This window comes from Notamacropus eugenii, chromosome 3 (assembly GCF_028372415.1).
Source record: "Notamacropus eugenii isolate mMacEug1 chromosome 3, mMacEug1.pri_v2, whole genome shotgun sequence".
Lineage (NCBI taxonomy): Eukaryota > Metazoa > Chordata > Mammalia > Diprotodontia > Macropodidae > Notamacropus > Notamacropus eugenii.
In genome coordinates this window covers 398,540,289-398,828,646 of record NC_092874.1, presented here as the reverse complement: position 1 = coordinate 398,828,646, position 288,358 = coordinate 398,540,289, and the positions used below count along the sequence as shown (strand labels likewise).

The 288,358-nt window shown below is 38.6% G+C and overlaps 4 protein-coding genes and 1 pseudogene across 11 annotated transcripts; 1 reads left to right on the top strand and 4 right to left on the bottom strand.

Annotated features, from left to right (window-relative positions):
* Positions 1 to 65,099: 65,099 nt before the first annotated feature.
* Positions 65,100 to 74,560, bottom strand: LOC140532240 (pancreatic secretory granule membrane major glycoprotein GP2-like; annotated as a pseudogene).
* A 14,068-nt stretch (positions 74,561 to 88,628) lies between these two features.
* On the bottom strand, positions 88,629 to 110,371 carry LOC140497249 (pancreatic secretory granule membrane major glycoprotein GP2-like). Its single transcript, XM_072597978.1, has 11 exons — positions 109,628 to 110,371; positions 107,672 to 107,793; positions 102,200 to 102,640; positions 101,978 to 102,097; positions 97,930 to 98,141; positions 95,790 to 95,938; positions 94,460 to 94,705; positions 94,189 to 94,351; positions 93,399 to 93,480; positions 91,732 to 91,776; positions 88,629 to 89,399 (listed from the first exon to the last, which is right to left on the bottom strand). Exons 2-11 carry the CDS (start codon positions 107,742 to 107,744, stop codon positions 89,338 to 89,340), a joined length of 1,593 nt encoding a protein of 530 aa, XP_072454079.1. The 5' UTR covers positions 107,745 to 107,793; positions 109,628 to 110,371; the 3' UTR covers positions 88,629 to 89,337.
* Positions 110,372 to 113,605: 3,234 nt separating this feature from the next.
* UMOD (uromodulin) lies at positions 113,606 to 132,219 on the bottom strand. Of its 2 annotated transcripts, none has more exons than XM_072597975.1 (11): positions 132,120 to 132,219; positions 131,473 to 131,660; positions 129,314 to 130,090; positions 128,988 to 129,095; positions 125,912 to 126,120; positions 122,896 to 123,044; positions 121,909 to 122,154; positions 121,306 to 121,468; positions 119,489 to 119,570; positions 116,194 to 116,235; positions 113,606 to 114,223 (listed from the first exon to the last, which is right to left on the bottom strand). In XM_072597975.1, exons 2-11 carry the CDS (start codon positions 131,552 to 131,554, stop codon positions 114,162 to 114,164), a joined length of 1,920 nt encoding a protein of 639 aa, XP_072454076.1. In that variant the 5' UTR covers positions 131,555 to 131,660; positions 132,120 to 132,219; the 3' UTR covers positions 113,606 to 114,161. The 2 variants fall into 2 exon arrangements, with proteins under 2 accessions (XP_072454076.1, XP_072454077.1); XM_072597976.1 differs by having other exon boundaries at positions 129,314 to 130,087.
* Positions 132,220 to 137,296: 5,077 nt separating this feature from the next.
* Positions 137,297 to 215,447, bottom strand: PDILT (protein disulfide isomerase like, testis expressed). 4 transcript variants are annotated; one of them, XM_072597972.1, is made up of 13 exons: positions 215,216 to 215,447; positions 202,241 to 202,461; positions 196,058 to 196,263; positions 173,626 to 173,832; positions 165,020 to 165,153; positions 158,439 to 158,576; positions 156,028 to 156,138; positions 155,815 to 155,940; positions 153,581 to 153,778; positions 150,733 to 150,853; positions 147,402 to 147,580; positions 144,189 to 144,275; positions 137,297 to 137,508 (listed from the first exon to the last, which is right to left on the bottom strand). In XM_072597972.1, the coding sequence occupies exons 3-13, from the start codon at positions 196,254 to 196,256 to the stop codon at positions 137,428 to 137,430; spliced, it is 1,581 nt and encodes a 526-aa protein (XP_072454073.1). In that variant the 5' UTR covers positions 196,257 to 196,263; positions 202,241 to 202,461; positions 215,216 to 215,447; the 3' UTR covers positions 137,297 to 137,427. The 4 variants fall into 4 exon arrangements, with proteins under 4 accessions (XP_072454073.1, XP_072454074.1, XP_072454071.1 ...); XM_072597973.1 differs by lacking the exon at positions 202,241 to 202,461; XM_072597970.1 differs by lacking the exons at positions 202,241 to 202,461; positions 215,216 to 215,447 and adding an exon at positions 196,858 to 196,941.
* Positions 189,664 to 274,147, top strand: ACSM5 (acyl-CoA synthetase medium chain family member 5). 4 transcript variants are annotated; one of them, XM_072597963.1, is made up of 15 exons: positions 189,668 to 189,837; positions 212,899 to 213,032; positions 226,445 to 226,704; positions 228,778 to 228,988; positions 236,738 to 236,945; positions 241,480 to 241,623; positions 244,599 to 244,752; positions 247,263 to 247,342; positions 249,187 to 249,310; positions 260,622 to 260,702; positions 261,976 to 262,077; positions 263,581 to 263,708; positions 263,827 to 263,926; positions 265,523 to 265,670; positions 273,276 to 274,147. In XM_072597963.1, exons 3-15 carry the CDS (start codon positions 226,498 to 226,500, stop codon positions 273,446 to 273,448), a joined length of 1,860 nt encoding a protein of 619 aa, XP_072454064.1. In that variant the 5' UTR covers positions 189,668 to 189,837; positions 212,899 to 213,032; positions 226,445 to 226,497; the 3' UTR covers positions 273,449 to 274,147. The 4 variants fall into 4 exon arrangements, with proteins under 4 accessions (XP_072454066.1, XP_072454063.1, XP_072454064.1 ...); XM_072597962.1 differs by lacking the exon at positions 212,899 to 213,032 and having other exon boundaries at positions 189,667 to 189,837; XM_072597964.1 differs by lacking the exon at positions 212,899 to 213,032 and having other exon boundaries at positions 189,671 to 189,837; positions 265,551 to 265,670.
* Positions 274,148 to 288,358: the final 14,211 nt, after the last annotated feature.

Below are 288,358 nucleotides of genomic sequence, written 5' to 3'. Positions count from 1 at the left end.
GAGAGGAAGCAAGTCATCTCATCTCATTCGTATAACCCATATTGCTTCCCAATAACAGGAAAATAAATTGTGTATATACACTGTCTGGAATATATGTTTTAGCCATTGGACATTCCTTCCATTTTGTTGCCAAAAATTAAATGTATTTCATTCTTTTGGAAATACTTAAAAGGCAGAAAACTCCCAAAGTAAAACACTATCACTTTTTAGAAAGTCAGAGTAAAGAATCTGGGATTGCAAGTCAGAGGACCTATGTTTCAAACTCACTAGAGACACGTACTATCCATGTGTCTTTGGACAAGCAACTTAAACTCTGCATGTCAGTTGGTTCATTTGCAATAGAAGGGTGCTGTACTAGACTTCTCCGAAGTTCCCTTTCAGCTAGAAGTTCATGACCCTAGGATTCATACAATCTAATCAAGACTTTTCTGATCTCTTAGTTTGTTTCCTTTGACTCAGAGGGAATGACTTCATCCAGTAAGTGTTAATTTTTGTAAATGAAATCTGATAATTCTCTTAGGAAGAAATCTCTTCCACCATATTAATCCATTTTCCAAGTGTTGTGGAATTTCTGGTGGCCATAGCAAAGAGATATATCTTTTCTGATGTGGAGTTACCTTTGGTTTTTGTGGTGGTGTCTATTATTGAAAAGCTCACCCTCCTACACCCCCGCTGGCCTTGAGGCTCCCCCAGGTCATAAACAAAGAAAAGACTTCGTGGAAGGAACAGTTTTTGAGACAGATGTTCACACATTAATGCATGAAAATTCAGATTAGAGATTTCCTGTTCTTTCTCACTCTGAGCACCATTCCTTAAATTCCCAAAATACTCCAAGGTCTAACAACCCAGGGTCCAGAATTAACCATTTGCCTTGGGCTGGCAACCAGGGCAGAGAATAGAATTTGCCTTACAAATGTGTTCAAGCTTCTAGCTTGTGAATTTTATAGAACAAAAATGGATTTTCTCAGCCTGACACTTCTGAGAAGCAATGGGAATAAAATGGGTCAAGGTGTGATCTCCCAGCCCATCACCCTTGCTTTGGTTTCACTTTCCTTTCTTCCCAATCTTGACCTCTCCTCCCCATAAAATAAGCTCCACTGGTTCTCTATTATCTCCAAATAAAAACCCTTCTTAACCCGATTATATTCTACTTTTCTAGTCTTCTTTCAACTTGTTTTCTTTCATGTATTCTTTGAACAAGTGACATTGACCTACTTGCTTTTCTTTTTTTTTAATGTTTATTTATTTATTTTTAGTTTTCAACATTCATTTCCACAAAATTTTGAGTTCCAAATTTTCTCTCTGTCTCTCCCCTCCCCCCACCCCAAAGCTCCATGCATTCTGATTACCCCTTACCCCAATCTGCCCTCCCTTCCTTTCCTTATCCCCATCTTCTCTCTTGTCTTGTAGGGCAAGAAATTTATCTCGCCATTACCTGTATTTCTTATTTCCCAGATGCATGCAAAAACAATTCTCAACATTTGTTCCTTAAACATTGAATTCCAGCTCCTCTTCCTTTTCCCCTCCTCACCCATCCCCAATGAGAAAGCAAGCAATTCAGCATAGGGTATATATATATGTGTAGTTTTGCAAACAACTTCCGTAATAGTCATGTTGTGTAAGACTAACTGTATTTCCCTCCATCCTATCCTGCCCTCCACTTATTTTATTCTCTCTTTTGACTTTGTCCCTCCTCAGAAGTGTTTACTTCTAATTGCTCCCTCCTCTCATTTGCCCTCCCTTCCATCATCTCCCCCTACCCTGCTTGTCCCCTTCTCCCTTACTTTCCTGTAGTGTAAGTTAGATTTTCATACCAAATGGAGTGTGCATGTTATTCCTTACCTGAGCCAAATGTGATGAGAGTAAGCTTCACTTTTTCCCGCTCACCTCCTCCCTTTTCCCCTCCACTGGAAAAGTTTTTTCTTGACTCTTCTATGAGAAATAATTTGCCACATTCCATTTCTCCCTTTCCCCTCCCAATATATTCCTCTCTCACCCTTAATTTTAATTTTTTAGATATGATCCCTTCCTATTCAACTCACCCTGTGCTCTCTGTCTGTCTCTCTCTCTCTGTGTGTGTGTGTGTGTGTGTGTGTATAATCCCTCCAACTACTCAGAAACTAAGAAAAATTTTCAGAGTTACAAATATTATCTTTCCAGGTAGGAATATAAACAGTTCAGCTTTAGAAAGTCCAATGTGATTTCTCTTTCTTGTTTACTTTTTCATGTTTCTCTTGATTCTTGTGTTTGAAAGTCAAGTTTTCTATTTAGCTCTGGTCCTTTCATCAAGAATATTTGAAAGTCCTCTATTTCATTGAATGACCATTTTCCCCCTGAAGTATTATACTCAGTTTTGCTGGGCAGGTGATTCTTGGTTTTAATCTCAGTTTCTTTGACTTCTGGAATATCATATTGTAAGCCTTTCAGTCCCTTAATGTAGAAGCTGCTAGATCTTGTGTTATTCTGATTGTATTTCCACAATACTTGAATTGTTTCTTTCTAGCTGCTTGCAATATTTTCTCCTTGACCTGAGAACTCTGGAATTTGGCTACAATATTTGTAGGAGTTTCTCTTTTTGGATCTCTTTCAGGAGGTGTTTGGTGAATTCTTTCAATAGTTATTTTGCCCTCTGCTTCTAGAATATCAGGGCAGTTTTCCTTGATAATTTCCTGAAAGTTGATGTCTAGGCTTTTTTAAAACATGACTTTTAGGTAGTCCCACAATTTGTAAATTGTCTCTCCTGGATCTATTTTCCAAGTCAGTTGTTTCTCCAATGAGATATTTCACATTATCTTCCATTTTTTCATTGGTTTTGTTTTATAATTTCTTGATTTCTCATAAAGTCATTAGCTTCCATCTGTTTCATTCTAATTTTTAAAGAGCTATTTTTTTCAGTGAGCTTTTGAACTTCCTTTTCCACTTGGCTAATTTTGCTTTTTAAAGCATTCTTCTCCTCATTGGCTTTTTGGACCTCTTTTTGAGTTAGCCTATTTTTAAAGGCGTTATTTTCTTCAGCATTTCTTGGGTCTCCTTTAGCAAGCCATTGACTTGCTTTTCATGATTTTCTTGCATAGCTGTCATTTCTCTTCCCACTTTTTCCTCCACTTCTCTTACTTGATTTTCAAAATCCTTTTTGAGCTCTTCCATTGGCTGAGACCTCTGTTTCTGGAAACCTCTGTTGTAAGCATTATTGTTCCTCATCCGAAAGGATGGAAGAATATACCTGTTCACCTTCTGTAGTCTTATTTTCTTTTCCTCTCTTGGGCATCTTCCAAGCCAGTTATTTGACTTTTGAGTCCTTTGTCAAGAAGAGGATAATACTCTGGCAACCTGTAAATTCTCAGTTCCTCCAAGGTAGCTCAATCAAGGGAGAGGGGTTTACTCCTCTCCTGGCCTGCACTCTGGTCTGGGAGCTACCAAGCTTTTCTGCCTAGGATGTGCAAGTAGAATTCCCTTTCCAGAGCTTCCACCAGCTCCACCAAGGCAGCCAGCACTCTTCCTCACCCCCAGACTGCCACTCAGGACTGAGACCCAGATCAGGGGCTCAATTTCCCCAGGGGCGTTAGTCCAAGGTCTCCAAAAATGGACACTGCTGCTTCTGCTGCTGCCATCTTCACTGCCTGTGGCTGGGGCAAGGGGAGAACCCTACTCTCTTCTCACCTAGGAGAAAAAGTTTTTTTACTGACCTTTGAAGCTGTCTTTGGCATTTGTGGATAGAGGGATCTGAGAACCTCTGCTGCTGCTGAGGATTTTGCTGCCAGAGCCTGTTCTGGTCCTGTCCCTGCTGTGCCACACAGCCAAAGCTAGGCTGGCCTCCGTGGGCTGCACTCCACTCCATGATCCATGCAATGGACCTTTTCTGTCATCCTTCCAGGTTACCTTGGACTGAAAATCTCTTTCACTCTGTTGTTTTGTGGCTTGTGCTGCTCTAGAATTTGTTTAGTGTCATTTTTTACAAGTATTTTATGGGCTGTATGGGAAGAGCTAGAGCGTGTGTGTCTTTCTACTCTGCCATCTTGGCTCTGCCCCTCCTTGCTGTTTCTTGATCAAGATATTCTATATCCAGACTCTAGGCATTTTCACTGGTTATCCCTCATACCTGGAATTCTGTCCTTCCTCATCTTCATCTCCTGGCATCTTTGTTTTCCTTCAACTCTCATTAAAATCATTAAAATATTCTTCTCCAAGAAGCCTTTCCATATCTCTCTTAATTGTAGTGTCTTCTCTTTGTTGATAATTTCTAATTTATCCTGTATAGAGGTTTGCCTTATTTTTGTACATAGCTGTTTGCATATTGTCTCCCCCATCAGACTATGAGCTCCTTGAAGGCAACGGCTGTCACTTGGTCTTTCTTTGTGTCTCTACTGTTTGGAACAGTGCCTTGTGCATATTAGACAATAAATGTTTGTTGACTTGTCTTGAGTTGAGTAGTTAACCAGTTCAAGATTACACTGACCTAGAAGATTCTAGGAAGATGGAGGAGTAGGTCAGAAAATTCAAGCTCTCCAGATTTCATCCACAAACAAGAAAAAACAGTGTCTCAGGGTAAATGTAGAGCAGCAAAAATAAACAAGAGCTGGGGTAGAACAGTGATCCTCCTGGGACAACTGGAGAAAATCAAAGAAGGTTCTCCTGAATGAATTGTAAACACCTCCAGGCAATCTTGTCTGAAATAACAAACCAGAAGCCCTAGGAGTAGCTGGGTTGGGAGGTAGTCTCAGTCTTAGCGACAGGAATTCTCACCTCACAGACAGTGTGGAGGGTCAGACATCCGACCAGGGGAAGATTGAAGGAACCTCTGCTACCAAAGAATGCCAGGTCCAGCTGTGCTGCCAAGAGAAGTCCTGGGTGAGATAGAACCAGCATACAACCCATGAGTGGAAAAACAGTAGGGCAGGGATGATGCTGGCTGTGGGTATTTTCAGAAGAGCTGAGTTCTTGGTTTTGATTCTAGGCCAAAAGGAAGAACTGAAAATTATAGCACTGGAGAGTTCTCAAGGAAGAAGAACATTTCCAGCATAGGGTGCTGGGAGTTGTTGTGGCTTGGAGGGGGAAAGGAGTTGGAGAGGTCAGACCCAAGATGAAGCTCAAAAAATAGCAGTAAGAAGAACCTGATGTTGGAGAGACTATTCCCACACCCCGGAACTAGAAATGATGATAACAAGCTGCTAAAAAAAAATGAAGACAAAAAGAAAAGAAAAATGAGCAAGCAAAGGAGAAAGAATCCAACCATAGACAGTTACTATGAGAATAGAAAAGACTGGGGTTTGTCTTCAGAGGAAGATACTGAGGCAAACACACACACACACACACACACACACACACACACACACACACACAATCTCTTCCTGCCTCAAAGAGTAATGTTAAATGGTCACCTGCCTGAAAAGAATTCTTAGTAGAACTCAAAAAAGACTTTAAAAATCAAATAAGAGAGATTAAGGAAAGATAAAATAAAAGAACAGTCTAAGAAAACCAAGAAGACTAATGAAAAGAAAGTCAACCAACTGGAAAAGGAGGTCCAGAATCTTAAGGAAAAAAAAAACTCCTTGAAACCTAAAATTGAGCAAGGGGAAGCCAACAATGTTAAGAAGAGACCAAAAAAATACAACAAAATAAAAAGAATGAAAAAATAAAAGAGAATGTGAAACATTTCATAGGAAAACAATTAATCTGGAGAACAGATCAAGAAGAGAAAACATAAGAACTATCAGACTCTCAAAGTTACCATCAAAAAAGAAAATCTTAATACAATAATACAAGAAGTAATTAAGGAAAATTGCCCTGAACTTTTAGAACAAAAAGGGAAAGTAGAAATAGAAAAAAAAATCCACAGATCACCACCTGAAAGAGATCCCAGGATGAAAACCTACAGGAATATCATAGTCAAATTTCAACACCCCCCCACCCCCAGGTTCAGGTGAAAATATTACAAGCAACAAGGAAAAAAAACAGTTCACATACCAAGGAGCCACAAATACATTTACACAAGACCTAGCAGGAGCTACACTAAAAGACCACATGACTTGGAACACCATATAGCAAAGAGCAAAAGAACTGGGGTTGTGGTCAAAAATATCATATACAACAAAGTTAAGTATAATCTTGAATGAAAAAAGGACATTCAATGAATTGATGGACTTTCAGAATTTTGCTGCAAAATAACCAGAACTTGATAGAAAATTTGACATACAAGGTCTAGGAGAAATATGAGGTAAACATCAAAGACCAACTACAAGGGACTTAATAAAGACAAATTGTTTATTTTTATATGTGGAAATGTAAACTGCATGCCTAAAATTGTCATTAATAATTGGGTATTTTGAAAGAAAGACTGGGGTAGAGCTGAGTATGATCTGATTCTAAAAAGCAAAATGGTGTAGGAAAATGTAAAAAAGAGTAATTAGAATGGAAATGGGATAAATTTACCCGTAAAATGGAAGTTGATAGATTAAAAATTTGAATTAAAAATATGTTTCTTTCAGGAAATGCTATTAAAAAATGGGAGATACACACAAATATAAAATAAAAAAAATTATCTTGTATAAATAAAATCTATGTAGCCAAGAATAGAAGGAATTCAGAAAATTAGGGGGAAGAACTTTTATAGCCAATCTCATATAGAATGTGATTGGGTTGAGTATTGCTGTGCTGTGGGAAATAATGAGTTGGTTGACTTAGAAAACATGGAAAGACTTGGACATATAAAGGAAGATGTTATCCATCTTCAGAGAAACAGATGACAAGTGAAAATAAGCATAATATGGTCTTATATATATATGTGTATGAGTATATATGTTTATATATGTATATATTCATAGATATCTATGTATATGTGTGTATATATGTGTGTGTCTATATGCACATATACATATATGTGAGTATATACACACATACATGCACATACATACATGTATATTTACACACATATATGTGTATGTGTGTGGATAGATATAGATAGATCGATATCTGTGGCCTTCTTTGGGGGAGAAGAAAGGGAAAAATAAAGTAAAAAATGCACAACAGAGAATAAAAGAAAACCTACAAGGAAGCAAAGATGGAAAGCTTTGAAAACAGTGTAAAGTATTTTTTTTCTAGTTTTCTTGAAATGGAAATTTACTGTTTTAGATTCAGTCCTTTCATAGGTTCTGCTGTATACATGGCCATGTTTTTTTCTTTTCTTATTTTACATTTAAGTTTAAAATAAATTTAAAAACTTAAAAAAAATTACACTGCCCTCTGCTTCCCATTCCCTTGCCCTCTTGTCCTACCACGGTTCAGGCCTTTCCAAGTCCCAACTCTAGATTCCCCGCTATCACCTATCTGTCTCCATCACTCCTATTTATATGTTGTTGAACAATGCTGGAAGAAGACATGCAAATTTGCTGACTGGGCCTACCAAATTTATGTTGTTCATCCTGGCTCACCTCCAGTCATTCTGTTGAAAATCTGGTCACTGGATTCAGATGGCTCTGGAGGAGAAGTGAGGCTGGTGACCTGCACAGCCCTCCCTCACTCAAAACAAAGTCAAGTGCAAGTCATGTTATCATTTCTCTGATGGTATGGTCTTCTTCGGCAACGAAGAATGAATGGACAGAATCCTATTTATTCTCAACTGGGCCCTTGATGCTTTAAAGCAATCCGTTTACTCTTCCCTAACTTCTGCTTTATCAGAGACCTGCACAACCTGTACCTGCAGCCACTTACAGCCCAGGGCCACTTACAGCACGGCCTGAGGATTTTCTTTACATTCAAAGGATGTTTTCCTCTACACAGAAAGGATGTCTTCCTCTACATTCTTCTTAGGCCACTGAAATCCTTTGGCCATGCTGCAGGTTATGAAGGCCTGCAGTCTATTGCATGCCTCATAGTAGCTGTTTTAAACTTTTCATCATGATTGGAGGGCCTCATCTCATACTTACTGAGAAAAGAGAACTTTTCACTTTCCATCCCTCACCACAGGCAGCCAGTTACCAAAGTTTGTTGATATATCTTTCACATCTACTCCCATTTCTTAGAAGACTTATCTGGTGGCAGCTAAGTAACACAGTGAATAGAGAACCTGGAAGTTCAGGAATGACCTGGAGTCAGGGAGATCTGAATTCAAATCTAGGCTTAGACATTCACTAACTATATGACCCTGGGCAAGTCGCTTCACTTATATGCCTCAGTTTCCTCATCTGTAAAATGAGGATGATAATAATAATAACTTTCATAGCAATAATAATAAATATTGTAATATTATACAGTATTCTACAGTAAAAATATTGTAATATTGTATAATGGTAATAAATATGATAATAAGAAAGTTTCATAGTTGTGAGGATCAAATGAGATAATTGTCTTAAAGTACTTTATAAACCATAAATTGCTTTATAAATTCTAGTTATTATCGTTCCTTTACTAATACAGCCACCATGTTACATCAGATCTTCATTACCCTTTGCACAGAAGATTGCCATTCCCTCCTAATTGGATCCCTAACTTCAATTGACCCCTTTTTTTCATTGCCAAATGACTTTGCCTAAAGCAAAGGTCTGACTCTGATACTCCCCTGATCAAAAAGTTTCAGAGACTATCATCTTGGGGATAAAATAAAAACTCTTCTGCTGTTAAAATCTCTTCACAATCTAGTTTTAACCTGTACTTCTAATTGGATTTCACATAATTAAACTCACCTAGGCAGCTAGATAAAGAAGTAGATGGAGCACTGAGTCTGGTCAGGAAGACTTATCTTCCTGAGCTCAAATCTGTCCTCAGACACTTACTAGCTATGTGACCCAGGGCAAGTCATTTAACCCTGTTTGCCTCAGTTTGTTGTCTGTAAAATGAGCTGGAAAAGGAAATGGCAAACCATTCCAGCATCTCTGCCAAGAAAACTCCAAATATAGCTTTTAAGTGTCTAAGTCCAGATTTGATTTCTTTTCTTACCTCCAGGTCTAGCTTCTCTGACCACTCTGTCACATATACGCCCTCTGTCAATCAACTAATTGACTACATTTATTAAGCACTTACTATATGCCAGACACCACACTACACCAAGAACCACGCTATAGTACAATATTATATATTTGATTCTGGGTGCCACAACTAGGTACACAACTGAAATAAAATGAGTAACAACAACCTTCACCTATGATATATTCTAGCTAAACTGGCCTGTTCTTACTGTCTAAATGTGTGTGTGCTGACCCTATAGTACCTCACAGTTCCCACCTCCACTATTCTGTGTAGGCTGTCATCAAATCACAGATTTTGGGATTTGGAAGGGCCTTCAGATTCCACTCAGTCCAAACTCTGAAAGTTCCTTGACAAACTGTCATCAAACCTTTGCTTGGAGATTTCCAGTAAAGGCGAATCTACCACCTCCCTCCTGAGATTGCCTGCTGCATTTATAGAAAGCTCTAAATATTAAGAAATTTTTATTGTATCTAGTCTAAAGTAGTCTCTTTGCTATTTGCACACCTTCTTTGTGGTTCTGTCCTCTCAAACAAGGCAAAATATGTCACACCTCTGTCAGATCATAGCCTCTCATATACTTGAGCACAGCTGTTCTATCTCTTCCCAACCTTCTCTTCTTCAGACTAAACAGTGCCACTTCCTTCATCTGATTCTCATATCACATAGATTCAAGCATCTGGTTACCCTCTTCTGGATATTCTTCCTCTTCCCAATATTTTTCCTAAAATATGGTACTCAGAATGGAACACATTATATTGTGCTGTAGTGTGGTGCTTAGTGTAGCATGGTGTCTGGAGCATAGTAAGTGCTTAATAAATTCTAGTTCATTAATTGATTGTCAGAGGGCAGCCATATGACACAGTGGACAGAGAAGTCAGATCTGGAGTAAGGAACACTTGAACTTAAATCTGGACTTAGAGACTTAAAAGCTATGTGACCTGATCAAGTCATTTAACCACTATTTGCCTCAGTTTCCTCATCTGTAAAATGGTGATAATGATAACAGGGCTTCCCAGATGTTTTTGTGAGGATCGAAGGAGATAATGTTTGTAAAGTTACTGGATCACAATAACAAGGATGGAGGGGCTATCACTTGCTTATTCTTGGAAACTATGTCAAATACTACCTCCTGGAGTGTGGTTTTCCTGGTGTCCCAAGTTGCTAATGGTTTTAATATGTTCACATGAAACTAACTTTGTATTTTACATTTATTTACCTTTCTACATGTTTTCTCCAAAAGAATGAAGGTAGGGACTGTTTTCCTTCTATCTTAGTCTAGCACTATCTAATTTTGGGGGTCCTGAGGAGACTCATCTCTGCCCTGTTCCAACACTTCATGTCAAAGAATCTTAAAATAATCCGTGGGACACAGAGGTTACATAGTCCCAAACTTCCAGGCAGAAATCACAATTACCCTTATATACTGAACAGCACAGATTCAATAAACAAATAGCATTTTGCACAGTACATTGGAGCAGGGCCTGCTCCAACCTACATAAACAGAGAAAAGAGGAAAAAATGAAAATGGGGGAAAAATAAAACACAGTCAACTAACAAAAGAGAAAAAATAAAGTGACAATGAAACTTCTATTAACGAAGAAACTCCAATCCTGAGCTAATTCTCTAAACATTGGAGCTCTCCCCACAGGAGATTAGGACCTGGACTTGACTATTGCTGCCTCCCTCTAAGGTGAGAAAATAAACAGTTTGGGTGAAAACTTTTTCATTATTCCCTCAAGGTATAGGCATTCCAAGTGAGGTGTGGACAAAAATCTCTGAGTGTCCCTTTCCCATAAGGTAGACTCAAAAGTCGAATTAATAAGTGTTTTGTTGCATCTTTTGCACAGCAAAGATTCTGTAGTCAGGTCCTTTGTCATTAGAACATTTTAGAGATTTAGTAAAGAATTGATTTCATTGATATGGGGTAGAATTCAAGGTTTCTGGATTTATGTGGAAAGAGAAAGGAGAGAAGGAAGGGCATCATGCTGGATGATACAAAGTGCATTGGCTTGGCAATAAAGTTACCTGGATTCTAGATCTACCTATGCCATTAAATCATTCTACGTGTATGTTGGGCATGTTGTTTCACTTTCGAGAGCCTCAGTTTTTTTTTGTTTTTTTTCTTTTAAAAAATAGTTTATTTTTAGCTTTCAACATTCACGTCCATAAGATTTTGAGTTCCAAATTTTCTACATTTCCCCTTTGCCTTCCCCAAGGTGACATACAATCTTATATAGCCTCTACATATACATTCATGTTTTTTTCTTTATTTATTTTTTAATGTTCTACAATTACTACCAAAAAGCTTATATTTTTACCCCTCGACCTACCCCCCACAACTCCCCTCCCTCCCCAAGACTCCATACAATTCTATATATGATCTACATATACTTTCCTATTGAATACATTTTCACTATAGTAATGCTGTATAGATGAACTAAAATAAATGGAAGAAATCATATAACCAATCAAAACATAACACACACACACACACATATACAAACAAGATCTGCTACTTTCTGCAAATGAATTCCATAGTTCTTTCTCTGAGTGTGGAATGAGTTTTGCCTTAGAAAACCATTGGGAATTATTATTTTTTTTCAAGTTCTTGCAATATTATAAAGTTCCAAGTCTACCAGAAAAAACTCTTGCACACTGTGGTCATTGCTGAGCACAAATTTCTCCTGGTTCTGCTCCTTTCACTCAGCATCAGATCATATAAGTCTTTCCAAACCTCTCTGAAGTCTTCTTGTTCATCATTTTTTTTTGGCGTAATAGTACTCCATTACATTCATATACCACAACTTATTCAGCCATTCGCCAATTGATGGGCATTCCCTTGATTTCCAGTTTTTGGCAACTACAAAGAGTGCCACTATAAATATTTTTGTACATGTGGGACCCTTTTCCATTTTTATGATCTCTTGGGGAAGCCTCAGTTTTTTCATGTGTAAAATAAGGAAGGGGAAAGAGCCAAGATGGTGAAGTAAAAGTAGGGACTTGCTTGAGCTGTCCCTCAAACCCTTCTAAATACCTGTAAAAATGACTCTAAAGAAATTATAGAGCAGTAGAACTCACAAAATGACAGAGTGAAACAAATTTCCAGCCAAAGATAATCTAAAAGCTTGACTGGAAAGGTCTATTGCACAGGGTTAGGAGAGGAACACATTTCAGCGTGATCTGTGCCAGCACAGATGGGACTAGAACAGGCCTTAAGGTACTGAATCACTAGCAGTTGTAGTGGTTTTCAGACTACTCTGCCCACAAACATCAAAAACAACTTAGAAGTTCAGTAGGAAAGGTCTGTCAGACCTGGATGAGAGAGGAGTGAGGTATGACTCAAGCCCCAGGGCAGGTGCAGTGATTACAGGAACAATGGCTGCTTCTTGAACTGTCAGCCCACAGATGGTGTGAGGATCGAACAGTTGATCAGAGTGGGATCACAGGGATCTCTTTGCTGGCAATGAGGCAAGATTCTCTTGCTTTTTCCATTCTTTGGTCTGCATTGCAGTCCTGGGTGATGGTCCTAGGGTGAGGAGGGGCACTGGCAAGGTGGATAATGTGGAGGCAGTAGAGAGGGAATCCTCCTCACAGTTCCAAGGTAGAAAAGAGTGTTTGTGGTCACTCACAGACCACAGCACAGACCAAGAGAGGAATAAACACCTCTCCTTTCATCATACAACTAGAATTAGAAGAACTGAAAATTTATAGATTCCTAGAAATATCTCTGAAAACAGGTGTACAAAACTACTGAAGCTTGGGACAGTATGCCTTCAACAATCGAAGCAGAGACCTTAACAAAGAACAAACAAGTCAAGTAATTAGCTGGGAAAATGAGCAAACAGCAGGAAAAAGAGTCAAACTATGTTACTTTGGTGACAAGGAAGATCAAAACATACAATCAGAAGAAGACAACCAAGTCAAAGCTCCTACATCCAAAGCCTCCAAGAAAAATATGAATTGGTTGCAGGGCATGGAAGAGCTCAAAAAGGATTTTGAAAATCAAGTAAGAGAAGTAGAGGAAAATTGGATGAAGAAATGAAAGTGATGCAAGGAAATCATGAGAAAAGAGTTGACAATTTACTAAAGGAGACCCAAAAACATGCTGAAGAAAATGACATCTTAAGAAATAGACTAACTCAAATGGCAAAAGATACCCAAAAGGCCAGTGAGGAGAAGAATGCCTTAAAAAGCAAATGGGTCTAATTGAGAAGGAGGTCCAAAAGTTCACTGAAGAAAATTATTCCTTAAAAATTAGAATGGAGCAAATGGAATCTAACAACTCTATGAGAAATCAAGAAATTATAAAATAAAATCAATAGAATGAAAAAATAGTGGACAATGTGAAATATTTCTTTGGAAGAACAACTGAACTGAAAAATAGATCCAGGAGTGATAATTTAAAAAATTTTGGACTACCTGAAAGCCATGATCAAAAAAAGAGACTAGACATCATTTTTTTCAAGAAATTATCAAGGAAAACTGCCCTAATATTCTAGAACTAGAGGGGAAAACAAATATTGAAAGAATCCACTGATCACCTCCTGAAAGAGATCCCAAAAGGAAAACTCCTAGCAACATTGTAGTCAAATTTCAGGAGAAAATGTTACAAGCAGCCAGAAAGAAACAATTCAAGTATTGTGGAAACACAATCAGGATGATACAAAACTCAGCAGCTTCTACATTAATAGATCAGAGGGCTTGGAATATGATATTCCTGAGGTCAAAGGGGTTAAGATTAAAACTAAGAGTCATCTGCCCAGAAGGGGGAAAATGGACATTCGCTAAAATAGAGGACTTTCAAACATTCTTGATGCAAAGACCAGAGCTGAATAGAAAATTTGACTTTCAAATACAAAAATCAAGAGAAGCATGAAAAAGCAAACAGGAAAAATAAATCATAAGAGACTTATTAAAGTAGAACTGTTTACATTCCTCTATGGAAAGATGATGTTTGTAACTCATGAGACCTTTCTAGGTATTAGGGAAGTTGGAGGGAATATGTGTGTGTATGTACATATATGCATATATGTATATATGTACACAGACATATATATATATACACACACATATAGAGAGACAGACAGACAGAGACAGAGGGCACAGGGTGAATAGAATATCAAGTGATGATATCTAAAAAATAAAATTAAGAGGTGAGAGATGAACGTACTGGGACAAGGAGAAAGAGAGAGGTAAAATGGAGTAAATTATCTCACATAAAAGAGACAAGAAAAATCTTTTACAATGGAGGGGAGAGGAAGGAGAGGAGAGGGAATGAATGAGGCTTACTCTCATCAGATTTGACTTAAGGAGGGAATAACATACACACTCAATTGGGTATGAAAATCTATCTTACCCTACAAGAAAGTGGATGGGGAGAGTTTCAGAGTGAGAGGATGATAGAAGGGAGGGCAAATGGGAGAAGGGGTAATCAGAAGCAAACACTTTTGAAAAGGGACAGAGTCAAAGGAGAGAATAGAATAAATGAAGGCATAGGATATGATGGAAGGACATACAGTTAGTCTTTAACAGCATGACTGTTATGGAAGTGTTTTGCATCACTGCACACGTATAACCTATATCAAATTACTTGCCTTTTCAATGAGGGTGGATAGGAAGGGAGTAAGAGAGAGAATGTGGAATTCATCATTTTAAAAACAAATGTTAAAAACTGTTTTTACATGCAACTGGGAAATAAGATATACAGGCAATGGGATATAGAAATCTATCTTGACAAATGGGAAAATAGAAGGGAAGGGACTAAGAGAATGGGGGTGTGTGTGATAGAAGGGAGGACAGATTGGGAGAAGGGAGAACAGAATGCATGCTGTTTTAGGGAGGGGAAAGATGTGGAGAAAATCTGCAATTCAAAATCTTGTGGAAGTGAACATTGAAAACTAAAAATAATTGATAAAAGAAAGCAAGAAAAGAATTAAAAATAGGGAATTGACATGGCTTCAGTTAAACTTAATACTCCTGTAACATCAACTGGTGCTGCTGTGAGCAGACCTGGAGTAATTTGAGTTCACTTTGTCCCCAGGGACAATGATCTGAGACCTAGCTGTGGACCTTTTGGGCAAGGAATAGATAAAGATAGCACTAAAGATTGTGGCAGAAAACTCCTGAGACTGTTGGGAACTTCCTTTTGACTGTTTTTAATTTTTTTCTAGGATATAAATTTGTTTTTTTCTTTTTGAAGGATTTTTCTTTAGCATCTTGTAGAATACTTCTTAACTGAAAGCTCTTGAATATGTGTGTGTGTTTTATTAAAGAAATTGCATCTCTTAATCCATATGCTCTGAGTGGTCCATGGTACTGAATGTGACTACAGCATGAGACAGGTGAGCTAAGCAGTGTATAAGGAATTCTATAAATATAATATCCTAAGACTCACTCTTTAGAGTCAGTCTGTCAGGCAAATTGGAGATGTTCTTGTTCCCAGTTAGGCTGAGAACTCCAGTACTGACTCCTTGTCTTTTATCTCTTTTGTGTGCCTTATTCTCTATTTCCCATCAGCACCTAAATGGCAATTTGATTTGCCTTTCAAATACTAGAGCAAAGCACTGTGAGAGGAAGAGGAAGAAGATAACATGACCCCTGGTCATGTAAAATTCTATTTTATTTTTAATTTATGGAATAAAACAAACATTTCCATAACAGTACATGAAACTGCAAATCCGTTGTGTACAACTTGCTATTCCTTTCAAATATACAAACAAAATTATCACATAAATTTCTTTTTTTCTTCTCTTCCCTATCCCTCACCCTAGAGATGGGTACTATTAGACACAAATAGGAGTGTGTATACACACATTCATACATATTCACACACACATATGTATATACACACATACACAAATATATATATATATATACAAAATTATTCTGTACATAACTTTTATTTATCAGTTCTTTCTCTGGATGCAGATAGTGTCTTTCTTCACGTCTTTTACAGTTAATTTGGGTATTTATAATGGTCAAAATAACTTATTCACTCAAAGGCATTCTTAAAACAATATTGCTATGACTATATAATATGTTCTTTGGGTTCTGCTCCTTTTACTCCTCATTATTTAGGATAACGAACTTATGACTTAACAAAGAAAATGAACACAGTTCAAAAAAACTTCCACACAAAAGAGCACATGATACCCACATGGAATAAAAGGCTAGCATTTAACGGGATTCCTAGGATGTGGCAGGAGCTTCATAAATGCTTCTTTCATTCTCCCAACCTGCCTAAGCCCTACAGTCTCTCTACTGTGGTGAATGATTGTCCCAGCCAGCTTTATTCCAGCAGTGTCCCCTAGATGGATTTTGAACGTCTTATAGCACTTGTGATAAAGTTAAAGTTATAAACCATGTTGTACTCCTTTTAGTTCTTAAAGTATTCACCTTAAAAGAGTAATTGTCCAAGTTTCTACTTGCCATAGACAGTTGATTTTTTTTTCATGGCAGAGAGAACCAGTTTCCAGGAAAGTAGCTCTTAGTTTTATGCCTCTATATGATGCTCTCAGGCATTGCAAGAGAAAGGCAGAAGCCAAATGCCAAACTTGGCATGTTGGCTGCTATAACCTTGACTGCTAAATTACATTAGAAAGCCTATTGAGGGGGAAGGTTTCTATCCAACTTAACTATAAATATTTAAAGCAGAAAATATAGATTATGTCAAACTGAAAACCAACAAAGTAAACCAAGACTGTCTAAGCATTCAAGGAGATGAGAAACTGATAGGAAAGGTCAGTAGAAATGGTCACAGAGAACCACAGTCAGCTGATAGGGCTAGTGGTGCTGCTGTGTGAATAAGGAATAGATTCTCAAAGCAGAGTTAGTCACATGACTGGGAGTGTCATTCTTTAACCAGGAACAAGGAATGAAAAAATTAAAAACAATAGAGGGTCAGTGAATATGTAGGATCAGGATGAAAAGTTTAAGAATGTGGGCATAGTCCATAGTCCATTGAAGCTCAAATAGAAAGTAAAAATAGATAATTGCCTGGTAGAAATGAGGCATTTATTGTTTTTTTTTCAGAACTTATATTCTGGTGCTTCTTAGGACTAGACACTGTGTCATAATGTGAACCAGTCTGGTGCTGTGAAGGTATAGGATTTGAAGTCAGGAGACCTGGGTTCTAATCTTAACTTTACTTCTCAGAGACCTTGGGCAAGTTACGGAATTATGAAAGATGAGTGAAAATTGAAGAGAGACAGATTTAAGTTTGATATAAATCCACACTTCTTACATAATTCTATCTAAAGATATATCTGGAGGTGGATAGACAGAACTAGACCCAGAATCAGGAAGACCTGAGTTCAAATCCAGACTCAGATATTTACTAGATGTGTGATCCTAAGCAAGTCACTTAATCTCTGTTTCCTTTAGCTTGCTCAACTGTAAAATGAGAACATTAGTAGCACCTACCTCATAGGATGGTCTAAAGAATCAAATGACACAATATTTGTTGTTGTTTTAAGGAGGGGAAGAGGAGTAGAAGAAGGAGGAAGAGAACAAAAAGAAGATGAAGAAGAAGAAGAGGAGAAAATAAGCATTTAGCACAGTGCCTAAGCACATAGTAGGTACTATATAAACCTTATTTAGGTGATGTAGTAGATAGAACTCTGGACCAGGATCAGCATGATCTGACTTCAAACCAAGCCTCAGATGGCTACTGGTTATGCGACTCTGGGCAAGTCACTTAACCTCTTTTGCCTCACTTTCCTCATCTGTAAAATGAAGAATAACACCTACCTTGTACATTGGGGAATGCTTTACTTGGCAGCTATGAGGCAGTAGCAGTTGTCTACAGATTAACAACAGTCCCCAAAATCTGTCCCAATCATCTTGATCCAGGTTTCTCTGCCAGAAGCTCTAAGAGCCTTCTGGAATCCCCATAAATGCTTTTAATTTCAAGGCACAGCAATTTTCCCATAAGTGATGAAAGGACATCAGGAGGGGAAGGGTAACACCTGGTCCACCCAAACATTGTTTACTCATAACCAGATTACTTTAGTTGTCTGCCAAAATGAAACAGATATAGATCATAGAAAAAGGAAACCAAGCAGACTTGGAGTATTATGAGTCAAAGTATTCCTAACTCCCATGGTTTCTACTTATTCACCTTTTCCTCGCCTAGTCCTGGTCAGTTCTGTAAGCACTCTGCTGAACTGCAGAATAAGCACTAATGGGTTTCATTTACAGAGAGACATCTCAGTTCAATAGAAGTGAAAACTTTCTAACAATTGAAGCTGTCCAATAATGGAATGGGTTCCCTGTCGAGGATACTGAGGACTGGGTAACAAATCTTCTATTATTTCACATTTACAAAGAGGCTAGAGTTTACACAGAGGCTTGATGTCCATCCATTAGAGGTTCAGAACCAGGAGTTTAGGAACTTATGACCTAAATGATTTTGTGTGTCATGGACCTCTTTGGCAGTCTGGTGAAACCTATGGACCTTTCTTAGAATGATGTTCTCAAACACATAAAATAAAATGCATAGGAATCTAAAGGAAACCAGTTACATTGAAATAACTATCCAAAAAGATTTAAGTTCATGAACTTCAGGTCAAGAATCCCTGGATTAGATAAAAATTAATTATAGTCCCTTCTGAGTATGAATCTATGATTCTCTGAATGCCAAGTAACTGTAACTTTAACAGAGGTTCCAGTCTTAGATCAATCTAATTTTTTCTTTTCTTTTTTTTTCTGGTGAGGGTGGGAGGAAGGAAAAACCTTCACCTTCCTGGGTGAAGAAAAAAAATCATCCAGCCAGAGCAATGTCAGGTGCCCAAATAAACCTCTAACATGATTGAGTGAGGGACTAATATTTAACTTCAGTGCCCATAAAAAATTTAAAGAATTGCTAAACACTAAGCAAAATTACAAAAGAGTTCCCTGCACTCAGGGAAATTATTGAAGTCATAAAGAATCTGTTCTTGTAGATGAGGTTGCAGTGTGAGCAGAGCAGAGCAAATCAATAATGTCATACTTCTTGCCAAGATCAAAATACTGGGGGAAAGAGCTGCAAAGGGGACCAGGTTCATTTCAGTCAATCACTAAGCTGGGTAATGCAATGTCGGAGCACAGAGTAATAGTCTTGCCTAAGAATTTAAAAGCCAGCAAACTGTTTAATCAAAATTGGGAGCCATTGTAGGTTTTGAAGGATAATTACTCAGCACCCTGAGAGTGGAGGATTCTGGGTAAAGGACCTGACAGAAGGTTTAACAAGCTTAAGTGAAAAGTGGTTTCATAATCCAAAGAAGTACTTGACTTCATTGTGCATTTTACAGTTAATAAGAATAACTCATGTTTACATAGGGCTTTGTAAAGAACTTTCCTCAAAGTGAACTGATGAGGTAAACAAGGACAGATATCCTTCTCTGCAAATTAAGAAATTTGTCCCAGAGTCCCAGAGAGGCAAAATGATATGACTTTGGTCAAGGAGTCTGAGTCCAAGAATAGTACGCTTCCAATTGCCATCCAAGTGTGTCTGGAGAAGAAGCAACTAGGATGGTGAGAGGGAATTAATTCCATATGCCATATGAAGCCTGGTTGAAGGAACTGGGGGTGTTTAGTCGAAAGAAAAGATGTAAAGGAGACAAGATAACTGCTTTCAAAAATTTGATGGGTTGTCAGATGAAAGAGGAATTCAATTTGTTATGATTGAACCCAGAGAACAGAATTATGAGTGATGATTAGAGATTGAAAAGAAGTAGATTTAGGCCCTATGTAAGGAAAAAACATTTTACATAATTGTTCCAAATGATTGCATCCATAATTCTATGCAAAGGTAGAGTGGGCTGCCTCATGAGGGTAGATGGTTATCTCTTATTAAAGGGTCTTGAGAAAAGGCTGGATATCGGTTATAAAAGATGTTGTGGGGTAGAGTGGGAGGTTCTTATTCAGGTATCACTGGTTTATATTACCTCTGAGTATTCTGTGAATCATTATCTCCATTTTAACAGATCAAGGAACTGAGGCCCAGGAACAACTTGGCCATGATCATATAGCCAATTAGTGGCAGAACAAGGACAGAAACCCATGTATCTCTTGAGTGTGAGTTGTAGGCTCTTGTCATGAACCCATACTTTTTATAAGGGCATGATGCTAGAAAGAAGAGAGGACTTAGTGGGATTAGAGGGCTTGAATATATATCCTGGCAGAGTGATCTACTACCTGTGTGACCTTGACATGCCACTTCTTCATCTGTAAAATGAGAGCGATGGACTAGATGTCCTCTAAGGTCACTTCCAGCTTCAGTTCTATTATCCTCTGGTCCTATGACTCTTGGAAGAGACTGGGATAGTAGTGGGTTTCAGATTCTGGTCTACCCACTCATAAGACTGGGCAATGACTTTGTGAGATTCTATTGGTCAATACAGACAAATGTAGCAGTCAGTCAGTGTTTTCTGAAAATCAGTCAGCAAGCTTTTATCAAGTTGTGAGAACATCCAGAAAGGGGTCAAAAACAGTCTCTTCCCTCAAGAAACTTGTATTCTAATGTGTGGATGACTTCCTGTGCATGCACATATAAGCAGAAATGGGCCCCACAACTCATGGAACCAGAGTCAATCCAGCTTATATAAATTTAGTTCTAAAGACTCAAATAAGAAATGCCTGTGGAAGTAATTAAAATCTCAGGGCATGCAGGAGAGATGATAGTAACTGTTCTAATGGCTGCTATAAAAGAGATTGGGGAATGTTGGATTAAGAAAGATCTTTGCTAAGAATATGTAAAGAATGGTCATAAATGGGGTGAATCTGGGCAGATGCATGGGGTGAATCCGATGACATAAGAATGCTGGCTCAAATGTGCATTTAAGTTTTAGCAAAATAGAAACATTGATTTACCCTGGGCAGAAGACTGGGAGTAAATTATTCGCCCTTTGGAGGTGTGTTAACCCTGAGGTGCCCACCTTCCACTGAGTGGCTATTGATCTCATGGCCCCAGGGGGCTCAAAATAGCCATTGCCCACCCCCCAATATAAGCTCTGCATCTCTCCAGTGAGGTCAGGCCAACAAGAAGTGATGTGTTTTTGCCTGTTCATGACACTTATCGTGTTGATCTCTGCTTGTTCTATTAATGCTTCTGGGAGATCAGCTCAAAGATCAGCTCTGGGAGATCACCTGTCTCTGCACAAGATCGTAGTCTTTCATCGTAGAGAGGGGTGCATCGTGGAGTTACTCATTCTTCTTTAGCCTTATTGGTGCCAGTGAGTCCACTTTGTTGTGAAGGATTCTATGCTGTGATTTTGCTAACTCATTGCAAATAGACCTCAGGAACCGATAATATCAAACAGAAATGTGAAACAAAATAAATCATTAAAATACAATGTAAATGTAAGGGCTGGGGTTGATTGAGCTATCAATCAACAGGTAAGAAATAGGGTAGGGTGGTTGATTGATTGGCTAAATGAACCCTCTCTCTCTCCTTACATAAATATGAGGCAGTACAAATGTATGCTCTCTTAGAATGTCCTGGGCAATAAACAAACCTGGTTTCACTTAAACAACTGTGTCAAAGAAAATTTTATGATCTTAGACCAATCCTTTCCCTTCCTTGAAAGTCAGTTCTTCCTTCTTTAAAATGAGAAGTCTGGACTTGATAAATATGATCCCTTCCATATTAGGAGTTCTGTACCCTGACCTCTAACAGACAAATTGGGTTCAATCCTTATTGGGTCTCTAGGGCTCATTTTGCTCCACTCTGGAGTTTCTCCCTACGAAAAGCAGAAACTGGCTCCCAGCAATTTCTGAGGCCAACAGAAGTATTTATATGTTTTAGTAAGGCGAGAAAGAACAGAAAGGGTATGAAAATTTAAGCCTTTTTGGCAAGACAGTAGTAATAAAGCAAATCAGTGGGTAGAGCATAAAGTCTGGAGTCAGAAAAACCTGAGTTCAAATTTAGACTCAAACACTAGCTTTGTGACTCTCAGCAAGTCACTTAATCTCTGTCCATCTCAGTTTTCTCAACTGCAAAATGGAAAAATAATTGCACCTACCCTGAAGAAGTAGTGTGTGAATTGATTGTGATGATGTTCATGAAGTGCTTAGCATAGTGCCTGGCACATAGTAGATGCTCAATAAATGCTATTTCCTTCCTTCCTTCCTTCCTTCCTTCCTTCCTTCCTTCCTTCCTTCCTTCCTTCCTTCCTTCCCTCTTTCCTTTCTCTTGGTAACCTCTTTCCCTTCCTTCCAGAAATTTAGATGCAGTCCCTGTAAGCTAGAGGTTCTTACTCTTTTTTGAATCATGGATGCTTTGAGAAGTCTGATGAAGCCTATGGACCCCTTCAAAGAAAAATATCTTTAAGCGATTAGAGAAAATGCTAAATTTCAAATAGAGGATAGTCAAAAGAAAGATGTAATTTTCCCCCATCCAAGTGTTAGTCAGTATACTGGATAGAATGATGGAAGATGAGTTAAGACTCATCTTCCTGAGTTCACATCTGGCCTCAGACACTTCTTAGATGTGCGACTCTGAGCAAATCATTTACTCCTCTTTGCCTCAGTTACTCATCTGTAAAATGAGTTGGAGAAGGAAATGGAAAACCACTCTAGTATTTTTGTCAAGAAAACCCCAAAGAAAAAGAGTTGGAGGGGCAGAGCCAAGATGGAGGAGGGAGAGCAATGACTTATGTAAGCTCTTAGACAAACTCCTTCAGATACCTCAAAAAGAGAATTTGACCAAATTTTGGAGGTGCAGAATCCACTAGAAGACAGACTGTGGCAGATTATAGCCCAGGACAGACTGGAAGGTTGACAGGAAGGATCTGTTACACAGGGGTGAGACTACAGAGCACAGCACAGCACATCCAGTGCAGTGGAGTGGGAAGGCTTGGGTAGACCTGAGACAGCAGCAGGGAGAACCAGCAGAGTGGCAGCCCAGAGACCAACAGAGCCAAGTGAGTGACAGCCACTGAGCACCAGATGTCAGCCACAGCACCTCCTGAGACTTTCAGCCTGCAGATTAAAATGTGTGTAAGTCATCTACTTGAACTTCTGGGAGCCAGGATTTTGGAGTGATCAGTAAATGCTCTCTCCTTCCCCCTTGATGGCCTTGAAAGAACCATAAAATATTTACCCAGAAAAATCCTGGATCATTGGGAACAGAAGAGGGGGCAAATAGTCTCATAACACCTGAGGCTAGGAAAATAGCTAAGGGGGATTCCTCCTACTGTGGAAGAGGTGAACCAGAAGGAGAGGGGCCCCAGGAAAGTGGAAACTCACACTAGGACCCAGGTGAGCCTCAGTGCTAGGAGAGGAGCCCCAGGAGGGGTGGAAACTAGGTGGAAACACTAGGATCCAGGCATGCCTGAGAACTCCAGGGGAAACAGGAAGACAATGGGGCAGCTGGGATCACCAACCCCTGAGCTTGCCTTTGCCTCAGCTCGGCTGAGGTGATCTCCCTTCACTAGACCACCCCTCTCCCATGCTTAACAAACAAGCCCCAGGGCTGATTGGGGAAACACAAAGCAAAAAGATAAAAAGACACTTGCCCTTAGTTTTTTTTTACACCAATCAGCTCAACATCAAGTTCTGCAGCCTCTAACTGAAAGCACCAGAAGCCACAATACACAATCATGATGAGCAGGAAAAAGCAAAACAAGGGTGAAAAATCCATAGAATCTTTCTATGGGGACAAAGACCAAAATACAAATATCAAAGAGGTCAGTAGTGAGACTACACTTCCTTCTGAAACTTCAGAAGGGGCTGTGAATTGTTCACATGCACAAACAGCTCTCCTGGAACAGCTGAAGAAGGAAATAGAAGAGAAACTGGCCAATGAGTTTAAAACTATGAAGAAAGAATTCACTGATGAGAACATCTCTTTAAAAAGGAAAATTGAACAAATGGAAAAAGAAACACAAAACCTAACTGGGAAAATTGGACAAATGGAAAAGGAAATACAAAAATTAACTGGAGAAAATAACTCCTTAAAAGCAAAAATTGGACATATGGAAAACTGATTACTCAATTGGGGCAAACTGTTTACCTCCTTATAAGGGAAGGTAATACCTGTTAAACTTGAGAATTGTACATCTATTATGAAATATAAAAGGGATATATGTAGAGGGAACGGGTATAAAGTAAATGATGGGATAATAAAAATATGATTTAAGCATGTGAAGGGATTGTAACAGGAGATGTGAAAAGGAGAAAGCAGAAAATGGCAAATTACATCACAGGAAGAAGTACAAAATTATAGTAGAGAAAAAGAGGGGAGGGAGATTAGCATTGTTTGAGAAGTACTCTCATCTGATTTGGTTCAAGGAAGGAACAATAAACTTAATTAAGTATATAATTCTAACTAGCTCTATAGATAGTGGGAGGTGAAGGGGGAAGAAAGGGGAGGGGAAGCTAAAAGGGAGGGAAGAAATAGTAAGGGTAAAGGGGAGTAAAAGGGAGGGGGGCTAAAAGAAGGAAGGGAAGGCTGCAGGAGATGGTGGCGAAAAGTGAAAACTACTGAGGAGGGGAAGGGAGACAGGAGATCTAAAAGCACTAATGGTGGAAAAGAGGATGGAGGGAAATACACAGATTGTAATTGGAACTATGAATGTGAATGGAATGAACTCTCCCATAAAATGGAGACGGATAGCAGAATGGATTAAAAGCCATAATCCAACAATATGTTGTTTACAAGAAACACATTTGAAATGGGGAGATACCTGCAGGGTGAAGGTAAAAGGTTGGAGCAGAATATATTGTGTTTCAGCTGATGTAAGAAAAGCAGGGGTAGCAATTCTAATTTCAGACAAAGCAAAAGCAGAAAAATATCCAATGAAAAGAGATAAGTAAGGAAACTATATCCTGCTAAAAGGCACCATAGACAATGAAGAAATATCATTACTAAACATATATGCTCCAAGTGGTATAGCGTCCAGATTCTTAGAGGAGAAGGTGAGGGAGTTGAAGGAAGAAACAGACAGCAAAACTATACTAGTGGGGGACCTCAACCTCTCCATCTCCAAACTTGATAAATCTAACCTCAAAATAAACAAGAAAGAGGTTAAGGAGGTAAATAAAACTCTGGATAAGGTATATATTATAGATCTCTGGAAAAAATTGAATGGGAAGAGAAAGGAATATACCTTTTTCTCAGCAGTACGTGGCACATATACAAAAATTGAAAAGTACTAGGACATAAAAAGCCTCACAATCCAGTGTAGAAAGGCAGAGATAGTCAATGCATCCTTCTCAGATCATAATGCAATAAAAATTATATGTAATAAAAGACCATGGAAAGATAAACCAAAAATCAATTACAAACTAAATAATCTAATCCTAAAGAAGGAGTGGGTTAAAGAAGAAATCATAGAAACAATCAACAACTTCATTCAAGAGAATGACAATAATGAGACAACCTACCAATCTTATGGGATACTGCAAAAGCAGTTCTTAGGGGAAGTTTTATATCTTTGAAGGCCTACATAAATAAAATAGAGAAAGAGGAGAGCAATGACTTGGGCATGCAGCTGAAAAAGCTAGAAAAAGAACAAATTGGAAATCCCCAAATAAATACTAAATTAGAAATACTGAAAACCAAAGGAGAGATTAACAAAACTGAAATTAGGAAAACTATTGAATTAATAAATAAAACCAATAGTTGGTTTTATGAAAAAACTAATAAAATTGCTAAACTTTTGGTCAATTTGATTTAAAAAAGAAAGAAGAAAATCAAATTACTAATATCAAAAATGAAAGGAGTGAACTCACCTCCAGTGAGGAAGAAATTAAAACAATAATTAGAAGTTACTTTGCCCAACTTTGTGCCCATAAACTCGACAATCTAAAAGAGATGGATGAGTATTTTAAAAAATGCAAATTGCCCAGATTAACAGAAGAGGAAGTGGAATACTTAAACAACCCCATCTCAGAAAAAGAAATTGAACAAGTCATCAATGAACTCCCTAGGAAAAAATCTCCAGGGCCAGATGGATTTACAAGTGAATTCTATCAAACATTTAAAGAACAGTTAATTCCAATACTATATAGACTATTTTTGAAAATTGGGGAAGAAGGAGTCCTCCCAAATTCTTTTTATGATACAAATACAGTTTTGATACCCAAACCAGGAAGAGACAAAACAGAGAAAGAAAATTATAGACCAATTTCTCTAATGAGTATAGATGCAAAAATTTTAAGCAAGATTTTAGCAAAGCGAATACAGCATCTTATCACAAGAATAATACATTATGATCATGTAGGATTCATACCAGGAATGCAGGGCTGGTTTAATATTAGGAAAACTGTTAGTATTACCAATCATATCAACAACAAAACTAACAGAAACCACACGATTGTCTCAATAGATCCAGAAAAAGCTTTCGACAAAATACAACACCCATTCCTCTTAAAAATGCTAGAGAACATAGGAATAAAGGGAACTTTCCATAAAATAATAAGCAGTATCTACCTAAAACCTTTAGCAAGCATTATATGCAATGGGGATAAGCTAGATGCATTTCCAATAAGATCAGGGGTGAAATAAGGTTGTCCATTATCACCATTATTATTCAATATAGTACTAGAAATGTTAGTTGTAACAATTAGACAAGATAAAGAAACTGAAGGAACAAAAATAGGCAAAGAAGAAACTAAGTTATCACTCTTTGCAGATGATATGATGATATACTTAGAGAATCCCAGAGATTCAAGTAAAAAACTACTTGAAATAAGAAACAACTTTGGCAAAGTTGCAGGTTACAAAATAAACCCACACAGATCTTCTGCATTCCTATATATTAGTAACAAAGTTCAACAGCAAAAGATAGAAAGAGAAATCCCATTTAAAGCTAGGGTAGACACTATAAAATATTTGAGAGTTTACCTGCCAAAACAAACCCAAGGACTATATGAACACAATTACAAGACACTTTTTGCACAAATAAAGTCAGATCTAAGTAAGTGGAAAAACATCAGTTGCTAGTGGGTAGGCCAAGCGAATATAATAAAAATGACAATTCTACCTGAATTAATTTACTTATTTAGTGCCATACCAATTATCAGATAATTATTTTCTAGAGCTGGATAAAATAATATCAAAATTCATCTGGAAGAACAAAAGGTCCAGAATATCAAAGGGACTAATGAAAAGAAATGCTAGAGTAGGTGACCTAGGGCTACCAGATCTCAAATTGTATTATAAAGCAGCAATTATCAAAACCACTTGGTTCTGGCTAAGAAACAGAAGGCTAGACAAGTAGAATATGCTAGGTACTCAAGACACATTAGGCAATGAACATAGCAATCTCCTGTTTGATAAGCCCAAGGACCCCAGCTTCTGGGATAAGAACTCACTGTTCGACAAAAATTGCTGGGAAAACTGGATAACACTGTGGTGGAAACTAAGCATAGACCCCAGACTGCACCATACACAAGAATAAAATCCAAATGGGTACACGATCTAGGTACGAAATTGATACCATGGACAAACTGGAGGAGCAAGGAATAGTGTATTTATCAGATTTATGGAGAAAGGAAGAGTTTTTGACTAAAGTAGAAAGCATTATGAAGTGCAAGATGGATAATTTTGATTACATTAAACTGAAAAGTTTTTGCACAACCAAACCCAATGCAACCAAAATTTGGAGGGATGTAGTATATTGGGAAAGAATTTTTACAGCTAATCTCAGGGATAAAGGCCTCATTTCTAGAATATATAGAGAAGTGAGTCAGATGTACAACAATACAAGTCATTCCTCAGTTGATAAATGGTCAAAGGATATGAACCAGCAATTTTCAGAGGAAGAAATGAAAGATATCTATAATCATATGAAAAAATGCTCTAAATCACTTTTGATTAGAGAAATGCAAATCAAAACAACTCTGAGGTACCACATCATGCCTATCAGATTGGCAAACATGACAGAACAGGAGGGTGATAAATGTTGGAGAGGATGTGGAAGAGTTGGAACACTAATTCATTGTTGGTGAAGCTGTGAGCTCATTCAACCATTCTGGAGAGCGATTTGGAGCTATGCCCAAGGGGCTAAAAGGATGTGCATACCCTTTGACCCAGCAATATCGCTTCTAGGACTGTATCCCCCAGAGATCATAAAAGTGGAAAGGGGTCCCACATGTACAAAAATATCTATAGTAGCACTCTTTGTAGTTGTCAAAAACTGGAAATCAGGGGGATGCTCATCAATTGGGGAATGGCTGAATAAATTATGGTGTGTGAATGTAATGGAATACTATTGCTCCATAAGAAATGATGAACAAGAAGACTTCAGAGAGGCCTGGAAAGACATATATGATCTGATGCTGAGTGAAAGGAGCAGAACCAGGAGAACTTTGTGCACAGCAACGACCACAGTATGCGAGAGTTTTTTATGGTAGACTTGGATCTTCATAGCAATGCAAGAGCATAAAAAAAATTTCCCAATGGTCTTCTAAGGCAAAATGCCTTTCACATTCAGAGAAAGAACTATGGAATTGAATCGCAGAATGTAGCAGATCATTTTGTGTGTGTGTGTGTGTGTGTGTGTGTCTATTATGTTTTGGTTTGGTATATGATTTCTCCCATTTATTTTAATTCTTCTACACAGCATGACTATAGTGAAAATGTATTCAATAGGTATGTATGTGTAGATCCTATATAGAATTGTATGTCATCTTGGGGAGGGAGGAAGGTGGTGTGGGGTAAGTAGAGGGAAAAAAATCTAAGTTCTATGGTAGTGATCGTAGAACATTAAAAATAAATGAAATGAGTATATTAAAAAAAAAAAGAAGAAGAAGAGTCATGACTGAAAAGACTGAACAACAATGCCCTGTTGACTGAATTTCAGGTCCTAAGACTAGCTCATGGTTAGTGGATTCTGCATACCTCCTTGTCTATAATCAGCAATCATAATCTTGTCATCACTCACATAATCTCTTGGTCTGCCTCCCCGTATCTTTGCACCATTTTGTAGGTGCTTCAGTACTCTTCACACCACTGCAAATTGCCACAGCTTCCTTCTTGGCCTTGGAACTCCCAACAGCATGGGGGCTATGCCCAGCTGATTACACATTCCTTGCAGCCACTTTGCTAATAAAATTCTGTCTTCTCTCTATCAGGCATGTGCATCTGACTTTCTTCAGTCCTGTACACAGGAGAAGCAGAAACTGCACTCTCTTGAAATGGCTCACATCTTTTCAGTATGAGTTGTTTTGGTTCATGCCCGCTATAGTGTTGTGATTTATGTTTTCCCTTAATAGAGAATGAACCTCTATGAGCTTCAGGTCAACTCCTTAAAACGAAATCACACAGACTGGTTAACATTTAGCGGATTTGGAGAATCTCAAATCTTTGGCATAGCCAAGTTTCTTGAAAATTTTTTGTAACTCAAACTTTAGAATACAGGTTTCTTGAGAAGCTACCATGTTTTTTCTTTTTGCTTTTCTTTGCATCCCCAGGTCTTGCCATAGTTTCTGTACATAGTAAGCACTTAATAAATGCTTGTCGACCAACTGGCTAAGTTAAACCATATTTTAAACATAGGAGAGACCTGAATTTAAAGATATTTAGCTGTAAACAGAACAATAACTCTTAGTGTCTTTTGTACAAATTCACATTTTTCAAATACTGAATTTTAATGGGGTATTATTCTTTATCCTCTAGTACCTCTTATCGTGGACTTATCATTGTGCTGTGATCATGTGCATTGATTGAGCACCTTTATACCTACGCACACCTTGGGGATGGATCCAATAGCTAGTTCATAATTTCACAATTTGAGAGGAAGACTGGGAGAAATTCTACATCAATTTTTGAAGCAACCAACAACCAAAGAGCTGGACTAGGTGCATAACGTTATGTTAGAAATGACTTTGACTAGATTTGACAGTTATTTGTATTAAAAATCAAGAAGCCATGATACTGGTTCAGTTTTTCCCCTTAATAAGTGATTTATCCTTGGGCTTATCAAATGCCCCAAGTTTCTATATCTGCAAAATAGCTAGTCTCTCATTTTCATGCTGAGTTTTCTTGAGCATAAAATTAGATACTAGATTTATTTAGATCATTGATGTATATATTTTAAAATTTTATGCTTTATGTAGTGCAAAATATTTATGTTTGGGTTAAAATTGTTTTTGTCTTCAGAAAGTTTACAAATTTAGTATGAAATTAAGTTGGATAAATACGTTCATGATGTAATGATAACTAGATTACCTACAGAACAAGGTGAAAACATCCTATAATGCATCTACCTTTCTGTCTGTCTTTTTTTCCAATTATGTCCACATGAAGATCCACAAAAATGGGGGTTAGCTGAGTAATTGGGCTACTAAGGAAATTTAAATCATTTTTTAAGTAAGTTCTGATGAATTGGAAACATGAGACTCTCTAAGGGGGCTTTTTAATGAAATGGAAAGGGTACTCCCCTGAGATTCAGAATACCTGAGACATTGTCTCAGTTCTGCCAAGAACTAGCAATATGGCTTTGGACAAGTTATGTCAGTCCTCTGGATCCTGGTTTTCTCACTTGTAAAAGAAGACAGTAGAATTAGAGGATGTCTAAGGTCCCTTCTAACCTAGTCATTTGACAAGTCTGTGATTGGCGAGACATAGATGAGCTGATGTTAATCAGTTGTGTCTGACACTTTGTGAATCTTATTTGGGGTTTTCTTGACAAAGATACTGGAATGAGTTGCTGTTTCCTTCTCCAGTTCATTTTACAGATAAGAGAACCTAGGCAAATGGGGTTGTGACTTGTTGTGAGACCAAGCAAAGTAAGATCTTTGGGTATTTTTGTTTTAGTATAACCAAGAAGTATAATGTCTCTAAATAATGTGATTAAGGTGGATCTTTCTTACCCATTATTGGGCCTGTGAAGATTTTGTAGGAAGATCCACACTTTTTGTTAATGAAGCACTGGTTCTCCAGGAATGTGATGCCCTCTGGCTATAAAAGTGTATGAAGACTCTTAGATGCAGTTTTATTTTGGGGCTTAGGTTTTAGAAGAAGGTTTGTGTGCCAGATGGAACTCTGGGAAACCACTGAGCAGACCCTGGCCTTGGAAAACTCAGATGTTGGTGCTTCCCTCTCTGGAAAGTATGGTCAGACAGTTGAACCTCTCTGTTGATTTGTGATGTATGTATCGATTATGATGAGGCAGATGAAGCCATGTCTGTTGATTTTTTATTTCTCTGTATGTTCTCTGAAGTTCAGGGTGGTAATTTTTTGCTCTGAACTAACCAAATGATATATGTACTGGATTAAAGGAATAATACATGTGCTTGATTAAAGTGATTGTTAACCTCTCAAAAGTTGCCTTTCCTTTTAGAGAAACAGATGAAAGAACCTGTGATAGCAGGCCCCTCCTGTGTATATTGGGGTGCTTACTACTACATTTGCCCAGGGTCACACAGCTAGAAAGTGTCTGAGGCCAGATATGATCTTAGGAAGATGAGTCTTCCTGACTTCAGGACCAGATACACTGTGCCACCTAGCTACCCTACATAGATGAGTAGTTGGAGAAAAATAGCCTGAGTCCCCCCAAAAGGCCTCAACTTCCTTTGCTTTTACATTTACATAGCCCGAAAAATAGCTGTTAAGTAAAGCTATGTACAGGATAAAAAGAATATAATCAACAGAGAGAAGACACTAGAATTAAGGAGAAAAACTCCTTTTCCTCTCTAAATCTACTGTCTGGAAGAAGGATATTCTTTATCTAAAGTCCTTACCGAGAAAGAAAAGGATTCAAAAGTGTCTTTCCCCACCCCCACTTCCAGGAACCTTTACTGTGTAAAATTATCTCTTCCTCAATCTGCCCATTCTGCTGCAGTCCTGTCCATGTTATATCCCTTCACAGGAAGGTGGCTGCACATCAGAAAGAATATTTACCGAAAGCTTATTGAACCTCCAGTCTCAGACTGGTCCTTTCAAATGGGTATTGTTCAGAAGGGAACATGAGCAATTGACTTTTAAAGCACAAAATTATATCCTTGAACTAACTCTGATTTTTATGGTACAAAAGATCTCTCAGTAGAGCTACATGAACAGGCCAGTGATTCGTTTCTTCATCTGTTGGGGGCGGGGAGAGGACGAATCTCCCAGGACTACCCTTGAAGGTCATTTCTTCCTTAGCCAAAGCCTTGGAAACAAGGTAAAGGGAAATTTCTGTGGAAAGGCAGAAACTAATGATTTTGTTTCTTAGAAAAAGTCACGAGTAAGAGAGGTGTGTGTGTGTGTGTGTATGTACATGTGTGTGACCTGCTGGATGGGACTTTAAGGGCTCAGGTTCAGTGCCTGATTACCTTTTCAACAGTTCATCATGGAGCAGGGAGGACTCCAAATTATAACTGCTTAAAACTCAGGTTTGGGATGAGGAAGAAGCAGGAATCATCCTGGATTTTGTTTTTTTACATTGTATTACGATGTATTAGATAACAACTATATGCCAGACACTGTGATACAGCCCATCCTCTGACCTCAAAATTGTTTTCTCCTACAGGAGTGAAATTTTGGCCTTGTTTAGGAGTTTTGCGTAGTACTTCTGCTTTGTTTGTGTTTTTTTAAAGCACTTTCCCATCTATAATCCCATTTGACTTTCATGAAAATTCTTTGAATTGTTGAGAAAGATCTTATTCTTGTTTTACAGATGACAGAACTGAGGCATAGAGAGGTCAGATCCAAGGTTGCACAGCAAAGTTGTAATCCAGTGGGGATTAATATGTGTATAATGTAATAAGTGTCCTGATTTCTACTGTGGTACCATGTAATAAAAGAACCAGGAATCCTACCATAGAAATCATATTCCTAGTCCCTAGGAGCCAGAGGTGGAGATGGAAAAGATACTCAATTTTTCTAGAGTAAATTAACAAATGGTACAAGCACTCTGAACCTGGAATGAATAAAAGGATTTAGGGCAAGAAGAAACCTAGGAATTATCTAATCCAATGCCTTTATTTTACATTTTAGGAAACTGAATCCCTGAATGATCAAGTGATTTCTCCAAGGTCACATAGGTAGTAAGAAACAAAGCTAGAATTTGAACCCATGTCCTTTCACACTAAATCAAATGCTTTTTCTCATTATGTCACATGAAGCATAACCCACCTTCTATCCCCCAAGATCTCAACAGATATAGTAAACTTAATGCATAGATATAAAGTGTTAGAATAGGTTACTAGGAAGGTGCCCTCTTTGGAAGGTACCTGAGGATGGATTATGCTCCCATGTCTGGATTAGTGTAGAAACTTCTCATCCTCCCTGCTTTTTGGCTTTTGTCTTTGCATAGTACTATGAGATAATGTTCCTAAAACACTATCATCATGTTCTCCCTCCCAGGTTCAAGAATCTACAATGATTCCCCATTGCCTCACAACAGCCCTGGCTGGCTGCAAGCCCCCTACAATCTGGCCTCAGTCTGCTCATCTAGGTTTCTTTCTCACTATGACTCAATATATCTCCTCTCTAGTCATCTGTTCCCATTATGCTCTTTCCTACCACCAGGCTTTTGATATTTTTTGTCTCCTTTTGTCTTATCCAAATTCTGCCTAGTCTTTAAGTCCCATTGAAAGTGGTACATTGTCTACGAAATCTTTCCTCACCACTCCAAATCATATGGCTTTCTTTATTCTTTGTACTTCTATGGCACTCAATGTCCATACCACACAATTTAACACTCATTATTCTCTAATAGTGTGTCCTATAAGCTATCAGAGGACAAGGACTTCTATACTTACCATGGTTGACTAGTTCACAGATGGTTCTGCCTTGGACAAGAGTCTATGAGTCAAATTTTACTTAAAAGCACCAAGCTGCAGGCTCTACTAATTTGTTCAGTCTCCCTTTGAATGGTCCCACAATAGCATACTGATCTTTGGAGAAAAAATATGATCAGATAGCCTTGTCTCTAGTTATTTACCAAAGATCATGGGTCAGCTCTGGAGTTGGGTGGACCTGAGTTCGAATGTGACTTGGCACTTACTAGCTGTGTAACCCTGGGCAAGTCACTTAATCCTGTTGACCTCAGTTTTCTCATCTACAAAATGAGCTGGAGAAGGAAATGGCAAACCACTCCAGTATCTTTGCCAAGAAAATCCCAAATGGGGTCATGGAGAGTCAGACACAACTGAAACAATTTAACAACAAATGGGCTCTTGAAAAGGTACCTGAACCACTACAGGTTCAGGAAAAGTCCCTTGGGACCACACGGTCATATTCATGCATATGCATTCATGCATATTTACAGCCCACACTTAGTGACACTACTCTGGAGAATGAGTGAAGATGATGCAATAAATAGATCTGATAGTCAGTTAGGACTCATCTGGTTCTTATATTCCAGGTCCTGCTTCCTGTCCACTTGGCCTCAACATTCTCCTGCATCCTAAATGAGTTCTTTTCATCTCTCCTCATAGAATCATTGTTGTTTGTGAGAACAAACCCAAAAACTCAAAGAAGTTTACAAAGAAATTTATTAGATCATTTGGTAGATAGAAAATTGGAAAGAATAGGGTGACTTCCTCTCCCAGGTTCTGAAAGGTTTACTTTATATTAGATTTTGACAAACATATTTGCACAAGGGACTCCCAAATACAACTTAGATGGGCCCAAAACACATCTTGGGTGTGGGGACCCAAAGCAAGAATGTTTTGAATGGATTCAGGCCCTGGGGGAGCCCCAAATTCCTGGTCATCTCCAGCATTTCTAGAAAGTTACTGAAGATAAGACAACATTGTGGGTGTAAACAGTCTCTGAACACATAATGTTAATAAGTGATAAACAATAATCCACATCATGGAATGTTAAGAGCTACAAGGCACTTTATTATAACACCTCATCTTATAGACGAGGAAGCTAAAGCCTAGAAATGACTTGCCCAAGGTCCCACAGCTAGAGACTAGAAGTAGCCCTGGAATGGTTTGCTAATTAATTCCAAGTCCAATGATCTTTTCATTATATCTCACTGCTTTCCTTATCATTCTCACCCTGGCCTTGACCTCAATGATTTGTCCTTCCTTAGGCCCCCAACCAGGGGCTTAAGACGAAGACCTCTCCAACACGCTGCTTCAAGGAACAATCCAACAGTTTGTTTTAACTTCGTGGCTCCCATGACATGTGAGTAATGTCATTTTTATCCTGCTTAAATAGAAACTTTTCATTTAGAAACCTAAGGCTCTAAAGCTTACTCTTATTTTATTTATTATTTTTAAGAAGACAGCAGAAAGTTGGCATCCATGAGCTTGTTAAACATCTTGTCATATTTTCTTCAGTGGCAGAGACACATTTTCCCCTTCTTAACAAGGCTGCCTCCCACCCACAGGCTCTTCAGAACCCACAGGCTGCTCTAGACAGTGTGCCCTGGGAGTTGCTGTCTGTCTTTTGGCAACTTTTACTTTCTGGAAATCTTTTGCCAACTTGTGAAATGTATGTGGTTCATTCTCTTCACTCATTAGCCCTCATAAAATGTCATGCACACCCTTCAGCGCTGTCCTGACCCCCTCCTCCACCAGAAAAAAAAAAGTCCTCTTCTCAGCTTAGTTGATTTTTTGGGTCTTATTTTCAAGCTAAAATTTTCTTTTCCCTGGTTGGTAAGTATAAAGCAGGGGAAAAAAACACTGACTTTGGAGTCAAAGGGTTTGAGTTCAAATTCTGACACTATCTATGAGACTGTGAATAAAATCACTGAGCACCACTTTCCTCTGCTGTGCAATGGAGGTATTGGACTAGCTGGTCCTTGAGGTCTGCTCTGGCTCTAGGTGGAGGATCCTGCAATCAGATCTCCCCTAAGGTGAAAGCTTAGGGGAACTGATATTATAAGACATTATTATAGACACAGTTTTGACACATGACTCTCTGTTGCAGGGAGATAAGAATTTGTTTCTGTGGATCAGCAGGAGTGAGAACTTCATTCTCTTTTAGGCAGCTCCCTGGTGTGGCTGTAGGTAGCTTGCTTCTTCACTTGCAGTAATTCTCTTCTGTTCCAACCTGGAATCTCTAGATCTTTCTTTCCCAGAGCCAAGTACAGGGTCCACCTTGGGGCCAATTGGGAAATCAGCAACCTTGATCTTTACTCTTTCAACCCACTTTCTAATGTCCCCACTCTGAGACTGTTTCCCCCTCCCCAAGTGCAGTATCCCACACTCTAGGAGTAATGATCATCAGATCTGATTACATAATTCACACAAGTTTAATTCAGTAAATATTTATTAAGTGCAAAAGGCAGATAGCTTGGCAAAGTGAATAGGGAGTTGACCTCAGAGTCTAGGAAGACACGGAAATCTCCTTCCACTGGTCATTTCCAGATGATCAAAGTCCTTCCTAGACAGTAACAGGGCAGCTAAGTGGCTTAATGGGTAGAGCTCTGGGCTTGGAATCAGAGAGAGTCATTTTCATAAATTCAAATTCAACTTCAGACACTTACTAGCTGTGTGTCCCAGGGCAAGTCACTTAACCTTAAGTAACTTAAACTCCTCACTTGCGGTAATTTTCTTCTGCTCCAACCTGAAACTCCTAGATCTTTCTTTCCCAGAGCCAAGTGCCTCAGTTTCCCCAATGGCAAAATGAGTTTGATAATGGCATCTGCCTTCCAGGGTTCTTGTGAGGATTTAATAAGGTAATACTTGTAAAGTGCTTGGCACTTAGTTGGTGCTATGCAAATGTTTATTTCCTTCCTCCTTAGTCCAAGATATCCCTTCTTAGTCCATTCTGTCTGCTTCAGATTTTTTTGACTGTGCTATCAAATTAACGTCTTATGTTGAATTCAAGTTTTTCCCTACTAGATTTTGAGCTCTTGGGGGCAAGTGGCTGTTTCTGCCTTTTTCATATCTAAGTGCCTGGCACTCAGCATTGTGCCTTACATGTTGTAAGTGCTTAATAAAGGCTTGTTGACTAACTGACTTATAGTCCACTAAAACTTTAGTATCTTTTTAAGGAAAATTGTTATCTGGCAAGATTTCCACAACCTTGTACTTTTGAAATGAGTGTTTTGAGCTCAAGTTTAAGGGGAATTCTCCTCTCTCTGATCTTTGCCTCTGGAACCACAGAGTCATGGAATGGATCCACTTGAGATTCAGAGGAGTTCCATGAGCCAATAAAACTCCCTGAATAAATAGAGAAGAACCCATCACAGACACTACTAACCTAGAGCTGTCAGAAACCTCAAAGGTCATCTAATCCAACCCTGTAATTTTACAGAAAAGCTTATGTGAGGACCAGGTAGGATAAATTACTTGCCCAAGTCAGATGGGTGGTAGACATCGGGGGAACTGACTGCAGAGACTGGTAGACTTTCTATGTTTCAGTATCTTCCATCTCTACAAATGAATTTCTAGGGTGCTGTGCTTTGGGGGTTTGATATTCAGGAACCCTTTGCACTAGGAAATCCCTCATCACCAATTACTCTTGGGCACTCTAGGGAAAGGAGACGGAGTAGGACCTTCCCCCTCACTATAGAGAAAGAGGGAAGGAGAGGTGAGTGGAAGTGATTTACTTCCCCATCCAAAGCTGAACATTGATTTCACTCTCTGTGTTGCTATGGTAACCTCTCTCCTACACTCTGCTCTGAGAGATCAGCTCTTCTCTGAAAGCCCTCCCCCCATCTTCCTCCTTATAGTCACTCCCTTCCTCCTCTTTTCTATTTCACCCCCTCCTTAATCACTCCTTCCATTTTGCTTTTCTGCTTCTCTTCTCTCTCATCACACTTTGCCTCCTAATCTCCCATTTTTGCCACTGTGTGTCCTTGAATCACTCAGGGCTTGGTTTTTTCATCTGCAAAATGAAGATGTTAGACTACGTGAACTCTGAGTTGCCTTCTACCTCTAAACCTATGATTCTACGATCCATCACTTACTGTACCCTCTTTCTTGCTTCCCCTCTCACCTCATTCCTATCATTAACACCTACTCTCTTCATCACATGGAAATCCACCCCAATCCCCTTGTCCCTCCCACATCATTGTTACCATGTTTAAATCTTCTATTGCTCCCATTTCCCGCTATCACCCTTTCCTTTTCCATTTTCCTCCAATACCATTTTACAAATGAGGAAACTGAGGCACTACTTAAATGTTTTATCTAGGTCAGTGGTTTCCAAGTAGTTGAAGACAGTAGTTCAAGAGACTCAAGCTAAAGTTTCTTTAAAGGTGCCTTTAACTGCAAATAATTGCAGAATGTCACCTAGTATATTGTGGGCAACTAGGTGACACAGTTGGATACAGGGCTGGCCCTGGAGTAAGGAGGACCTGAGTTCAAATGTGGCCTCAGATATTTATTAGATGGATGACCCTGGGCAAGTCACTTAACCCTGTTTGCCTCAGTTTCCTCATCTGTAAAGTGAGCTACAGAAGGAAATGGCAAACCACTCCAACATCTTTTCTAGGAAAACCCCAAATAGAGTAACAGAGTCAGACATGACTGAAACGACTCAACAACAATGACAAATATTAAATTACCTCTGCAGTTCACAATAGTCTTTTTGTTGTTGAAAGGGGTTAATAGAACAAAAAAACTTAAACTCAAGTTTCTTGTCACCAAATGCTATTTTCTGTCTTCTCCATACTAAGTCTCCACTGTTGAACCTCACCCCTCCTCTGGGTACTCTGCAGTTTATCAATGTCCTTCCTCCCCTGTAACACCCAGATGTGAACCCAATAAGCCAGATGCAATCTGACTGGGAGATAGTGTAGCAGGGCTACCATCTCATCAATCCCTAGTAGTTGATCTTTCTTAATTCAATCGAATTACAATATAGCTTGTTTGGGGGTTGGGAAGGGAATGTTATTAACACATTATTAACTCTGAGTTTACAGTCCACTGAAACTTCACTATCTTTTTCAGGAAAGCTGATATCTAGCCATATCTCCCTAATCTTTTATTTGTGAATTTTTTTAGCCCAAATTTTAATACTTTATGTTTATTCCTACTAAAATTTTATATTCTTAGATGGAGCCCAATATTTCATCCTATTGAGATCTTTCTGGTTCCTGATGCTGTCTGCAGTGTACTGGTTGTAATTTCCAGCTTTATGGCATTTGCAAATTTGAAAAGCATAGCATCTACTCTAGTGGTTGGCAAACTACAGTCCAGAGAGCTAAATCTGGTCAGCTGCCTATTTTTCCTTGGCCTGCAAGCTAAGAATGGTTTTCACATTTTTGTATTTTCAAGTGTTTGTATTTTGTATTTAAAAGATATATTTTTGCATTTAAAAATGTAAAAACCATTCTTAGATATGGACAAAAAATAGGTGACTTGGCCAAGTTGGGTCCCTGAGCTGCAATTTGTCAACTCTTATTCTACGTCTTTATCTGAGTCATTAATTAAAATATTAACCAGCAGAAGGTGAAGATAGCACCTTACCCAGAAGCAAGGGACTAGACTAGATCGCCTTCCTGTTCTCTTGAAATTCTTTTGCCTTCTGTCTCTTTCATTTCTAGTATTTCAATCCATCAATGAGGATTTTTAAGCACCTATTATTATGTGCCAGGAATTGTGTTAAACACTGGACTTATAAAGAAAAACAAAACAATCCTTGTTCTACAGAAGCTTACTTCTGTTAGGGTTAGGGAAAACCACATGTCCCAAAATAGGCATATACAAGATAGATACAGAGTAGGTGCAAGGTGATAATAGAGGGAGAAGCACTTAGAAATTCCAATATTATGATTTTTGAAGGGATGCAGAAGGATCCTCGTTTGAGGATATAGGACTATCCTAACAAGTCAATATTCAGATGACCAATCTGAGTTAAAGTTAGGAAAAATTAACCTTCTTGCTGCCTCTGTCAGAGATCTGGGCCACGTTTCCATATCCCAGTGTTGCCTTCATTTCAGGACAAAAGACAGGCAAATGCACAAGATAGTGATTGGTCTGGAAAACATTTCCACATGGACACACCCATTCTATTTGAACAATTGTCTTATGTTCCATTGAGGTTGCCTGCTCATCCAGAGTAGTATTGTGAGCAGAGAGCACAATGTAGTTTAAACAATACTTCCACTTTGTAAGCATTGCCTCTCTCTCTTTCTAGGTGTCGCCAAGGACTGGGAAATTACTCTCACTAGCACTGAGTCTTATACTGAGAAGTATAGCGTACAGGTCTTAAAATGTAGCCTCCATGCTATTTCTTCTACAATGAATTGTGAAGGACAAACTACAGAGAGAAGGGGAAGAAAAGAAAAAAAGCATTCATATAGTACTTAATATATGCCAGGTTCCATGCTAAACACTTAAACAAATGTTATCTCATTCAATCCTCACAACTTTGCAAAGTAGGTGCTATTTTTATCCCCATTTTGCAATTGAGGAAACAGACAAACAGACATTATGCATCTTGTCCAAGGTCACCCAGTTAGAAAATGTCTGAAGCCAGATTTGAACTCAAGTCTTTCTGACTACAGGTCCAGCATTTAGGGTCAGACATAATTGAAGGGACTGAGCAACAATAACAAATTTCCTAGCTCCAGACTCAGTACTCTATCCACTGTACCTCCACAAACAGCATAGATTCTCTCTCAGAAGAAAACTATAAAATCCTATAAACAATTCTCCAGAGATGCAACTTACTATTATCTCTTTACCTTCTTCACCAGGTTGTGATAAGGAATGTACTTTATAAAAATCCTTGAAGTGCTACGTTGTTGTTATGAATCATTGTCACTATGAAAATATAGAAAGTATTTTTATTCAAAAGAGATTCATCTAACAATCTAAATAGGAAAAACTAAATGGATAAAGAATGGTTATTGTCTGGACTATGATATTCAATTTATGGATAGCCCATTGAGTTGGTACATCAGTGTGTGTGTGTGTGTGTGTGTGTGTGTGTGTATAATACAACTATACATGCAGACACATACATATATAAATAAATAGAGTAGATGGCATAGATATATAGATCTAATAAGACAATGAGGTGAGCCCAGAATTTAATAGGAGGAAAAAACTCGCCGGTTTGAATTTGGTAAACTCTGTGGCACTTTCCACAGTCCCTTTCTTTTCCCTGACACAAAACTTAACCTTCTCCATAAATTGGGGTCTTAGTTTGGACCTTGCCATTAATAAGCTATGTGACTTTGAGAAAGAAGTTTCCCTTTTCCCTTTTTGCTCATTTGTAAAAAGAAGAGATTTGTTTTTTTAAATAATGGCACTATGTCTGTGTATCAACTTAAGGTATTAACCTACACAAAAGCTTAGTAAAAAAATGACTTGTTATCCTTGGAGTTGAGATCCTCAAACACCACAGTCTCTGAATAATCAGGTAATCCAAAGGGCAACAAGGAGGGTGAGTTTTCTTATCTAGAAAATAGAAGGGCTAGTCTGGATGCTCTTTCAGATTCTTTCTTCTAAATCTAATGGTCTGTAGTCCCCTAAAATTCATGGTGAGGCTAAGTGGCCTATAGCTTCTTACCAGCAAATGTTTTATGCAAGAATTATCATAAAAGATATTATCCAGGGGATATGTGATAAGAAATAGAAGTAGGTCAAGGAAGGGTGTCAGCCAAGATTTAGGTCATGAGGGTGAATAGAGATGGGTAGCTCAGACGCTGCACTGGTACATAGAATGTTAAAATACAGGGGAGGAAGATCTTCCGCCAAATGGCTATGGAGAATTTAAGGCAGAATATGGGAAAAGGATATAGAGGCAACAAGTGGTGCAGTGGATAATGTTCTGAACCTGGAATCAATAAGACTCACCTTCCTGAGTTCAAATCTGACCTCAGATACTTACTGACTAGGTGACCCTGGGCAAGTCATTTTACCCTATTTGCCTCAGATTCTTCATCTGTAAAATGAGCTGGAGAAGGAAATAGCAAACCACTCTAGTATCTTTGCTAAGAAAACCCTACATGGGGTCACAAAGAATCAAATACAACTGAAAAATGACTGAATAAGGAAAAAATCAAACAGAATAAAAAAGCTTGCATGTGTTGCAATCAGCATTATTCATAAGGAGTGCCTACATTGATGAGGTCTCTAATCTACTGAGGTAATGAAAATGCTTCTTTTGCTATCACCAATGTAGTATGGTGGAGTGTGGAGTATGGAGTCTGAAAAAGTGGATCTGAATCTGACATCCAACCTTTTGTCACTATGTGACCTTGAACAAGTCATTTGACCTTTCCGGTCCTAAGTTTCCTTATCAGTAAAATGAGGGGGTTGGAGTAGATGACTTGAAGGGCCTCTTATAGTTTTAAATCTATGATCTTATGTTTACATGGTACATCATGTCATGGTTCAGGCCATTAAACAAAGGGATTTGCGCATTATTTCAAGCAATGTTCTTGCTCATTCTCATTGCCAGCAATGTGGAATTTATTTCCAGAATTATACTTCCTGCCCTAGTACTTCAGCAAAGGTTACCCTAATTACCCTAATACACTAGCAAGGGACCAAAAGAAGTTGAAGAAGGCAGATAAAGATTTAAGACAAACAAAAAAGACTGCTTTCCCAACTGGGTAGCAAATGTGTGGAATGTATTACTGGATAAAAATAGAATTAGTCTCAAGAAGGATTAAATAATTTCATGGATGATAGCTCCATAATGGGTTGTTAGGGAAGGCTAAAGAATTGTCCCCATCTGCCCTCTCCAGGAACTCAATCCATCAATCGTTCCTCCTTTCTCTTGTGTCTTTAAGGTTTAGTGAAAAATATGTTGGGCTTTGAGTTGTAAGAAACGAGTGTAAAACCTGCTTCTCTTATTTGCTTGCTGTGTGACATAGGTGAGGCACTAACCCTTTTTGAGTCTCAGTTTCCTCATCTATAAAATGGGGATAACAACATCTTTAATATTCACCTCATTGGCTTGCTGTGAGAACCAAGCAAAATAACACATATGAAGGGCTGTATAAATGTCATATGTACTTGTCACTGACCTTCTCTTCTTACTCTTGATGACTGTGGCTATCACCTCTGATCAATAAGCAAGTAGTAAGTTAAAAGATGACAACTAAGAGAGAGAGAGAGAATTAACAACTGATTATAATAGTTAGGCCCACGCAGGGAAGGACTTCCCTCAAGATCATGGGGGAGGAAGGGTGATTAACAAATTAACATAAAGAGAGATAAAAACTTGAATTTCTGCTATAAATCAAAGTGGAAACCATAGAGACAAACAAGGTCACAGTGACAAAAGGTTGGATGTCAGATTCAAACCCACTTTTTCAGACTCCACACTCCACACTCTACCATACTACATTGGTGATAGCAAAAGAAGCATTTTCATTACCTCAGTAGATTAGAGACCTCATCAATGTAGGCACTCCTTATGAATAATGCTGATTGCAACACATGCAAGCTTTTTTATTCTGTTTGATTTTTTCCTTATTCAGTCATTTTTCAGTTGTATTTGATTCTTTGTGACCCCATGTAGGGTTTTCTTAGCAAAGATACTAGAGTGGTTTGCTATTTCCTTCTCCAGCTCATTTTACAGATAAAGAATCTGAGGGAAATAGGGTAAAATGACTTGAATGAGCATGGAGGACATCAGAATAAAAAAATATTTCTTTTTTCCCCAAATTTATTACTTATTGAATTTTAACATTCTTTTCTTTTTAAACTGAGTTCCAAATTCTTTCCCCTTCTCTTACTCCTTCCTGATCCACTGAGAAGGCAAACAAAATCATATCATTTAGACATGTGAAATCATGTAAAACATATTTCCATATTCCATAATGCAATATTAGCCATATTGCAAAAATAAAGCAAAAAATCTGAAAAAATTACACTTCAATTTGCACCTAGAAGTTCATCAGTTCTCTCTCTAGAGGTAGATAGTAGTTTTCATCATGAGTCCTTTGGAATTGTATTGGATCATTGTACTGATCAGAGTGGCCAACTCTTTCACAGTTGATCATCATTACAACCTTGCTGTTACTGCACATAACGATTTCCTGATTCTTCTCACTTCTCTTTGCATCAGTCCATATAGGCCTTGCCATTTCTTTTTTCTGAAATCACCCCCCCTCATCATGCCATAACCTTTTCAGTCATTCCTCAATTGGTGCACATCCCCTTAATTTCCAATTCTTTGACACCACGAAAAGAGCTGCTATAAATATTTTTGTACGTATAGGTCCTTTTTTTCTTTTCCTTTGATCTCTTTGAAATATAGACCTAATAGTGATATTGCTGGGTCAAACTGTTCTCCAGAATGGTTGGACCAGTTCACAACTTTACCAGTTTGATAGTGTACCTACTTTCCCTCGTCTCCACCATCATTTTTCATTTCTAATAGGTGAGATGGTGCCTCAGAATTGTTTTAATTTGAATTTCTCTAATCAGCAATTTAGTGCATTTTTTTAAAATTACTATAGACAACTTTGATTTTTTCATCTGAAAACTGCCTGTTTATATTCTCTGATCATTTAGCAATTGAAGAATGACTTGCAATCTTATAAATTTGACTCAGTTCTCATATACATATATATGAAAAATGAAGCCTTTATCAGGAAAACTTACTCTAAAATTTTTTGTTATGATTGCTAACTATGTATTTCCCTCCATGCTATTTTCTCTCTTGTTTATCTTTCATTTCAGTCAGTCCCTTCTCATAAGTGTTCTGCTTCTGACTACCACCTCCTCCAATCTGACCTCCCTTATGTCAACCCTGTCCCACCCCCTCCCGTGTCTTATGTACTTTCCCTGCTACTTCCTTGAAGGGTAAGATAGATTTGTGTATATATTATTCCCTCTTTAAACCAATTTTGATGTGTTGTTGTAATGGTAATTTAGATGGGGAGATCTTTCTCATTCATTAAAAGGCACATGTGACCTGCCTGGGTTACATGGAAGTCTGAATCACATGGAGCTTGTGGTGGGAGGAGCTTGCTGAGTGGGTGGAACAGGAAGAGGTGGAGCTAAAGAAGAGCTGAGAGGAAGTTAGTCATGAGAGCAGTAAGAGCTAGGAAGGATTCAAGTAAGCAGGCAGCTGGCTCACCTGAGTGAAAGTGCTTGTTTGTGATTTGTATAATGGAGTTGGTTTGTGAGAAGCCTAGAAAGGGGAAGACTTGGGAACGGTGTTGTCCTCTGCATTGCTACTGTGTATAGATTTTTATTACTACGGTGGATTTGGCTTTCTGGTGTTCAAATAAATGTTTTGGTTCTGTCTTCCATGTGGAGAGTCTTGTATTTTGTGACTAAGAAATGTGCCACGATATTCATGACTGCTGTAGGTGCTGTGAATTTCATGTTGGTGCTACAGTTAACCACCACCACCCATCTTTGGCTCCACTATTAAAACTTTTTTGCTCTTTCTTGTGAGATAATTTACCCTAGTCCACTTCTCCGTTAGTCCTTCCCAGTACATCCCTCTTTCTCAACCATTAATTTTTTTTCAGATATCATTCCATCATATTCAAATGACATCCTCATCCACCATCTTTGTATATTCCTTTTAACTCTTTAATAATAGTAAAATTCTTGGGAGTTTCATGTATCACCTTTCCATTTAGGAATGTAAATAGTTTAACTTCATTTAACATTCATTCATATGATGTTTATGTTTACACTTTTAGGTTTCTCTTGAGCTTTGTCTTTGAAAGTCAAGTTTTCTATTTAACTCTGGTCTTTTCATCAGGAATGCCTGGAAGTCTTCCATTTCATTAAATATTATTTTTTCCCCTGAAGTATTATACTCAGTTCTGCTGGGTAGATTATTCTGTTTTTAATCCTAGCCCCTTGGCCTTCTGGAACATCATATTCCAAACCCTCTGCTTCTTTAATGCGTGGAAGTTGATAAATCCTGTGTGATCTTGATTATGATTCCAGTATATTTGTTTGTTTCTGGCTACTTGCAATGTTTTTTGTATTTTGGCTATAATATTTCTAGGAGTTTTCATTTTTCATTGCCTCTTATGGGAGGTAATCCATGGAGTCTTTCATTTTCTGTTTTATCCTCTAGATCCAAGATGTAGGGGCAGTTTTCTCTGATAATTTCATGAAAAATGATGTCTAGGCCCTTTTTATTTTTGATCATGGCTTTCAGTTAGTCCAATAGTTCTAAAATTATCTCTTCTCAATCTATTTTCTGAGTCAGTTTTTTTTCCAGAGAGATTTTACATTTTCTTCTACTTTTTTCATCCTTTTGACCTTGTATTATTCTTTTTATTTATTATTGTCTCATAAAATCCTTAGCTTTCATTTGCCTAATTCTAATTTTTAAGAAATTGTTTCCATCACTGAACTTTTGTACCTCTTTTTCATTTGATCATTTCTGCTTTTTAAAGAGTTTTTTTCTTCAGTAATCTTTTAATTTCTCTCTCTTTTACTATTTGGTCAGTTCCGTTTTTAAGGTGTTATTTTCTTTGGTATTTTTTGTGCATTTCTAAACAAACTCTCTTTTCATAATTTTCTTGCATCACTCTAATTTCTTTTCTCGGTTTTTCCTCTGGCATTCTTGTCTCTTTCTTTCACTCTTCCAGGAATTCTTGTTGGGTTTGTGTCCAATTAGCAATTTTTCTTTAAGGCTGTGGTTGTAGCTGTCTTCATATTATTATTTTCTTCTGAGTTTATGTTTTGGTTTTTCTTGCCACCATAGTAGCTTTTAATGGTAATTATGTTTTATTATTGTTTGCTCATTTTTCTAGCGTATTTCTTGCTTTTAAATTTATAGGCTCTGCTCACCTATGGGATGGGAGGCACTGTTCCAAATTTCAGTCTTTTTCATGCTATTGTTTTCAGAGCTAGTTCTGGAGGTCTGCAAGTTTTTGGTGCTTCCTAGGTGGCATGATCTGAGGAGAGGTATAGTCACTGCTCTCCTGGTCCATACTATGGTCTTTACCCAGGATGGGCTCCTGCTGTCCTGCAGGCACAAGTGCTAGCACTCCCCTTGGCTCTGAAAATGCAACAAGAGCACTTGCTCCTTTGTGACAAATCACAAGGGTTCATCTTTACCCTGGAATAGAGACCCACAACTGTATGTGGACAACTGAGTTGCCAATCAGTGCTAGCTGTACCCAGTGCCAGCAAAGGGTCCCTTGTGATCTCTTTCCAACCAGTTTTTCAACCCTCTTACTTTTGTTTCTGGGCTGAGAGATCCTAAATCTGCTGCTTCCATTGTCACAGCTGTCTCTAAATCCCACTACTGATGATGCTGCCATGTTCTTTCTGGATTGGCACCCCATCATGATTCTCTCTTGCTGACCTCCTAAATTGTCTTAGGCTGGAAAAATGTCTTACTCTGACTTTTTGTTGGCTCTACCATTACAAAATTTGATATGAGGAGTTATTTTAAAGTAGTTTCAGGGTATTATTCTAAAAGTTCAGCTGGGTTGCTATCTGCATTTTACCGTTTTGATTTCATCAAAGAGTATCTCTTTAGAAATAGAAAAAACATGGCCACATAAAAGATCCAAGTGGTCAGATAAGAGCAGGACTGAGATCTTAAGTCTAGAAGGGATATCGGGACTTATCTAGTTTAACTCCATTTTGCAGATGAGAAAACTGAGGATTGAGGAGTTTAAATAACTTGCCTAAAGTTACAAAGTGTCAAAACCAGAATTTGTACTTCAGAGACAGAGATCTTTCTCTTGTACTACTCTGAGTCCAAAAGACACAGGAAAATAATTCATGTTACCTCATACTAGTATTTGCCTGAATCCTGAATGTGGCTTCCTTTTAAAGGAGAACTAAGTGGTGCAATGGTTAGAGTACTGGACCTGGAGTCAGAAACACCTGAGTTCAAATCTGGCCTCAGATATTTACTAGCGGTATGTCCCTGGACAAGTCACTTAACCCTGTTTGCCACAGCTTCCTCATCTGTAAAATGAAAAGGAGAAGGCATGGCAAACCACTCCAGTATCTGTGTCAAGAAAACACCAAAAAAGAGGTCATGAAGAGTCAAAAATGACTAAAAAATGTTTAAACAACAAAATAAGAGGCTTTAACAGACATATCTCCTATTTTTACAAATGAAGACATTGATAGTTTACACTTTCTGAACAAAAACAATTCAAGGTAAGTGGCACCAAAATTATTATTCCCATTTTACAGGTTAGAAGCTAAACAGATGGAGGAGGAGGAGAGCCTAGGTGGTGGAGTAAAAGCAGGGATTTGCTTGAGCTCACCCCCCAAATCCCTCCAAATACCTGTAAAAATGACTCTAAAAATTTTATAGAGCAGCAAAACCCACAAAATGACAAAGTGAAACAGATTTGATTCCAAGACAATCTGGAACGTGAAGAGGAAAGGTTTATTGCACTGGATTGGGACAGGAGTACAGACACACATTAGCCACTAGCACAGATAGGGACCCAACAAACCTGGTTCAGGACTCAGGGGACTGAACCACTGGAAACTGTGGTAGTTTTCAGATTTCCCAACCCACAAATGCCAAAGACAACTTAGAATATCAGCAGGAAAGGTCTGTCAGACCTGAGTGAGAGAGGAGCACACTCTAGCCCCAGCTCCAGGGCAGTGATGGCAGCAGCTCTTGGCCCACAGACAGTGGGGCTATCCAGTGACTGATCAGAGAGGGAGTACAAGGGTTGCTTTGCTGCTGCTGAGGCAGGATTTTTTTGCTTTCCTATACCTGGATCTGGGCTGTGGTCCTGTATAATGGTCCTAGAGTAAGGAGGATTGATGTCATGCCTGAACTTTTGGAGGCAGTGGAGAGGGAATCCTCCTCACAGTTCCAAGGCAGAAAAAAGTACTTATGTTCACTTATAGACAAGAGCAAAGACCAGGAGAGGAGTAAACACCTCTCCTTTGATCATACAACCTTGGAAGAAGTGAAAATTTATAGGTCCCTAGAAATATCTCTGAAAATAACTGCACAAAACCCCTGAAGCTTGGGACAGTACACCGTCCACACTGGAGGCAAAGTTCTACCTTAGCAAAAAGTTAAAAGGTCAAGTAATTGGCTGGGAAAATGAGCAAACAGTGGTGGAAGAATCAGACTCTGGAATCTTATGTTGGTGACAAAATCAAAACACACACTCAGAAGATAACAAAGTCAAAGCTCCTACATCCAAAGCCTCCAAGAAATATATGAAATGATTGCAGGTCGTGGAAGAGCTCAAAAACAATTTTGAAAATCAAGTAAGAGAAGTAGTAGAAAAACTGGGAACAGAAATGAGAGTGATGCAAGAAAATCATGAAAAATGGGTCAACAGCTTGCTATGGGAGACCCTCTAAATAGTGAAGAAAATAACATCTTAAAAATAGACTAACTCAAATGGCAAAAGAAGCCCAAAAAAACCAATGAGGAGAAGAATGCCTTAAAAAAAACAGAAGTGGCCAAATGGAAAAGGAGATCCAAAAGCTCATTGATGAAAATTCCTTGAAAATTAGAATGGAGTAAATGGAAGACAATAGCTGTATGAGAAATCAATAAATTATAAAACAAAACAAAGAGAAGGAAAAATAGAAGACAATGTGAAATATCTCATTGGAAAAACAATTGACCTGAAAATAAATCCAGGAGAGATAATTTAAAATATTTTGGACTATCTTAAAGCCACGATGAAGAAAAGAACTTAGACATCATCTTTCAAGAAATTATCAAGAAAAGTTGCCCTGATATTCTAGAGCCAGAGGGGAAAATAAATATTGAAAGAATTCATTGATCACCTCCTGAAAGAGATCCCAAAAGGAAAACTCCTAGGACTATTTTAGCCAAATTCCAGGGTTCCCATGTCAAGGAAAAAATATTGCAAGCAGCCAGAAAGAAACAATTCAAATATTGTGGAAACACAATCAGGATAACACAGGATTTAGTAGCTTCTACATTAAGGGATCAGAGGACATGAAATAAGATATTTCAGAGGTCAAAGGAGCTAAGATTAAAACCAAGAATCACCTACAAACTTAGCAAAACTGAGTATAATACTTGAGGGGAAAAAATGGATATTCAGTGAAAAAGAGGACTTTCAAGCACTGTTGATGAAAAGACCAGAGCTGAACAGAAAATTTGACTTTCAAATACAAAAATCAAGAGAAGCATGTAAAGGTAAACAGGAAAGAGAAATCATAAGGAACTCAATAAAGTTGAATTGTTTACATTCCAACACAGAAAGATGATGTTTGTAACTCATGAGACATTTCTCAGTATTAAGGTAGTTGAAGGGAATAAACACACACACACACACACACACATGTGTGTGTGTATATAGTATGCACATGGTCGTTGTCCTTCCTTCTCAAAGTGGACCAAAATGACATCACCCTGATAAAGTGAGATTTCAGTGTGTCTGACTGTGACTGAACAAAGTAATACGAGCTTGGGATGTTCTACCACATATTTGGCACAGTTAGTTCATGTGAATACTTGGGGTGGATACTCCAAATTTGTGCATCCTATGTTTACTTTGTGCTGTCTCAATTATGCTTTGCTCATAGAGCACAGCACCCTTTCTGGTGTGGGCATGCCATACTGAGCAATCCTGTGTCAGTGTCTCCCATGTTGCACAGTCAAATACAAAGGTCTTGAGAGAGACCTTGAGAGTGTCCTTGTATTATTTCTTCTGGCCACCACGTGATTGCCTGCCCCATGAGAGTTCTCCATAAAACAGTCTTTTTGGCAAGCATACATTTTGCGTTCAAACAACATGGCCAGCCCATCAGAGTTGCGCTCTCTGAAGCATAGTTTGAATTCTTGAAAGTTCACCATGAGCAAGGATTTCAGTGTCTGGTATGTTGTCCTGCCAGGTGGTCCTCAGAATCTTCCTAAGACATTTCAAACGGAAGCAATTCAGTTTCTTGGCATGGCGCCAATAGACTGTCCATGTTTCACAGGCATACAACAATAAGGTAAGCACAATGGCTCTGTAGACCTTCAGTTCGGTAGTCAGTCTAATACCTCTTTTCTCCCAAACTTTACTTTGGAGCCTCCCAAACACTGAGCTAGTTCTGGCAATGCATGCATCAACCTCATTGTCAACCTCATTGTCAATGTGTAAGGTAAGTGAACTTATCCAAGCATTCAAGACTTTTCCATTTGTTGTAACCGATGGTCCCATATATGGATGGTGTGGTGGTGGCTGATGGAGCACCTGTGTTTACTTGGTGTTAATTATTAGGACAAAATTAGAACAAGCAGCAGAGAATTGATCCATACTTTGTTGCATCTCAGCTTCAGAGGCTGCATTGAGTGCACAATCACCTGCAAACAGAAAATCATGCACTGACACTCCCTCCACTTTAGTCTTGGCTTGCAGCCCTTTCAAATTGAAGAACTTACCATCAGTACAGCAGTTGACCTTGATGCCGTGTTCATCCTCATTGAAAGCATTTGATAACATGGCCAAAAACATCATGCTAAAAAGCATGGGATCAAGCACACAGCCCTGTTTCACTACATTGGTGACTGGGAAGGAACGAGAGCATTGTCCACTATCCAGAACCCAGGCAAACATGAAATTGATGTGCAATGCTGATGAATTTCTCTAGGCAACCAAATTTTGACGTAATTTTCCATAAGCCCTCATGACTAACAGTGTCAAAGACCTGTTGTGTAGAAATGTTGTGTACATACCTCTGTTCTGCTTCTGGCATTTCTCCTGGAGTTGTCAGGCAGCAAACACCATATTGACTGTTCCTCAGCCCTTTCTGAAGCCACACTGGCTCTCAGGTAGATGACCATCTTCCAGGTGAAGGATCAGCCTATTAAGGAGGACTCTAGCAAGAATTTTACCAGCAATGACTAAGAGAGAGACCCCCCCTGTGATTGTCATGGGACAATCTATTCCCTTTCCCTTTATAGAGATGGACAATGGAAGCATCCTTTAACTCCTGGGTGATAACCTCCTCTTGCCATATAACCTGGAAAATTTCAGTCAGCTTTTTTATGGGCAATGGTCCCCCTACTTTGTAAATCTCAGCTGAAATAGAATCAGCACCTGGTGTGTTGCCACATAAAAGCAGCCTAATAGTCCTCAAAATCTCTTTTTCAGTTGGAAGTTCAGCTGAGGAGGGATTGACTTCAACCTCAGGTAAACAGTCAATGACCTCAGCATTGATTGATGAAGGTCTGTTGAGAATACTGAGAAAGTGTTCTGTTCATTTCTCTAGGATCATGTCTTTATCACTAATCAATGTGGCTCCATCAGCACTGAGCATTTGTGATGCACCATAGGTTTTTAGTCCTTAAATAGCTTTCAGGGAATCATAAAAGCGCTTTGGATTGTTATTAGCAGCATAAAACTGAATTTCATCTGGCTTCTTACTGAGCCAGGAATCCTGCATCTCTCTAAGCTTTGCCTGGACTTTGCTTTTGATGGAATTAAATACTGTCTTCTTAGAGGTGGATGAACAATCCTGCTGGTAAATCCTGTGGAGCTTCTCATTTTTCATTTAGCAGCTTCTGAATTTCCCCATCATTTTCATCAAACCAGTCTTGGTGTTTGTGGGTGTTCTGACCCAGATGAGCAATTTAGTGCTGTACACCATATCTCTGAAAGCTGCCCTCTCCTTTTCTGCTTCACTGTTGTCAGATATATGTTGACTCAACTTTCTTTCCAAGTTAGCAACAAACTGTTCACACTCAGAGAAGATCTCTAATTTGTTGACATTAATTCTTCTGGTAGTCATTTTGCCTTGGAGGTGGCACTTTTGATGAATGTGAATATTTAGCTTGGAAAAGAAAAGTCTGTGATCAGTCCAGCACTCTGCACCACACATTGCCTTTGTCACTCTCACATCTTCTTTCTCTTCTCCTTACAATCACATAGTCTATTAGATGCCAATGTTTGCTGTGATGTTCATCCATGAAGTTTTATTGAGTTTAGGTAAATGGAAAATAGTGTTCATAAGGAGAAAGTCATGTGATGCACAAGTCTTCAACAAATAACCACTACTGTTGCTGTTACCAACTCCATTCCTCCCTAGGACTCCCTGCCAAGTCTGGTAGTCTGAGCCTACTCTAGCATTCAAGTCACCAAGAATTATAAGCTTGTCTTCTTTTGGCAGATTAATAATAAGGGTCTCTAGGTCTTCATAAAATTTTTCTTTGACTTCATCAGGGTTTTTCATGATGGGAGCGTAGGCACTGATGATGGTGGCATGGCTTTTTCCTGTGAGTGGCAATCGCATTGTCATGAGCCTGTCATTCACTCCTTTAGCAAGTATACCAGCTTGCTGATTAGACTAGTTTTGATTGCAAAACCCACACCAGTTTCATAGTACTCCGCTTCACTATGCCCACTCCAGAAAAATGTGTATCTAGCTCCAACTTCAGTAAGCTGGCCTTCATTTGCCAACATTGTTTCACTCAGGACTGCTATTTGGATATGATACTTGTTGAGTTCTCTCACAAGAGCAGTTCATCTTTCAGGTCTACTGAATTTTGTGTTGTCTATTAGTGTGCACATGTTCCATGTGCCAATGATGAGTGGAATCATTTTTGCAGATGATTTTTTTTTGTGTTTTGACCATATAATGAAATTCCCTGACCTGCTGCATTAGCCAGGCCAGGGCTGGGTAAGCAGACAGCATTTAGGGCACCTTTTCTAGCCCCCTTCCTCACACTGGGAAATGAGCAATATGATCCTTAAAAGGCTACTCAGACACCCAGGTTGCTGCAGAGTCCCACCGCTACTTCCAGTGAGAAATGACCCTATGGCCTGGGCCGCCTGTGTGCAGAGTTGTGACTACAGTTCCCAGTGTATCCACACCTGCTGCTTCATCACTTGCCTGTTGCCACAGGACTTTGAGGCATAAGAGTAAAATGGTAAGGATGATGTCCTTTGATTCATGTGTAAATTGGATTTAAGTGAGGCAGAGTTGCATGAGGTCATCAGCCTCACTCTCTCCTCCGGAGTCATCATAGTCCAGTGGCAGGACAGAGTCAAGATGGCTGGCGATGGCTCAGGATGCAATGGATGACCTTGGCATCTTCGGTGTCTAACCAAGATCTAAGCACTCCACATTGCCTGCTTCATCTGCCTTCATGGCCTTTGGAACAAATTGTTCTCATCTGCCCATTTCACCAGAGGAAGTCTTCACATGCTTGGGTAGACACCTTCCTAACTCACCAATGGGTTTGAGACCCCTTGGTTATCCACAACCTAGTTTGACCTGTCTGCTGAAATGGGTTACTGAGGTGTGGCCACTGAGCATACTGCAGCTTCTTGGAGACACAGGTGAGAGTTTGGTGGAACAGGTGGGCACCAAAGGTGGAAAGAGCCCTGAAAAGGGCTAGGGAACCATCACACCAAAGGTACATGTCTTCTCTAAACACACCCTACACCTGTTCATATATATATATAAATATATATGTATGTATATGTGTATACACACATGTATATATACAAGTATACGTATGTATATATATATATACACACATATATGTGCATTATATACATGCATATACATTTACAAAGGGCACAGAGTGAGTTGAATATGAAGGGATATCTAAAAAATAAAATTAAGGGGTGAAAGAGGAATGTACTCAGAGAAGGAGAAAGGGAGAGGTAGAATGGGATAAATTATCTCCCATAAAAGATGCAAGAAAAAGATTTGTAGTGGAGAAGAGGGGGGAAGTGAGAGGGAATGAATGAGCCTTAATCTCATCAAATTTGCCTTAAGGAGAGAATAACATGAACATTCAATTGGGTATGAAAATCTCTCTTACCCTACAGGAAAGTAGGGGGGAAAGGAATAAGAAAGGGGGTGATGATAGAAGGGAAGGCAAATGGGGGAATAGGTAATCAGAAGCAAACACTTTGGAGGAGGGACAGGGTCAAATGAGAGAAAAGAATATATGGACATAGAGTAGGATGAAGAGAAATAGTCTTTCACAATATGACTATTATGGAAGTGCTTTGCATGACTACACATGTCTAACCTATATTGAATTGCTTGCCTTCTCAGTGAGGGTGGGTGGGGAGGGAGGAAGGCAGGGAATGTGGAACTCAAGTTTTAAAAATGAGTGTTGGAAATTGTTTTTGCATGCAACTTGGAAATGAGATGTATAGGCAATGGAGTATTGAGTTCTATCTTTCTCTACAGGAGAGTAAAAAAGAAGGGGATTGGAGAAGGGGGGATGATGGAGAGGAGGACAAATTGGGGAAGGGGTAGTCAGAGTGCATGCCATTTTGGGGTAAAGGGAGGGGCAGATGGGGAGAAAATTTGGAGCCAAGGTCTTTTGGAGGTGAATGCTGAAAATTAAAAATAAATTAATTAATAAAAAAGAAAAAAGACAAGTCAAGTGATTTCCCCAAAGTTCCTCTCCCAGATCTATTTTTTTTAAAGAGGCCATTTTTTGCCTCATTTCTTCATAAGCTTTAATCACTGAATAGGCTTTGCCTCAAATTGAGACCTGTTAAAGACCTTAGCTTGAGAATGATAAGATTCTCCACTGCATCCTGGGCCATCTCCAGTTGTCCCGACCTGTATCTGGCCACTGGACGCAGATGGCTCTTGAGGTGAGAGTGTGGCTGGTGACTGCACAGCCCTCCCTCACTTAAATCCAATTCACTTGCATCTTCTGGCATCAGCTCCCTGATGTCACAATCCTCTTCAAGAATGAAGGACAAACAGCAAGCAGCAGCAACACAGCAAATAAGATCATAGATTTATAACTGAAATCATCTAGCTCAGTCCTCTCAACTTGGGAATGACTTGCCTTGGTTAAGTAATTTGCCCAAGTTCCTGCAACTAGCAAAAGGTATTTCTCTTTGAAAGGATAGGGTTGTCAAGAGTTGAGAAATGGAATGTGAGAGAGAGGAATAAAGGGTCGATGATAGGATTTGGGGATCATATGTAAATTTGGAAGGTGATTAAGTCCAGCTTCCTCATTTTGTAGACTGGGAAACAAAAGACCAGAGAAATCAAGTAACTTACGTAGGGTCACAAAGCCAGTAGTTGTATTCCTGACTCCAACCCCTATCTCAGTGTTCCAACCTTAATAGTGGAATCATTCAATTCGCTCTCCCATCCATCAATCAACAAATAAGCATTTATCACATAACTGCTAATGCCAGGTACTGGAGATACAAAGAATAAAATGAAAACTTGGGCTGTCCACCAGGGAAATCTTTTTCTAAATCATGAAGAAACAAGAAGCAAAAAAGAGAGAAGTAATGCTTATTTCCTGATATTAGAGTATGTATCTGAGCCCCTGTTGACTCATTGATGGAGGGTTTGAAGAGGCGAGCACCTGGCTCATCACTTCATATGAGGGTGAGCTGCCAACTGATTGGACAATGCTAACACAAGAAATTCTTTAGCATTCCTTCAACATCATTATGGTCTTCAGATGTGGGTGTAACTCCGTTTGTGTCTTTTCACTAGGAGATTATAAGTAAAGAAGATATTTAACATAATTATGTTACAATTAGTATGATAAGTGGACCTTTTCCATCTAAATTGTACAATGGATTAATTTCAAAAGTTAGAGTGGTGCACTGGTTAGAGGCTGAAGAGTAGGTTTTTTTAATGTGTATATTTCATTTGGAGGAGAAGAGTAGATGGCTATATGTTGTTAAGAGTTTCAGGTTAACAGATATACATTATTTTGTTGTGTTTTTTTTTTAAGTGAAGTCAAGTCTTTGATTTTAAAATCCTTTTTGCAGGATGGTGGAAAAGGAAGGAGAATCTATGCATCGCTATTCTGATGCATGCAGTCACCATTGTTCTGATCCCTTTTTGCCCCCTCCTGATCCTCAGTTCATGAGCCCACTTTTCTCCTTGACCTTTCCATCTCCATTTTTTCCTTTCTCCCAGCCTACAAGAGTAAGATTTCCCTTTTAAAAAAATCCTTCTTCTAACTAGCTCCTTCTGCTCCTGCAATTGCCTCAAGTGATCTCACCCTCTTCTTCCACCAGCAAATTTATCAGTAATAACTATTTCCTCAATATCTTTCTCTTCCTCAAATCCACATAATCTGGTTTCCACCCCTGCCACTCTGCTGGAATTGCTCTCTCCAAGGTCATCAAAGTCTGACTCAACAAATCCACTGGATTTTTCCCAGTCCTTATTCTCCTTGACACCTCAGCAGTATTTGACATGGATGATCACTCCCTCATTCTTGAAACTCTGTTCTCTCTTGACTGATACTACACTGTCCTAGTTCTCCTACTCCTCTGCTTATTCCATCTCTGCATCTTTCAATAGCTTTAAGAAGTCATTTAGTCATATTAAATCTTCCTTCACAATGTGCTTCCAAGTTTTTCTTTTCTGATGCTACCACATTAGTCCTAGCCCTCGTAATTTGTCACCTGTACTGTCTCAATAGCCTCCTAACTGGTTTTCTTTAACTTTCATGTCACATTGTTGTAAAATAATGTGAACCAATTTTTTCTCATGTAATATTTTGTTTTTTCCCAGTTACATGGAAAACAATTTTAAAATTCTTTTTTTTCAAATTTTGAGTTCTAAATTTTCTCCCTTCCCCCTTTCCCTCCCTTCATTGGGAAGGCACGCAATTTGACATAGGTTTTACATGTATAGTCATGCAAAACATATTTCCTTGTAAGTCATTCTGTGAAAGAAAACAGACAAAAAAACCTCTAAGAAAAATAAAGTAAAGAAGTATCTTTGATCTCTATTCAGGCTCTACCAGTTCTTTCTCTGGAGATGAACAGCACCTTTCATCATCAATCCTTCAGAATTCTCTTGGGTCATTATATTGCTGAGAACAGAGAAGTTATTCATGGTAAATCATCATGCAATATTGCTATTACTATGCCCAACATTCTCCTGATTCTCCTCATTTCATTTTGCAGCAGTTCATGTAAGTCCATGTCTTTCTAACAGCATCTTGCTCATCCTCTCTTAAAGAACAATAGTATTACATCACAGTCATATACAACAATTTGTTCAGTCATTTCCCAACTGGTGGGCATCCCCTCAATTTCCAATTCTTTGATGCCATTAAAACAGCCACTATAAATATTTTTGTACACATAAATCCTTTTCTTTTTGTTTTTTTTTAATTTCTTTGGCATGTAGACATAGTAGTGGTATTGTTTGGTCAAAATTGGATTGGTTAACCAATCTAACAGGTGTGAGGTATAGCTAAGAGCTATTTTATTTTGCATTTCTCTCATCAATAATGATTTAGAAATTTTTTTAATGTTACTATAGATAGCCTTTATTACTTTGTCTGAAAACCGCCTGTTCATATTATTTGACCAATTATCAGTTGAGGAATGGCTCTTATTTCTACAAATTTGACTCAGTTTTCTATGTTTGAGAAATGAAGCCTTTATCAAAGAAACTCACTGTAATTTTTTTCACAGTAATGATTAGCAATTATATATTTCCTTCCATCCTATTTTCCCTGTTAATCATGATCTCTCTCTTCTTTTATCCTGTCAATTCTGAAGAGTTTTGTTTTTGATTTTTACCTGCCCCAAAATACTCTCCCTTCTATCAGCTTTCCCTCCTTCTCTGATTTTCTTCCCTTCTTACTTTCCTGTATGGTAATAGGGATTTCTACTCATATGAGTGGATATATTATTCCCTCTATGAGCCAATTTCCATGAGAGTTCATGTGCTTCCTTCCCTGTTTTCCATCATTGTAAAATCTCTTTGAGGCCTCTTTTATGTCAGATAATTCATCCTATTCTATCTCTTCCTTTCCCCTTGTCCCAGAGTATTATTCTTTCTCATCTCTTATTTTATTTCTCTTATTTTATTTTTTTTTTAGATAATCATGCCATCATGTTCAATTCACACTTTTGCTTTCTGTTTATGTACACTCCTTCTAACTGCCTTAATAATGAGAAAGTTTTTTAGGAATTATAGATATCATTTCCCATGTAGGAAGATAAATAGTTCAACCTTATTGAATCTCTTATGATTTCTCTTTCCTGTTTAACTATTTATGCTTCTTTTGCATGTTGTGTTGGAGAATCAAATTTTCTATTCAACTCTGGTCTTTTCATTAGGAATTCTTGAAAATTTTTTTATTTCATTGAATATCCATTCCTCCCCACCCCCCCCCCACTCCACACACACACCAAGGATTATACTCAGTTTTTCTGGGTAGGTGATTCTCAGCCATAATCCTAGCTCCTTTGCCCTCCAGAATACCATATTCCAAGCCCTCTGATCTTTTAATGTAGAAGCTGCTAAATCTTCTGTTATCCTGACTGTGGTTCCATAATATTTGAATTGTTTCTTTTTGGTTACTTGAAGTATTTTTCTCCTTGATCTGGGAGGTCTGAAATTTAGCAATAATATTCCAGGGAATTTTCATTTTGAGATCTCTTTCAGGAGGTCGTTTGTGGATTCTTTCAATGTCTATTTTGCCCCCTGATTTTAGAATATCAGGGCAGTTTTCCTTGATAATTTCTTGAAAGATGATATCAAGGTTCTTTTTTTGATCACAGCATTCAAGTAGTCTAATAATTCTGAAATTATCTCTCCTGGCTCTTTTTTCCAGGTCAGTTGTTTTTACAATGAGATGTTTCATGTTTTCTTCTATTTTTTCATTCTCTTGAGTTTATCTGATTGTTTCTTAATGTCTCATAAAGTCATTAATTTCCACTTGCCCAGTTCTAACGTTTAAGGAATTATTTTCTCCAAAGAACTTTTGTATCTCCTTTTCTATTTCGCCAATGCTGCCTTTTATGGAGTTCTTCTTTTCAGTGAATTTTTATATACCTTTTCCCATTTGGTCAGCTCTACTTTTCAAGGCATTCTTTTCTTCATTGGATTTTTGTGCCTCACCATTTGACCTATTCTGTTTTCAAAGGTGTTATTTTCTTCTGTATTTTTTTGTATGTTTCCTCTTCCAAGTTATTGATTCTTTTTTCTTGCATCATTCTCATTTCTCTTCCCAAATTTTTCTCAACCTCTTTTACTTGATTTTTAAAATCCCTTTTGAACTCTTCCATCACAGGAGACCAATTCATATTTTTCTTTCAGGTTTTAGAGGCAAGAGTTCTGACTTTGTTGTCTTCTTCTGAATGTGTTTTGATTTTCCTTGTCACCATAGTAACTTTCTATGGAGAGAATTTTTTTCTGTTGTTTGCTCATTTCCAGCCCATTTCTTGGCTATTAACTCTATGCTAAAGTGGGACTCTGCTTCCCAAGTGGAGGGAGAACTGTTCCAAGCTTCAGGTTTTTTGTGTAGTTGTTTTCAGAAGTAATTTGGGGGACTTGTAAGTTTTTAGCTCTTCCAAGGTGATATGATCTAGGTAGAAATGTGTTTACTACTCTCCTGTACTGTGCACTGCTTGTGAGTCACCACAAGCATTCTTTTCAACCCTGGAACTGTGGCCAGGGTCATTGTTCCCCTGTGGCCACAACCTCTGCTATTCTACTGCTCTTACTCACACTAGGACTAAGACCCAGGACTGTGACCCTGATCCAAGTATAGGTCATTCAATAGAGTCCTGCCCCTGGTGCCACAAAGGAACCCCTATAAATCTCCTTCTGACCCAAGTCTGATCTCCTTACCATCTGTGAGGTGAGAGGTCTGGAAACTACGACTGCTGTTACTGATTCAGTCACCGAGAGTCTGGCTTCCATTTTGCTGGGGTCAACTTTATGCCATGATGAAGTATATGATGTCTTACTAATTTTCAGTTTAAATATAAGGTAAGTGAAATCCATATAAGTTATATAATTTGCTAAAGGTAAACTCAAGTGAAATCTTTTATAAAAATGAACCAATATCAGTAAGATGTGTGTTTTAATGGGTTTATTTATGATACAGGAAATGGGACTCATTTAGTTACCCCTACTCTCTTATCTGATTTCCCTTATAATCAAAGGCATGGATTTGTAAGATGACTGGCCAAGGTTAGCTTAACGTGGTTGACATGGAATTGAGTAGAGCTAACTATAGCACCTGGGGAGAGAAACTTATGGGCCCAGAACTCCAGCCAGGTGATCTCCCATCCATAGATGATACTTTGACTTTGTCATCTTCTGACAGCAGCAGCTGGTGAGTACCTTCCTTTATTTTTTTTATTCTCAACATGGACAGTCCTTTCACTGATCATAAAAAATATCACAATATTATGTCCTGTGTCAATAGTTATGATTTGGGTGGAACTGACTCACTAGTGTTTATGAAGCCTTCATTTAGTTTTTCCTAAGTCATAAAACATCTCCAAAGTCTAAGCCTCACTAAGCAGTGAGTAGTAAGGACATTATCCCTTTCATTTTGTAACATTTTGCTCCTGTTTTCTTCCCCTGTTCTCATTTTCCCCTGCCCACCTATTCTCAACCATGCCTTGACTTAAATTTTATCTCTAGCATATAAATATACTTTGTACTTTGGATATCTTCTGGACTTTGGGTATTGAAGAAAAAGGGTTTCAAAATATTTTACTGTATCAGTTGCAGCATTTGAGCAAAGATGACTGCCTTTTTGCCTTCATCAAGGAAGAAGGAATTTGGTGAAAGAGAATAGCCATTATGGTGGAAGCAATATCATAAGACCTCAAACAGATTAGGGTAGGATTTTTTAAAAATATCTACTGGAACTGTCTTTCAGTTGGCTTAGGGGACTAATGTTCAGACCACTGGAATATTTTCTTGGTTACTTGAGGAAAAACCAAGCAAGTCACAAAAGGCTCCATTTCCTTCCTCAAGCTTCTAATGACAGATCAGGAATAGAAGAATGATGTTCCACTGAACGAAGAATATCTTCTTGATGAATATCCTTTCCACTGATTTTAGTGTCTTTACCATGATATGGCTAAGTAAGCCTCCTTTAGTTAGATGGCCTACAAGCATGCAATTTCATTCCAATTTAAAACCTGGAGTAACAGCCTGGCCGAGTAAAACTATTGAAAGGGGGAAGTGGAGAAGAAGGAGGAGGAAGAGGAAGATAAAGAGGAAAATGGGAAGAAGGAGGAGGAAGAGTAGGAGGAGAAGAAGAAGGAATAGGAGGAGGAGGAGAAGAAGAAGGAGAAATGGGAGAAGGAGAAGAAGAAAAAGAAAAAGGAGAAGAAAGAAGAAGAAGAAGGAGAAAGAACAGGAGGGTGAGGAGGAAGATGAGAAAGATGAAGAGAAAGAAGACAAGGAAGTAGAGGAGAAGGAAGAATAAAATGAAGAAAAAGAAGGGAAATCAGTAATGAATAAAACAGGAAGAAAGGAGAGAAAGAAAAAAGGAAGGAAGGGAAGGAGGGAAGAAACTTAGGATTTTTCCTAAATTATGTCACTTTCTTTTATTTGGAAATATACTTCAGGAAAGAAAACAGGGAGAGTAGAAGGAAGGGAAATCTGAGAAAAGAAAGGAAAAATTTCTTTGGATTTGGTGTTTTTATTACCATGACATATTAATTGCTACCAAGTTCTTCGTCAGAAAGTGGAAATTCATACTACTCCTCTCTTCCTAAATTGTATAGTTTTCTGTCACTAAACAGAACAGAGGAGTGTACTACAGATTAGCAACTAGAGCAAGAATTCTAGAAGAGTTTTTCTCATTAGCTACGTTTTGTGTGGGCATGTTGCCACAGCGCCCTCTACTGCCAGGCCAGTGTTAAGCCAGTATTGCAAGTCACCTAATGAAAATTAGTCATCACAAAGTCTAATAATAAGCTTCTAGGGGAAGAGAGGATTCTAGGGAAGAAGGTTTCTTTGTTAGCCCCTTCCCCCATCTTAGTTCATTCAAAGGGCACCTGGAAATGAGTGGCAAGAGACATGGACTAGTCCTGTTTTTGCCATTATCTAAGTTATAAGGATGGGATATGCCCATCCAACTTATAGAATCAGACTCCACCTGCATTTTCTCCATCTGAAAAAAGAAGATGCTAACATTTAAACGTCCAACCTCAAAGGATCATTACAAGGAAAGCATTTTGTAAACTATAAAATACAAAATCAATGTGAGCTGTTATTCTCTACCACTATCTGTGTTACCTTATGTAAATGAATTCAGCTCTCTGAATGTGTTTCCCTCCTTCAGAATGATAGGGTTGTACTATGGGGTGCCTTTTCTAGCTCTATAATATTATGAGTTTGTGTTGATGTAATGTGTTAAGAAATGGAAACATGTCTGTCATGTCTAGAGGAGAATATTTCCAACGCAAACCAGTAGGAGGCATTGTGTGCTCATCTTTCCTTGCCGAGGAAGACCATGCCCTGAGAGAAATAATGTCATGACTTGCACTTGACTTTGTTTTGAGTGAGGGAAGGCTGTGCAATTTCACCAGCCTCACTTCTCCTCCAGAGCCATCTGAATCCAGTGACCAGATATTCATCAGGATGACTGGAGATGACGGAGAATGAGGCAGTTGGGGTTAAGTGACTTGCCCAAGGTCACACAGCTAGTAAGTGCCAGGTGTCTGAGGTGAGATTTGAACTCAGGTCCTCCTGACTTCTGCACCACCTACCTGTCCCAGGTGGCATTGAGAGAGTAAATAAAACCACACTGGACTTATCCTCAAGATGCCAGGAATTTGTCCAGGCAAGACTGATGGGTGTGAGTTTTGATGGCAGAGTAGGAAGGAACCCACTTTCCTTGTGTCAATTTTTCTTCTTCTTCTCCCTTCAAGCTTTAGCTGTGGAAATCACAACATATCTTTAAAAAAATATCCCTCCTACATGCCAGGGCAAAAAAGTTAAGAGAGAAGGCAGAGGAACTAAGAGTTAGAAGAGTTCTATTCAAAATGACTGGATTTGAATGATCACTCTCCATGACCTTAGACAAATCATTCAATCTTTTGGAGGCTCAGTTTCCTTATATATAAAATGAGGGCAGAAAACTAGATGATTCTAAAAGCCTCTCCTTGCTCTAAATCCAATGCTTCATGGCGAAAATGCATAAAAAGACTTAAATTCACAGTGCTTTTTATCATTACTACAAACTATCCATATTACATTGGCTTTATTAAGAACAAATCTCAGATATTAATAATGACTGTATTGGTACGAGGCATTCTATTAATCACACCACAGCTATGGCTCTCATCCTTTGTAAGAGGAGCTGGTGATGGCCTTCTGCAACAATTCTATCGGGAGAGAAATAATAATTATAACAATACATTGCATTTGTAGAGTGTTTTGTACTTTTCCAAGTTGTTTCATATGAATTTTCTCATTTCATTACCACAGTGTTGTAAGGTAGGTGAGGCAGATGTTTTCCAAATTTTACACAGAAGGAAACTGAAGCAAAAATGAAGAGAAAGCCTGCCTCAAATTGTACCCTCACTGGTAATGGAAGCTTTTATCCCCTCACCTTCTTTGAAGGAACAAAGCGAGTTCAATAATAATAGCTAGCACAACCCTGGGACATAGATGGTATTATTATCTTATTTTAAGATATGGAAACCAAGACAACTGAGGTTATATGCCACCAAAAGTCAAACAGCCAGTTAAGTGTCTGAGGCAGGATATGAACTCCTATCTTCCTGATTCCACATCCTAAGTCAGAACCACTCTATCATCTAGATGTCTATCAGGGAATTTTTTTTCAATGAAAAGATGACATAAAGAACGTAAAGGGGGATAGAGAAGAAAGAAGATAGAGAAAAGAGGAAAGACATCTGGTGGTTTGAAAGTATATGACCCGAGATACAAGCCTCACAACAGACGCCAATCCAGCCAATTCTTCCCTTAAACCAATGTGGTATGGTCAGAAGAGCCTTGAACTTGGAGTTTCAAGAATGAGCTATTGTTCCAGTCCTATCACCCTCTGTGTGACCCCCTGAACCTCAATTTCCTAACTTGTAAAGTGAATACTATTATACTTAGATTATATATCTAACAAGACTATTTTGGTATTCAAATAAGTTTCTATTAAAGCAGTTTGTGATATATATATATATGTATATACATATATATATTTGTATGTCTGTATATACCTAATGTTGTTACTATAAACCACATGGTGGCAGGAGGTGATGTTGTAGTGAGTCATCTCCACCCCCACCTCCCACATGAGATGTCAATTTTTAAGCAATTATTTCCAGATGTCTTCTCCCACCAGAGAAATGGGATTTATGTCCAGGAGTGTCACATTGGTTTGTGTCAAATTTTCCTGGTACCAGGAAAGTTCTTGGCAGATCAATCAGGATGCTGCATATGTAACATAGTATTTAGAGCAAGAATAGACCTTATAATAATTTAGTTTCATGTCCTCATTTTATAAATAAATTGGAGAAATTAAGTGATTTGCCCAAGGTCTCACAGAATAAAATGTCAAATCCAGTAACTTCAAATCCAATTCTACTATGTTCTACTTCTGTTTTCCCTCTTTAAGAGATTTGAGAGCAAAGAACACTGCCCATCCAGGCCACCTGGGTCATATGCTTGATGAATGTTTATTAAAGTTTTCCCTAGAATCAGGCTGGATACCATTTGTAACTGCTTATTACTCTATAGTATAACCCAGAATCAGAAATTGTGGGTGGCAGGGAGGGGGTTGGGGAGAGTGATTCATTGGCTTCCTCAGCTCTAGCCTCCATCATTATTTAACACCTCAGACTAAGCAAATTTCATAGTGTGAGGTAGATGGGGATGCATCGTAGGGACCTGGCCTATGTTCATACTTAGATCTCTGTGTCCATAACCAAGTAACTCTCTTCAAAGAAGTCAGCTCACCTCCCCTTCTACTGGGGTCAAGGGCTGACATAAGAGGATCCTTGAGTCATTTCTAGATGCAGGACCAGGTTGAGATAAAGCCTTACTCTAGCACTGAGATTCTTCATAACATGCCAGGAAGATTAAAGGTTCTTCCATATTGCTGAGTGAGGCACAGACCAAAACAGATATGTAAGGTCCCTAGTTGAAAGGAATTCCTCTGAAAGAGAACTAAGATAAAGGCACTGACTTCTTCTGTTAATTTTTTTAAAGGGATACTAGATACTTGCCCCTACTTCCTAGCTATTACTAAAGCATATTCTCTCTATGTTCTTTGGAGAGTTAAAAGCTAATGTCCAAGATGTGCAAACTTCATTTGATAGAAGAAGGAACCATTCCGACAGCCAAGGATATGATACCTGGCTAGATCAATGGAACAGTAAAATCCCAAGGACAGACAGCAACGGACCTGGCCAGATCATTAGGAACCCTGAAATATAAAAGAGAAAATGTTAAGTTAGCCTCCTCTGATCTCAAGCTTTGATGGTATGGTGAGGGCTGTCATCAAACCCAAGCTGGATTCCCACTGTTCACTGTACTGGGGTAAAAGAGAACAAACTAAACTTCTGAATAGACTTTAAGCCACAAGAAGGCATTCACCCAGTCTGGCTGCAGTCGCTGAGGACTACATGAGGCCCTCTCTTATATGCACATTATCTATATTTGTATATCTCATATTTACATGCCTTGTAATTTGCAAAGCTGTACAAAAAGTTGCAGCTAGGTGGTGCAATGGATATAGGGTTGAGCTTGGTGTCAGGAAGACTTACCTTCTTGACTTCAAATCCTGCCTCAGATTCTCTCTGATCCTGGGAAAGTCACTTAACCCTGTTTGTCTCACTTTTCTCCTCTGTAAAACGAACTGGAGAAGGAAATGGCAAACTACCCTAGTGTTTCTACTAAGAAAATCCCAAATGAGGTCATGAAGACTGAAATGACTGAACAGCAATGACATCTACTGTTGTATACTTTCTTCACATGGGTGGTAGTATTCTACAATGGATAGAAAGCTAATCTTAGGGTCGGGAAGACCTAGTTCAAGTCCTATCTGTGACACATACTAGCTGTGTGACCATGGGCAAGTCACTTAACCTCTCAATGATCTAGGCAACTCTCTAAGTTCAAGAGGAGATGCTGACATTGGGAAAGTGGTGGTTCTGTGATCCTTCCCCATCTTCACTCCTGCTTCCTCACACACGTACCAGCAATAGAAGGCAGGCAGGCTTCAAATTATTGGCCTCATTATACAAACAAGAAAACTGAGACTTCAGGAAGTTAAGGGACTAATCCAAGTCCAGGTGGCTGGTTAGTGGCAGAACTAGGATCAGAAAATGTGTCTCATGACTCCTCATTCCAGTGCTTTTACCAATGCACTTTGCAACATACATACATATACACACAAATGTATGTACACACATAATATATATATATATTATGTCAATATATATATACACCCAATTTCTCAACTCTTCATGATTTCACTTTCTCTTCTACTTTGTTCTTCATATAGCCTTGCTGCCTATAATGTGATAACATTGGTTCAGCACCTGCACAAGAGAGAGAGACCCTAAAGCTTAACATACGATCTGTGACATTGGGTTCATCATCATCAATATCACTTTAAAGATTTTCTTTCATTACCATTGATTTCTTTTGTATCCCTATGAATTTCATTGAGTATATTTAAAAATATTCTTCTAAGAAGGGGCCCATAGGCTTCACCAAACGGCCCAAGAGATACATAGTGCAAAAAGATGAAGAGTCCCTGGCTTGGAGGGAAACCAGAAATCATCCAGTGCAATGGTCTAGGTTTCCAGGTGAGGAAACTAAAGTCCAGAATAGAGAGAAGACTTTTCCAGTGTCACACCGTTAGTCAGTAGCTGGGTTCTGAGTGAAGCCCAGCTCCCCTCTCCCTCATTTCACTACTCTTTTTACTATATCATTCCTTGTCTACTCAATCCCTCTCTCTTTTGTCTACACCAATAGCCCAGTTTATTGAGAAGACTTTTCTGACTTTAAAGATCTCCGAGGAGAAGATTCCAAAATCAGTCATCCATTCCAGGGTTTGACTGTGACTTTTATAGAATAATATCGTCTAAGCTGTTTCAAATATATTCTGTGTTAAGCATGATGTGTTGGCAGGTTGCCATCTTGATGTACCTATGTGGTGTTTTTTTGGTTTCACCCATTCAGTCCTTACTGACTCTTTGTGACTCCAAGCACCATACATGCCAATACTGTTCATGGCATCTTGGCAAAGATACGAGAATGTTTTACCATTTTCTTATCGAGTGGATTAAGGTAAACAGAAGTTAAGTGACTTGCCCAGGTTCACATAGCCAGTAAAGTGTCCGGGGCCACAAATGAACTCAGATCTTCCTGACTCCAGGAAAAGAGTTCTATCCACTGAGTCACCTAACTGCTATGATGCTTTTTATTGTATTCTCATTGTATGATTTATGGTTGGGGTGGGTCCAGGCTTCTGTATTGTAGCTCATTATCTAGGTCACAAAAAAAAAATCAAACGAGAGATAAAAAGAGAAAGGACAGAGATAGAAAACTGATTAAATCTGTGTAGCTGCTAGAAGAGAGCTATGCAAAGGAAGGAAGGAAACAAGAAAGGAAAGAAGGAAGGAAGGACGAAAGGAAGGAAGGAAGAAAGAAAGAAAGGAAGGGAGGGAGAAAGGGAGGGAGGGAGAAATAGGAGGGGGGAAGGCAAAAGAAATAACTTACCTAAGGGAGTGGTGGCTCCATTTGCGACAGGAACAGATGGGGCATCTACTAACAAGTACATAAAAGTGAATGTCCTATCAGTCAAGCTCCTGCAGCCATTGAGTCATCCTACTTCTGAAGAGTAACAGTATGAAGCATTATGGGGAAATGAATGACTTATCACATTCAGATCTCAACAGGAGGTCAGGACAGCTCAAAGATTTAAAACAGAACCTACTCAGAGAATCTGCCTGTTGTTTCCTTCCTTTACTTACCCCCAAGTGTTCTTTCTGATACGTAGTAATGAAAGACCATTCCCATTCACCCCATGTAGCATTCAGTTGCCAGATACTGCCACCTCAATAACATTCCCTTCTCAGACCCTATCCTAGTTCAGACCCTAATTATTTTCCACGTGGACTATGGCAATAGCTTCCTAATTGACCTTGCTGCCTCAAATCTCTCCCCTTCTCCAATCCATTCTCCTCTATACAGCCAACAAAGTCTCATGCCTAAAGAACTAAAAAACAAGTCTGACCAAGTCATCCCTCAGCTTCATAAACTCCAGTGACTCCCTGTTATTTCAAGGACAAGATATAAAAAACTTTGCAAATCTTCAACTTACTTTTCCAGTCATGGAAAAGTTCACTGTGTAATAAGCACATCACTCCCCTTCATAACTTAACCAAATTGGACTTCTTACTGTTACCTGCACGTAACACATCTTTCTCATCTCTGCCTTTGCACACTTATACATCATACTTCAATTTTATCTCTACCTTTGTCAGCTATTCCCACAATGTACTCCTTACCTCTGCCTCTAGAATCCTCAGTATCCTTCAGTGTTTAGCTCAGACATTACCTCCTACATGCAGCCTTATTTATTCCCCAACCCTATCTGAACTGCTAGTACCTTCACCACTACCACTCCTCAAAAATTACAAAATTGCCTTGTATACATTTTGTATGTAACTCTATCTGTGCACATTGTTCCCCCTCCCCCAAATGAACTGTAATGTCCTTGAGGGCAGGGACTGTTTCATTTTTGTCATTGTAAACCCAATGCCTAACACAATCTCTGACACATAGGAGAGGCTTATTAAGTGTCCATTGATTGATTAACGACTAAAGGAGGCTAAGAGGCAAGAAATGTGTAATGATAAGTTAGTCCTAAAAAATATTTTTTTAATAAAAAAAATCTTAAGCTCAGCCAATAAGCATGTTAAGGTAAAGCTGGTGGGACTGTATCTCTCTTCCTTCCCAATTTACCCCTACTTCCTCAATACGCAAAATGTTTATTGCCTTTTCTTGATTTCTTTCACCCTTTCAAGTTAGCCTTTTTTTCATGCTGTGTTCCATCAAGCAACCCTTCTCTTTCTTGCATTCTCACTTCTTCTTCACCACCCAATAATGTGCTGAAGTTGCTTCTATCATTTTTTTGACCCTGATCTCCAGTCTCCTGTCTTTCTTAATGACTTATTTCCTTACCACCTACTCATTTCCCAAATCCCTACCATGTAGTCCCACCCCCTCCACCTTACCACTGAAAGAACTCTGTCCAAGGTCACCAATAATGTCCGAATCACCAAATCCATTAACCAAATAGAAAGATAATTGGATCTTTCCTCCAAGGATGTTATTGATGACCTCCTACTCTCATCATCATTAAGTTCTTTTTACCTCTCTGGGCAATAGGTCCCAAATCCAGAACATGAGCTGTGTTGATGGTAACTTCACTGCAGTGTTGAATTCCAGAGCAAGTCTATTAGAATGTAAAATTCACAACAGATGAGTTTCTAACTGGAGATTTACAGGTGACACATGCCCCTGCCCCCAGCAGCACTAATTTGGAATCAGTCATACATTCAATATGTCCTTCATCATTCAGAATATTGTGTTTCCCTTCACTACTTTTCCTTTGTCCTGAACCAGATATCCCTGAATGCTATTCATATAGTATTTTTGTTGGAAATGTTATTTTTATCAGTCCCCAAAGTGACCTCAATTGGATCCCCATCTCTTTGTTTCAGATTTAGAGTCTTACACCCTCCAGACCATGCCCCCAATCCACTCCAGGATACAGGACCTCCTTTACTTCCCTACCTTTCCCATCCATTCTCTTGAAGTAAGAAAACTTTCTCCCACTTTTGATTCTCATCTCCCATTTCCAAATTTTTCCTCCTCTTCTGAGTTGCCACAAAGGTTGAATGAAATGTCCATTTCCCCTTTACTTCACACTGGTACTTCCCCACAGACAATGTCCTTGATTTAGTAGAATCAGTTAAGGTAACTTCTCTGTTCCTTGGTAATCTCTTTTTTTATTCCCAGCCTGAAATGAAGTGAAAAACACCCAAAGAAATGATTATCCTAAGTTATTTTAGACAGTATGATTTTATAGGTTATAAATGTATACTGATTATGGAAACTACAGAAGAATTCAATTGTATTCAAGATGTACTTACTGGACAACATTGTTCTCTGACATTGTCACAGAGATGAACTTCACAGTGCAGGTAGACAAGGTCATGATTTTCAGCAAACATAAACATTTGAACTTCAAAATGACCTTCTGTAGACACCCCATTCTCCTCCATTCTGATGGTTGAATCATATAAGTTTGGGCAGCTGTGAGGATGACAGTGGTAGGGTTATCATCCTAGGAGGACTCAGATGGCCAAAGTTCTGTGGGTGAAATTTACTTTTGCCTTTGGGTAACCATTGAGTGCCAAATACCTGTTCTCAATAATGAAATATTTCATGGGGTCAGCTGAATCTTTAGTGGGTGTGGCATAGCAATTCTTCATCAGGAGGTTGTACTGGGAAGTATTCCCTTGATATAAAAGACCCCCACATAGAGCATGGATTCAAAGGATAGTACAGCAATGACACCTTCATAAGGGCAGATGTAATTATGATCTTGGAAGAGAGTCATTCTCACAAGGAATTTTCTGGAGCCAGTGGCACTAATATTCAGAGCACTGGAACAAGACCATAATGGTACAAACATCAACTTTTTACCATTCATTCACTCACTCACTCATTCATTCATTCAACAAATATTTATTAAAAGCCAGCTCTGTATAAAGCACTTGAGAAATGATAAGGAAGACACTTCATTTAGGCAACACAATGTCAATGCCCTGGAGTCACAAAGACAACTATAACATGCATCATAGCTTGATAGGGGCATTAGAGACAAGCATCAGATGGATGTGAAAAGTGGAGGGAAGGGGGCCATTACCAACCACAGTGGAATAACAGTGAACTGTACTCAGGGTTTATGAAATAGAAGTAGTAATCTCCGTTGGTAAAAATATATTTGAACCCAAGGCTTTATGAGTTTCATCTCTTTCTGGGCTGCTTAGCTCTGACGTACGTCCCTCCCACACCCACACCCACATACCTTTCCAATATTCTTACACCTCATGCACTCTACACACGCATATTCTGTGGTCCATTGGCATTGACCTCCTTGCTGTTCCATGAACACTCAGCTCACAGCTCTGAGCATTTTCACCGGCTGTCCCCCACGCTTTGCTTCCTAATCTCTGCTTTCAGACTGTCCTGGCTTCCTTCAAGTCCCAGCTAACATTCTACCTTCAATAAGGAAATCTTTTTCAGCCCCTCATAATTCCAGTGTGTTTCTTCTGTTGATTATTTTCTGTTTTTCCTATACTTTGTTTATTTGTACGTACTTGTTTACACGTTACCATCCCACTAGACTATGAGCTCCTCAGGAGCAGGTGGTGGTTTTTCCCTTCCTTTTTATCCCTAGCACTTAGTCCTGTGCCTGGAACACAATGGGCACTTGATAAATGGCTATTGACTATGGTCTATTCCACAACTTCAGAGTATTTCAATGGATGCAAATGGATTGTCATATACAAGTGGGACAAAAGGACATGACACTTGTAAACACAAACAAGCCCTGACTCACATTCTCCTGACAGTGAATCAGTGGTTATATACTTGTAACCAGAGAAGAGGAGGATATACAGGGAGTGCCACCCGTACTACACATATGCTCTGTGCCCCAAACTGCAATTGCAGGTATTGATAGATTACACCATTTACCAGGGCAGCTCTTCCAGTGTCATACCTGACAATGGGCTTTGTGGCTGTTTGCAGACTGACTTTCATATCCAGAGGGTAGGCACACTGAAAGTCAATGTTGAAAACATTGTCTCTGATGATGAGTTGATTGGCCAAGGTCAAGGTGTTTTAGTAAATAGCATGAGTTGCATTTTTCTTGGGGGAAAAATAAATATTTCGTGTTATTAGCCTTACTTGTAGACAAATGAAACAGCTTCATTATTTCTCAGACACTGCCCCTTAGGTACCTTCACTGATTATCATAATAGTGGATTCTCCCTTTTAAATTGGCATATATTACCTCTTATGTTTCTATCTTGAAAGAGTAGCACCTCACCACATCCTTTATTCCTACCATCACATCTACATATGTGGGTACATGTATATGTGTGTTTAAACATATATGTATATGTAATATATGTATGTATATGTAGAGGTATTCATTTCTCTGAAGAGGCGACAAGAAGTTCTCAAGAAGTGTTTAAGACAAAACTCATTTTATTTGATTTTAATTGTATGCTATTTGGTACTTTTAGGGAGCATTATAAAACCCAACCAGTAAAAGAGTATCATAGCTCCTCAAAGAGCTTAGAATCGCTACTATTTTTATTATCACCATCATTTTCATCATCACTCAATGGGGATGATGGATTTTAAAGTTAGAGGTCACCTTCCAAATCATCTGATTTCTTCATTTAACAAATAATGAAACCAAGGCATAGTTAGAACTGGAACCTATGTCTCCTGACTTCTGCTGTTCAATCATTTTCACCTCTTCATTTGGAGTTTTTTTAGCAGAGATACTAGAGTGGTTTGCCATTTCCTTCTCCAACTCACCTGATAGATGAGGAAACTGAGGCAAGTTTAAGTGACTTGACCAGGGTCACACAGCTTGTAAGTGTCTGAGGTCAGATTTTAACTCAGGAAGAGGAGTCAACTTGACTACAGGTCTGGTACTCTGTCCATTGCCCCATGTAGTTCATTCATTACTCCTACCATAATTTGGATTTTTCCATGTGCATATTCTTATCCTGCTGTTTTTCACTGAAGTGTCCCCTCTCAGGAATTCAACTTTGAAGGGCATCAGTGTTGTTTGTGGGGATGAAATGAATTAAATTCTAGATACACTCCACATAATTCTATAAAGTTCTCTGGGACACCAAGGGCTAAATGTGGGGCAAAAATGCCCACATTTTTGATCACCACTCCAGTCAGGTCTTTATTAAATGAGATCATATATGTAAAACACTTTGCCAACATTAAAGGGTTATGGAAATGTTAGCGGTTTAGAGATGTATTAGAGACAGCTCAACCAGTTGGAAATCTCGTTGTTAAATTTTGAATGTGAGCATTTATACCTCTGAAATCCTAAACACTACACATCAAGGCTTCATTTACAGTTTTGTCCATTGTCTAGATTTAAGAAATTAATGGAGAAAATATTAATCATGCAGGTTCAACTCCACAGTACGTTTAGCATTTATTTTTTTCTTTTCTGTTAAAGGGACCATCTCCGTGACTACTTTTTAAAGAGGCATATTCACTGAATGGGCATTACCTTACTTTAAGTGAGTATGTGAAAAGGCCTTATCCTAAAAGGACAATGTCTCCCATTACATCCTGGGCCATCTATAGTCATACTGATGAATATCTGGTCACTAGATCCAGAAGGCCCAAGAGGAGAAGTGAGTCTGGTGAAATTGCACAGCCCTCCCTCACTCAAAACAAAGTCAAGTGCAAGTCATGTCATCATTTCTCTGATGTCATGGTCCTCTTCAAACATGAAGAATGAACACAACAACCATCTTAGTGCAGAATAATGTAACCCAATCAAAGTTGGATGTCAGACTTTAGAATGTTTCTAGAAACAGTCTGCTGACAAGAAGTGGGCTAGCTCATAAAAACCTCACCCATGAAGGAAGTGACAAAGGTAAGGGTTATTTACCTTTTCCCCAAGAGAGAGAAGTGACATTATTATCTGGCAAGCCCTAGATTGTCATCTAAGCTTTGTTTGTAATGGGGAGGGGAAGGTGGGAGGTGGTTGTTATTGTTGTTGCCAATTTTAAAAATAGCGTATTATTGTTTTGGGGAACATGGGAAACATCAGTCGTGGACTTCTCCTGATCTCTTTCCAAAATCTTAGTGTTGAACTAAGCCTACATCCAGAGTTGTTCCCCATGATCCAATGCATGTTGGGGTCATCTATCCTCAAAAACCAACTGCATTTCCTGTCGTTGAGGTAGGCAAATATCTCTCCAGTGTACTCCAGAGTCTCCAGTTGGCAGTTGTCTAGAGACAGTCTGATGTCATTGTCTCCACATTTCAGGAGAGGATGCAAGTGGGCAATATCAAAAATGCCACCAGATATGCCAGTCAATAAAATCATTCAACAAACATTTGGTAATCACTTACCTTATTCTGGGAACTGTGTTAAGCAATGAGATACAAAGAAAGCTAAAAGATAGTCACTACTCTTAAGGAATTTTACAGTCTAATGGGAGAGATCTCATGCAAATACCTATATACAAACAAGCTATATCCAGGATAAACTGGAAATAATTAACAGAAAAAAAGACACTAGAAATAAGGAAGAGCAGGAACAGTTTCCTGCAGAAGGTGAGATTTTTGCTGGGCTTTGAAGGAAGTGAAGGAGGGCAAGAGATAGATATGAGGGGGTAGGGATTTCCATGGATGGGGAACAGCCATTGAAAATGCCAGTTCCCAGAGTCAGGAATTCCAGAGTGTCTTGTGAGAGGAATATACTTGTCTTACGTTGAAATTTGAAATCAGGAAGCAGGGAAATGAACGTAGAATCTGAGTAGTAGACACTTAGATCTAGAATGTGCCTCTTGGTACAGCTAAGAGTCATTTAGTGCAACCTTCCCATTTTCCATATGAATAAACCAAGGCTCGGTACCTTGTCCAAGATAGTCACACAGGTGGTTTAGATATGAACCCAAACCTTCCAACTCAAATTCAGTGTCTTTCTACTCCTCCCATGCTTTGCAATAAAGTAATTGACAACATCAATAAAAATGAGCACTTGTGTCACCTTATTGGGGAAGATGGAATAAACAATATCCTCAAGAAAACCTGTTATTTTTTTCTTGCAAAATGAAAAGGGGCAGTTAGGTGACACAGTGGATACAGGGACAGACTTGGATTCAGGAAGACTCCTCTTCATGAGTACCAATCTAGCCTAAGATACTTTGCTAGCTGTGTGACTCTGGGCAAGTCACTTAATCCTGTTTGTCTCAGGTTCTTATGATATTGCAACAGAGAAGGAAATGGCAAACCCCACCAGTATCTCTGCCAAGCAAACCCCCAATGGGATCATGAGGACTTGGACAGAACCGAAAACAAGTGAACAACAACAAAAAGAATATGAAAAACCTGGCTTTAAGCCTTCACTGTAACATCTTTAAGAAAATAAATACTTTTCAGGCCATGGAGAGTGGGAGACTTTCTGGAACTTAACACGAATACACTGGTAGGACTTCATCTGATACAGAAAGTTAGGGAAGGTGCTACCCTCAACATTTTGACAAAGGTGAAGGGTAAGAAAGCAAAAAAGTTCCTAGAGCATAATAAATGCTTGCTGATAGAGTCCACTGTCTATCTATTGTATGTTAACCCTCTTTTTGATGCAGCATCCATGAACTAAATAAACATGGGTTGGAGAATTGAATTGTCAGGACAGCCATGACCTACTGATCTCCTTGTTAGGGCTTCCCTTATAATGAAATCACTACCTAAGTGGTAACATGTTGGAGGTGAGAAAAAAACACTGATTTTGGAGTTCAAAGATCTGGATTTGTATCCTGGATTTTTCCTTTTCTTACTTTACTTTATGGAGGTGGCCACAACTGCCATTTCATTGGTGTTGGTCTCAGAGGTGGGGAATCTGCAACCCTGAGGCAGCATGTAGCCTCAATGCCACCAGTTCCCTACCCTGGTAGAAAATTCCTTCGACTATTATAGACTGGAACCATTTGTCTGAGACATCTTGGGGCTTCTCCTGGGCTCACTGAGAGCTCATGGTCACACAGGTCGGTGTTGTCAAAGGTGGGGCTTCAACCCAGATCCTTTTGTTCCAAGGTCTCCTCTCTAACTGTTATGCCATGTTGCCTCACTTTATACATATTTGCTGTGTAATTATCTGTGTGATATTGGGAAAGTCACTTCACCTCTACAGATCTCAGTTTCCCTGTCTGTAAAATGTGGATCTGGAGGACAGTGGAAGGAAGGGAACAAGCATTTGTTCATCACCCACAATACTCCAGATACTCTGTTAAGTTAAATGTTTTACAAATTTTATCTTTCAGCTCTCAGTTCTATGATTCTTCTTTTCAACCTGTTGGCCAGTTTATATACAAATATAAAACACATCTTTAGTAAACAGAGCCTGCCTAGGGAGGACTAGAGTCTGAGACTCTTAGAACTAAAGGGACCATTAGGAGACCTAACACAGTCTCATGTTTTAAAGAATATCAAACTGAAACTCCAAATGTCAGAGTGGCTTGTGCTAGGACTCAGAACCCAGGCAGCCTATCCCACTATTCTTTCCAATGTGCCATACTATTTCCTACTATAAATAAAAAGAAGTACTTTAGAGAGATAGTACTAAAATGATTGAACTCACTGACATCATCCTGAATCTACCCTGCCTTTACCCTCATAGATAGTACTGGATAAAAACATGGAAGAGTTAAAGAAAAATTTAGGTAAGGACTGGGTAACCTGCAGCCTCCAGGCCACATCTGGCCTTCTAGGTCCTTGGGTGGGGCCTTTTCACTGAGTCTAAGTTTTACAGAACAAATCTTTTTATTAAGGGGATTTGTTCTGTGAAGTTGGGATTCAGTCAAAGGGTCTCATTTGAGGACCTAGAGGGCCACATGTGACCTCAAAGCCAAAGGATTCCCACCCTTGGTTAGGTAAACTAATGGGTGATGGAAAAACTGTGGAAAGAATCATGAAAATTAGCAATAATTAAGGCTTAGTATTATCATCAGAATTATAGAGTCAAAAGAGACCTTAATTCATTCATGCTCATTATCTCATCAGTGCACTGAGGTCCCCAAAGAGGAAGGGACTTAATGAAGATTGCACACCAAGTTAAGGGCAGATCAAGATTGGAACACAGGTCTTCTGACTCCCTAGTCATTCTTCTTATTACATCATTCAAAGACTGTAATTACCTGTCCGGTCCTTTGGAGCATTCCCCATCCCTGGTTAAAGCCTCCTACCTCCTGAACTTTTAGGAGCCACTTTAAAGTCTATCCATGGAGTTAAAGAAATCACTGTGCCATATGGCTCTCAATCAGCATCTGAGGATCACTCAGAAAACTAGCATGATGTCCATAAGAAAACTTTAGCAAGCAGTTTTCCATGATCTATAGTAGTACTCTGCTGCCCCTAGTATCCTGATGCCCATTTCTTCCTCCCACTCTAACCAACCTTGAGAAATTGTCATATTGAGCTAGAGAAATCCAAGACACTGGGTAACACTCACCCTTCTGGGCTGCAGATGCCAATGTGAAAAAGTAGTAGGTGCAGGCCACAAAGAGGAGGTAGACCTGCCTCATCCTGACCTCTAAAGTGTCTTTTGCCACAGCTCTGGGAGTTCTTGTATAGCTGTGAGGAGAAAAAGCATCAGGGCAAAGTGAAAATTAAGGAAGCAACATATTATTGCTCATCATGTGACAGGCACTGCAAATCACCTTCCTCTAGGAATTCAATTCCTTCAAACTCCTCCCTTTCACTCTGTCTCCTGCTCTTTATGATCAAGTTACACTCACATTCTCTCTGTTTCTCACACATGACGCTACATCTCACATCTCCGTGCCTTTGCCCTAAACATCTCCTGGGCCTCCTCCTTATTTCTGGCTTACAGAGTCCCTCTCTTTAAGGGACAGAGAAAGAGATGATAAATAGAAAGTATCTATGGAATGATTTCATGTGTGTGTGCGTGTGTGTGTGTCTGTGTCTGTGTGTACATATTTATGTCTAATTGGAGCCATCTCTAGAGATGGGGGGGGGGGGAAGAGAAAACAGAAATTTACCTGACAATTTTGTTTTATTTTTTAAAAGAAATGCAAGTTGTACAAGATAGATTTACAGTTTCATGTGCAATCATCTTTTCCTATGATGCGATGTTATGGAAATGCTTGCTTTATTCCATAAATTAAAAGTAAAATAAGTAAATAAAATGTTAAAAGGATATAACTCAAACATTATCATCACATGAAGCCTTTCCTGATTTCCCCAACTTCTACCTGGTATTTATTTTCTTTACAAATATGTATGTTTTTATTTTGTATCATACTGTGTGTATTAATTTATTTCTTTGCTTCCCCCATTAATAGGCAAACTTTTTTCCAGTATGGATGATTTCACTCATTATAGTTGCATCCCCAAGTCTACCACAGCGCTTCGCACACAGTAGGTCAGTAACAAACATTTGTTGATACATTGATTTATATAATAGCTTTGTCTCAGAAAGTTGAGTAAATGTAAGACTGTCTATCGTATTTCCTTTTACCATTGACTATTATCTTATTTCTAATTAATCTTCACTTGCCAGTAGTTTCTAAAACTCTCCCTTTAATTTTTTTAATTTATTCACCACTAAAACATCCCAAGTAGGTAATAACATGTAAACAAATCCTTAAAACTATTAAGAGTTCAAAGGAATTCTGAAATAAGCCTTTCAGTAGTGGAATGCAAAACCTCCTCTTGTCACAGGATCCTAATATAACTACCTTATTTTACAGATGAGGAAATTGAGGCCCAGGACATTGAAATGACTTCGAAACGAATTATTTGCATGGAAGTCTTCTGACTCTAAAGTCAGGAGAATGAATAAATGAGCAAAAAGTAATCCAAGAACTTAAAAGAAAACAAAGTTGAAAGATATCAGAACTGTGACAAATGCAGTTACCAATCAACTTCAGAGGACCCATGGTGAAACATACCTCCCTTACCTTGGAAAAGAGATGGATTAGAGGTGCAGAATGAAGCATACGTTAAGACGTGGTTAATATCTCTCTTTATTTTGTTTAATTATACAAGTAGATCAACACACTTTAAATTGCAAAGTTCTCAGACGAAGACCCTGGCCACCTATCCTCGTCATGGCTCCACTTCAGAAGCACAACAATAAAAATCAGTTCTCTGAAAATGAAAGATCAGATTCTGCAAAGTTTCCTTGGAACATATCAGAACACTGAGAAGTTTCTACTAATACAGTTAGAATTGATATTCATGCAACTGGTAGGGTAAGATTGAAGACATTAATTAATTTCAAGGTACATAAAGAGTCCACTTCTCATTTTACAAAGTAGCCACAGTGCTGATGACAGAGGCTCTCTGGAGCTCTGAAAATTTCCTAGGAATGAGTGAAGCTAAAATAATATGAATCTGTAAGAAAGAGATGGGCTGGATACTAACAGGTTCAGCCCAGACTGTTCCATTTGTTGGTTTAAAGGTGTTAAGCCTTTTAACTGCAGCCTCTCTGAGAAAGCAGCCTTTGTTCAACTGTTTGGTTTTATTGACATTCACAGGAGGACTGGACTTCCCAATCTGCAATGGACTCTCCTTGATTGGTGCCCCAGGTCAGGAAAAGGATAGAAATAAGAAGTATGTCTTCCTGTTTTATATATTGAGATAAAGATTTTATAGTTGGGACGTGACCATGAAATCAATGCCCAGAGACCTCACTAAATTCCAGGCAAGATAGTCATGACTGAAAGAACTGAGTGAGGTGGATTCTAAAGTTTTGAGTTAGGGGATAGTTTGTCAAATTTTTTAATAGAGTCTAATGCCACAACTCACATTCTCCAGGCTGTATATGATGCTCACTTCCCTTATCCCTGTAAAGTTACAACTTAATCCCCAAATCAAGATTCTAATTCTTTTGTCAGAAAAAGAGATGGTCCTGGCACTTTTAGTATATAAGAAGCCAAAAGAAAATATTGCAATCCAGTATAGATAAGATACATAACTATTGATAGGTGATCCATTTGGAATGCAGGTTGAGGAAATGGCAGAGGAATAAATTTGGGGATGAGTCTGGGGAGAGAGACAGGGTTAAGAGGAGGGGCTGTGATAGAATGAGGATTAACAACCTCCCTGTACTAGGGAAAGATATTGAAAATCCATCTCTGCTCTATCACTTTGCTATTTGCACACTGGAATTTAAGAATACCTTGAAGGAACAAACTGTGTCAATGGATATAGTGCCTTTTTATCCATAAGGCAAAGAAAATAGAGATAGTAGGATGAAAATGTTTATTTCAGAATAAAATTATATATGTGTGTGTGTATATGTATATATGCACATATATGTATATGTATGTGTATGCACAGACACACACACACACACACACTTTTTTTCATCAGTTGACATTCCTGGTCCTTCTCTTGTTAATTAATAATGAGAGGAAAGTAGCAAAGAAGTCCTTTGGTGAGACCACCTCTCTTCACTTTTCAGGAACATAGAGTTAATTTAAGAGTTGGACTTTGTAAGGGATCAATTCCAAGGACTAGATTAGCGAAATTCTGAGAGCATTAGCTTGGGTACCATTGGAATCAGCACAAATGAAGCCAATACCATAGAATCAAGGTTTCACAACATAGGGCCTATAGACAGATTTCAGGGGATCCCTGAAGATGGATGGGGCTGGGAAATCACCTGTTTATCACAACACAATTAATAATTCTATGTATTTTATCTTTTTAAAATATTCTTCTGAGAAACATCTCACATGCTTCACCACACTGGCCAAGAAGTCCATCATCCATTAAAAAAAAGTTAAGAAACTTGTTCTTAGATTAACTATTCTATAAAGCAAAGTCCCACAATCCAGCCCTCTTACTCATCTCTAATCAAATGAATGTGTTTTTACAGGAGGGACCAGATCAGTCAATATGAATGCTTACAGAGGTGGGGAGCCTGCAACCTCAAAACCACATGTGGCCCTCTAAATCTTCAAGTGTGACCCTTTAACTGAATCCAAACTTCAGAGAATAAATTCTTGTAACAAAAGCATTTGTTCTGTAAAATGTGACCTCAGTAAAAAGGTCAAACCCAAGGACCTAGAAGGCCACATGTTGTCTTGAAGGCACATCTTCCCCACTCTTGGACCTTTGGACTACCTGAAGTATTTTCTCTTTGATCTTGGAGGTCTGGAATTTAGCAATAATATTCCAGGGAGTTTTCATTTTGGGATCTCTTTCAGGAGGTCATTTGTGGAATCCTTCAATGTCTATTTTACTCTCTGATTTTAGAATATCAGAGCAGTTTTCCTTGATAATTTCTTGAAAGGTTCTTTTTTGACTATGGTTTTAAAGTAGTTCAATAATGGTTAAATTATCTCTCCTGGTCTATTTTCCAAGCAGTTGCTTTTACAATGAGATATTGCCTGTTTTCTTCTATTTTTTCATTCTTTTGATTTTATCTGATTGTTTTTTGATGTCTCATAAAGTCATTAATTTCCACTTGCCCAATTCTAACATTTAAGGAAATATTTTCTCCAAAGAACTTTTGTACCTCTTTTTCTATTTCGCCAATGCTGCCTTTTGTGGAGTTCTTCTTTTCAGTGAATTTTTATATATATTTTCCCATTTAGTCAGCTCTGCTTTTCAGGAATTCTTCTCTTCATTGGATTTTTGTGCCTCTTTCACCATTTGGCTTATTCTATTTTCTAAGGTGTTATTTCCTTCTGTATTTTTTTTTTTTTGGTGTGATTCCTTTACCAAGCTGTTGACTCTTTTTTAAAATTTTTTTTGTATCATTCTCATTTCTCTTCCCAATTTTCCTCAACTTCTTTTACTTGATTTTTAAAATCTCTTTTGAACTCTTCCATCGCATGAGACTAATTCATATTTTTCTTTCAGGTTTTGAATGCAGGAGTTTTGACTTTGCCGTCTTCTTCTGAGTGTATGTTTTGATGTTCCTTGTCACCATAGTAATATTTTATAGTGAGAATTTTTTTGTTATTGTTTGCTTATTTCCCAGGCTAATTCTTGAGTATTAACTCTATGCTAAAGTGGGGCCCTGCTTCCCAAGTGAAGAGGGAAGTATTCCAAACTTCTAGCTTTTTGTATAGTTACTTTCAAAATGAATTCTGGGGACTTGTAAGTTTTAGCTTTTCCAAGGTGATATGACCTAAGTAGAAATGTGTTTACTATTCTCCTGTACTGTGCACTGCTTGTGAGTCACCACAAGCATTCTTTTCAACCCTGGAACTGTGACCAGGGTCATTGTTCCCCTGTGGCCATAACTTCTGCTATTTTACTGCTCCTACTCACACTAGAACTAAGATCCAGGACTGTGACCCTGATCCAAGTATAGGCCGTTCAATTGAGTCCTGCCCCTGGTGGCACAAAGGAATCCCTGTAAATCTCCTTCTGATACATGTCTGATCTTCTTACCATCTGTGGGCTGAGAGGTCTGGAAACTACCATTGCTGCTACTGATTCAGTCACCCAGAGGCCTGCTTCTGGTTCATTGGGGCCTGGTCTGCACTAGCACTTGTCTCTCACCCAGGTGTGACAGACCTTTCCTGCTGACCTTTTAAGTTGATTTGAGCTGGATAATTGCCTCACTCCATCTTTTTGTGGTTTCTGCCACTCTAGAATTTATTTAGAGTCATTATTTAAAGGTATTTGGATGGGTTTAGGGGAGAGCTCAGGCAACTCCATTTAGTTCTTCCACCATTTGGGTTCCATCTGCCCATTTTTAGAGTAGTCATTTCATTTTATAGTGAGGAAAAATCCCACTGCTATTGTAGCTGATCACTCTAGAAGGACAGAGAAATTTGTCCCAGGTCACATGGCCAATACTTGTCAGAGTGTGGATTTGAACCTAGGCTCTCCCTAATATTAAAGCCAGTTCTCTGTCCATGATGCCTCTCTCTACGAAATTAGTCTTTTGAAAACATAATAACTTCTCATGTCATTTCTGTTCGCAAAATGTTTCAGTGTCTCTTCCTCTGCATGATTCTATTGGTATGATTTAACATGTCTTTTGGTCATTAGTCAATGACTTCACATTAGAGTATCAAGAATTAAGTTAAAAATGTTTTAAAAATTGCAATTCTCATCATCTACTCCCCTTGCCCCTGCTACTTTCTACTTCTTCCACTGTGACTGCATAAATGGAATGGAACCACGTAGAACCAAGACCATTTTTTATTTTCCTTTGTCATATGGGTCACCATAGCCACAGAATGTATCACCAAATGACTGGCCTGCTGGTAATGAACCTCTCTATACTTCTTTAGGACAGTTCTTGGAAAGAAGACTTGGTCTGTTGCTGGAACCATACTATGAAATCTTTTTGACATGGTAAAACTTGCTGAAAGTCGTACTCTGTTGGTATACTTTTGAGAACACAGGGTCAACTTTATGCCATGATCAAGTATATGAGGTATTACATAATTTCCACTTTATTTATAATGTGACTGAAACCCAAATCAGTTAGATAATTTGCTAAAGGTAAGCTAGTATGAGAAATCTTTTATTAAAAAGAAGCATCAGCAGTAGAATGTGTGTTTTAATGGGTTTATTTACAATAGAGGAAATGGGACTCATTTAGTTACCCCTACTCTCTGATCTGATTTCCCTTATGATCAAAGGCATGGATTTGTAAGACAACTGGCCAAGGTTAAGTTAACCTGGTTGATAGGAAATTGAGTCGAGATTACTATAGCACCTGGGAAAAGAAACTTATGAGCTCAGAACTCCACCCAGGTGATCTCCCATCCATAGATGATACTTTGACTTTGTCATCTTCTGACAGCAGCAGCTGGTGAATATCTTCCCTCATTTTTTATTCTCAACATAGTTCATCCTTTTACTAAGCATAAAAATATATCGTAATATTATATCCTGTATCAATAACTATGATTTGGATGGAACTGACTCATCAGTGTTTATGAAGCCTTCCTTCAGTTATTCCTAAGTCATAAAACATCTCCAAAGTCTAAGCCTCATTAAGTAGTGAGTAGTAAGGACAGTATTCCTTGCCATTTAGTAACATTTCACTCCTGCTTCCTTCCCTTGTTCTCATTTTCTCTTGCCCACCTATTCTCAACCATGCCTTGGCTTAAATTTTCTCTCTAGCAGATAAATATGCTTTGTACTTTGAAAATCTCCTGGATTTTGGTTATTGAAGAAAAGAGCTTCAAAATATTTCACTGTAGCAGTTGCAGCATTTGAGTAAAGATGACTGCCTTTTTTCCTTCGTAAGGAAGAATAAATTTGATGAAAGAGAATAACCACTTTGGTGGAAGCAATATCATAAGACCTCATGAAGGTTAGGGAAGGTTTTTTTTTTTTTTAAATCTACTGGAACTGTCTTTCCATTGGCTTAGGGGACTAATGTTCAGACCATTGGCATATTTTCTTGGTTACCTGAGGAAAAAACCAGGCAAGTCACAAAGGACTCCATTTCCTTCACCAGGCTTCTAACCACAAATCAGCAATAGAAGAACGATGCTCCACTGAATGAAGAATATCTTCTTGATGAATATTCATTCCCCTGATTTTGAGTGTCCTTACCATGATATGGCTAAGTAAGCCTCCTTTCTTAGATGGTCTACAAGCATGTAATATATTGTAATTTTACACCTAGAGTATGAGCTTGGCCTAATAAAACTTGAAAAGGGGAGGTGGAGAAGGAGGAGGAGGAGGAAGAGGAAGAGGAGAAAAATGAGAAGAAAGATGAAGAAGAGTAGGAGGAGGAAGAGGAGAAGAAGAAGAAGAAGGAAAAGAAGGAGGAGGAGGAGAAACAAAGGGAGGAAGAAGAAAGCTGAAGAGGAGGAGAAGGAGAAGAAGAGAAAGGAGAAAAAGAAAAAGGAGAAGAAAAAAGGATGAGGAGGAGGAAGAGGAGAAAGATGAAGAGAAAGAAGACAAGGAAGTAGAGGAGAAGGAAGAATTAAATGAAGAAAAAGAGGGGAAGTGAGTAAGGAAGAAAAAAGAAAGGAGAGAAAGAAAAAGGAAGAAAGGGCAGGAGAGAAAACACTTAGGATTTTTCCTAAATTGTGTCACTTTCTTTTATTTGGAAATACACTTCAGGAAAGAAAATAGGGAGAGTAGAAGGAAGGGAAATCTGAAAAAAGAAAGGGAAAATTTCTTTGGATTTGAGAACTTTGGTGTTTTTATTACCATGACATATTAATTGCTACCAAGTTCTTCATCAGAAAGTGGAAATTCATACTACTCCTCTCTTCCTAAATTGTATAGTTTTCTGCCACTAAACAGAACAGAGGAGTGTACTACAGATTAGCAACTAGGGCAACAGTTCTAGAAGAGCTTTTTTCATTAGCTACATGTTTTGTGTGGGCATGTTGCCACAGAGCCCTCTACTGCCAGGCCAGTGCTAAGCCAGTGTTGCAAGTCAACTAATGAAAATTAGTCATCACAAACTCTAATTAATAATAATAAGCTTCTGGGGGAAGAGGGGATTCTAGGGAAGAAGGTTTCTTTGTTAGCCTCTTCCCCCATCCTAGTTCATTCAAAGGGCACCTGGAAATGAGTGGCAAGAGACATGGACTAGTCCTGTTTTTGCCATTATCTAAGTTATAAGGATGGGATATGCCCATCCAACTTATAGAATCACAGACTCCTAGAAATTAGAGCTAGGAAGGACCTAAGAAATCCTCTAGCCCTACTCTTCATCATATAGATGAACAAACTGAATTCCAGATGGGTAAATTGATTTATCCAAAAGTGTACGGTTAGTTGGTACCAGAATCTGGACTGTGTGAACTGACTCACTCACTATCCACTGCTCTCCCCATTATACCATGCTGCCAGAAACAAATTTCATCATTTTTAATATTGGAAATATAATCTCTGCTTTACTTGCTTCATGGGATTTTTGTGAAGGGAAAATGAAAGATCTCATAGGTGCGGTGGACGGAGTGCCATGGAATTAGAAAAACTAGGTTTAGATGTCACCTCTAACACAGCTCTGGGAGGCAGGTGCTATTTTACAGAGGAGGAAAGTGAGGTAAAGAAAGATTAAGTAATTTCATGATGGGAAAACAGGTAATTTGTGTCTGAGCTAGGATAACACTAAATGAATTAAAATGATTGCTATAAAGGCTATTTTAAAGATGAAATCTTGAGTATTACTTTTCTTAAAGGGGGAGAGGAAGGAATAACCATGCAAGTTAGTTCAGTGGAAAAATTCCTAAAGCACCAATAGGAAGGCAAAATAGTCTTTTTGGAGGCTATGATATTAAGCAAACAAACAAAACACAAGCTCCAGAGTTAGGGGACCTGGGTTTGATTCTTCTCTCTGCCTTTCCTTAGCTGTCTGACCTGAGGCAAATCACTGAGTATGTATCAACCTGAGCTTTATCATGTACATAAAGGTTAATAAATTTTGTTTCCTTTCTCACAGTACCGTTGTGAGGACAGTAGTTTGTAAACTTTTAAGTACTATAGCAATGTGAGCAGGTACTATTATTACAACTCCCCTTTGGAGATACATCCTGTGTAGTTATTTAGAGTATAACTATGACCTTTAAGTTTGTACTCTGGATTCCAGTGCTTAGTGACTGTAAAACAGACAAATTTGGTATAGTGGAAAGAGTACTGGATTTAGTGAGAAAACCACACAGCTCTATCATTTAGTATCTGCATGATCTTCCTTTGACTCTCTAGACTCATTTTCTCAGTTGTTAAAATTAGGGTATTGGACTCCATGATCTTTAATGTCCCTTCCAGCCCCTAGAATCTGGGAAAGTGTGTTCTTGTTTCTCACAGAGAAACACTAAAAGGATGGAGGGAGTAGTCTTTTAGTATGTTTTAGTATGTAACCAACTTCTACCACTGCAGCTACCTACAAAAGAGGAGCTCTCCCTGGTGCTAGAAAAGGACTGTTTTAGGGATATGCTTCAGCACCATAATTTAAAATCATAAATCTAGAACTGAAAGAGACTTCAGAGGCCATCTAGTTCAGCCCTCTCATTTTGAAGCTGAAGAAACTGAGGCCTGGCAAAGTTAAGTGACTTGCACAGGATGACACAGCTAATAACTTTCTTTGACAGGATTTGAGCTCATGTCTTGCAAGCTTCAAATCCCAAACTTCCTACCCTTATATTACTGTTGTTTTTCTCATTGAAATTGCCATTATCATCATCATTGTTTGTGTTAGAAGGGACTTTCTCAGCTCCTAGCAATCTGAAGGTCTCTTCACCTAAGCACGACTGGAAATTCAAGGGAAACCTTTACATACATAAGCATCATCCTTTACCCTTAGGAATGCCACAAAAGGGATATTTTTCTGGATCCTGAAAATGATTGGTGGAAGACATGCTAGCATCCATGCTGTGACCATGTGATTCATTCACCCTTCGTAAGAGGAAGTCTGCCAGCAATAATTCCACTGCGAGAGAAACATTTTAAACCCAAACTCTTGCACAATGGGAAAAGCCCTGCACTGAAAGACAGGACACCAGATTCAGAGTCACGTGATTTCCCTTCTTTGGGCCTCAATTGTCTTATCTGGATAATGTGGATAATAGTATGCCCTTAGTGAATCAGATTGTTAAAATATGTTAAGTCTTTAGTGTCAGATTTTACGATTGACATAGATAGTCTTTGGACTGATCTCCATCCTCAGATTTACCCTACTCCTTCAAGGAAAACAATTCCCTCTTGCCCTGCTTGTTTGGGAGAATTAAGCAGGACAAATTGGGGTATCAAATCCCACCTCACAAAGTTATTAGATATGTGATCTTATACAAGTCCTTTAACATCTCTGAACCTCAGTTTCCTCAGTAATAAAATAAAAATCTTGGACTAGAAGTCACCAATATGCAAGATCTTGTGTCTCAGAGATTCAGAAAAGCATGAAAGTCATTGAACTGAAAATCAATTGATTTGCATTTTCTCCGTCTGAAAAATGAATATACTAATATTTAAACCTCCAACCTCAAAGGATCATTACAAGGAAAGCATTTTGTAAACTATAAAATACAAAATAAATGTGAGCTGTTATTCTCTACCACTCTTCGTGTTACCTTATGTAAATGAATTCAGCACTCTGAATGTGATTCCCTCCTTCAGAATGATAGGGTTGTACTATAGGTACCTTTTCTAGCTCTATAATATTATGAGCCCGTGTTGATGTAATGTGTTAAGAAATGGAAGACTATCTGTCTAGAGGAGAATGTTGCCAATGCAAACCAGTAGGTGGCATTGAGAGAGCAAATAAAACTACATTAGACTCATTCTGAAGATGCCAGGAATTTGTCCAGGCAGAATTGGTGGGGGTGAGTTTTGATGGAGGAGTAGGAAGGAATCTACTTTCATTGTGTCCAAGAAAGTCATCCAGTCAAATCCAGTAACTTCAAATCCAATTCTACTATGTTCTACTTCTGTTTTCCCTCTTTAGGAGATTTCAGAGCAAAGAATACTGCCCATCCAGGCCACCTGGGTCATATGCTTGATGAATGTTTATTAAAGCTTTCCCTAGAATCAGGATGGATACCACTTTGGTAACTGCTTATTACTCTATAGTATAACCCAGAATCAGAAATTGGGGGTGGCATGGAGGGGGTTGGGGAGAGTGGTTCATTGGCTTCCTCAGCTCTAGCCTCCATCATTATTTAACACCTCAGGCTAAGCAAATTTCATAGTGTGAGGTAGATGGGGATGCATCATAGGGACCTGGCCTATGTTCATACTTAGATCTCTGTGTTCATAACCAAGTAACTCTCTTCAAAGAAGTCAGCTCACCACCCCTTCTACTGGGGTCAAGGGCTGACATAAGAGGATCCTTGAGTCATTCCAAATGCAGGACCAAGTCGAGATAAAGCCTTACTCTGGCACTTAGATTCTTCATAACATGCCAGGAAGATTAAAGGTTCTTCCATATTGCTGAGTGAAGCACAGACCAAAACACATATATAAGGTCCTAGTTGAAAGGAATTTCTCTGAAAGAGAACTAAGATAAAGGCACTGACTTCTTCTGTTAATTTTTTTTAAAAAGGGATACTAGATACTTGCCCCTACTTCCTAGCTATTACTAAATCATATTCTCTCTATGTTCTTTGGAGAGTTAAAAGTTAATGTCCAAGATGTGCAAACTTCATTTGATAGAAGAAGGAACCATTCCGACAGCCAAGGATGTGATACCTGGCTAGATCAATGGAACAGAAAAATCCCAAGGACAGACAGCAACAGCCCTGGCCAGATCATTAGGAACCCTGAAACATAAAAGAGAAAATGTTAAGTTAGCCTCCTCTGATCTCAAGCTTGGACGGTATGGTGAGGGCTGTCATCAAACCCAAGCTGGATTCCCACTGTTCACTGTACTGGGGTAAAAGAGAACAAACTAAACTTCTAAATAGACTTTAAGCCACAGAAAGGCATTCACCCAGTCTGGCTGCAGTCGCTGAGGACTACATGAGGCCCTCTCTTATATGCACATTATCTATATTTGTATACCTCATACTTACATGCCTTGCAATTTGCAAAGTTGTACAAAAAAGTTGCAGCTAGGTGGTGCAATGGATATAGGGTTGAGCTTGGTGTCAGGAAGACTTACCTTCTTGACTTCAAATCCTGCCTCAGATTCTCTCTGATCCTGGCAAAGTCACTTAACCCTGTTTGCCTCAGTTTTCTCTGCTGTAAAATGAACTGGAGAAGGAAATGGCAAACTACTCTAGTATCTCAGCTAAGAAAAACCCAAATGGAGTCAGAAGATTGAAATAACTGAACAAAAATGACATCTGCCGTTGTACACTTTTTTCACGTGGGTGGTAGTATTCTACAGTGGATAGAAAGCTAATCTTAGGGTCAGGAAGACCTAGTTCAAGTCCTATCTGTGACACATACTAGCTGTGTGACCATGGCAAGTCACTTAACCTCTCAATGATCTAGACAACTCTCTAAGTTCAAGAGGAAATACTGACATTGGGAAAGTGGTGGTTCTGTGATCCTTCCCCATCTCCACTCCTGCTTCCTGACACACGTACCAGTATAGAAGGCAGGCATGCTTCAAATTATTGGCCTCATTATACAAACAAGAAAACTGAGACTTCAGGAAGTTAAGGGCCTAATCCAAGTCCAGGTGGCTAGTTAGTGGCAGAACTAGGATCAGAAAATGTGTCTCATGACTCCTAATTCCAGTGCTTTTCTCCCTGTACCTTGTAGCATATATTCATGTATATACATATATACACATATGTATGTCCACACACATATATAATATATATACACCCAATTTCTCATTTCTTTGTGATTTCACTTTCTTTTCTCCTTTCTTCTTCATAGAACCTTGCTGCCTATAACATAATAGCATTGATTCAGCACCTGCACAAGAGAGAGTGAGAGAGAGAACCTAAAGCAAGGGTTTTTAACATAGGATCTAGGGCATTGATTTCATCATCATCATGACTTCAATGAATTTGTTACATTACCATTGATCTCTTTTGTATCCCTATGAAATTCATTTGGTATATTTAAAAACGTTCTTCTAAGGAGGGGCCCATAGGGGATCCAGAGTATAAAAAGATGAAGGGTCCCTGGCTTAGAGGGAAGCCAGAAATCATCCAGTAGCTTTCCAGGTGAGAAAACTGAAATCCATAATGGGGAGAAGAACTTTCCAGTGTCACACAGTTAACCAGTAGCTGGGTTCTGAGTAAAGCCCAGCTCCCTTCTCCCTCACTTCACTGCTCTTTTTACTATATCATGTGCCTTGTCTACTCAGTTCCTCTGATTTTTGGCCATACCAATAGCCCAGACCATCGAGTAGATTTTCCTGACTTTAAAGATTTCCAAGGATAAGATTCCAAAATCAGTCATCCATTCCAAGGTTTGACCATTAGTTTTATAGAATAATATCATCTACGTCGTTTCAAATGTATTCTGTGTTAAGCATGATGTATTGGCAGGTTGCCATCTTGATGTACCTGTTTGATGATTATTTTTTTGGTGTTTAGACATTCAGTCCTGTCTGACTCTTTGTTACCTCAAGGACCATAGCATACCAGAACTGTTCATAGGATTTCCTTGGCAAAGATATGAGAATGTTTTGCCATTTCCTTATCCAGTGGATTGGGGAAAACAGAAGTTAAGTGACTTGCTCAGGTTCCTATAGCCAGTAAAGTGTCTGAGGCCACAAATGAACTCAGATCTTCCTGACTCCAGGCCCAGAGTTCTATCCACTGAGCCTTCTAACTGCTATGATTATTTCTATTGTATTCTAATTGTATGAGTTATGGTTGGGGTGGTTCCAGGTTTCCTTATTGTAGCTCATTATCTGGGGACAAAAAAACAACAAAAGAGATAAAAGAAGGAAGGATTTAGAAAGAACTGATTAAATCTGTGTAGCTGCTAGAAGACAGTGATGAAAAGGAACGAAGGAAGGAAGGAAGGAAGGAAGGAAGGAAGGAAGGAAGGAAGGAAGGAAGGAAGGAAGGAAGGGAAGGAGGGAAGACAAGAGAGAAGGAAGGAGGGAGGGAGGGAATCAGAAAGGAAGGAGGAAGGGAGAGAGAGAGAGAAACAGAAGGAGGGAAGACAAGAGGAATAACTTACCTAAAGGAGTGGTGGCTCCACTTATGACAGGACCAGACGTGGAATCTACCAATGAACACAAAAGTGAATGTCCTATCAGTCAAGTTCCTGCAGCCCTTGAGTCATCCTACTTCTGAAGAGTAACAGTATGAAGGATTATGGGGAAATGAATGACTTATCACATTTAGATCTCAACAGGAGGGCAGGATAGCTCAAAGCTTCAAAACAGAACCTACTCAGAGAATCCACCTGTTGTTTCCTTTCTTTACTTACCCGCAAGTGTTCTTTCTGATATGTAGCAATGAAAGACCATTCCCACTCACCCCATTAACACTCAGGTGCCAGATGTTGCCACCTCAATAACATTACTTGTATCCCTTCTCAGACACTATCCTATTTCAGATTCTAATTATTTTCCATGTGGACTATGGTAATAGCTTCCTAATTGACCTTGCTGCCACAAATCTCTCCCCTTCTCCAATCCATTCTCCTCCATACAGCCAACAAAGTCTTCTTCCTAAAGATCTAAAAAGCAAGTCTGACCAAGTCATCCCTCAGCTCAAAAAACTCCAGTGACTTCCAGTTATTTCAAGGACCAAATATAAACTACTTTGCTAGTTTATTTTCCAGCCATGCAAAAGTTTACTATGTAATAAGCATATCACTCCCCTTCATGGCTTAACCAAACTAGACTTCTTACTGTTACTTGTACATAGTACATCATTTCCATTTCTGCCTATGCACACCTATACATCATACTCCATTTCTATCTCTGCCTTTGTCTGAGATTCCCACAATGCACTCCTTAACTCTGCCTCTTAGAATCCTTAGTATCCCTCAGTGTTTAGCTCAGACATTATCTCCTACATGAAACCTTATTTATTCCTCAACCCTAACTGAACTGCTAGTAGCTTCACCACTATCCCTCCTTAAAAATTACAAAATTGCCTGTATATATTTTGTATGTAACTCTATCTGGCCACATTGATCCCCCCGAACTGTACCATAAGGTCCTTGAGGACTGGGACTGTTTCACTTTTGTCATTATATCCCCAATGCTTAATACAATCCCTGACACACAGAAGAGACTTAATAAGTGTCTGCTGATTGATTAACAAGTAAAGTAGGCTAAGAGGCATGGAATGTGGAGTGATAAGTTAGTCTTAAAAATATATATTTTTAAATAAAAAAAATCTTAAGTTTAACCAATAAGCATATTAAGGTAAAGCTGATGGGACTATATTCTCCCCCAATATACCCTTACCTCCTCAATATGCAAAATGCTTATTGCCTTTTCTTGACTTTTTTCATCCTTTAAAGTTACCTTTTTTTAATGCTGTGTTCCATCAACCAACCCTTCTCTTTCTTGCATCCTCACTTCTTCCTCCCCATCCAATAATGTGCTGAGGTTTTCTTCTATCTTTCCTTTGACCCTGATCGCCATTTGAATTTACTCCCAGCTCTCCTATTTCTCTTAATGACTCACCACCTCACCATCTACTCATTTCCTAAACCCCTACCATGTAGTCCCCACCCCCTCTACCTTATTACTTGAAAGTGCTTTCTCCAAGGTCACCAGTAATGTCATAATCACCAAATTCATTAACCAAATAGAAAGTTAATTGAATCTTTCCTCCAGAGATGTTATTGATGACCTCCCACTCTCATCATCATTAAGTTCTTTTTACCTCTCCGGACAATAGGTCCCAAATTCAGAACATGAGCTGTGTTGATGGTAACTTCACTGCGGTGTTGAATTGCAGAGCAAGACTGTTAGAGTGGAAAATTCACAATAGATGAGTTTCTAACTGGAGATTTACAGGTGACACATGCCCCTGCCCCCAGCAGCACTAACTTTGGAATCAGTCATACATTCAATATGTCTTTCATCATTCAGAATGCTGTAGGTATCCCTTTTCTACTTTTCCTTTGTCCTGAACCAGATATCCCTGAATTCTCTTTCACATGGTATCTTTGTTGGAAATGTTATTTTTATCTGTCCCCAAAGTGACCTCAATTGGATCCCCATCTTTTTTTATCAGATTTAGAGTCTTACACCCTCCAGACCATACCCCCAATCCACTCCAGAATACATGACCTCCTTTACCTCCCTACCTTTCCCATCCATTCTCTTCAAGTACGAAAACTTTCTCCCAGCTTCAATTCTCATCTCCCATTTCCAAATATTCCCCCTTCTTATTAGTTGCCATAAATGTTGAATGAAATGCACATTTCCCCTATAATTCACACTGGTGCTTCCCCATAGATAATGCCCTTGATTTAGTGGAATGAGTTAAGGTAACTTCTCTGTTCCTCAGTAATCTCTTTTTTTTAATTCCCACCCTGAAATGGAGTGAAAAACACTCAAAAGAAATGATTATCCTAAGCCATTTTAGATAGTATGATTTGTACAGCTTATAAATGCATACGGATTGTGGGAACTATAGAAGAATTCGAATGTATTCAAGATGTACTTACTGGACGACATTGTTCTCTGACATTGTCACAGAGATGAACTTCACAGTGCAGGTAGACAAGGTCATGATTTCCAGCAAACATAAACATTTGAACTTCAAAACGACCTTCTGTAGACACCCCATTCTCCTCCACTCTGATGGTTGAATCATATAAGTTTGGGCAGCTGTGAGGGTGACAGTGGTAGGGTTATCATTCTAGAAGGACTCAGATGGCCCAAGTCCTGTGACTGAAATTTAGCTTTGCCCTTGGACAACCATTGAGTGGCAAATACCTGTTTCTAATGATGAAATACTTCAAGGGGTCAGTTGGATCTTCAGTGGGTGTGGCATAGCAATTCTTCATCAGGAGGTTGAAATGGGAGTTATCCCCTTCATCTAACATGGCCCCCACATACAGCATGGATTCAACAGATAATACAGCAATGGAACCTTCATAAGGGGAGGTATAATTCTGGTCTTGGAAGAGAGCCATTCTCACTAGGAATGTTCCTGAGCCAGTGGCACTAATGTTCAGAGCACTGGAACAAGACCATAATGGTAGAAACATCAACCTTTTGCCATTCATTCACTTATTCATTCATTCATTCACTCACTCAACAAACATTTATTCAAAGTCAGCTCTGTATAAGGCACCGTGACAAATGATAATTTAGACAATACAATATCAATGCCCTGGAGTCACAAAGACAACTATAACATGCATCATAGCATGATAGGGGCATTAGAGACAAGCATCAGATGGATGTGCAAAGTGGAGGGAAGGGGGTCATACCAACCACAGTGGAATAACAGTGAACTGTACTCAGGGTTTATGAAATATAAACAGTTATCTCCAATGGTAAAAATATATTTGAATGCAAGGTTTTATGAGTTTCATCTCTTTCTGGGCTGCTTAGCTCTGACGTACGTCCCTCTCACACCCACACCCACATACCTTTCCAATATTCTTATACCTTATACACTCTACACACGCATATTCTTTGATCCATTGGCACTGACCTCTTTGCTGTTCCATGAACACTCTTAGCTCATAGCTCTGAGCATTTTCACTGACCGTCCCCTAAGCTTTCCGTCCTCATCTCTACTTCCTGGCTTTCCTGGCTTCCTTCAAGTCCCAGCTAAAATTGCACCTTCTGTAAGGAAAGCTTTTCCAATCCCTCATAATTCCAGTGCCTTCCCTCTGTTGATTCTTTTCTATTTATCCTATGTATTGTTATTTATACATACTTGTTGCCATCCCATTAGACTCTGAGCTCCTCAGCAGCACATACCACTTAGCACTTAGTCCTGTGCCTGGAACACAATGAGCATTTGACAAATGGCTATTGACTATGGTCTATTCCACAACTTCAGAGTATTTCAATGGATGCAAATGGATTGTCATATACAAGTGGGACAAAAGGACATGACACTTGTAAACACAAATAAGCCCTGACTCACATTCTCTTGACAGTGAATCAGTGGTTATATTCTTGTAACCAGAGAAGAGGAGGATGTACAGGGAGTGCCATCCATACTACACATATGCTCTGTGCCCCAAACTGCAATTGCAGGTACTGATAGATTACACCATTTACCAGGGCAGCTCTTCCAGTGTCATACCTGACAATGGGCTTTAAGGCTGTTTGCAGACTGACTTTCATATCCAGAGGGTAGGCACACTGAAAGTCAATGTTGAAAACATTGTCTCTGATGATGAATTGATTGGCCAAGGTCAAGGTGTTTTTGTAAATAGCATGAGTTGCATTTTTCTTGGGGGAAAAAAGAAATATTTCATGTTATTAACCTCACTTGTAGACAAATGAAACAGCTTCAGCATTTCTCAGATACTGTCCCTTAGGTACCTTCACTGATTACCATAATAGTGGATTCTCCCTTTTAAATTGGCATATATTACCTCTTCTGTTTCTATCTTGAAAGAGTAGCACCTCACCACATCCTCTATTCCTACCATCACATCTACATATGTGGGTACATATATATGTGTTTAAACATATATGTATATGTAATATATGCATTTATATGTAGAGGTATTCAGGTGACATGAAGTTCTCAAGAAGTGTTTAAGACAAAACTCATTTTATTTTATTTTAATTTTTTTAAATACATGTGTGCTATTCGATAGTTTTAGGGAGCATTATAAAATCCAACCAGTAAAAGAATACCATAGTTCCTCAAAGAGCTTAGAATCACTATTTTTATCATCATCATCATTTTCATCATCACTCAGTGGGGATGATGGATTTTAAAGTTAGAGGTCACTTTCCAAATCATCTGATTTCTTCATTTAACAAATAATGAAACCAAGGCATAGCTAGAACTAGAAGCTATGTCTCCTGAATCCTGTTTTTGTTCAGTCATTTTCAATTCTTCATATGGGTTTTTCTTAGCAGAGATACTAGAGTGGTTTGCCATTTCCTTCACCTGATAGATGAGGAAACTGAGGCAAGGTTAAGTGACTTGACCAGGATCACACAGCTTGTAAGTGTCTGAGGTCAGATTTTAACTCAGGAAGAGGAGTCACCTTGACTGCAGGCCTGGCACTCTATCCACTGCGCCATATAGTTCATTCATTATTCCCTCCATAATTTGGATGTTTCCATGAGTGTATTCTTATCCTGTTGTTTTTCACTAAAGTGTCCCCTCTCAGGAATTCAACTTTGAAGGGCATCAGTGTTGTTTGTGGGGATGAAATGAATTAAATTCTAGATGTGCTCCACATAATTTCTTAAAGTTCTCTGGGTCATCAAGGGCTAAATGTGGATGAAAATGTTCACATTTTTGATCACCTCTATGGTCAAGTTTAAATTAAATGAGATCATGTATGTAAAACACTTTGTCAACATTAAAGTGTTATAGAAATGTTAGCAGTTTAGAGGTGTATTGGAGATAGCTCAACCAGATGGAAATGTCATTGTTAAATGTTGAAAGTGAGCATTTATACCTCTGAAATCCTAAACATTACACATCAAGGCTTGATTTATTGTTCTTTTCAATATCTAGACTTAAGGAAGTAATGGAGAAAATATTAATAGTACAGATTCAACTCCACTGTGTGTCAAGCCTTTCTTTTTTTCTTTTCTGTTAAAGGGGTCATTCCCCTGACTACTTTTAAAGAGGAATATTCACTGAATGGGCATTACCTTACTCTAAGTGAGCATGTGAAAAGGCCTTATCCTAAAAGGACAATGTCTCCCATTACATCCTGGGCCATCTACAGTCATACTGATGAATATCTGGTCTCTAGATCCAGAAGGCCCAAGAGGAGAACTGAGTCTGGTGAAATTGCACAGCCCTCCCTCACTCAAAACAAAGTCAAGTGCAAGTCATGTCATCATTTCTCTGATGTCATGGTCCTCTTCTAACATGAGGGATGAACACAACAACTATCTTAGTGCAGGATAATGCAGCCCAACCAAAGTTGGATGTCAAACTCTAGAATGTCCCTAGAAACACTCTGCTGACAAGAAGTAGGCTAGCTCATAAAAACCTCACCCATGAAGGAAGTGACAAAGGTAAGGGTTATTTGCTCTTTCCCCAAGAGAGAGAAGTGACATTATCTGGCAAGCCCTAGATTGTCATCTAAGGTTTGTTTTTAATGGAGAGTGGAAGGTGAGAGGTGATTGTTATTGTTGTTGCCAATTTTAAAAATAGAATATTATTGTTTTGGGGAAGATGGGAAACATCAGTCATGGACTTCTCCTGATCTCTTTCCAAAATCTTCGTGTTGAACTAAGCCTACCTCCAGAATTGTTCCACATGCTCCAACGCGTGTTGGGGTCACCACCGACAGCTCGTTGTTCTCATCTACCCTCAAAAACTCACTGCAGTTGCTGTCTTTGAGGTAGGCATATATCTCTCCAGTGTACCCCAGATTCTCTAGTTGGCACTTGTCTAGAGACAGTCTGATGTCATTGGCTCCACATTTCAGCAGAGGGTGCAAGTGTTCAATATCTAAAATGCCACCAGATATGCCAGTCAATAAAATCATTCAATGAACATTTCTTAATCACCTACCATATTCTGGAAACTGTGTTAAACAATGACATACAAAGAAAGGTAAAAGATAGCCACTGCTTTCCAGGAGTTTCACAGTCTAATGGGGGATATCTCATGCAAATACCTTTACAAACAAGGTATATCCAGGATAAACTGGAAATAATTCACAGAAAAAAAGACACTAGAAATAAGGAGGAGCTGAAACGCTTTCCTGTAGAAGGTAAAATTTTTGCTGGGCTTTGAAGGAGGTCAGGGAGGGCAAGAGATAAACATGGGGAGGTAGAGATTTCCATTGATAGGGAACAGCCAGTGAAAATGCCAGTTTCCAGAGTCAAGAATTCCAGAGTATCTTGTGACAGGAATACACTTGTCCTATGTTGGAATTTGAAATCAGAAAGCAGGCAAATGAACATAGCATCTGAGTATTAGAGACTTAGATCTAGAATTTTTCCAGATAAATTAACCAAGGCTCAGTACCTTGTCCAAGATCAATACACAAGTGGTTAAGATTTGAATCCACATGCTCTAACTCAAATTCAGTGCTCTTTCTACCCCTCCCATGCTTTGTTATAAAGTAATTGACAACATCAATAAAAATGAGCACCTGTGTCACCTTATTGGGAAAGATGGGGTAAAGAATATCCTGAAGAAAACCTGTTGTTGCTTTCTTGCAAAATGAAGAGGGGCAGTTAGGTGGCACAGTGGATACAGTGACAGGCCTGGACTCAGGAAGACTCCTCTTCATGACTTCCAACCTAGCCTCAGATACTTTACTAGCTGTGTGACCCTGGGCAAGTCACTTAATCCTGTTTGTCTCAGGTTCTTATGAAATTGCAACAGAGAAGGAAATGGCAAACCACACCAGTATCTCTGCCAAGCAAACCCCCAATGGGGTCATGAGGACTTGGACGGAACGAAAAAGAGGGAACAACAACAAAAACAAAATGAAAAAGCTAGCTTTAAGCCTTCACTATAACATCTTTGAGAAAATAAATACTTTTCAGGCCATGGAGAGTGGGGGACTTTCTGGAACTTAACACAAATGCAATGGTAAGACCACATCTGATACAGAAAGTTAGGGAAGGTGCTACCCTCAACATTTTGACAAAGATGAAGGGTGAGGAAGCAAAAAAGATTGGATAATCCTGACACTACTCAGGTTAAGTTCCAGAACAATGACCTAGGACTAGGAAGCAGAGGCATCATGGCTTCCCTCCCTAGGTTGCTCTCCAACTTCTCAATGTTCTTTCATTCAACAAACAATAATAAGTATCTACTATGTACCAGGTTAACTGTCAGTTAATGGCTTTACAAAAGCAGATAATGGAAACCCAACAGAGCTGTAAGCAAACCAAAGACAGAGATTGTTTCACTTTTGACTTGGCTCTCCCTATGCCCAGCCTAGCATGTAAGTAGAACTCTCATAAATTGCTTGTTGATTGATTAATTTAAAGAACATTGAGATGGTGGAGAGTGTGCAAGGAAGAGAAACTGTCTTCCTACTTTTGCTCTCCATCAGTGTTGGAAGAGCTTGTGGCTTGGTTGCATATCCATGCAGTACATGTATGCCTTATCTTTGTATCTCTAGTGCCTTAGCACAGCACCCAGTACATCGATGGTACTTAATAAATTCCTGTTGAATTGGAATTGCATGTATCAGTAAGGAGCAAGTGACGGTGGGAGCTGCAAAATGGGATTTGGGGTAGTACAACTTCCTTGAATTGTGGGAATGGCTAAACTTGCCTCTGGGTTTCTCTTCTTGAAAGTCACAGGTGGGAGGAGCACAAGTGGGCAACCTTACCCTGCCCACCTGAACTGTTGATGATACACTTGCCTGTCCATCCCCCACTCAGATGCCAAAGTAGTTTATCTGAAAGCCCAGGTCAGGAATCATCTCTCTGTCTCTCTGTTTCTCTGTCTCTCTCTGTCTCTCTGTCTATGTCTCTGTCTCTGTCTGTCTCTCTATGTCTCTGTCTCTGTCTGTCTCTCTGTCTCTCAGTCTCTCTCTGTCTCTCTCTGTCTCTCTGTCTCTCTGTCTCTCTCTCTCTCTCTCTGTCTCTCTCTCTCTCTCTCTCTCTCTCTCTCTCTCTTCCTTGGTTTCCTTCAAACCTCAACTCAAATCCTGCTTCCTAGGAGAAACCTTTCTGGGCCATTCTTTCTTCCTCCCCCAACACCATCCCATCTTCTCCACAGTCCCTTCTTTCAGAGATTGCCTTTTGTTTACTCTGTAAGTGGTATAGTAGCTAGAGAGGTCAAATCTAGCTTGAGATACTTAGTACCTTTGTGATCCTAAGTGGCATCTAGGTGGCACAGTAGATAATGTGCGTGGAGTCAGACTCATCTTCCTGAGTTCAAATCTGTCCTCAGACACTTACTAGCTGTGTGACCCTGAGCAAGTTACTTATTCCTGTTTCACTCTCAGTTTTCTCATCTCTCAAATGGTCTGGAGAGGTAAACCATTCTAGCATCTTTGCCAAAAAAAAACCCAGATGAGATTATGAAGAGTCACAAATGACTGATACAATCAACAACAAAAAATGTAATCCTGAACAAGTCTGTCACCTAACTTTTCAACCTCATTTTCTTCATCTTTAAAATAAGGATTAGTAATAGAACCTACCTCACAGGGTTGTTATGAGGATTGGATGATAAAATAAGTGTAAGGCCTATATACGTACTTTTATTATTTGCTAAGTTATTTACATGTAACAAATGTGATCTCCTTGAGGACAAGGACAGTGTTTTTGCCCCTTTTTGGGTCTCCAGCTCTTAGCCTAGAGCCTGAAACAGCAGACACTTAACAAATACTTGTTGCCTGACAGATGCATTACTCTGTATTGCTTTGACCCCAAGCCATACTAAGTTGTGCCCCACCCTTCAATCTTTCCAACAAGTACTTCCTTCCTACTTATAGTCTAGAGTTTCTGCCTATACCTGATGAGGGCTGGAGAGATAGAGATAGGACTTCCCTGAGTGGGCTGTCTGGGAAAGAATTCACTGACTCAGGCATTGTTGAGATCAAGGCAAAAATTTATAACACTTTTCAGTGGGCAAGTGTTCCTAGGGAACCTGTAACCTTAGAGGAGTACAAGTAAAGTTTATATAGGATATTATATAGGATATTATACAAATATGCTAGCTACATGATTGAGGGTGGGATTAGGAAGTGGTTAATGTGTGGTTAGTTCATAAAGGAACATACCCTTTTGGTATCTACTGTGCAGGTATTTTACCCAGAATTCATCAGAAAATAGCCTGAAGTGGAGCTACAAGGAGGTGTGATTTTAGGCCTCAAATGTCACTGAGTCAACTAGTAGCCAGGACTGACTAAGGAATACCAGACTGCGATCTTGTAACACAAGGTAAATGTAACGGAGTATAGATATCTCTAAGTCTAGGACACATAGGATTGGTCAGGGAATAAGAAAATGTCATTTTTACCCATTACACAACCTGTTCAGTCAGTTCACAGCTAGTTGAGACAAATAAAGCTGTATAGGTGCAGCTGACTACTGCATCAGGAAGGAGATAAAAGTTTTTCCGGAGCAGGCTGTGGCCTTTGGCTGGGGAGAAACTGCCTGGGACAGTGTTTTGAGGCTGGGGAGAAATGTGGTTTTTAAAGAGGAATGGAATTTTAGAATTAGGGTCCAAGCACAGATGCACAAGCACTCCATCAGAATGATCCTCTGTATCTGACAACATATGCAGTATTGCATACCTGTAGCACCCATCATAACCAGCATGGACAAAGAATTTTGGATCCCCACTGGTTTACCCATACTTGTACCTACCAGAAATATTGAGGTCATTTCTGCAGTGACAGCCCCAGGTGCCATTGACATGTTGGCATTCCTCTTGGGGGGAACAGTCGAGATCACATTCTGTTTCAATTTTATCAGTGGTGCTGGGGTCTACATTGTGTGGAGAGAAGACAAGGAGGTCAAACAGACAGAGAGGTTCATGAGCCACACATTAGCAAGAAGGCCAGGGTAACCCAGTTCCCAGCTGCTCACCTGTACAGTATGCCAGGTCACACGTAGGAGTTCCATTTAGCTTGTAGACATAGAATCCACCTGTACAAGCCTTCACCTGCACCACTGTGTTCCAGAGGCAACAATTATTACTCCAGTGAGCACAGGCTGTGAGGTTAACAATACCTTCCTCTTTTGATGGGTGGGTTCCATTCAGCCACATAGGGGCATCTGTGCCACATCTGTGGTTAGGCACACACTCCTCTGGTATCCTTACCCCACCAGGACCCGAAAACCGATACCAGCCTTCTTTATCACTGTCACATGTCTTATCATCACTTGTTTGGTTCAAGCTTCTCCAGGACTCAACAAGTGTGGTATAGTTATCACAGGGGTCAAAACACACGTGAGCTGAAGGTGTCCCTGGCTCTCCACAGTCTAATCCCAATCCATAGGAACTACGTAAGAGAGTGTTTGATGGATCTAAGGGAGTGAAAAAAGGAGGTTTGCATTAGCTTGTTGTTTCTAATGGCTGGCTAGCATAAGGCTAGTTGATTAACCTTTCCTGATTTCCCTTATCCCCTATTTCTAGTATCCTTCCTTCTAGGCTACCTTGGGTTTTAAATTTGTTAGTATTTTTCTGTTTAGATTTATTCAATATATACTTCTATGTGTACTTGTCATCTTTCCTTCCCCCTCCCCAACTTCCCCATTACAAGGGAAGCTCTTTATGAATGGGCTTTGTGGTAGTCATTGTATTTTTATCCTCAATGGCTAGCTCAGTGCTTCTTGATAGAGTCCACTGGCTATCTATTGTATGTTAACCCTTTTTTTGATGCAAAATCCATCAGCTAAATAAACATGGGGTGGAGAACAGAATTGTCAGGACAGCCATGACCTACTGATCTTCTAGTTAGGGCTTCCCTTATAATGGAATCACTACATAAGTGGTAACAAGGTGGGCTGGAGGGGAGAAAACAATACTGATATTAGAGTCGAAAGATCTGGATTTATATCCTGGCTTTGTCCTTTATTTGATTTACTTTATGGAGGTGGCCACAACTGCTATTTCATTGGTATGGGTTTTAGGGGTGGGGAACCTGCAACCCTAAAGCTTCATGTAGCCTTAAAGCCACGGGTTCCCCATCCTGACAGAAAATTCCTTTGACTAATGCAGACTGGAATCATTTTGTTGGAAACATCTTAGGGCTTTGCCTGAGCTCGTTGAGAAGTTGTAATTTACTCATGGTCACACAGGTCGATGCTGTCAAAGGTGGGGCTTCAACCCAGATTTTCTTGTCCCGAGGACTGTCCTCTGTTATGCCATGTTATCTCACTTTATACTTATTTACTACATAATTATCTGTGTAACACTGGGAAAGTCACTTCACCTCTACAGATCTCAGTTCCCCTGTCTGTAAAATGATGGATCTGGAGGAGGATGGAAGAAAGGGAACCAGTATTTGTTCATCACCCATGATATGCCAGATACTCTGTTAAGTGCTTTACAAATTTTATCTTTCTGCTCTAAAGTCTATAATTCTTCTTTTCAATCTGTTGGCCAGTTTATATATAAAGATATAAATATATCTCTAGTAGGCAGAGCCTGCATAGGGAAGACTAGAGTCTGAGACTCTTAGAACCAGAAGGGACTATTAGGAGATCTAATAAAATCTCTTAATTTAAAGGATATCAAATGGAGGGAACCTAGATGGCAGAGAAGAAAGATGCACATACTCTAGTTCTTCCCCCACAGCCCATAAACTACCTGTAAAGAAAGAATCTCAACAAATTCTAGAGCAGCAAAAGCCACAGAATGACAAAGTAGAGGAGATTTCCAGCGCAGGGAGACCTGGGAGGGCTACAGGAAAGCTCTGTTGCACCAGATCCAGAGTGGGGCACAGCCCAGCTTGGGCCTCACAGATCAGGGACTAGCAGGTCTCGGGGGCAGAATCCCCCAGAAGCAGTGGAGGCTTGCATATCCCTCAACCCAGAGGTGACAACGGCACTTCAAAGGTCAGTGAGAGAGTTTTTTTACCTCGATGACAGGGGAGCAGGGTCCTCCCCTAAACCCAGCCTTAGGCAGCAGCATTAGCAGGCACTGTTGGAGCCTTATCTTAAAGCCCCTGAGGGAATCGAACAGCCGATCTGAATCTCAGCCTCCAGCCAGAGTAAACTCCTCTGTCTTGATTGTGCCAGCTTGGAGGAACAAAGATCTTACAGGTCCCCAAAGTATACCCTCCTCTTGACAAATAATCCAAATGTCAAGTAACTAGTTGGGAAAATGCCCAAAAAAAGGAAAAAAATAAGACTCTAGAAAGTCACTTTCTTGATGAATAGGTATTCTCTCTCAACCTTTCTGATGAGGAATAACAATGTTTGCCACCAGGGAAAGACATAAAAGTCAAGGATTCTGCATTCAAAACCTCCAAAATAAATATGCAGTGGTCCCAGGCCATGGGAGAGCTCAAAAAGGATTTCGAAAATCAAGTAAGAGAGGTGGAGGAAAAATTGGGAAGAGAAATGAGAGCAATGCAAGAAAATCATGAAAAGCAAGTCAACAGCTTGCTAAAGGAGACAAAAAAAAATGCTGAAGAAAAGAGTACCTTTAAAAAGAGGCTCACTTAATTGGCAAAAGAGGTTCTAAAAGTCAGTGAGGAAAACAATCCTTTAAAACTCAGAATCAGCCAAATGGAAAAGGAGGTTCAAAAGCTCACTGAAGAAAATAGTTCTTTAAAAATTAGAATGAAATAGATGGAGGCTAACGACTTTATGAGAAACCAAGAAATCACAAAACAAAACCAAAAGAATCAAAAAAAAATGGAAGATAATATGAACTATTACATTAGAAAAACAACTGACCTGGAAAATAGATCCAGGAGAGACAATTTAAAAATTATGGGACTACCTGAAAGGTATAATCAAAAAAAGAGCCTAGACATCATCTTTCATAAAATTATCAAGCAAAACTGCCCTGATATTCTAGAACCAGATGGCAAATAAATATTGAAAGAAACCACTGTTCATCTCCTGATAGAGATACAAAAAGAGAAACTCCTGGGAATATTGTAGCCAAATTTCAGAGTTCCCAGGTCAAGGAGAAACTATTGCAAGCAACTAGAAAGAAACAATTCAAATATTGTGGAAATACAATCAGGATAACACAAGATACAGCATCTTCTACATTAAGGGATTGAAGGTCATGGAATATGATATTCCAGAAGTCAAAGGAATTAGGATCAAAACGAAGAATCACCTACTCAGCAAAACTGAGTATAATACTTCAGGGGAACAATGATCATTCAATGAAAGAGAGGACTTTCAAGCATTCTTAATGAAAAGACCAGAGCTGAAAATCAATTTGATTTTGAAACAGAAGAATCAGGAGAAGCATGAAAAGATAAACAGGAAATAGATATTACAAGGGACTTTCTAAAGTTGAAATGTTTACATTCTTAGATGGAAAAATAATATTTGTAACTCTTAAAACTTTTCCCAGTATCTGGGTAGTTGGAGGGATTATACACACACACACCCACACACACACACACACACACACAAACACACACACACACAGAAAGAGAGAGAGAGAGAGAGGAACAGAGACAAAGACAGAGACAGAGAGCACAGGGTGACTTGAATAGGAAGGGATCACATCTAAAAAATAGAATTAAGGGGTGAGAGGAATATATTGAGAGGAGAAAGGGAGAAATGGAATGGGGCAAATTATTTCTCATAGAAGAGACAAGAAAAAACTTTTCCAGTGGAGGGGAAAAGGGGGGAGGTGAGAGGGAAAAAGTGAAGCTTACTACCATCACATTTGACTCAAGGATGGAATAAAATATACACTCAATTTGGTATGAAAATCTATCTTACACTCTAAGAAAGTAAAGGAGAAGGGGACAAGTGGGTTGGGCGGATGATGGAAGGGAGGGCAAATGGGAGGAGGGAGCAATTAGAAGTAAACATTCTTGGGGAGGGACAAAGTCAAAAGAGAGAATAGAAGAAATGGGAATGGGGGGATCAGGATAGGATGGAGGGAAGTATAGTTAGTCTTACACAACATGACTATTATGGAAGTCATTTGCAAAACTACACATGTATATCCAAATTGAATTGCTTGCCTTCTCAGTGGCAATGGGTGGAGAGGGTGGAAGGAAGATAAGTTGAAACTCAAAGTTTTAGGAGCAAATGTTGAGAATTGTTTTTGTGTATAACTAGGAAATAAGAAATACAGGGAATGGGATATAAAAATTTATCTTGCTCTACAGGACAAGAGAGAAGATGGGGATAAGGGAAGGGAGGGCTGTGAGAAGGGAGGGCACATTGGTGGAAGGGGCAATCAAAATGCAAAAAGTTTTAAGATGAGGGGAGGAGAGAGGTGGGGAGAAAATTTGGAACTTAAAATTTTGTGGAAATGAATGTTAAAAGCTCAAAATTAATTAATTTATTTAAAAAAAAAGGAATAGCAACCTGAAACTTGAAATGTCAGAGTGACTTACCCAAAAAGTTAGTAACAAAGCTAGGACTCAGAACCCCGGCCTCCTGAGTCCTATCCCACTATTCTATCTGATGTGTCCTACTATTTCCTACTATAAATTAAAAGAAGTACTTTACAGAGATGGTACTAAAATGATTGAACTCATTACTATCATCCTGAATCTACCTTGCCTTTACCCTCATAGACAGTACTGGATAAAAACATGAAAGAGTTAAAGAAAGGTTTAGGTGAGTGGGGAACCTGCAGCTTCCAAGGCACATCCGGCCTTCTAGGTCCTTGGGTGGGGCCTTTTCAATGAGTCCAAATTTTACAGAATAAATCCTTTTGTTAAGGGGATTTGTTCTGTGAAGTTTGGATTCAGTCAAAGGGCCACACTTGAGGACCTAGGAGGTCACAAGTGGCCTCAAGGCCAAAGGATCCCCACCGCTGTTTCGGCAAACTAATGGATGATGGAAAAACTGTGGAGAGATTCATGAAGGTTAGTAATACTAAAGGCTTAGTATTATCATCAGAATTGTAGAGTCAAAAGAGACCTTAATTCATTCATGCTCATTATCTCATCAATGCACTGAGGCCCCAAAAGTGGAAGGGACTTAATGAAGACTGCATACCAAGTTAATGGCAGATTCAAGATTGGAACACAGGTCTTCTGACTCCCTAGTCATTCTTCTTATTACATCATTCAAAGACTGTAATTACCTGTCCGGTCCTTTGGAGCATTCCCCACCCCTGGTTAAAGCCTCCTACCTCCTGAACTTTTAGGAGCCACTTTAAAGTCTATCCATTGAGTTAAAGAAATCACTGTGCCATATGGCTCTCAATCAGCATCTGAGGATCACTCAGAAAACTAGCATGATGTCCATAAGAAAACTTTAGTAAGCAGTTTTCCATGATCTATAGTAGTACTCTGCTGCCCCTAGTATCCTGACGCCCATTACTTCCTCCCATTCTAACCAACCTTGCGAAATTGTCATATTGAGCTAGAGAAATCCAAGACACTGGGTAACACTCACCCTTCTGGGCTGCAAATGCCAATGTGAAAAAGTAGTAGGTGCAGGCCACAAAGAGGAGGTAGACCTGCTTCATCCTGACCTCTAAAGTGTCTTTTGCCACAGCTCAGGGAGTTCTTGAATAGCTGTGAGGAGAAAAAGCATCAGGGCAAAGTGAAAATTAAGGAAGCAACATATTATTGCTGTTCATGTGACAGGCACTGCAAATCACCTTCCTCTAGGAATTCAATTCCTTCAAACTCCTCCCTTTCACTCTGTCTCCTGCTCTTTATGATCAAGTTACACTCACATTCTCTCTGTTTCTCACACATGACGCTGCATCTCACATCTCCGTGCCTTTGCCCTAAACATCTCCTGGGCCTCCTCCTTATTTCTGGCTTACAGAGTGCCTCTCTTTAAGGGACAGAGAAAGAGATGATAAATAGAAAGTATCTTTGGAATGATTTCATGTGTGTGTGCCTGTGTGTGTGTCTGTGTCTGTGTGTACATATTTATGTCTAATTGGAGCCATCTCTAGAGATGGGGGGGGGGGGGGAAGAGAAAACAGAAATTTACCTGACAATTTTGTTTTATTTTTTAAAAGAAATGCAAGTTGTACAAGATAGATTTACAGTTTCATGTGCAATCATCTTTTCCTATGATGCTATGTTATGGAAATGCTTGCTTTATTCCATAAATTAAAAGTAAAATAAGTAAATAAAATGTTAAAAGGATATAACTCAAACATTATCATCCCATGAAGCCTTTCTTGATTTCCCCAACTTCTACCTGGTATTTATGTTCTTTACAAATATGTGTCTTTTTATTTTGTATCATACTGTGTGTATTATTTTATTTCTTTGCTTCCCCCATTAATAGGCAAACTTCTTTCCAGTATGGATGGTTTCACTCATTATAGTTGCATCCCCAAGTCTACCACAGTGCTTCGCACACAGTAGGTCAGTAACAAATATTTGTTGATACATTGATTTATATAATAGCTTTGTCTCAGAAAGTTGAGTAAATATAAGACTGTCTATCGTATTCCATTTTGCCATTGACTATTATCTTATTTCTAATTAATCTTCACTTGCCAGTAGTTTCTAAAACTCTCCCTTTAATTTTTTTAATTTATTCACCACTAAAACATCCCAAGTAGTTAATAACATGTAAACAAATCCTTAAAACTATTAAGAGTTCAAAGGAATTCTGAAATCAGCCTTTCAGTAGTGGAATGCAGAACCTCCTCTTGTCACAGGATCCTAATATAACTACCTTATTTTACAGATGAGGAAATTGAGGCCCAGGACATTGAAATGACTTTGAAACGAATTATTTGAATGGAAGTCTTCTGACTCTAAAATCAGGAGAATGAATAAATGAGCAAAAAGTAATCCAAGAACTTAAAAGAAAATAAAGTTGAAAGATATCAGAACTGTGACAAATGCAGTTACCAATGTACTTCAGAGGACCAATGGTGAAACATACCTCCCTTACCTTGGAAGAGAGATGGATTAGAGGTGCAGAATGAAGCATACGTTAAGACGTGGTTAATATCTCTCTTTATTTTGCTTAATTATACAAGTACATCAACACACTTTAAATTGCAAAGTCCTCAGACAAAGACCCTGGCCACCTATCCTAGTCATGGCTCCACTTCGGAAGCACAACAATAAAAATCAGTTCTCTGAAAATGAGAGGTCAGATTCTGCAAAATTTCCTTGGAACATATTACTACTAATATAGTTAGAATTGATATTCACGCAACTGCTAGGGCAAGATTTAAGACATTAGCTAATTGCAAGGTACATAAAGAGTCCACTTCTCCTTTTACAAAGTAACCACAGTGCTGATGACAGAGGCTCTCTGGAGCTCTGAAAATTTCCTAAGAATGAGTGAAGCTAAAATAATATGAATCTGTAAGAGAAGAGATGGGCTGGATATTAACAGGTTGAGCCCAGAGTGTTCCATTGGACTTACCTTGGGGGTGAAAGCGGTGGTTTTGTTGGTTTAAGAGTGTGAAGCCTCTTAACTGCAGTCTCTCTGAGAAAGCAGCTTTTGTTAAACTGTTTGGTTTTATTGGCATTCGCAGGAGAACTTGACCTCCCAAACTGCAACGGGGCTTTCCTTGATTGGTGCCCCAGGTCAGAAAAAAGATAGAAATAAGAAGTATGTCTTACTGTTCTGTATACACTGAGATAAGGATTTTCTAGCTGGGAAGTGACCATGAAATGAATGCCAAGAGGCCTCACTAAAGCCCAGGCAAGATAGTCATGACTGAAAGAACTGAGTGAGGTGGATTCTTTAAGTTTTGACTTGGGGGATAGTTTGTCAAATTTTTTAATAGAGTCTAGTGCAACAACTCACATCCTCCAGGCTGTATATGATTCTCACTTCCCTTATCCCTGTAAAGTTACAATTTAATCCCCAAATCAAGATTCTAATTCTTTTGTCAGGAAAAGAGAAGGTCCTGGCACTTTTAATATATAAGAAGCCAAAAGAAAATATTGCAATCCAGTATAGGTGGGAGATATGACCCATTTGGAATGCATGTTGAGAAAATGGTAGAAGAATAAAAAAAAATTGTGGAATGTGTCTGGTGAGGGAGACAGGGTGAAGAGGAGGGGCTGTGGTAGGGAAAGATATTATTGAAAACCCATCTGTGCTCTATCACTTTGCTAACTGCACATTGGAATTTAAGAATACCTTGAAGGAACAAGCTGTATCAATGGATATAGTGCCTTTTTTATCCATAAGGCAAAGAAAATAGAGATAGTAGGATGAAAAGTTTTATTTCAAAGTAAAATTATATATATATATGTGTGTGTGTATATAAATATATGTATATATGCATATATGTGTGTATGTGTGTGTGTATATATATACATATATATGTACATATATATATATGTACATATATATATATGTACATATATATATATATAGTCACACACACATACTTCTTTTTCATCAGTTGACATTCCTGGACCTTCTCTTGTTAACCAATAATGATAGGAAAGTAGTAAAAAAGTCCTTCGGTGAGACCACCTCTGTTCATTTTTCAGGAACATAGAGTTATTTTAACAGTTGGACTTTATAAGGGATTGATTTCAAGAAGGATTAGATTAGGGAAATTGTGAGAACATTAGCTTAACGCAAGCCATTAGAATTGGCACCGATGAAGCCAAAATCATAGAATCAAGGGTTTACAATCTAAGGCCGTAGACAGATTTCAGGGGGTCCATGAATTGGGATGGGGGGGAATCACCTCTTTATTGCTACATAATTAGCAATCCTATGTATTTTATCTTTTTGAAATATTCTTCTGAAAAGGAGAAGTCAATCATACAGAAAAAAAGTTGAGTCTCTTTCCTAAATTAACTTTTCTATAAAGCAAAATCCAGCATCCCAGCCTGCTTACCTATCTCTAATCAAATGAATGTGTATTTATGGGAGGGACCAGATGAGTGAATATGAATGGTTACAGGGGTGGGGAGCCTGTGGCCTCAAAACCACATATGGATCTCTAGATCTTCAAGTGTGGCCCTTTGACTAAATCCAAACTTCACAGAACAAATCCCCTTAATAAAAGGAGTTGTTCTGTAAAACTTGAACTCAGTCAAAAGGCCACCCCCAAGTACCTAGGAGGCCACATGTAGCCTTGAGGATGCAAGTTCCCCACCCCTGGACTTTAATATATCATGTCCTAAAACAAAACAAATTTTGGAAGGTCAATAACATCATCTTTGTCTGTGAAAGCTAGTGCACTATTTCAGGTATGTATGAGATAATAAGAAGCTGTTATATTTTACTTAGGTCCAATTTGCTGATATCCACATGTGTTTTCCCATGGGAAACACTAAGCTCAGCCAATGAAACATGACCTTGGGCTTTTCCCAGAAGAGTAGTTGGAGCTTCCAACAACAGCTGAAGCCAAAGAAGCCTTTTCCCATTAGTATTAAACCTTACAAATCTATTCTCTAGAAAATGAGCCTCGTCTCTGGAGGCATGCCCGAGAAAGATAAAGCAGGAAGATGCTTCACAGGTGATGGAGACCCATCTCATTCTTTTAACAGATAAGGAACTTAAAACTAAAGGGCATCTTAGAAATAACATCCACAATGTGAAATGGTCTTCTGATTGACAACTTAGTTCCTGACAGGTTTATGTTTAGAGGAATCTTCGGAGGGCTCTGGACTTATTGCCCTCCACCCTTTCCCACCCCCATCAATTCAGTCCAAGAACGCTAGAATATGGAATCCCTTCAACAGGCATTCATTAGAGTTTTAGCAAGACTTAAAATCAAGACAGACAGACAGAAAGACACAGAGAAATACAAAGACAGATATGGGAGAGAAGGGAGACAGAAATCCAGTGAAAAGCAGAGAGAGAGAGAAATAAAAAGAGACAGAGGAAGACACAAGGTAAGGGAGGGAGGGAGACAGAGAAAGACAGAGACAGAGAGACAGAGACAGACAAGGGAGAAATGGGAGGGGAGACAAAAACTGAGAAACAGAGAAAGACGTAGACAGGAGAGACAGAGATAGAGGCAGACCCAGGAGAAATGGGAGGGAAGACAGAGAGAGATATGGGGTAAGGAGAGAGAGAGAAATAGAGACAGAGAGACAGAGACAGACATGGGAGAAATGAGAGGGGAGACAGAAGCAGATGTGGGGCAAGGAGAGAGAGAGAGACAGAGACAGAAGACAGAGACAGACAGAGAAGGAGAGACAGAGACTGAGAGAGACAGAGATAGAGACAGAGACACAGAAAGAGAAGGAGGGGAAGGGGGGATAAGGGGAGAGAGACAGAAGGGGGATGAGAAAGAGAGTAACTCAATGCTCCTCCCCTGATTTCTCCTCTATACAAGGAAACTGGAGCCCTCACTGAAGAAAACTGAAGAAAAGAAACTCCCTGTCTCAGACCTGCACAACATATGGACTGCGGATTGCTTGAGGTCTACCAAAGGATTTTGGGGAGTTCACAAAAATGTAAGGTCCACTGTGCACTCTTGTACACCAGCCATCAGCAGTCTGTCTCTAGTCTAAGCTATCTGTTGTCTGAAGAAATTCAGCCTGTTTTAATTTTGGCCCCTACCTACTGTCAAGTTGTGCCAGAATTCCCTAAATCAATGAAGATTAGCACCTTCTCTGCAAATTATAGTTTCAGAAAGATGTTTGTGGGCACTGAGAAGTTAAATTACTTCCCCTGGTTCCCACAACTATTATATATCAGAAATAGGGCTTGAACTCAGGTTTTCCGGACTTTCAGGACAAACCTCTATCCATTGTGCCATGATGGCTCTCTTCTAATTTCAAAATAAATGAGCACAGGGCATGCCGCTGTGAAAAGACTCCTTTCTTATTATCCTTTGTGAAGTCTGCTTCCATTCATTTTATTATAGCAATCTAAGAAACAACTATGATTATTTATTTACATAATTTCCCTTCTCTCTTTGCATGATATTTTCATTCCAAAAATGATTGAGAAATGGAAAATGATGAAGGTGTCTAAGCCCCCCCCCCCCCCGCCCCAAGAAGAAAGCGAAGAGACAAAAGATAAAGTTAGAATCACTTGGGCAAGGAAGCAGAAGGGGATGTGTCTTGCCTCCATCTTCCTTCTTCCCACATATTCCCAAAATATTTTTATTTCATTTTAATTTAACATTTTATAGGAATGAGCCCCAGATGTTAGAGTCAAGGGCTTGGAGTCCAAGTCTTTGCTCTGCTCCTTACAAGTCATGTGATCTTAAGTATGTTCTTTAACTTTGCTGAACCTCAGTCTCCTCATATGGGAAAATGAGGCAGCAGGACCCTAGATCTAGAGGTGGAATGAACCTCCAAGACTACCTCGACCACTTAATTTTACATATTAGAAATAGATGAGAACCAGGGATGTACAGAAATACTTATCCAGAGTCACACAGGTAAGCATCAGAAGCAGAATTGAACCCAGGTCTCTGATTCCAAAGTCATCACTTTTATTGTGGTGTTGTGAGACGCAAATGAAATAAAGGATGAAAATGTAATTTATAAACTCTGAAATGATATACACATAGAAAGGATTATTTGTTGTTTCTCATCATGATTATTATATTATTGTTGAGATTTCCATCTCACAGATAAAGGCATTGAGACTCAGAGCATTGAGGGGACTGCAGAGACAGGGCTAACGTTTAGGTTTTCCTAATCCAGTGCTAGACGCTAGAAATCTCCCCTTGCAAACATCGTTGGAAGAGACTGCAGAAATTCTGTGGTGTGAGAAAATATGAGTTAAGGGTATGCATTTGAGGCATCCATTTAGAGGCACAAACCCTTTTAAAGCTCCATTATTAAAATGAAAAGAAAATAAAAGCGCAAATAATAGAGAGCACTGTCTTGCCACTATCTCCATGGCTGGTCTCTTCTTCGCTCTGCAGTGAATGAAGCACAGACCAAAGGTTTTTGACTCTGAAGCGTTCCTCATTGGCTACAGGCAGCAGCTGCTTGCAAACCTAGTGTTTCCCTCAGTAGGATCACTGGATTGCCAGAAGCGCAACGATTGGCATGGTCACACCCAGCCATGGTGTCAGGAACCCTGAAATGAAAGTGTGAAATACTCTGGGAGAAGTCCTCACAGTCAGTTCTCAATTGCCATGGGGCATACTTAGGGATTGGAGGGGGGAGGAGGGGAATAAATATTATAGGATGTTGCCATGACCAGTACTAAACACCTGAGGGGATTCACCACCCTATCACCTGTCCGCCACACAGATGCTGGGCATCAGAGAGACCAAGTAACTGGATGATCCACTGGACCATCCCCATTGTCAACATAGTTTTGGGGGGTTTCTTTGCATCCTTGGGTCAGGGCCTAATGTACACATCATGAATCCATAAAGTCTCAATTAATTGCTGACCAATAGACCTAAGGCATAGAAAGGGAAGAACTGAGAAATCTCATATTTAGCTTGACAGGGGTCACATTCTATCAGATCCATAATGTGGAAGCTTTTGAAAGGTGGTAGAAGCATTGGCTTTGTAATCAGAAGGTCTGAGATCACTATGTGACCTTGGACAAATCAATTAACCTTTCTGAACTCTGGTTTCCTCATGGGTAAAAAAGAGATAATATTCAGCATCACCAATCACTGAGGTAATGAAATGAAGTAATGTAATACATGCCAGGTGCTTTAGGGCAATGCTCCATAAAAGCAAGCCATTTTTTGTTTCTCCAAATCTTCCATTTCATTAGTTTCCTCAATTGTAATACGAGGATAATAGAAGAGTCTACTTCACAGTGTTCTTGTGAGGATCAAATGAGACAATATTTATAAATAAAAAACATTTAACACAGTGTTTGGTGCATAGTAGGCACTCTATAAATGCTTATTTCCTTCCTAGTGTAGAAAACTTCAGGAGAGGATACTCCCTCCACCAATGAAAATAGGCAGCGCTCTCTCTCTCTCTCTCTGTCTCTGTCTCTCTCTCTCTCTGTCTCTCTCTCTCTGTCTCTCTGTCTCTGTCTCTCTCTGTCTCTGTCTCTCTCTGTTTCTGTCTCTCTGTCTCTGTCTGTCTCTGTCTCTGTCTGTCTCTGTCTCTGTCTCTGTCTCTCTGTCTGTCTCTGTCTGTCTCTGTCTGTCTCTGACTCTCTCTCTCTCTCTCTCTCTCTCTCTCTCTCTCTCTCTCTCTCTCTCTCTCTCTCTCTCTCTCTCTCTCTCTCTCTCTCTCCAATTTATAATCTTATAGAATTGCCTAGACCAGGACTGCACAACCTGCAACCCTCCACAGCTTATGGCTTGGGCTGTTTTTGGCATGTCAAAGGACTTCAGACAGCAGGAAAAAAATGTAGAGGAAAACATCTTTTGCATGTAGAGGAAATCCTTTTGAGACGTTCAGTGACTTCCCCAGAGTCACACAGCGTGTCAGGCGTGAGACTTAAGTCCAGGATGTCCTAACTATTAGGCTGGTCCTTTATCCCCTGTGGATCTTTTGTCGTTATTATTAGGTGTTACTATGCAATTTGGTCTCTCACCTTAAGTGACCCGGGTTCCTATGGCTGTAGACACTTCAGAGTCAGACACAAGGAGCTATTGTACAAAGACTCTGGTTCCTCATTACCATTCTTCCTTTTAATATGCCCTGAGGGGCTATGATTTAATGCCAGTTAGCTAAGGCTGCAGGTAGAAAGAATCACAGAGATCCTAAGAAAATAGATTTGAAGCTGGAAGGGGAGGATCTTAGAGACAATTTAGTCCAAACTGCATGAAGAAACTAAGTTGAAAGGAGTGGACAGGTGGTGTTGTCTGTCCTTCATGCTCAAAGAGGACCAAAATGGCGTCATGATGACAGGGTCAATGTACAGTGTGTGTCTGGCTGGCTGTGGCTGATCAGACCAACATGAGCTTGGAAGACTCTACCGCAGGTCAGGCACACATTGTTCTTTTGACCATTTGGGAGTGAGATGTCTCTAAATTTCCACATCTCATATTTCTTCTGAGCTACCAAAAATTTCACTTTGTTCCTAGACTGATTGTGACCTAGATAAGCAAAGAGAAAACTACATACCTGTACAGCTAGGGCTGTTACTCAGTACACTGGCCTGATCATCTGTGGGTACAAAGAGATGCATTAGTCTCTTGAGTTGCCCTGGAGGATGCAAGACTAAGAAAAGGCTTGAATCAATAAATAAAAAGGGTTTTATAAGAGGGATTCCAACAGTTCTTGACAGTCACAGGGGATGCAAGAAGAGGAAGAGGGAAGGAGTTCAAAAAAACATCTTACATCTTTGTGATGATTTCAGGTTTATGTTCCTCAAAAGCTTCAGTTGATTCAAGATGGATATAATTCCGATTTTTACCCCCTTCCTGAAATGCTCTTCCCCCTTCCTCTCCACTTCTCTAATTCCTGACAAGTAGTGTTGTGTGGTGGTTAGTGTTGTGTAGTAGGTAGGAAGTCTGGGTCCCTGCCTCAGCTCTGTGAACTCAGTATCTTTGTGATCTTGGGCAACCTGCAACCACTCAGGGCTTCAACTTCCTCCTTTGTAGAATGAGATGGTTGTTCCTTAGGTCTCCCTCTACCCAACTTTTTTCCTCCAGTTCTATTGGTGTTTTTATAGGGTAAGCATTTACAGATTACATTTCATGAGAAGTTTCTAGTAACAAAGAAACATGTTAAAGTAAAATTAGGAATTCAGTGACTTCCTCTGAAAGTTTGTGCAACATTTCACATCTGAAGTACCCCTCCCAGCTCTCTATTTTTGAAAATAAACAGAAATCTCTTTATTTTCTTTCCTCTCCATCTCTCTATCCCATTGAAAAAGGGAAAAAAAGAAAATTTCTTATTGTAAATATTCATTGTCAAGCAAAACAAATTCCCCAAAGGGTTGCATGCAAATAGGTATGCATATGTAAGTGTATATTTGTAGATAATATATACACAGACTCATATAGCTATGCATACATACGTACAGATATACATACATCATTCTCATATATATCTCATATGAGGAATACATATATAGATCTACAATATATACATATATGTAAGTACCATATGTGCATGCATAGTTATAACATATACTTTCATGCATATATACATGTGTCTCATACATACACATATATGTTTCATGATGTAGTATATGTGTACATATATAGATACATTACACACATACATCTAATACTTATGTCTATGTTGTATATATTTATTATTGCTGTTCAGTCGTTTCAACCATGTCCAATTCTTTGTAACCCTATTGGGGGCATTCTTAGCAGAGATACTGGAATGGTTTGTCATTTTCTTGTCCAGTTCATTTTATAGATGAGGAAACTGAGGCAAACAGAATTTAGTGACTTGCCCAGAGTCACACAGCTAGTAAATGTCTGAGGTCAGATTTGAACTCATGAAAGTGAGTCTTCCTGACTCCAGACCTGGCACTCCGTTGACTGCACCACCAAACTGCCCTAATTTATAGATAGATAGATAGATAGATAGATAGATAGATAGATAGATAGATAGATAGATAGATAGATAATGAATGCATGTATGCATATATAGATATATACCTACATTTCTCTTTCTGATATATGCTTCATATGTATATACATAGATATATAATATGACATATAGATAGATATAATAATATGCAATATAATATAATGTACCAAATAAAATATAGAAACAGATATATTATATATTGCAAATATAATTATATTATATAAATTATACATAATATTACATAAATACATTATTATATAAATATAATATAGAAACAGATATATAGAAATATAATATGATACATATATATGTATAATAAGGTTATATGTATGTGCCATTCTGGACCCTAAATCCATCACCTTTTTGTAAGAGATAACGTTTTTCATATTACTCCTCAGGAATCAAGATTGGTCATGATCAGAGTTTTCAAAGTTGCTCATTTTTATGACTTAGTTTCCTTATCATCAAACTGCAGATTGTAACACTAGCACTGTTTACCATATGGGGTCCTTTTGAAGCTCAAATAAGATAATAAATGTATCTTTATTCATTTGTGGCCATAGATCATTATATAAATGAGCTATCATCACTATCATGTGTATCACCCATCCTACAACCACCCTAGATTCAAATACCACCTCTGCTACTTATTAATTATGTGATCTCTTGGTAAGTCACAGCCTCCTTGGTCCTCAGTTTCTTCAATTGTTAAGTAAAGAGGTTCAGCTAGATGACTTCTGAACTTTTTTCTAGCTCAATCTGAATACAGATATCTGGTCACTGGATTCAGATGGCTCTGGAGGAGAAGTGAGGCTGGTGACCTGCACAGCCCTCCCTCACTCAAAACAAAGTCAAGTGCAAGTCATGTCATTATTTCTCTGATGGCATGGTCTTCTTCAGCAATGAAGGACAAGTACAAAGCTCCATCTAATTCTATGATCATATGACTCTGGAGCCCCTTCCTTTACAAAGCCAACCCTGAACATTCTATACCATACTGATTTTTCCCTTCTCTCAACTTATTGTCTAGAGTAGACAATTTAGCATTAAATTGTATTCCTTATTGTATCATTCTCTAATTGTTTTATCTTCTTTATTCCGTATTTGATTGCAGGAGCCAGGTTTTCTATTTCTCTTCAACAAGCCCTCTTTCTCCGGTGCCTAGTTTTGTAAGGTATCCCATAAGCACCCAATAGGCTTGACTTGTTTTGGGTAATAAGGTTGGTCACTTGAATGGACAACTGAGGCAATGGAGCCTCTATATTGAGGCATCTTCAAAAGAGAACCAGAGAATATTTTTTACTTATTAACTAGACTGGAGGCAAGGAGAGGGATCATATTGTGGCTTCAATTCCCCTCCAACTCTAAGTATCCATAATTATTCATAATACTTAGAGATGGCAATCTGGTGTTTCCATTTCCTAGTACTATGGCTGGCCAGGACTCTGGTGCTCACCAAGTCTCCCTGCTCATTCTACCACCAAAGTTCACAACCAGCACAGTGAAATAGAGCTTCTTGCTTACAACGTGGTGGTTGAGGCAAGTTGTGTGTTTATTCTTCCTTAGATTTGTATAATACTTCCAGACTTCTAGAATTTGTGACTCAGTCCTTATGGTGTCAATACTTTCCTGACACTTGGGCAACAGTATCCAATGCGGATGCTAAAGAGGATCATTATTAATGGAGCAGCCCTATAAAATAAAAAGATATTGGGTCCCTCAACATCCAGAAATGCAGAGCCTTCTGATTATGAACAGAAAAAACATCATCTGTGTCCCTGGACTCTGATGTCTAAGTGACTTTATCCTATATTCCTTCTCCACTTCCTCCCCTACCAAGGACTTCATGAATGCAAGAGTCAATTACCTCTCCTAGTAATGGGTCCCAAGTTTAGAAGTTGATCTGGATTGATGGCATCTCCACTACGGTGTCTGGTCCCTGAGCAAGACTGTAGTGAAGAGAAAATGACAAAAGAAAACTCTTATTAGGTGAGATTCCATAACTGGATTGTTCCACATGGCATAATCCACAGCCCTTGACAATAATCTCCCATTGTGAAACTAAGGACCTCAGAAAAAAACACTCTTTCTAACTCTAGAGATGCAAAAGGCAGTTTTAAAATATGAAGAACACAAAGAAATGTGGGAAAATGTGAAGAAGTACAGATGGAAACTGTCAGAATTCAAAGAGCTTATATACCCAGATTATATAAAAATAATAGCAAAGAAATACAAGGCTAAAGAAGAAAAGATTAGGACTAACTATATGAACAGCAAAGACGTAACTCAAATGGATATATAATCTTATTGATCAGGATATTACACGCAACAATGCAGACCACAGTCAATTCTTACCAGTCCATCCTGTACTACTCATGTCTATGTCTTCCCCTAAATTCATGATAGCAGCACCTCAATATGCTGAGAACCTTCCTCACTTTCTGTGGAGGATAGCAATGAAGTCCAACAAATTATTGTTATTTTCTTGTTGAAGTCTGGGCCAGTGAAGCACAAGCTCTGGTGAATCCTGGCTAGCTAGATAAGCTTTGACTATGGGTCTGTTGATAGATTGTATGTCTGCAGTCCAAGGGTCAGGATTTTCCCTAGCTTGACTGAAGGGTAGTTAATTTTTTGGCCACAGCAACTCTCAGAGACTGTATTTTGTTATAGAGGGATTACAATCTGTGTCACAGCGGAGAGAGCACCAACACTAACAAAAATAACAGATACATGACATCCCCAAATAAGAAATTCTTGGAACAGAAGTTGCATTGGCTTCTAGAGGGGTCATCCTTGATTGCTTCCTACCACATGTGAATCAGGGTAAAATGGCTGGCATTTTGAATCCTCCACCTGCTTGCAGAGCCAAAAGGGTTAATAACTCAATGGATGTTTAAAATAGAGAGACCTCTTTCTGAGCTTCCTCTTTCTGGCTACAAATTGTGTCAGGACTATTTCTAGTTGCTTTCAGTTACCCTTGCTGTACTATTTCATTAAAATTTAAATAAGCATTTTTCTTTCAAGTCAGCTAGAAATAGGAACTAAGAGTTTTAAAAGTGATTTTGTGTTTTATCATGTCTTTTTTTTGCTCTTGTTGATGGTTACTAAATAAATTATAAGATATAATAAAAGAGTCAATGCTGCATACAAGGTCAGACCTTGTCCAAATTTCCACTAACCCCATTGTACTTCTTAAGTGATCCTGCTTTTCTGCCTTGTCACAACAATCCTCTCCTCCCATTCCCCATATTCTTAGATCAGGGGCTCTTAACCTGCCAGCTGTAAACTTGATTTTTGTTTTCACTTTTTTAAAGATTTTAATAAAAATATTTTAATATTCGTGGTTTCCTTTGCAACCCTATAGATTTTATTTTATGCATTTAAAAATATTATTCTGAGAAAGGATTCATAGATTTCACCAGGGGGTCTAAAAACAACAATAAAAAGGTTAAAAATCCCTGCCTTAAATTAAGAGAATAGAAGCAAAGATACCCAGAACTCCCCTATCTAAAACACAAATCCCTGAATCTTCATGAGTAAGGGCATAGAGAGAAGAGTACAGTACATTTGTCTTTTCTCCATTGCTTTATCTCTTTTGGGCCCAAGGACATGGGAAAATGTGAATCTGCTGTTGACTGAGGTGGAAAGGTTAGGTTAGGAGGAAGATGAGGAGGGTCAACTTACAGGTTTGCACTGCTCATTCCTGGTGTCACAGAGAGACACTTCACAATGAAGGTAGACTAGGTCATGGTTCCCAGCAAACCTGAACATCTGGACCGAAAATCGACCTTGGGAGGATATCCCATTCTCTGGCACCTGAATAGTTGGGTCCTGAGTGCGTGGACATCTGTAAAAGATGTGTTCACATGGCTCTCTTCCCCAGGAGGGACTCAATATTGAGAATTAAAATGGAATCTTAGTGGACCAGTAGAATATTGGACATGTTAGAGATCTAGAGTGGTCTCAGTCAAAAAAGGGGAATAACAAGAAGTAGTTGCTAGGGAAAGAGCAAGGGAGGGAGATCCTTACCTTCCTACCAGAAAAGAAGTGAGTTGAGTGTCATTAACATTGTGGCATCACTGGGTATCTAGGAATATTCCCTGGTTTCCCCTGGGACTCAGAGGTCATCAAGAGTAGAAGGGTCTTACTTCCCTTCTGTCTGGCTCTTGTCCTTCTCCCCACTCCACAATACTACTTGGCTATCCCATGCTCCCTTCTCATTTTCTGCTCCTCCCTCCTCCCACCTGAGACCCCAAACTGCACACTTTCCTAAGGATAGTTGACTACCTGTCTCTTATGATGAAGTATTTCAAGGGGTCCATGGCATCACTGCTGGGGGTGGCATAGCAATTCTTCATCAGTAGAACAAACTGGGACAAATCTCCCCTTTCCAATATGGTGCCCACATAGAGTATGGCCTCAGTGGAGAGGGCAACAGAAGAGCCTTCAAAGGGCAGTGTGTAGGTTGGGCTTCTGAACAGAGCCATCCTCACTATAAACATTCCTGTCCCACCAACACTGATGTTCAGGGAACTGTAGCAGGAGAGAACATATGATGTCAGAGGCTGTGTCACAGGACTGTGGGGTTAATGTGGTGGGGTAGGAAGAGCACTGGGGATCAAACCAAAAGACCTGGACTTCTTAGTGATGTCATCCTAGACAAGTCACTTAACCTCACTAGGCCTTACCTCATTTTCCTCATCTGTAATATGACAGGATTGGACTAGATGACCTCTAACATCTCTTCCAGCTATAAAGACTAAGCTTCTTGGTCAAGATTTGGCTTTGAATACCATCTCTGATGGGAACCACTATGTGACCTTCACCAACTCACTTGACCTTCTTGGGTCCAGTTTCTTCATCTTTAAAACATGAAGAGATCGTACTAAGAAGAAATTTTAGGTCCTTTTCAGGGTTACAGTACTGGGATTTGAGTAACATGTGCAAAATAGGCTCAATGTTCCTATCCCACAGACTGCTGAATATTCTCAAAACCAGCAGGAAGGACAGGTCTCTGCAGAGAAAAGCCATGTTCTCTTCCCTAAGCTGCTAGGTGGCACAGTGGTTAGAATGATGGACTTGCAGTCAGAAGGACCTGAGTTCAAATCTCCCCTCAGAATATTAAGGAGCTGTGTGACCTTGGACAAGTCATTCATGCCTCAGTTTCCTCTCTGTGAAATTTTGATAATTATGGCACTTACCTCACAGGGTTATATTAAGACAGAGGAGGGCTGTGCAAACCTCCAAGTATTCTATAGATACAGGCTACCGTACCTGATAAGTGGTTGGGCTGCTGTTTGGAGGCTGACTTCCATGTCCAGAGGGTAGGCACACTCAAAGTTGATGTTGATGTTGGTATCCCGGATGATGATTTCATCAGACAAGTAGAGAGTGTTGCTATAGATGGCATGGGTTTGGTTTTTCTGGATGAAGGGAACAGAGAGAAAAGGCCACTAGACTATGGTGGCTGTGTAGGCTAGCCCTAGGGAAACTATGAAGTCAGTGAAGTTCATCTTTGCTGTCTTCCCTTCATTCCTTTCCTGGACTCCAGCTTCTAGGATACCTGCCCCTGTATCAGAAGATCATAGGATTGAGAGTTTTAAAAGTTTCAACCCCTTTCATTTTGCATATGAGAAACTTAAGTCAAGGGCCATGAAGCGATTTGTCCAAGGTCTCTTAGACAGAAAGTGAGACGAACCTGGATTTGAACTGAAAGTCCCTGACTTCAAATTCAAATTCAGGGCTTTTTCTACCATGCCATGCTCTCCCTCCCTTCTCCCAAGGCTTCTGCCCCCTTCCAGATGTTCAGAATCAGATATTAAAATGTAACAGTCAAATCTGTAACATTTTCCAGGGGTATTCCATTTCAAGATTGGACTCTGGAACGTGGAAAAGCCTTTAAGATAAAAAGGAATAAAACATTAGATGGTGTAATTTCAGGCACCAGGTTAGTAAAGGCAAAGATACTTTGCTGCAATGAGCCTTCTCGTTTCAACTCGTGTCATGAATCGAGGCCCTCTCTGTCTTCTCTGCTCTCACGTGTACATGGGCAGCTGAGTGGCACAGTGCATAGAGGACATGGCCTGGAGTCAGGAAGATCTGAATTCAAATCTTGCCTCAGATACTTACTGTGTGATGCTGGGCAAGTCATTTAACCTCTGTTTGCCTCAGTTTCCTCATCTGTAAAATGAGGATAATAATAGCACCTATCTCCCAGAGTTGTTGTGAGGATCAAATGAGATAATAACTGTAAAACACTTAGCACAGTACCTGATTATATAAATGCTCTATAAATATTAGCTGTTACTATTACATAAGGCCAAACCTGGTTCTATGCAGTAACGTTCTCTGAAGTTGGATTTTTCAGAGAAGATCTGATCTAGTCCACTGCCTCCAGCAACTCCCCATGGAATGATCTTGGAAGCTTGATGTGGATTATTAATCTTCCTATTTCTAGGTTCAAAACTCAACTCGGACTCTCACTGCGTAATTATATACAAATCACCTTCATAAAGCCTCAGTTCCTCATCTGTAAAATGGTGGTAATAATACTTTCATTGCCTGCCTCTCCAGGATATTGTGAAAAATATGCTTTGCAAAACTCAAAATCCTTTAAGAAATGTGATTTTTCATGGCTAATATGGAAATGTTTTGCTTGACTACACATGTATAATGTATATCAAATTGCTTGCCTTATCAAGGCAGGGGGAAGAGAGAGAGGGAGAGAGAAAATATGGAACTCAGAATTTTTTAAAATGTTATTACATATAGTTGAGAAAAATAAAATAAAAATTAAACGTAAAAAAATAAATATAAGTTGTCCATTATCTTTGTTGTTTTTATTAGCCCTGATCTGTTTCCTGTATGACCCTTCATACAAGAAACTTCAAATCATCTTTTTTGTGGCTAGGCTGCCAGTTAACTTCTTAACAGGAACTTTGATTTTCAAGGAAACAAAAATGTCCTTAAATCGCTCAGGGCTAATCTTTCATATAAGAACAGCAGGTAGACATTCCAGTAACATGGTTTTGGGGGAAACAACAAAGCCTTCCTCTATCCCAGAACACCATTGTTATCATACCTGGAATTTCACTATTAGAATAATTTCTCTGAGTTAAGCACTATTGTCATCTGCAGAGAAGTGACACATTAAGCCATCTCCAATTTGGACCAGATGCCCTCTAAACTCTCTTCCCACTTTAGAGTGCTAAGAGATTATGTTCCAGTGCAAGAACTGACTAAGTGGGAAGGGGACACAGAATGGGAAAGTTTGGATGGAGGAGAGAGGAAGGGAGGGATCCAGAACACAAGGCACTATTTATGTGGGTCATCCAATTAGGAGGAAATAAGAAAGGAAGGAGGGCATGTTTGGGGAAGACAGTATAGAATGAAATCACTAGGCAGAAGGAGGTGGTAACATTAAAGGTGGGGGCTGGAGGAGAGTAAACATAAGCTAGACAGTGTTACTGGGATAAGACCTGATTCCTGCACCCAGTGATGTTGCAACAGCATAACTGATTAGGCTTGATAAAGTCCCAGGGAAAAATCCAGGTGTGTGAAGTCAGATATGTGGAGTTTTCTGGCGTACAGAAGCCAAGACAAATCATACTGTGTGACCTCCTCCAAATACTGTCCCACCAATAGTTTTAAGTGGTCTAGAATGAAACTTGAAAGAGAAAATAAGTCACTAAGAGAAGTCCTGAAACATATATGAGAAGGGAAAGGGGATTTGCCAAGATGGGGGGCGGGGGGGGAAGGAAGGAAAATAAGGTACAGATTTGAGGAGAAATAGATAGATGTGTGTATGTGTGTGTGTGTGTGTGTGTGTGTGTGTGTGTGTACAAAACTCAGATCATTAAACAGGACAGCTAGATGGCACAGTGAATAGAGTATGAGGCCTGGAGTCAGGAAAACTTATCTTCATAGGTTCAAATCTGGCCTCAGACACTTACTAGCTGTGCAAACCTGGGCAAGTCATTTTAACCCTATTTGCTTCAGTTTCTCATCTGTAAAATGATCTGGAGAAGGAAATAATAAACCACTCCAGTATCTCTGCCAAGGAACCCCAAATAGGGTCACAGAGAGTTTAATATGACTGAAAAACAACTTACCAGGTCATTAAAATCAATTGTGAGAGCCATTACCTTTTCCCAGTTGGTCTGCCACCTGACTCCCTGAGTTATTGCCCAGTAACCTGGTCCCCATAGTAAGGGACCACAACTGCTTCAGCCCACCCCACTCCAGATTGTAACCTCAAACCTTAGCCTTGGGAGGTTTCTACCCCACCTACCACTAGTGTGGTTCCACATGGCCCATTCCGAGCTGGTGTTATCACTGACACCCAGCTCTGGTTGTCCTTCTCTTCAAAGCCAGTACAGGAGCTATCTTTCAAATATGTAAATATCTGCTCAAAGCCCAAATTTTCCAGCAGGCACTTATTCAAAGACACCTTGATGTGACTGGCCTCACAAAACAGATCAGGCTTCAGGCTTGCGATATCTGAAAGAACCAATGAAGTACAGAACAACAGAATTCTAGAAGCTTAGTTGGATAGAAACTTTAGAAGTCAATTGTGTTTGTCCTTAGTTCTCGAAGAGGACCATGACATCAAGATGATGACATGACTTGCAGCTGACTTTGATTTGAGTGAGGGAGGGCTGTGCAAGGTCACCAACCTCACCTTCTTCTCCTGAGCCATCTGGGTCCAGTGGCCTGCTATTCATCAGGATGACTAGAGATGGCCCAGGATGCAATGGGAGACCCTCACCCTTTCAGGCTAAGGTCTCATCACATTCTCACCTTGAGTGAGATATACCCATTCAATGAATAGGCTTCTTTAAGTTACTCAAGAGATGGCCCCTTTAATAAAAAATTCAGACTTGGAGGGGAAGACCCTCAGGGTTCCTGGGTAAAAGAGAAACAATTACTATTTAATTATTAATATGTAATAACTAAAAGAACTAACTAAATAGAAGTCAGTCAGTTAATAAACATTTATTAAACATCTACTATGTTCCAGGCCTGATGCTAAGCACTGAGGATACAAAGGAAGGTAAAAGATAGTCCCTGTTCTCAGGGAGTTTGTAGTTTAAGGAGACAACATATAAAGAAGAATGTGTTCAGATAAACTGTATGTGAGATAAATAGGAAATAATCCACAGGAGGAAGACAAAATTAGGAGGGATTAGGAAAGGTAGGATTTTAGAAGAAACTTGAAGGTCACGGAGTATAGCCCCAACTTGGAATTTCACTCAGCACCTGGGGTTTTCTCATCCTGGAACATCCCTCTTCTATCCTGGTCCCCTTCTCTCATTGGGAAGTTCCTTCTGCGGGGCTCTCTTTTGGGGAGAAGCTCAGGTTGATCAGATTTCATTCACCTCCCAGATTTGCTTGTGACTTTCTGGACTTTTCCACCACACCCTATGCAGGTACCTTCCCTCCCTCTCCACCCCTCTTTATCAGCTCCCTTTCATGCATTACCTTCTTCTAAAAGCTCCTTGATGGCAAGAACTATCTTTTTACTTGTATTTGCAACCCTAGTGCTTAGCGTTAGAAAATAGTAGGTGCTTAATAAATGTTTGTTGTCCTACATTACCCTACCTGAGACGTGAGTCCCCACCAGTCACAGGGAAATCATTCTCTCACAAGGCAGTTTGCTGCATTATTGGACACCTCTAATTGAGCTAAAATGTCTTTTGTAACTTCCATGCATTGATCCTAGCTCTGATTTCTTGACCCAAAATAAAACATTTTAACTCCTTTCCACACAATACAAGATTTTAGCTCAGATATCCTGTGTTCCAGGCCAGGATCTTTCTACTCGATGGAAATCTGAATGTTAGGATCCTTATAATCTAAATAGCTAGCTCAAGTACTGAGCTCTCTCTAAATCACCAGGATTCTGGCCAAACTCTTATTGATTAGCACCCGAAAACATTTCTCTTATACCTGCAAGCTGTTCTGTGTGGACTCCGCTAGGGGCTTAGGATATGCCTATATGGCAAGCAAGCTGTGACTGAGTGGGAGTAGTATGGCAACCAATCACTAATAAACCTTTATTAAGCACCTCCCAGCATTGGGCTAAGTTCTGGCGAAAGACAGTTGGTACCCTCAAGGGGCCTAGAACCTAATAGGGAAACAACACTCAAATGAATATATACAAAGCAAGTTAATATATATAAATATATGTATATGTATGTACATATATTAGCTTGCTTTGTATGTATTCATTCATATATATAATATAATCATTCATATGTATAATGTTCAGATAAGCTGTACATGAGATAAATAAGAAATAACGAATGGGGGAGAACATGGAATTAAGGGGTTGGGGAAGGCTTTTAGTTGGAAAGCACGTGTGACTAAGCATCCTGTAGCTCACATCCATGGACAACTTGCTGCTGAAAACATTTTAGCCTAGAGTTCCCCTTTTGCCTTAAACTACTGACTCACAGAAATCCACATGAATCTCAATGGGTACGTTATTCCATGGGCCTGGTTGATTTATTGGTTTATCTTCTTTCTTAGGCTTCAAAGAGGGCATATGTATGCACCAGTGGGGAAGGAGGTATCCTTGTAAGACTTTCTCCTGAGTAGAAGGAATTCTGCATCAGGCGGGAAGAAACCTGGATTCTCATTTTAGCTTTGCTATTAACTAGTTATCTTACCTTGGGCAAGTCATTTATTTCATTTCTCTGAACCACCCTCTCTTCATTATTTCTCCCTCATTAGACTGTGAGCTTGGGACTTGAGAGCAGGGACTGCTTTTTTTGTTTTGTTTTAACCTCTTTGTACCCTTCCTGCTTGCTTAGTGCAGTGCCTGACACATAGAAGATGCCCAATAAATGCTATTGACCTTTCTCATAAATGGAAAGGGCTATATGAGATGATCTCTAAGGTCCAGTTCCCATTTAAGCTCTATGATTCTATGACCTCCAAGGTCCCTTTTAGAACAAAATTTCTGTTTAAGGAGGCAGTATGGTACAGGGAAAGAACATTGCTGAATCTAAAGTCAGAGGTTGGGTTTCAAATCCTGCCTCTGACATTCAGTATCTCTGTATTCCTGGATAAGTCATTTAACCTCATTCCTCATCTGTAAAATAAGAGGTTTGGCTTAGATGTCCTCTGAGGTCCCTTCTGGCTCTGAATCTAGGATATAATCATCTTGGGTCATATATTAATCATATATAATACTGAGATGGACCATAAATTTCTCCTTTGAACACGTATACGAATACACACATGTGCACGTACACATGCACACACACACACACACACACACACACACACACACACACACACACACTCTTTATCTATTGTCCTTGTTTGGGCCAGTGCAACCCCTCCCCTCCCAAGGAACTTACCAGTAATATCTGAGATCTGTTTGCATTGGCAGGTCCAGTTTCCATTCACTGCCTTGCAATCCTCATCTAAGCCACAGGCATTACAGGTCCCTTCCACAGAGCTTGGGTCTGTAGGTTCACATGAACAGACAAACAGATAAAAGTCTAGTGAACTCACAGTCTATGTTATTCATGGTGTTGGAGTGGGCAGTGGGACAGTGTAAGGAGGCCCCCTGAAGGTTTATCCCTTTGAGGTCTCCAGGTCTCAAGAAAGAGGACTCCAAGTAAACCATCCCTTACCCAATCCTTCATTCCCTACCCTAAGCAGATACCACGTGCCTCCTCACCTGTACAGTAGGCCAAGTTGCATTCTGGTGGAGAGCTCAGATTGTAGACATAGAATCCACCACTACAAGCCTTCACCTGCACCTCAGACTCCCAGAGGCAACAGTTGTCACTCCAGTGGGCACAGGCAGTCCGGTTGACAATGCCCTCATCGCTGGATGGGTGGATTCCATTTAGCCACATTGGAGCAGCGGTGTTGCACCTACTAATTGGGACACACATCTCTGGTATACGCACACCTCCCCTGCCCACAAAACGGTACCAACCTTGCATCAGGTTGTCACAATAATAGCCAGCCCTGTAAGTGGTGCTTCTCCAATACTCATCCAGCAGAGTGTATTCCTGGCATGGATCAACACAGATCCGGTTCCCATCAGAATCGGCAATGCAGTCTAAGCCAGGCCCGCAGGAGCCGGGGGAGCAGTGACATTGATGTCCATCCCCGGAGTAGCCAGGAAGACAGACACAGGAGTAGCTGCCAGGAGAGTTATTGCAGATGGCCAGAGGATGGCAGCTCAAGTTCTGGTCCCTGCATTCATCTACGTCTTCACAGCCATTCTCAGGGGTCAGCTGGAAGCCGTCAGGACAGCGGCAGTAGTAAGAGCCAACAGTGTTCACACAGATGCTAGCTGAGCAGTTGTGGCCTCCCAGAAAGGCACATTCATCCACATCTGAGCAGATGAAGCCATCCCCAGTGAAGCCATCCAGGCAGGAGCAGATCACAGAACCGTTGGTCTCTGCACAGAGTGCATTGATGTGGCACTTGGAACAGCTCTCTGCTGAAAGAGAAGAACAGGATCAGATAGAAGGATCCAGGACCAAACCTTCAAGATAAAAGTAGCCCAAACCAAGCCAGTTAGAGAAAATATCATAGCATTATACAGCTGGAAAATGACTCATAATTCTTCTTGTGCAAATCCCCATTTTACAGATGAACAGTGAGGCCCAGAAGGATAGAGTGATGCCTCAGTGTTGCATAGTTAGTGGTATTGCTGAGATTGGAACTCATTTCCTGACTCTAAATCCAAGGTTCTCTCCAGCATAGATCATGGAATTCCAGACACTACAACATTCCATGACCAGTCAAGAACAGTGTTCACTACATCATTAGCTTCTTTTCAGGAGAACATTATGGGAAGGAAGTGAAAGCATATGCACTTTGTGTTGGCACCAGCAGGGCAAATGGAGTATGCATCATATGCAGATGGAACAAGCAAGAAATAAATAGCTTGCGTGCTGTGTCTTGAAAGGGTTCTAGAAAGTCTCTTCCACACACTTCCCTCAAGAAGAAAACAATGCTTTGCCCCATTAGAGCAAAGAAGTAGAGTATGAAACTCTGAATCCAGAGCAGGAAAATCTGAGGTGGAGGCCTGGCTCTTCCATTAAGTAGCTGGATGAGTTATTTCAATGAACTCTACCTCTTGCCTCTTCTACAAAAGTCAGAGTAGGAAATAGAGGACTTCAAGGCTTCTCTAAACAAAAATGATTCTTTGATTCCAAGTATCTAGTTTAGAATAAAGAACCTGTGAATTCTGGCTGGCATCTAGCACCCTCTCATTTTCCCGCAGTGGAAATAACAATCACAGCTAACATTTTCACAGTATTTTAAGGTTTGCAAAGCACTTTATGTCATATAATTTGGGTCTCACAACAATCCTGCGGGGTAAGCTCTATTATTATCTCCATTCTTCAGATAAACAAACTGAGGCTGAGAAAAGTTAAGAGATTTGGCCAAGGTCACACAGTTAAGTAAGTATCTGAGGCAGAATTTGAACTCACCATCTTCCTGACTTCAAGGACAGCAGCCTTCTCTCTACAGTACCACCCAGATTCCTAGAGAAGTTCTATCTGGAGAAGATGTGGCCTCAGACACTTACTAGCTGTGTGAACTAGGGCAAGCTCTTTAACTTTTCTGAGCCTCAGTTTCCTCAACTGTAGAATGGAGACAAAAATAGTATTTAATTTACAGGATTGTCTTGAGAATCAAATGAGATGATATTCTTAAGGTGTTTTGTACAGTGCCTAGCACAAAGTAGATACTTTTGAAAAGCTAGTTATTATTATTAATTATTATTATTAATCAGAACCAGAGGCAGCACCTGGAGAGGTGCCTGGAGGAAGTGGGCAAGGACAGATAGAGTGATCCAAGACCCCCACTTACTCTCTGCAGAACCATCAGCAGTTACTGGGCTCCAGTGTTGAAAAGCTGCCACCAGCAGAATCAAACAGAAAAACTGTGACATCCTTCACACCAGCTTTTCTGTCACTGCTGTCCTGCCTAGAGACAAGGGGCTAAAATAGTTGCCCCTTTGGGATTTCTTCCAGGCCTGATTTCTGTGACCCTTCAACCTGCACAAGGGAAGGAACAATTATTGTGATTCATTTTATCTCTACCACAACCTCCAGGCTCACCCTTTGACCCCAAACTGTCCACAATAAGTCAAAATAGATCCACCTTTTAAATGAGGAAGCAGCAGGTCTTTGGAGAATGCAGGTCTGACTAATTCTTTGAAACATCATACTCATTGTTCAGGTCTTTATCATGGAAAAACACCTGGCTTTCCACAGTACCAACTTTGTTTCCCTTCACTGGCAAAGTGAGCTCATTTCTCCCCACCTCCACATCCCCACATCCCCTAACACCTACCCATTTTTGTTGTTATAGATCTTTGGAGCAAGCAATTTAGAATGGGAACCATGGGTAACAGACTAAGGCCCATAGAGGAACCTACTAATTTCAGGGAGAGGCCCTGGATGGATGGAGATAAGGGAGATGCTGTCCTGGGTACTGACTGAAATCCATCTTACCTGAGATTGAACTGAAGAGTAACTCAGTTCCCAAGCATTTTCCCTATATCTATCTATATATAACACCAATAGGCCAGAAGGCCACACCTCCTCTCAGTTTGTTCCTTGGGACTTGGGTTTGCTTCAATTGGGGGCGTTTCACACTTTGTTTTCCTTTTCTCACCAAGCTGACTTTCTTCATTTGCTATAACCTGAAGTAAATTAACATGTAGGGTGTTATGTCCTTGTCTGGAAATAAAAGGGTCTTGACTTTGTAACTTTGAGCAGCAAGTGATTGCTGTTAGAGATTAACCAAGGAGGCAGTGCCCAGTGTACTGGCCATCCTCTCTCAGTCATCAACAAGGGCATAATGGGCACAGTACCCGAACCCCTCATGTAGCCCCAAGGCATGAGCAGGTGAGCTTTGAACGTGCTTTGAATATAAACCACTCTGGTACCTGGTGTTCTGGCTAAACTGAGCAAGTTCCAGAGCTGGAGGCTGTTTCTGTGCTTCTATAAAAAGTGGTGGACCCAGACTATGGTGACTTGCCCATGGTACCTTGTAGCTGGCAGCTGGGGCTGGCTTTTCCCAGAATGCTCATTCTCCTCATCACATTGCCCCTGAGATGACTTCCACCCCCTATTAGTTCCACATCATAACATCTAAGGTGCCAGGAACACTCAAAAATGATCACAGGTTCCAGTAGGCAAGAATGGTTCTGCCACTCATCCAGTCTTCCATCAGCTGCAGAGATCGCTGATGTCTTAGGAGGCTGCCTGTCATGGAGTTATCCCAGCCAAGAAGCAGTCAACTAACAGGAGTCAATGTAAAAGACAATATGTGATGAATAAGATTAACCAGGAGGCTTCACTGTGAGAACAATGCCCAAGTAGAGGCTAGGGCTCCAGAAGGAGGTGTTCCCCACCTCTAAGAACTATCCCAAATTTTTTTTTAAAAGGTTACTGTGTTGGATTTTGCAATGCTTAAGAGAAAGATTTTCCTTCCTTTTAAGCTCCAAGGTCATAGAACCATGAGAGCATAGACTTAGAGCTGGAAGAATCTTTGAGCCCTTGAAATTTGTTTTCATTTTATACACAAGAAAACCAAGGCAGACAAGGGATAAATTGATCCAGGGATTAAAACTAGACCAGGGATCACATAGTTAGCGTTTGAGGTGGGATTTGAACTCAGACTTTTCTGACTACACTGTTCTGTTCACTGCACCACCAGTGGCAGTAATAAAAACCTTTTCTTGTGAAATAACGTGTAGCAAAGACAGATTTGACAACATAGGCTCAAGAAAACAACCAGTCAGCTGAATCATTTGTCAGGAAAGCAGAAGAGACAGAAGCAACTGCTTCAATGAAGATCATATAATCATGGATTTCAGGCAAAAGGCATTGAGGTCCAAACTTCTCCTTTTGTAAAGGAGAAAGTGAGGTCTTCCAGAGAGGCTAAATGACTTGTCTAAAGTCACAAAGGTCAGTAGATGTCAGAGGTAGGATTTGAACCCGGATCAGATTAATTTGATCATAGAAAGATAATTTACAATGAATATTTGACATACATATTTTTAATAAAAATCTGATACCTCAAGTCTCTAACGGATTAGAAAAATGACTCATTGCAAAATCCTCTGCCTTTCAAAGGATATGAGGTACAATGGAAAGAGTACTGCTCCAGAGTCAGAGGGCCTGGGTTTAAATCTCACTTCTTACATTTATTACCTGTGTGACCTTGAAAAGTCACTTAACCTGGACTCCCAGTTTTCTCATCTGTAAAATAAGAATGTTGGACTTGATGGTCTCTGAGGTCCCTTTCAGATATAAATCTATGATCCTAGGAGTAAGTGGTCTAGCAAACACTATGTACATTTCCTTAAACCGGAGGCCATCTTTGGGCAGATAGGTAGTACAATGGATAGACTGCTTTGCTTGGAATCAGGAAGATATTAGTTAATTCATTTAACTTCTCTTTCTTTCCTCTCATTTCCGTAAAGTGGAAATAATAGCACTTATTATGCTATTACATATACAAATATGAGATATTTGTAAAGTGCTTTGCAAAATTTATTTTTTCAAATGTTTATTTATTTATTTTTCATTTTCAACATTCATTTCCACAAAATTTTGAGTTCCAAATTTTCTTCCCATCTCTCACCTCCCCTCACCCCATAACACCTTGCATTCTGATTACCCCTTCCCTCAATATGCCCTCCCTTCTATCACACCCCTCCCTTTCCTTATCCCCATCTTTTCTCTTTTCTTTCAGGGCAAGATTGATTTCTTTACCCCATTACCTGTATTTCTTATTTTCCAATTGTATGCAAAGGCAATTCTCAACATTCATTCCTAAAACTTTGAGTTCCAACTTCTCTCCCTTCCTCCCTCCCCACTCATCCCCAGTGAGAAAGCAAGCAATTCAATATAAGCTATATATGTGTACTTTTTGCAAAAGACTTCCATAATAGTCCTGTTGTGTAAGACTAACTATATTTCCCTCCATTCTATCCTGCCCCAATTTATTCTATTCTCTCTTTTGACCTTGTCTCTCTGAAAAGCGTTTACTTGCAATTACTCTCTTCTTCCATTTGTCCTCCCTTCTACCATCCCCCTCCTCACTTGTCCCCTTCTCCCCTATTTTCCTATAGTAAAAGATAGATTTTCTAACCAAATTGAGTGAGCATGTTATTCTCACCTTAAGCCAATGTGAAGAGAATAAGCTTCACTTTTTCCCTATTATCTCCTCCCTTTGTCTTCCATTGAAAAAGTTCTTTCTTGCCTCTTTTAAGAGATAATTTGCCCCATTCCATTTCTCCCCTTTTCCTCCCAGTATATTCCTGTCTCATCTCTTAATTTTATTTTTTCGATATCATCCCTTCTTATTCAACTTGCTCTGAGTTATCTGTCTACATATATTGAATTAGCCTATTTTTAAAGGTATTATTTTCTTTAGCATTTTATGGGTCTCCTTTAGCAAGCTGTCGACTTACTTTTCATGATTTTCTTGCATCTCTCTCATTTCTCTTCCCAATTTTTCTTCCTCCTTTATTATTTTTCAAAATCCGTTTTGAGCTCTTCCATGACCTGAGACCATTGCATATTTATGTTGGAGGTATTGGATGCAGAAGCCATGTCTTCCTCTGATAGTATGCATTGTTCTTCCTCATCTGACAGGAAGGAAGAAAACACCTGTTCACCAAGAAAGTAACCTTCTATAGTCTTATTTTTTTCCTTTTTGGGGCATTTTCCCAACCAGTTGCTTGACTTTTGAGTCCTTTGTCAAGAGAAGGGTATACTCTGGGGATCTGTAAGTTCTCAGTTCCTCCAAGGTGGTACAATCAAGGGAGAGGAGTTTACTCCTCTCCTGGCCTGTGCACTGGTCTGGGAACAACCAAAAACTTTTCTGCCCAGAATCTGCAAGTAGTAGAATTCCCTCTTCACAGCTGCCTCTAGCTCCTCCATGGCAGTGGTCTTCCTCCTCACCCCAGGGCCAGTCTCAGGGCTGGGATTCAGATCAGCTGCTCAATTCCCCCAGGGGCTTTAGGCAGAGGGCTCCAAAAATGGATGCTACTACTGCAGTGGCTGCTTCTTGTGGGGCCTGACCTCATCCCCTTCTTTCTCACCCAGAAGAAAAGGCTTTCTCACTGACCTTTGAAGTTTTCTTTGACGTTTGTGGGTTTAGGGATCTGACAGCCACTGCTGCTGGGGATTCCATCCCTAAGGCCTGTTCCAGTTCTGTTCCTGTTGGTGCCATGTGCCAAGGCTGGGCTGGGCTCCATGGGCTGTGCTCTGTTCCCATGCTCCCTGTGATAAACCTTTCCTGTCAGCCTTCCAGGCTGCCTTGGACTGGAAATCTCTTTCACTCTGCAATTTTGTAGCTTCTACTACCCTAGAATTTGCTTAGAGTCATTTTTTACAGGAATTTTATGGACTGTGGAGGAAGAGGTAGAGTATGGGTGTCTTTCTACTCTGTCATCTTGACTCTCCCCCTTATTTATCAGATTTGCAAACTTTAAAGCACTAAATAGATGTTATATTATCATCATTATTGCCTCATGTATAATCTAAAAATGACTGTTTTAGAGAGACCTAGCCCAAGCCAGGTCTGAAAGTGGTACAAGCTGATTATTACCGTACTTGGCCAACATTGGTAGAAACACTTGCCTAACTTTGTGCGGTAAACACCTCCCTCAAAAAGGAGATACTTACCTTTGGAATTTAAGAGCAGAACAATGTAGAGGATTAAAAAAAATTCAATTTATTGCCTTTGGGCAAAAAGAAAGAACTTTATGCCTTGTGATGAAAAGTGCTCATTTCCTTTGCAAATCCATTTAGTATGGCATTTAAGACTTCATCAAGCATTACTGGACATATACTCGAGGCCAAATAAAGAAAGATCCCACATACGCTACAATATTAATAACAGCCCTTCTTGTAGTGACAAACAAAACCCCCAAACCAAAAGCTAGCAATCAAATGGCTGCTGATCAGATAAATAGGAATTGTGTGAAGAAATTTTGATACATTTTGTAAGATATCTTAAAGGAAAACAGGAAAAACATTTTTTTAAAACCATTAATAGACTGGGATGAATACAATTATTATAATGATGTAAACAAAAAAAAAACATGGGAAGAGTCAAAGTCAAAGATTGATGACCAATCTTTGTCTCTTTAAATAGGAAATGTGTAAAGCACTTAGTACAATGCTTGGCACATTAATAGTAGGCACTTAAAAAATTCTTATGGTCTTCCCTTCCTTTTCCCTCCCTACTCTCTCCTTGATAGCAAGGTGGGAGACCATAGGTGTAGAAAGTTATATGTACTGTTAGATAAGGTTATTTTGTAAAACAATTTTGCTAAAGTGCTTTTCTATATTCTAAGGGAAAGTTCACTGGTGGAAGGATGGACATAGTGTAACTACGGTGTAAAAAACAAAAGGCATCATTAACACTTCAGAGTCACTCTCACCAGAAATCATTATATAAATTTTTGCCAATTGTGAAACGATCTCAGCAGGCAAGCTCCTCTGAACAGCTTGGTTGCCTTGGCCTTGCAGGCTGTGATGATGGTATTGTGACAGCTCTCTATTGCAGTGGTTCTGCAAGGAAAATGGGCCTGAATTTAAAACCAGAAGTTGTTATAAATCAGAGAATGATTTCCAGCTTGGAATGACACACTCTAAAGGAGACAAGGTCAAACAGGGATTTTTTTTTTATTCTGAGACTTTATTATTTTCTTTTAGAATATTTTTACTTCAAATGAGGTAGTCTTATGTGTCCTATGGCTTGTAAATGATGCATCTCTTTCCTCCTGGACTTAAGGGGTCACAGTTCTTCCTTGACTTTCCCCCAGTCTTGAACAGAAATATCCTCTTGCTCATCAGACTCCTCCTCCTCAAAAGACCACTAAATCAAGGGAAAGGGAGGATGGGTATGGAAGGAGAAGGAGGAAGGATGGAAGGAAGGAAGGAAAAAAGGAAGGAAAGAAGGAAGGAAGGAGGGAGAGTAAAAGAAGGGAAAGAGGGAGGAAGGCATAGAGGAGAGGAGGGGAAGGGAATGAGAGAGAGAGAGAGAGAGAGAGAGAGAGAGAGAGAGAGAGAGATGGGTTATTCTTATTGGATATGTTTTGTCCTATTGATAAAGTCTCTCTATTAGCAACAACCAAAGTTAAAAAACACACTGGATATGATAGGCTTATCTAGGCACACCCAAATAAGATAGTGAATGCATGTTGGTTACAAAAATAATAATAAGACGATCTCCCTCACCTAATCATATTAAAATGAGCACACATTCAGTCATTCACTTATACACATGTACATGAATATACACATACTCACACAAGGCACACATCTATATGGTATGAATTGAGACCTTAAAAGTCTCCTGTTACCAAATATTTCTCCTCTGTCTGCCATCTTGCCTGAAATTCCACCATTTGGGTTTATGTTCTTACGCATTAAGGAATTGCTTATTCTAAGAGACCTCTTTTAAAATTAAAATGCAGCCAAAAATAATAATAGATGAAGCTATTATCAGCTATAAACAAGTTATTGAGAATTCTGTCAGTTTCCTCTGGAAGAATTAGGCAAAACACGAAAGGAGCTCAGGTTATTCCTCCTCCTCTCTTCTTTCTCTTTCTCTTTTTCTTCCTCCTCTTCCAACTCATATTTATAAGAATCATTCTTTTTACAAAGCCTTTTATATACATTATTACATCTGAATCTCACAATAATTCCATGACAGGCGTATGTAGTAGGATTTTTGTTCCCACTTGACAAATAAGGAAACAAAGGTTAGAGAAATGACTCACCTGAGGTTCACAGATAGTAAATGGCAGAGTGTCAGGACTTTAACCTAGATCTTTTGCCTCCAAATTTAGTGGAATAATTTTGGGGCACTCATGTGGAAAAACCTGAGGGGGGCACTACAATGAGGCGTTCAGGATACCAGGGAGCAAGGTCAGGGGATAGGAAGAAACTTTTGAAAATGGAGGTGGAAGGACAATCAGTATAAATGTCAAAGACTTTTATGGGTTCAGTATTATAAATATGTCCACATCACCTAATTATCTAATTATAGCTTTGTAAAGATATAACACGAAGACTCCATTCTTGGACTCCTGCCCTCAAGGTCATACCTAGAAAATCCCTTCATCAACAGGTAAAATACTTGGTGGAATGTGGGGGAAAAGCAATGCAAAGGACTTTAGGTGTTGGCTTACAGCTGGCGCAAAGGTCGGTCTAACCACAGATACAGCTGAACCAAGAGAAGGGGCAGCCCATCTCCCAAAGAGTATTGAGAGGGAAGCTGTCCCAGGATAAGGCACTCTTAAACAGATAGGAGGCTAATACTTGAATCTTTTATGAAGTGAGATTTCCTGAGTCAGGAACTTTGTCCTAACTCAAACAGCAGAAATAGTAGCAACTGCATCTTACCTAACTCCCTATTAAACAGAGAAAAGATTTTGAAAAAGCAGTTATAGGAAGAGAATATATGCAGTGAAAGACAATGGAAAGTTCACTAAATTTGGAGTCAGAGGATTTATGTTCACACCTTGCCTCTTCTGCTTACTACCTTGTTTGACCATGAAAAAATCATTCCCTCTACTAGTCCTCAATTTCCTGATCTGTAAAATGATGGGGCTGAGCTAGATAATCTCTTAAATCTCTTCCAGCTCTCACTCTATATTTCTATGAATTCTAAAGAAGTAAGGTTCTCCTTTTCCTGATCTTCATCACATGAATTAAATTAATCAATGAGAACTTCCTTGAAGAAGGTACAGGTCAGGTTGATGGGCCTATTAAAATATAAAGGACTAACTGAGAGTTCTATGGCCCTTTTTCAAATCCTATTAGAGAAAAGATAATTCATCTGATTTCCTAGTGGAAGGCATATTGCTCCTCTTCTGTCTACTTTGTGTCTTGACCTCCAACATCTTGCATTCCTCTTCACAGTTCTACCACCCAGAATAGTTTATCTCTGTACCTGCACCAGTTTCAATAGCATAACTTGGTGTAGCAGGAAAGGTGATGATAGTGATGGTGGTGGTGATGATGAGGATGAGGATGCAGATAATAATATAATAACTTCTTCAAAGCCCAGTCAAATATTAAACCAACCCTTTATTCCTGGTATAAATTCTATGTTGTCATAGTATGTAATTTTGCTAATATATTATAATCACTCTGATGATGTTTTATTCAATATATTCACATCTATAATTATTCACGGTTTCAGTACATACTTTTCTTTTTCTGCTTTATCTATCCCTGATTTAGGTTGGGAGCATATTTGTCTCACGGAAAGAACTTAGTAAGATATTTTTTCTCTATTTTTGGAAAGAACATATGTAATATTATACTTAACTGTTCTTTTATTATTTGACAGAATGCACTTGGACACAAATTCAGGTGGTCCTAGGTTGCTCTCTCTGACACATTGGGAGTTTTTTGTGGGGAGGAAGGGGAAGTCTTCTTCAATTTCTTTCTTGGAGACCAGATTATTATACTGTGAATATGGGTATTTCATACTTTTGCAAATATTACTCTGCTTTGTTTGTTAGTAGTTTTGTTGGTCTACACTTAGATGAAATAGTTCCTAATGATGTCCTTTATTCCACTTTCATCTACAAACTCTTCTTTTTGATTTTATCAATGTGGTTTTATCTTTCTGTTAAAAAATTACCTAATGACTTATCTACTTAAAAAAATAGCCTCTAGGTTTATTTACCAGTCATTGTACTTTATATTTATTAACAATTTTATTTACCTATTTTTTCTTTTCAAAATTTCTATTTTTGTATTTGGTGGATTTTTTATTTGTAATTTTTTCTATTTTTTATTTGTCCCAATTCTTTGAACTTTTCTTTCTTTTGTTGAAAGTGTTTAGAGATATATATTTTCCCCTAAAAATTGCTTTGACAGCATCCCCAAAACTTTGACATGATGTTTCTTATCATTTTCTTTAATAAAGTTATCTATTCTCCCTGTTATTTGTTTTTGACCCACTGATTCTCCAGGGGTAAATCATTTGGCCTCCCTTTGTCTTTGAATCTTTTCTTCAAGTATCCTTTATTGGTTAAAATTGCATTAAATTATGATTGGCAAAACATAGTATTTCTGCTTTTCTATATTTTATGAGGTTTTTATGCCCTAACAAGTGGTTAATTTCAATGAAACTGTTATATACAACTGAGATATATGTATTTTCTATTCTCATTGAATAATTCTGAGAAACCTAATTTTTGTCTAAAATTCTACATGTCTAGCCTTTTCCTTACTTATCTTTTTGTTAAAGTTGTTCTGAAAGGTACACATTAAAATACCCAATTATTAATGTTTTGTTGTCTATTTCTCCCATAATTCAGTGGATACAGAAAGAGAAGGCTTATGATCAACAATAATAATCTATAATTGAAGTGAACTGTTCCTATTTCATTGTTCCTCCCCTCTTTACCAAGCCCAGACCTCGCTTACCAGTTTATATATTTTCTAATCCCTTCTTTATGCTTATTCTTCCAAAGCTTAGCCAGTTTCTGTGTTTTCCATTCTCACGTCACTTCCCTGGGATGACTCCTCTAGCTTCGAAGCTCTGGCTAGCTTCCATATTGTCCTTACCTCATGATTGTCCCTCTAGAAAACCCATCTACCAGTTTCCTTCAGCTATTTATTTGTTTGTGTATGTTCAGCTCTGAACTAGACAGATGAGGTAAGGTTACATGAAGTTTTCCCTGATCCTTCCAGATGCTCATATATTTCCCCAAGAAATTTGCTTTGTTTTAATTTATTTTTTCCTGGAGGTAGGAACTATTTAATATTTGTTTATGTATGTGTTTTGACCATGTCTATGTCTATGTTAGGCCAGAGTCTAACACATCTCCTGGTCAACATTTGATGGCAATACAGCAAATGTTTGTTGTCTGACTCCCTGACTGACTGATGGAAACACACCCATAGCAGAAGTGACTTGAGAAATTATTGGAGCCCTGTGAAAAGTCATAAGAAGGTTATATTAATAACCAACTGAAATACATAGTACAAAACTTCAATGCCATTTTGACCAGTTAAAAATAACAAAAAAGAAAACTGGAATGGAATTGAGAAATCCAAAGAATATTAGAAATTTTAGATTCCCTTAATCAGCAACTGAAATCAAGAGTCAAAAGTTGATATAAGGAGTGAAAGCAGCAAAAAAATTCTCTTGATTTAAATCCATATTACAGAACCTTGAGCGCAATTAAATCAATGGAGATACAGAACCTCTGAAGAAGGAAAACTTCAGGTCACCTATATGGTTGTCAGAAGTCCAATACAACCAAAATATGAGTTGGGTCAAATGCAAATTTTGAGCGCTACTACTACAAAGGACAAAAGAGTCAGGTCAAAAGACGTGACTGAAATTCTAGCTTCTCTGCAAAACTGGACAGTGCTAGGACTGGATAAGATCAATAATTATTGCTTCAAATATTCCAAAGCAGAGAAAGAATTACAAGCAAAGCATTCTACCAACTTTTTCTCAGATGCAAGTCTGATTCCACTCTTTCTTAAGAGAAGCTATCACACATCTATATCCAAAAGGCATCTGACTGGCCTAGTGGATAGATTGCTAGACCTGGATTCAGAAAACCTGGGTTCAAATTTGGCTCCATACAGTTACTGTGTGGCCCTGCCAAATCACTTATCCTCTGTCTGCTTCAGTTTCCACAACTATAAATGGGGATGATTATAACAACCTATCTCCTAGGGTTGCTGTAAGGATTAAATGAGACAATATTTGTAAAATCCTTAATACATAGAAGGTACTTAAAATGTTCATTTCATTCCTTCCAAGAGATAACACCAATTAATACTTCAATATAAACCAATTATGTATTCCTGTATTTTATACAAAAGATTCACAGTCTATATAGTAAAAACATATGACTGCTTTAAAGAAAACAATATTTTGTCTGAGGAACAAAATGAATGTGTCCAAAAGGGTCAGGAGGATAAAGAGCAAATTAAAATCAGTCACTAATTATTGAATAAGCATCCCAAAAGTAGCATGGCATTTATACTGCTTTTAATGATTATATCAAACCCTTTGACTCAGTTTCTCAATTATGGCTTATTCGCATGCTACGAAGGTAACAAAGAGAATCATTTATAGTAAGAATGTTATGGGTTTTGAAGACCACTTGGAAAATTGTTTCCTATTTAAGACATTCCTATAAAGTGGGATGAAAGGCAGGTCACACTCATTGTCTTGTCTCCTTCTGGAATTGACCTGAAGATACTTTCAGCAAGCCTACAGAAGATGAGTCCAAATCCCAACACTTTTATCCATTTACAAAGGTATAAATCTTAACCACCTGAGGTCAATCCTTTGTAGTCATGGCTGATGCTTTGTGACCTCATTTGGGGTTTTCTTGGCAGATGCTGGACTGGTTTGCCATTTCCTTCTCCAGTTCATTTTATAGATGAGGAAATCGAAGTAAACCTTAAGTGACCTGCTCAGGGTCACATATCTAGTAAGTGTCTGAGGCTAGATTTGAACTCAGGACGATGAGCCTTCCTGACTCCAGATCTGATACTCTATTCACTGTGCCATCTAGCTGCCAGGGAACTTCCCAAGCAATAGTATGCGAAATTTGAAACATCAAAGAACGATAGTAGACTGGGGACTTGTACCAAGACCATTCCATTGAATGTAAAATAAGAACAAGTTAAAAATAATATTAGCTACTATTTATGTAGCAGTTTATATGCAATATGCCATCTGGGCCTCCTAATAGCCCTGTGATATAAGTACTGCAGGCATTATTATCTCCCTTTTTGATATGAGGAAACTAAGGATGAAAGAAGTTAAGTGGCTTACTCAGGGTCACTTAGCTAGTAAGTCTCTGCTTCAGGATTCTAACCCAGATCTCCCTAACACCAATACCAGCCCCCTGTCCACTGCCCCATACTATCACTCTGAAGGTCATCTAGTTGATTTCTATAGGAGAAAGATTCTTCCTAGATACCCAGGAAAGGAAAGAATTGGGAGTGTTCTCCAGAAGCTTTCCTAAAAGATAATCCCATTTGATTTAACACTTGGTAAGCAGAGAATGAGAAAGCTCCCTGTATCCTTCCTGACCTCAAGACAGAGATTTGAATTCAGGACCATCACTGGGCAAGTTTTGTTTTTTCTTTTATTTTCAGCAGGTCAGGCCAAAAGATAAATATAAATGTAGATGTACATACGTGTGTATATGTGTGTCCTATACACACATACATATGTATACACACATATACATATACAAGCATGTATACACACACATACATGCATAGAAAGCTACATAAACACAGATATATAGACATATAAATATACACACACACACACTACAGTCCTTGAACTGGGTAAGACCACCTCTCATTTTTAATCTAATCCATTCTCCTCTCTTAAAATAGACAAATGCACCTTAGCTTGTCCTTGATTTTAAAGAAGAAAGCATGATACTGATTGGAGGTCTATCCTAGTGTGCAATTGGTCTTTTAATTACCTAGTTCCTGATGTCCCTAAATTGGGCATAATTATTAAGGACAAATTGAGATAGCCTTTACCTCCTCTGATTCCATTTGGGACTTGATTTCTTTTTCCACAAATTCAATAAATGCCTCCAGAGTATATTTACCACTATATGGTACAACCTAGGAAGAAGGAAAAGCAAAACACAAGATAGTGGTTAGACTTCTCTTGCAATTACAGAAAAAAAGCAAATTATGGTTACCTAAGAACCACAGGGATTTGGAGTTGGAAGGGGCTTTAAATATCATCTCATCAAAAACTCTCATTTCGAAAGAGGAAACAGACCCAGAAAAGTTAAGCAACTTGTCTAAGGTCACACAAACGGTAGAGAGCTGGGTCAGGATTTAAAATACTGTCCTCTGACTCCAAATCCAGTTTCTTTTCCAAGATGAAATCCTTGGCCCAAGAATTTCACATATGGTAATAACTTTTAGGGTATTACTGAAATTTTAAGCTTTAATAACTTCAAAAGTATAAATGGTATAAACTTATAAAAGCATCATTTGAAATATTATTAAAATTTTAAAATATTGATATATTTCTTATTTTCATTTCAACATAACCACCATCCTATGCTATACATTGCTTGAGTCAATTTTTAAATTTTTAAAGAACATCAACTGCTACTCACTGGCTCAAAGGATTGAATTTCTATTCTTAGCCTTAAGATCATTTAGAGAATGAGGTTCTGATGCATACGTGACAATTTTGATGTGGCCCCCACCAGAAAAAGTCTATTGGCGATAGATTAAGTGATCCAGATGGCCAAGTTAGAGGGTTCCCACGACCAATCATTGATCTAAGAAAGCATCATCTAGGATTGCATGCACAAAACATAACGACAGAGTGCTCCGTCTTGTCAAAATTAAAAATTTTTTATTCAAAATTCAGGAAACTATATAAGTATAGAAGAAATGTAAAAATTAAATTTTCAACTGATATTTTTCTAAGTTTATAGAATTTATACTTCTGAAGTTACTAAAGCTTTTAAATATCTTAAGACTTCTGGGACTCACTCACACATATAGATATAGACACGTAGATAGTGCTTGAAATCTTCCAAAGTCTTTTACGTATCCTTTCTTTTTTCATTTGCTGCAACTATTATGATTCCCATTTTACAGATAACAGAACTGAGACTCAGGGAGGATAAATGACATGTGCATGTATATAGTCATGAATTTAATGAGAATTAAAATAAGGATTTTAATTAAGTCTTTCCTGTGTCCACTATAATGTGATGCTTCTTCTGGTGTATGATTTTTATAATCTCCCTGAAATGGCTATTGCCTCTGGGATAATTTTTGAATATCTCCACCTGGCATTCAAGGTCTTTTAATACCCAGTCTTTCCCAACAAGCAGCCTCTCTTCCAGTTACGTCAGTTTCCTGAAAACACTACTCATTCCCATTTCCTTTTCTTGGCTCTAGTATTTTAAACTGCTTGGAATGACCAATTCCCACCCACTGCCTCCATCCATTTAAATCCTATCCATCCTTGAAACTCCCCATCCAAGTACCTACTCTGTTAATGATTTTCTCCAACCACTCCAGTCCACACTGATCTCTCCCTTTTTTGAATTCTAGACACTGCCTTGCTTAATACTTTATTGTTTCCTAACTGTTTTCATGTGTTAGTCTTGTCTTCTCAGATAAACCAGTAGTGTCAAACTCAAATAGAAACAGGGACTGTAAAATGGTGCATAAGGAGCCCAGTGGACATATAATGACTTAGGAAACCATATATTAACATTATCTATGTTTTATTGTATTTTTATTTATTTTGTTAAATATTTCCCAATTACATTTTAATCTGGTTCTAGTGGCCCTTGAGAGTATTGTGGGCCACATGTGGCATCCTTACTGAGTGTTTGACATCCATAGGCTAAACTCTGGGTCCCTGGGAAGAAGGAATCTTACATTATTTTTTGCCTTACACCCAAATACAATGGCACCATGTCAGCACAAAATAAGTGTTTGGGGAAAAACTAATTGATAATTGAGAGGTAGTCAGGTTTGTTGAGGGGAGCACTGGGAAACCAGGCAGGACCATGGACTCTCAGATTTGGGGCTAAAAGAGACCATAGAGATCTTCTTTTGATGTAGTATCAAACCCAAATAGAAATGGGACCATTAAATCATACATAAGAGGATCCTGGGGCAATGAAGAAACTGTAGCTGTTCACCAGCAATGGTGAACCTCTACCTCCCTCATTATTTTTTGCATCATTCTATCACTAAATTTATTTCTCTTTGCTTATTATTTTTTAAGTCAAATTTACTTTTTATAATGCAAAAGCCTTCTCGAAAAGAGACTAGTTTCTATAAGATATGGTTGGGGGTGGGGGGAAGAGAGAGAGAGACAGAGAGAGACAGAGACAGAGACAGAGAGAGAGATTAAGGGGCAGATTAAGAGCAAGGAGTTACTCATCCTGGGTACACCTAGAAAAAGAAGGGAAAATTTTCCAAATCTGGGGCGGTTTCTTCACCTAAGGAACTGAGAGTAATTAAAGAGATATTAACGATTCATAATTATTCAGCTCCCTCAAAGCAGAGAAACCCAGTGGAATCCAGACCTAGATTCCAAACTGAATCAGCCACGCAGTACTGTTGAGTTGAGGAGGCTTTCTCTTTAAGCCTTTGAGTGGGTGGGGGAAGTTGGGGCCCTTTTGCTGTCTCTGCAGCAAGTTAAAGTTCTCTTCCTTGGAGACAATGTGGAACAAAAAGCTTTAAAAATGAATATTAGAGGTTGCTTTTACATGCAACCAGGAAATAAGATATATAAGCATTGGGATATAGAAATTTATCTTATCCTACCGGAAAATAGAAGGGAGGGGGATAAGGGTGGGGGGGGAGACGGATAGAAGGGGAGGCAGATTGGAGGAAAAGGCCATCAGAATACATGTGGTCCTGGAGTGGAGTAGGGGGAAGATGGGGAGAAAATTTGAAATGAAAAATTTTGTGGAAGTAAATATTGAAAACTGAAGATAAATAAATTAATATGAAAAAAATAAAAATTTAAACTCCCTTCCTTATCCCACACTAAGGAAAAAGTGACACACAAGACATAGAAAGGGCAGAGTTGAGGGAAGTTGACCCTTTCCAGCATACCTCTCCTCTTGCCATTATTAGAATGAGATCCAGGACCCATTAAATGTTCAAACATTGGTCATTATCACACAATTCAGTAGAAAAGGACAGAAGGCAAGCATTGAATGAAAGCACAGGGAAGACTGAAAATTTCCTCACCGAATCAGATTTAGCTGGAAAAAATTTGAAGAATGGATACTTTCCCAGGAACATCTGATGAATGTCATTGGCAGTGATGTCAATTTTTGCAATGGTGACAGATTCGTGATACTGGTATTTCTTGCCTAACTCCTCTAATACTGGAAGCAGAGACTTGCATTCATAAGACCATGGAGCATCTGTAAGACACGGACCATAGGAAAAGACATAGTCAAGGAAGTGGAAAAACTAAAGCAAGATTTGGAAAACTCATGTTAGCTTCTCTTTTGCTAATAATGAGGTGACTGGCACTTCTCTTCCTAAGCATCACCATTTTTTAAAATTCATGTTTGTCTTGTTCCTGAGTCCTCTATAATCCTCTGTATGGTCCTCTACATGGTCCTCTATAATCCCATTTTGAAAAGAAATTCCCTAAGAATTGCTCTGTCCAACATTAAGAAATGCCAGAGTAGTCTTATAGCCTGGTATTTAGACCAAGATCTAAATAGACACCTTTATGGCAAAAAAGACAAAAAAGTCTTTTCCTGAAGTGTGGGTAAGGGCATTTCTTAAAGCTTTAGAAAGTTTCAAAGTGAAGGAAAATTTAATATTTGCCGTTCATTCCCACCCTATATCCTTCCTTTGCCCTTTCCTTCCTTCCCTCACTTCCTAGGTCTAACCCCGGGGTCTCTAAGTTAGTGTAATTCCTTAACCATCCTCTCTTACCCATGAACCTCCATTTACTTGTCCTTAAAGATGTCCCCAAGGCATTAGCAAGCTTTGCCTGCTGGTTTCAGGAAAGAGAGGGACCTAATGGATGTACCCAGGGAGCCCATTCTACCATAGTTTTACTTAAAAGAAAATGACACTGATTTAGTTTTGCATCATTACCATGACTTTCAGCAGAGCCAAATGATCGTTCTTACAACATGAAACTTCTAGTTAGTACATAAAGGTGATTGAAGGGAGCCCACAATGTTCCTTGTGAGAGACAATAATTTCCATTATTTCTTCACTTGGATCTTATCTGACCCACTACTGAGATGGAGAAGCAATAATGTCTTCTTCTTCCATTTCTTTTCCTCCCCCACCTCCAATACACTCTTATACATACATAATGGTACCATGAATCTTGCCCCGGTACAGTCTTACTTTGCCTTCCTGATAATTATATATGCTTTATATAGAAAACATAGGATAGAGATGATAGATATCCATAGAGAGACAGATGGAAAACACAGAACCTATGATTTCACTGGGAGCTCATGGTTAAGGAGACTCCTACCATTGTTGGTTTGCACTTGTGCTACTTACAGGCTTAGAGAGTTGTTTGGGGGAGGGGACATTTAGAGGTTAAATAACGTCTGCAAGTTCACATAGCCAGTATTTGCCAGAGGCAAGATTTGAACCCAGTTCTTCTGAGCTCCAAGGACAAATTTCTATCAGCTACACACACTGCCTTTCATGATAGTTAATCCCATTGTCACATGCCTCCCATTTAACTAAACAGTAATTGTTTCTCTTTTACCCAGGAACCCTGAAGGTCTTCCCCTCTCAGTTTGATTTATTTTTTTTTATTAAAGGGGCCATCCCTTGAAAAACTTAAAGAAGCCTATTCATTGAATGGATATTATCTCACTCAAAGTAAAATTGTGATAAGATCTAAGCCTGAAAGGACCAGGGTCTCACATGGCATCCTGGGCCATCTCCAGTCATCCTGATGAATAGCAGGCCACTGGACCAAGATGGCTTAGGAGAAGAAGGTGAGGTTGGTGATCTTGTAAAGCTCCCCCTCCCTCAAATCAAAGTCAACTGCAAGTCATGTCATCATCTTGATGTCATGGTCCTCTTTGAGAATGAAGGACAAACACAAAACAATCAAATTTTGAATATTTCCTGAATAGAAATCCTTGCACTATGGTTGTCACTGTTAAAGATTCCTCAGCATTCAAGAATCTTTATATTTCCTCAGTGTGAAATTCCCAATATAGGGAGCCTCAATAATACAAGGACTTTCAAAAAAGAAACTGGCATTCTCCTTGGGGACCCTTCCCCCCAAAATGCCAATTCACATTTCAGTCTCAGAGATCCAGATGGATTCAGGAAGAGCAGTTCAAGGCATTGCATAAAACTATGGTTATAGAAGACTGGTAAAGGTATGATGTTGTACAACTCAAATCAAAGCACTGGAGCTTGTTCTAGTGTCTTGGCTAGCTCCATAACATAGAACTATGTTTTTTAAGAAAAAAGTGCTAAAAACATGCACCTTCGTTTACCTGCATTTAATTAACTCTCTTGAATACACCTCACATTGACTTCTGAGCTAGAGTAACAGTATTATATCAAGATTCCCATGGAACAACATGCAGACAGTTATGTTTTTGTGGCTCCATCAATTATTAAGGACTGCACTAAGTGCTGGTGATACAAAGAAAGGCAAATACACAGTCCCTGCTCTTAAAGGATTCAGTCCAATGAGTGTAAACAACTATGTGTGATTAAAATATATATTGGATAAACTGAAGATCATTTCAGGGGGAAGGTGCTAGCATTAAGGGGGATCAGAAAGTTACCGGGACTCCCTCTACCGAAATGCAAGTCATCTAGAACGTAGCAGATAAATCTCAGGCAGATGCCTCTGATTTAGAGTACTGGTACGTTCATAGTCCCATAGCTAGTGTGACAAGGAGATTTTAACTCGTCTTCCTGCATTCATATGTTCACGGTGTACACTATGCCATGGGGTCATCCGTGTGGACAAGTTACCTATTATTCCTTGAAAAACTGTTAACTATTTATGAAAGGGTACTTTGAGTAGAGTAACCAATTAAGAGGTATTCTGAACAGTATTGGTAGGTTGGTTTGGACATAATCCCTTCAGCAACATATTTGTATAGCACCCACTATTGCCATGCGCTGTGTTAAACACTTCATAAATATTCTCTCATTTGACAACCCTTGCAGGTGGGTGCTGCTATTATCCCTCTGTTAAGGAAACTGAGGCAAACAGAGGTTCTTATTAAATAACATTTATATAGTATTTACCTTGTCCTAGGCACTCTACAAATATGATATCATTTGATCCTCACAACCACCCTGGGAGGTAGGTGTTATTGTTATACCCAATTTACATTTGAGGAAACTGAGACAAACAGGTTAAATGACTTGCCCAGGGTCTTACAGCTAGTAAGTGTCTGAAGCTAGATTTGAACTCAGGTTTTCCTGACTCCAGTCCAGCTACCTTTCCACCAAGCTAGCTAACTGCCTCTAGTGACACCCCAGCAACCGCATGCATGACAATTCTTAGGCTCCATTATATTCTTGGCATTCATTCTCCCTGAGCAATACTTACAGAACATTACGAAAGCATTCCTTTTATGGCTGAAGACAACCTCCTTGAAATTCTTTCCAACAAGCACCTTGACAGGCTTAGTATCCCAATCTTTAGGAATATTTTCACTGGGTAATTGTTGCTGAAAGGACAAATTCAAAAGCTCAAGGAGATTTTAAGGTGGGAAAGTACACAAATACCTGGCCCCAGTCAGTATGAACAAGGATGATGAGGGCTTTTACACCTGATTGATCATAGATCATGGGATTATGGATCTGAAGGTAGAAGGAACTCTAGGATCATAGATTTGGAACTGAAAGGGATGGCAGAAATGAAATCAAATCATAAATTTTTCAGCTGGAAAGGTCCCTGGAGGTCCTACCTCTTCATTTGACAATAGGCAAATGAGGACCAGAGATGAAGTGACAGGCAATAAGAGATAGAATTGAGTTATGAACACAGTTACTTTTGATTTCAAGTATAGTAGTCTTTTCACTACGTCATACTCTATCATGCAATTAGGTGATACAGTGTATACAATGCTGAATTTAGAGGCAGGGTGTTCTGAGTTCAAATTCTACCTTACTACTTATATAACACTGGACAAGTCATTTAACCCTCTCCCTGGCTCAGTTTCCTCATCTGTAAAGGGGTCCTAATAAGAGCACCTAGCTCCCAGGGTTGTGAGGATTAAATGAGATAACCTATACGGTGTGTGTGTGTGTTTGTCCTTTGTTACCGAAGAAGACCATTCCAATGTCAATGATGACCGTGTCAACGATGATATGACTTGCACTTGACTTTGTTTTGAGTGAGGGAAGTCTGTGAAGGTCACCAGCCTCACTTCTCCTCCAGAGCCATCTGAATCCAGTGACCAGATATTCATCAGGATGACTGGAGATGACCCAGGATGAGGCAATTAGGGTTAAGTGACTTGCCCAAGGTCACACAGCTAGTGAGTGTCAAGTGTCTGAGGTGAGATTTGAACTCAGGTCCTCCTGACTCCTGCACTGGTGCTCTATCCACTGCACCACCTAGCTACCCCAAATATAACTTATATAAAGTTTTTTGCAAGCCTTAAAGTGCTAGATAGATATTCTCTCTCTCTCTCTCTCTCTCTCTCTCTCTCTCTCTCTCTCTCTCTCTCTCTCTCTCTCTCTTTCTCTTTCCTCTCTCTCTCTCCAAATATATATGTATGTATATATGTATGTATGTAAATAGATAGATAGATATAGCTGTTGGTTTTATTTTTTTAACTGTAATATCAGTATTTAAACAAAACTTTTTTTTTCCAACAGCATCTGCCATTGGTTAAGCACACAGCAGGTACTCACTCCAAAAAGCTTTATTGTTTAATTGACCTCCAAGCCTTTTTATGGACCAGCCGCCCCCAACACACACACACACTTTTTTCTACAGGCAAGCGCCCTCTTATCCTAAGTGTAGACCTTTGATTCTCCTCAGTTTGCTCCATCTTTCAGCTGAATCACACACACACACACACACACACACACACACACACACATACACACACACAGAAACAATCACCTTATTGCAGATGCCTCTGAAAATACGGTGGCCATGCCTCTAAATATGTCTGATAAAGTCCTAAAATATCACTAATTTTTGTTATTATTAGGACAGAGAAATGAAAGCAAAAGTCTTTTCTATGTATACCTGATATATGGACTACTCTGGACAAATGAAGGGGGTGGGGAGAAGAATAGGGCATGGGCTTATGAAGCTTCTACTAGGTGTCAAACACTTTGTTAAGTAAACACTTTACAAATTTTATCTCATTTGATCCTCACAACAACCTTGGAAAGGTAGACACCATGATGATTCCCATTTTATAATTGAGAAAATGGAAGCAGACAGAGGTTGTGACTTCACCAGGGTTATACAGTTGGTAAATGTCTAAAGCTAGATTTGAACATAGGTCTTCCTGACTCCAGCCAGGGGTTCTAAACACTTGCCCCACATAGCTACCTCTCACAAGAAGGGAGGCATGCTCTGAGACATCCTCACCATAGAATTCTTGATAATATTAGTTCATAACACATAACATGGGAATGGGGAATAGGGAAGGGAGGTGGAGAATAAGTTTCTATGCCCCAAAAAGAAAAATCTACTAGCATATAGACTACTTAGGAGGAAACATCAATTTGAATCAGTGAAAATTCTGAATTTTGTTATAATTTTCTTACTTTCAAGTATATACGTCTAATTGGTTTAACCATAGAATTTCTTGAAGATCTAAAGGGACTTGTTTCATGAATAACTGAAAATTATTTATAATTAGAAAATCAGTTGATTGCATACAAATGGCTTCTGAAGACTTAGCAATTAGTGTCTGTGAAGGACTCCTGAATTCAGAGCAGGAGGACCAGACTTTGGATGCTGGTTCTACAATTTAGTGATTTTACAATTTTAATTGGTGATCTTAGATCACCTAAATGGGTGCTCTGGAACAAACTTATTCATCAGTTTACCATCCCAAATTCATTTTCAGACGATTAAGAAGCTCTCTGGTTGCTGGCAGGTATTAGGTATTCTATCCATATTGTTACGTACTCATTGAAATAACTAAATCTGCCCAAAAAGGAAAAAAAGATTTTTTTAAATTATCAGATAAAATTAAAGTTTTTCTTATCACCCAGTAAAACAGAATATTTTAAATTAATTCAATATCCTGTTTCTTCCCCATCCCTCGTAGTTGACTCCTAAAAAATATCCTTTATTTTTACTGTGTAGGTGATATCTATTATGTCTACCCATAAGGTAGGTCATGACCAGTAGAACGTAGGAAAATTAAGAGCTTATACTACTGATTCCTGCCCCAAAAAACAAAACTAAACGAAACTTAAACCTTTGCAAGTCCATCCAAGAAATTCTCGCAGAACTTTTTCACATTTTTGAAGGTTATCTCCTCAGCAGGCATTCGATATCTCATGTTCTTAGTCAGGTTTAGGATTCGGACACCAGGAATGTCCCAGGAAGAGATCTGGAAATATTCTAAAACATGGATGTTGTCAACTTCATCTGTATTCACAATAAGAAAAATGAGCTGCCAAATTAAAACAGAACAAAACAAAAAAATTATCCCTAAATTTTTTGCCAGAATGAAGGAGCTTTGCTAGATCAAATAACACATGATTTCAAGCTTCATTTCTTTTCCCAGGTTGCCTTATCCAGTGGAGTGAAACAAGAAATGAGGGCCACTATCCCAAACATAAGGATTCCAGTAGGCCACATAGTGTCTTAGTTTTAATGTGCAATATTATCTATCTATATTTTAGTGTATTTTTTATTTATTTTGAAAAATATTTCCCAATTATATTTTATTCTGGTTTGGCAGGTGTCGTATTTGACACCCTGTCTCAACAAATTCTCAATTATTCTTACTGCTGGAAGAAACAGATAAATCAAAACAACAGAAAATCTCTCCATTTCCTCCTCGTCTTCCCCTTTCTTCCCCTCCCTGCTCCCTCTCCTTTTCTTCCTCCTCCTTTTACTCCCCATACCTCTCCAAGTAGTTCTGGAACAGTGATCAAATCAACTCTGCCACTATTCCTGGAATGGGTGTATAAATCTCTTCGTCTATGGCCCTGCTCACTATTTCTATTACTTTCAGGACCATTACTTGCCCCTGACTTTGCTCTGAGACATCATAATTCAGAAGGTATTGACCACATTCTCCTGTGGTACATTCATTCCTGCCACACCCGTCACAGAATCAACATTCCAGTTCCTCACTTGGCCCCACCATTAGCAGCTATGACCCAAGAGTTGGGGGTAGAGACATCTCCAGCTCAGCCTCCTTCAAGCCCTACAGTCAGCAGCACAGAAATCTCATGGTGTCCTTAAATATACCTCCTCCTCTTGGATGTCTGCACGCCAGATAAGCATTGCCCACTTCTTGCCCAGCACTATCTGCCTTTGCCCACAAGTGAAAAAATTCCTAGCTGCAGATATCTAAGAAATCATAGCCACTAAGTACACACCAACCAGTGGCTAAGGAGACAGCCCAGATGCTTGCTGGGAAGAACAGGGTAGTGGATAATCTACCCATTGGTACTTGAGAATTGCTTGTAAATGAATCTCTCTACAATACAGATTCTATACCACAGTATATTTTCTCCTCCTTTGCCAGGGCACTTGCAGCAAGTTATAGCCAAAGGAGTGTGTGTGTGCGAGTGTGTGAAATTTCCACATGCTGACACAAAGCTCGCATTGGCCCATTTAAGTTATGGCTTTGCTTACGAGACCTGGCTTTCAGTCCTGGCTCCCAACCTACTGTGCGTGTCATCTTAAATGAGTCTTTTGTGTGGCATGATGGCACATTCCTGTAGCCCTGATTCTGGAGAGGTTGAAGATGGTAGATTGAGTCTGGGTATACTGAGATGCAGTCAGACTAAAGCTGATCAGGCACCCACATTAAGTCCTGCAACAATACAGTGAGGCCCTAAGTATGTAGGGCCACCAGGTTGTCTCAGAAGGGATAATCTGGCCCAAGTCAGAAATGGAGATTAAAGCTTCCATGCTGCTCAGGTTCTTGATGGTCACTGTACTTTCAGGCTGGGCAAGATAAGGAGATCCAGACTCCCTACCCCTCTCACCACCAAAAAACAAAAAAAGTCATTTAATCTCTAAAACCTTCGGTTTCCACATCTTTAGAATTAAAACAATACATGTATCTCTTGCCATTTTTCAGACTAGGCCAAACCAGCTAAGCACAGCAGAAGGCAGAAAAAGTGAACATGAATAGTAAAGAAATAAGAGTTAAGAAGAAAAGGAGGAGACATATGGGGAAAGTCTGAGAGGTGAGAAATGTGGATTTTGTATATTTTTCTTCTGAATAAAATGCATGTCAATCATATATAAACCACTGGGAAAATTCTGACTTCTTTTGAGTCTATACTTTGGGTACTTATAGAAAGAAGTACAAGTAGCTCTTTGTCTTACTCATAAATGAGGCTTTCTTGTAAATAGATAGCTTGGGAGAGATGACAGCTTTGCCACAGAACAGCTGATGCTTAGCCCTGGACCTTTGGTGACCTCAGGTAAACAATCACAAAGAGACCAACAGTCCCTTTCACACACCTTGTTCTTGAACTTCTGTGCCACGGACTCAAAGACTTTAATTAAGACATCAAATTCTGTAGAGTTCTTAGAGATGAAAAGCAGTATGTGATTCCTAATGGGCATATCATAAATTTGGTCCATGGTCTGAAAGATCAAAAAGAAAAGGGTCAGCCGTATATTTGGGACCAACACCATTCCTCTCTTTCATTCTTGCACCTTTGACGCACTAACCTCTATATTGTACTCTATCACCAAGTCCATGGTGAAGAACTTGACTATTCTACTAAGGTCCCTCAAGTGGTGCTCATCTTCTTCACATTCTTCTAAATGCACAATTGTTCCCTTAAACCAAAGGAGAGAAACATTTTAGGTCAGTGCCTAGGCAGGCCACGTCTAGTAGGATTACAACAAATACTCATTGGCTAATAGATTGTTTTGTTGTGTGTGGTTTTTAAAAAATATTTAAAGGGTTGCCCTTTTTTTGTAATTTATTTTCTTTTAAACTGAAATACAAAATGAGAAAAGAAAAGAAAAACACTGCCATGTCCACAACAGACCCTAAGAGAGGATTCAATATAAAATTTCCATTTCAGGAAAACCTAGATAATAAATACTACACATTGTTTTCAAAGTTGCCCAGCTATTCATTGCTTCCTTGTGGTTTTCTTTTGTTCTCTGCTGTAGACTTTTTATTTTATTTTCCCTTCCTTCCTCTTACTTCCCTAAAGAAGGCTACAATTAAGGGTGGATATATGTACATATACATAGATGTCTATAAAAGGCTTATAGATTGTTGATAACTTGAAATAACTTACATCGGAGCTTCTTAACCTTTTTTGGAGTCCCAGACCCTTTGGGCAATCTGGTGAAACCCTTCTCAGAACGAAGCTTTTAAATGCATAAAATTTTAATGATTACAAAAAACCCCAAAGTTTAGTGAAAATATATATGTAAACTGTTTTTTTCCAGATCTAAGTTCATGAACTGCTCTCTCCCCTGAAATCTATTCATGGGGTCAGTGGACCTCAGATTAAGAAACCTGCTTTAGACATAGTTCAGTTGGGAGGGAAAGAAAACTGACTTGATGACGTCTCATAATCCCTTCTAAGTTAAGAGTCCATGCTTAAGAGATGGTGAGGAGCAACTCCAAGGAGAAATTATCCTGTTCTCCTGTCACTCCCATGACCTTCTTTTCCACTTCCTTCGCTTTTCTTCTCTCCTCTATATTTCTTTTCATGCCTGAAGTGACTAATAGACATGGATTCAGAGTAGAGGCCAGTCAGAGAAATCATATATTTTCCCCTTCATCTCAAGGATTGTCTGGGGTTCTCAGATTTTAATCACTGCATATGAATAGTGGTCTTTATGACCAAACAGCTCTAAGTATGATCTATTTCCCTCAGCTAGTTTTCCTTGATGGTTAATTACATGAGTTGAATTTTTCTACTTCATCTTAATAAATGTTTAAGTACCATGCATACATTATACAGAACAATATGTCAGGTACTAGGAGAGAGAAACAAAAATGAGTTAATACATGGTCCCTTGACTTTATAGAACTTAGTAGGACTAGGAACTTGGTAGGATTACTAAATCCTTGGTAACTATATCTAAGAAGCTGAACCTTCTAGGGATGGGGGTGAGAGGGATTAGGAAATGGCATCCAAAGTCATACCCCATTCCAGATATTCGCTGTGAGACAATAACTGGATGAATACCTATTCTAATAGGGCATATGGTATGTTCAAGGAGGACTAGGACCTCCAGTATAAGGACTTGCTAAATCTGTTTCAGGGCTGCTGATCTACCTTTGCCCATCTACCTGTGACTCCAAGAAGCTGTAGCATGAGCAGTGGCCGCACCCTGCTAAAACTGTCTTGGCAGATGGGCTAAACCAGGTTGAGGGTAACCAACACACCTCAAACCTAAGGGTGAGTTAGGGGGTATCTACCCTAAGCACATGAAGAATTCCCCTGGGGGAAAGAGTAGATGAGAACAATTTGTTCCAATGGCCACAAAAGTGGCTGAAGTAGGTCCTATGGAACACTTAGTGTTTTGCCTCTGGACTTGATGATTTTGGAAGAGAGAGTGAGGCTGATGACTCTGTGCAACTGCCTCACTTAAATCCAAGTCATGCCTAAGTCAAGAGATTGTTTCTCTTTGAAAACAAAGGACAAACAACAGCTATTCCAATGGGGCTGTCATTTCTGAAAACATTCTAAACCACTACTGGTGACTCTGACTTACAGTAGTTGAGAGTCATTATTTATATATACTTGGCTAACAGTATCCTTAGATCAACAAAACAGACTTCTCAATCAATAGCACTGGGCCTCTTCAACCAACCTATTACATAATTCCCTGGCTTCTCTATATAACATCCTGCCTATGATGATGTTCCCAACCCAGCATCTGAACTCTAATCATTTACAATTGTTTCCCTGCTAGCAGAGATGGGTTTGCATCTACAATCTGAAAGCATGGTCAGGATCAGGGACACAACAGGATGCATAGATAATAATTTTTCAATGTGTGAAGTTAATTTACCAACATGAAGATCAAATCTATGACCCTGGCCTCATTTTTTCTTTAAAAAACTTACTCATTTAAAAACTTCATTACAGAAAGCATCAGAATCATACCTGTTGAAATACTATCATGGTGTCAATGGTGATGCCATATTGAATCCAAATATCTCTTTTTTCTGTCACCCCAAAAGGAACCTCTGGAAAGTCTTTTACTAGTTCATAGAAGAGTTCCACTGTTCCCTCATGAAGATCCTATTCACCACACCCCAAAAAGTAAAAAAAAAAAAAAAGCATTTGAAAAGACAGTTCAGAAAAGGAAATATTCTACCAGGAACTAAGTGTCTTATACTGGAGCTAATAAATTGTTTACATATTATTTTCCATTCAAAAACTAAAAGAGTCTCCGTGTCACTATTAGCAACCTTCTCGTCTTCCTTTCCACCCTATCCCCCACCACGGACCTCAGAAACTTTAGTACTCATGGTAGCAATCTGAGTAGTTCCTCAATCCCTGAATCCAAAGATCTCCTTTATTTCTCTTCAGGTATCTGGAATTGTGCCAACTTCAAGATTCTGAACTTTCAAATTCACTCTTCAAACATAACATTATTTTATATTTCCTACTTTCTCATTCACACTCACTCTGCCATTTACCGTCATGACAACCTTTTTCTCTGGTTCACCTTGCCTATTTCAGTTTCCCTTGCCTCCATATTCAGCCTTAATTCCCTAGTCTGTCACCTCAGTGAATCTCTAGCTATTACCCTAGAATCTGTTGCCTCCCCAACCTGCAATCCTTGATTAACGTGTACCATTCAATTCCTCTGCTTCTGCTCCAAAGCGTATCCCTGGAGAAATTAAATTGATTTTATCCATATGGCATCAGAGAAACAGACCTGAAGTTGGAGTCAAGACTACCTGGGTACAAGAGCATGGTGTCAGCCATTCTGTCTTTTACAAAAGATTTGGCTGCATGACTCTGGGCAAGTCACTAAATGTTTCACTGCTTTATGCCACAGAGATGCTATATGTTATGAAGAAGGTATGAATTTCCATTGGTAGAGTGAGTTTCCTCTTCTAATAGTTCCTTATATAAAAAAACAAAACAAAACTGTTGTTCTGATCTTTTTCTTAACTCATATATTTGTGGTATATAACCTTAGTTGGGCTCTCCCAACTTGACAATCTAACTCTACCTTTATGAATGATGTAGCTCATTCCCCACAACAACTGCCTGATCTATTCTCTTTTTTTCCACTTAATCCAAAGATTAAGTAGAAACATCTCGCCCATCAATCATCACCAGAAGTCATGCACCACATGTAGCAAATGACTCACTGTCCTAATTCCCTGATGAGAGTTCCATGAGATCCCCATCTTCAGCTAGGTTATGCTGGCCACATCACCCACTCTCCCCTCCTGGTGTTAGAAGTAAAGATATCCCAGCTTCTCCATGAGTATAATCCCTCTACCTGTACCCTCAATCCCATTCCCTCCTTCTACTAGGACCCTGCTCCAACTATCATTTCTTCCTCTTTCATGAATTTTCTTTTTTAAAAAATTTTTTATTGGTATCTTTTGCTTTCACATCCTCAGAATATTTCCAAGTATCTGTTCCCCTCCCAGAAAACCATCCCATGCACCAAATAATATTTTAAAGACAAAAGAGGAAGCTATTACAAAAACTAAGGCCAAATATTTTAATATATTAAAATATTTTAAAATATATGCAATTTACCACCCCCTTAACCCCTCACCTCTGCAAAGGAGGGGAGTGGGGGCATCATCTCATATCTCTTCTGAGGAGTCATGTTGGTTCTTTGCAATTTCAACATTCATTTTCTATTATTTTGTGGTTGTTCTTTTCATTTACATTGCTGTTATTGTGTATGTTGTTTCTTACTTCGCTCTGAATAAGAGCATGTAAATCTTTCCATATTTCTATTTCTCATATACATTGTTTCTTACAAGGTACTGGAATGCAATCTCCATTACATTCATGTATTGCAATTTGTTTAACCATTTTCCCATTCAATAGGAACCTACTTTATTTCCAATTCTTTCCTGCCACAAAAAGGTCTGCTATAAATATTCCAGTGCATCTGGGAACTTTTCTTCTTATCAATAGCCTCCTTGAGGGATGCTCCTGATAGAAGAATCTCTGAATCAAAGGGTATGGGCATTTTTGCCACTTTATTTGTATAATTTTAAATTGTTTTCCAAAGAGTTTATACTGATTCACAGCTTCACCAATAATGCATTAGTGTGCCTATCTTTCCATTCCTATCACCTTCCAACATTAACTTTTCATATTTTTTTCATATTTGCCAATTTTCAGAGTGTGAGGTACCATTTATTATTATTTTACTACTGCTAGGTAAAATCTCAAGGTTGTTTTGATTTGTATTTCTCTTATTATTAGTGATCAATATCATTCTTTTACATGGTCGTTAATAGTTTGCAGTTTTTCTTTTGAGAACAATTCATTCCTAACTCTTGACCATTTATCTACTGGAAAATGGCTTTTAGGGTTTATATTTAGTTATGTCTATAGGTTAGTTATGTCTTGGATACAAATCCAAGAAAAATCTGAGAAAGTAATACAAAGATATTTTTCCCCATTCCACCACTTTTCTTATTTAGATGCATTGTGTTTGTGTAGAATCTATTTCATCTTTTGTAATTGCTTATATCTGTTATTTGGTTAAGAACATATTTCCTAGCTGCGAAAGGTATTTGCACATTTTCAGTATCTCCTCCACTGGCTTCTTTCCATATGCCTATTGAGAAGACCGAATTGATCCTGTGTCATTTTCTTATCAATCCTATTTACAAATAACTGATTTTGTCCCATAGTTGTTTTTGCCCTATAACTGTTGAAGCCATAGTTCTGAACTTGGTTCAGAGATTAAGTTGTTTAAAAATTCAACTCCCCTACTAATCACTGATCTGTGCTTAACCTTGGGAGAATGTGAGTAAACACAAGAGAGTTGGGCCTAATATCTTAACACCACCAAGCTGTCCTTCAAAGACATCTGGTTTACTGTCCAAAAGTCTGGGTCACCATCTCAAACCATCATTCAAGTGATGAGCACTTCTCAGGTCTTATGACAGAAGAAAGGGAGAGTGGCCATTGCTAGCCCCCATTACCAAACTTCCAACCAATCACATTGTTCCTTGTGCTACAGCTTTGTAACCAATCATGTTGCTCTCACTCCCATGACATCATCTACCCTGCCTTAGTCTTTGTTCTCTACTTCCCAAACCCTATGTAGGGGGAACTGTCCGTTTGTTCTGGGTCTTTGGCATAAATGGAGGTAAACCATTGACTCATTTATTGACAGGCAGCATGCCCTTGCTAATGTTATCTTGCTTAGAGATTTGCCTCAGTTTATCTTTTTGTTGAATTTCAAATACAACACTACTAATGTGCTCAGGTCTTAAGAAGCCTAAGAAAGCTTTCCCTGAATGTTTTAGTCATTCAAATGCCATCTTTCTCTTCCCCTTCATTGCTAAAAAGTTAACTATAACCAATGCCCCGCTTATTACCAATTCTTTCTGCAGTCCCTTTCAAGGCAACTTTTGCCCCAGCAGTTCTACTGATGCTATTTTTAAAGGTCATCAGTCTTTATCTGTTTTTACCTCTCTGACATTTTTGACACAGTTAACTGCTTCTTCCTGCTGGATATCCTCTCATTCCTCAGTCTCTGAGATTTCCCACTCTGGATCCTTCTCTAACCTTTTGTCTCTTTCATTCACTCCTCGTCTTTGTTCTGACCCTTTATATGAGTTTCCCATAGCAACCTTTCCTTGGTCCCCTCTCTTTTTACTCTCTTCCTTGGCAATTTCCTTCATTCCTATGGCTTCAACAAACCACTTCTATGTAAAAGACTGCCATCTATACCTTGAATTTTAGATCCATATCTCCAGCTACCTACATGACACTTCTATCTAGATGTTGCTTCACATGTCAAAAACAGAGGTTATTTCCCCTTCTCCCAAAGCTAGCTTTTCTGTGGGTGGTACCAACCATCACCCTTCTCCCATGTCTATAACTTTGGGTATTATCTTTTACGCTTCTTTTTTCCTTACCTCCCATTTCTAGTTACCAGCTTTGTTTGGTTGCATCTACAATATGTCCAGCATCTGCTCCTTAGTCTTTACTACCATCCTAGTAGAGGTCTGACATAGTATTTGCCTAAACTATTTGTCTTCTCATGTTCTCTCTTTCTAACCACAAATACCCTGCATGCTTTTGTTCTGTTCATGTTGATGTAAGCCTGAATGTGACATAATGGATTGAGTGATGAAATGGGGGTGAAAAAAACAGAGGCAAGGATCTGACTGTGCAACTTTGGGAAAATCACTTAACCTCTCAATGCCCCAAGTAGCTCCCTAAGACTATAAGTCACAAAATAGATACTGATTTGTTCTGAGAAGAGACGGCTTCCTTTCTGGAATTTTTCACACCAATGATATCACAGATTGGAGGTGGGGAAACTAGAATAATAATATCAGTAGTAGGTACTTCACAAAGTTGTAATGAGGTTAAAGTGAGCTAGTATTTGCAAAGGTGCTTAGTGAATTTTGAAATCTTATATAAATGCTATTTCTTATTATTCTACTGTTACTAAGCTTGCCTTTTCTTGTATTTAGTATGATAATTGACTTTCCTTGCTCTAAAGTCATCAATGGTTGTCTATTATCTACCAAGTATTCAAATTCCTTTGCCTAATATTCAAGGTTCTCTATCCTCTGGCACCAAGTTACATTCCCAGTCTTATCCCATATTATTATCCTCTTCATATTTTCTATGCTCCAGGAAATAATACTATTCTTTGTTCTCCAGCCCTGCCCCCCCACATACCTTGCACTCTCTTATTGTTCATGTTGTTTTCTATGTCTAGCATACTCTTGATTTCCCTCTTTGTCTTTTGATTTTCTTACCTATTCTTTAAAGTTCAATTCAAGTACTCACTTCCATACAATATTCCCTGATCCTCTTATCCAGTGTCTCCTTACAATTCACAGAGTATCTTGCATTAACAGTGGTATAAAAGTCTTAAATTATCATGAAATGTGTAGTTCATAGTTATCTGTTTACTTATCCCCATCAAACTAAAGGCTCCATGAGGGCAAGAACTGTGTCATTCAGACTAGAACTTAGCATTTAAAACAATTCATTGTTGTTCAGTCTTGCAGTTGTGCCTGATTCTTCATGACCCTGTGGATCAGACTGCAGATGGAGTTTCCTTGGTGAAGATACTGGAGTGGTTTGCCATTTCCCTCTCCAGTGGATTAAGTCAAACAAAGGTTAAATTACTTGCCCAGGGTCACACAGCTATTAAGTATCAGAGGTCAGATTTGAACTCAGGTCTTCTGGACTCCAGAAAGTCCTGTGCTCTATCCAGTCACATACCATAATGCCTACATACTATTTACCACTCAAATTTCTCACTTTCCTTGGCTTTGTTTGGCTCTTAAATTTAAGGCATTTTTTCTTTATTTTCACCCCCAGATTGCTTCTCTGATTAGGAAAGCCATACCAGAACCCAGAGAATGGAGGACCTACAGAATTTGAGTAAGACAGCAGAGAAACTTGACATTGTTCACCTGGTAGTGAAGTATTGTCTCTGTTTCAACCCAACTTGCTCATTGTCCTTATTTTTCCATTTGTTCCACAGTAAAACTCAGAACTGATTTTGGCCCAATTTGGCACAACATCAAAGGGTATCAGAACTATATACAAAGTCTGAATTGCTGTTCAGCATGCTATCTTGGGAGTGTAGGTTTGATTGGAAGGAATGCCCTTTGGATCTCTGAGGTCACATAACTCAACTCCTTCCTTACACAATGCTCAGAGAGATTAAGATAGCACAAAAGCAGAATTCAGTGGATAGAGCAACAAACCTGGAGGCAGGAAGACCTGAGTTCAAATCTAACCTCAAACACTTCCTAGCTGTGTGACTCTGAGCCTTATTTTCCTCATCTACAAAAATGGGGATAATAATAATAGCAACCACTTTTCAAGATTGTTATGAGGATCGAGTGGGATAATAATTGTACATCGCTTAGCACAGTCCCTGGCATATAAGTAAGTACTTTATAAATGTTATTGTTATTATTATTAGAATATAGGTTGTCTGACTCCAAATTCAGTGGTTTTTCTATCCTGCCACAATGAATCTTCAAACAACATGAAAGCCAAAGAGTTTAGAACTAACATTGACTTTGATGTCGAATGACCTGGATTCAAATTCTGCCTTTGATCCTTATTATCTAGGGATCTTGAGCAAATCACTTCTCTCTGTGGGCCTCAGTCTTCTCATCTTTAAATGACAGGGTTTGGACTAGTCCACCTCAGACGTCTCTTCTTGCTCTGTGATCTAAAATCCTCTGATTATTCTATAATATTCAGTGGATTTGAATGGAATCCGATCTATGAACCAAGATGTATAATTATTCTAAATGAGGAATAGAGAACAATGTGTCTCCAACACAGGATTGAAAATCCTGCAGATACTTGATAGAATTTGAAAGTAGAGCTCCTGGGCTATATACAGCCTCCTTTCATGGTCTTTCCACTGTGCCACCTTACCCCTCCACCCCTTCCACTCCAGCCAATAGGAAGATTCATAGCACTAGAATTAGGGATGATGCACTCAGCTCAAGGATGGGGTCCTCCATTCCTCTTACCTCAAAGAAGCCAATGACACTCAGCTTCCGGGAGCTGATAAAGGTCTTTGTCTGCTCTCTGCTAGTGAGCAACAGGATACTGAGTCTAATTTGGTTCCTCAACCATGCAACAAGGGCTGTGGCTTCAATGACACCTGGAATAAGAAACATTCAAAATGATCAGCCAGGTACATTGTGTCTGTGGGTAATAGCCAGTCTTGGGAAGGTTGTAAAATCAGAGAAATGGGCCGTTAGAACTATGCTGGGTTTCTACACATTTTACATCCTTCCCAACTCTTACCTCTTCAGACCCTTGTTTCCACTATTGTGCTGCACTGGGCTTGTCTTCCTCCAATAATGATATCAATAACAGCATTCATGTAGCACTTTAACTTTTGCAAAGTACCTTACAAATATCAATGACCCTGGGAGATATTATACTGCAGAGGAGAAAACTGAGGCAAAATAGGTTAAGCAATTTACCCAGGGTCATATAACTAGTAAGTGTCTGAGTTAGGATTCAAACTGCAGATCACCTGACTTCAAATGTTAAGCTTGATCCATTCTTTCCTGAGGGTAGTGCTAAGCGGCTATGGTGGATAGAGACCTGGGCATGTGATCAGAAAGACCTGAGTTCAAATCTGCCCGAAGACAGATTACTAGCTTTGTGACTCCAAACAAGCCTCTTAAACTCTATTTGACTCAGTCTCGCCAACTATAAAGTGGAGACAACAATAGCAACTACCTCACAGAGTTGTTGTAAGGATCGATACGTAACACATATTGTGTAATTGTTTGTTACCATCCTTTGTACTCTTTTTCCAGATTCTTCTTTCTTCCAACAGACCTCCACATTCAAGTAATAGTTTGCACTTTTAAAAAGTTGTAACAGTGACCTTAAATTAATGTGGCCTTTTGACAATTTTTCATACCAATTCCAACTGTGATGGCTAGAGGCAGTTTTGGTATTCCTGGGCACAGATGGGAATCAAAGCATCAGTTATTCAAAAGGGTAGGAAAACAGCCTTACAACAAGCCCAACGAATTTCAGGGATGCCAGATAAGTAAAGAGAGATTCTAGAGTTGGCTGGCCACTGCTGATTGACAAGCCTTCCTGAGAAAAGTAATTAGGGATCCAAATCATCCTTCATAAACCCCTAGGCCATCCATTTCCTCCTCTACTTTAAACTGTCTGTGAGAACTGGATTATAAACTCCTCAAGGGCAGAAAAGCTACCTTCTAATTCTATTATAGCAGTGCAAAAGCCAGAGAGGTATTGAGCATAGAATATGTGCTTAATAAATGTAGGTTGAATTAATTTATTGGAAAGGAATTAGTCCTTTGTGGTCTATTTCTTTACATTTCATTTCTAAGAACATTTTTTAAAAGTTTAGAAAAAGATACATTGAGTCACCTTAGAGTCAACTTAAATCATCACCAATTTATTATGTGCTTACTATAATGGAAGGCCATATACTAGATGCTGAGGATAAAATGACAAAAAAAAGAAACAGTTCCTATCCATTGACAAGTTTACAACTGGAGAGATAAAAAACACAGACAGACAGACAGACAGACAGACAGACAGACAGATAGATAGATAGACAGATAGATAGACAGACAGACAGACATATACATTCATATATACATATACACATACATATATACATCTACAAAAATTCAAACAAGAAAATATGAGGTGAAGGAGAACACCGATAACTAGAGAAGTTAGACAAAACTTCATGGGAGAAGGTAGTACCTGTGTTGAGCCTTGAATGGAGAGATAAGGAGACAGTATATTCTAAGCAAGGGGACAGCCTATGCAAAGACATGGAGGTGCGAAATAGAAGGTCAAGTTCAGCGAATAGCTAGGAGACTACTTTGAGTGGAACACAGGTTCCTTAAGAGAGATAATATAAAATACATCTACAAAGGTAGATGGAAGTCAGACTGTGAATATCTTAAACATCAGGTGAGTTTGTGTTTTACCATAGGCTATAGGGAGCACCTGAAACTCTGAGCAAAAGACTGGGCAGATTTGTGTCTTATGAAGATTAACTTTTTACCTCCACGGAGAATGCATTGGAGATGGGAGAGACTAGAAGCACTGAGATCAATTAGGAAGCTATTATAATAGTTTAGGCAGGAGGCAGTGAAGATCTGAACTAGAGTGATGGCTAGGTAGATGGAGAAAAGGGAACAGATGGGAGAGAAAAAGAGGGAGAGAGGATCAATGGGACTTGGCAAGTGATTGGTTACGGGGCACAGGGATGAATCAAGGAGGACTTCATGTTTACAAATTTAAGTGAATGGAGGATGGAAGGATGGTAGGGGTATCAATAGAAAGAGGAAGTTTTGGTGGAGGGGTTTGATGGAGACCTTAAGGGAAGAGATGAAACGTCATTTTGGACATGTGGACCTTGAGATGACAACCAGAGATCTAGGTATAGTTGTCTATCAAATAGTTGATGACATGGGACCATAGTTCAAGCAAGAGACTAGAGATGGATATATAAACATGGGAGTCATCTATCTAGAGATGACAAATCTACAGAAGCTGATGAGATTAGTGACGCTGCTGACTTTGCACAGCTCTGCCTCAATTCACTTGCCAAATCAAGACATCACCTTCCTGATGTCATCAGTCCTCTTTGAGAATGAAGAATGAATAACAACAGAAAACAAGAGAGAGATATGGAGATAGAACAGAAGAGGGCCCTGGACATAGCTTTGGGAAATTCACTTAGTAGATAGAAAATGGTAGAGGATCCAACAAAAGAGGCTGAGAAGGAATGGCTAGATGAGAGAGGGGAGAGCCAGAGAAGCAGAGAATAGCCAGGAGGATGTGATGATCAAGTGTATCAAAAGCTGCAAAGAGGTCAAATGAGATAAGAACTGAGAAAATACCAGTAACTTGATTGATAGCTTAGGGAGCAGTTTCAGTATGAAGGAAAGAGGGACCAGTTTCTAAGGGAATTGGTTGGGGTAGAGAGAAAGACTCAAAGCTAGGTAATGAGTGGAAGGGGAGTATTGACAAGTATCTAAGAATGGGATATAGCCAGTTTAACTGTTTAACTAGGAGAAAATGTGCTAAATGATAATGGCAAAGGTCAGGAAGAAAGTGGAAGGAAGAAAATGGCAATGAGGACAAGGAAATAGGATTTTTCTACCTCCTGGCACAGTATAGATAAAGTGGAATTTATTTATAATAGAATGAGAGTTCCACAGGACACAGATTAACTGGAGGGCAGAGATCTTGGAGGACTATGGAGGAACAGGAACAGGAACAGGAACCTGCAGAGATCCAGGTAAAATGGAAAGAAATGGGAATTAAAGGGAGAAGTATTGAAGACAAAGAATTGTCCCCTCAGCAGAGAGTGGATCTGAATCATTACAATAATGATCAGACAAAAAATTGAGGAAAAAAATCAGTTAATTGGCACTCCCACCCTCCAGGGTCCTGTGATGATAAAGGGTGCCAGACAGGTGACAGAGAGTTGCATAAACTTTGATTTCCATGAGTTGTCAGCTGTGGAGGGTAAAGCAGGGGAAGGGGACAGTTCTACCCAGGTATTTGTGATTCATGAAAACCAGAATAAATTTATGGATGATAAAGCCATAATAGCTAATCAATTGAAACTAGGAATGTGTGAGGCATATCTCTTATCTGTGCACCTTACAGTCATTAGGTGTTCAATAAATAATTGGAGAATAAATGGATTGTTACTTTCTGCAAGCATAATATGTCCCACATCTGCCCTGGGAGCCATCACAGTATCGAGGACAGAATGTTTGGATTGGAAGCAGGAAAACCTGATCTCAAACTCCACCTCTGGTACAAGTTATGTGACCTTGCACAAATCACTTAACACCCCCCCCTTCAGTTTCCCTGTCTTTAAAGATAGGAATAATATTATTTTTAGTGTCTAACTTCACAGAGTTGTTCAGTAAGGCTCAAAGGAGATAATACAGGTGAAACATTGAGGTTACATTTAAGCATTTTATATCCATATATATATAATGCAATTCTTTTTTTGAACCCTCATGGAAATTAATAACCTACAATGTAGTCAGCATCTCTGAATTTGCCTTGCTCTATTTCCAGCTTAAACTACCTCTCAAGGTAGCTAGTCCCATAAGCACTGAATTTGACCTGACTCTCAGAAACTAGGTGTTCCAAATGACCTTTGAATATTCTCTCTAAGAAGGAAAAGAATGGTAGTTTATTGATACCTCTAAACTTCACAAATCTGAGGTGCCCCAATGCCTGGCGATATGTCCTGTTCCTACGAGGTCACCATGGCCATCATGGTCACCCACACACAGTTAGAACAACAAAATGAGAGCAGTGGACACTTTCTGATTCAGCCCATTTCCTGGCCACTGGCTTAATGGAGTCAATGTCTTTCAAAAGTCAGATGATGCCTTAATGATTGAGCCAGAAATTCCTTGTGAATGATTTACAGAGATTCCGCGTTGGGCTGTTAGCTTCTCATTTATTCATAGATGCCTCTGCAAAGAAATTTTACTATAAGAGGAAGCACTATTTTGATGGGTCTTTTAAAAAAGTAGCACAAAACTCTATCTGCCTATAATATTTTAATAATACTTCCCTTTTAAATTGTTCAAAGCGTTTTCATACAATCCCTTGAAGAATGTCAGGTAGATATTATGATATGCATTAGGTTAGAGCAGATAATATAATTCCCATTTGTTAACTGACAAAACTGAGATTCAGAGAAATTCAGCAATTTACTCAAGGTCATACAGCTGCTTAATGACATAGCTGGGCCTAGAACCCAGGTTCCCCAGCTTATTCCCATCATCTAGTTCTGGTTGTATTCCAGAAAGGCTACCCCCCCAAATGAAATGGAGTTTGGGAATCTTTACATGCCTCTAACATAGCTTACAGATAAACAGCAAGTCACTCTACCTCACAGAGAAGTCTTAGGGATGAAATATTTCCAGATTCCCCTCTCTGGCTTCACAGATCCCTGTCCAGGTCCACTCAACTTGCCAAAGTTGCAATAACTTTACTGTGTTGCTTTCAGGCTAATTTAGACATACCAGAAAGAAAGCCGGCCCATGGTTCAGGCCCATCCCTCTAGACAGAAGAAATGGAGGACCAAAGGCTGCCCAAACTAGCTGAGAAGAGCAATCTTTAAACCCTTGTAGGGATACTTCAGCTCCTCCCTTCTTCTGTCCTCCTACATAGTCCCCCAATCATTGCAGTGAGTCTTTAAGAAGATGGAAATCCAGCTGCCCACTCTGGGCAATTTTAAAAATTCCCTGTTAGATCCCTCCTCACCAACAACTCTCTCTGTTTAAATTCCGAACCCAGAAGTAAACGTATTAGAATGAGATTTTCTAGGCTTTCATTGTAAGGCAGAGGGACTCCAGAAGAAACAAGCCCTCTCCCTGATGACAAGTTCCCTCAAAAAGTGGCTTGTTTGAAGAGTGGTTATCCTCCCTCCCATCTAATCAGTTTCCCGCTCCTGCCCTTCACTCCCCAGCAGCCCCACAACTCTGCTGTTCATGCAGATCACGGTGTCTGCTCTGCCTCTTACATAACCTAGACAGGTGTTAATATTTGACTGGTGGGTGGTCTGGCAATTTCGGTACATGAAACCATTGCCCTCTGCTGGCCACTCAGAGAACTTCAGTGAAACAAATCAATCCTAGACACACATTGCCTGCCCCGTTCTCTATAGTGTTTGTCATCCAGTGCCCCACTTCTAGCTTGGAGATGCAGGTTCCATTCCAGTTGGGTGGAGGAATGCAGGGACAGGGACTGTAGAAACACACCTGGCACATCTGATTCCTTAGACAAAGAGTGTAGCTGAAGACCCTAAATTCTTCCCTGACCATCCTCACCCTTCAGCCGAAAATGATTTTTTTCTATTCTCCAAGATGCTGTGACGATCCTGTGTCTCCCATAGATTGAACACTACATGTATGCTGCCTTATAATGTTATAAAAGGAGGAAGAATGGGGATGAAGGTTGATCTAGTCTCTCCAACCAGCCAGCAAGCTCTTCATGTCAGAGACACCTTTACAATCTGAGAAACCTAGTATATGATAGGTGTTCTATGAATGTTTGATGAGGATGGTGACTTCACTGGGGAATTTCCAACAAAGTGTGGAATAGTCAGAAAACAATGCTTATTGAGACACATCCAGCATACCATGGGCACAGAGGGAAGGGTTTGGAGAATTATTTAGGAAGAATCCAGAGACTTCTCCACCCAGCCTTTGTTTTCCACATGGCTCCTTCCCTCTGAAGGATCAGAGAAACAGTTGGGGCTGGGGGGCAATGAGGGGCAGATTCTAAACTGAAACCAGGGTGACCTCAGAAGACACCAGTCGGGTGACCCAGGAAGCAAGATCAGGCTGTCCATTAGATCCAGAGTTTCCCCACACTTCCCTACACCAACCCCCAGTCTGGAGGAAAGTTACAGTTTCTCTTCCTCAGACATAAGAGGTAGCAGAAAAAAATGATAACACTTACAGTCAAAGGACCTGAATGCCAATCCTGCCTCTGATACTACCGGTGTGACCTTTGGCAAGCCACACTATTAAACCTGTCTAAGCCTCAGTTTCTTCTTTTGTAAAGTGAAGGGAAGAAAGTAAACTGGATGATCATTGAAACACCTTCTGGCTCCAGTGACTGTAATAGCACCTGATGTCAAAGGAGCAGGAACAGTTTAAACTAGTGACTGAACCCTGGGACGCTTGCCCACCTTATTCCTGGGAGAGAGTCCTACCCTGAATAGCTAGCTCTATGACAATAGCAGCAAGCCTTTCACAATCCTTTATCTTTTAATCCTCACAGTAACACCCTGGGGTTCCAATGACGTTGTCGGAGGGCCACATGGCCACTTCACAGAACAGGAAACTCAACCTCAAACATGTATGAGATTTGTTAAAGAGCACACAGTTCATTTGTGCCAATGTCAAGCCTAAAAACTAGGAAGAAACTAACATCCTTCCCACCATACCATTCTGTCTCCCCTATTTCTGGCCTGTACCTGTGCTACTGCTCTCTATGGTCATAGGTTAGATCACAAATTAGGATCTATTAGTAGTGATCCATCAATCATTGAGAACATAGAACTAATGGTTAATTAATTAATTAATAAGCCATTAGAATCATAGCTTGAAAGGACCTGAGAGGTCAATTTCAGTCATCTCATGTTGAGGAAAATGTGATCCAAAGAGGGCAAATCACTTGCCCAAGGTCACACAGCTAATAAACTGCAAGGGTAGGATTCTAAAATAGCATCCCAGGTGACTCCAAATCTAGGCCTCTTTCCACTGCTTCATGCTGCCTCCCAAGTGTCAATTTGGGAGTCAGAATCTCCGCTAATGAAATTCCCCCTTGATTTTCATCCCCTTTAAAAACTCTTGTTCCTCAGCAGGATCCACTTCTTAACCCACCCACATCTCTTCCTCCTGTGGATCCCACTGACAACTTCTCCCAACCCCCACTCTCCCCCTACGTGTCCTACAGAACATGAATTCTGATCTCCAAATGTTCAGGCTCGGTATTAGAAAATTAAGACTATCATCATAACTGATGGAGATCCAGAGCACCTGTCTATGAAAAAGAAGGGTCACAAAACCCTGCCTGATCCAACATACTCAAACCTCCCCTCCTCCACTCTCCTTGGGAGGTTTAGTTCTCATTGTTGGAAGTTTGAGAAGGAAAAAAATTCTCTTTCATAAAATAACATTTATTAACTGGAAGAGACTTTCTCTATATTGTTTCATTTGATCCCTATGTGAATCCTGTGAGGTGGGTACAGCAGATATCATTAACCCCACTTTAGAGGGGGGGTAAACTAATATTCAGAGTTTGATTCAGAGTCAGGCCTATCTTTAACTCTTTCCATCATCTCAAAGAAAGATCAAGACAGAAGGGATAGGATGGTAGAAATCAGCTAGTGCAACCCTCTCCTTTGACAGAAGAGAAAATTAAGACTGGGAAAAGGGTAGAAGAAAATGACATCAAAGTAATCCAGCTAGTCACTTTCATGCCAAGCTGGCCCAGGGGTTCTCAGTCCCAATCTGGTATTCTTTCAGATTCATCTGAGCAATACCCCAGACTTTCTGGGAGTTTCTCTATTCTCTACATCCTTCTTGTGTGACTCAGTGTCCCCTTTGGTTAACCAGGAAGTCTGAGGACCACAATGAACTCTGAACATCATCATAAACTGCAAAACAAAATGGGCTAAAAGTGGCTTGGGATTGGGGGGGGAGCAGGGGAGGGGAATAGGCACTAGGAAAAAAAAATCTATCCTTCACTGTCCTTCCCTTCCATTCCCTTCCCTCCCTCTCTTTGCCCTTTCACTCCCCGCCCTCCCTTCTTCTCCTCTAACTCCAGCACTGCAAGGGTTGGTGATATCCTTGGTCAGCCAAGGCAACAGAGAAAGCTTTGATGAGACTTGGTGACAAAAGATTGGACCCAAAGTATAGCTTGGATTCCTGCCCAGCTAGGCTAACAGCCTAAGGGAACGAGTGAGCTCTTCTTCCTTCAGTCCAGCTATTGTTTTCCCCAACCCATTCTCAGGGAGAACAGGGCTCCATCCAGAGTGAGGATCTATAAGGGAGGGACTGGGGCCAGTTACCTCCACAATCAATGGGCTGCTTTCTTTGACCTTCAACAAAAAGCTTCACTGTGGGGACATCTTTGATAGCAAACTCTTGTTCCAACAACTTCTCAGAAGTGATGTTCACTTTGCCAAACAGGACTCCAGTATTTTCTTTTCCCATTATATCCACTGCTTTGCCCATTTCCTTTATCAGATTTTGGGATTGTTTTGATAGAGGATTATCTGGAACAGAAACAAGGCAAGAAAAATGATGATGAAGGAAGGGCATAAATTTAAAGATGGGAGAGATGAAAAGAATAAGAAGTAATCTTCTTTGGTGCCTCCTAAACAAAAGAGGGGAAATATAGTATACTTACTGCAAAGGGTTTATGTAGGACAGCTGGGTGATTCAGTGGATAGTGTATGGGGCCTAGAATCAGAAAGACTCATCTTCCTGAGTTCAAACCTGGCCTCAGACAAATATTAGCTATGTGGCCCTGGGCAAGTCATTGAACCCTGTTTGACACAGTTTCCTCATCTGTAAAGTAAGCCTAGAGAAAGAAATGGCACAAACCATTCTGGTATCTTTGCAAAGAAAACCCAAAACAAGGTCGTGAAGAGTTGGACATGAATAAGATAGAGTAGGTGATTGCCTATCAATCAATCAACATTCATTAAGCTCCTACCATGGTGTCAGTCGCTGTGCTAAGCGATGATTATACAAAAAAAGGAAGCCAAAGGTAGCTCTTGTCCTCAAATAGCTTACATCCAATGGAAGCAACAATATAGAAACAAATATATACAAACATATCATACCCAGGAGAAATAGGAAATAATTACCTGAAGGAAGCTACAATAAAGAGGGATTGGGAAACGCTTCCTGTAAAAAATGGGACTTCAGTGGGCAAAGCTGAAGAGGGAGAGAGAATATTTCAGGTTTGGAGGACAGCCAAAGAAAATGCCAGAAGTTGAGAAGCGAAATGTTTTGTTCATGGAACAGCAAAGAGACCAGTGTCACTGAATTAAAGAGAACATGTAAGGAAACAAGGTGTAAAAAGACTGGGAAGATAAGAGGGGCCTAGGTTGTGAAGTGCTTTAAATGCCAAACAAAGTCTTTTGTATTTGATACTGGAGATGAGGGGGAACACCTGGAGTTTATTAATTAGGAGGGGTCACATGATAGAACCCACACTTCAGGAAAATCCCTTTGGTCAATGAATGGAGGGTGGGTTGGAATGATGAGAGATTTGGGGCAGCTGACCCATAAGCAGGCTATTGTAATAGTCCAGACATGAGGTAATAACAGTGCATAACAGTGACAGCAGTGACAGAGGAGAGAAAGAAGCAGATTCCAGAGATGCTGCAAAGGTAAAATCAACAAACTTGGGCAACAGATTGGATTGGTGGGGGTGAGAGATAATGAGGAACCCAAGATGACTCTTAAGTTTTCATCTTGAGGGATGGGGAAGATTTACCCCCATCACCCCAGAAATAGGAAAGTTAAAGGAGAGGGAGAAAGATTTAGGGGGAAAGATTTGGACATAATGAGTTTAAGACGTCTACTGGAAATCCAGTTCAAGATTCCCGAAAGGCAGTAGGAGACGCAATATTGGAGGGCAGCAGAGAGTCAGGGGCAGGAAAGGCAGATTTAAGAGTCATCATCCTAGAGATAGAAGTTAAATCCACAGGAGATTTTGAGATCATCAAGTGAAGGAGTGAAGGGAGAAGAGAAGACAGAACCCTGAGGAACACCTGTCTGTTAGAGTGTCTGATATGGGTGAGGATCCAGCAAAGGTAACAAGGGAGCAATCAGATATGTGTGATCTGAAGGACAAAAGCCTTTTATGCTTACTGGAATACAGAGACTAATAGCTTAAATTGTTAATAAGCAGAAGTTTGAGTTGGGATTGGTTGACAGACAACTGAGAACTAAGACTGAGAGGCTATTCTCATGGTTTCTCACTTTGGTGCCTCTGTGAGGCTCAGAAAGAGGGATTCGAAGGGCTCAAAAGCCAATGCACTTCCTTGGAAACCTTGTCAATAATCGCATGAATCCTTGTTGCTTCCTCCTGAAATGGAAAGTGGTGTGACCTTCCCAGACCTGAGGCATCCTAATGAGTAGAAGGTTTGCCAAATGCTCTCTCTAGCATGATTGAGTCCTGAACTCTCAACTATAGCCAGATCTTGGGTGTTCTCTCTTTTTTCCATGATTTTTCAAAGATCACTAACATTCATTCATTCAGCAATCACACCCATCAGTTCTTTCAGTACCAGAGGATGTAGTTCTTAGGGGATGGGTGACTAATTCCTTATCAGTAAGAAGCTCTCTGAGACAAAGCCATCTTTGGCTATTCAAGCCACCCCTAGGGGAATGACATGCAACTTCCACCCAAGTGTATAGTTGAGGGAAATCTACAGCATCCTTGAAGGGGGAGAAACCCACCTACAGCCTGGTTGTTTGTGCAAAGGGAGGAGGGGGTATTTGGCCAGGCAGCCATTGTCTTAATCCCAGCCCCTTCACCCCAGTCTCTTACATTCTAATTAGCTCAGACTCCCGGTCTTTTGTAAAATACCATCTCACAGAGCCACCTACTTCTTCCTCTACATGGTACCTTGTGGCAAATGCACCTTTCCATTCTCTGCAGCAGCACAAAACTGAGGCCCAGGGCTTAGAACAATCAGCTCAATTTATGAAATCCCAGAGAGACCTCCATTAGAAGGAGGAACGTTAAGAGCCAGAAGTATAGGTTGGACTAAAGACTGCCCAGCCATCAAGGCAAGCCCTGAATAGATTTGAAAGGTTGGATATGTGAACAGAAGGAGAAAGGATAGAGGGCAATAGGACCAACCCCAGTGACAGTCTATCCTGGAGAGAAGACTAGCAAACCATAACCTGTTAGATGAGTCTTTGAGATGGCCCTGGGCACCAACAATATTCTGGTGGGGAAACCGAGATGTAGAATGCTCAGATTTGAGGGAGAAGTCTGGGAAACACTGAGACTGTCACACTCAACCCCACCCATATTTCCCTCCACCCATAATTCCATTTGGGAGGTTTATTCACACCATTAGAAATTTGAAAAGGAGAAAAAGAGTTGGTTTTGTTTCTTCATCTGATGGCATGGTCATTCAATATATGTATTATTAGCCACCCTGGTTTATTTCGCTTTTATACATGTGTCCACAAAATAGGTGGTCAAGGGCAGAAAAGAGGGAAGGAGAATGATATTGATTCTCTGCAAAACCAAAACACTTTGTCTTTATCAATTTCCTTTTCATCTAGGGACAGAGAGGAAAATGTATAAATTGCCTCAGTTACTGGGTACAAATTGCAAGTCCAACAGAAATCCAGTTTCTATAAGGTCTTTTTGTTCTTTGGCAGAAATAATAGTCAAATGGTGGAGGGAACACTATTCAGGTACTGGCTCTCAAATCAGAACGGCTACTTGCATAACAGCCTCAGAAAGTGAATAATCATTTTCATTACATTGCCAATCAATGCGTAAAAAAAAAATGAAACTTTTCCCTTACTCTGTGATCGATTTCAATCCCCTGCCTGCTTTATCATCATCATTGCTTTTGATACTTCCCATCCATCATGTGCAGTCAACCACTACCTCCCCACCGGCTCCTCTGTTCAGCAATCACCTCTCAAGGTTTCCTTCTCAAGACCAGTCTCTCTGGACTCAGATGGGTAAGGTTTGGCCAGACAAAATCATCCAGATGGATTGGGGAAAAGAGGCCATGCACGCACAAAACACAAAATAAGTCATGAAACAGTAATATGTAGGGGATGAGGGGGGAGGTTGGCTACTTTTGGAGAAGAGTAGAAATGGAATAAGGATTCCCTGTAGATGGTGATATCACCTAACTGCACCCATTTTCAGAAGACATGATGTCAAGTCCCAGAATAATGTAAAAATTTCCTAAATGAGATCGTAAAAGTATTTCATCTAATCATCTACATCGGAAAAATTAAGTCAATGAAAAATGACTATTGTACAGATCATGTCATGGTTACGTGTACAGCCTATAGAACTGGTCCATCAACTGAGAAATTTTGAACAAACACAGCAGAGAATTGAAAAGGAAAAAGAAAATGACCCGCATTGCTTTGGAGACTACATGGTGTTTCAAATTATGCTTCCCTTCTCTGTGAAATAACTCAATCTCTCTATTATCAATATTCTTCTGATGATTCTGTATGACTGGAATACCACAGTCCCTGAAGAAATGAAATTTGTAAGTCACCCATAGAGTAACAGAGAAGCCTATGGTGTGAATTGGTGGCAATATTTTACAGTGTAGAAAAAAAGTAGCATAAAATATACTATCAAAGAGATATATGTCTAGATAAGGAGGTGGGCTAGTCATGTGGCAAGAGGAAGGGATAATCAAAGGATAATCCCAGATGCTCTATCTGGCATCCATAAAATACCAAGAGATCAAAAGGAAGGCCTCCAAGCAAGTTGATTGGGTAGAATCCTTGTGCAGGATTTATGGAAGGACATAAGCATTGAGGCAACTAGGTGGTGAAGTAGATAAAATGCTGAGCCTGGAGTCAGGAAGACTCATGATTGTGAGTTCAAATCTGGCCTCAGACACTTACTAACTATGTGACCCTGGGCAAGTCACTTAGCCCTGTTTGCTTCAGCTTCCTCATCTATAATATGAGCTGGAGAAGGAAATGGCAAACTACTCTAGTATCTTTGCCAAGAAAACCCCAAATGGGGTCACAAAGAGTTGGATACAAATGAAAACCTACTGAACAACAACCATGAAAACATAGATAGAGTATAGATGGACTATGACATCAGGTAGGTGGCGCCACGACATGCAAGTAAATTGGATTTAAGCGAGGCAGTGCTGTGCAAAATCACTAGCTTTACTCTCTCTCCTCCAAAGCCATCTGGGTCCAGTGGCGAGCTATAGATCATGACAAGTGGAGATGGCCCTGACATCCTATCAGAGAAAACACACATATTTATAGGTAGATATAAAAATCAACATAAAATAAATAAAAGATAATTTGGGTGGGCCTTGGCAGCTGGAACCTCTGGAATCACTGCATATAAGATGACATTTGAGCTGAGCTCTGAAGGAAGCTAGAGATTTTATGAAGCAGAAACAAGTAATTCAGTGAACAGGCATGGGGAAAAGTCTGTTCAAAGACTCAGTAAACACACGGTATTATGGGGAAAATGCTCGTTGCTTTCAGAAGCTCTGGGCCAGAGGCCCACCTCTGTCACTTACTATTTGTGTCATCTTGGGTGAGTCAAAAACCTCCCTAGGCCTTAATTTCCTTACCTGTAAAATATGGTCATTAGCCCCAATGATATCTGATGTCTCTATTGCCTCTAGATTTATGATCCTACAGACATAGGAGACACATTGTGGTCTGCAAGTTATCACAGGTAGGCCAGTTTGATTGGAACATGGAGTATATGAAAGAGATTAATTTATAATAAGTCTGGAAAGGTAGATTGGAGTCAGACTGTAAAAGGCTTTAAGTTCCAATAAAAGAGGAGTTGGCATTTTTTTTTCCCTAGAGGCAAGAGTGAACAATGGTATTTCTTTAGCAGGGGAATGACTTGGTAAGACCTATGCTTTAGAAATATCTAAAGCATAAGTAGATGTGTGTAGTATGGACTAGAGGGAGATAGACTAGAAGAGACCAATTAGAAGGATATTACAATTGTCCCAGTAGACTAGGATAGTGGTTGAGTGAGTTAAAGGAAGAGGGATATATGGGAAAGATTTGAGGAAGTAGCACTGACAAGACATCAACCAATTTGGATTTGTAAGGCGAGGGAGAGTGAAGAGAATGGAATGACTCTGAATTTACAAAACTGGGTAACCAGAAAGATGGTGGAGAGAGAGATAGCCTTTACAGAAAGATAGTGAGTTATGTTTTAGATATGTTAAGTTTGAGATGGCTAAGGGATATTCAGTTAGAAGTGTACAATCAGCCCTTGGTGATGTGAGATTGAAGAGAATAGGGCTAGATAGGTAGATCTGGGAGCCATAAGCATCGATATGATAAATGAATCCATGGAAGTTGATGTGATATTAGAGATGGGAGTTCAGAGATGGCACTGGACAGTGGGAGCTTATCTGGGATATTTTTGGAAATCCTATGTACTTGTAAGGACTAGCCACAGAAAATTGGTATTTTTGTTTTGTTTTCAGACTATGAATGGATAGTTTTCCAATGTATTTCTTCACATCAAATACATTTATTTAACTTTTTCATGATTGAATGTTGAAGTACTGATACCTGTTACTGTGTTGATTAGTTGGGAAATGCAAATATTTAAGGAGTGTGCAATGTGATGGGAAAAAAGAGAACTCATATGAGCTGTATGGATATTGAGACCCCAAAATACTGGTACCCACCAATGTTCCTAAGAACATGTAATTTTTTTTTCCTTTTGAGCTGACCTAAATTATTTATTCATTGTGGATTTCAGTTTATCTGCACTCCTTATGAACTGTAAGTCCATAGGGAAAGGTTCACCTGATGGTCTAGAAGTGCCATGTAATTTATACCATATGCTTAATCCTTTTTGGGGGAGTTCAAAACCTCTTTGGGGGCAGTTGTGAGCCTGTTTAATTTCTTTTAAAGCTAGCCTTTCCTTTTCCTTCCTTCCTTCCTATCTTCCTTCCTTCCCTTTCCAAGGAACGTGATAAGACAGAGAAAACAGACATGCTAAATGAGTGGGAGTAGGGAAAATGATGCTACCAAGAGGACAGGTTTAAACTGAATTTGATGATTTAGTTGTTTCCTAGAGCAAGATTGTGATTGACTTTTGCGAGTTGTGACTGACTGACTCCTAAGAAAATAATGGTGACTGCAGAGATGGTTGACTCAGTGTTTTACATAACTTCAAAACATTGTACAGCACCTGACAATAATTTTTTAAAAGAATTGAAATCATAAGAATAAGGATAAATTAATTCAAAAATAATAAAAGACTTCTGAGAAAAGAGAAGAGTTCTGATATCAAACTGAAAATAAAAATATGTTATATAGAACATTCATATAGATCACAACACACTGAAATTAGCCTTTAAAGTTTCCTAAGGGCTTGTGAGGAAAAACTTCTTACAGAAGTTTTCCTGAGATACATTCAGAAGCCATGAGTCATCTAGGACAAACTCAAGTTTTTACACATTAATTTTTCCATGATTTTAAATAAAGTTACTAAAATATTTTGACACTTTATACCTATGAAAAGATTCATTATTGGTTAAGTTCACAGTTCACAGACTTAGAACTGGGAGTCAGCATTCATCTAGTGTAATTGTCTCATTTTATAGATAAGGAAACCAAGGCATAGAGAGGTTAAGTGATTTGCCAAAGGTCACAGAGGGATCAGGAATGACAGGTGGGATTTGAACCTAGATCCATTGTCTCCAGAATATTGCTCTTTTAATTTGCTTCTCCTAGTGAGGCGTGAATTTGGACCTGCATCTGGAATATCCCATGTGTTGCAAAGAAGAGTTGGAAAAATTTTAGTTATCATAATGTAAATTGTGAAAGGAATTTTTACCTGAGGACAGTTTGATTTCTCACCTGAAGGGAGGGAGGGACAGGAGTCCCACACTGCATCTTCCTCTCTACTAAATAATCTACATGTGTGTCTACTCTTCTCACTGACACTTTGTGTATTTGGGGAGAGTGTGCCCCAGGTATAACGGGGCAATGTTTTGTTATTACTGATCATGCTTACTAATGCTTTAAACACTTATGCTTTGAGCAGATTGTGTCAAATGGCTGATTATTAAAGTTACTTGACTCAGTGTTTTACATCATTTCAAAATATTGCACATGTCCAGGAGCTGGGGTTGGGGATGAAAACCTATGAGCTATAATTTTAGGAATACAAATCAACAGAGTATCCTGAAGCTGGGGTATACATTCCTTAGAGAAATCAGCTTCCCATTATCTTTTGGGAGAGGAAATAAGGAAGGAATGCTACATAAGAGATCATTGGTAACCTTGGAAAAAGAGGTTTCAGTTGAATAATGATGTTGAAAGTCAGATTCCAAAGGGTTAAGTGGGGAATGAGTGGAAGAGATATGAAAGCAAGGAGTTTAGCCAACTTTTTCCTAGAAGTTTTCCTGCGAAAGATAGCCATTGGAAGTCTGTGAGTAGCGAAGTACCTTGAGAGATTATTTTGTAAACCATGTGAAGGATGGGTGAGGAAAGGGAGACCAGGTAGGAGGCCAGGAAAATAATAATAACAAAAAATAATAACTAACATTTACATAGCATCTATTATGTGCCAGGTACCGCGCTAAGTGCTTTACAAATATTAGCTCATTTGATCTTCACAACTCTAGGACACAGATGTTATTATTATCCTCATTTTATAGTTGAAGAAACTAAGGCAGAAGGAGGTCAAATGACCTGCCCAAAGTCACATGGCTCGTAAGGGTCCAGATTTGAACTCAGGTCTTACTGACTAGAGGTCCAGCACTTTACTCACTGCACAGATGAGAGTTGAAGAACTAGAATGGTGCTTCTGCGAGTGGAGAAGAGATAGATATAAGACACATACAGACAAAACTGATTAGACTTAACAACTGATTGGATGTAGAAAATGATCAAGAGGGAAAAATCAAAGACAGCACCAAAGTTTTTCAAGCCTGAGTGACAATTAAAGAATAAAGGATTTGAGAGGTAAGGAGAATTTAAGGGGATAATGAGGTAGACACATTTTGGACATTAATTTTGAGCTTCCAAAAGAACATCAAGGAGTTGAAGAAATGACACTGAAGTTAAGAAGGAAGAAAGATTAGGGAGATATGTATATATGTATGTATGTATGTATGTGTGAGTATATATGTATATGTGTGTACACATGTATTTTTGTGTATGTGCATATACATATGTACATATGTGTGTATCTGCTTAAAAGTTAGAGGTGATAACCACAGTGAATGGATGAGATGAAATCACCATGGAGAGGGTATAGAAGAAGAGGGGAGACACCAAAATTTAGGTGGTAAAGAATGTATAGATAAACAATCAAGGGAGACTGAGAAAGAGTAATTATTTCTAACTACAAAGGGGAGAAGAATGCTATGGAAGCCAAGGAAGAAGAAAAGGAGATGGGGCAATAGAACACAGAATATTTCAGAAAGATTAAGAATTATAAAAACAAGAAAAGTTATCAGATCCAGTTGCTTAAAGATCACTGGTGACTTTTTTTTAGTATAATTTTATTAAAATGGTGGGACCAGAAGCCACATTACAATGCATGAAAAAAGTGGGAGTAGTAAAGGCAGACTAGTCATTTTTTAGAGTTTGCCATTAATAGGGGGGAAAAGTATTAGATAAATAGCCCAAGGAGTCAAGTGATTTTTTTTTAAATAGGGGAAACCTGAATATTTTTGTAAAAGGAAGGGAGAGGGGCTAGAACAGAGGTTCCCAAACTGGGTGATGCCAACCTCCTGGACAGCACTGGAATGATCCAGGGGGATGGTAGTTGCCTCAGGTGTAACTGGAGGGCATTGAATAAAAATAAGGGGATGGTGGAAATACAAGGAAAGAAGAGAAGGAAATTTTGAAAAACCATTGATGCATGTTTCATTTGTTGCATAACAGAGTTAAAGTTGTAGTGATTACATTATTTTCCAAATAAACACACAAAATGCAAGTTATAACTAATCAGTGGTCAAGTCTGCGGACAGATCTTAACAAGCAAGTGTTGGTAGCCATGCAATATTGCATCATCAGAATTTCAATGTAGGAAAAAAAACACAAACATAGTAAATTATTAAATTTAAGATGTGTCTTTTTAAAAAAAATATCTTATGCTTTTTCTGAAAGGATGCAAATTTCAAAAAAAAAAACCATTAAAGGGTTAAAGAAAGTGCCCCATAGGGGCACTAAGTAAATTTTTTAAAAAGGGGGCAGTAGACTAAATAAGTTTGGGAACCTCTGGACTAGAAGACAGTGTTTTACATGTAGCTGTATACCAACTACAAGAAATACTAGTTCCAAGTATTTAAAATAAAATCAGCAAGATTCTGGGCAATTGTACCCTAGCTCAGCATCAAGGGAAGGGACATGGCTCTTGTAATGGAGCAATTAAGGAATTAAGAGACAATTAAAGAAATGCCCATTGTTTCCTTAATGGACACTCTAATGCAGCTTAAATTCTATATGCTTGTGGGACAGGGAGTCTTTTTCTTTGGAGAAATCTCCAAGATTTGGGTTTCTCTGAGGTAATTGCACTAGAATGTGTGGATTGGTGTTAACTGGAACAAATTTGGAAAAGGAAGAGAGGAGAAGTCATGTATTAAAAGGGAAAAGAACCGTTTGGGCTTCTTTAGGAAGGCCAGGGATATTTCTGAATAAGTATGGTCAGAGCTGGTAGAAGATGAAAATGATATGAAAGTTCTTTATTTTTTCAAAGGAGGAGTTGCCAGGGCCATGGGAATGAGTAGATACACAGAGAAGATGAAAGAAATCCTGGAGGGGAGTGGGGGGGTGGGGGTGGAGCCAAGATGGCAGACTAGAAAGACACACTTACACAGGGTCCTCCCCACAGCCCATAAAATACTTGTAGAGAGGGACTCTCAACAAATTTTGGAGCAACACAAGTGGAGAACAACAGAGTGGAGGAGATTTCCAGCCCATGTTGACCTTAAAGGCCCACAGAAACGTCGGTTGCATCAGATGTGGAGCTGAGTGTGGAGCCCAGCCCAGCCTTGGCCAAGCACTGCACAACGAGACTCTGGGAGGAGGACACCTTGGGGGTGGAATCTCCAGTCACAGTAGCGGGTCCTCAGATCCCTCAGCCCACAGATGCCAAAGGTCAGTGATGAGGTTTTATCAGCTGGCCAGGAAGGGAGAAGGGCCTTCCCATAGCTCTGGCAGCAGGCAGTGGCCACAGAGCCTGCACAGCAGCCCATATGGAAGCTCCACTGTTGGAGTGTAAAAACCCCTGGGGGCATTGAAGACCTGAGTCTTACCTCAGCGTTGAGTGGAGGCCCTGGTACAGCTGGTCTTTGTCTCAAACTGAATGGTGGCCCTGCCCATCCAGCTTATCTGAAAATCAGCCCCCAGTGCTAGCTAGGCAGAACTGGAGGCCAAGTGGCTGTGGAGAGGTATCAGCTAAGATTCTGAGCACAAAAATCCCTCTCTGCATCCAGAGCAGTACATGCTTGATTGTGCCACCTTGGAGGAACTGAGATCTCACACATTCCCAGAGTATACCCTACTCTTGACAAAGGACCCAAAAGTCAAGTAACTGGTTGGGAAAATGCCCAAAAAAGGGAAAAAAAAATAAGACCATAGAAGGTTACTTTCTTGGTGAACAAATATCTCCTCCTATCCTTTCAGGTGAGGAAGAACAATGCTTATCATCAGGGAAAGACACAGAAGTCAAGGCTTCTATATCCCAAACATCCAAAATAAATATTCAATGGGCTCAGGCCATGGAAGAGCTCAAAAAGGATTTTGAAAATCAAGTTAGAGAGGTGGAGGAAAAACTGGGAAGAAAAATTAGAGAGATGCAAGAAAAGCATGAAATGCAGGTCAACACCTTGCTAAAGGAGATCCAAAAAAAAATGCTGAAGAAAATAACACGTTGAAAAATAGGCTAACTCAATCGGCAAAAGAGGCTCAAAAAGCCAATGAGGAGAAAAATGCTTTAAAAAGCAGAATTAGCCAAATGGAAAAGGAGGTTCAAAAGGTCACTGAAGAAAATAGTTCTTTCAAAATTAGAATGGAACAGATGGAGGCTAATTCTTTAAAACCAAAAGAATGAAAAAAAGGAAGATAATGTGAAATATCTCATTGGAAAAACAACTGACCTGGAGAATAGATTCAGGAGAGACAATTTAAAAATTATGGGACTACCTGAAAGCCATGATCAAAAAAAGAGCCTAGACATCATCTTTCAAGAAATTATCAAGGAAAACTGCCCTGATATTCTAGAACCAGGGGGCAAAATAAGTATTCAAGGAATCCACCTATCAACTCCTGAAAGAGATCCAAAAAGAGAAACTCCTAGGAACATTGTGGCCAAATTCCAGACTTCCCAGGTCAAAGAGAAAATATTTCAAGCAGCTAGAAAGAAACTAATCAAGTGTTGTGGAAATACAATCAGGATAACACAAGATCTAGCAGCTTCTACATTAAGGGATCGAAGGGCATGGAATAGGATATGCCAGAAGTCAAAGGAACTAGGACTAAAACCAAGAATCACCTACCCAGCAAAACTGAGTATAATATTTCAGGGGAAAAAATGGTCTTTCAATGAAATTGAGGACTTTCAAGCATTCTTGATGAAAAGACCAGAGCTGAAAAGAAAATTTGACCTTCAAACACAAGAATGAAGAGAAGCATGAAAAGGTAAACAGTAAAGAGAAGTCATAAGGGACTTACTAAAGTTGAATTGTTTACATTCCTACATGGAAAGACAATGTTTGTAACTCTTGAAAATTTTCATTATCTGGGTAGTTGGTGGGATTACACACACACACACACACACACACACACACACAGCACAAAGCACAGAACACGGAGTGAATTGAATAGGATGGGAGCATATCTTTAAAAAAATGAAATTAAGTGGTGAGAGAGAAATATATTGGGAGGAGAAAGGGAGAAATGGAATGGGGCAAATTATCTCTGATAAAAGAGGCAAGCAAAAGACTTTTCAGTAGAGGGAAAAAGAGGGGAGGTGAGAGAAAAACATGAAGCTTACTCTCATTACATTCGACTAAAGGAAGGAATAAAATGCACACTCATTTTGGTATGAAAATCTATCTTACAATACAGGAAAGTTGGGGATAAGGGGATAAGCAGGGTAGGGGGGATGATGGAAGGGAGGGAAGTGGGAAGAGGGAGCTATTTAAAGTCAACACTCTTGGGGAGGGACAGGATCCAAAGAGAGAACAGAAGCAATGGGGGGCAGGATAGTATGGAGGGAAATATAGTTAGTCTTACACAACACGACTATTATGGAAATCATTTGCAAAACTACACAGATATGGCTTATATTGAATTGCTTGCTTCCCAGAGGGAATGGGTGGGGAGGGAGGGATGAAGAGAAGTTGGAAGTCAAAGTTTAGGAACAACTGTTGAGTATTGTTCTTACTACTAGGGAATAAGAAATACAGGTAATGGGGTATAGAAAGTTATCTGGCCCTACAGGACAAAAGAGAAGATAGGGACAAGGGAAGGGAGGGATGTTAGAAGAGAGGGCAGATGGGTGATAGGGGCAATTAGAATGCTTGGTGTTTTGGGGTGGGGTGAGAGAAGAAATGGGGAGAAAATTTGGAACCCAAAATTTTGTGAAAACCAATGTTAAAAGTTAAATAAATAAATTTAAGAAATCCTGATGGCTCTAGAGCTAAGCCAAGATATTTCAACTGATCCTAAAGTGCAGCACTCCTCTCCCAGGAAGTTGTCAGATCTCCTTGCTGACCACTGAGACTCTGCTGAGAAGAGGAGACAGGGGTGGAGGAGAGGCAATTAACAGTTTCTTAACCTTGTCCCACCATGCACTGGAAGACAACATTCCCAAATCCTTTTAAAATTCCCCCAGGAGATTTCTATCCTATTCTTCCATCTAGGGAGGTGCGAGAAATTGTCCTTTAGTGTGAATATTGCAGAGAAAGACCACTATATGATTCCTTTCTTGTTTCTAACATTTCTTTTACATTTTAATTAAAATTGAGTTTCAGAATTGATTACTCCAAATAGTCACATTGAACCATGACACTGAACTAATGTCACAGGTGACCCATGTTACACTCACATGAAATACAAGACAAGGTTTGAGCATTTGTTTAAATTATTCATTCATTTGTTTACTTTTTTAGGATCAGTGTTTTGGCTACAACTTCAACAATGAGAGACCAGAGCATTGTCACCAAGGTTGATGTCCTTCAGTGCAAAAAGGAGTGTTCTGAGTGTCTGGGCACCTCCTCCACCTGCCTGGCCTCTCTGGGTCTCCACTTGTTCCAGGACTAGTACCTTGTCAGCATCTGCTCTCAGTCCTGAGATGTCACAGATCCAGGCCCAGCCAAATCTATCGCTTTTGTCCATGATACTCTGTCCAGCACAAACATAGCTCCCATGAGCCAGGTCCACCTTAGAGCTAACAGTTGCTTAAGAGTTTTGAAAAGATAGAAGGAAAAAGAGAAGTAAACATGCCAAAAAGTGTTCCAGGAAGAAAAATTCAGTCTTGTTGAATTCCTCTGATAGCCCATGTGCCAAAAGTACTGGTCTACCCCCAGAGGCTGTTGCACACATGTCCAGCTGACTTCTAAAGTAGGATTTTCTTTGGGAGAACATTGGACAGCCTTGGTTGGGAAAGTCTGTGGAAATACTGTGGCCCCCATGGTTTGTCACACATCCATCTTCTTCTCACTCTTCAAACCAGTCAAACCAGCCTGCTTATCAATCCCTAATTACAACATTTTGTTACATGTGTCTATGCTTTAGCACAGGATTTCTTTCTCATCTCTGCTTCTTATAATCTGAAGTTCATTCATATCAAAGCTTAGCCAGAGCCACCTCCTTCATAAATAAAGCCTTTCCTGATTCCTCCAGGTGATATTGCCCTGTTCCAAATACATGTGAATTGAAGCTTAGCTTAAAAATCTTATCTCAAGAGACATCCTCTTCATAATAGAAGGCTCCAAGGCCTAAGGTATATTGCTTTATAAGCCCTATTGAACATGAATGTCCTTGGAAAAGTTTGGCTGGCTCCTCCTCAATCACTTATGACTCAAGTAGAATCTGTAAGTGGGAAGGAATTGGAGTCAGAGGACCTGCATTCTGCTACTTATTATCTGTGTGACTTTAGCCTTTCTTGGACTTATTTTCCACATTGCAAAATGAGGAGACTGGAGTATATGACCTCTGAGGTTACTTTCATTTCTAAATCCATGACCCAGCCTTTAATCCTATGAGTTGGGTAGTTGGTGGTAGTCTTTCTCTATACCTCTTTTCACCATATGCATCTTTTCTCTTCTATTATCATAATGACTAAAAGTTCATTTTAATGTTAGTCTGAACAAAACATAATAAAGATTAATCTATGGAGGGTAGGGATCAAACATGAACTCCCAGGGCAAAGAGGAATTATTTTAGACCAACCATTATTTTGGAGTACTTAAACTACTTCACTGCTGGAAGACACAGTGGATAAGAGTGTTGGGCCTGAAGTTAAGAAGACTCATCTTTCTGAATTTAAATCTGACCTCAGACACTTAACTAGCTGTGTGACCCTGGCAAGTTACTTAACCCTCTTTGCCTCAGTTTCCTTTCTCTAAAACAAGCTGGATATGGAAATAGCAAACCATTCCAGTATCTCTGCCCAAGGAAAACTCTCAAATAGAGCCACAAATAGTCTGACATGACTGAAAATGTCTAAACAATAATAGCAAAAACTACTTTGCTCATTATTCTGTGGAAGGTTAAGAATTCTATTGCTTTGGGCCAAATGAATTGTGAGGCCTTTGGGCAAGAACATAGGTACAATGTGATATTTAAAAGTATTACATTATATAACCAACCATAATCAACCTCACACAAAACATAACCAAGTCAGATCAAGTTTCGGAATTAAAAAACAAGCATTATTCCAGGTTGAGAATCCAAAGGGGAGTGAGTCATAGAATTTGAGTTTTATAACTAGAAGTCCTCTTGTCTGAACCCCTTATTTTAAAGGTGAGGAAGCTGAGGCCCAGAGAAGAGAAATAAATTGCCCAATATCATAAACCAGCTTGTTGGTATTTGCTGAAGAGGGCAAAATAATTCCAGAATGGGATGGTAAGCTCAAACCACCAGAAACTTTTCACTGAATAAGTGGCTACTGAGTAGCAGGCTATCCCTTCAATACAGATAACAAAACTGTCATTCACTCACAATTCTCTGAAGTCCTCTGCCCAGTGTGCTGTTACAGTGAGAAAGATTGTGCTGATGCCAAGAAAAAGCTTAGTCTAAGGCCATGGTTTGCCTGCCCTTGGAACACTGTGTACAGTTCAAAGTGTAACACAGCAGGAGAAGGTCCACAGAATGACACAGAAAATGACCAATGGGTCTCTGAACAGCTGCCATCTGAGGACACGTTGAAAACAGAGATAGTACCCAAGTCTTCTAAATTCATGAAGTATATTAAGAAAGGGACCAGGTCTCAAATCAGTCAAGAGAGAAGAGAGGAGTGGATTGAGTGTGGAGTTGAATGCAAAGCAGGAAACAGAGAAGAAAAGGAAAGGGTAAGAAAATATTTGCTCTATTTGGCTTTTCAGATAGCTTTAGGATTTTCTGGCTCAGAACTCTGTAGGAGTGGCCCCCTAGAGACAGTGGTGGTATCAAGGCTGTTTCATCACAAACAGCTCAGTGGAGTGCTTTAGGACACTGATGACAATGAACTGAGATCCCAGAATGCTGTCACCGTGGAACCCCAGATTAGCGTCTTTCATCATAGGAGTAGGGAACAAAGGGAAGGGGCTAATGACTGTTGTTTTTCTCCCAGAGAACCAATGATATCATGAGGCTAATGATACGACATTGCTGTGAATTGGATTTAAGTGAGGCAGTGACTATATCAACATGATATGACCAAAAAAGCACTGACACTAGCCTCCAAAGACCTGGATTCAAACCCCACTTCTGATTTTTACTATCTGCACAACCTTTGGCTAATCATCAAGCATCCCTAGGTCTCCGTTTCTTCATCTTCAAAATGGGAGAGGGGTGGTAAACTAGATGCTGAGGACCCTTCCAGAGTAGGTCTATGATCTCCAAAAAACAATGTTAACCTTGTGGTCTGAGATTCAACTCTGAATTATCAAAATAATGTTTCAAAAGGGTTCTGTCTTCTCTATCTTTCCTGCAATAGAGAGCAGAAGTTTCTTGGGTAGAGTTTAACAAATTCCCTTATGGAGACATCTCTGAGGCAATAATAGGTAGGGAAGTGGACTAGGAATCTGGAAGTTGTTGTTCAGTTAGATCTCACTCTTCATTAACCCCATCTGGCATTTTCTTGGCAAAGGAAACGAAACAGTTTCACCCTTTCATTCCCTGACTCATTTTACAGATAAGAAAACTCAGGCAAAGAGGGTTAAGTGACTTGCCCAGGGTCACACAGCTAGCAAATGTCTGAGATCAGATTTGAACTCAGGAAAATGAATCTTTCTGATTTAAGGTCTAGTGCTTTATCCACTACTCCACCTAAACCTGTATTCAAATTTTAACTCAGATACTTGTTAGCTATGCGATCTTGGACTAATCATTTATCTTTTCCGTGCCTCCATTTCCTCACCTGTCAAATGACTTCAAAGATCTCTAGCTCTAATTCTATAATCCTATGAATGCTTTGGAAAAGGAATATCCTGATTTGAAAAGTATTTAAGGTAAATATTTTTATTACAAAAAGACAGGAGCTCTACAATTCATTTTCCTTCTTATAGAATAAAGAACACGTTCCTTCAAAATTTTGGGATTTGGGATAGCTCACTTTTTCCTCATCCCTATCTAGTCTCCTTGAAAGACAGTTGAGTGGAACAAAATATTTCATTGCTATAAAGAGAAAAGTCAGGAGGTCAGCATCAAGTTGGCTAATGCAAAACACCAAGAAACAGAAATCAACTCCCCCTACTGCCATATTATTTTATGTCTAGGTGATTTTTAAATAAATCGTTTATGACTGCATTAGTATAGGGGCCCTCTACCAATACAAATCAGCAACTGTCTTACAAAATATAGTTTTAGAGAGTTACCTAGGAACACTCAGAGATTCATTGATATGCCTACTACAGTCATACAGCCACCACATGCCAAAAGCAGTATTTGAAATTGAGTCTTCCTGACTCCAAAAGTAGTTAACCACTAACCTACCCTGCCTCTCTGTGTAGGTGATAAAGTTAGGTAAAACAGTACTAGAAATCATTGTATTAAAATACTAAAAGCTTATGTAGCTGTGTGAGGTCTTTGTGAATGTTTTACCCATGACTTAATTAAACTCAATTCATCTCCGTCTTCTTGTCTTTCTTCATTTTCAACTTTCTGCTTTACTGAGAGGGAGAGAGGCTGCCTATAATAGAGTTAGCAAGAGGCAGAAGACCTCCTCTGAGGCCAAAACTGGGTCAGTTTGCAAACTTGGATAGAAGGTGAACTGACCAAGTTGAACTATAATATCAGGTACCTCTAGGGCAACAATGAACTTGGTCACCAAATTCCAACAACCCTAGAAGAAGGAATATCTTTTTGAAATTTTAAAAACAGTCATTTTAGGCCAATTAAAGTGAAGTGCCATAAACTTGGTTTAAAAGGAATACTTGGCCCAGGAGGAGGCTAGCTGATAGTGTTTTAATTTAAAATTTTAGTCAAATGACTCTTGAGTAGAAAAGTATGTTTCTACCCTTGTTGATAAAATCTATCTAAAGACCTTAATGTGCTCTGAAAGGTATGGTTTCTTTCAGAGTCCAAAAATGAATTTTCCTTACTTATGAGACCACAAAATAATCAAGCTAAATGTAGATTTTTCTAAAGAACAGAAAATAATATAGTAGTAGATTTTAGGTGTTTATTGAATTATAATTTCAAAGAATCTTAGATTTCATATCTTTTGAATCTTAGAACAACTCTTTGAGGAAGAAAATACAAATATTATTGTCTCAATTTTACAATCAAAGAGGATAAATGACTTATTGAAGGGCTCAGAGGTCATAAATGGTAGAGAAAAGCCACCAAACAACAGTCGTCTGACTTCAAGTCTACTAAAGACAGCTCTGTACTCTCCACTATAGAAAACCTATTGAAGAATAAATCACATGTACTTTTTTCTTTTTCTATTTTTATTTATGCCTTTTTCCTCATATCACCTTTGATTCTGAATATATCATTTTCTGGTCCCCTACCCAAATATCTAGCCTTTTTAATATAGATTACCTGGGTAGGGGGAGAGGGGTGTAGGCAGTTCAATAAAATTAACCTGTATTTAACAATATAGGGAATCCTCCATGCCCGTAGTTCTCTACTGTAGAGAAAAGAGCAAGGCCCTATTTCTTCCTGGAGGTCAAGGTTGGACATTATAGTTACATAGCAGTCAGTTGCTTTTGGGGTTATTATTCTTTTTTCACATTGTTACAGTCATGGTATATATTGGTTACCTAATTCCGCTTATTTCATATTGCCTAAGTTCAAAGCATCTCGTGTTTCTCTGAATTGTTCATATTCAACATTTCTTGCTATGAATATTCCATTAGATTCATGTATCACAATTTACTTAATCACTTCCTATTACTTGGGTATCACCCAATGATTTTCCCATGCCCCATCCCCAAAGTGTTGCTATGAATACTTTAGTGTATATTGAGCCTTTCTTTATATCTTTACATACCCTTCTTGGGGTATATGTCTAGCAGTAAGATTTCTGGATCAATGTGTATAGAAATTTTAATTATTTTCTTGGAATAATTCCAAATTGCTTTTCCAAATGGCTACACCAATTTGTAGTGTACAAGTATACAAGTGTTCTCAAAGTCCCTCCACCATAGACTGTTTCCATATTTGGTCATCCTTGCAAATTTTCTGGGTATCAATTGAAATCTTCAAGTTGTTTTGACTTATATTTCCATTATTAATGATTTGTATCAGTCTTTGATGTAGTTGTTAATAGTGTGCACTTCTGAAAACTTATCAGTTCATATCCTTTAGCTATTTATCCACTGGAAAATGGCTTTTGGTATTACGTATTTGTGTTAATCTCTTACTATTTTGAATATCTGAACTTTGTCAGAGATATTTGATGTAAAAAAAATATCCCCAACCAATAATTTCTCTTCTATTTTAGCTACATTGTGTTGATGATGAAATTCTTTCTGTTTAAACTTGTCATTTTAACTCTGTGACGGTCTCTATAACATTTTTGGTTAAGAACTCTTCTCCTTAGTCATCTTAATCATCATGAAAAGTACTTAATCTACTTCTTTTCTATTTTAATGGTATGTCTTTCTACATTCTGATCACATGCCCATTTTGAGCTCATTATGGTACATCATGTAAGATGTTGCTTGCTATGAAACTGCTTTCCAGTTTTCCAGCAGTTCTTGTAAAACAGAAGTTCTTTCCCTAGATAATTTATGTCCAAAGGTTTACTCCTGAAGCCAATTGTTTCTGATTGTTCTTTTACTTTGTTCCGGTGATCTACTTTTCTGTTTGTTTAAAAATACAAAATGATTTTATTATAATATATTTCAGATATTTCCTAATATATCATAAATTTTGTATTTTATCTTTATATTTTGAGATCTGGAAGTTGTGCTGTTCCCCTGCATTCTTATTTTCAGGATTTCTCTCAAGATTCTAGACCTCCTATTTCTCTAAATGAATTCTGTTACTATTTTATCTGGTTCTTTGGTAATTTGATTGGTATAGCAATAATCTATGAATTAGTTTAGATAATATCATTTCTATTATATGTATGGGGCCCTATCATGAGTAATGAATATCATTCCAATTCTAAATAATTCTTTATTTCTTTAAATAATATTTTGTAATGATATTTATATGTTTAGCATGTGCCTTAGTAGATTGACTCCCTAGATATTTTAAGCATTTTGTAGATATTTTTAATATGACTCCTTTAATACTATTTTCTCATGAATTCTGTTACTGCTATATATAAATATTGATTTTTTTAAAAATCATTTTACATCTCACCCTTTACTAAAGCTATTAATTGTTTCATTTAGTTTCCTTGATTATTTGGGGGGATTTTCTAAGTAAACCACCTATATCTATATCTATAGATATAGATATTTCAAATGAATTCAGCGGATAAAGTTATCAATACATAGCACTATGTTAGACACTGGGTGAAATTTTTAAAAATTTATATGACACAGTTCCTGTCTTGAAAGAGTTTACATATAATTAAAAGAGGTAGATGTGACAAATACAAAAAAAGCTATAATAAATGATAAATACAGAAGAGATGTTCAAAGTGCTAGATGTGGCACTAACAGGACAAGATCACTGCTTACTCAGAGAAAATTTCTTGAATGAATATCCTCATTTCCTGTTTGGGGAATGGGATGCACAGCACTACTAAGTAGGCAGATGATTAGAATGCTGTAGATATCATTTATTTAGTTATTAGCAAAGGTTTTGATGAAGTATTTCATATCCATTCTTTTGGATATGATGGATACTTTGGGACTAATGCATAGCACAATAAGATTCTGAATTGTTTAGATGGCTAAACTAAAAGAGCATTTGAACTAGCAGAAAGTCTCCAGTGGAATTCCCTAGAATTCCATGCTTGGTCCTATGCTGTTTAATGTTTTTATCAATGACTTGGACAAAGGCAGATGGCATGAACATCAGTCTTTCATGTGACATAAAGTTGAAAGGGATGGCTAACACACAGGAGCAGGTTCAGTATGCAAAAATGTATTAATTGACTAGATTAAGAATTAATTCAAATCTGATAAGATGAAGTTCAATAAGGATAAATGTAAAATCTTATATTTGGATATTTGAAAATGCCCCTCCTTCACAAGTACAAGATAAAAAGACATATTTAGATACCAACTGTTTTGGAAAAAAAAATAAAAGACCAAGAGTTTTAATGGATACAAGCCCAATATAAGTTAACCATGTGATACAGCAGCCAAAAAACCTAATAAATATTGGACTGAATTAAGAGAGGTATAGCTTCCAGGCACAGGAAAGTAATAGTTCCACTATTCTCTGCTCTTTTCAAACATCACCTTACCATCATTTGGTTCTGAGCTGGGCAGTTTAAGAAGAATATTCATAAACAAGGGAGTGTAGGGAGGACAACCAAAAATAATGAAGGGTGTCGGCATATGAGAATAAATGATATAAAGATAGAACTAGATATATGTACCTTGGAAAGGGTAATGCTAGGATAGGGGGATCTAAGAGCTGACATCAAATATCTGAAGGGCTGTTGTGTGAAGGAGGGATTTGACTACCTCTATTTGACCTCAGAGGGCAGAAGCAGGAGCAATGGGAAGGGGCTTCAGAGAGACAAATTTAGGCTTCATGTCAAGAAAAACTTCCTATTTAAGAGTTGTCCAAAGATGAAATAGGTTGCCTTGAGTGGCGATCCCCACCCTTAGAGGTCTTCAAACAGAGGTTAAATGACCACTAGCCAGGTAAGAACTAGTGGGGTTCCTTTAGTGTATGACTAGATTATGATATGGCCATGGAGATGTCTTCCAATTCTCAAATGCTGTGATACTATAAGCCATGTAATGTGCCTATACCTCACATTTCACAGGTAATATTAGATAGCTCACACAGTTGTCCTAAGAAAGCAAAATGCTTTCCTTCCTTTTTACTCAAACTTTAAAAGTTTTATGACCCTCAAAATGCCATAGAAATGTGAATTATAATTGAACTCCCCTTTTCCTCTATCCCAACTACTGAGACCATTTCTTTGGGAAAAACTAAATTACTCACAGAACTCCACCATCAAGAACCGAGTTTCATTCAGCACTCTGGCCAGTGTTGTTGCTGTGAGCACCAACAAATTCTTTTCCTCTTGGATCCCTAGCGCTTTGAATTTCCGGAACCTGTCATTCTGGAAATCCCATCCTCCCCATGCCTGGGCCACTGAGAGGCAAGAGGAAAGTAGTAAAGTAACCCAAGGCAGCAACATCTTCCTCCTGCATGAGAAGGAAATAAAGATTGATTTTTATCAGTACCTGGTGATAATGTTTCTACCATTACACTAATAGTCAGTCTTGCCTGGTGAATAAGGAGTTTGAAAGTAATAATATAAGTAATGATGATGTATCTAGTACGAACTAGGAACTGGGGAATACAAAATAAATAATGAAACATGGAGCTTACATTCTGCCAAGAGTGGGGGGGTGGGGGGAGGGAGAGGACATATATGTCAATAATCCAAAATAGCCTGGGGTAACAGGGGTGGGGAAAGGATACTAACTCCTAGGGGAATCATCAAAGTCTTCTTGTAGGAAGTATTACTGTCAGTGGGAAATTTTTAGTTTTTCTCCCTTTGGGGAGTCTTCTTTGATTTCTATACTCATCAGTTTTTGATCCTACTCCAATTAGATTTAGATTCTTCAACATTCAATGGAGAAAAGAAAATATAAAATCCAACTGAGGCATTTTATTAAAAATTATCAGGCAATGGAACTTTAGTGCCCAGATTTAGTGAATAGAATAGGTAGCCAGGAATTCAAAGTCAAGCTCTGCTAATACCTAGCAATTTGATTTTGGGTAAATTACTGTACCTCTCTTGGCCTTCAGTCTCCTCCTCTATAACATGCAGAGCTTATTATGAGAGATTCTGAAGATTCTCTTCTCTAAAATTCTATGGTTCTAGGTAACAGAAATGATCAACAGATAGTAACAGAAATGACAATGGGGGAGGGGTGGAGCCAAGATGGCAGAGTAAAAGCAGATACTTGCTTGAGCTCTCCCCCAAACCCCTCCAAATGCCCATAAAAATTAATCCTAAACAAATTCTAGAGCAACAGAACCCACAAAATGACAGAGTGAAACAAATGTTAAAGCCAAAAGAACCTGGAAGGTCAACAGGAAAGGTCTTTTACACCAGTCTGAGAGAAGAGCACAGTCCAGCATGGGCTGCACTGGCACAGATGGGCTGCAGCAGACCTCAGGGCTCTGAATGACTGGTAGCTGTGGCACTTTCCAGATTTCTCAACCCACAAATACCAAAGACAATGTAGAAGGTCAATAGGAAAGGTCTGTTGAACCTGAGTGAGGGAAGAGCACAGTATAACCCCAACTGTAGGACAGAAAGAAGAGTGTGGTCAGGCCCCAACTCCAGGACAGTGGCAACAGTGGCAATAGCGGCAGCATTGGCAACAGCAACAACTGCTTCTGGAGTTCTTAGCCCACAGATAGTGGGGGGATCCAGTGGCTGATCAGAGGGGCATTGCAGTGATCTCATTGCAGATGCTAAGGCAGGATTCTCTTGCTTTTCCTGTTCTTTAATCTAAGTTGTAGTCCTGGGTGGCAGACTGGGGGTGAGAGGAGCACTGGTGTAGCAGAGCTTGTGACTGCAATGGAGAGGGAATCCTCACAGTTCCAAGGCAAAAAAAAGAGTGCTTGTGGTCATTCACAGATCAGAACACAGTCCAGGAAAGGAGTAAACACTTCTCCTTTGATCATACAACCTTAGAAGAACTGAAAATTTTCAGATCCCTGGAAGTATCTCTGAAAACAGCCGCACAAAATCACAGAAGCTTGGGACAGTACAGCCCCTAGAGGTGTACTGGAAGCAGAGTCTTACCGTCTTACCTTAACAGAGAGTTAAAAAGTTCAGTAATTGACTGGGAAAATGAGCAAACAGTTGAAAAAAACTCAGACTATAGCACCTTACTTTGGTGACAAGGAAGATCAAAACATGAGACCAGAAGAAGGCAACAAAGTCAAAGTTCCTACATCCAAAGCCTTAAAAAAAATATGAATTGGTCTCAGGCCATGGAAGAGCTCAAAAAGGATTTTGAAAATGAAGTAAGAGATGTGGAGGAAAAATTGGGAAAAGAAATAAGAATGGTGCAACAAAATTCTGAAAAATGAGTCAACAGCTTGATAAAGGAGACACAAAAAATACTGAAGAAAACAATACCTTTAAAAATGCCAAATGGCAAAAGAGTTCCAAAAAGCCAATGAGGAGAAAGATGCCTTAAAAAGAAGAATTGACCAAATGGAAAAGGAGGTACAAAAGCTCACTGAAGAAAATAATTCCTTAAAAATTAGAATGGAGCAAATGGAAGCTAATGACTCTATAAGAAATCAAAAAATTATAAAACAAAACTAAAAGAATGAAAAAATAGAGGACAATGTGAAATAACTCATTGGAAAAACAACTGACCTAGGAAACAGATCCAGGATAGATTATTTAAAAATTACTGCACTACCTGAAAGCCATGATCAAAAACCAGCCTAGACATCATCTTTCAAGAAATTATCAAGGAAAACTGCCCTGATGTTCTAGAAACAGAGGGGAATATAGAAATCAAAAGAATCCACTGATCACCTCTTGAAAGTGATCCCCAAAAGAAAACTCCTAGGAATGTTGTAGCCAAATTCAAGAGTTCCCAGGTCAGGGAGAAAATACTGCAAGTAGCCAGAAAGAAACAATTTAAGTACTGTGGAAACATAATCAGGATAGCACAACATTTAGCAACTTCTGCATTGAGGGATCAGAGGGCTTAGAATATGATATTCTGGAGGTCAAATGAGCTAGGATTAAAACCAAGAATCATCTACCCAGAAAAACTGAGTATAATCTTGCAAGGGAGAAAATGGATATTCAATGAAATAGAGGACTTTCAAGTATTTTTGATGAAAAGACCAGAGCTAGATAGAAAATTTGACCTTCAGATACAAGACCCAAGAGAAACATGAAAAGGTAAACAAGAAAAAATAATCATAAGGCACTTTTAAAAGTTGAATTGTTTACATTCCTAAATGGAAAGATGATATTTGTAACTCATGAGACCCTTCTCAGTATTAGGGTAGTCGCAGTGAACATACACATATATATATGTATACATACACATACATATACATACATATACACATATATGCAGACATATGTACATATATATACATATGTGCATATATATAAACAGAGAGCACAGGGTGAGTTGAATATGAAGGCATGGCATCTAAAAACTAAAATTAAGGAATATACTCAGAAGGAGAAAGTGAGAGGTAGAATTGGGTAAATTATCTCACATAAAAGAGACAAAGAAAAGCTTTTATAATGGAAGAGAAGAGAGCAGAGGTGAGAGGGAATGGGTAAACCTTACTCTTATCAGATTGGACTTGAGAAGGGAATAACATACACACTCAACTGGGTGTGAAAATCTATCATAACCTATATGAAAGCAGCATGGAAGGGGATAAGAGAGGAGGGGATGATGAAAAAGAGGGCAAATGGGGGGAGGGGACAACCAGAAGCAAACACTTTTTAGAAGGGTCAGAGTCAAAGGAAAGAATATAATAAATGGGGGTTGACATAGTGTGGAAATATGGAAGTCTTTCACAGCCTGACTATTGAGGTGTTTTGCTTGACTGCACATGTATGACCCATATCAAATTGCTTGCCTTCTCAATGAGGGTGGATGGGGATGGAGGAAGAGAGAGAAAGCGAAACTCAAAGTTCTGAAAACAAATGTTTAAAATTGTTTAAACATGCAACTGGGAAATAAGATACACAGCAATGGTGTAGAGAAATCTATCTTGCCCTACAGGAAAATAGAAGGGAAGGGGATAAGAGAAGAGTGGGGGGGGGGCTGTTAGAAGGGAGAGCAGAAAGGGGAAAGGGGTAATCAGAATGCATAGTGTCTTAGAGTGGGGGAGGGGAGAGATGGGGAGAAAATTTGGAACTCAAAATCTTGTGGAAGTGAATGTTGAAAACTAAAAATATATTTTAAAAAAGAAATGTCAAACAGGCATGGGAAATACCCAGCCTATGCACCAACTCAGTACACAAAGCAATCTTTAAGGTGATTTACCCAGGAATCTATACTATAAACTTATACCCATTACTATTCGTTGGAAGGTGTACACTCTAGAGAAATAAAACCTATGTACTAAGTTGGAGGCAGCTATGTGGCAAAGTAGATGAAGGCCTAGACTCAGAACACTCATACGCCTCAGTTCAAATCTGGTCTCAGATTTTTACTAGCTGTGTGACCTTGGGCAAGTCACTTAACTCTGTTTTTCTCAGTTTCCTTCTCTGTTAAAGAAGCTGGAGAAGGAAATGACAAACCACTTCAGTCTGTTTGCTAAGAAAACTCTAAATGGGGTCATGAAGAGTTAGATATGACTAAAAAACAATGTAATGGTGGCATATTAGGATTAGAGCTGATATCCCTAGTCCACAACATTAGACTAGGATATAGGATGGATCCAGAAGTGATAATTTCCATCTTCTTGGTTACTCACATGACTCATTTTAATTTGAAGCCAACAGAGAGCAGCAGGTAATAATATCCACCTAGTGTGATAGAAACAACCTTAACCAAGAATAGTTCTGGCTCTCCTAGTGAGAAGAGCCTGGGAAAGTCACTAAAATTTCCTTCAGTCTCAGTTTCCCTATGTGTAAAATAAGGATAAGAATAAGAATAAAAACACTAACCATGGCATAATGGATATGCAGTTGACCTCAAAGACTAGAGGACCTGGGTCCTGACTGGAACATAACAACCTTGTTGTAATCCTGAACACTTTATTTAATCTTTGTGTCCCCCAGAAAATTCTATAAAAGTACAAATTGTAGAGAGGCAATACTAATTTAAACTATATAAACTCATCGGTAAATTCTTCTGGAAGAGAATGCTGAAAGATAATGAGAAGTATTCTTTCATAAAGCATCAAAAATAAGAATTAGTGTAAAGTTAGAAAAAAGAATAAAAACGAGAAAATGACATGGCATACAAGTTGAAAAACTTCAGTCCTGACTTATTTAAACAATATATCAGTAAGGAAAATTGTTCATTTAAGAAAGAATATTAATATGGATAATAATTCCATACTACATATATTTCAATAAATACATAGCCATAACAAGAATACCCCCAAAAAACTTAAAAGGACATTAGTCAGCAAACACTTGACTTACTAGATACAGAAAAACGGTAGTCAAAGGCAAAATCAATCTAAAATAAAAATAATGCATAAACTCTTAAGGAAAAGAATGATGAAGGATTATGGGCATAGCCTCATCAAAGAAAGAGTAACAGTAGAGGGTAAAGGAGGTTAAAGAAAGCTTGGTGGAAGACATGGTGGAAAACTAAGCAAAGTCATCCCAGGGTCATTGGAGGATGAAAATGGAAGAATTTTTATTAAAATTTTTTTCCATAAAGGACATCTAAACTACCACTTTTGTACTCTAATGTTACAACTTTAGATATACAAATAGAGAAGGTAAAAATGACACTAGCAAAAATGAAGATGGGGAAAGTAGCTATACTAGAATAAGTGTACACAGAGAAAATCCATGTTAGAAGTGACACGATTATGAGGATGGTGAGGCATTGCACAATTAATATGAAGAAGGGAATGATATAATGGGCAATGAAAAATGAGAAACTTGATTAATACCAAAGAAGAGTGACCAAAAGAATATCAAGAATTACCAAACAATATGCCTACTTTCTCATCAATAGAATATATTTCTGAGAATCATTTACATGTATACAATCTTCACTGAAAATGTTAGAAGAGAACAGGAAGGCTTTTCCAAGTGATATTCCATAGGAAAACTCCTCTTTTACCATGACATTACAACATTGCAAATTGACCAAAGGTTGTCAAAAGTACAGATTCCACTGTTTGTATTTTCAGTTGATTTTTGTTAAGCAATTGATGTGTTGGAACAAAATGCTATCTTAAAAGCTTTCTTCCATCAAAGTCTATCCCATTCACGTCTTAAAATCATTCAAGGTTCCTTGAAAGAAATAACAAAAACAACCCAATTCCATTAATTGATTATTTTTAAAAGCAATTGATTTATCGGAACAAAAAAACCTTCTTAAAGTCTCTCTTCTAACAAAAAACCTCCTTAAAGGCTCTCTTCTAATATCTATGTATTAAAATAATTCAAGATTCTTTGTAAGGAATAACAAAAATCACCTTGTTCAATGACTTTTTAATCGTAAACATCTAACAAGGGCTATACCAGTGCAAAATCTGTTCAAAAAGTGTTTTCCTCACAGCAGGAAGGAAATCCAGCACAGTGTCCAAGCTGAAAAGGGATACCCTGTGGATAGTGAGGTCCTACAGATGCTGCTGTTTGTGGGAGACATTATGATTGTTACAGGTTCATTACAAGTCCAGGAACACTGCAGAGCCTCCTGGAAGAGAAAAGAATTCAGCGAATCAGATATATACTAAAGACCAAGTAGATGAAGAATGTCTGTAAGCATTGTTATTCCATGTAATGAATAGACAATCTATAAATCTTATCCATCAGGATGTCTGTAACAGGCAGTACAAATGCACTATGAATTTGACTCAGAAATAAACATGTAAAAAGAGAGAGAACAGGCTAGATTGCTTTCGAGAAATTGCAAAAATTCCTTTGATGATCTCAAACTTTTTCCTTAAATAAGGTTCCATATCTTTAAAATCAACATTCCACTGGTTATATGACTGTGGGACATAAAACAGGGAAATTTTCAAGAAGTTGAAAGTATCACACAGAGTACAATAGAGAGGCACATAGTTTATCTTAGGGTTCCACAACACTAAGACAAATGAGAAACTTCAAAGAGGTAAAGCATATCATCAGAGAAATGCAGAATCCAAAAAGTTGTACTAGTCCTATGGAGAGGGTAAGAGATAATAGGTGGACAACATAAGCATTCCACTGGTATCTAGTATAGCAGAGGAGAAAAAACATAATTTGAAGGAAAACACTGTGGAAGACCCAATTAAGCCAGATCATCCCAAGTATGTTTAAAGATAGAATTGGAAGGAAAACAATAGATTAAAAAAAAACAAAAGTGATATCTCATCATCTATTTTATTCCATATCAAAAAATGGAATCACAAGAAGGAAATAGCACTTTTTAAGCTCTATTATGTGTCAGGTACTGTGGTAAACATTTTTCAAATATAATTACATTTGATTTTCAATTCTGGGAAATCTTAGAGTTGAAGACGCTGATTTAAAAAGAAGTTGTGACTTGCCTAGTGTCACATAACTCATAAGCACCTAAGAGTAAACTTGACCTCAGGTCTTCCTGATTCCTCAATACCTACATAAGGAACTAGAAATGTCACGAAAGAAACAAAAATAAAGATGAGAAGAGCAACTGTGCTGATCCAAGTAAACACTGAAAAATGATAGGGACAATACATTTTCAAAAATAAAATCTTATTGATGTATTTTGTTTTTATATTAATCTATACTTTTCAATGGAACATTTTCCTCATCTCCTCTTTATGATAAGGAAGGCAAAAAGAAGGGGGCAAAATTTAGCAAAACAAACTAACATTTTGAAAAAGTCTGACAATATATGGAGTGCTCTACACCTATAGTCCCCCACCCTGGAAAAAAATGTGAAGAGGTGTCTTCTCATATTTTCTCTTGGAAGTCAATCTTAGCTATCATTTCTCAGCATTCTGTTTCACTTTTTTTTTTTTGCTATTTTTTCTTTCCTTTAATGTAGATATTGTATATATTGTTTTCCTTGTGCTGTTTACTTGACTTTGCATCATTTCAAGTAAGTCTTCCTATGTTTTGATGTCCTCATCATAGTCATCATTTCCTACAACACGCTGATATTCCATTACATTCATGTCCAACAATTTCTTATGCCAGACCCTGGGTAGTTACCTCATTTCCAGTTCTTTGCTACTACAAAAAAAAATGCTGCTATAAATATTTTGCTGTACAAGAGGTTTTTCTTTTTGTTGTTGACCTTCTTGGATTACATGCACCAATGTGGTGGAGCCAGCTCCTGTTCTCAGTGCTAATCATTAAATTCTGAGCATTTACACCTCAGAAATCAAGAAATGCTACAAATCAAGATTTGATTTGTTATTTTGCTAATTGTCTAGACTTTGAAAAGTGATGGAGAAAAAATGCAAATAAAGCAAAAAAAAAAAATGTGTCCTGCATAAATTTTTCTCTTAAGGAGAACTGGTTATTAAACAAAATTTTTTTCCAATTTCCTGTTTTCGTTCTAATTTTGGCTACATAAGTTTTGTTAGTGCAAAAACTTTTTAAATTTCATGTAGTCAAAATGATCTATTTTACTTTTCATGATCCTCTTTATCTCTTATTTGGTCATAAACTCTTCCCTTATCCATAGATCTGACGTACATTTTTTTTCCATGCTCCCCTAATCTACTTATGTCATTTAGATATATTTATATCTAAATCCTTTATTTATTTTGACCTTATTTTGGTCAAATGGAGTGAGATGTTGGTCCATACCTAGTTTCTACCAGCTACTTTTTTCAGTTTTCCCAACAATTTTTGTCAAATTTGAGTTCTTACCTCCAAAACTTGAATCTTTGGGTTTATTAAACACTAGATTACTAAGGTCCTTTCTACTGTTTTTTGTGTAGCTATTCTATCCCCTGATCCACCACTCTATTTCTTAGCCAGTACCAGATTGTTTTCATGATTAACATTTTGTAAAAATAGTTTCAAATCTGGAACTGATAGGCTGCTGTCCTTCACATTTTTTCCATTGACTCTCTTTACATTCTTGAACTTTTGCTTTTCTTGATGAATATTATTATTTTTTTTTCTATCTCTGTAAAATGATTCTTTGGTTGTTTGATTGGTATAGAATGAATAAGTAAATTAACTTAGAGAGAACTGTCATTTTTATTATCTTGACTTGACACACCCATGAGCAATTCATATTTACCAATTATTTAGATCTCTCTTTATCTTTGTGAAAAGTGCTTTGTAATTGTGTTCATATAATCCCTGGGCTTGTCTCGGCAGAAAGACTTTCAATTATTTTGTTTTGCCTGCAGTTAATTTATATGGAATTTGTTTTTCTCTCTCTTACTGCTAGAATTTTTTTTAGTAGTATATAGAAATGTTGATGATTTATATGGGTTTATTGTATAGCTTGCAACTTTTCTGAAGTTGTTAGTTGTTTCAACTAGTTTTAGTTGATTCTCTAGGATTCTTTAAGTATACAATCAGCAGCATCAAAGAGTGATGATTTTGTTTCTTTATTGCCTATTCTCATTTCTTCAATTTCTTTTTCTTGTGTAAGTGCTATAGCTAGCATTTCTAGTACAATATTGAATAATAAGGGTAATAATGAACACCCTGGCTTCACCTCTTATCTCATTGGGAAGGCTTGAAGCTTATCCCCATTACAGATAATGTTTGCTCTTAGTTTTAGATAGATACTATTTATCATTTTTAAAAAAGACTTCATTGAGTTCTATGATTTCTAGTGTTTTTAATAGGAATCGGTATTGTATTATGTCAAAAAAAAATTTTGCATCTATAGATATAATCATTTGATTTTCATTGTTTTTGTTATTGATGTGGGTAATTATGCTGATAGTTTTCCTAATATTGAACCAGCTCTCCATTCCTGGAAGCCACCTGGTCACCCTATATAATTTTTGGAATATGTGATTGCAATCTCCTTACTAGGATTTTATTTTAAAAACTTGCATCAGTATTCATTAAGGAAATTGCTCTGTGGTTTTCTTTTTCTGCTTTTTCTCTCACTAGAATAGTTATCAAAACCATATTTATGTCATAAAAGGAATTTTGTAGGACTCTATTACCTAACTTTTTTATTAAATAGTTTATACTGGGATTACTTGTTCTTTAACTAGTTGATAGAATTCACTTGGGGAAGCAAGATTGCACAGTAGATAAAACACTTGGCCTGGAGTCAGGAAGAATCTCTTCTTAAATTTAAATCTGGCCTCAGACACTTTTTATCTATGTAACTTTAAGGCAAACAGGGTTAAAATGATGTCACATCTATCTAAAACCAAGGGTAAGAATTATCTGTAACAGGAATAAACTAGAAGCCTTCCCAAGAAGATCACAGGGGAAGCAAGGGTGCCCATTATCACCTGTTTCACTCCATCTTGTTTTCAACTGCTTATTCTTGTCTCCCTCTTTTTACCCTGTCTCTCCTCTGAGGTCTGTTTTGCTTCTGACCACTCTCTTCTTTTATCTGCCTTACCTTTTATCATCCCTTCTTTCCTGGATAGATTTTCTAGGTTAGTTGTTTTTCCAATGAGATATTTCACGTTGTCTTCCATTTTTTCATTCTCTTGGTTTTGTCTTATAATTTTTGATTTCTCGTAAAGTCATTAGCTTCCATTTGTTCCACTCTAATTTTTAAGGAATTATTTTCTTCAGTGAACTTTTGGAACTCTTTTTCCATATGACCAATTCAGCTTTTGGGTTTTTTTATTTTGCTTTGTTTTTGAAAAGATTGATCATTTTCTTTTTACAATTACAAATTGATAGACAAAATCTTCCAACAACTATTGATTCCTACATAATGCTGGCTTTAAAGCTAGTAAGGCACTTTTCACATAGTTTAGAACCTCTGGGAGGTCTTTTTAAAAAAAAATTATTTACTTTTAGTTTTCAACATTCACTTCCATAAGTTTGTCAATCAGCTTTTTAAGGCATTCTTCTCCTCATTGTCTTTTTGGATCTCTTTCACCATTTCGTTTAGTTTATTTTTAAATTGTTATTTTCTTCATCATTTTTGGGGTCTCCTTTAGCATGTGCTTTTAAGATTTTCTTGCATCACTCTCATTTCTCTTACCAATTTTTCCTCTTATTTCCCTTACTTGATTTTCAAAATTCTTTTTGAGCTTTTCTGTGGCCTGAGACCAATTCTTATTTTTCTTGGAGGCTTTGGATATAGGAGCTTTGACTTTGTTATCTTCTTCTGGTTCTGTTTTGATCTTCTTTGTCACCAAATTAATATTCTGTACTCTGGCGTTTTTCTGGTGTTTGTTCATTGTGGCTAATTACTTGACTTCTTAGGTCTTTGTTGAAGTAGGACTCTGATTCCAGTACACAGGGTGTACTGTCCCAAGTTTCAGGTGTTTTGTCAGCTGTTTTCAGAGATATTTCTAGGGACCTGTAAATTTTCAGTTCTTCCAAGGTTGTATGATCAAAGGATGGGTATTTGCTCATTTCCTGGCCTGTGCTCTGGTCTGTGAGTGACCACAAACATTTTTTTCTGCCTTGGAACTGTGAGGAGGATTCCCTTTCCATTGCCATCACAAGTTCCACCACACCAGCACTTGTCTTTATCCCCAGTCTGCCAGCCAGGACTGCAACCCAGATCATAGCATGGGCAAAACAAGATAATGCTACCTTAGTGCCAGCAAAGAAATTCCTGCAACCCCCTCTAATCAGCCACTCAACCCCATACGCACATACCATCTTTGTTCAGAGAGCTCTAGAAGCAGCTGCTGCCATTGCTGCTGCCACCTCCAACACCCTGGGGCTGGGGTTAGACCTCTCTCACCTAGTTCTGACAGACCTTCCTACTGACCTTCTAAATTGTCTTTTGCCTTTGTAGTTTGAGAAGTGTGGAAACTGCCACAGCTAGTGATTCAGTGCCCTGAGGTCTGCTCTGGCCCCATCTGTGCCAGTGCGACCCATGCTGGACTGTATTCTTCTCTCAGATTGGTACAACAGACCTTTCTTGTTGACTTCACAGGTTGTCTTGGGCTGGAAATTTGTTTCACTCTGTCTTTTTGTGGGTTCTGCTGCTCTGGAATTTGTTTAGAGTCACTTTTATAGGTGTTTGGGAGGATTTGGAGGAGAGCTCAAGCAAGTCCTACTTGCTAGTGGTGTAACACCATCTTAGCTCTGCCCCCTCAATAAGCATTTACTAAGCTCTTACTTTGTGTCATGCATTACATTTAGCTGGTGATACAAACATAAGCAAAACAAAAGATGGCTGCTGCCTTTAGGAAGCTTACACTCTAGAGGGGGAAGACAATAAAAGAAGGGCTCAAAAAAAGGAAAGAATAAGAAGAAGGTACCCAGCCAGATTCATGGTGGTTAAATCCATAGAACTGATAGATAACCATTCTATGGCCTTTTCACAAAATGAAGGTTCCAAGAACTCATCAATGGGAGAAGGGACCAGAAGTAGTGGAATGGAGTTTTGAGGCAGCTGAGAAGTGATGGCTAAGTCTGGAGAATGAGGGATGACTAGTATGGATCTTTTCCCAAAATGGAAATTCCAGAAAGTTCCTCACCTATAAGAGAAGGGGTCTTTATTCCTTTATATTGAGCCTAAATATAACTTTCTGAACTTCAACGCATTGCAGGTATATGCTGGTAAATGTTTAAAAACTGGTTCATCTCCTTTAAAATCTGTATTAACACTTTTGCCATCATTTTCTTAAGCCTAGACTATCAACAAAACAATAAATCAAGCCCTGATTTATATGGTATTTGCTAATTTTCAAAGTATAAATGCTTACACTGAAAATTCTGCTCTTTTCAGCCAGTTTGAGCAGGTTCAAGCACACCCAAAAGTCTGTTCTCCAAGAGCAATAAGAATAAATCAATCGTTCTTCAATCTAATTCATTGAGCATTTACCACATGCAAGGCAAAGGGATACATCTGAGGATATAGAGACAAAAGTTTTTTTAAAACATCCACACCTTGAAAGGGCTTATGTTCCACTGTAGACAGAGAACATGCATACAGATAAATAAATACAAGAAAATTTGAGGTGGCAAAGGATACCTTCCAGGAAGGGGGACAAGAAAAGCTTCCTTTAAGATGTGTCATCTCAGTTGTACTTTGAAGGAACTGAGTGTTCTAAAAAATATGTAGGGTGGATGAGAGAGAGGTGGAGTTGATCAAAATAGTCCTGATAAATTGCCTTTCAGCTGATAAAATTATAGATAAGAAGTAACTTGCAACATAAACAATGAGGTAATAAAGTCCTAATGTACAAAGAAATGTCTGTACCATTACCACTTTACTGGAAGTTCTTTTGTCAAGCTTTGTGAAACTGAAGAGTAGCTAGCATTGATGTCCTTTTTATTTTTTTAATTTAAATTTTTATTCTAAATTCAGCAAGCTCCCTACCCCCCAACAAAACATAACACAAAAGAGGATTTTATATTAAATGATGAATCTCTATTTCATACTGCTTGTTTTTTAAAAGCATATAAAAAATTTTAAATATTACTGCTTGTAATTATCCTGTTTGTCTGTTTCTTTCTGAACTTCCTCCTGCTCTCCTATGTGTAGTTGCATTAACCTTTCTCTTCTTCATTTTTTTCCATATCACCACCATTACCTCACCTCTAATTTCCTCCTCCAGGGGCAGAGCCAAGATGGCAGAGCAAAAACAGAGACTTACTTGAACTCTCTCCCAAACCCCTCCAAATACCTGTAAAAAATGACTCTAAACAAATTCTAGAGCTACAGAACCCAAAAAATGACAGAGTGAAACAAATCTTCAGCCTAAGACAACCTAGAAGGTGGACAGGAAGGGTATGTTGCACTGGGCAGGGAGTAGATCACAGTCCCAGCACAGACAGGGTTGGAGCAGGCCTTGGGGGAGTGAATCACTGGCAGCTATAGCAGTTTCCAGACTTCTCAACCCACAAATACCAAAGACAGCGTAGAAGGTCAGTGGGAAAACTCTGTGGAACTTGGGTGAAAGAGGAACGAGGTCCTGCTAGGGTCTGATCTCAGTCCCAGGGTGGAGGAGGTGGCATGGTTGCAGCAGCAGCAGCATCTTCTTCTAGTGATCTGGGACCATTGACGGTGGGGGATCAAGAGACTGATCACCCCTGAAGCCTGGGACAGTACCCCTATCCCCACTACTTCCCCCACTAGAAGCAGAGTCACACCTTGACAAAGAGTTAAAAAGTCAAGTATTTGGCTGGGAGGATGAGGAAACAGCATAAAAACTCAGACTATGAAGTCTTACTTTGGTGACAAAGAAGATCAAAACATGCAACCAGAAAAATACAACAAAGTCAAAGCTCCTCCATCCAAAGCCTCCAACAAAATATATGAATTGGTCACAGGCCATGGAAGAGCTCGAAAAGGATTTTGAAAATCAGGTAAGAGAGGTAGAGGAAAAATTTGGAAGAGAAATAAAAGTGATAGAAAAAAATTAAGAAAAATGAATCAATAGCTTGCTAAAGGACACACAAAAAATACTGAAGAAAATAACACCTTTAAAAATAGTCTAATCCAAATGGCAAAAGAGGTCCAAACAGTCAATGAGGAGAAGAATGCCTTAAAACAAGAGTGGATCAAATCTTGTAACAAATAACTATGGTCAAGCAAAACCAAATCAATATACTGGCCATAGTCTGATGGTTTAACCCCATATGCTTTCTGTTGATATCTGTTGTCATTTCTCCCCACCTACATGCACACTATGCCATGTGATGAGGTCTCAGCTCTTCTTGCTTAAGAAACTGTATTTCTCCTTCTACAGCTTAAGTTCATCACCCCTCTGACAGGAGCATGATTTGAACTGTGGCTATCCCATATATAAACATATGCATTTCCCTAATATGCAAGAAAAAATCGTGCACAGCAATAAAATCAGTGGCTATATGTAATACGACCTGCACATAATTTAGACACTTGGTAGTTGAAGCAGCTTGTCAAGTAGTATATTGCATTGTTTTATATCTACTGTGTGTAATATTAATGAAGCTCTGAGGTAAATGGTAATATGTGATAATTACCTGTGATACTAGTATAACTATTCTTGCTATATTGAGTTCTGATATTCGTCATGATTTCAGGAGAACAAAAAATTTTGGTGCTGCAGGGCGGGATGGAAATATATTAACATGGAGTCATGGTAAAACAGGAATTCTGTTATACAATCATTGATCAAAAGTTCTTCAAGTTTCTGCAACTTTTGACCTTGGAAGGAATTCCCTTCTGGAAAAGAAGTCAAGTGACCAAAACAGAAAAGAGGGAGGGCTATTAACCACACTGTACACACACACATACACACACACACACACACACCCTTCTTCTGAGCTGTCAAGGAACAGGAGCATTGATTGTCCACATCCCATGCAGAAGAAAGCAAGAAATGCAAGAATCAATAAGAACTCATGGCATGTCATAGCATACATGTATGTAGAGATGACAGTACATGTCAGCAGAGCATATTGTGTCTCTGATGACTGGTGAGATGACTGAAGAACATCTCACTACTTTTTCTTCACTGGAATCCATGCTGGGAGGTTACTTTTAGTGTATGATCACTTTACGTTCTTTTATTTCTCCAACTAGAGGTGAGATGAGGAGTAAAGATTCATACCAGCTTTCCTATTACATTCTTATAAGCTTTAATTTAATGTTGTTTGTGTCCTGAGACATTTGAAATGGTTATTAAATCATATGGCCTTCATAATGATTTTAGTCCAAGACTAAAAACAAAATGTACAGTTCTACATTGAGAAAAGGGAAATTAATGGAATAGAGAGAGGAGATTCTCCTTCATCTCTAGCAAAGGTGGCAGCAACTTAATTAGAAAACGGATATCTAAAATTTTAGTAATCTGCAGGATATACATATTTCAAGTGACTTTTTTCACCTTTCCCTCCTGTGACTAAGAAATGTTCATTGTTTGAGTCCAGCTGCATTTGCACAGATAGAGATAGTGAACCAGACTTTTTCTGAATAACAAACCAAACATCCTTGAAGGATAGGCTTGGTGGTATAAAGATACTAAACCAGACTCCCTGGTATTCTCCTGCTTCCTTCAAGGGTAACAGATTTCCTTAACATAATAATGGAACAGTGATTAACAAGAGAGCTGGATTTCTAAACTTAACTCATTACAGACCAGCTAAATTTCTGAATTAAGTTCCAGAGACAAAAAGTCATGACTTGGGTAATTACAGGACAAAATCAATATTTTATAAATAGAATCAGTTAAAAAATGCAGAATCAATCTGATTTCACCAGTAACAGTGAGAAATGGAGACTGATATTTTTGTCAGGTTATCTTCAGTACATAGTCAAAGCCTCACTTGCTATATATTCTAACTCACTTGAATTCTATATATCTCTGTCCCTTTGACAAGAGTTTGAAATGTTTGCTGGCTAAGACTTTCTGGGTTCCTTCGGTTTGTTCATTATAGTGACGGCTTTGCTTGCATCAGATAAACTTCTACATGACATAACAATAAATCAATCTCAATAGCTTCATTTTCTAAATTTTTTTTGTCTTTTATTTTGTATTTTATTTTGTCTTTTTATTTTTTATTATTGTCTTGTTTGAATAGATCTGTTTGAAACTGTTGCAATCATACACAGCATCTTCTTCAAATCATTAAATTTATTTATCAGTTCATACTAACTGACTTTGACCTTAACTAAGTCAATTGTCAGACTGCACACAGTAAACTGATTCCAGTATGTCTCACATCAGTAACCAGAAGTATCTTGTAAAGATCAAATGAGAAAACTAATGTTTGCAAATTTTAAATTGCTACATAAATGCAAAGTGGTGGTAGTAGTAGTAGTGACGCTACTACTACTATCACACTACTACTACTACTAAGATTTAATCAGTTTCATTGTAATGATGCTCAGTGTTTGGCATGTCCATTTCCCAACTCTCTTCTTAAGAAAATGGCTCATGATATACAGGAATGAGACCTATTGGCAGTCTATGATCCACTGGCATTTTTTGTTTCTTAAATCTGAGCCATATTTTCCAATATAATTTTCACCATATACCTGCATGCCTACCTCCACATTGAGGTCATTATATATTAAAGTATATTTTGTCCTGGTTTGTAGAATCTTGATAAATTCTTCAAAGATTTCTCTACCTCTCCTTTGAGAAGCAACTGTTGAATAGAGCACTGGGCCTGGAATCAGGAAGTCTTGAGTTTAAATTCAGCTTCAGACACTTACTAGCTATGTGACCCTGGGTAAGTCATTTAATCTCCTATTTGTCTCGGTTTTCTCAACTGTAAAATGTGAATAGTAATAGTGCCTATTACCATTCCACAGTTACTGGAAAGATGAAGTGAGATATTTATTTTTAAAAATAAGCACTTAGCACAGTGTCTGACAGGTAGGTACTACAGAAATGTTTATTTCATTCCCCTTAACAGAAACAGATGCTCTGTTTCATCTAAGCTGAAATAATCTTCACTGTCATCTTTTGCTCATGCTCATTACAAGCACTACAAGATTAAATGATCAGTTCTTCCCAGAAAACATATTTCTTATTGCTTTGGGGCAGCTCTATCAAACCCTTTGTCTATCAAGCCATATAAAATCTGTAAGTCAGTCATTTAGCTATAATTTCCTTTTCTCTTCTCTTTTTATTTGTCATTAGAATATTAAGATTGATATAGTTTCGATCTTGGAAATGTGTTAATTCACTGATCAATGAATAAAGAGTAGAGTATAATTTAGAGTATTAACAGTCAACTTAATGTTTATAGTTTATTTTAAAACTGTGATTAATTCTCAGGACCCTCTTTCCATTTTTTTTCTACCACTCCACTCTTATTGCTATGGAAGCAGAAGGATGCCACCAAAGACTGAAAGTCATTTCTTATTTTTTTCTTGGGTTGCCCTGACCATGGAATTCATCATCTACTGGTAACAAATCTCTCCATATATAGTTAGGTTGCTAACGAGACAATAGTCTGTTTCTGGGACTCCACTTACAGCCTTTACATCTTAGACCCTGATAGAGTTTAGATTCTCCTGACATGGTTTCTAAGAACCCAGAATTATCTTTCATGCCATGATAAAATATCAGAGTAGGACCCTGTAAGACTATTACTCTCATAATCCATTAAAAGCCCAGATCATTTTCACCTAAACTTTTGTTTAGTCCTGTCCTTTCCATCTTTTACCTGAGTATTTGACATTTTTTAAACTAAAGTGTAGGATTTTCTATTTATCTGTGTTGACTTTCATCTTCTGCTCATTTCTTATTTACCATGTTTTTTCTACCCTTTAAATTCTCAAAGACATTTGCATAATTTTATTTTATCTCTTATCTATTTATATGTCTCACACATAAACCAGGCGCAATACTGTTATGATCACAGGGTCTCAGAGTGTCAACCTCTCCCACCTCTGTAAGCAGCTATGTGGTTCTTTAGTAGGTTTACTGCTGTGGGGTTCCCAAATTTCTCAACAATGAAAGTAGGGTCCCCATTTCTCACATTTATTGATTCATTATTCCCACCATGGATACTCCAGGGGAAGTTGTTACTTGTAAAGTTGTTAATTACAGAAATAGTTATGGGCTCAAAGTCTCAGATTTTCTCTACCAAGGAGTGTGGGAAAAGGGTAATAAAAAAGGTATCTAGTGTATAAATTTGAATCAGATATGGAGCAGGTTGTTTATTCCAACATAGAAAAGAGAATGCCAACAAAGAATCATAAACTGACTAAAACAAAATCCAGTGACTTATTACTACCAATCTAATCCATTGGAAGACTAACTTCACTACTAGTACAATCAGTTGGAGGTTAACAGTTAAGGCTCCATAGAATACAGTGTTTACAAGGCTGTTAGTCATTTTATATTTCTCCTCTGCACTGGCAATATCCAATCAAACAGACAAACAATATCCAAATGGATCCTTCTTTTCTGGAAGCATTTCCCTCTAATGCAAATATCTTCCTTGTTGCATGACCAGTCTTGCTACTGCTGCTGCCATAAACACAACTAGATTGATAAAATCTACCCTTGTTACCAGTGCTTACAGATTTCCCAGGACTTTTTGATGGTTGGAAAATATATGCTACAGGAAAGGAAAAACAGAAGGAAAGGCAAAGGAGGCCAGCTGAGTGTGTCCATGTTCCAGAGGTCCCTGAACTCACTATAACGCTGCAGTAGGAAACTTCTTCTACTCCTCATTGGATTCTCTTCTTATCTTTTCAAAAGCTTCCCCCATAGAGATCAGCCAATCATAAGCCACCTCTTCTACCAGGTGTATCACTTCACGTCATCTACTTTTCCAGTTTAGAAATCAGTGCCAAGATGGAGGAGTAAGAAAGGACCTCCCTAAAGCCCCTCAAAATTCCCCTCCAAACAACTAGGAAAGTGCCTCAGAATTGATGTAGGAGCAGGGAAGCAGCTTACTAGCACAGCAGGAAAGATCTGTCTCTTTGGGGTGAGAAGTCCAAGATTCAAGAACAACAGCAGCAGTCCACCTCACAACAGAGGTGAGGCTCCAAATTGAGGGCAACCCACCAGTGAGGCCTCACCCTTCTGTAAACTAGCAGCCCCCTAGGCAACTAAGCAGTCTGTACAGCTCAACAAGGTCCCACACCAGCAGGCCTTGACCCCATTGCTGACCAGTAGTGAAGCTTTGTCTTGAGGCTGGCCAACTGCAAGACCCTGTTTCCATAGCAACCCAGAAGCAAGGCCCCACCCCAGGGCAGATCAGCAACAACATCCCTCCTTCAGGGCCAGCCACCAGTTACAATAGCAACTGAGCAGAGAGACCCCATCTCTGAGTCAGACCCCACCATCAAGGTATGCCAACAGGGAGGCTTCATTCCCAGTACAAACCAGAAGGGCAATCAGTCCTCCAATGAAAGCAAGCAACTAAGCCCTGAAACCCAATGAAAGCCAGCAGTAAGACCCTGAGCTACAGTACAAAAAGTTTAGAACAGTGCAAGACCAGAGCCCAATTCTCACATAAAAACAAGTAATCACAAAAAAATGAGCAAAAAGAAAAAAAAATGATTGTAGAAAGACACTATAGTGACAGGGAGGATCAAGGCATAAATTTAGAAGAGGCCAGTAGTGTCAAAATGGTTATATGTAAAGTCTCAGATAAAAATGGAATTTGGTCTCAGGCTCAAAAAGAATTCCTAAAAGAGCTTTAAAAGGATTTTTTAAAAATTAGAGAAGTAGAAGAAAAACTGGGAAAGAAATGAGAATAATACAAGAGAATCATTAAAAAAAAAAGTCAATAGCATGGGAAAAGATATACAAAAATTCAATGAGGAAAATGACTCCCTAAAAAATAGAACTGACCAAATAGAAAAGTACAAAAACTCATTGAAGAAAATAATTCTTTAAAAATTAGAACTGAGCAAGAGGAAATTAATTACTCTATGAGACATCAAAATAAGATAAAATAAATAAAAATAGAAGAAAATGTGAAATTTCTCATTGGAAAAACAGCTGACTGAGAAAAATAGATCCAGGAGAGACAATACATGAATTCTTGAACTACTTAAAGTCACTATCTAAAAAAAAAGAAGCCTGGACAACATCTTTGAAGAAATTATCAAAGAACACTGCCCTGATATATTAAAACCAGAAAGCAAGCTAGAAATTCAAAGAATCCACTGATCATCGCCTGACAGAGATCCCCAAATGAAAAATCCCAAAAACATCATAATCAAATTCCAGAACTCACAGATCAGGGGGAAAGCACAACAAGCATTCAAAAAAACCAATTCAAATATCGTGGAGTTACAGTCAGACTTACAGAGGATTTAGCAGTTTCCACATTAAAGAACTGAAGAGCTTGGAATATGATATACCAGAAGGCAAATAAGTTAGAATCAGAACCAAGGATCACCTAACCAGTAAAACTGAATATAATCTTTCGGGAGGAAAATGCCAGTTTAATGATATAGAGGACTATCAAGCATTGTTAATTAAAAGACCAGAACTAAATAAAAAATTTGACCTCCAAATATAAGACTCAAGGAAAATATAAAAACATTAAAAAAGAAGCAAGAGAATATAATAAATTCAGTAAGGTTAATCTTTATACTTCTATATGGCAAAATAATATTTGTAACTCTAAAGAACTTTATTACTATAAGAGCAATTTGAAGAGATATATATAGAAAAGGTGTGTGGATATAAAGTGACTTTGAGGGGATGATATCCCCCAAAACAAAACAAAATGAAGAAATGAGAAAGAAAATTACACTAGAAGGAGGGGGAAGATTGAATGGGATAAATTATACCACATAAAAGAGGCATGAATGAGCTATTATAAGGGAGGGGAGCATGGAGGTATGGTGGGCAAAGGTTAAACTTAACCCTAATCAAAATTGGCTGAAAGAGGGAATGACATATGCACTCAATTAGATGTGGAAATCTACCTTACCCTATAAGAAATTAGAAAGGACAGGGATAATGAGAAGGACCTCAACTTTCCCCTCTCAGAACTAGATGAATATAATCAGAACATAAACAAAAAAGACGTTAAAGAGATAAATAAAATCCTGGAAAAGTTAGATATGATAGCTCTCTGGAGAAAACTGAACGGGAATAGAAAGGAATATACCTTTATCTCAGCAGTAAATGGCACCTACACAAATGGTGACCATATATTAGGACATAAAAACCTTACAACCAAATGCAGAAAAGTAGAAATAGTAAATGCATCTTGTTCAGATCATAATGCAATAAAAATTACATTCAATAATGGACAACAGAAAGATTAAAATTTAATTGGAAACTAAATAATCTAAGCCCAAAAATAAGTCAAAGAATGAATCATAGAAACAATGATTTCATTAAAGAAAATAACAAAAATGAGACAACATGACAATATTTATGGGATACAGCCAAAGTGGTACTTAGGGGAAAATTTATATCTCTAATTGCTACCATCAATAAAATGGAGAAAAAGAAGATCAATGGATTGGGTATGTAATAAAAAAAAAAAAAAACTAGAAAAATAACAAATTAAAAATTCCCAATTAAATACCAAATTGGAAATCTTGAAAATCAATGGAGAGATTAACAAAATTGGAATTAAAAAACTATTGAACTAAAAAATAAAACTAGAAGCTTGTTCTATGAGGGGAAAAAAATACAATAAAATAGATAAACCATTGGTTAATTAGATTTTTTAAAGGGAAGAAGAAAACCAAACCAATAGTATCAAAAAAGAAAGGGGGAATTCACCAGCAATGAAGAGAAAATTAAAAAAATTATTAGGCGCTGTTTTGCCCAATTATATGCCAATAAATTTGACAATCTAAATGAAATGGATGAATATGTGCGCATATATATATATATTCTATCCAGTTTAACAAAAGAAGAAATCAAATACTTAAAAAACTCAATCTTAGAAAAGAAATTAGACAAACTATCAGGGAACTAAGAAAAACACCCCAGGACTGGATGGATCCACAAGCAAATTCTATCAAACATTTAAAGAATAATTAATCCTAACACTATAAGGAAAGGAATCCTACCAGATTCCTTTTATAATACAAATGTGGTGCTGATATCTAAACCAGAAAGAGTCAAAACAGAGAAGATAATTATAGACCAATTTCCCTAATGAATATTAATGAAAGCTTTTAAACAAAATATTAGCAAAGGGATTACAGCAATATATCACAAAAGATTATACATTATGACTATTGATGTTTATGCCATGAATGAAAGACTGATTCAAAATTAGGAAACCTATTACCATAATTGACCTTACCAATAACAAAACCAACAGAAATCATGATTATCTCAATAGATGCAGAAAAAGCCTTTGACAAAATACAGCACCCACTCCCATTATAAAACAACTTACTTTAAAATAATAAACAATATTCATCTAAAACTATCAGTAAGCATTATCTGTAAAAGGGATAAACTACAAGTCTTCCCAATACAATCAGGGGTGAAGTAAGGATGCCCATTATCACCTCTATTATTTAATATTGTACTCGAAATGCTATCTATAGCCATAAGAGAAGAAAAAAAGAAAGAAATTAGAATAAACATTAAGGTAACAAAACTATGATTCTTTGCAGATGATATGATGGCATACTTAGTAAACCCTAGAGAATCAAATAAAAAACTATTTTAAATTATGTACAATGTTAGCAAAGTTGCAGAAAACAAAATAAACCCACAGAAATCATCAGCATTTCTATATGTGACCATCAAAACCCAGTAGCAAGGGATAGAATGAAAAATTGCATTTAAAATAACTTCAGACAATATAAAATACTTGGGAGTCTACTTGCCAAGACAAACCTAGAAACTATATGAACCTAACTATAAAACACTTCACATAAATAAAGTCAGATCTAAACAATTGAAAAAAATATTAATTGCTTATGAATAGGTTGAGCTAATATAATAAAAGCTGACAATTCTACCTAAATTAATCAATTTACTCAGTGCCACACCAATCAAGCTATCAAAACATTATTTTATAGAGTCAAAAATAATAATAACATAACTGGAAGAACAAAAGCTCAAGCATATCAAGGGTATCAATGAAAAAAAAAATGTGAAAGAAAGTGGTTTAACCATAGCAGATCTAAAACTGTATTACAAAGCAGTAATTATCAAAACAATCTGGCACTAGTTAAGATACAGATTGGTGAATCAGTGAAATAGATTAGGTACAAATTACATTATAGTAAATGACTCCAGTAATCTAGTATATGATAAACCCAAAGATTCAAGCTTTTGGAACAAAAACTTATTACTTGGCAAAAACTACTGGAAAAACTGGAAAATGATATGGCAGAAACTAGGTGTAGATCAACATCTCACACCATATACCAAGGTAAGGTCAAAATGGGTACATGATTTACCCCATAAGCAAATTAAGAAAGTATGAAATAATTTATCTGCAAGATTTAGAGATAAAAGAAGAATTTAGGACCAAAGAAAATAGAGAGAGCATTACAAAATGGAAAATGGAAAATTTTGATCATATAAAATTTTCAAAATTTTGCACAAACAAAACTAATGCAACTAAAAGTATAAGGAAAGTGAAAACTGGGGTTTTGGAGGATTTGCAACAAATATGTTTGAAAAATGCCTCATTTTTCAAATATATAGAGACCTGAGTCAAATTTATAAAAATACAATTAACAAAATTGAAAGTAAAAAAAAACCCAATTGATAAATGGTTAAAGGATATGAACAGGAAGTGCTCAGATAAAGAAATCAAAGCTATCTAAGTCATATAAAAAATGCTCAAAATTACTATTGATTAGAGAAATGAAAATTAAAACATTTCTGAAGTACCACCTCACACCTATAAGTTTGGATAATATGACAACAAAGGAAAGTTGCAAACTAATTCAACCATTCTGGAGAGAAATTTGGAACTATGCCCAAAGGGCTATTAGATTGGGCATACCCTTTGATTCAGTAATACCACTTCTAGTTCTATATCCCAAAGACATCTAAAAATGAGGGGAAGAATCAATTAATGTACACAATATTTATAGCAGCTCTTTTTGTTGTGGCTAAGAATTGGAAACAAAAGGCATGCCCATCAATTGGGGAATGGCTAAACAAGCTGTGGCATATGATTATAATGGAATATTACAAGTGACAAATGAGATAATTTCTGAAAAACCGTGGAAAACTTACATGAACTGATGCATAGTAAAGTGATTAGAACCAGGAGAATAGCATGCTCTTTTGTGTTTGTCCTTCATTCTCAAAGAGGACCATGAATGATGATGACATGACTTGCCAGGTCATGACATGACTGTGATTTGAGTGAGGGAGGGCTGTGCAAGGTCACCAACCTTACCTTCTTCTCCTGAGCCATCTGGGTCCAGTGGCATGATATTCATCAGGACAACTGGAGATGGCCCAGAATGCACTGTAAGACCCTGGTCCTTTCCAGCTTAGGTCTTACCACACTCTTACTTTTGAGTGAGATGCACCCATTCAATGAATAGGCTTCTTTATTGGGAAATGGACAAAGGCACTGTCCCTGCCTGAGTGGGGTCTGAGAGGAGAGTAAAATGAGGCTGAAGCAGAGTCCAGGGGATGAGGAGAGTGTAAACCAGGTATCCTCGTTGCATGACCATCTACAAGTGGACAGCATAGTCTAGGAGACACAAATCTGACAAACAAGTTCATTATGCAGGGCCCAAATAGAAGGAGCATTAAAAGTGATGTCAGAAAAGAGGAAAAATGAAGAGAGAAACAAAGAGCCCCATGATATTATCATTTACTTTTGACATACAGGATTTCTGATCTTGTTATTTTCTCAAAAGTTTGCACTCTGATTCCAATTCCTTTAGGAGGATCAGATGCTATTGAGGATCAAGCTCTACACATGAGAGTGTAACCAACACTTTGCAGGCAAAAGCTTTCTACCCTTGAGTTCAATAGTTACACAGATGAATTTACTTAGAAGAGACTGACTTTAACTCCAGTTATCATAAAAGACTTGGGAGGATCCATAACTAATTAATTCCAAAACAGTGCCTATCAATAAGTTGTTTATAATAAAGCATGTTTGTACCACAGAACACACAGCGATATTTTTCAAGGAAGAACTGCAAATTACTTAGCTATTCTCAGCAATACAGTGATCCAAGACAATCCCAAAGGACTCATGATGAAACATACTATCCATCTCCAGAGAAAGAACTGATATTGTTTGAATACAGCCAGAAGCATACTATTTTTCATTTTCTTTTCTTTTTTCTTTTATATGAGTCTTCTTGTACAAAATGACCAATATGGAAATATTTACATAATTGCACATATATAACCTATATCTGACTGTTTACCATCTCAGGGAGAGGGAACAAGAGGGAGTGAAAGATAGAATTTGGAATACGAAACTTTAAAGAAAAAATGTAAAGAAAAAAAATCAGTGGAAGATGGGGATGATGGGGAGTGGTATTCAAGCTAGCGACGAGACATACGTAGCTGAAGGGGATCAAGAGAAGATCAATGTAGGTGCTCAAGTTTCCATGTAGTACCCTGATGGCTGGTCCAGGACATCTCTGCTTGTTCCAAAGGAGGGATGTCTGTATGCTTGACTAGAATGCTGACAGCATAAAAGTAAAAGGAGACATGAAGAGAGGATATGTATTATCCAGGAGATAAAGTGAGCCATGCGCTGAACTTGGAAGTGGGAAGAACTAGCTTCAAATCTTAACTCAGACACACTAGCTATGAGATCCTGGGCATTAGACCTCCCTCAGCCTCATCTTCCTCATCTGTGAAATGGGGATAAAATGTCTACTATGCTTACCTCACAGCACTGTGAGGCTCAAGGGAGATGATAGTGTACTGGGATTTCCCAGAACTAAAGCTCTGTACACCTACCTGCTGCTCTCCAACCATCACTTTCACATTCCTCCTCACCCTGAGCACTACTTTTCTAAAGACCTTTTTTGTTGTCCTTAGCACTTTTCCCCCACATCCTAGAACTCTTTCTGAGCTTTAACCCTAGATTCAGCTGGTAATGAGTCTTAATCTTTGTGAGTTCAGCTACCCCACTGGATATGTCCTGGTGACATTGGGGAAAGAACACCTCTTTACTCCTCCTCCCTCTCACTGCTACAGGCAAGGTCCAAAGTTCTCCTGCATTTAACTGCCTGGTGAATTAATTGTTGATTTATTCAGTCACCTTGGGGAGTTGAAATGGACACAAGCACTGGGGACTCTTCCCAGTTTATTAAAATAAGGTGACTTCTATATTTCACTGGATGAGAGGCAAGGGATGTGAAGAATACATACTTTCTTTGTATACTTTTGCGTGCTATCTCTGGTCAAGAAGTTGCTTTTCAGATGATTTATGTTGTGACTTTCCTTATATATGCTAATGATTGGAGCTAATTGCCTTGAGGTAAATAGGTCATGATTATGTAAGAAATGCTTCTGAAATGTTTACTGGGAAAAAAAGAATCTAACACTCTTTTCTTTCCCCTATTTTTTTTGTTCCTTCTAATTTCCCTCCTTCATCTTCTTTCCTGCAGTGCTCTGACTATGAAATACTATATTTAGTTTTTCTGGAGTCTACCTTTCTTCAACCCTGACCCTCTAAGATGGAAGAGGGGAAAGGGAAGACTTCTCAGTACTTCCATCAGGGGAAATGCCTTAAATGTCCCCAACGTGATTATAATCCTGGTGGGAGAATGTGGCCATTCTCTGTGAGATCATAGAATCAAAGATTTAGAATTGAAAGGAGCCTTCAAATCTATCTAGTCCAATCCTCTCATTTTAAACATGAAGCAAACAGATCCAGGAAGATTAAGTGATTTGCCCAAGAAAGAGAGCCAAAGGGCAGAATCAGAACTTTTTTATTCAAAATCTCACACTTTCCACAGACTATCTCATTGCTCTATGTTACTGTCTTTACAAAATTATGAATGTACTCCAAATATTTCTAATTTAATCATTTCTCATGGTTAATAACCTATGAATCTACCTAAACTATTCTTGAAGTTTTTTATAACTTTTGGTCTGTATCCAGTCTTGGCATAATGAATTCTGGAATTTACTACCCATTTTTGTGAAATATTAACTCTATTTGTTTTTCCTAAAATGACCTCGTACAAAGTTTAACATTACTATATTACAATTTCATATCAACTATAATACTTGATATGACAGTTTCATAATCCTATGAAGTAAATGGAACAAATGCTCAAACATTTCAAAGAATATATAATTTCCTTGATTTACATATTCCCTCTAGTGATACAAGTAGCAACCCATCCATGTCTACATATGATGTGAAGCTCTTGTCCCTATCTTCTCATAAATTTACTACACAACATGTTACAGTCCATCCTCATTTTCTCCTGATTGTATTTGTATCTCCTCAGGATACAACTAAAGGATGTCCATCCTTTATCCTTCACCCTTACCACATAACCAGCCCATTGTCTCTTCTTATCACACATTTGTTAAATCACATCTTTTGTTCATGTTCTTCCTCAAATTCTCTCATGGATTGTACTGTGAGTAGATGTAGCTGGCTAAATGCTAGCTGGGTAACTCACCTCCTCATCTCCTGTCTGCCTCCCCCACCCCTTCCTTCTCTCCAAAGGAAGGTAAACTTGGATGGCCAAAAGATGCCCAGTTGACTTGGGTTTTACTGGCTCCTCTCCTCTCCTTTCCTCCCCTCTCCTCCCCTCCCCTCTTCTCCCCTCTCCTCTCCTCTCTCCTGTCTCTTGTTCTGTCCTCTCTCAAAACCTTAAACCTACTGCACTTTGAAACTGGGACTCCACTGGGGCCCTGCCTGAGGGCTCCTCTGGACCATCCTAGCTTGAGAGTGAGTATCAATAGTAACTGTTGCTGTTTCCCACCCAGCCTGACGTCTTTCTTTTTCTTGACCTCATTAAAGGGGCCAGGCCCTGGCTACTTCTTAAACAGGCCTATTCAATGAATGGGCATTGCCTCACCCTAAGTGAGTGCCTGCAAAGACTTTAGCCTAAAGGGCCCAAGGTCTCCCAGTGCATCCTGGGTCATCTCCAGTTATCCTGATGAATATCTGGTCACTAGATTCAGATGGCTCTGGAGGAGAAGTGAGGCTGGTAACCTGTACTACCCTCCTTCACTCAAAACAAAGTCAAGTGTAAAGTCATGTCATCATTTCTCTGATGGCGTGGTCTTCTTCAGCAGTGAAGGAGGAACACAATCATGGATTATATATGGCAGTTGGCTCACAACTGCCTACATGCCTCTCCATTGTCCTCTGTGTGATAATCATTTTCAATATTCAGAGACTGTTGTGTTCCATGATCTGTAGCTCTATGGAAATACTGATAGAATGTTGATATTTAAAAGATGGTCCTTTGTTTGTAGGGATATCTCTAACTGAAGGAATTTTGTAGTTTCCTCATGATAATCTTATCTGCTTTTCTCACACTGTTTTGTTCTGGCCCAACTCAATGTCCATTTGTATTGACTTTCTTAGATATATTGTACATCCTGTTGATCAAGCTCTAGAGCTTTTCCGTCAAGATACATGTCATCGTCTAGGCAGCAGATCCACTTGTTCTTTCCTGTGTCTTAAGGAGTGTTTCTGAGTGTTTCACTCTCTTCCAGGAAGCTCTGTAATATTCTAGGAATTGGTGCAACCAGAACATAAATACAGTAGTATCATTTGAAGGACCTCCCCATCCATAGGCAATCCCTCTTTAAGTTGGAATCTGTGGTGAACTTTCATCACAGTGGCAAATAACTGGCAAGCATATAATGCCTTTTCCCAGTTTGTGAATGGAGAGTCATTGAAACTGAATGTTGCTGTTGTTTTATCTTACAAGGAATCAGGAATGGTTTTGATGTACACATGAGATACCTTATCAAAAGAAAGACTTTAAGTGATAATTTAGTTCTACAAATCAAACATGTTTTATTTCTAATCAATAAATAAGAAACATGAGGGGTATGAAGCAGCGGTATGATGTAGCAGTCAAAAAACTAATATGATCTTGGTCTGTATTAAGAGGAGCATAGCTTTCAGAAATAGGGAGGTGATAGTTGCATTGTACACTACCCTTGTCAGAACTTATCTGAAGCACTGTGTTCAGTTCCAGGTACCACAGTCATAGTGTTAAATACTGTAGAGATGTAAAGAGGGATAAAGATTGAGAAAAGATCATGGGAGGGAAGGAAACCCATGACTAAACAAGAGGGATTAGTGTTTGCAAGGAGAAGGGCTGCCTCTTCAAGAAGAGAGCAAAGGAAGAGAGAATGGGGATGCTGTTGAGATGATGTAGAATGTAGAGTTAAGGAGAAAAGGGATTTTGCCACAGGTGGACTCATTTTTTTAAGTGAAGTATGTGTCAAAGTCCCCTCATGAGATGGAAGGACAAGATGGGGCAAAAGTGACTCGAGGAGAGAAAAAAATTTTAATAATGGATTAAAAATATTCTTGGCCTCTCCCCTTGCTGCTGATCCCCCCACACAGTGGTATCAGTGTAATGGATTCCTCTGCCACTTAATTCCCACAACCACAGAATGGTGGGAAAGTGCCAGAGAAAATTCCTATTACTTGTATTCAATACCACCTACACCCTCTTCCACAGACCCCCAAGTTTCTCTCAGTTCTAATTTAAAGGTGATATTCTTCCTGGTCTCTTCAACCAAATTTCTAAGTCTATAATTTTAGTAGTCATGTTCCAATCACATTATTAAAGTTTCTGTTTGGTAAACCCACCACTCCTCTGACCTCCCCGCAGCACACACACACACACACACACACAATAACTATTAACCCAAAGTCCTGAAAAATGCTTATAAATAAAGGTTAGATCACAATTATAGGCAGATGCAATTACCAGTCCCCATAAGAGAAGTACCGTTACTCAACAAGAAAGATAAACTTGATGATCATAAAAGCTAGCATTTGTATAGTGCTTTAAGGTTTGCAAAGTACTCATTTGAGCCTCACATTAACCCTGCAAGGGAAATGTTGTTATCCTCATTTTATAGATGAAGAAAGTGAGGCTAATGGTTTTAGTGACTTGCCCAGTGTCACACAACCAGGAAGTGCAAGAGACAACATTTGAACTCAGATCTCCCTCACTCCAAGCCCAGCGCTCTATTCACTATATTTCCTACTTGCAATGACTTAACTTTGCTTCCTTTTGTTGCCTTTAGGTACAAAGATCCCGTGTTTACCCTGCTGCTTGTTGAAACAAGTCCCTGGGACTATGAGGCTGAGGTTAGCTCACCTGCTCCTAAAGCCAGTGTGGGGCTCCCAAGCCTTCTACAGACCCCTTCGCTATGTGAGCACAGGACTGCCCAGCACTCAGAAGACCTTTGCTGACTTTGAAGCCATTCACCTAGGAAAGCAGGCTATACCAGAGTATTTTAATTTTGCCAGTGATGTGCTAGACATGTGGAGTCAAATGGAAAAGGTGAAGTTGGGGGATTTTGACAGATATCACCCTAATGGTACTTGCCTTAGACCCTGAGCCCCAAGATAGAAGAAAGACAATAAACCACTGTGATGAGAAGACTGCTTCCTTTCACCACCTTGAGCTGTTCACAAATAGTAAGGGTTAGAAAAGGAAGTGGTTCTTGACCTTCAAAGCATTAAAATCATAGGTCCTACTTAGATAATGTTCAAGATTTGTGCACAGGCAACACCTTTGGACAAGACCCAGCAGAGAACACTGACCTTTTTTTCTCTGACAATGAGATTCAATGATAAGATAAAGGGAATTTCAGGCAAGGGTAGTTTTCTAAAGCAGTTTTCATCATTGCTCAATCCTCTAATTCTTGTGGGAGGGACGAATGTGTCATAGGTTACATGTCATACAGACAACTTCCAAAGGACCCAAACCTAGCCTGGCCTTGGGCTCTCTCTCTCTCTCTCTCTCTCTCTCTCTCTCTCTCTCTCTCTCTCTCTCTCTCTCTCTCTCCCCCCTCCCTTCAGTGATATACCTCTTTCTTCTTCTTTAAAATGACCAGGCCCTTCTTTCTTCAAGCTCCTTTAAGGACAAAATTTGGAGCCAAAGAATCATAGATTTAGAGCTAGAAGTATCCTTAGGGACTCCCTAGTCCAACCCCTTCATTTTATAGAAGAGGAGCATGAGGCCCAAACAGGCTAGGTAGTAATGGAGCCAGGATTCCAACCCAGGACTTCCAACCCAAATCCAACAGTTGAAGCAAGTCAGTGGGACTATGAGGCTGGGTTAGCTTATCTGCTCCTAAAGGCACTGTAGGGTTTCCAAGCCTTCTATAGGCCACTGTATCACAACACCTCTTAGGCTTTCATATGTATGTGTGAGTGTGAGTGTGTGTGTGTGTGTGTGTGTGTGTGTACAATATGTATACCCATGTATCCTACCCATTATACTATGTGCTACTGTAGGGAAGGAAAATAAAATAAATGGGATTAAATCATTAAGAATGTATTAGGCACTTACTATGTGCCAGGTGCTGGGAAAACAAAAACAACGAGCAGTCCCTGCCCTCAAAGAGCTTCCAGTCTAAAAGAGAAGACAACATGCAAACAACCATGTACAAAGAGATACAAGATAAATTGGAAATAATTAACAGAGAGAAGGCACTAGAATTAAAGGGAATTGGCTTTCTATAGAAGGTAAAATTTTAACTAGAAGGAACCAGGGAAGACAGGAGATAGACATGAAGGGGAAGAGAATTCCAGGCACGGGGGACCACCAGTGAAGATGTTTGGATTCAGGAGATGGAGAGTCGTGTTAGAACAATAAGGAGGCAAGCATAGCCAGATCACAGATTATGGTGGAGGAAGGAAGGGAAATTAAAGTGAAAGAAATCTGGAAAGGTGTGGAGGGAGCAGGGCTTTGAATGCTAAACAGAGGATTTTATATTTTATTTTGGAGGCAATAGAGAGCCACTGGAGTTCATTGGATTAGGGAGTGACATGATCAAATCCATGCTTTAGGAAGATCAATCTGACAGTTGATTAGTAAAAGACCGGAAATTTGATTAATTTTATTCACTTAATGTTGAGTTGGAAGGGAAGGGGAAAGGAAGAGAGTTAATTTCACACACACACACACAGAGTTTTGGTCTATATATTTAAGGAGTCAGAGGAAGACAGCTCTTAGTACTCCAATAAGGCATAGAATTACTAGCTGATGTCATAACTGGACCTCAGGATGTTATCAGTTTCCTTGGTAGTCCACTTATTTGCTGGTGGGAAGAGGAAGATAGTCTATAGAAGACCTAACAATAGGTTACTGGATGTAAAAGAGATAAAACTTAGTCAGAGTCATAATGATCATCCAAGCAATTGCTATAGTGTTTGGAGTCCCATGAAGCAACTCCTCAAACTTATGATGTTTTATGAGGGCATTTCTAGGGGCTAGTTGCCTACCGGACCCTAATTGCCCTTGGTAAAATGTTGCCTACAGCTCCCAACTAAAACCCGACATCACAACGTAGAAAGTCACCTTTGGCTAACGGATGCTGTTATCTTTTCATCCCTTGTCATTGTTCAGGCTGGAAAAAGGTCCCCAAATCCTGCTTTCTGGTGGATTGATGGTCAGGGAGCGGAGATAAAATGGACTTATGAAGAGCTGGGGATACAATCCAGGAAGACAGCAAATGTTTTGTCCAGAGTATGCAACCTGCGGCCAGGGGATCGATTGCTGTTGATTCTCCCCAGGATCCCTGAATGGTGGCTGGTGAATGTGGCTTGTATGAGAACAGGTCAGTGAATGGTTCCCTCTGACTTGTGGCAGATTGGAGAACTAGTTACTCTAAGTATAGTTGAAGGCGAGAAGTCAAGGGGAATAAAGTAGAAAATGTTAGATTAGAGTGGGAGGAGTAATTTGCTGCACTCTCATATTCTGCGCAATTACTGAGACTTCCTAGAGAATGAGTAAGTATATATGTGTATGTATATGCACATTGTGTATATAGTAATATAATATATACATATAAATACATGTATGTAGTCCATATACTATATATAAATATGTACATATTAGTAGTACATCAGATATACTCTATATGTATGTGTAGCATATATATGTAATACATGTTCAGAATACATATATGTAGTACATATAATAAATGCATATAAATATGTATGTGTAGTACACACAATATATACGTATAAATATACATAGTATGTATACAGAATTGATGTTGATAAATATCAGAATAAAGTCTTACTCTGACTCTGTGGGGTTTGAGCTATCCCTCTGGGTTGCTTCTTTTAGGAGGGTAGAGAAGCTACTGGTGAGATCATTACCCATACCAATATTCAATATGTTACCATTAGTAATCCTCCAAGCTGATACACACACACACACACACACACACACACACACACACGCATATAAATGCATATTAATTTTCTTGAGCTCGATGTTCTTTTTTGTTTACCTCTTCCCAATGATTCCCCTTCCCCCAAAAGAACCTTTCCTTGTAACAATACATAAGGTGAAGAAAAATAAATCATATTGGCCATGCAGTGCTGTCTTGTTAATATAGACTTAGGAAAGTTCAGGAGTATCAGAAGTTTCATACAAGGAATTAGAGAACTCACAAGAAGACAGTAAAGAAAGTTGGCTTTATTGAATAGAGGTATTAACAAAATAAAAGAGAAATCAGAGAAAAGAGAGGGCAGTCTTCTGGGGTCCTGGGTGGGGGTGGGTACCTTATTAGAGCCCTAGATCAAATGGGGAGCCCTCATTATAAATCAGCAAAACCTGGGGGATTTTTGTAGGGTTCTTATCTGGCTTTGGCAGGATCAGTTATTATGGGGAGGGAAGGAGGAGCCTGGACCTGAGGATGACAAAATTTTGCACAACAGGAAACTGATAGATCCAGGAGGAATACTGTGAGATCTGACTTCTCATCTATTACTCATAAAGGAAATGAGATAAATTCTCTTTGTTTCTGAAAAAATTGCTGAGCCTTCTTTGGATATTCTGGACAAATTTTCAAGAGATTTACTATTTCCTGGGCAAGGAGGATAAGAAGGGCAAATTTTATGCAGAATGAGACTTGGAAAAGGGAAGAGAGATCACCTATTTCCTCCACAAGATAAAAGAAATACATACATGAGATACATAACTCACACATTTGTGCATGAAATATAAATGCACTGCTAGAGAAATCCTTGCCTAATTCAAAGAATGGCAAAGACTCAGTTTCTCAAGACAGACATGTTTCTAGTGAGAGTTTCCTTATGCATTGTCAAAAGAAATAGAAGGAAATTGATCAGTGTGTTACTGAGAGTCAACCACAGTTTCAGTTTGGCTTACTCACAGAAAAAATTAAAGGGAAAATAATTCTTACAAATCCCTTATAAGTCAGAAAATTAGCTAGTAAGCACAGGAGGCTATACATTAACCACTGTTGGGTAAAATCTTATCTTGTACATATGCTAGCTGTCTTGGATTGTGGCGATCAAAGCCATTTTTCTGGAAATGTCTAGGAAAATTTCTAGAGAATTTCTAGGAATTTTCTAGGAAATTCTAGGAAAATTCTATGAATTTCTGGGAATTCCTAGTCATCTCACTGCTGCCATCACATTGTTGTGAGAATTTTCATCCTGGATTCCATGAGAATCTAAAAAGGATCTCACCCACCATGAGGTCTGCACGACTTAAAGGAAATAATCAGACTGAGAGGAAAAGAAATTTACTTGTGTGCTCAGGAAGACCACTTAGACTTTGAGTGGCTTCAGCTAGGAGTACAGATTGAGTTTTTGTAGCTTTTTACCTTTGCTTAGAGTACATAGACAATCTACAGTATTCTGCAACAGAGTGAAAATATAGAATATGTGTTTACTCTGGGGTCTCAGAAATTGCCAAAGATCTGATTTGTTCCAGTGGAATAATATTTTCTCTGTAATTAATCTTATCAGAATAATATTTTACAGTAAAGAGGCAGAGCCTACAAGGTAGAGTAACAGCACTGACTTTTTAGAGTGTGCCAAGCCAAATACCTGTAAAAAATGTCTCTAAACAAATTCTGGAGCTACAGAACCCACACAATGAGAGAGTGAAGCAAATCTCCAGGCCAAGACAACCTGGAAAGTTGCTGGGGAACTGTCTGTTGTGCCACACTAGGAGCACAGTGCAGTCCAGTGTGCACCACTAGTGCACAGAGGTGACCTGAACAGACCTTGGGGGGACTGAATCTCTCACACCTGTGGTAGTTTCCAGATTTCATGATCCCAAAATGCTGAGGATAAATTGGAAGTCAGTGGAAAAAGACTGTGGGACAAGTGCAGGAGAGTGGATTGGTCTGGTCATAGCCCCAGGGTGGCAGAGGAGGAGGGGGTGGAGGAACCAGCAGCAGGGGCAGTTGCAGCCACTGTTTCTGGAGCTCTAGACCCACAGATTGTGGAGAGATCGAGTGGCTGACAGTACATCCCCCCACCCCCACTGGAAGTAGAGAACTACCTTGACAAAGAGCTGAAAAGTCAAGTAAATGGCTGGGGAAATGAGCAAAAACCAGAAAAAGAATCAGATTATAGAATCTTACTTTGGTGACAAGGAAGACCAAAGCATGCAAACAGAAGAAAACAGTCAGAGTTCTTCCATCCAAAGCCTCCAAGAAAAATATGAATTGGTCTCAGGCCATGGAAGAGCTCAAAAAGGATTTTGAAAATCAAGTAAGAGAGATAGAGAAAAAACTGGGAAGAGAAATGAGAGTGATGAAAGAAAATCATGAAAAATGAGTCAACTTCTTACTAAAGGGAACCCCAAAAAATGCTGAAGAAAATAACGCCTTAAAAAATAGACTACCCAAATCACAAAAGAGATCCGAAAAGCCAATGAGGAAAAGAATGCTCTAAAAAGCAGAATTGGTCAGATGGAAAAGGAGATCCAAAAACTCAGTGAAGAAAATAATTCCTTAAAGATTAGAATGGAGAAGATGAAAGCTAATGACTTCATGAAAAATCAAGAAATCATAAAACAAAACCAAAGGAATAAAAGAATAGCAGACAATGTGAAATATCTTATTGGAAAAACAACTGACCTGGAAAATAGATTCAGGAAAGAAAATATAAAAATTATGGGACTGCCTGAAAGCCACGATCAAGAAAAGAGCCCAGACATCATCCTTTATGAAATTGTCAAGGAAAAATACCCTGATATTCTAGAACCAGAGGGTAAAATAAATATTGAAAGAATTCACTGATCACTTCCTGAAAGAGATTCCAAAAGAAAAACTTGTAGGAATATTGTAGCCAAATTCTAGAGTTCTTAAGTCAAGGAGAAAATATTGCAAGCAGCCAGAAAGAAACAATTCTAATATTGTGGAAATACAATCAGGATAACACAAGATCTAGCAGCTTCTTTCTACATTAAGGGATCACAGGGCTTGTAATATGATATTCCAGAAGTCAAAGGAGTTAGGATTAAAACCAAGAATCACCTGCCCAGCAAAACTGAGTATAATACTTCAGGGGAAAAAATGGTCATTCAGTGAAATAGAGGATATTCAAGCATTCTTGATGAAAAGACCAGAGCTGAATATACAATTTGACTTTCAAATACAAGAATCAAGAGAAGCATGAAAATTTTAAGCAGGAAAGAGAAATCATAAGGGAATTACTGAAGTTGAACTGTTTACATTCCTACATGGAAAGATAATATTTGTAACTCTTGAGACTTTTGTCTGTATTTGGTTAGTTGGAGGGATTATATGCATATAGACAGAGAGCATAGGGTGAGTTGAATAGGAAGGAATGATATCTAAAAAAATAAAATTAAGGTGTGAGAGAGGAATATATTGGGAGGAGGAAGGGAGAAATGGAATGGGGCAAATTATCTCTCATAAAAGAGGAAAGAAAAACTTTTTCAATGGAGAGGAAAAGAGGGGAGGTAAGAGAGAAATAGTGAAGTTTACTCTCATCACATTTGGCTTAAGGAATGAATAATATACACACTCAATTTGGTATGAAATTCTATCTTACATTACAGGAAGGTAGGGTAGAAGGGGATAAGCGGAGTGTGGGGAGATGATAGAAGGGAGGGTAAATGGGAGGAGGGAGTAATTAGAAGTAAACACTTTTGGGGAGGGACAAGGTCTAAAGAGAGAATAGAATAAATGGGTGGCATTATAGGATGGAGGAAAATACTGTTAGTCTTTCACAGTATGACTTTTAAGGAAGTCTTTTGCCTAACTACACATGTTTAACCTATATTGAATTGTTTGCCTTCTCAGTGGGGATGGGTGGGGAGGGAGGAAAAGGGAGAAGTTGAAACTCAAAGTTTTAAACATGAATGTTAAAAATTGTATTTACATGCAACTGGAAAATAAGATATACAGGTAATGGGGTATAGAAATCTATCTTGCCCAACAAGAAAATAGAGAAGATGGGGCTAAGGGAAGGGAGGTGTGTGATAGAAGGGAAGGCAGATTGGAGGAAGGGGTAATCAGAATGCATGGTGTCTTGGGGTGGGGAGAGGGGAGAGATGGGGAGAAAATTTGGAACTCAAAATCTTGTGGAAATGAATGTTGAAAACTAAAAAAAAAGAAAGAAATTTTTAAAAATAAACAAAAAAATAATATATTATCCTGTGTTGGCAGGAAATCTCTAAGACAGTGGAATCCTCCCACAGAATAGGATCAGTCAGGTTCATCCTATTGCTAACAGTAAGAAGAATAATATACAACCCCATTGTCTCTATAAATAGACTTTTATAAACAAACATTTTTGGGGGGGTTGGGTTTTTTTTGTTTGTTTATAAATAAACTTTTATTTCAGTTTCCTTGGTTCCTTTTCTGTGGAGCTGATGTTTCTCCTGAACTCACAGTGCACATGTTCATCTATATCCTCCATAATAGCTAGTTCACCAGGCTGACACTCTCAAATCCTAGAAATCTGAGACCTTCTTAGATTCCATTGTTATCATATCTGATCTGGGTCCAGAGCCTAATTAGCTCCAATATAGTTTGCAAGAACTCTGATAGTCCACCATGAGTCCTTATGAGTCCTATCAAAATGGAAAAGTTTCAAATAGAGACCTATAACCAATGGGCCCAGGTATGGGTATCCTCCAAAAGCCAGCCTAACTTAGTTCAGAGTTTTCTGGGTACCTAGTTTATTTATTCATTTATTTAATCTACAACAGCTCCTAAGGACCATGTATAAAGTAGAAGGTATAGCTAGGTTGAAATCCATTGATCCATTAATCAAAAAGCATTTACTAAGTATCTAATATGTGCCAGGCACTGTGCCGGTCATTTTGTATCCATAGACAAAGTGAAGCAGTCCTATGTAGCTGGTGAAGATGATAGATGATGATAGATAGATAGATAGATAGATAGATAGATAGATAGATAGATAGATAGATGATAGATAGATAGAAAGATGATAGAGATAGATATAGATATATACACACATATGTATGTGTGTACATAAGTATGTGTGTATGTATATTCTATATTTGTATGTGTATGTATATGTGTATACCCACATGTTTATATACATATGTGTATATGCATATGTGTGTGTGTGTGTGTGTGTGTATATGGATGGATGTTATGCATCCAGGAATAAAATATATAATTCCAAAGACTGTGTGTGTGTGTGTGTGTGTGTGTGTGTGTGTGTGTGTGTAGTATAGCTAGGTGGTATAATGGTGGAATCAGGAAGACTTATCTTCTTGAGTTCATATCTGGCCTCAGTTTTATGACCCTGGATAAATCACTTAACCCTATTTGCCTCAGTTTCCTCATCTATAAAATGAGCTGGAGAATAAAATGGCAAACTTCTCTAGTATCTTTGCTAAGAAAACCCCAAATGGGGTCACAAAGAAGTGGACAGAACTGAACAGTAACAATAAAATGTGTGTATAGTGTACATGTATATATGTGTGTATACATGTACATATATACATATGTGTGTGTATGTAGACAGCGTGTGTCCCAAAAGTTATCCTGTATATAAAACAGATCAAGTGCCACTTTCTATATAAATTCTCTCCCGATCCTCCCAAGCAATAACACCATTGGAAATAGAATGACACTATCACCTAGAGAGATCATGTAAACATTTCTATAGAATGCGATACTTGATTTGAGCCTTGAAGGAAATGAGTGAGTTGGAGGCAGAGGTCAGGAGAGACTGCATTTCAGCCAGCACAAATGCACAGAGATGAAAGATGGAGTCCTGTTTATAATGAACAGTATATGGGTCAGTTTGGGTGGAGAGTCAAGTGCATCACAATATTTTGTGTATCAAAAGGTGAAATGGATAATAAGGCTGGAAAGAAAAGGTGAAATCAGGTTCTTAATGGTTTCAGATGTCAAAACAGAGGAGTATCCTTTTTGTTCCTAGAATTAATAGGAAGAAACTAAAAGTTTGTTGACTAGGGAGTGACATAGCTAGACCTCTGTTTCGACAGCTTTGTGGAGGGAGGATTAGGGTCAAGACTTGCATCGTAGAATATGCACATTAATGAAATCTTAAATCTGTTTTAGGATAGTAGGAAACTGATAGCAGCTGACTAAATCTCCTACTCTGAATGTCCTTTGTAGGAAAGAAGGAAGTATTTATAGAGAGTTACTGATGTCATGGAACTCCTAGCACTCAACATGATTTGTAATGGGAAAATAAGAGTATCCTTGTTTAGTCCTGTCCAGCTCTTCAGGACCCCATTTGGAGTTTTCTTAGCAAAGATACTGGAGCAATTTGCCATTTCCTTCTCCAGCTCATTTTACGGATGAGGAACTGAGACAAACAGTGTTAAGTGACTTGCCCAGGGTCACACTGTTGGTAAGTGTCTGAGGCCAGAAATGACCTCATGAAGAAGAGTCTTTCTACTCCAGGCCTGCAGCTCTGTCCACTGTGCCATCTAGCTGCCCCAGGAACATAATAGTAACCAACATTTATATAGTACTTATTATATATGGCAGGCACTGTGCTATAAGCACTTTATCCCATTTGATCCTCACAACAAGCTTGTGGGGAAGGTGGTATCATTATCTCCATGTTATAGATGAGGAAACTGGGACAAGCAGAGGTTATGTGACTTACCCAGGATCACATAGCTAGTAAGTGTCTGAAACTGGATTTAGACTCAGATCTTCCTGATTTCCAGGACAGGCACTCTATCCACCATGCTATCCCACTGCGTCACATAAAAATATTGATATAAATTCCTACTGAAGTTTGATCTCAAAGTATTGATCTGAACTGGAAAAAAAACAGAATGACTTCCAAATCTCTAGTAGCATTTAGGAACATAGAAATTAGAGCTAAAAAGGAATTTAGGGATGATTTAGTACAACTATTTCATTTTATAGAAGGGGAAAGGGGAAGTAACTTGATCAGTATCACTCAGTAAATTGCAGAATTGGGATTTAGACTAGTCTTCTGACTTCAAACCCAGTGCTATCCAAACTAAACTATGATGCTTTTTTGTTTCATTGTGAATTAAGATAATTAACTTTCTAAATTATCATTGTCTTCTTCCATTTCTTCAGGGGTTGTCATCATCCCTGGAGTCTCTCAACTAACTAAAAAAGACATCCAGTACCGACTGCAGGCATCTGCTGCCAAAGCCATCATTACCAATGATTCCTTAGCACCTCAGGTGGATACTATTAGTGCTGACTGTCCTTCCCTCCGGACAAAAGTGCTTGTCTCAGGCAGTAGACGACCGGGTTGGCTGAACTTCAGAGAACTATGCCAGTGAGTTGTGATCCTTTTGGGAAAGTAATCTGACCTTTAAATGAGAACACAATGAGAAGGAAGGAAGGAAGGAAGGAAGGAAGGAAGGAAGGAAGGAAGGAAGGAAGGAAGGAAGGAAGGAAGGAAGGAAGGAAGGAAAAGGAAAGGGAAGGACAATAGAAGGCAAGGAAAAGAAAGAAAAGCAAAAGGGCAAAAGCAAGGCAAGGAAAGAAAAAGGGTAAAGGAAAGGAAAGGGAAAGGGAAAAGGGAAAGGGAAAGGGAATAGGAGGTCAATTTAGGGACTCTTGAATATCTTAGAATGTTAAAACCAGAAAAGACCTTAGAGACCATCTAGTCCAATTACCTTTCTCCAAACCCTCCCCTCACCACATACATCTGCATTTTAGGTACAAAGCCAGAGAAAAGAAATTTTGCTTCAGCTAGTAGACTTATCCAAGGTCACTCAACTAGTTCTCTGCACAACCAATTCCCTCAATAAAAATAGATAGCCATTTTCATCGAGGGAATTAGTTGTGCTTATTAAAACTGAGAAGACTGTAATAAGTATGGGCATAATCAACAATTCAATTTGATTCAATAATCATTCATCAAATGCCAATTATGTGCTAGCCACTGAGGATTCAGAGACCAAAAAAACCAAAAGTGGTCCTGTCCTACTGGAGAAAAAGTCTCTTGGAGGATATGACCCTTGAGCTTTGCCTTGAAAGGAGTCAGGTGTTCCAAGAAGCAGAGGTGAAAGGAAAGAGTATTTCATGCTTTACAATCTATGCATAGACCCAGAGATGGGTAATGGGATGTCTTGGATGAGGAACAGTAAGCATTATTTGGTAAGTGTGTTGTGGATGTGCAGGAGAATAAAAATTAAAAACAAACTAAACCACCATCTGCCAAGTGTACAAAAACTCAGATCCACTGGGTTGTCAGTAAGTAATAATGAGGCATTTTATTCTGGATCAAGGAATTGCAATTTGGGACATCACCCCAATCTTTTCAGACAGGGATACCCAGAGTGGAGAATTACAACAAAGGTTATATCCACTCAGGAGGGGCTGGTAGGTAGGTAGATGGAATAGCCACTAAAACCACAGGTTTGGTTTTAGCTACCTCTAGCCAACAGAGGCAAACTGCAGGCAAGGCACAAGGCCAAGGTTACCTGTAGGGTCAACAAAACAGCTTTCTGCAGTAACAGAGTGTAAACAAGAAGAGCAAAGAACAAAATTGTAGCCTTGGAACTATCTCTGTCCAGGAACAGGGGCAGTTAGAAACTGCTGGTCACATTCAACAATGATATTCCCTAGCACTTTCTATAATTAGTCCTTTTAAAATTACAATAACCTCTGATTGGAGAGTTATCAAGAACCTGAAGAAATAGAAAGTAAGCTCCCTGAAGGCAGTGACTATTTCTTGATTTTGCTTTTTGGCTTTCTGTCCCCCCGCCAAGCATTCTGCTTTGAATACAATAGGCATTTAATAAATATTTTTCATTGAACTGATGTACCAGGGCACTGCTAGAGGTCCTGTTTTCAAATTTCTATTAAATGCTGTAGTTGGGGATGGGAGACTGAGGAGAGGGAAGAGCAATTTGTTTTAGGCTTAATTTTTTTTGTTGTTTTAAAGTTTTTTAGAGCCTTTCTGTTTTTATAGCACAGTTAATCCATATTACACTATTCAACTACTGAATCCTCTCTGGTAACAAAGGAAAAAAGTTTAAACCAAATGAACTATTGTCTGACTGCATATGCAACATTCCACACCTGTAAGTCCACACCTCTACTGAAAGGAGGAAGATATAATTTCCCCATCTGTTACTTGAAATCAAGACAGGTCCTTAGAATTAGTCAGTCTTTCCATGCTTCTAGCATCATTTTGTTTGCATGATTGTAGCCATTGTATATTTTGCTCTCCTGGTTATATTTACTTTACTCTGTAACACTGTGATAGCAAAGTAGGATCTTTTACTGCTTTTGTTTTACTAAACAAAAAGTTTACTAAAAGTGCCTCTGAATAATGTGATTAAGGAGAATCTTTCCCACTCATTGTTGGGCCTGGGAAGATTTGTAGGAAGGTCCTTGCCTTTTGTTAATGAGGCACTAGTCCTCCAGGGATGTGATGACCTCTGATTCTAAACGTATATAAAGACTCTGAGGTGCATGTTTTATTTTGGGGTTTACTGACTGGAGGCGTTTGGCCAGATGAGGACTCTGGGAAGCCACTAAGGAGTCCCCTGGCTTTGAAAACCCAGATGTTGGTGCTTCCCTCTCTGGTAACTATGGTCAGACACCTGGACTTGTCTGTTGAATTCAGGCGGAGGAAGCTATGTCTGTTGACTTTTGATTTCTCTGTATTTTCTTTGAAGTTCAAGGTGCTGACTCCCCTGAACTAGGTGAATGATATATCTTCTGGATGAAACGAATGATACATGTGCTTGATTAAAGTCATTGTTAATTCCTCAAAAGTTATCTTTTCTTTTATGAATGCAGATCTAAGAACCTGTGATAGCAGGTCCCCCTATGTATGTTGGGGTGGTTATTGATAAAAACAGTCACAGAACACTTCCCATGTTTTTCTAAATTTCACATATTAAATCACATTTGTATCATAATGTTTCATTAGATTCATATATCAGATGATAAGTGAGACAATATGAGACGTTTGTAAAGGTTTGCAAACCTTAACCACTGTATAATGTTATTATTAATTAGTTCAATCATTCCATAATTTATGAGTACTCACTTTATTTCTGGTCTTTTGTTACTGCAAAAACTGTTTATATATGTATATATGAATATATATGTATGTATACATATATATATTATATGAAGAAAAAGAGAGAGAGAGAGAGAGAGAGTCTTTCTCTCTCTCTTTGACTCCTTTGTGATATACACCCAGTAGGTCAAAGGATATGAACAGTTTGGTAATTTTCTCCAAAAAAACACTTTTCCTCCCAGAATGATTGCATCAATGTATACTTCCATCTACAGTAAACTGTCAGTCTTGGGTTTGCTCTAAATCATTAATGATAAAAAAAATGCAAATAAAAAATCTTTACGGTTTTAATCACACCCAGAAAATTAGCACAGATTACAAAAGATAGAAATCATGTATTTTGGAGGAGCTAGGTGCAAACAGGCATACAAATACACTGTGGTGGAGCTGAGAGTTAGTTCAATCATTCTGCAAAAACAGTTTGGAATTATGCTTTTTTTAAAAAAGGAGACTAAAATACAGTCACCTTCTTTTATCCAAAGATCCAAAGATGACTACAGATGACTGCATGCTACTAGTCATAAAGCCCAAGAAAGTTAAAACAGAAATATATATATATATATAAATATTTTAATATGTATTTTATACATGATATATTTTATATCATAAAATTAGTGTTGTATGGGAAAAAAACATCCCATATATGCCATAATATTCATGACATCACTTTATGTGGTAGCAAAGAACTAGAACAAAAGTTTGTGCCCATGAACTGAGGAATGACAAAATAAATTGTAGTGCAAATATAAAGGAATATTGTTCTGTAATAAGAACTGATGAATATGAAAAATTCAAAGAAGCATACAAAGACTTGTATGAGCTGATATAGAATGAAGTAAGCAGATCCACAAAAAAGCATACACCACAATGACAATAATGTACATGGAAAGACCGAATACTGTGCAATTATAATGACCAAGCTTGACTCCAGAAAAGAGATGAGAAGCTAAATCTCTATTGCTTGGAACAAACCCTGTAGTAGCTGTAGTTGTAGAACATTATAATATATAATGTTAGACTTAATCGATGTGGTGGTTAGTTTGACTGAACTGCTTTTCCCCCGTTTTTATTCTTTGCTACAAGGGATGAACTGTGGGGTGGAGTATGGGCAAGACATATGTTTGAAAATGAAGATGATATGGAAAGAAAATATATCAATACAAACTAAAACTTTATGAAAGAAAAAAAAATTGGATGGAGCAGTGAGCTCATATAAGAGAGTAGTGAGAAAGAAGGTTAGTGTGTTAAGGGGCCAGGATTGTGGGAGTTCCTTGAAGAATGTCTATTTCTCCAGAGAGTCATATATCTCCTGTGTAACTGAAATTAAACTTGGAAATTGTTTCAATTCTGAGAATTTATGAACTTATTCCACCCGGGGGGGTAATATAAAATATAAATATTATTGCCAATTTCTGATTTTTAAGATACAATTCAGCCTATTGTGGATGGATAATCAAAGATCTTCTACTGTAGAATTATTGTTATTACTGTCACTGTAACTCCAGTCAAAGCAGGAAATGAAATTTCTACATCTGGTCTGTTTGTCCAAAAAGCTGGTAGATGGAAAGTTCTGCCGAAAGGGAGAGTTGAACAGAAATCTGATCTAGCCTTAGGGATCTAAGTGCTCTTTCAGGGAAAACGTGGCTCTGTTGTAGGTATATATTACACAGCACCCAAAGCTGAAATCTTCCAAAGTTTGTATAACAAATAGCTTTAAATTACCTGAGAGAAGAATAATTTGCACAAATAGAGGTGTTATTTTTTTTAGAGCAGCACCTGAAGAACACAATTGTGTGAAGACTAGGAGTCAAGACCCATCGTCCATCTACTTCACCAGCGGCACCACAGGTTCACCCAAGATGCTGGAACACACCCAAGTCAGCTATGGATTGGGCTTTGCCACCTGTGCAAGGTGTAGTAGAGCATGTATTAGCAGTTGAACATCAGGGTAGTGATAACCCCAGTGATAGCTTAGTCAAAAACACCAGTTTTGTGGTAGGTCAACAATTCTGTGGTAGAGCTGGGGGGACAGGGCACAAACACAGGGACTTGGAAGTGGGAAAACCTGAGTTTATATTCCATCCTAGTTACTTGCTACCTATATAACCTTGGGCACTTCACTTAATCTCTCTTGGGTATCAGTTACCTTATCTTTAAAAAATAAGGAAGTTAAACAAGATGGTTTCTGAGATCTTTTCCAGTGCTAGATGTGGGACAATATTAAAAAAAAAAAAGTCTCCAAATCTGGAAAAGGCAATAGAACTAGAAAGAAGACTCTCTTGAAAGTGTGAAAAAGAAAGAGTGATGTGAGCCATTTTTAGGTAGATGTTGACATCTGTGTGCTCCCAAAGTCCATAGTCTCTTATGGACTTGCAAATAGTTTTCATCATACTGACCTTAGATTCTCCAAGGTAGTCAAGTTTATCTTTCCTAGTCCCAGTGGCCTGTACTTGAGATGCCTTGGAACTCTATAGGTCTATATTTTTTTGTTACTTAGCATGGTCTCCTTGTTCACACAGTCTTCTTGTTGGACCAGTTGTATCAGTTCTTTGTAGTTTGCTTATACAGACATAGATGAATTAATGGCAAGACATCCTGAACAGCCTCCCTGAGTGGTTCATAGGCCCTGACTTTCTGATTATGGGTCTCTACAATAACTTCCTCATCCTTAACATAAAGTCAGAGACATCTTTGTTGAGAGGTGTTTCACAGTTATCTTTGGTATTTCCCCAATATCAAACTGACTCTTCAGCATTCATATATATTCAAATACTATAACCTTGGACTATTGCACTATTGTACGTTATTATGTACGATGGCATAAGTAGATCCACTACGTCATTCAAATAATAAGTGAAGATTATTAGAGATATCATCTGTCTTTCTCCTTCAGGTTCATGACCTCCTTGAATCATACCTGTGGCATGTGACTGACAACTAGGATTCAACATTTTCAAAATTCAAAATATTCTTCATTTGATAGCTACAGATGCTCCACTAAAATGGACCATAGTTTTCTGTATTGAATAATAGACCTGGTGAAGAAGAGGAGGGAGAAGAACAAGAAGAATTTATATAGCACTTTAAGATTTACAAAGCAACTTTCTTATGTGATCACAGTGGATCTTCACAATAACAAACTAAAATAGATACTCAGTATGGAAGTGAGTTAAATGACTTGCCCAAGGTTGCAGAGCTAGTAGGTGTCTAAAAGGGTATTTGAACTCCAGTTCTCCTGACTCCAATCCACTCTATCCACTGTACCACCTACTTGCCTTATAGGTTAGCTGACAGCTTGCAATCCCCAGCTCTAGCTTTTTCGACTCTATCCAGTGTCTCTGGGGATGACGCTATCACTACAGCACGCTGCTGAAGATATTTTCTTAGTGGCTATTCCAAGTGATACTTTGCTTGCCAGCCTGCTTTTTCTTTTCTTCAGTCCCTCCATCTGTCACCAGGAAGGTGTGAAACTTTCTTATTAATTCTTGGTCATTGTCATCATTAAAGTGTTTACTGAATAATTCCCAAATACCTAGATTTTTAAAAATGTTTGAATGCATTGCTATTTCAGGAAATATATTGATACTTTCAATACTTTACTTTCCCAACAGCATGCTTTCATCACTACATGTGTAATATCTTTATCAGCACAATTGGGGATGTTTCTATGACCAATGGTCTATAGTCTGAGTCTATTCTTACAGGGGGGAATGGGAGTAATATCTGAGTACCTGAAAAGACATTGAAGCTATAAAATCCAACCTTCCTTCACAATGTTACCATAGGATCATAGATTTATACTGGAAAGGATCTAAGGGATCATCAAGCCCAACTTTCTCATTTTCAAAATGAGAAAACTGACGTTTTAGAGGGGTTAAATGATTCACACAACTTCACATAGATTCTAAATGTCTGAGTTAGGATTTGAACCCAGTCCAGTACCTTACATCTTTAAGCAACACTTTAGTGAAGTTTACACACAATAATGTAACACTTATAACCAATCAATTGGTCTTTCCTATAAAAGTCATGTCAGAAAAATATAGTTATCCAATCATAGACTATTGAGGAGGGGATGAGGTGGGAAGTGGAAAATCCTCAATTGGGGCCTTATAGCACTAGATTATTCCCCCCAAAACCCAGAAATTCTAGATAAACTCCTAAAAAACTGAGTCCAGTCCCACTCCCTCACTCATGATTCCCTAAAAGCTATCTGGTTTTATGCATATTGCTTCAAAAGATTTGCTTAGCAATATTGAGAGGCACGATGAAGCTAGTCAACATTTATTCTCCATTTCTGCCAAATGCACAATCACTAACTGCACAATAACTCTGACCAATCAGTTTCTCTGTGTAGAGCTCAGTTTTCTCCCTTTGGGGGCAGGGAAGATAAATTAAATAATATTTGAAACTCTATTCTAGCTGAAATATGCTGTTGCTTCAGAGCCTATTAACTTTTAAATAAAGTTTCAATTATTTTCAATTATTGGTATTAAGTATGGCATGTGTGAGTTCTGATCTGTCATTATATATGTCTGATGATGGGACATTTACAACACTCCAGGGGCCATTCACTTGTGGGATTATTTCACTAGCATTTGCTGAACACTCACTGTGCTCCCAGCTCTTCTCTAGTCTGAATCTCCTTTTGAGAGATGAAAAGAAAGAAGTGCCTAGTATGAAACCAGGTACTATTCTAAGTACTTCACAACTATTACCTCATTTTATGCTCACAGTAACTCTGGGAAGTAGGTGCTATTATTATCCCCATTTTCTAGTTGAGGAGACTAAGACAAACAGAAGTTAATTGCCTTGCTCAGGGTCACGCAACCAGTAAATGATGGTCTCTGTACCACTATAAAACAAACTCTTCTTCTGTGTTGTCAGGAAGTGGATCGACTTATCAGATTCTGCTATCTTCTGGAACACGTCTGACACAGGCTGGGTCAAAGCTGCCTGGACCTTCTACTCTACTTGGATAGCAGGAGCCTGCCTTTTCATCCACCAACTGCCAAAAGCCGACACCAATGTGATCTTGAATGTAAGGACAGAAATTACTTTATTTATCGGATGTATTGAAATTGGGTGAGAAAAAGGAGAGAAAGTAACCAGACTTACTGAGCAGCGGGAGACATGGAAAAAGGCATAAGTAAAGTTAAACTGCTACCTTGACCTCCAGAGAGAAGTGGATAGAATACTAAATATCCATGGAGACAGGAAGACTTGGGTTTGAATTCTACCTTACATGCTCGCTCTTCCATAAGATGGTGATATTAACATCCATTGCAGCTGCCTCACAGAGTTGTAAGATAATATATGCAGATCACTTTACAAACATTAAAAGGCCATATAAAAGTGAATTATGATGATCCCTAGTCAACACACATTTTAAGTCCTTTTGTAATAATGGTGATCATTTAGTGCTTCAAGGATTTTTGATGTGATCAGTGTGAAAACAGCCATTGCTAATGCAGATCCACTCCCTTCTACACCTTGAGCATTCAAAACACTTAATTAATGTTTCATTCACTTAAACCATTCATTCATTCATCTTTTGAAGCCTTTACAACAGACGAGGATCTTCTGGAGTTTGTTCCCTGCTGTTGAGAATGAAGGGTCATACCAGCACTATAGTGAAGCATCAGTGAAAAAATAATTATAATGGGTTACATTATTATGATGTTTTATTATTATAAAACATTTGACACATATTATCTCATTTGATACTCACACCAGCTTGTGAAATAGAGAAGACAAGTATCTCCATTTTTGGAGGGGGGTAAAGGGAAGGAAAGAAGCTTTTATACAATACTTACTATATGCCAGACACTGTGCTAAGCACTTTTTACAAATATTATCTTATTTGATCCTCACAACAATCCTGTGAGGTAGGCACTATTACTGTCCCCAATTTGCAATTGTGGAAGCTGAGGCAAATGGAGGTTAAGTGACTTATTCATGGTCATACAGATAATAACTGTCTGAGATCTGATTTGAAGTCAGATCTAACTCTTTGTCTGAAACTTTATATACTATACCACATAACTGCCACAGATTGTGCGGGTGAGGAAAATGAGCTATATAAACCACGAGGTATCAAAGAGGAGGCTAAAATTCTACTTTTCATTCTCTGAGACTAGTGGGTTTGTTTGGTTTTTTTTCCTTTGTGTGAAATTGTCTTTTCAGTCAAGCTGCCTAAAGCCAGGGAGTTTTCAGTCAGGCCTTGAAAAGTATTGAATATGTATTTACAGAGAGGAAAAGGACCTAAGTAATACTCAACATCAGGAGTGGAGAACCTAAGACTCCAAGGCCACATTGGTCCTCTAGGTTCTCAAGTGAAGCCTTTTGATTGAATTCAAACTTCACAGAATTTAGTAAAGTTTGGATTCAGCCAAAGGGTTGCACTTGAGGATTTAGAGGGCCACAAGTTACCCACCTCTGGTCAAGATGATATTATCCTGATTCAATTCAGTGTAAAGTCCTAAATGACATTAAGGTTGGACTTTCAGGGATAAAGGAAAATATTGATAATTCAATTCAGTTACTCAAACATTTATTAAGTACCCACTACATGCCAGGCACTCTTCTGGGCATTGGGAATACACAAAGAGGAAAAGCAAAAGTCATTGCCCTCAAGGTATTTATATTTTGCATTTTCCTCTAGCAGAAGTTCCTTGAGATTAGAGACTGGTTCTTATTTTTATTCATTGTACAATATTCTAGAGACAGCAACAGTACTGATGCACAGTAGATACTTAATAATGTTTGTTGAATTGAATTACTAGATGGGCAGAAAATAGACCATTCACAGCAAAAATGGAATCAAGGTATAAGAAAGTATATATGTTTCCTCCATTTTCTGTCATTCCACAATCCAAAGTGAATAATCCAAGTAAATTCACATCAAAGAGCATTTATTAAGTACCTGCTACATACAAAACAATGTAGCATCTGAGAGTTGTAGAAAAATAGGGTCTTGGGTCTGAAATTTACTGGAAAGTACCTTGAAGAATTTATTCTTACTGGAAAGTACTTTAGAGATCTAGCCTAACCTGCTCATTTTGAACATAAAAAACTGAGGCCGAGAGAGTAAAATTGACTTGCCAAGGTTACACAGAAAGCTAGAGACAAATGCAACTAGAACATAGGTGTCATGTGTTCCAGACCAGAGTTCTTTCATTAGACCTCCACACCAAAGGGGCTTCCAGCAAGGAAATATATATCTGTAATAATCAGAACTCCAACTGACAATTCTCAATTATCCCAGATTAAAGTATCCATTGTGTGAACTCTCAGGTTCTCCTTCCTACTCTTATGCTTTCCACCCTCCTTAATATGTCTCTTCAAAAAGGGTGGGAAATAAAAACAGAAGCTCCTTGATCAGCAACACAGAAGGTTTTGACAGAAGAGTTGGCACCCACATGGGCTGCATATAGAGAAGGAACCCATCCCAATCATTCTTGCCTCTGACACCCTGATAAAAATAGTCTAGCCAATTCTTCCTTTGGGGCCCAAGGTTTAGTGACCTTTCAACATTTCCTTCCTATTCAGACACTCTGCCAAATGCCAATCACCACCTTCTGTTGTGTTCCAACTATGTTCCAGATGCTTGTACAGCATGACCTGACCAGGTAACTCTTTTCCATTCTATATTTACTTGTACATCACACATACACACACACACATACACACACACACACACACACACACACACACACACACACAGGATGGAGCAGGCACCACTCAGGACACCCTGAAGATATGGACCCCAATTTCCTCAATGGATTGACCTGCATTGTGTCCATCTTTTAGTGGCTCGGATAGATTTGAAAGGGTTCCTGTAGACTAAGGCTATTTAGTGTGGTTTCATTGGTTTTGATGGTGCTAATGAAGCCAAAGTTGTGGGTTCAGTTAATGCTCATATGAGCCATATGGTTTTGCTCAGAAAAATTTGCTTCTTAGCCACAGCCAGGGAGTGCACAAAGCATCAACATTAGCCATTGTAGTGTTATTTGGGTATATGAAGGATGAGCCATCTCAAATAAATCATTTCATTCCTTTGTGAACACATAAAGGGTTCTTTCTCTTTGGTTTTTGCAGTCAGCCAACAGGGAATGGAGCCTTTTTGTGTCTCTTATGATATTTCTAACCTCAACCTCTCAGGGGGGGGGGGTCTCTTCCCTTTCCTTATTAATCATTTATAACTAGTGTAACTTCTATGAATGCTTCACAGACATAAGGTAGATTCTGAATTGGCTCTTTGTGAATTATATTCCATAAGGGTTTTCTGCTCTAAGGGGCAACACCATTGCTGAATCCTTGATAATCCTTTATCTTTAAGAATCCTATTCTTGCTGTAATAATTTGCTCATGCAAATCCTAGGAAAAGAGTAATTGAAATGGTTGCTCTGACCCATACACCCCCTAAATAAAAGTATACATAAGTGACCTTCACTTGGGATCCATGCAAAATATTGCACGTAAATTGAATCTTAATGTTTAGATTCACTTGGGGAGCATGGTATTTAAAGGCTTCCTGTGGTCTTCTATGAAGCAAATCATCTCTCCTTCATTCATATTTTGTAAATCATATATTCACATATTTGTTTTGACTTGCAATACACTAGAGATGGAAGGGTCTTCCTCTAAAGGTAGAGGGGACCTCCCCCCAATATATCCAAGGAGAAGTTGCATAACCATTCACTGGAGTGCCTAGAGAAAATCATAGAAATTTCATAGATAGGATCATAGATCAAGAGCTAGAAAAGACTTGGAGAATATTCAATCCAACCCCCTCATTTTCTAGGTAAGGGAATTGAGGTCCAGCATGTAACTTGTCCAGGTTTCAAATTAGAAAGCAGTAGAAGACATTTGTGACCAGATACATATTGAACTAGATGGCCTTGGAATTCCCTCCCAATTTTGTAATTCTGTGATTCCTATTTTTAAAATGTTGTGGTGTTGCCATGTTGTTTCAGTCATCTCTCCATGACCCTGTTTGGGATTTTCTTGGCAAAGATACTGAAATGGTTTGCCACTTCCTTCTCCAATTCAGTTTACAGATGAGAAAGAGTCAAAAATCGTCAAGTGACTTGCCCGGAGTCACACAATTATTACCTGTCTGAGGCTGGATTTAAACTCAGGTTCTTCTGACTCAAGGTCAATGGCTCTACCTACTGCACCACATAGCTGCCCCACATTTAAAAAAACAGGGTTTTAAAAAATATTGTCTTCTGGGGTTTTTTATTATGCACAAAACCATTTCTTTGCATAAGTACCAATTGTCTTCACCTTCTCCTTAGGCAGCAAGCTCATAGATTATAAATTGGGAGACTCAAGAACCCTTAAAGGTCAGCAAATAGGGACCTAGAGGGGTTATATCTTGGGAATGGGTTCCAGCGTCCACCACCATGAATAGCATGCATTCCATGCTAAGTCCCTAACTAGAGACATCTTTTCTTCCTTCTCAACAAAGGTACAAATTTAAGAGCCTGAGGCACTGTGTAACAGGAGGAGAGACCCTCAATCCTGATGTGAGAATAAAATGGAAGAGTCAGACAGGTCTGGAGTTGCATGAAGGCTATGGCCAATCTGAAACTGTGAGTTGCAGCTAAATTCTTGAACCTTGAATGAGGATTGTCCTACTGGCTCCCCCAGATTATGAAGGAACATTTCTAGATCCTAGAATTCTCCCCAGCCTTTGCTATCCTTGGCATTGATGAATCTGATCAATTCTAATCTTACACAATGATCTCTTTTTCCATCTTTTCACTGCTCTAAAATTTCACCTGAAGATTCCATTATTTTATCTTCATAACAGCTTACATACAGATAACACTACCCTAAACCAAACTTTTACTCCTTTCCAGCTATTCTAATTCTTTCAACGATGCCACTATTCACCCAGTCTCCTAGACTAGAAACTTTGGCACCATCTTTAGCTTCATTGCTCTCCATTTCCTGTATCCAGTATATTATCAAATCTTGTTTCTTCCATTGAAATGTCTTTCATTCACTCTTTCATTTTCCCACCCATTACCACACACCTAATCAAGGTCTTTATCACCTTGACTGTTGTCCCATTCTTCCTTCTACTAGTGTTATAGTATCTCTGGTCCCATTTCCCCCAATCCCTCACTGCACCAATCCAACCTACACATTACTCTAAGAATAATCTTCCCAAATCACCACTTTCGTTATGTTACTCTCCTGCTCAAGAAGAAAAACACCTTTTATCTTACTTTCAAGGATCTCCACAGCTTGGTCACATTTTACCAATACAAGCTAATTCCTATTATTTTTTAAATTGAATTATTTTATTTGCTTTCAGGGTTTCACAATCACATCCATATATTTTAGATTTTTTTCCACTCCCTCCCCTCCATATCCTGCTCCCTCCTCACTCCCTCCCTGAGACAGCATACAATCTTATATAGGTTCTACACATACATTCCTATTAAATGTGCATTGTATAGAAGACTTAAAATGAATGGGAGAAACCATAAAACAAAACAAAACATAATAGAGAAGAAAATGGTCTGTTTCTATCCATGATCCAATTTCATAGTTCTTTCTCTGGTTGTGGAAGGTGTTTTGCCTCAAGAGTCCATTGCAAAGTTAAGTCCATGCATTTCAAGTATACTAAGTATACCAGAAAAATTTGTCGCACACTGTTGTTGTTGCTGTGTACAAAGTTCTCCGGGTTCTGCTCCTTTCACTCAGCACCAGTTCATACAAGTCTTTCCAGCCCTCTCTGAAGTCTTCTTGTTCACCATTTCTCATAGCACAATAGTATTCAATTACACTCACGTACAACTTGTTCAGCCATTCCTCAATTGATGGGCATCCCCTTGATTTCCAGTTTTGGGCCACCACAAAGAGAGCTGCTACAAATATTTTTGTACATCTGGGACCCTTTCCCATTTCTATGATCTCATTGGGTTAGAGTCCCAGAAGCAATATTGCTGGGTCAAAAAGTATGCACATTCTTGTAGCCCTTTGGCCATAGTTCCAAATTGTTCTCCAGAATGATTGGATCAGCTCACAGCTCCACCAACAATGAATTAGTGTTCCAACTCTCCCACATCTTCTCCAACATTTATCATCTTCCTGTTTTGTCACGCTAGCCAATCTGATAGGTGTCATGTGGTACCTCAGAGATGTTTTGATTTGCATCTCTCTAATCAATAGTGATTTAGAGCATTTTTTCATATGATTATAGATAGTTTTGATTTTCTCCTCTGAAAAATTCTGTTCACATCCTTTGACCATTTTTCAGTTACAGAAGGAGTTGTATTCTTGTGCATTTTACTCAGTTCTCTATATATTTTAGAAATGAGGCCTTTATCACAGATACTAGTTGCAAAAATTCTTTCCTAGTTTTATGCTTCCCTCCTAATCTTAGTTGTATTGGGTTTGGTTGTGCGAAAACTTTTCAATATAATATAATCACAATTATCCATTTTGCTCTTCATAGTGTCCTCTATCTCTTATTAGGTCATAAATTTCTCCATTCACCATAAATCTGACAAATACACTATTCCATGCTCCCCTAATTTGTTTATAGCATCAATTTTCATACCTAGATCATGTATCCATTTTGACTTTATTCTTGTGTATGGTGTCAGGCACTGGTCTATGCCCAGTTTCTGCCACACTGTTATTCAGTTTTCCCAGGAATTTTTGTCAAACAGTGAGTTCTTATCTCAGAAGCTGGGGTCCTTGAGCTTATCAAACAGTAGATTGCTATATTCATTAATGACTGTGTCTTGAGTACCTAACCTATTCCACTGGTCTACCCCTTGGTCAGTACCAAGTTTATTTTGATGATTGCTGCTTTATAATACAATTTGAGATCTCTTAGGGCTAGGCCAACTTTCCTATCATTTCTTTTCATTAGTTCCCTTGATATTCTGGAACTTTTGTTCTTCCAGATGAATTTTGATATTATTTTTTCTAGCTCTAAAGAATAATTATCTGGTAGTTTGATTGATATGGTACTGAATAAGTAAATTAATTTAGATATAATTGTCATTTTTGTTATATTAGCTCAGCCTACTCAAGAGCAACTGATGTTTTTTCATTTACTTAGATCTGACTTTACTTGTGCGAAAAGTGTTTTGTAATTGTGTTCATATAGTCCCTGGGTTTGTTTTGGCAGGTAGAATCCCAGATATTTTATAGTGTCTACCATAGCTTTAAATAAGATTTCTCTTTCTGTCTCTTGCTGTTGAGCTTTGTTAGTAATATATAGAAATGCAGGTGATTTGTGTGGGTTTATTTTGTAACCTGCAACTTTGCCAAAGTTGTTTATTATTTCAAGTAGTTTTTTACTTGATTCTTTGAGATTATCATGTCATCTGCAAAGAGTGATAACTTAGTTTCTTCTTTGCCTATTCTAATTCCTTCAATTTTTTTCTTATTGCCACAGCTAGCATTTTTAATACCATATTGAATAACAGTGGTGATAATGGACATCTTTGTTTCACCCCTGATCTTACTGGAAATGCATCTGGCTTGTCCCCATTGCATATAATGCTTGCTGATGGTTTTAGGTAGATATTGCTTATTATTTCATGGAAAGTTCCATTTATTCCTCTGCTTTCCACTGTTTTCAATAGGAATGAGTGTTGTATTTTGTCAAAACCTTTTTCTGCATCTATTGAGATAATCATGTGGTTTCTGTTAGTTTTGTTGTTGATATGACCAATAATGCTAATAGTTTTCCTAACCAGCCCTGCATTCCTGGTATAAATCCTAGCTGATCATAATGTATTATTCTCATGAAAAGTTGCTGTATTCCTTTTGCTAATATCCTATTTAAAATTTTTGCATCTATATTCATTAGAGAAATTGGTCTATAATTTTCTTTCTCTGTTTTGGCTCTTCTTGGTTTAGGTATCAGAATCATATTTGTATCATAAAAAGAATTTGGTAGAACTCATTCTTTGACAATTTTCCCCAAATAGTCTATATAGTATTGGAATTAACTGCTCTTCAAATGTCTGATAGAATTCACTTGTAAATCTATCTAGCCCTGGAGATTTTTCCTAGGGAGTGCATTGATGGCTTGTTCAATTTCCTTTTCTGAGATGGGGCATTTAAGTACTCAACTTCCTCTTCTGTTAAGCTGGGCAATTTAAATTTAGATTGTTGTATTTATGGGCAAAGAGTTGGGCAAAGTAATTTCTAATTATTGTTTTAATTTCCTCCTCACTGGAGATTAGTTCATCCTTTTCCTTTTTGATATTGATAATTTGGTTTTCTTCTTTCTTATTTTTAATCAAATTGACCAAAGTTTTATCAATTTTATTGGTTTTATCATACAACCAACTCAGTTTTATCTATTAGTTCTGTAGTTTTCTTGATTTCAATTTTATTAATCTCTCTTTTGGTCTTTAGTATGTCTAATTTGGTATTTACTTGGGGATTTTCAATTTGTTCTTTTTCTAGCTTTTTCAGCTGCATGACCAATTCATTGATCTCCTCTTTCTCTTTTTTATTCATGGAGGCATTCAAAGATATAAAACTTCCCCTAAGAACTGCTTTTGCAGTATCTCATAAGATTTGATAGGTTGTCTCATTATTGTCATTCTCTTGAATAAAGTTGTTGATTATTTCCATAATTTGTTGTTTAACCCACTCATTTTTTAGGGTTAGATTGTTTAGTTTCCAATTAATTTTTGGATTATATTTCCATGACCTTTGATAAAATATACTTTTTATTGCATTAGGATCTGAGAAGAATTCATTGACTATCTCTGCCTTTCTGCACTGGACTGTGAGGTTTTTATGGCCTAGTATATGGTCAAATTTTGTATACGTGCCATGTACCACTGAAAAAAAGGTATATTCCTTTCTATTCCCATTCAGTTTTCTCCAGAGAGCTATCATATCTACCTTATCCAGAATTTTATTCATTTTCTTAACTTATTTCTTGTTTATTTTGAGATTAGATTTATCAAGTTCAGAGAAGAGAGGTTGAGGTCCCCCACTAGTATAGTTTTTCTGTATATTTCTTCCTGTAACTCCATGAACTTCTCCTCTAAGAATTTGGATGCTATACCACTTGGAGCATATATGTTTAGTAATGAAATTGCTTTCTTTTCTATGGTGCCTTTTAGCAGGATATAGTTTCCTTCCTTATCTCTTTTGATTACATCCATATGTGCTTTTGCTTTGTCTGAGATTAGGAATGCTACTTCTGCTTTTTTACATCAGCTAAAGTATAAAATATTCTGTTCCACCCTTTTACCTTTACCCTGTGTGAATGCTCCCATTTCAAATGTGTTTCTTGTAAACAACATATTGTTGGATTATGCTTTTTAATCCATTCTGCTATCTGTCTCCTTTATATGGGAGAGTTCATCCCATTCACATTCACAGTTTTGATTACTATCTGTGTCTCTCCCTCCATCCCCTTTCCCCTTGTTTATGCTTTTACTTCTCCCTTCTCCCTTTCCCTCTACAATAGTTTTAATTTTTGACCCCTGCCTTCCTCAGTTTTCTCTCCCTTGTTTCAGCACTCCTCTCTGTAATTCCCTTTTCCCTTACTACTTCTCTCCCTTTTAGCTTCCCCTTCCTTTTCTTTCCACCTTCCCCTCCTACTGCCTATAGAGCTAGTTGTATTTCTATACTTAACTGAGTTTCTTGTTCCCTCCTTGAATCCAATCAGATGAGAGTATTTCTCAAACAATGCTCATCTCCCTCCCCTCATTCCCTGTACTGTAATATACTTTTGTGCTTCCTCCTGTAATTTATTTTCCACCTCCTCTTTTTCACATCTCCTGCTATCATCCCTTCACACCTTTAAATCACATTTGTTGTCATCACATCATTTAATTTATACTCACTCCCTCTATCTATGTATATCCCTTTTACATTTCATAACAAATATACAATTCTCAAGGTTAACAAGTATCATCTTCCCTTATAGGAATGTAAACAGTTTGCCCATATTTAGTAACAAGGTTTTTGTTTGTTTGTTTTTTCCCATTTACCTTTTTATGCCTCTCTTGAGATCTGTGTTGGAAGATCAAATTTTCTATTGAGTTCTGGCCTTTTCATCAGGAAGGTCTGGAAATCCTTTAGTTCATTGAGTGTCCATCTTCTTGCCTGAAATATTATGCTCAACTTTGCTGGGTAACTAATTCTTGGTTGTAGTCCCAACTCCTTTGCCTTACAGAATATTATATTCCAATTCCTTCAGTCTTTTAATGTAGAAGCTGCAAGGGCCTGCGTGATTCTGACTAGCTCCTTGATATTTGAGTTGTTTCTTTCTGAATGCTTGAGGTATTTTCTCCTTCACTTGATAGTTCTGGAATTTGGCAACAATTTTCCTTGGTGTTTTTAGCTTGGAATCCCTTTCAGAAGATGAACAGTGAATTATTTCAATGACTATTTTGCCCTCTGGATCTAGGACTTCTGGGCAATTTTCCTTGATGATTTCTTGCATGATACTATCCAGACACTTTTTTTCATCATGGTTTTCTGGTAGACCAATAATCCTTAGATTTTTCTCTCCTGGATCTATTTTTCCAGATCAGTTGTTTTTCCAATTAGATATTTTACATTCTCATTCTTTTTTGTCTTGATATTTTTATTTTTTATTTTATACTTTGGTGTTTTTTTTAAATTTATTTATTTATTTTAAGTTTTCAACATTCATTTCCACAAAATTTTGAGTTCTAAATTTTCTCCCCATCTCTCCCCTCACTCCACCCCAAAATGCAGAGCATTCTAATTACCCCTACAACCAATCTGCCATCCCTTCTAACATCCCTCCCTTCCTTTATGCCCATCTTCTCTTTTGTCCTGTAGGGCAAGATAAATTTCTATACCCCATTATCTGTATTTCTTATTTTCCAGTTGTATGCAAGAACAATACTCAACAGTTGTTCCTAAAACTTTGAGTTCCAACATCTCTTCCTCCCTCCCTCCCCACCCATCCCCATTCCAAAAGCAATCAATTCAATATAGGCTACATATGTGTAGTTTTGCAAATGACTTCCATAATAGTCATGTTCTGTAAGACTAACTATATTTCCCTCCATCCTATCCTGCCCCCAATTTCTTCTATTTTCTCTGTAGACCTTGTCCCTCCAAAAGAGTTTCTACTTCTAATTGCTCCCTCCTCCCATTAGCCCTCCTTTCCATCATCCCCCCCACCTTACTTATCCCCTTCTCCCCCACTTTCCTGTATTGTAAGATAGGTTTTCATATGAAAATGACTGTGCATTCCTTCCTTGAGTCAAATGTGATGAGAGTAAGTTTCATGTTTTTTCTCTCACCTCCCCCCTTTTTCTCTCCATTGATAAGTCTTTTTCTTGCCTCTTTTATGAGAGATAATTTGTCCCATTCCATTTCTCCCTTTATCTTCCCAATATATTCCTCTCACCCTTTAATTTTGTTTTTTAGATATGATCCCTTCCTATTCAACTCACCCTGTGCTTTCTATCTCTATGTGTGTGTATGTATGTGCAAGCACATGCATGCGTGTGTGTGTGTGTGTGTGTATAATCCCACCAACTACCCAGATACTGAAAAAAGTTTCAAGAGTTACAAATATTGTCTTTCCATAGGAATGTAAACAGTTCAACTTTAGTAAGTCCCTTATGCTTTGTCTTTCTTGTTTACCTTTTCATGCTTCTCTTGATTATTATGTTTGAAAGTCAGGTTTTCTTTTCATCTCTGGTCTTTTCATCAAGAATGCTTGAAAGTCCTCTATTTCATTGAATGACCATTTTTTCCCTTGAAGTATTATACTCAGTTTTGCTGGGTAGGTGATTCTTGGTTTTAATCCTAGTTCCATTGACTTCTGGAATATCATATTCCATGCCCTTTGATCCCTTAATATAGAAGATGCTAGATCTTGTGTTATCCTGATTGTATTTCCACAGTACTCAAATTGTTTCTTTCTAGCTGCTTGCAATATTTTCTCCTTGACCTGAGAACTCTGAAATTTGGTTACAATGTTCCTAGGAGCTTCTCTTTTCAGACCTCTTTCAGAAGGTGCTCTCATTTCTCTTCCCTGTCCAGCTTAATTGCTGTGGGCTGCCCGGGTCATCTTACCTATCTCCAGGTCTTCAGTGGCCAGCCAGATAAATGTATCGAGAGAAGAGACTTCCAGAGTCAAACAGAGGTTGTAGGCTTTATTCTGGATACCAGCTACATGATGTCAGCATGCAGGGCTAGTGCTCCCTGTGGGAGTCCCCCGTGGGAGTCCCCTTCCCTCTCCCAAGGAGCAAGGAAAAAAGAGGAACCCTCAGGCTTTCCTGTCCCCATTTAAGCTCTTCCTCTGCTAGTTCACTCGTGGACACCATGCATGCTCTCAGTCCCTTAGACAATTAACAACAGGTGTGCTCAGACCATGGACCAATCTCAAGGGTGGGATGCTCTCCCCAGCAAGTTTCCACTGAGAAGAAGTGGAAAAATAAGATAGCTTGTGTCTCACTCCTCAATTCCCAGCTGTTCTCTGGGGGGCCTCATGAAAGCTCACAATCAAGAAGCCCTCACCTTTTACCTGACCTGAGACCATTCACGTGAGAACCAAGCTTACACCCCAACACTTCCCAATTTTTTCTCCACCTCTCTTACTTGATTTTCAAAATCCTTTTTGAACTCTTCCATGGCCTGAGATCATTGAATGTTTATTTTGGATATTCTGGATACAAAAGCCTTGACTTTTTATGTCTTTCCCTGATCACAAGCATTGTTCTCCCTCATCTGAAAGGATGGGAGAAGATATCTATTCACCAAGAAAGTAACCTTCTATAGTCTTATTTTTTCCCTTTTTTGAGCATTTTCCCAACTAGTTACTTGAATTTTAGGTCCTTTGTCAAGAATAGGGTATACTCTGGGGATCTGTAAGATCTCAGGTCCTCCAAGGTGGCACAATCAAGTGTGTACACTGGTCTGGGAGCAACAAGAAACTTTTCTGCCCAGAATCTGTGAGTAATAGGTTCCTCTCCACAACCATCTGGCCTCCAGTTCCACCACGCCAGCTCTGGGGGTTGGGATTCAGATAAGCTGTTCAATTCCCCCAGGGGCTTTAGGCACAGGGCAGGGTTACCATTCAGTGTGAGGTAAAGATCAGCTGCTCAATTCCCCCAGGGGCTTTATGATCCAACAGTGAATAAGGGCTGCTGTGGGAGCTGCTGCTGCCTGAGGCTGGAGCTATGGGAAGACCTTTCTCCTTTCTTGGCCAGCTGAAAAAATCCTCTCACTGTCCTTTGGAACCTGTGGGTTGAGGGAACTGCAAACCACAGCTACTACTACCGGGGATTCTGCCCCCAAGGCCTGCTCGGGTCCTCCTCCCAGAACTGTGCCACCCTGCCAAAGCTGGGCTGGGCTCCACTCTGCATCCAGTGCAACAGACCTTTCCTGTTGGCCTTTCAGGTCACCCTGGGCTGGAAATCTCCTCTATTCTGTTGTTCTGTGGCTTCTGCTTCTCTAGAATTTGGTGAGAGTCTTTCTTTATAGGTATTTTATGGGCTGGAGGGAAGAGCTAGTGTATTTGCATCTTTCTACTCAGACATCTTGCCTCCACCCCCATTTTCATTCTTTAGATTCTGTTTTACTGATTCTTGATGTCTCATAGATTCATTAGTTTCTACTTGCCCAATTCTAGTTTTCATCAAATTGCTTTCTTCAGTTAACTTTTACATCTTCTTTTTCTTCTGTCCAATTGTTCCTTTTAAAGAGTTATTTTCTTCAGTTAGGTTTTGTACTTCCTTTTCCATTTGTCCAACTGTCCTTTTAAATTCTTCTGTGATTTCTTTTTTAAAATTTTTAAAGTCATTGTTCAGTTTTTCTTCTATTTCTCTAATTTGACTTTTAAAATCCTTCCTGAGCTCTTCCAAGAAGGCTCTTTGTGCTTCAGATCAGTTCATATTCCCTTCTGAAGTTTCAGATGGGAGTACAGTCTCAGTGCTGACCTCTTTGGCATTTCTGTTTTGGTCCTTTTCCCCATAGAAAGATACTATGGTCTTTTGTTTTCTTTTCTGCTTTACTTCTTACTCATGAAAATCACTCTTTTTCTGGCTTTTAAAGTAGATCTCTGTGTCTGGGGCACAGGAGACTCGGTCCCACAGCTCTTGTGCCTAAAACTTGAGGCTTTGTGTGTTGTGGCCTCTGGTTCTTTCAGCTCGAAGCTAAAATGCTTCAACTTACCTGGTGCTGAGCTGGCTGGTGTTAGGAAGAAGAGGCCAGGTAAGGTCTTTTTGGGTTTCCCCAAAGCTACTCTGGAGCTAGCTTGTTAACTGTGGGGGAGAGGTGGTCTGGCCAAAGGAGGTCTCCTCTGTTGAGCTAGAGCATAGGCAAGCTCAGCAGTTGGTGATCCTGCCTGCGCTAGTGTCTTCTCAGTTCCCCTGGGCTGCTGAGGTACGCCTTGGGTCTTGATGTTGGCAGTTACCGTCTTCACCCCCCACCCCCAGGCTCAGAATCTTCTCTCAGTTTGCTGAGGTGGGGCTGTCTGAGATAGCTTTGGCCCTGAACTGGTCCCCTTCAACTATAGCAAGAGGGACCCTCCTTAGCGATCTTCCTAGTCTCATGGGCTAAAAGACTGTTTACCCCTTCTGCTGCTCCCACTTTTCGAGGGTTTTTCCCAGGGATATATTCTCTGGGCTCATCAAGGTCTACAGAGGGAGGGAGACAGCAATTACCAATCACTCTGCAAACTTGGCTCCTGGAACCAGAAACCTAATCTCCTATTATTTCCAACATGACATAACTTTTCCCACTGCCACTTGACTATTCTATTTCCTAAGTCTCTATGTTTTCTCATGCTGTTTTCACTTGAAATGCCTTTCCTCCTCCTCCCCACCAGGCCAAATCTTATCAATCCATTGAGGCCCAGCTGAAATGTCATTTTCTCCATCAAGTCTTCTCCAACTATTCCAGGCCACACTCACCTCTCCCTTCCCTGAACTCACAGTGCAAATGCTTCTTGTCTTATTGAATGCTACATGACCAAGTAGTGACTTGTTGACTCACTACTTGGTAATTTAGCATCAGTTCATTCACCAGTTATTTTATGCTAATGTGTCAACAAGTATTTATTGGTGTCAAGTCTGTGTCCAAAACTTTTCTAGGCACTGTGTAAGATACAAAATACTCATGAGCCCATTCCTTGAGGGTATCTTCAATTAATATTTTTCTTATATATTTTCCTTTTCCCTTGATAATAGAACTTTGGTGAGACCATAGAATACTGACTAAATACATAAATACATTTAATTCCTATGCAATATACATGTCACAACCAAATTGTGGCTTCCAACTAGTGTTTATAGTGGGAGAAAACAATTAGAAATCCAGGATTGTGCTTCTATCTAGATTTTTATTTCCTAAGGTACATAAGTAAGTGCTTATGTGTGGATTAAGATAACTGGCACATGAAAATGTGTTTTCTGAGCCTCAATTCCTGGTATGGAATATATGACTTATGGAAATATCGTCCTATTATTATGTGTCAATAGTCCTCATCAAGTTTCTTCTTGACAACAATGTCAGTATATCTGAAATTATACCATTAGAAATCCATTTGTTGGGGTTAAGCATTACTCTCTCCTATTTTAGAACACAAATGCCCTTGAAAGAGCAACACATTATATTTCTAGCATGTTTCCCTAGCATGAATGAATTTATCAAATAACTTAATTTGCCAGTTATGAAGGACCTGGGGCTTCAAAAAGCCATTGAATAAGAGGAAGAGTGAAGAGGGTTACTACAAGAATAGAGAGGAGCTCAAAAAGTGATGTGGGATACTTCAAAAAGAGAGGAGGAGATACACTTTACTCAACAAGATTGACAAAGCATATCCAAATATATCAGTGGTACCAATGGTCTCAAAAAACAACAGAACACACTGTATGTGTCAATTGCTCTTACCTTGCATGAATTTCTCTCCAGGCTTTGATTTGTGCCAATCAAAAAGGCATGAAAATCAAGTCAGGTTCCATGGGGAAAGCTTTTCCACCTTATGATGTCCAGGTAAGAAACTTCTGTCCCAAGTAGGTAGAGGTTAGTTTGAAAGACAATTAGATGTACAGGTCTAAGACTGAAGCACAAAACGCACCCCAGACTTGAATGTCAAAATATCTAGGTTTTTACTAATTTTTACTAATTTACATTATATTACTAAATTACATTTACTAATTCTATGACCATACCATTTAATGCCTCTGAGAGTCAATGTAAAATGGAGATTTTAAAAGCTATTGAAATCTTAGGATATAAAAAATATGCATATTATATATATATAAATATATATAAATGCATGTTGAGAACTAGGGAAAGGATAATTTCATTTTTTTCATATTTCATTTTCATTATTTCATAATTTCATTCACAGACCTGATCAGACCATATCTAAAGTGTTGTTCTGGAGGTCATTATAAGAAGAAAATTGATGGACCAAAATTTATTGGTATAGCTAGGATGGTGAAGGGCCTAATAATCATGATCATGTGAATTTATTGAAGGATATGTTTGATATAGAGAAGAGAAGACTAAGAAGGAGACATTGTAGCTGTCTTCAATTATTTGAAAGGCTGTCACTTGGAAGAGGTATTTGACTGTTTGGGCTCAGAGGGCAAAACACAGAATGTTGAGAGGAAGGTTTGTTGTTAAGAATGAGAGTTATCCAAAGGCAAAATGGAGGTTGCCTAGGAGAGTTGCTGAACTACCTTTCACTAGAACTCTTCAAGTAAAAACTGGATATCCATTTGGTAATGGGGAATTGTTCTTTAGATTAGTCTAGATGGCTTTACAGGGAAATTAGGTGGCATAGTGGATAGAGTACTGAGTCTGCAGTCGGGAAGACTCATCTTCCTGGGTTCAAATCTGGTCTCAGACACTTACCAGTTGTATGACCCTGATCAAGACACTTAACTTTCTTTGCCTTGGTTTTTTCATCTGTAAGATGAACCGGAAAAAGAAATGGTAAACCACTGCAGTATTTTTGCCAAGAAAAATCCAAATAGGGGTGTGAAGAGTCAGACATGACTGACAAGACTGAACAACGAAAAGATGGCTTCACAAATCCCTGCTAGTTCTGAGATTCTGTTATTGTTTCTTCTTACCCCACAGCATTATTGCAGGGAAAGTAATTTGTAAACCATCAAACACAATAGAGATGTAAGTTGCTGTCACTGCTGTTGCTATTGTTAAAAGCATGTTGTATGTTGAGTGCACCTGTGCTGGGGTTGCAGGAGCATTTGATCCAAGCCCACTAAGTGCCTTTGTGCCTCATTCTCTACCCCAGATTGTAGATAATGAAGGCAACATCCTTCCTCCAGGAAAAGAGGGTAACATTGGCATCAGGATCAAACCAAAGCAGCCCTTATGTTTCTTCACAAGCTACTTGGTAAGTAAACTTGTTAGTTAAAAAAAAAAAAGCAGCATGCGGAGCAATCAAAAAGTTTTATTTACATCTTTGTTTTCAGCTTCATGTAAATACATCCCTTCCCCCCTCTCATAGCAAAAGGGAAAAAGGGGAGGGAGTAGTTCAGCCAAACTAACATATCAGCACATGCATATCTCACATCCATAATAGTTTAACACCCCCCCTCCTTTTCTTCAGGGCCAAGCTTGATCAATATGATTACAGGGTGGTCAGTTTCTTTTTTTGTTGTGGATCTTTCTATTTTCATTGTGCTTTCCTGGTTTTGATTACTTCCCTTTGCATCAGTTCATATAAATTTTTCCATGCTTCTCTGTATTCTCCATATTCATCATTTCTTACTACACGGTAATATTTCATTGCCTTCATATGTCACAATTTACTTAGTTATTTCCCAATCGATAGGCATGTACTTTGTTTCCAGTTCTTTGCTACTATATTAAAAAAAACAGTGTGACATAGGACCTTCCTTTCTTATGATCATCTTGGGGTGTATACCTAGCAATGGAGTCTATGGATTTAAGAGAATGGGCATTTTAGTCATTTCCTAGCATATTTCCATATTGCTTTCCAGAATGATTGGACCAATTCACAGTAGTGTGCTAGTTTTCCCACAATTGTTCCAACATTGATTACTCCTATATTTTATTATTTACCAAGTTTGAAGTAAATGAATTTTAAGTGAAATTAAACCGTAGTTATTTTGATTTATGGTTCCCTTACTATTAATTTTGAGTGATTTTTCATAAGGTTCACATGTTGAAAATTTTTTTAGAACTTCTGCTAATATAGGATTGCATTTTTAAAAATTATATGCATGTGCTCAAGAAAAGGTTACTAGTCAAAGAAGCTGGAATTACTCTGTTTAGAACCAGACTTCCTTTGGGAGACTTTAGATTTACAGCTTGAAGGTATCTAGTCCCTTCCCTATAGGGTTCAATAATTCACATAGGATCACCTAGTCCAACTCCCTCATTTTACAAATAAGGAAACTGAGTGCCAGAGAAGTTACATGATTTTCCCAAAGTTACACAGATAGTAAGTGACAGAGATAAGCTTTGAGCCCAGGTTGTCTGATTCGAAAGTCAACTTCTGATTTCCACTGTACCCAGCTTCATCCCTTCAAGAGGTAACCATACATGCTAGAGATAGAAGGCTGGACTAAGTGATCTCTTAAAGCTTGTTCTATTTTATGATGCTCTGGCTTCAGGGGATAACTGTTCCCTACTAAAAATCTCTTATTGTGGGACTAGGTATTCAAACAGCAGCAGTTTCAATTCTGAGTCTTGGTTACTATTTGTTTATTATTAAAACAAGAAGATAACCAGCATACAGGGGCAAATGTCCTACTCAAACTTACTTGAACAGTAACCTGGCCAGTATGAATCAGACTAGCACAAAAGTATGCCAACACTTTAGAGTCATGCCAAGGATATCCCTTCTTGAATTTTCATTATGTATGATCAGGACAATGCTGAGAAAACAGCGTCTTGCAAGCGGGGGGACTTTTACATCACTGGGGACCGTGCCCATATGGATGAAGAAGGTTACTTCTGGTTTAAGGGAAGAGCTGATGATGTAATCAATTCTTCAAGGTAAAGATGTTCATTGGTGTTTTGCTTTTGCTGGGTCTCTGGATTTTAGGTATAATGGTGGGTTGTGGGTAGGACACTGGGACAGTGTCAGTTGAAAAGGTCCATTTTTCTCTTCCAGTTACCGAATTGGACCCTTTGAAGTAGAAAGCGCCCTGTCAGAACATCCTGCTGTTGTGGAGTCAGCTGTGGTCAGCAGTCCAGATCCCATCAGGGGAGAGGTATTATAACAGTTCCAGATTGAGTCTCCATCAGGGACCTCCATAGGTAGAATACATGACTCATTTGTGTCAAGTGACGCATCAAGATGTCTACTTGTCCCCAAATACCTCTCACCCAATCCCAAATCCCCAATGTCAATATCTTAAATTCTACCATTAGAGGTTCATTCCTTTGTTTGAAATCTTTCCTTTTTGCATCCAATTTTCAAAAGCAAATACCTTCCCCACCCTGGCCAAAAAAAAACTATTCCATGTTTCTTACAGTGATTGTGTAAAAGTTCTTTATGTAACCAACATTAATTTGTGACTTCCTTTAGCTATATAATTATTAATATTCTTTAAAAACCAAAGATACAAAAGATACTTACCTGTATTTTGAATAATTTAACACTTTGCCTTAAAGTTACTTATCCATTTACAGCTTATTCTGTTATATGGTACATCAATTTAACCTCTTTATCAATGCTTATTAAAAATGTATAGTCTTAAAGCAAAAAAAAAAAGTAACATTAAATTCCTGACCCTTTCGATTCAACTCAATATGTATCTATTAAATATGTATCTATTTAATACCTACTTTCTGCAGTGGGTCAGAAAAACACTGCAAAATTTAGATAAAACAATCCCTGCATTCATTAATAATATAGTCTAGGAAGGGGATATGAAGCTCATGCTATACAGACAGGATGACATATGAGTGAATAAATAAAATACATATAAAAAGTTGTGAGACTGAGTAGAAAAGTTCATAATTGATTGGGGGAACCATGGAAAGCTTCATGGAGGAGTTGACATGAATTGAGTTATGTATAATCAGTCAAAAAGGATGTAATAAAGATTCCCATGGGCCAAGCACTATGCTAAGCCTTGGGGATACAAAGAAAATTAAAAACATAGTCCCTTCTTTCTAAGAACTCACATTCTAAAAGAATACAAGCATGACTTTTCAGGCATGGAGAACAGTAGGGAGTAAAGTGATTGAAGCCTGTAAGTGAGTGCCAATATAGTTATTTACAGCTTAGTGTGAATTAGTTTAGCATATGGGGAAGGGCTCTGTGTAAAAAAGCAAGAACTCTGAAAAAAAGGAAAGAAATGTATCAATAGAAGATCAAGCATTAGAAAAGGAGCTCTGTTGTACTTTGGTTGCCCAATAACCCCCAGAAAACTTTACCTTTCCTAAGTGGTGCCCCATAATCTCCTTCAGCTAATTATCTCATTTGAAACTAATCTAGCCTGGAGGTGTTCTGTTTCTTGCTATGACTCAGTGTTTCCCTCCTCCCATTTTAACAGGGATGTGCCAACTCTAATAGAGGTTTCTTAGCCATCAGTTGCCCAAAAAGTGTAGAAATATGGAAACAAGGGGAACTTCCAACATCCTTCAAGTATTACTCATAAGCAGCCACTGACTCCATCAATACAGGCTCAAATATGTAGAAGAGAATATTGATTTTATTCATCATGCTAAGGATGAACAGAATGGGATGAGTCAAAGGGATGGGATGGATCTTTCTATGTGGGCTGATGAATATGTGGACACTTTTTAAAAGGCTGATTTAAAAGGCAGAGATCAAGGGTTTCATTTTCTTGGTAAAACAGGTGGTGACCTTATGGATTCCCCCCACAGGTGGTAAAAGCTTTTGTAGTTTTAAGTCCAGATTATATCAACCAAGACCCAGGGGAACTAACTCGAGATCTGCAAGAGCATGTCAAAAAGGTGACAGCACCATACAAGTACCCCAGGAAGGTGAGTATCCTGGAAAATTAGGAGCCACTATCTTCTGGAGGCTGGGACAGGGGAATTAGAAGCAAGGCTACCTACACTTACAGTCAATAAAAAACAGGGAGAATTTTTTTAATATATAATTTATTTATTTTTCAGTTCTTAACACTCATTTCCACAAGAATTTGAATTCAAAATTTTCTCCTCATCTCTCCCTACCCCCACTCCAGGACATCACATACCTCATCCACCCCTTCCTCCAGTCTGTCCTCCCTTCTATTACCTACCCTTCTTCCATCTCCCTTCCCCTCTATTTTTCTGTAGGGCAAAATAGATTTCTATACTGCATTGACTGTATGGCTTAATTTCCAGTTGCATGCTAAAGCAATTTTTAATATTCACTCTTAAAGCTTTGAGTTGCATATTCACTCCCTCCTCCCCATCCACCCTCATTGAGAAAACAAGCAATTCAATATAGGTCGGACATGTGTAGCAATGCAAAATACTTTCCTAATATTTATGTTGTAAAACACTAACCACATTTCCCTCTGTCCTATCCTGTCCTTCATTTATTCCATTCTCTCCCTTGACCTGTTGTCCCACAATAGTGTTTGCTTCTGATTACCCCTTTCCCCAATTTGCTGTCCCTTGCATTATCTTCCTTCTCCTATCCCCTTCCCCTTTGCCCTTCTGCAGGGTAAAATAGATTTCCATATCCAACACAGTGTATGTTATTCCCTCCTTAAGTCATTCCCATGAGAGTAAGGCTCAGTAATTTCCTTTTCTCTCCACTCTCTTCCTCTCCATTGTAGAAACTCTTTCTTCCCTCTTTTATGTGAGATGATTTGCTACATTCTACCTCTCCATTTCTCTTACTCCCAGTACATTTCATTCCATTTTTAGGTATTTTCCCTTCATGTTCTGCTCACCCTGTGCCCTCTGTCTATATGTGTGTGTACATATATGTATTTATACACACATACATATATACATATACACATGTACATATACATGCCTACACATATATAATATACACATACATATGTACCCATACACACCTATATATATATATATATATATATATATATATATATATATATATATATATATATATATATATATATTCCCTCTAACTATCCTAATACTGAAAAAGGTCTCATGAGTTGCAAATAACATCTTTTCATGTAGGAATGTAAACAGTTCAACTTTAATGAATTCCTTAAGGCTTCTCTTTCTTGTTTACTTTTTCAAATTTCTCTTGATTCTTGTATTCGAAAGTCAAATTTTCTATTCAGCTCTGGTCTTTTCTACAAGAATGCTTAGCAGTCCTCTATTTCATTGAATTCCATTTTTTCCCCTGAAGTATTATACTCAGTTTTCCTGAGTAGGTGATTCTTGGTTTTTATCCTAGTTCCTTTGACCTCTGGAATATCATATTCCAAGCCCTTTGATTCCTTAGTGTAGAAGCTGCTAAATCCTGTGTTATCCTGATTGTGTTTCCACCATACTTGAATTGTTTCTTTCTGGATGCTTGTAATATTTTCTCTTTGACCTGAGAACTCTAGAATTTGGTTACAATATTCCTAGGAGTTTTACTTTATCTTTCAGGAGATAATCAGTAAATTCTTTCCATTTCTATTTTACCCTCTAGTTCTAGAATATCAGGGCAGTTTTCCTTGATAACTTTTTGGAAGATGATGTGTAGGCTCTGCTTTTGATCATGGTTTTCAGGTAGACCAATAATTTTTAAATTATCTCTCCCTATTTTCCAGGTCATTTTCTTTTCTTTTGTTTTTTTATAATTTTTTGATTTCTCATAAAGTCTTTAGCTTCCATCTGCTCCATTCTAATTTTTAAAGAATTATTTTCTTCAGTGAACTTTTGAGCCTCCTTTTTCATTATGCTAATTCTGCTTTTTAAAAATTCTTCTCCTCATTGACTTTTTGGACAACCTTTGCCATTTGGGTTAGTCTATTTTTAAAGTTGTTATTCTCTTCAGCATTTTTAGGTCTCCTTTAGCGAATTGTTAATTCATTTTTCATGATTTTCTTTCATTGCTCTCATTTCTCTTCCCAATTTTTCCTCCACTTCTCTTACTTGATTTTCAAAATCCTTTTTGGACTCTTTCATGGCCTGAGATCATTGCATAGTTTTTGGAGATTTGGAATGTAGAAGCCTTGACTTTTATATCTTCCTCTGATGGTATGCTTTGTTCTTCCTCATCTGAAAGGATGGAAGAAAATACCTTTTCACCAAGAAAGTAACCTTCTTATTTTTTCCCCTTTTTTGGGCATTTTCCCAGCTAGCTACTTGACTTTTGAGTTCTTTGTCAAGTTGAGGTTATTCTCTAGGGACCTGTAAGTTCTCAGTTCCTCCAAGGCAGCACAACCAAGGGAGAGGAGTTTACTCCTCTCCTGACCTGCACTCTGGTGTGCAAGTAGGACTCCCTCTCCAAATACTCCACCAGTTGCACCATGCCAGTGCTCTTCCTCACCCCAGTTCTATCCCTCAGGACTGAGACTCAGATTGACTGCTCAATTCCCCCAGGGTTTTTAGGCCAGGGTTCCAAAGTGGATGCTGATGCCACAGTGACTGTTACCCTGGGGCTAGGGTTGGGACAAGACTGCACACCCCTCTCACCCAGAGCTTTCCCACTGACCTTTGAAGCTGTATTTGGCATTTGTGGTTTGAGAAATCTGGGAACCACAGCTGTGACCCATGATTCTGTACCCCGAAGTCTGCTCCAGTCCTGTCGATGCTGCTTGGCTAAGGCTGGGCTGCATTCCTGCTCTGCTCTGAGCCAGGTGCAATATACCTTTCCTGTTGGCCTTCCAGGCTGTCTTGGGACGGAAATGTCTTTCACTCTATCATTTTGTGTCATTTTTTATAGGTATTTTATGGGCTATGGGGGAAGAACTACTTCAGGTTCATCTTTCTACTCTGCCATTTTGACTCCACCTCCAAGAATTTTTTTAAGAGAAAGAGAAAGAGAAGGCAAAAGAGAAGGGGAAGGGAAGGAAAACAGAAAACTCCCTCTCTGACCAAACTCAAGCAAAGTAAACAATGATCATGTGGTGATTAAAACTATCCAACCTAAAACAAGAGAAACTGAGGCAGAGCTCTGAGCCAATGGCAATTTATTAATAGGGTCCACAGTCCTTCTAATGAAGTGGACCTCAGATCTTCATCATGATCTGAGATGTTCTCTCTTTCCAGGGCCCTATTTTTATAGGATTAGATATGTAAACATTCAAGAACAGCTATGCCAGATACAGAATAATTTCATTGGTTGACATATGATACATAAGCTAAAATAAGCAAAACAATATATCAGCAGAGTCATGAGCTGGGCAAAGCAAGGAATATCTCCACTGACTAGGTAGTCATAAGGTGGACACTTGGTCGTACTGGATAAGAGAGAATCATCCAGAGGTACAAAAATAGTTGGGGGAGACTTTTCATGTAGTTGAGTCACCTCTACCACACTAGGCTTGGAAAAACAAGAGTGAAGGACCTCCAGTGAGCTTCCCACTTCACTCATACAAGTAATCTTACAATCTGTAGCTCACAGTTCTGGGGCCAAATATACATATACTTATGATACTTATATACTTATAATCATATCAGATTGACTAATAGTGATTGAAATAGAGCAGAAATCTTCAGTGAATCAATTTCTTCAGTAATTAAAGAGGAACTAGGCCTTCTCAAAGAAGTAGATAGGAGTACTTACTCTCAAAACCAACAATTTATATAGGGAAACAAGATATAAACACTAAAATGTAAATATTAATATGAATTCAAGACACAGAGCCATAATAAAAGCAGATGAGAACTGTCACAAGGCAGATTCATAGCCAGATGAAATACAGAAATATATTTTTGTTGAGTGGTTTCAGTCATGTAAGACTCTTCATGACTCCATTTATGGTTTTCTTGGTAAAGATACTGGAGTGGTTTGCCATTTCCTTCTCCAGTTCATTTTACAGATGAGGAACTGAGGTACAGGGTTAAGGCACTTGCCCAGGGTCACATGGCTGGTAAGTGTCTGAAGTTGGATTTCAGCTCACAAAGATGAGACTTCCTGACTCCAAGCCTGGCACTCTACCCACTATGACATCTAGCTGCTCAGAAATACAGTCAATGATAATTTATTCTGACTCCACTTGACCTCTGAGCCTTCCTTGTATAATGGGAATCCTCAGAAGATTAAAATCTGCTTTCTAAGGTCCATGAGAATTATAGAGAATTGTTTGTGATCTGACAGTGTATACAGAGAGTCACAAAGTCAGGAAGCCTTGGGTTCAAATTCTTCCTTTGACACTGACACTGTGCTACCAAGGGCAAGTTACTTAACCTGTCAGTGCCATCCCCCAAATCTCCAAGACAATAAGTTACAGGAGAGTTGTCTGCCAATATGCACTGGCAGAAAGGGTTTCCACACTGGGAGTTTCCTACTCTGATAAAAATCATAAGTCTGTGTTATTACTTTTGTTCAAGTATTGTCCACTGGTTTGGTGATGATCAATCGCTTAACATTGATTAGCTGGCCTTCTCCAGTATGTTACAGAGTATAATAACAAAGGCCACCCAGGTAGATTGTTTTATTTGTTTTCGCCAAGCACTTTCATCATCTCCCTTAAGCCTCATAATCACCCTGGGAGATAGGTAGAACAGGGACAATGATCTGTATTTTCAAGTGACAAAATATTAACTGCCATATATCCAGCAGTTTAATGTTGGCAAAAGACGCACAGGCTATCTCATTTGATTCTCACAACAACTCTGTGAGGTTAAATATCACTAGCCCCATTTTATAGATGAGAATACTGGAGCTGAGAGAAATAACTTCATAGACGTATAGATTTAGACCTGGAAGGGATTGTCTTGCAAGCTATTTCGCCTAATCCCCTAATATTAAAGATGAGGACCTTTTTATTAAAAGTTAAGTAAATCAGCAAAAATCAAACAGCTAATGAATAAAAGAGTTGGGATTTTAACCAAGGTTCCAAAACCCCAAATCCAGCATTTCCACTTTACTAAGATTTTGCTATGATTATACACAATTCAAGGCTAGATTTTAACCCAAGTCTTCCTGTATTTGATAGAGCACACTCTTGCTTTAGAAAAACTATATCTCATAAACTTAAGTCCTAGGGAGTCAGAATCAGGTCTAGAAAATCTCCTGACTCCCAAGTCCCAAGCTCTTTCTACTACACTCTGTCTCCTTCTATATCGTAATGGTGGAATCAGTGGTTTGAGATTAGCAGGCTAAGGGTGCTAGAGGCTATGTGACCTCCTTGCCCAGAATTTAAGCTTATGCTCCCCCAATCTATAAAATGATTGATACCATATGAAACATATAGAATAGAAGTAGGACAGAGTCTGCAGATTCTAGACAAGTGAGTTCAACTCTGGTTTCTGAGTAAATTCTAGAATAAATCATTACAGAATTAGATGGTGAATATCTAGAAGGGAAATAGTAACTTTAAGGAGCCAACAGGGCTTCATCAACAATAGAATATGCCAGATTAACTTTCTATATGGGCATGGGGGTGGGGTGGGGTGAGAAAGAGAAAGCGAAAAAACAGTTATTAAGTACCTCATATGTTTCAGTCACTGCATTAAGGGAATTACAAATTATCACAACTGATCCTCATAATAACCCATGGAGGTAGGTGCTATTCAGTTTCCTATTTTATAGTTGTGCACACTCAAGCAGACAGAGGTTAAGTGACTAGTCTTAAGCTAGTGAGTATCTGAGACCAGATTTGAATTCGTCTTCCCAAAGCCAGGTCTAGTTGTCGACATTATCACTTAGAATCCTCAGGAACTCTGTGGGTAGTTTAACAGATTTTAGCAAATCATTTAATGAAGTATCTCATACTATTATTGTAGGGGAAATGGAGAGATGCAGACTATGGGATAATGAAAGATTCAAAGCTGATTGAACGGTTCAAATAGTAACCATTAATATTAAATGTTCAACATCAGTTTAGCAGGGGATCTCCGGTGGAGTCCGGGCTTGCCCTTGCATTGTTTTACATTTTTGTCAGTGGCTTGGATAAAGGCATAAATGTATATTCATCAAATTTGAAGGTGACATAAATCTAGGAGGGATATCTAACAGTGGATGACAAGAATCCAAAAAGATCTTGACTTCTTTGAGGGTTGGGCTGAATATAAAAAGAGGAAATAACGATTAAAGTGAATTCTTACTCTTGGGTTAAAATAAAATTCATTTCACATAGAATGGGAGAGGCATAGTTAGTTTGTTTCAAAAAAAGATTTAGGGCTCTTAGAGGACTTTCATGTGTGGAAAACACACAAAAAGACTAATTACATGTATGACTCCATGGAGAGGTACAGCTTCAAGGTATAAAACAGGAGCTAAGGGCAGATAAGTGGAGGGTGCAGAGAATTGGAATCAGGAAGATTTGAAGTACGGAATTCCATTAGCATTTTGGCTGCCTCATCACATTATTGAATCCCACTGAATTTGCAGTCCCCTAAAACTAGATCTCCAAACAAATCTCTGCTTAACTATTTGTGTGTGTATGTACATATGTATGTATAATTATATATGTATGAGATTGATTTTTTGAACCCAAAGCATATGAATTCACATTAATCACTTTTGAATTCCATTTTATTAGATTCTGTCCAGTACTGAAGTTAGGAAGACCTGAGTTCCAATCCAGTCTCAGTCACTTACTAGCTGTGTGACCCTGGGCAACTCACTTCACCTGTCTGTCTCAGGTTCTTCAAAATGTAAAATGGGAAACTAATAGCACCTAACTTCCAGGGTTGTTAAGAGAATCAAATGAGTTAACATATGTAAAGGGCATTGCAAACTTTAGTGGTGGTAGTAGTAGTAGTAGTAGTAGTAGTAGTAGTAGTAGTAACAGCAGCTGTAGTGGTTACTGTCATTGTTGCCACTCTTTTTCTATTCCCTAGTCAGACCACATCTAGAATAGTGTTCAGTTGTGAAAGTTTAAGTTGCAATACTTTAAGGAAGACTTATAAACCAGAAATGTCCAGAGGAGGGAAAGCAGGATTGTGAAGGTCTTTGGATATATGGCATCTGTGAATCTGTTGAATGAATAAGATCAGTTTAACCTAAGGAAGACCAAGAGGACATGATATCTGTTTCAGATATTTAAAGAGCACTCAGGGGGAGAAGGAGACTATGACAACTTAGATATGGGGCAATAGGGATTCCTTTCAGATATAGGTTGTACTAGGTGACCCTTGATTTCCTTTCCAATGCTTAAATTCTGTGATCCAGAATCAAATTCTGAAAATACTCAGCTCTTTGACATCCTCCCATCAACATAAGGTGTGGCCAGATGATCTCTTCCTAACTTATCAGGATCAGAATGATTTAATACAATCAACAAGCATTTAAGTGTGGGTCAGGCACTGTGTTAGATGCTAGGTAGACAACAACAAAGAACAAAACACTATTGCATTCAAATGAATTCACAATATTGAAATGGTATCAGTCACATTGTTGCCCAGCACTTGTTTCCAAGTGCCCTCCCTCCCAAGCTCAATACAGAGTTCATTGAGGACAAGGAAGCTAGAATTTTTCATCTATTAAAGGAAATATTTTTTATTTTTAATTAGGTGGAATTTGTCCGAGAGCTGCCAAAGACAGTCAGCGGGAAGATTCAAAGGAGCAAATTAAGAAAAAAAGAGTGGGGGAATTAAGATGGAATTGGACAAGTTTGTTATTGGCCTTTCAGCATTCATTGCACAGGCTTTGGGTTGATCTTCCCCTCAACTTTAAGAATGTATGAGTCCTTTGGAATGACAAGCCTGCCTTCAAGGAATCACCTCAGGAATGGGCCATTTGAATAGCCTGGGTACGCATTGTGCTAACGTCCAAAATAGCAGCTCATAACAATAATAGCTTACATTTATGTGGTACTCTAGACTTTATAAATTGCTTTAGTCATAATAACCCCCTGATGTATGTAGTGCAAAGACAATCATTCCCATTTTATGAGAGGGAAACAGGATCTATGAACTGAAGTCAGAAATGTAACTACAACTTATTAACTTGGGTTAAATTCAGTTGATAAATGCTGGAAGGTGGGGACAGTGCATGAGTTGATAACCAAGATAGCATTCCAAATGTGAGAATAGTCACAACAAGAGAGGGGGCAGCACCCTCCAAGAGTCCAACTTTGCCCAGTTAAGGTTAGTGGGGAGGTCAGCTGGACCCCAGTAAAGGAGTACCAAGACAATAGAAGTGGGAAACTGAAAGCAGCTGCATCACATGATGGGACCAGTGTGGAGAACTTTGAGGCATAGTTCAGGTATAGTATGAGAGAAAGCATATCCATCCTCCCTTAAACTGGAATCCAACAATATGTTGTTTACAAGAGATACATTTGAAACAATGCAATGATCCAAGACAATTCCAAAGAACCCAGGATGAAAAAATGCTATTCACCTCAACAAAAACAACTAATAAATTCCAAATGCAAATTAAAGTGTCATTTTCTCATGTTCTTTATTTTTCTTGCTTTTAAAAATATGGCTAATATAAAAATATGTTTTATATGATTTCACTTGTATAATTGATGTCATATCACTTGCTTTAGTGTGTGAGGGAGGGTGTGGGACGGAGAGAATTTGGAACTCAAAATTTTAAAGAAAAAAAGTTCAAAGTAAATAAATAATTTGAAAAGAATTGTACAGAATCCAAATTTTAAAGGAAAAGGAAGTTCAAAATAAATAAATAAATAATTGGAAAAGAATTATACAGAATCCAAATTTTAAAGGAAAAGAAAGTTTAAAATAAATAAGAAATTTAAAAAGAACTATACAGAATCAGAATGCTTTAAAAAGCCATCTTCCTAACCCTGTCTTCTTTTTCAGTGCTAGAGTTCTGGAAACAGTTGTCTACTCTTGCTGCCTCCACTCCCATTGCTTGACTGAAAGTGCTTTCTTTATGTTTCCAATTACCTCTTAGCTGCCAAATATAACAACACTTTCTCAGTCCTTAGCCATTTCATCTTTCTGCAGCTTGGACATTCATAATCTGATAGAGTGATGGACCTGGCACCAAGATCTGAGTTCAAAGCCTGCCTCTGATATTTACAAACTACTGACCTTGAGCAAATCACTTTAATTCTTTAAGCTTCAATTTCCTTATTTGTAAAATGGGGGTAATATTTGTGCTAATGTCATGGGATTATCATAAGGCTCAAGTGAGATGTTTATAGGGCACCTTGAAAGCCATAAAGCACAGTATCATTGCCAGTTATTGTGAACCATCCCCTCTCTTGGTTTCCAGGATCATTCTTTTCCTGCTTCTCTAACTACTCCTTTTCAATATTTTTTGCTGATTCATCATCCATTTCTTGACAATTAATTGTGAGTATCTCTAATGGTTCTGCCCTGAGGTTTCTTCTCACTCAATACTTTCTAGTGATCTAATCAGCTCTCATGGGTTCAATTATTGTCCCTACTCAGATTAATCCTAAAGCTTTTTATTTAACCTAGCCTTTCCCCTGAACCTTAGTCTTTCATTGTCCCATGTCCCTCCCAACATTTCATGGCCCATTGGTATCTCAAATTCAACACAACCAAGATTGAGACAACCCAGTAGAATAGAAAGAAAATGGTCTCCAATCAGCTGCATAACTTCAGAATCATCTTGTCTCCCTCCCATTCTGTCTCCCTCAACCCCCATGTCTAACCATTTGCCAAGCCTTGTCAATTATCTCTCTACATCTCTGGAAACCATTCCCATTTATCTACTTTAGTGACAATAATCCTAATTTAGGCTTGCTGTTGGCTCCCTGTTCACCATACCCACACCTCCAATCCATCCTACACACAACTGCCAAAACTATCCTAAAGTATAGGTTTAAACCATGACATTCCCCTTTTTAAAACCTCTAAATTCTGCCTATTATCAGAGATAAGATACAAAGTCCTGCACCTTTCCTTTTAAAGCCCTCTCAAATCTGGCTTTTTCTTTTCCATCCTTATTTCATATCACTCGACTTAATGTGTGCTAGCCCAACTGGATTTAATTCATGAATACCACATGCAAGTTCGCTTCCCTGTGCACTGACGAAGGACAACTTTTATGTCTGGAATAAACATCTTCCATTTCTGCCTCTTGGAAACTTCACTTTCTATCAAAGCTTAGATTATGTCACATTATCTAATCTTTCCTGACCTCCCCAGTCATTAATACTCTCTCTATCCTCATATTGCTTTGTATTTGCTTTTTGGCACATGAGGTGTCAATTCAGACAGCAAGTAATGGTAAGTACCTCCAACCAGATTAAAATACAATTGGGAAATATTTAACAAAATATATTAAAATGTAATATAAAGCAGATAATGCTAATTTGTGGTTTTCTACATCAGTATGCAACGTTCATTTCTCTGAGTTTGACACCACCATTGTACATGATATATTCCTGCCAGCAGAATGTAAACTCTTTGAGGAACCCCAGAGAATGTTTCATTAAGGTCTTTGTATCCTTAGCACCTAGCACAGTTCCTTGCACTTAGCAGGCATCTAATAAATGGTTATTAGATTTAAATGAAACTGAATTTCTACTTTCTTTTCTTCCTCAGCTCTCTTTATTTTTCCCTTTTTTCTTCATATCCTATCTTTTCCTCCTTTCCACTGCTTGACCTGACTGTCGCTTCTGGAACTAAGGAGGTCAGATTCTGTCTCCATACCTCATGGAAACAATTCCACTCAGTAAACAGACCCTCTTGATTGAAGAGCACCTAGAAGAGGTAAGGTAAATAAAGGCCAGGAACATGATCTCTTCATTGCTTATTATGCCATATCCATATTCATCTCCCAAGCCAAGCACCTTGACCATTTCCAAGCCAATGGACTGCTTATTTGAGACATCTGCTGGAATAGATTCTTTCCATTCTCCATTGCAAGCACCTATCTCATCAGTCAATATCTTCTGATCTATATGGGGATTCCTTTTGGAAATATGTTCGCATAACATCTTATACTGGTGTTTTCCCAATCAAGATGAATAAAAAGAGGGGAAGAATGTGCCCCACTGATTCTTGGTGCCTTTGGAGTAGACTGGGTTTTAAGTGCCTGGTTGTTTGAGGATTTTACTGTGTTGTTTTCCAGAATATCCTCTTTGGCTACCTTGAATTATAAAGAAAAACTACAGAACTTAAAATGACTGTGGTAGATAGGGAAACACATAATTCTTATTGCTGCTGCTGATGAAAAAGTATTAGCCTACCAAAGACTCCCTAGGCTTTAGTGGACAACTTTTACCTAACAGCAGTTTGCAAAACACATCCCATCTCCAATTATTGAATTAAAGCACAGTGCAGTGCTTGCACAGGTATAAAAGGCAGATTCTCAGTATGGCCAGCTTAATTCTTTTTAACTTTTGCTTTACAAAAGAAGGTGACTGGCCAAAATGCATGCACTGTTAACTTTCCTGCCTAATTCACTAAAATGCAAAGCAAGTGGTTCTGAAAAAAATAGTAAAAATGTTCTCTCTTCTATGTTTCTTGTAAGTATTGCCGGTATGGTGCTACCGACAGTTTTGGTTTGGTTAAAAACAAAAATGCCATGGGCTGCAGTCCTTTTCCATGATTCTTCCTTACCAGTTCCATTAATATGCTTATAACACTAGTGCCAGTTATGTTATTTGATAATGCTTGTTATGATATTTGTATACTTGTTTGCGATCCAATTTTGCTCAATAATATGCAGGTAAACTGCATACCTGAAATAAATAAAAGTACTAATAAAAAAAAGATGAATAAAAAGGTTAGCCACATTTGCCAAGGACAAAGCTACTCATGGGACAACTTCTTGTCTTGCTCCAGCTTCAACGTACCTTACCTTTTGCCTTTTTCCTTGATGGTTCTTCTAGAGTGGCGCTAGGTTATAGTGAATGACTAATTCAGCTTAATGTCAATTAATGATAATCTTCATGAACATCTTGTTAAAGAGATGTTTAGTGCTTAGAAATGAAGGCAATAAAAGTGGGGGAGTTATAATCATTACAAGTTATCATGAATTTCTTAAGTATAAATTTTGCCAAAGTAATTTTATTTCCTATTCGGAAAGTTACTAGAGTATTATTAGTTCAGGAAGCCAATAAGGCAACAAGTATTTATTAAGGGCTTGCTATGTGTCAGGCACTACGATAGAAGCTGACGATATAAATACAAACAAAAAGACAATCCCTCCCTTGAGGAGCTTATATTCTAGCGGGGAAATACAACACACGAATAGGAGGTGAAGGAGAAGGGGGAAGAAAGTAGCTTGACAGGAACATGGTGCTGAAGTCCATGTCATCAGAAACAGAGTTAAGAGGGGAATAAAAGTTGACCAGTCTGGGACTCCTACATGAATGGCCCACTCATCAGTGGAAATAGGGGGCCAGTTTAGCAGAGGGACATTCCCAGGTGAGATGGTTGCAGGAATGGTTGCATGTTTCAGGGTTAAAAGATCCCAGGCACTGCGAGAAAGTTCAAGGATTAGAAGTCCAAAAAGTTTTGAAATCCAAAAAGTCAGGAGCAGAGCCAGGGAAAGAATGGATAACAGAAAAGACTTTGACATATACGTGGAGCTTAGCAAGGCCTTTTAATCTTGTGTCCAAAAGGGAGAGATCTTGGCTCAATAATAGAAGTGAGTTCAGAAGTGGTTGTTCATCTAGCCCCAGAGAATGTTCATAATATCATTTTGGTTGTTGACTAGCTCAAAACTCTATTTATTTCTTTCTTTCTTTATTTATTTATTTTTTTTTATTTTGTAATGTTTAACAATCACTGCCATACAATTGTGATTTTATCCCCCCCACCTACCCCCCACTCCCCCCCTCCCTCCCCACGACTGCATACAATTCTGTATAGATTCTACATATATTTTCCTATTGAGTATATTTACACTATAGTCATGCTATGTAGTCAGACTAAGATAAATGAAAGAAATCGTATAACAAATCAGAACATGATACACAAACACATACACATACACAAACATGATCTGCTACAATATGTGAGTGACTTCCATATTTCTCTCTCTGAGTGTGGCAGGCATTTTGCCTTGAGATCCTCCATTGGGATTTTTTTTTTTTTTTGGTAAGAAGTTCTTGTGTTATTACAAAAATCTAAGTCTACCAGAAAAAACTCTCACACACTGTGGTTGTTGCTGTGCATAAAGTTCTCCTGGTTCTGCTCCTTTCACTCAGCATCAGGTCATATAAGTCCTTCCAGGCCTCTCTGAAGTCTTCTTGTTCATCATTTCTTATGGCACAATAGTACTCCATTACATTCATATACCACAATTTATTCAGCCATTCCCCAATTGATGGACATCCCCTTGACTTCCAGTTTTTGGCAACTACAAAGAGTGCTGCTATAAATATTTTTGTACATGTGGGACCCTTTCCCATTTTTATGATCTCTTGGGGATATAGTCCTAGTAGCGATATTGCTGGGTCAAAGGGTATGTACATTTTTGTAGCCCTTTGGGCATAGTTCCAAATTGCTCTCCAGAATGGTTGGATGTGCTCGCAGCTCCACCAACAATGAATTAGTGTTCCAACTTTCCCACATCCTCTCCAGCATTTATCATTTTCTTGTTCTGTCATGTTTCTATTTATTTTTTTAAAAGAATTTATATAGAGTCCTAAATGGTATTATATTTGTTAATAAAGACAGGAGTGAAAGTTAATATATATATATATATATATATATATATATATATATATATATATATAGAGAGAGAGAGAGAGAGAGAGAGAGAGAGAGAGAGAGAGAGAGAGAGAGAGAGAGGGGGGGGGGGGGGGGAGGGAGGGAGGGAGGGGGAAAGAGGGGGAGAGAGGGGGAGAGAGAGAGAGAGTATTCTCTGGGATCAATATCCCAGAACCACACTGGCTCCATTTCTTCCTTAATGTTCTAGGGGTACCTCATGAGGGTTTGATGTGTCTCTTCACTGCTTCTATCAGCTCTACCCGTATTCTTGGTGTGTTCCCTCCATTATCAGGTACTAAGCAACCAATTCCATTTAACCAATTAACTTTTACAAAGACATATTTACTCTGAAGATGTAGTTATAACAAAAATATGAACATTTCCCTCTCATCCTTCAAGGGTACTTTATCTTTCATTCCATCTTGGTCTCTGAGGAGAGTGGACTCAGATATATAGTATAATTTCTACATCATATTAGTCCCACTAAGTTCATATCCAATGCAGCATCACTGCTAGATAAATCCTCATCTTAGCTATTGCTGTGCCAGTTCTCAAAAGCTGCTTCTCCCTTCTCAAGGCATTGATGCTGGGCTGACTACAAAATCCTAGATATATTCAATTCCTGGGCTCCTAGACTTCAAGCTGTCCAGACTCCTAGACTTCTAGGGGCTCATTCTCCTGATGTTTTGAAACTCACGCATTTTTTCACCTAAAAAAAGTGAAAAGAAAAGAGAATACAAACACAAGCAAAGGGTCAAGTCATATATTCCCAGAGCCATACGTTGGCCTCATATCAAGAAGGCGCAATATCTGTCCTCTAGCATTTTCTCTCACATTAGCCAAAAATATATCATTAACCAGGAAGAAATCAAAGGCAGTTATCCAAACCAAGAGATAAGAGGCTGTAGTTCTGCTCAATTAGACCAATTTTGAATGCTCGCCTAGCCCATCAAAAAAGCTCTTCCTCACCACATGGTCAGCAGAATGAAACAGTTATAGACTGTCTACACATGCTCATGAAAACAGGCTCCCCATCCTCTTCCACACAGCAAATTGCATCAACAGCACCCTATGCATGTTTATAAGACTCATCTAGGTCCATTAGTCAGTGTTCCATTACACATGGAATGACAAAACTGGGATCCAAAATTATCTCAAGGAACTGAAATGGTGGGATAGTTCAAACAAAATGAAATTTACTAAATATGTAGATAGATAATTGATAGATGAGAGATACAGAGGGAGACAGACACACATACTGACGGATGTACAGACAGATGGATGGATGGAAGGATGGATGAACAGAAATATAGTTCTGATAACAGAAGTACAGAACACTTATTAACAAGAAAGACAGACCTTACCTTTAAGGAGATTACCTTCTAACAAGGGAAGGTGACATATAAAGAAGTGTTCTAAAGAGAAATAAGAGGTATCATGGTATGGAGATGGTGACTAGAAAGTGTAGTGGAGGCTGGTGACATAAAACAAAAGCTTACCTATCAGAGCCTGTCATCCCAGAAGCAGAGCCCAAGGTTCCAGTGGAGTAAGAGGTAAGGTTTGGAGTAGGAGTGGAGAGATGGTGATGCTAGTCAGAGTAAAGACAATACAGGGAAATGACATGGTATCCTTTGTGGGTTGATATGATGATGGAGAAGGTGGAAAAGAGAGTACTATCTAACACTGTAAAGAGTAGCCAGGAACACAGTGTCTTGGGGGACAAGAGGGAAAGAAGGTAGATTTTCATAAGCATAAGCAGATGGAAGGGGTTCAAAAGAAAAAGATCTAAAATGGAGGTAAGTTTGTTAGTGATAAAGCAAGGTTCTAGAGAGCATAATGAAAACAGATGAGGATATGGAAGGGATAAGATTAATCAGATCAGGGTACTAGAGGACAGAGTAATATCAGGTGAAGGAGATGTTTGTCTAGGCAGCTGGTGAGTCTGTATCATTGAGATGAGAGGAAGGGGGAGGAAGTTATCCCTATAGGATGGAGCCATCACATCATTGGATTAGTTCTGCTGTCAAGGGTCCTACAATGACAGAAGGCAGAGTCCATTAGTTCCCTCTAAAACCAGGGAAGATCAGAGACCCTGCTCCTAGATGAGGTTCTGGGGGCAAAGGATCAGGGATCTGGAGCTCCAAGAAAGACAAATCTTACTTTAAGGAGATTACATTCTAACAAGGGAAGATGATGTATAAAGGAGTGTTCTAAAGGGGGAAGTGGGAGTGGCTTATGGTCAGTGACTCTGGCTCTGGACTGGGTTTTATCTAGAAAAGGAAGCTTTATCCAGACCCCGCTGAATGGTAATGAAGAGGTATAGCCTTGCTGCAATGAATCCCTGCAAAGCAGTGGCAATGGTAGAGGCAGAGGCTGGACAGCTTTGAGCTTCCCCAAGGGGGCTTATTGGAGCAGGAATCACATTCCCTTGATTCATGTTCTCTCTACTGCAAGAGCTCAGGGGTCATTTGAAAGGCTGTTTCTCTTGGATGCTGACAGGTCACATGAGGATTGTTTCAGGGAGCAATCAAAGAGACATGGACATGAGAAAAACTGTACTGAATTTGAAGGACAGTTTAAATCCTGCCTCAGAAATAATAACTGTACAGCTATGAGCAAGTCTCTCAGCCTCTCAGAGCCTCAGTTCCCACAGATCTAAAATGGGAGTAATACTGCAAGTATGATCTACTTCATGGGGTTTGGTTATTGTTTAGTCATTTCTGACTCTTTTTTTCTTGGCAAAGATCCTGGAATGGCTTGCCATTTCCTTCTCCAGCTCATTTTTACAGATGAGGAAACTGAGGCAAACAGGGTTAAGTCTCTCGTCCAGGAGCACATAGCCAATAAGTACCTGAGCAAGAATTTGAATTCACAATGATGAGATTTCATGACTCCAGGCTCAACATTCTAACCACTGCGCTACCTAGCTACCTCAGACTCCATAGGATAATTATGAAGAAAGTCCTTTGCAAAATTCAAATGGCTATATAAATCAGAGTTACTATTATTTTAACATTCTATGTTTATGTATTAGAAACTTGTAGGGGAAGAGGGCAGGATCTGTACAGAGCCTTAAGCTTCTCTAAGTTCATTTAATTATAGAAGCATAGAATTAGAAGGAATATCAAAGTCATCTAGCCCTTATACAAATTAGAAATCTCCTATATAACATTGGTGATCCAGACAATGGGGAAACTCACTCCCTTATTAAGAGGCCCATTCCATTTTTAGATAGCTCTAGTTGTCAAAAGTTGTTAATTATGGTGAACCTAAAACTACTCACTGTGACTTCCATCAGTTGTTCTTAATTCTGCCCTCTGCAGCCAGGCAGAACGAATCTATTCCCTCTTTTACACCCTTTGAAAGATTTGGTGACATTGATCATGTGCTCCCTAAGTCTTCACCTCTCTAGGCTAAATATCTTCAGTTCCTTCAGTGGATCCTCATGGGCCACAGTATTCAATTCCCTTGCCCTCTCAGTCACCCTGCTCTGGACCAACTGCATCTTGTGAAAGCCTTCTCTGAAACATGGCTCACAGAAGTGGATAGAATACATTTGATGTCTGACCAGTACAGAGTACAGAGTGGCCATCACCTACCTAATTCTGGATAAAGGTTATTTTTAGGAAAACACTTGTTGAACCTCAAAAGTGCTTTGTAAACATGTGACATTACTAATATTATTATTGTGAATGTAATCCAAGATAATGGTACATATACTTTTAAGGAATCTCAGAGATTATCTAGTCCAACCCCCTCATTTTACAGATGAGGAAACTGATACATAAAGAAGTCATTTTACTGAAAAGTCAAGTTTCTTTTCATGACACCAGTCAATTAAAACCATCAGGACTTTTTTATTTGAATTTCTTTCTAGCCTCATCATCCCCTATGCTCGACTTATTCACTTGATTTGAATCTGAGTACAGGAGTTTACATTTGTCATACTTCCTGTCTCTTCACTTTAGCCTCCACTCCACTCCACTCCATTTTCTACCTGTAACCTTGGACTGTGCTTCTGTAACATGGGGTTGTGATATATGAGCTTTTGCCTTACTAACCCAGAACCATAAGTGGATATTATATTATGTCAAAAGTTCATTTTGCATCTCTTGATCAAATCATTTTATTGTTTTTGTTATTAATAAGGCTTATTACATTTATAGCTTTCCTAATATTGAACCAACCCCATATTCCTGGCATAAATCCAACTTAGTCATAATAGTTGCTATATCTTTGTATCAATATGTATGAGAGTTATTAGCTATAATTTTCATTATCTGACCTATCTCTGCCTGGTTCAGATATCAGGACAATGATTGCCTTACAGAAAAAGTTTGGTTGGTTCCCTTCTTTCTCATTATTTTTTGCAAATAATTTATTAATTTCAATATTAGAGTTAGTTATTCTTTGAGCATTTGATAGGATTCGTTTATATATGTGATTGGGTATAGGTTTATTTTTTAATTGGGAATTCACATATGAATTTAAACTTCTTTTTCTGAAATTAGGTGATTTAACTTCTGTTTCTTGTTCTTGGTTTAAGTGTTTCATGTTTTGTAAATATTCATTTTGCTTTTTTAAAAAATTAACTTGAGACACAATAAATCCTGCTAAAACATCTCATACTAACTCTGCATGAATATGATTTGTGTATTTCTTGGAAACAACATGTTGTTGGATTATGCTTTTCTAACTTATTCTGATATTTTCCCCTGTTTATGACTGATTTCATCTCATTCACATTCATGGGTCATTTTTGTTTTTCCTTCCATCAAATCTTCATAATTTTTCCTCTTTTTGCTACTCACTTCTCTTTACAAAGAAGAATTTGATCATTCCTGGTATTTTGTAATTGAAATGGTCTGATTCCATTTCTCTATTCTTCCTCCCTTCACCTTTCTATGACTGTGATCACTGGTCCTTACAACTTCTTTCCTTTTAATTTCCCTTTACAATTTATCTTGAAATGTGTTTGTTTGTGCATCTCCCCTTCTCAGTTCTATTGTCCTCATTAAATCCTCCTATTCTTTTTCCCTCTTCAATATATTTCTACACTAAATTTAGTGTCAGTTGTGTATTCATGCCACCTTTTCCCAGTTCAGATAAGAGGTTCAAGAAGTGCCCATTCCTACCAACCTTTCCTCTGTTTGTATACTCTTGTTCTCTCATAATATTTCTTTGCCATGCCAGTCAGTTCTCCTGTTGGCGAGTTTCTTTCAAGATCTTCATTTTGGGTATAGGTTCAAGCAGGTCATGCTTTCTTTCTCTTCTGGGTGTGCCTCTGATGCTAAGAACTTTACTTGCCCTTTGTATTACTGGTGCCTTGGACATAATAGGCATTTAATAAATGCCTTTTGGATTGAATTAGAATTCTTTTCAGACCCTGAAACACCATCTCAGTCCTTTTTTGTCCACTGGATAGTGGACTTAAGAAATTGATATATCTTTTCACAGACGCAGGTCCTTCCAACAATAGCTGTCCCTTCCCCAGTCTCTAATCTTCTGATTCAGAGCTTGGTAGAACTTTAGAATCAGAAGAATACTTAAAGATTGACAAATACAACCCATCCAATTCATAGAAAAGAAAACTGACATGCAGAGTGGGAAAATGATTCACTTAAGGTTGCAAAAATAATAAATATTAAGTTTGATATTTGAGTCCAATTTTTTTCCCACTCCAATCTATTGTGTTCTCTCCACACTACCTCTTCAAAAAATATTTCTCTACTGTTACTTCAGAGCAAAGGGTCGGATCTCAACTTAAAGTGGATGCTTTCACAATGTACAGATATTATTAAGACTAGTAAGAATGATAGATCCATTAAAGAATAGACATAATAATAGGATATAAAGCTAGAATGAACCTTGGAAGTAATCTAATCCAATCTGTTTATTTTACAGATATGGAAACTGAGACTGTTAAAATGATTTTACTCACCACCACTCATGAAATAGTTATAGCAAAGTCAGAATTTTAATGCAGATCTTCTGCTCTTTCCAAATCCTATGTTCCTTCCATCACAGGCATGTATGTGTGGGTTCTTATAAGAAGGCATCCAAGTTATACCATGCCAAAGGGTAGGATATCTTAGAAAGTTAATATACACTAACTACCACCCCATACCAGAAAGAGGGTAACTATGGGATGCTCTGATAGGCTCCAAGAGGACTGTCAACTATAGAAAGATTAAAGACAGGAGGAGGAGCATTTGAGCTATTGATGGCTCTTGAGAAAGGTTCTTGCCATTGGCCCTTCCCCTCAGGAAACTCAGAGCTCTTACCTGAACCACCTCTGTCCTATGAGATAGCATCTTTGGAAGTGTCAGTCTCTACCACAGTCTTACAGAAGAATCCTATTCTTGCACCTAACAGTTTACCCTTCCACAGAAGAGAAATCCATTACATTAGGTCGTGAGATGAACCGCAGAGCCAGTCTAGTATCTCCTTACTTACATCCCAAGGGCTCCAGATTTCCTTCTGCAATCTGATGTTCACCCTGCCCTCTCATCAGAGGTAAGTGAAGTCGAAAGAAGTTTTAACTGGGAAGGAAGATTTGGGAAGTGGGAAAAAGAGGGGAAGGAGGGTTCCAAGGCCAAAGATCTTACTAACAACTTTTAGACTATGAAAGGAAATGAGATCATTTCTACTCATCGGGCATTAACTGTAGCAAGTAGAATTCTGTTTTAACATTAGGAAGGACTCCCCAGCTAAGCAGCTGGAAGTGTGACTCAGATGAGGAAACTTTGAATATCTTTGGCGGTGGCATTTAAGAAATTATACCTGATACTATATCAGTACCTAAAAGACTGAAGAAAAGGATGTCAAATGACCTCCAAAATATTTCAGTCCAAAGGAATAAAGGACTCTGAACACCCTTAAAACTTAAGGCTTTCTTCCTAGGTTTAGAGGGAGGGTGTTATTAGGCAGAGTTGGAACTGCCCTAAGGCAAAAGGAGAAAGAAAGAAAGAAAAAAGAAAGAAGGAAAGAAAGAAAGGACAAAGGAAGGAAGGAAGAAAAAAGAAAGAGAGAAAGGAAGGAAGGAAGGAAGGAAGAAAGAAAGAAAGAAAGAAGAGAAAGAAAGAAAGAAAGAAAGAAAGAAAGAAAGAAAGAAAGAAAGAAAGAAAGAAAGAAAGAAAGGAAGGAAGGAAGGAAGGAAGGAAGGAAGGAAGGAAGGAAGGAAGGAAGGAAGGAAGGAAGGAAGGAAGGAAGGAAGGAAGGAAGGAAGGAAGAAAGGAAGTGAAAGAAAGCAAAAGAAGGAAAGAAAAAAGAAAGAAGAAAGAGAGAAAGAAAGACAGACAATACAATTTGGTTTTGGCATCTTTCCAAAACGTCTTTCTACTTCCATCTCTTTCACTCCACCACTGCCTACCAAGTATCCTCATGCCCTTTTCTGACCAGAGTCTTCTACAATGCCCTCTACCCTCCTTCCAATTTAGCACTCTGGACTTAACACTGTTCGGCATACTAATGCTTCCAATTAAAACAAAACAAAACCAGACTTCCCTGATAGAATAAATGGGGAAACAGTGCCTTTGACTAAGAACTTGAATTTTACCTTCAAATACCTGGAGAGGTATATAAAGAAAAAACTTAAGCTTCATTATTCTATAGGGTAAAATTAGTACACATGAGTGGAAGTCCCAGGAAGTCAAGAGTAAGTCCAACTGTCCAACAATGGTAAGTATTGCCTCTTAAGACAGGGTGTAAGTTCTTTGTCACTAGTTGAAAATCAAAGAAAAGTTGATGAATTTTGATAAAGGCTATATTGTAGATAGAATTTCACAATATCTAACATTCCTTTCAACTCTTAATATCTAAGTAATGAGCCCTACAGAATCATATAGAAACCCAACTAAGGTATTAAAAGTATTAGCTCATGTGCATAGATATAAGAACAGGACCAGTGATTTCCTTGATATAAGGAACTCCTATTCCCAATGCAGGTCTGTACCTTTTCTTAAACTTGGAGTCTTAGAGTTGCCTAGATCAGCGGTGTCAAACTCACATAGAAACAAGGCCATTAATCCATGCATCAGAATACCTGTAAATTCATGTCATTAAAACAATGCAATATTGTCTATGTTTTATTGTATTTTTATTTATTTTGTTAAATATTTCCTAATTACATTTTAACCTGGTTTCCGCATTGGAGAATGTTGCAGGTTGTGGGTTTGACATCTCTGATCTAGAACACTGAGAGGTTAAATGATTTACCTAGGGTCATGCAACCAGTATGCTAATCAGCAAATCTGTCTAGGCTTCCGTTGCTTAATCTGCAAAACGGAAGATGATTGCTCAGGTCCCTTTTTACTCAAGAATGCTGTATTTCCAGATTTCTACTCTGATTTCTGACTGTTGCATGAACTTTGGCTTCTTAAAGATTATATCATGAAAGTCTTCAGGGATTCGTCCTGACAAAGACTGAGATCCTATTATTCGACAGCTAGACTAATGGAATGCCAAGATACTCATCCCTAAAAGACTGACTCCCAAGTACTGAGCTGATGACCACCTATTCCTGTGTGGAGAAATTCCAGTCTACATCAGAGAGTAAAGGCCCATACCAGTAAAATCACAGATGTTTTGTGACTAGTGAGAGGCAGAAGATGATAAACTTATTTATTATTACCTGCTCTTCTCCCAGACCTCCATCCTACCACCACACCACTCACTTTCCTGTTTAGAACTACTAAAGACTGAAAATATAAGTGTATTTCATAAAGGTTTGTGCAGATTCATGGCTGACAGAACCTTTATAAAATTAGTAATGGAAGTTATGAATCAAAAAGTCATAGATTTAAAGCTAACTTCTATAGTTTAAGAAACTGAGACTCAGAAAGAATAACAATTTGGGAGATTTTTTTGTTACATTTTAAGTTCTTGCCCTCCCTCACAACCTAAACTAAAGAGGGCCACAATTTGACATAGAGAGATATGACAAGATAAATAGATAGATAGATAGATAGATAGATAGATAGATA

What these genes read in the sequence shown, in the direction of transcription:
- PDILT (XM_072597972.1), bottom strand. Translation starts at nt 196,256, where the DNA reads ATGTTGCTGCCTTGGGTTACTTTACTACTTTCCTCTTGCCTCTCAGTG. An exon ending in GCAGCCCATTGATTGTGGAG is followed by an intron (nt 165,154 to 173,625) that starts GTAACTGGCCCC and finishes TTCTTATTCCAG; the next exon opens with GTGTCATTGAAGCCACAGCC. An exon ending in CCATGATAGTATTTCAACAG is followed by an intron (nt 156,139 to 158,438) that starts GTATGATTCTGA and finishes CTTTGGTTTAAG; the next exon opens with GGAACAATTGTGCATTTAGA.
- ACSM5 (XM_072597962.1), top strand. Translation starts at nt 189,804, where the DNA reads ATGCAAAGCAGGAAACAGAGAAGAAAAGGAAAGG. An exon ending in CAGATCCCATCAGGGGAGAG is followed by an intron (nt 263,927 to 265,522) that starts GTATTATAACAG and finishes TTGGTAAAACAG; the next exon opens with GTGGTGACCTTATGGATTCC. An exon ending in CATACAAGTACCCCAGGAAG is followed by an intron (nt 265,671 to 273,275) that starts GTGAGTATCCTG and finishes ATTTTTAATTAG; the next exon opens with GTGGAATTTGTCCGAGAGCT.
- UMOD (XM_072597975.1), bottom strand. Translation starts at nt 131,554, where the DNA reads ATGTCACAGTTTTTCTGTTTGATTCTGCTGGTGGCAGCTTTTCAACAC. An exon ending in CAACTTGGCCTACTGTACAG is followed by an intron (nt 129,096 to 129,313) that starts GTGAGGAGGCAC and finishes GTGAACCTACAG; the next exon opens with ACCCAAGCTCTGTGGAAGGG. An exon ending in GGGACCCATTACTAGGAGAG is followed by an intron (nt 116,236 to 119,488) that starts GTAATTGACTCT and finishes TTGTACCCACAG; the next exon opens with ATGATCAGGCCAGTGTACTG.
- LOC140497249 (XM_072597978.1), bottom strand. Translation starts at nt 107,744, where the DNA reads ATGAAGCAGGTCTACCTCCTCTTTGTGGCCTGCACCTACTACTTTTTC. An exon ending in CATGTGGAACAATTCTGGAG is followed by an intron (nt 95,939 to 97,929) that starts GTAGGCTTAGTT and finishes TTTTCCCCCAAG; the next exon opens with AAAAATGCAACTCATGCTAT. An exon ending in TATTTCATCATTAGAAACAG is followed by an intron (nt 94,352 to 94,459) that starts GTATTTGCCACT and finishes TCACCCTCACAG; the next exon opens with CTGCCCAAACTTATATGATT.